Consider the following 203,924-nt stretch of genomic DNA (forward strand, 5'->3'; position numbering starts at 1 on the left):
TGACTTTGTCCAAGATGAATTACTGGCCTACTTTCTGTAGAACCGCCCAATGTTTGTTATTTTGCTCGATGTTTACTTGAGAAAGGAGTCCGTTCTACCTCAAAGGACCAGGGTAACTTTCCTCAACCGTTCCTCAAGTATGCAGATCACACAACCTCTAGCTAGACAGACGGAACTATTAGCCCTCAAGACTGTAGATCAAAATGGCATGGGGATCTGTTTAGAAATAAAGATATGAAAGAGAAGAACATAATAATTCAGCAATTAATCTACATAACTTGAAGTAGGCTTGAAAGCAGAAAAGGGATTATGTTGGTAATTCTATTGGGTCCCCATGATACAAACAGAGAATTTTGTTTTCAAAGTCTAAATCAAAAACGTTGGTTTTACAATTGCACTTATAGTTTCCAAAGACTCAACTACATTTCCTATTTCGCAATTTCTATCACAGTTGTGATGGAAATTGCGAAATAGGAAGCGCAGTTCATTGTCTTTGACATTAAAAAGGAAGTCGTCATTTGAAGGAAAAAAGAGCACATTATCATTTGCTGATTGGGTAGACTGCAAACAGTGCACAACCTTTACTACAGTGAGCACTTCTCTTCGCTTTAGTTTATGCAATGCAACAGGGAATTGCCACCAGAACATTCAAGCATATCAACTTCTGATCGGTAACAGACACACTGAGTGTTTGTCAACACTTCCAACTTTCCAAGGATACTTCTCGATACAAATGGCATTTCTCTTTGCTGCAGGAGCTGCAGCTTTATTGGCATTAAAACTTGTGCAAGACACAGAGGTGCATCATATCTCTGTTGCAAATTCAACCATTCAACCCATTGTTGTTGTTGTTGAAAACTCCAGGGGTAAAAATCAATCGATAATAGAAGCAGGGGAGTTTGTGCAATTCACGGTGTCATGTAACACACCCATATCTATCAAAGTGAGAAAGCCGGAGAAAACTACCTACGACGCCGAGGTGAGCGATTACGAACGTCGCAATTTCATTGTGAGAAAAGCGACAACAGGGGAATTGGTCCTCGTTCGAGCTCAAAAAGGGATGCAGTGGGAAGTTGAGCCTAACAGAACTAATGTGAGTACATATCATTCATGCACAAAATAGATTCACTTGTGATTATATCTTAAAGAGGATATTACTCCAGTTTTAGGAACCTGTTTAGTATTATCATGTCAAAGGGGTCTATGATCGAGTCAATGTCCATTAGCATTGTTTCGGATATGGAGATGACTGGTAAAAAGCAAAATCAGATGAAATGTTCAACAACAAAAAATGTCATTGCCGTTGGAATTTTGCGATCCAATTATTGTTGACATAAATTTCGATACATATTAGATTTTCATTTTATGTCTAATATTATAATAGTACAGACTTGAAAAGTTTATACTATAAATGCTGGCCTAAATAATGTTGTGCATAAGTAATATTATAAAAGCTACAGTCCCTATCTAATTGATACTGTTTGCTACTGAAACAGGAGGACTTGGGAATGGCACGTGTTCGACATGTCACAGAAGGGGAGCTGTATTCTTCATGGAGTCATCCACAGGGTCGTCCATCTTTCTATGACGGGAAGAATAACTCTGATTATTATGCATAGGCTTCCAGCCTCTAAATCTAGTCTGGTAAATGACAGTGGTAAAGTGGCGTATCCAGGGTTCTCTGGTGAGAGGGGCAAGGACAAGGGGGGCTGGGGGAGGGGGGTTAAACCCCCTTTAGTTTTTTATGTGTGTATTTTTGAGCAAACCCCCCCCCCCCTTTTGTGTTTTTGTTTTTATTATTATTATTTAAAAAAAAAAAAGTTATGCTGATGACTGACCTAAACAAAAATTTCTACACACACAAAAAAAGAAAAAAGTGTCCTCTTACCCCCCCCCCCCCCTGCTTGAAAAAATCCTGCTTACGCCACTGTCCGGAAGAAACCTTCCCTATTACGTAAATATCAAATGGGAACCTATCCAATACGTAGCAAGGTCTGGAAGGTTGACACATCAAATTTTCATGAAAAATGCTTGAGATAAAGTTGAGTATTTGTAAAAGAATGTAAAAGATTATGGCTCTGTTTTCCTGTTTTTTCTGTTCTGTTTTTCTTGCAGATCCAGTATTACAAACAAGTTTAGATCATCAAGTCATACACCCTTTCTTTTTAACTTCTTATACTCAGGCACTCAGCCCATCAAATCTAAGATCAAGGTGACTTTGTCCAAGATGAATTACTGGCCTACTTTCTGTAGAACAGCCCAATGTTTGTTAATTTTGGTCGGTGACTTTCCTCAACCCTTCCTCAAGTATGCAGATCACACAACCTCCAGCTAGACAGACTGAACTATTAGCCCTCCACACTGTAGATCAAGTCCAAAATGGCATCTGGTTCTGTTTGAGAATAAAGATATAAAAGAGAAGAATATTGTAATACTGTACAAACAATATCTTCTCCTGGTATTTGCTCCAATAAATACATGCATGCACAATGTTTATCAGTTAAAATCTATATAAAGTGGACTGTTAAGAATATTTGCTGTCATTGGTCCAAATTACTGTTCAAGCATACATTAGATCTAAAAATCCTACATTAAATATGCATTGGAGAGGGCTCTAATAAAAGGTAAATTGTCAATGACCAGGAAAAGCCTTCGGTTTTATGATTAACATGGTTAATGTAATGCTTTGCATTCCCTGATTTGCCATATGGTAAATTCTTTGTCTCACTTTTCCATCAGCAAAGACTCCGAGGCCTGAATTCACAAAGGAGGTTTGTCGACAAACCTAGGTTTATGTGCGTCACAGGGGCGTCGCCAAAGGGGGGGGGGAGGTGCGACACCCCCACCTGTCAGGATATTGTCGGTAAAATTGCGCTGCCGTCGGGAAAAAGAGAAAAGGGGAGGGAAAAAAGAGAGGGAAAAAAAGAGAGGGCAAAAAAGAGAGGGAAGAAAAGAGAGGGAAAAAGAGAGGGAAAGGGAAAGAAAAGAAAAAAGAAAAGGAAAAGAAAAGAAAGAAAGGAAAAGAAAGGAAAGAAAAGAAAAGAAAGGAAAGAAAAGAGAAGAAAGAAAGAGAAAAAAGAAAAAGAGGAAGGAGAGGAAAGAAAGGAAAAGAAAGAAAAGAAAGAAAAGGAAAAAAAGAGTGAAAGGGAAACAAAAGAAACGGGGGATCAAAGAGAGGAGAGAGAGGGGAGTGGGAGTAAAAGAGAGAAAGGGGTTGTTGGGTGGAGTCGTCTAGTCGAGGGAGCAAGAAAGACACGGGTAAATATGTCGCTGTATCGGGTCAGCTGTGTCGGTATTCTTGCTCGATCCCTCGTGTACTATATCAATGCAGAAGTTTGAAGTCGGTGAGATGTATATTGTCGGTAGGCCGACAAGTTTTTTTCCCTACGAACTGTGACTTCTTATCCGCTGTGACGACTTCGAGAGTGACTACAACTACAATACTTGTATTTTCTCGAAGTTTCACTTTACTATAATATCAGCTAAAGAAATCAGAGGTTTAAAATTGTCGGGGAAACTAAATTCAAACAAGGTTTAAGAGTCAACAACGGTACGACGAATCGTCTTACTTTCTCTAATAATTTAAGGAAACGTCAAAGCTTTCGAGCTTCGCGCGAAAGGGGAGAACTGAATTCAGATGAATAGGGCTTAATAAGATTCGAAAACGGTACGATGAATCGTCTTCCTTTCTCTATATTGTGATAAAACGCATAAAATTCCGCGTTTTGCGCGAAAGGGGGAACTTCAGTTAGACGAGTCGAGAACGGTACAACGAATCGTCTTTTTTCTCTAATGATTTAAGGAAACGTCAAAGCTTTCGAGCTTCGCGCGAAAGGGGGGAACTGAATTCAGATGAATAGGGCTTAATAAAATTTGAAAACGGTACGATGAATCGTCTTCCTTTCTCTATATTGTGATAAAACGCATAAAATTCCGCGAATTGCGCGGAAGGGGAAAACTTCATTTAGACGAGTCGAGAACGGTATGACGAATCGTCTTCTTTCTCTAATAATTTAAGGAAACGTCAAAGCTTCCGCGCTCCGCGCGAGAGGGGAAAAATGAATTCAGATAAAATTAATAGGGCTTATTTAGAGTCGAAAACGGTACAACGAATCGTGTTCTTTCTCTAATAATTTGAGGAAACGTCAAAGCTTTCGCGCGAGAGGGGGAAAATGAATTCAGAAAAGAATAAACAGTCGAGAACGGTACAGCAAATCGTCTTCTTTTTTTATAATAATTTAATGAAACGTCAAAGCTTTCGCGCTTCACGCGGGAGGGGGGGGGGGGAGGACTTCATTCAGCCAAGGATTACCAGTCAAAAACGGTATAATTAATCGTCTTCTTTCCCTAATAATTTAAGGAAACGTCTAAGCTTCCGCGCTTCGCGAGGGAGGCCCATCACCCACACCCCCCTAATGAGCGCGCTTTTAAGTGATCTCTTGCTCACTACCTCCCCTTTCCTAAAATAAGATCCTAGCTCCGCGCCTGCATTAAAATATATAGCTTTGATGCTGACTAAATTGAAGAAATAATTCGTATATTTATGTCGTCGAGGAAAATGACCATTTTGCGCATATGCAAGTACTATAGATAGTCCATAGGAAAAACAATTTAGCCTTCAGCCCCAGGTTTATAGGGTTGAATTTGTAGATATTAATTATTAATTTTGTCGGTAATTGGTGGCTAGTTTTGTCGGTAATCGTTGGCCTTTACACCCCCCCCCCCCCACTGAAAAAGGTCTAGCGACGCCCCTGGTGCGTCATATGACGCATTTTTACAGACCAAGGTTGTGTAAAAACGCGCGTCGAACGCACATATGGTGACGCACAAACCTCCTTTGTCCTTCGGGCCACATAGTCTAGGAGGTTTTTCTTGATAGGCATATCGGTTTGCTGTGTGCAGACTTGTACACCCATTAATGGCATTTCTACCAAGGCTGGTGTCAGCGATGTATGGCCTTTTGCACATTTGAAACTGAGTAGTGACTACCACCTCACTTTAAGAGGGTTTGTTCAGCAATTAATCTACATAATTTGTAGAAGGTTTGAAAGCAGGAAAGGGATTATGTTGGTAATCTTATTGGGTCCCCATAATACAAACAGAGAATTTTTATTCAAAGTCTAAATCAAAAAAGTTGTTTTTAAAATTGTATTAATAGTTTCCAAAGGTTCGACTGGATTGTGAAATATCAGTGTGGCTTAAAATAAATGTGATGGAAATTGCGAAATAGGAAGCGCAGTAATTGTCTTCAACATTAAAGGAAGTCGTCATTTGAAGGAGAGAAAAAGCACACTATCCTTTGCAGATTTGGTAGACTGCAAACAGTGCACAACCATTACTACAGTGAGCACTTCTCTTCGCTTTAGTTCATGCAATGCTACAGGGAATTGCCACCAAAACATAGAAGCATATCAACTTCTGATCGATAACAGACACACTGGGTGTTTGTCTACACAATTCCAACTTTCCAAGGATACTTCTAGATACAAATGGCATTTCTCTTTGCTGCAAGAGTAGCAATAATTGGAGCTGGAAGTGCTGTAGCGGCAATACAACTCATGCGACACTCAAAGTCAAAGGTGCATCATATCTCTGTTACAAATTCCACCCTTCAACCCATTGTTGTTGTTGTTGAGAACTCCAGGTGTAAAAATCAATCGATAATAGAAGCAGGGGAGTTTGTGAAATTCACGGTGTCAGATGATGCACCCATATCTATCAAAGTGAGAAAGCCGGAGAAAACTACCTACGACGCCGAGGTGAGCGATTACGAAGATCGCAATTTCATTGTGAGAAAGGCAACAACAGGGGAATTGGTCCTCGTTCGAGGTCAAGAAGGGACGCAGTGGAAAGTTGAGCATAGCAGATCAAAAGTGAGTTCCGGTCAGGCGCGCCGGAAGCAGTTTGGGATGGGGGGGGGGGGCAAACGTTCCAGGGGGCTCACCTTCCAGGGGCAGTAGCGTAATGAGCAAAAACGTTTGGAAGCCCCGGCAGGGGGTCAAGGGGCTGAATGAGCCCCCGAAAGCTCAGCGTTTTTAGGCATTAAATTAAGGTCAGATAAGCATATTTATATACCTTAATTGTGACACTGTTAGGTCACTAATTGGTGGAGAGTCCAGGGGGCAGAGCCCCCGGAAGCTCAGCGATTTTAGGTATTAATTAAGGTTAGATGAGTATCCAGGGGCACTATTTAAGGCAATTGATGTGGTCCGGAAGCTAAGGGTTTCAGGTATTTAATTACGGTCAGATGAGCATTCAGGGGCCCGCCTTAGGGCCCCTGGTGGGGGTTCAGGGAGCAGAGCCCCCGGAAGCTCAGGGGATTTTAGGTATTTAATTACGGTCAGATGAGCATCCATAGGCCCGCCTTAGGGCCCTTAGTGGGGGTCCAGGGGCAGAGCCCCCGTAAGCTCTGGGGATTTAGGCATTTAATTACGGTCAGATGAGCATATTTTGATACCTCTTTTGTGACATTGGCAGGTCTCTAATTTTGTTCTCTCTCTCTCTTTCTTTCGTTTCTTCTGTAACATACTTTTTCAAAAAGTGAGGGGGGCTCGAGCCCCCGAGCCATTTCTTCAGGCCCTGACGTAAAGGCTTTTAAATAAGCATATTTTTCGCTCGACTGTAAATTAGGGAATTTCTAAATTTCCAACAAACTCATAAAAGGTATATGACTAAAAAAAAATTGAGAAAAAATACAGGAAAATCATGTCATTTCATCATTGGTATCGAATAAGAAATACCCTCCCCCCCCCCAATTAGTAAGCCAGTGTTCAGGGGCTCATGTCTTTTCACCCCTATAACAAAATAACACACACGCTTTCCCATCCTCTCATAATATTTCCACGATATGCGCGCATCGCTATTATAAAAAACCTCTATTGATAAATATAGGTGGCATGCGGAATGTTTAGAAAATTGAATTCCTGTTAACTTTCCTTTTCTTTGAATGGAATTTTATATGTGATTTAATTCCGGTTTTTATTATTGTTATGTTCTTTTGGGTTTAAAATACAAACCATCATTACTCCTGTACTGCATTTCTTTCTTTCTTTTTTGGGAGGGGGGGGGGGGCGTTTTGGTGGGCAAAAATGCGTTTTGCCCCCCTCCCCCACTTTTTTGTTTGGGGGGGGGGGAGGGCAAGTGCCCCCCTGCCCCTCCCCACATCCGACGCCTATGGTACCGGTACATGCCATTCATGCAAACACAGGGCGAAAATCCCATAGAGACCAATTAATAGAGACCATTAGACAAATTATATTGGTCTCTAATGGTTTCTGTTGGAGTCTATCGGTTTCTGTTGGACCCATAGAATATAATCCCATAGAGACCATTCAAACCTTCATAAACCAACATAAACCAATACAAACCAATAGGACCAATACTCAATAGAAACCAATTGGACCAATAGAACCAATAGAAACCAATAAGACCAATAGAAAACAATAGGACCGACAGGACCAATAGAAACCAAGACCAATAGAACCCAATAGGACCAATATAAACCAATAGGACCAATACTCAATAAAAACCAATTGGACCAATAGAACCAATATAAACCAATGAGACCAATAGAAACCAATAGGACCAATAGAAACCAATAAGACAAATAGAACTCAATGGAACCAATAGAAAACAATATGACCAATAGAAACCAATATATCCAATAGAAACCAATCTCATGCATATTCATGATTCTTTTACACGTGTTCACAGAAAAATACATTCATCATGATTTGCTAAGCAAATTATGACAATGCACATCAATTTTGTGATTTGTATTTTCCTTCGGCAATTATTAACCAATAGATTATTTTGTCTGATCATGTAACAATTACATTCACGTTTTAGCAATAGATATATTGATTATATGATTACTAACCAAGAAACAACATGCATGTTTATTATATAATGTTTGCACAAGCCTGTAACACTTTAAAGGCTACTCTTGAATTCACTTCAAATGATCTTTGTGATGGAGTTAATGCAATGGAGATTAGAAGATTCATATTGGTGGACATTTGCTAATATCGATTATGAATTATCAGTTTATCTTCTACCCGGATCGATTTACCAATATAAGCCTATGGAATGTGGGACCACTAGAAACCCATAGAAAAATCCCTAATGGACCAACAAGAACCCATAGAAAATACCTAATGGACAAACAGAAACCCATCATAGAAGAATCTAAAGGACCAGCAGAAACCCATAAAAGATGTGAGTGGATGTTGGTCCAATAGAAGCTTTCTATTTGTCCATCAGCATTTTTCTATGGGTGGGTGTGTGTTGGTCCAATAGATATTTTCTATTGGTCTCTGTGGGTCCAATATTTCACTTTTCCTATTGAAACCAATAGACCCCAATAGCTCTAATGGTTTCTGATGGTCCAATAGGCTATTGAATCCTATTGGCATTTCGACCTGGAAAGGTATAGACCAGTTTTGGAAACGCCCCCCTCAAAAAAAGAAATGGAAGCTCTCATTACCAATCATGTGAAAGAATTTTAACACTACCGGTCTTTATCTTTAAGATGATAATGCTCGAGTTTGAGCAACCTGTTAAGGATTATAATGTTAAAGGGGTCTATGAGTATGAGGCAATGTCCATCAGCATTGCTTCGGATATAGAGATGAGTGGTAAAAAGCCAAATCAGATGAAACGTTCAATTACAACAACAAACAAACTAATTATTGTCATTACCATTGTAATTTAGCAATCCAATTATTGTTGACATTTTCTATACCATTACCAATTCGATTTTTTACTTAATGTCTATACAGAATACAGACTTGAAAAGTTGAAAATAGAAATGCTGGCCTATAAAGAATCATTATAAAAGCTACAGTCCCTATCTAATTGATACTGTTTGCTACTGAAACAGGAGGATATCAGAATAGCACGTGTTCGGCCATTCACAGAAGAAGACCTGTATGCTTCACAGAGTAGTCCACATTGTTCATCTTTCTTTGACGGGAAGAATAGCTACAATTATCATACATAGGCTTCCAGCTTCTAAATCTATTCTTGTAATGACAGTGGTGAAGTGGCGGATCCAAGGTTCTCTGATGAGGGGGGGGGGGGTTACATCTAAAAGTTCCCTGACAAGCAAAAACAAGGAGGAAGTACGTACAGTGTGTATCATTCTTCTTCTTCTTTTTTTGCTCTCCCCCCTCCCCCAATTAAAATCTCTTCTTTGGCCGCCTGCATGTGCCCCCCCCCCACCTTGTTGTTCAGACACCTTCTGTAACTTTTTTCATAAAATCTTGTATAGATCATACCTAGGAACGAATTTTTTTATCATTCCTTCAAAGGAAACCTCGACCTAACGAATAAGTGTAGGTATGCTCACTATACTGAAAGATGAGATGCATTCCTGCCTTTTGACGTAAAATATTCCTTAGAAAAGTTTACAAGAGATATATATTTGGCATGTTTATAATTACAATGCCATTCAGCATGTCATGGCCGCAGTAATTTTCTTGATAATGTGATATACCAGGCAAACTTGTACATGTACATGTATTATGCACCAAAGCTTTACCGGTAGTTGGAAATACAATAACAAAGCTTTTACTTATCAATGAGGGAAATTGTAGCTGTGAAGGTAAACAAAAAAATGATGAAAAAGATATAAGAGGGGAACAATTGTAACTTGTTTATTTAAAAATACTAACATATATATAAAGCAGTTGACAAATATTTGATTTATGTGAAACCTTTATCCCAGAAGAGCACCAACTTATTTATGGAATTTACGTTCTGAAAATTGTAGTACAAAGGATAATAGTAGGTGAATGGAATACTAGTACTTCATCACATCACACACCTGCGAAGGAAGCATCCATAAATTTGAATACATTTACTCGATTAAAGGCTATGCATAGTACGTCGCATTACGTTCAGGAGAAGCTTTCTCCTAAATATTATGTGTACATGTAGTTGCCTCCCCCACATACATGTATATTGACAAAAAACCTGAGAATTATACCTTGCCTACCACGAATGTCACAAATATTGTAAATTCTAATTTCCATTATATACACTGATCTTTCAACCCCCCTTTTTTTCTTCAAATTTAAAGAACGTAAAGTAAACAAGATGAATTGCCTCAAGAATGAATTTCACATGTTCTGAATGATGTACCGTAAAAGACAATCTGTTTTTTTTTTTGGTCATTAAATGAAGAACCATAGTTACAATACTTCGTTAAATGTATAGTTGTATAGTTGTATAGTATAGTTGTATGTTGCTGTTGTAGTTGTATAGTTGTATGCTTAATTAAATGTAAAGTTGATGACCGTGCTTAAGCATGTCAACCTGCGTTACTTTTGTACAAATATTGCTGTGGGTGTACAAGCTTTTTAACAAGTAAAGGCCCGGTCTCACCGCCAGAACTTTGCTGGAGCGTTCCTGGAGCGGTGAAAAAATTCATCACCGCTCGTAACCGTTCGCCACCGTTTAACAGAAGTTGGCCCCCGTTAAGGCAACGCCGTATACGCTCGGCCACCGCTGATGGTCCCTCCTACCGCTCCGAAAGTTTTGAGCTGCACAAAATATTGCGAGCGGTGAGGAGCGGGCAAGCGGGCACCGCTCCAACAACGCCCAGTCAAAGTTTGGCACCGCTAGAGGCAAGTTCGTGGACGCTTTGGTCCGCTAGGCCAACGCAGAAATCTTGAACGCTGGACCACCGCTGCTTCGCCAGCTTTGCCCGGGCGGTGATTAAACGTTACACAAACTTTGGTGGAGCGGTTGTAAGCGTTTTACGAGCGGACACGAGATTGCTGGAACGGTGTCGGGCGTTGAAGCAGCGATCCATTGCGGTGATGAACTTTGGTTTGGCGTTGGTATGAAGGTGTGGGAGCGGGACCAACGCTCGCTACCGCTCGCTACCGTTAAACCGACGCTAAAGCAACGCCGGCTTCAGCGATGCACCGCTAAGGCAACGCCCGTGTTTTCGATTTGTTTCCCATTTTGTGCGCGGTGACGAGCGTTGTCGAAATTCGGCCCCCTCTCCCTACCGTTCAAGGAACGCTCCAGCAAATTTCTGGCGGTGAGACCGGGCCTTATAATTATTCCATGCAATTTCACACAAGTTTGTTGAAAGAAACATATTGAAAAGATAAGAAATCAAGTAAAGAATTTTAGTTAAGCGGAAATTCGTCCTTTTAAAAAAAATCTTACATTGTGCAAGATGTGTCACTTAAATATCCTTACTTACACACATGTACATGTACATCACATGTATGAATGATTTTCTTCTCAAAAAAAAAATCTCTATAGGGCTGTAAATAAACTTACCCATTCGTTTCCCATTGTCTATGGTCCTCCACCCTCTTACTCAACTAAAATCGTTCGTCTTAAGTGATATTTTCGTGCTATAAGCCTAATATTATTTTCCTGAACATAATATGCTCAATAAAATCTATCCTTGAATATTAAATGACACTGCCTTGATCGTTTTGGTGGCTACTTATCCGCATCTTTACTTTTCTAAATCTTTCATGATATTGATGTGTGATGTTGCCATTGTTATTTGTATGTATTGCATTTGTATTTTAACACTGTGAATATCTGATTGCTTTGTAAAACATATACATGTAATATCGGCCTCAAGCTGCTTGTCATGTTGATTTTTTAATGAACCAATGCAATTCAATTCAATATGTACTAGTAAATCTTGCTTCTTTTTTTACACTGTAAACCTCAAATCTTACAAATGTTTATAATGTGAAACCACAATTTCAATGCTTTGTTTTTGTTTGTTTATTTCCAATTTGTACAGTTGATTACAAGGTATATGTATACAATAAATGTGAACCATAGGGTTAAAATCTTCTAAAAACTTGCTTCTTTCCTTTGACACTTTTGTTGTAAGCTGTACCCAATTACACTCTGAGTCTCTGATCATGTCCAATGTAAATGTAATGTATAGTTGTATAGTTGTATAGTTGTATAGTATATTTGTATGTTGATGTTGTAGTTGTATAGTTGTATAGTATAGTTGTATGTTGCTGTTGTAGTTGTATAGTTGTATAGTATAGTTGTATGTTGCTGTTGTAGTTGTATAGTTGTATAGTATAGTTGTATGTTGCTGTTGTAGTTGTATAGTATAGTTGTATGTTGCTGTTGTAGTTGTATAGTTGTATAGTATAGTTGTATGTTGTTGCTGTAGTTGTATAGTTGTATAGTAAAGTTGTATGTTGCTGCTGTAGTTGTATAGTTGTATAGTATAGTTGTATGTTGCTGTTGTAGTTGTATAGTTGTATGCTTAATTAAATGTATAGTTGATGACCGTGCTTAAGCATGTCAACCTGCGTTACTTTTCTACAAATATTGCTGTGGGTGTACAAGCTTTTTAACAAGTATATTATTCCATGCAATTTCACAAGTTTGTTGAAAGAAACATATTGGAAAGATAAGAAATCAAGTAAAGAATTTTAGTTAAGCGGAAATTCGTCCTTCTTTTTAAAAAAATCTTACATTGTGCAAGATGTGTCACTTAAATAACCTTACTTACAAACATGTACATGTACATCACATGTATGAATGATTTTCTTCTCTAAAAGAAATCTCTATCGGGCTGTAAATAAAATTACCCATTCATTGACATTGTTATGAACAATTGAGTATATTATCTAGAAATTGTGTGATATGAATGCACAAGTATCGTTAAACCTGTTATTGACTCGAACAAAAAGAACTTATCTTTCATTTCCAGACCTAACCTTCAGCTTATAGAGGTTCATGCACTTACCAAGTTTTATAAGAGAGACAGGGCAAAGTTAAAGATAAACTTGAGTTTTGGTAAAAAAAAGAAAATTAATTCTCACAGAATCTAATGAAACTTACACTGAATGTTCAAGGTTACAAATAAATGTCATTCACCAAACAATTTTGGAAGAAAGTGTATACTGGCTGAGTAATGATCATAGAAAGATAAGGAAGTCAGGGTAGTACTATAGCCCCGACACCATGTGTGTTGTCCCATATACATCTTTCTGTGTAAGTGATTGTTACTTTATCAAGACCCTGCCAAATTATGATGATTTTGAAGACTCCAAAACCTTGCATTACACACCATTACTTACACGCTATATGATCAACTTTTCTGATCCATTCCACACCTTTTCCTTCACAATGCAATCGCATTACCAGAACTCAAGTTTATCTTTAAAGTGATTTCCTCCAGCTATAGACTAGACTAGGATGACAAGAATTAGTACACCAGAATAGATGAATCAGGCGCGTACGCAGGGGGGGGGGGGGGTATGGGGTTAACCCCCCCTTGATTTTTTTTTATGTGTATGTTTTTTGTGTATGTTTGGAAACCCCCCCCCCAAAAAAAAGTGTCCTCTTACCCCCCCCCCCCCCCCCCCCCCCCCCCCCCCCCCCTCCCCCCCCCCCCCTCTTCCTTCTGCGTACGACACTGAGATGAATATATGACAGGAACCAAGCTGGGGCCCGTTTCATAAAACTTTCTATCTATAACAAAATAATGACGAATTTCTATGATAAATTTGCTCTCAGCCAATCAGATGCCTTGATTTCAGTAGCTTATAACAGTAGCTTGTAACTTGTTATTGATATCAAGTTTTATGAAACAGGCCCCTGGATATTGTCGACTGACTTTCGCTGTTCATGCAGACAGGTGACTCAATGAACATCAAGTGGAAACAGACTTTCCTGTATTACACATACACAGACAGAACAAGGGAGCGATTATACTATAGGGTCTGGCGTTATAGTCAGTACTCTCTTAGCATGCTTAGTGTTACTGTTAAATTGACTATTCTATCATGACTATTCTATCATGCGGTTGGCTTTTGGAAGAGGTTCCAAATTCCAATTTCATACTTTAATTTGATGCAATAAGTTACAATTTGTTACATTAGCATGATTAGTCTCTATTACAATTTACATAGACTATTCATTTTCACATCCTCAGGATCATTTGGCAATTGATTAGGCCTTAGCTTTGGTTATTCATTTTAGACTATATTTATTTACTTCTTTCAATTACCATGATTACTCAACGCAACGTCAACCTAGGTCTATAGTCTACTATTACTAGTGAGGCTATATTCTGAACCCGATGTATAATTCCTTCTTTCTTTCATCTGTGCTCTGCACTGCATTTACCAAAGTATTCCATCTCGTGTGTTCCATAACTTCCATTTGTTCTAAAAAAAACCTCATGGATCTCGCGTGATGCTTTAGTTACGTTTAGGCATCTCCACTTCTGGCCCGGGAATTCTAATAAAACATGATTTGATTTATTTATTTATTACACATATTTATACAGGGTATCTCATTCAGATTAAAAACTGGTCTTCCAAAAGGCCTAGCTGTCTCAATAAAAATACACATATATACAAATATATAAAAAAGCCCCGGCGGGTGTCAAGGGGCGGAGCCTCATGAAGCTCAGGGGTTTTAGGTATTTATTAAGGTCAGATGAGCATCCTGGGGGCGGAGCTAGCCCCCGGAAGCTCAGGGATTTTAGGCATTTAATTACGGTCAGATGAGCAAAATTTGATATCTTATTTGTGACACTGGCAGGCAGGTGGGGTCCAGCTGGGCAGAGCCCCCAGAAGCTCAGGCGTTTTAGGCATTTAATAACAGTCAGATGAGCAACCAGGGGCCCTTGTTGGGGTCCAGGGGGCAGAACTCCCCACCCCCCCCCGAAGCTCAGCGAAAAATCACGCCATTTCAACATGTGTAAATCACTGGTATCGAATTAGAAATAAACCACGTTTGAATTTCATTTTGAGGGAACTGCCCCCAAAGGCCACCCCCCCCCCCTATCAGTACGCAAGTGCGAGGGAGCGTAGTGAATGAGAGGGTTGAAGGTGACGGAAGTGACTACCCCTCACAGGTTTTTGATATTATGTTGTATTAAAGAATTATACTCCTTAGCAAAACTATAGTATAAAAACAAGCAATATACTTTTTTCACACTTCAACTTTCTCGGTATTTATACATTTTGAAGGATATTATGCAAGGGAGCGTAGCTACCGAGTGAGAAGATTTTTGCATTTTTATTTGTCTAAACGCTGCACTCTTGGGCCCTCCAGAGCCTGTGTTGCAGTCTTTAGTCAGTATTTGCTATACATTTTTTTAAAGCACTTTTTCAAATTTTGAGCGGGGGGGGGGGGGGGTTGACGGGGACGTGTCCCCCCCCCCCCCCCCCCGTCCTCCCGGGATCGCCGCGCCCCTGCCAGCGAGGACCGTCTGTCAGTGAAGGGGTAGCCGCGACATGCGTCAAGTGTGTGCGTGACGAATTAATTATTGTGACGCCTTTTTGCTGTTTTTGAAACTCTGCCAAATTTATGATGATTTTATATGACTCCACAACCTTGCATTACACACCATTACTTACATGCTATATGATCAACTTTTCTGATCCATTCCATACCTTTTCTTTCACAATGCAATCGCATTACCAGAAATCAAGTTTATCTTTAAGTTACTAAGTTTAACCCGAATTAAAACAGTGGACCTGGTATATGTCTCACCTTTTCCCGTTTGTTCGTAAAGGAATCCCGGAAAAGAATAAGGAAGGGCTTCCGCCAGTTCCGCCTTTGAATAAATTAGGCCTAGGCTAGGCTACTATACACTGTGAATCTTTATTTTTTGTATGCTCTATCCATGGACCTACTTGTATGTCAATGCAGGGAGATGAGAGTTTAAACTCTCATCTCCCTGGTCCATGCCTCTACCAACGAAACACACAGCTAGTCAACAATTAAATTATTCATACCCTTGTAAATTAGATATTTTTGGTGTTCTTTGTAACTCAAAAATGAAATATGCACAGGTTAATTTAGGGCCTTTGTTGAAATATTTTTAGAGGTTACATTCTCAAGAAACATAAATCAAGAAAACTCATTTCTTAACAAAGTCAATAACATATATACATCAATGACGGGGCACTTTCAAAATTACAAAACTTGGCAAGGATATGAATAATTTAGTTGTTTAACTGAGAGTCACCATCACCCCTACCCAAAAATATGAATATGTTTGCATAAAGTTAACTAAGAGTTGCATTGTTGATTGTGACTTGTTCAGTTTATGCTTCAATATGACTCAATCTCTGTATCTCATTATTTTTTTCTCTCTCAATCTTGCCCTCCCCATCACGTTTTGTTTTGCTGTCTCTCATATTCTCTCTCTCCCTTTCCCATCTCTCCTTTCTCTCACTCCCCTCTCACTTCTCCATCCCATCTCTCTTTCACCCCCCCCCCCCCTCCCTCTCTCTCTCTCTCTCTCCTTCTCTCTCGCTGGCACACACAATTTTAATTAGACAAAAAGTAACCATACTACCAGTATACTATTATTACTCTCTGGCATCCAATACAATAACAATTTAATTTGTAAAAATCTGATAAATGTTATAACATTAAAATTTGTATTTGTACAGTATACAGACTGATATATTGAAATATGGCAGTATATAGTATAGAACCAAAAAGAATGCATGATTTAAACACAGGAACGTACATGCATTGTTGGGTAATTCCATAAATTAAGGACCAACTTTGTGACTTTTTTGGTGTCCCACTTACATAAGGAACCCACACATATTTGTGGCTCTGAGTAAAGACTTACATAGTGGAGTGAGATTGTAAAGTGATTTCCAAGCATAATATTGCATCCTCATACCTAGAATCACTTAAAAGTCTCACTCCACTATCTAAGTTTTTACTCAAGAGCCCAGTACAGGTATGTTCCTTATGTAAGTGGGACACCAAAAATGTCACAAAGTGGGTCCCTAATTTATGGAATTACCCACTCATGTAAGTGCATCCCAGATTAGAATGCGATGTGCCACAAGGTAATTTATAATGGTTTATCCACACATGAGAAAACTACAGTGTATTTTTTCTTTCTTTTTTCCTTGGTTTTTTTTAAAAGTGTAAATGAATGTCGAGGGGAGGATGGAAATAAAATCGCTGCGTGCAACAAAGGTCTTTTTTTTTTTTTTATTTTTTTTTTTTACTGGTATTCAAATAATTTTGCTTTATTTACAGAAAATATCGTTAAAAGACTTTTAATCATTTTGCAATTTATATCTGATTTATAGTAATGCAACAAAGGTCTTATGCAACAGTACTGCACATTCTCACTTTCGGTTTGTTATAAGATACTGAAACGTGGAGCTTCTTATGCCGACACCTTTATTTAAAAAAAAACACTGCAGTTTACACTGCATCAAATATGGAGAGCCATAATTTAGTGATGCACAATTGTATCTACAAGAGAACCAACTCCTAAAAAGGAATATCAAGAAAAGTGAAATTTGCACTACTTAAATTAATGTTTAAATTAATCTCAGTACTGTACTTATGCAGTACCTTAGCAGCGTCTGAATCAATGTTTTTTAATCAGCCACACAATAGAGATATTACTCCATCTCCCCTTAATTTTATGAATAAATGTTCCTCTTTTTATTGTCTGAACAATCAGGATGAGATATCAGTTAAAGTGTACCTATCATTAAAACATCTTTTGCTTTTGATGTAAGGGGTTCCATGTGGCTATGCTGTATTAAAAATTATGAGCATCAATTATTACTAGCTCTATGTACAAAGAGATATTGCAATTCAAGTGGAATCTCAGTGAAAAGTAAAAGGTTCTGTTTGAGTAGACAAGTTAATGCACGCGTATGCACATGCATAGAAAAAGTCTGACTTCAGTTAGGTGCGCACCCTACAAGCAGGTTTTTTGTTTTCCTTTATTTTCTTCATCCTCCTTAACCGTCTACCTATAGAATGGAGAGCAAAGTTTTTTTAAAGTTGATTTTATACACTCTAGCTATAAATTGACTTGTTCTTCTTCAGGTAATGGATACATTTTATTGTCTGAGCAAAGCTGGCTGCATACGTGTATAAATACAGCAGACACCTGTTCAAGCACCAAAGGAAACCCTAACATACAGAACACATTATTCATTGGGTGATTGCATGGTACAATTTAACATTCACTTAAGTGAGTACTATTTCTTAGACACTGGCCACACATTTCAGAATTAGGCACCAGGGGAGTGGTAGATCCGTACCACTGAACCACAAAAAAATGTAGAGTGTTGTGAAATTAATAGAGACAGAAAATAAATTATGATGACTACAATGACATTGGTAGCCGGCAGGTCACATATGAAGAGCTTAATTCCAAAAGGAGTTAAATCCACTTTTGATGAAAATTGAGTTATTGATGTCAGAACATTGTTCACTGAAGTATCCGTCTTTCAATAAATTATTCACCTAAATTTTGGGAGCAATTATGACAAAATGTACCTTCCAATATCACTTTTCTATAGACGCCTGTACAAAATCTGGTAAACAATTTCTTTTTTCTCTGAAGTTACAGAAATGGATTTAGCTCCTTTTGGAATTAAACCCTTCATATACCGAACTGTACCAGCAATTATCGCTTATCCTGCACACACGTTATAGGCAGCAGCCATTATAACAGGGAGAGGTAGATACAAGTGGTACAGTCTTAACGATGTGGCATGCGTTACGATATGATTCAAGTCCATCCTAACGACCCTTCCCTTGGTGAGGCTCGTTGTGCGCTGGTTGGCCATGGCACCGAGGTAAGTCATCTGGACCCGAGAGCAGCTGGGGCAGTGCGGGTAGAAACGGTAGTCCGACTGATGGGGGCGGAAGAACTTGGAGAGGGTGTGGAGGATATCAGTTCTCTTTGGTAACTGTTGAAATAAGGAGAGAGCATTTATTACACATCGAGGGGTCAGTGACACAAAGACGTAACTACATTTTGAGAAAAAGTGGTTTATGTGTCACTGAGCACTTGGGCCTTAAGGAATTAAGTCTACGTTTCATTAGCCATTGACTACAATGGGGTTTTGGGTGGAGTTAAGTCACTGTGTTTCCTGGAAAGCCCACATTTTCTGAACATTTTGATATCAAATACTCATTTTGGCAAAAAATGGAGTTACGTCTTTGTGTCACTGAGATATAGAGAAAATATATCTAAGGTATCATCTAAATAACATAAAATTAATGATGAAACAACATTATGACACTTGTGATGCAGTGCTTTAATTAGCAAAATTCACATGGATGTACCTCTCAAATTCACAGTTTTGTCTTCCCTTTTGTAGGATCAGCAGTTACGTCATGTTTTACAAATTACCAATCCAATTTCTTTCAGGTAATTCCTGCTATAATTTTCATCGCTGAATTAAGAGCCATATAGTACAAAGAAATTCACACACTGTGACACAGTTCCCACAGTTTACATTTCAAGACATATTGTTGGCCTTCTGAGGCTTCTATTTCCATAGTTTTTGCTCAAAGCGTTGCAACCATAACATCGTGTCAAATAAATATTTCCAAACCCGTGGAAAGCCCAGGGCTTCAGCGCCCTTTTAAAAAAACTCTTTAGAGAGCGGTAGAGTTAGAGAGAGAAATAGAGAGATAGAGAAAGAGAGAGAGAGAGAGAGAGAGAGGGGGTAGAGAGAAAAGCAGATAGAAAAATAGCCATATTGCTTGGGAGAATATACAGAGCACATACTGTATACAGCACAAGAGAAACAAGACAGATAAAAACCAACTGGCAGTAACAAACATGACAGAGAACCAGACAAAACAAAACAAACAGACAAACACACAAAATATGTAGCACAATTACTGAGGGTAAGAGGAGAGAGGCGGAGGACGATACTAGCGTGAGAGTCTTACTGATAATGGAGGTTGGTGATCGGCAATGAAGCTCTTAGCAGTCCTGCGCTTCCCACATGTGTGGCAGCCATGCCGACTTCCAATAGCTGCTAATGTTGCTTTCTTGCCACTGCTGGCGTAGTTCTTGGTGGCTGGGATACCTCGCTGTGCGAATGCCCCTTCAGACAATACATAAAGTAAATATATACATCAGATATATCACAATGAGAGTATTCTTATGTCAAGCCTTCTTTAATTGTGTTCATGTTTTAAAGTCGAAGTTGAGTTTTGGTCACAAGTTTCTAAAGTTTCACATTTTCATAAAGTCTTGAGCTGATCCTAGCTCTGTCAGTCTCTAACTAGGCGTTGTGGCGTGCGCCTGTAATCCAGCTTAAAAGTGGAAGTTACAAACTGGTTCAGCCGAAACTGAGTCACGTCTTTCGGATGGTGACGTTTAAAGGTCGGTCCCCAGACGTAAATAATCATATCTGATTGATACACGTCTGTAAAAACCAAATACACACACACTGGCTGTGTCCGGAGCAGCTATAGTACAGAGCCTGTGGGGTGCAGTAGACTGTGCACTCAGCATAGTCTCTTAGTTCAGACACTCTATTACGCACTACGACAGACAAGGGATTGTGCCTGCAGATTATACTTTCATAAAGATGTGTAATATAGAATCTGTTTTGGTGGATGCCAAATTCACAGATACATCAATATTACCTGGTTTAAGAATAGTACTGGGTAGAACAGATGCAAATTTTCCCCTGAGTAGTTTGAATATTGCAGCAGACCCAACTCCATAGCAAACTAGATCTGAAAACCTAACATCTAGTCCTCTATATTCAGATACTGTCAAGAAAGAAAAAGAAAAGAAGCACTATTAATGAAAACCTAATAAATAAAATGACAAAAAATGAATGATAACAATGAAGATCATACATAAAACAAGAAGACAATGACGATGGGGGTAATCTTGATGCATTATGTACTAAAACAACTGTATATCTAACTTTTAGAAAATTGTGGCCCAAGCCGCACAACCATACAGACAAAATTGCTGAATGATACCCCTTGCAAGAATGTTGCCAACTTGATCTATTCTTATTGACTTTGCAAATTGCAACTGATTATTACATATTTAGAATATCCCTGTCAAGTATGAGCTTTTATTATTGTAGGCAGTAAAGGCTTGTTCAGATACATGTATGATGCGGTCAACCGCTGCAAAAAAATGGCTCATTTAAAAAAATGTGTAAATGAATGGCAACCACAGGCAGAACAAAGGGCTTGCACATATTCAATGTGTTATAAGATACAGTCTGAAATGTGAAGCCTATAACACTAGTTACGTCATCATTAAAAAACGCCCCAGTTTTGCTGTGTCGTGTCTGAACAGAGCTTAAGGCTCTTCTGATGCCTCTTTCTGCTCTGCTTGATATCTAAGTTTGAGCTCTTTAGCACACAACTTGTCCAAGAATTCAGCTTTTTGTGGTATTATTACCACTGACTATTGGAATTATAGGAGGAAGACATATAGGAAGAAGGAGAAGTAGGGGCGCGATAAAATGTACTTCATGGTTTGAATGGGGAAAAGTGTACACAAACCTAATACTCTTACCATTACAGTTTGAATAAGTAGCTAACACTGCAACAGACGTAGCAATGCCTGACACAGCCACAGAACACAGACCAAAGGCAGGAGATAGTACGTGAGAGGACGTTACTAATAATGGCTTAAATACACCAATCTGTAAAGATAAAAGTAATACATTAGGTTCTTCTATTTAATCCACATATGAGAACTACATGTGTCAAACTGTCAATTCAATATACTAGTACTCACAATGTTCTGGCCCTGGTAATTTTGCTACTAATTTTTTTGTGATGGTTATGTTAATCTTCCAAGCTACATTAATAGGGTTATGAGATATTCATAACTGTCAATTTTAAGTACTTTGATTCAATTACAATTGCACTTTGAAGTCATTCATGAAGAGTAATTTGTTAACATTTGTTGGGTCATCACCTTTTCAACAAATTTGGAGTCAATCAGATACTATGGGTAAGTTTTGTTAATTTGTTTCTTAACTAGAGTTAGATTTCCTCAAGAACTGTTGTCCTTTTTATTTAACTTCTGTAAAGACACCTACTTGTCTTCTTGAATTTTATCATACTTCCTGGGGAGTGTTTCACAAAGACTAAGATGGACTTTAAGTTGGACTTGAATATGGCAGGCCGTTCATACTACTGTCTGCTCTCACCATTTAATGGCATTTGTCTCTCAAGGGACGTAAAAATAATGGTCACAAATTTACAGAGTTTATATTTTTTGATAATTCATTATTGGGGTAAAAAATATTATCTAAAGATCATTATTGAGAGATCAAGGGTGAGAGCAAACAGTGTCATGAACGGCCTCCCATATTCGATCTTAGTCTTTGTGGAACACTCCCCTGGCCTACCTAACTCAACCTTAATTCTCATAACACTATATTCTGGTTGCCAACTATGCAAGATCGCAAGTGCTATGTTTTTTTTCTATTCTTACCTGAAAGACTCCAAGACAGAGAGGGAAGACGATACAGCCCAGACCCCAGCTCACCATACACCCATACATCTGATCGTTGCTACCAGACTGGAAGGTACTCGTGTAAGAATCCTTGATGAATACCCTGATGCACTCTGTAAGGTGGCTAGTATGCGGGTGGTTATGGTCACATGTTTCTGCTACCTCTACATGGTGTCGCGTCCATGTCATTGTACTGCAGGGGAGAGGAGGATGTGAAAGTGAGAGGGAGGGTGCTCTGATGTTTGCTCCGGCAACAACTGTTCTAGGCTTTGATTTGTCAAAAGAATAGGATTAGCACAAGGAATAAAGTAAAGTTTTGGTCGGGTCCAGAGTCAAAGGCAAGACTTTGTTTAATGTACAAAATTACCGCAAAGCAATCATCACAGAAGCAAGAGGTAAAGGGGAAAAATGGGGGGGGGGGGGGGAGGGAGAGAGATAGACAGATATGAGGAAGATAGGGAGAAGAAAGGAGACTGATACTCACAGTGATAGGGATTAGGGAAAGAAACTAAGAAAGAGACAGAAAGGAGTATGAGGCAAATAGAAAGACAGAGACAGAGACATAAGAGAGAGAGAGAGACAGAGAAAAGGGGGGGGGGGGGGTGGTTGAAACATGACAGCTTCCTCCTCGCACCAATATCTTATAACATTGAGTGAATGGAACCTAGAGATAGCCCATAAATAAATAAATAAGAACAAGAAGTGCCCTTGTCGGTGCCAATTTAGTAAAATGAGGTTCCAATTCGCTGAGATTGGATGAATGTTCTGCGTATGCACTAAATGTAAGCTAAAGTTCTATGTGGCGGGCCCGCCTGCAATAGTATTGTAATTGTGCAGCGGTTTGTTGTGAAACATGTGAGAAAGTGTATAATATAATATCTTGGTTTTTAGGAAAATTGCTCCAAAAGAGAGACGAAAATTGACACAAAACATGTAAGAAACATAACAACTTTTAAATCATGACCATTATTTGAACAATTGATGAAGATTTAGATCTAGTTAATTTTCGGTATGTTTTAGTAGGGTGTCTGAACAATTTTTCAATTTTCAATTTGGGATTGTTTTTCACCATTTTTGTTGGATATTTGAATGAAAAAATGTAATCAGAGTAATACATTTCAAATTTCAAGACTCACCGATGTTCCTATCAAAAGATACAGCCCCTCAAAAACCCTGCAAAATTCATAGCATTCTGGTCAGAATGGACAAAAAAGTGGTTCATGCCGAGTTATCATTTTTTGCTCAACAACTACATTCTAATGCATTTAATAGGCTATATGCAAAAAGTGGGGGAAGGTATTTTCAAACTTAAATCCTACGTGATCCCTTGGGGCTAGCGAAAAAAAAGAACATCCAACATATTCCTTACGATTTGAACTAATTATCCCTAGGGGGGTCGATTCTCAAAAGTTGGAAATCTCCCGAGTTGCCATGGAAACACATTTAAATCGCTGTTTTGACCAAGATATTTTTAGAATTCCGAGATGCAGCCCCTTTGGAAATATGGGGATTCACCTGCTCTTTCATATGACACCTCATTTATTGAGTATCACCTTCAGGATCACAACAGATTAAGGTTTGAATCTAAATTTATTTTTAAAAACTTGACCAATTTTGCAATGCACATAGACTCTATAGGGATGTGTGCAATGTCATTGGGAAGGGTTTTATCACACAAAACATGGTGCGTGTTCAGACACCCTACCTAGTTTTAGTAGGCCATGCCGGACTTACGGGTAAATGGATACGAAAGTTCACTAGCGCAGCTAGCGCCTAAAGTTCTACTTCTAACTGTTAGATCTAGACCCCTTCGTGCAGAGTGAGAGTCACACTCACAGAGTGTCACAGTGTTGTAACTTGTACGAGAGCTCGAGAGATCGAGAGTTGACATGAAAATAGATCTAGATCTAGATCTATGAATTTGTGTTTTGTTTGATTAATTCAAATTTCAATCGCAACTTTAATTTTTAAATTTTTTTAAATTTATCATAGATCTAGACCTAGATCTACATGTAGCTCTCCTAAGAATTTCGGAAGGACTTAGTTTGGTGATTTTGTGTTTGGAAAAGGCACAGTATGTAGAGTCTATGTTAGTATTGGTGCCAGTGTCGGTGCGGTGCGGCGCCAGTGCAGTGCAGTGATGGCGGCACTGAAGTCCCGATGTTGCGCGCTGCATGTACCATCCACTTACCACACAGAATTTCCAATATGTGGGACTCACCTCCTGATTTGGAAATGTTGACGGCTTTTGGGCTGCCTCAAGACTGAAGTTCTGAACACTGGACCCCTGTGGACTTGCTTCCTTCAAATTCTTAATTTTCAGCTGATGATAGGAGTCCCGATGATACAAAATTGCCCCAACTGAAGGGAAACTTCGTCTTCATTGGCTAGAAGTTCGAAGGGTCTTGACTTTGTTTACTTTGATTTTGAAAATTAAAAAGATGCACGTGTTGTACGCATGCGCAGCTAGCTTGCTTGGAAGAAAAAAGTTATGGCAGGTTCTGGCTCCTCCCCCATTTACATGTATTTCACTTTATCTATTTATTTATATATTTTGTTGAACTTTTTTGTATCTATATATTCATTTATTTATTTATTCGTTTATTTATTCATTTATTTATTCATTTATTCATTCATTACATCTACAGGGTGGTTTCATCAGTGTTTGCAACACGTTTACAAGAAGGCCCTGTAAATTAACAAATATAATACATGCATTCCACAGGCATCCAGCAGCTAGTACTTTAATATAATTGTTATAACTTTACATTCGTACAAGTCTTCATAGGGTTAGCATGTTTCTAGGGAAAATTAATAGAATATTTCAATAAAGCTTCGAGTTGTTTGCACGGATTTGAAAACAAATCGATCAAACAAACAATTAGAAGCAATTCAAGCAAACAATATACAAGACAAAAATTGCAACCCATATCAATCAAAGTTAGAAAGGTTGTCATGCAGCCCTAACGTAGCTATCAGGTTTAGCACCAGAGCCCGCGAAACAACTTTTTTCTGTACATTACAAATTTTACAAGCATATATATGCGCAAACAAGGGCGGGGGGGAGGGGGTGTCGTAAAAAAAAATCCTTCTGGATGAGGTGTCAGTTTGTCAGATGCCCCACACAATTTGGGGGCATTTTTTTTTCTCGTTAAAGAAGTGTCCCTTTTGCAGCCAACATTAAATTCTGTAGAACTTTGCAGGAGTTTCGAATATGTCATATATGCCTGTGTTACTGTTAGCAGTGTCCTAGTATTCAAATGATGCAAGGAAACCCGTTTCCTTTCTAGACTTCCCTGTCAGACACTATTGAGTGACTGACTGACATCTTTTTTTTCTTTGGTAATAACATATGAATTGAGCTGTTACAGGTAGGCCTACGTGATCATTTGTCTACATCAATGACCCACTGATTGTAATGGCCAAAATTAAACTGATTGAATCTTTTTGCAGCACAAACGTACGACCATTCGGTACAAGGGTCTGAACATCAGACTATTACTTAGGTGATTGCAATCACTTATGTCGATTCGACAACAACAAAAATCTATTTTCAAACCCTTTGGGTCGGTTTTCGGTTCGAGGGAAGTTCTAAATAAGTATTGTCTTATAGCAAATGCTTTTGGAATTTAACTTTTTCATTTTTTGACCTGCAAATGGGACTTAGTAGTCTTATGGACAAAATTTTTGGCAAAAGGACATTGCAAATTTGCAATTATTCTGCTGTAATTACATCATCGGGAAGGGGTGTAGCACTAAACATCAGCATTCCCCAAAATAAATTGATAGAGCTTTAGGTTTTCCCGAAATAAAGAAGTCAATGAAAATGTATTTGGTTCAATGAAATAAGATTGTCAGACAGGTATAGTACGTAATTTTAAATGTTTGTATTACTTTTAAAGATGGTGTGTCCCATTTGCAGGCTGAAAATATAAATGTGTGTAAGTCAGAAGGTAGACAAGAGGTAATGCTATCTATAACTGCTCTTAAACTGCACATGGTGTGTCCCTTTTGCAGGATGAAAGTATGGTTGAAATCCTAAGGTAAATAAGAGACGATACCAACTAAAATCACTTCTTTAAACTTTAGAATTGATAATTGCCTCTATGTGGAATTATATCAACAAGTGGACAAAAAAGCCTACAAAATATCTGAAATTTCAGACCCTTGTACTGAACGGTCGTACGTGTTGTGCTGACTACGGACTCAATCAGTTTTAGCTAAAACGCTGGACTTAATTGAATTGATATGGCTTTATTGAGGTCATGGTGTGTATTTTCCTTGCTGACTTTAAATTACAAAAAAAAAAAAAAAAAAAAAAAAATTATTTATTATCCCATAACGAAGTATGACTAAAAGAAATTATCATTAATGAATTTATACTCGGGATATAGAACACAACACGAGTGATATATAGTACTTAAAAGGGAGGGTGCCATTTGAGAGAATTGTGATTTTTGTTATCATTCATGCGTTCATTCATGCATTTCCTCATGAGTTCTATCTATATACTCTTATTTTTACATAATTTCAGCGTATGTCCGTGTGTGTGTGTGGGGGGGGGGGGGGGGGAGGGCTGCTTCACGAGGTTAAATCTATTTGTATAATGGTACTTTTAAATGTTCGACAGTGCACTTGATGTCCATATTTATTAACTTTTGTTTCGGCTCCAGTACACAGTAATCACTTTACGACTGTGGTAAATGCAACAATAATATTCATCACATAGTCACTGATGCTATTTCAGTGACAATCCAAGGCCGCCTCTGGAATAACACCTTCCACTGTTTCTTGATTGCAATACCTCACAGTAGAAATCATCCCTGATTGCAAAACTTCAACAACGAGGATATATCCGCATAAACAATTCGAATGATTTTGTTAACTATATTGAGTCAAGTTTTCAGAGTGCAACCACGTTATCAAAAATAAAGTATAGCGGAGCTTACGTGTCAGAATGTTTGGATTTCTTCTTTTCATACTTTCCCTGTGCCTAAGTGTAAATGGTATTTTAGGCGATGAAAACTTCACATTTACTGTAGACGAATTAGATGAGAGATCTGCTAAAGGTAAGTATTCTATTGTTCAAGTCAATATCAGCTACCTAAATTTCACATGTTATATTATACATAAGTTGCCAATATGCTTTTTTTACGGCACGACACTCTTGAGATTAAAACTACAAAAAGATTTGACGTTTTTAAGATGTATTCCATAATTTAGTTTTGTCAAATTTTTGGAGTTGAATCTTTAAACAACAGCGGATGAGTCCGTGAACAACAATCATTTTCGGCTACATAGGATCAGTGGGAAATATAGATTCAAAGTAAATTATATTTCCATAATTCTTTTTTTTTTTTAATCGGAGGCTACTAAATACTATTGGAAATTCGCTCTTAACCTACATTGTATAAATGTTTACAATACTATAAAATGTGAACGCTACATTATTAAAAATCAGTAAATATTACGATTTATGTTTTGAAAATATGAATGTAACTATTATATTTTTCGAACGCCCATATATTGTTTTTAGCAGCTAACAAATTTAAAGCATCTATAGAGTAACGCGCCATTATTCATGTTATTGTTCATGAATATTTAATGAAAAACTTTACTTACAAACGAATATATCACGAAATAAAAAGTATAATATTCTGAAGTAATGAAGTACAATTCAAATATTTGCCTCAATTATTACTCGTTTTAGATAAAGACCTTTTTTTCTTTTACAGATGGTGATTACCTCGGTTGCTTTCCTCAAGGATGCTTACACTTCGACTACGTCGTCAATATCTCAGAGGCCATCACACCCGACTCCTGCACTGCAACATGTAAAGAACATGGATTTCCATTTGCAGGTGTTTACAATGGCACTCAATATTCTTGCTCCTGTGAGCAAACATGTCGTTACAAACGACTGGATGACGATAACTGCGCCTTGCCATGTCGATCAGCCCCACGTAAATTTTGTGGCGGTTTTACTGCTGTGAGTGTGTATACCGGTAAGCATAACGTTATCTAATTTTGTTTTCTTTTCATTAATAGTTAAACATGACTTGAGCAGGATAAACGCATTTTATAAGGTGAAAATATAAACAATCATTTGCATGGTTGTATTTTCATCAGTGATGTATATCGTCCCATCATTCTGATACTGTCGGGATTCAATCATGTAACAACAATCGCCATTTGCAGTAGTGAATACATGATTACAGTATCTCGCACCCTTTCAGCCATTTCTACTCTATTCTATCAAAATGAAATCATACTCTATGAAATAGCAATACGAGTTGGTTAAGAATGTCTCCTTGGCTTATAATTTATCCAGTTGAGGATTTGGAGAGACATTGATCTTTCAAGAAATACAGTACCTATGATTGCAGGCCTTGCAGCCATGTGACACTATTAACTGTATTGCAAAGTTGTAAGATCACAATGTCAGTCACGTAAACTTTCTTAATGTATTTTATTTTAATTTGATAGTTATTGTAATCAAACAAGAAACCGTGAGTATCATGATACATCTTTCCTCTTTTTGCACTCTATAGTTCGCCCTTCTGTAACACCAAGTAACACATCCTGTGACAGAGGAGAAATAAAAGATAATTCAACGTCCCACGGTAGGTGACAATGAGTAATAACTATTCATTTCCACGCCTGTTTTTTCACAACTTGGTTACTTTTATTATAAGACTATTTTCTGACTATTGATGGTTTTGAGATGCAATTCGCTTCATAAATAAAGGCTTATAAAAGTACACATTTATAACAGTTTACATTGTGTGACTTCGTTTTGTTTTCATGTTTTATTGTCAGAAAGTGCACAGAAAGTACACGAGTCCACCGAGAAACAAACTTTTATCGCCAGGAGAACCATGCACATTCCAATATTTAGGGAATTATGATTAATTTACTTTCAAATTAATAGTGTTATATCTTTAGAATAACCTACATTTTTTTATAACACATCCTCATTTAAAAAAAAATACCTTTGTGCGGTCTTCAAAAGTGTGAGCAATATGTCAATACCTATCACCTCTTCTTTTTTTCTTCCTACAGATCCCCCATCACCACCATTCGGCACAATCTACTTTGCAGTAGCCATTGTCGTTGCAGGCGTATTGGTAACAGTTATAACTAAAAAATGCAGAGAAAAAATTAACACGGAGCGTCACCGGATGAGCGTTCAGGATAACCGTGTCCAAGACAGAGATGACCGAGTGGCAACAGGTACGCAATACCAGCCGCTTGGGGCAATGCCAAAGCTTCCAGAGATTCTACAAGCAGGTGCAACAGCAGCGGCGTCATCAGGTACAGAAGTGAAGGATGGCATCTACGAAGAGCCTGACCTTGGCGGAAGTTCTGTACCTACAACAGGTAGTGTACTAGCTCACGAGTATCTGGTCTTGGGCCAAGAGGTTTCTTCAAGGAGCAGATCATCCGACGAGTACCACGAGTACAACTACCCTGAGATGACCCAACGTAAACCCATGGATCTGCTTTTGGCGAGCAGAGTAGGTGACGATGGGTACATGATTGCAGAACCTGAAACACAAGGCTTGCCAAATCCTGGGTCAAAGGTGTATTACTCTTCGTGTTTACCGATATCGCAGTCCAAGGATGAAAGTGAGACTTCACCAACCCCTAAGAGCAAAGTTTATTATTCTTCCCGTATACCTATCCCAGTCCACCAGGGTGGAAGTGGCTCTTCAAGAAGATCTGACACCAAAGGTTTCTCTGCACACATATCCGGACCTGTACATCGAGATATCTTCGGGGTTTCAACGGACCCTGCAGCCCCCACAGTGTACTATTCAACGTGTTTACGCCGTTCTGGAAATCAAAGTTCAGAACAGGATAACAGTGAGGATGATGGTTACATTGAGGTGGAGGAGAACCGATATGTTTGATATCATACATAGCTGCATTTATCAATACGATGAATTATTTTTGTTTTAAAAATTAAGTTGAATCATGTTGTATGAAAATGGAATCACTTAAATTGTAAAATGATCACTGTGTGTGTACATTCAACTGCAAATACTCAGTGTTGATACAATATATCTAAAGAACGAGTGAATCGGATTGTACATTGTAAACTTAAGCTATGGTCACAAATCAGAGCAGCAGGTCGCTGCTGGAATTTAGGCATCGCCCAGCGATTAGGTCGGTGCCCGGGCGGCGACCGCCCAGGCACCGAGCGTATTTTGGGCGGCGAGTGAAAAGTGAGCAGGCGCAAAAAAAAAAAATTATTCCTATACGTAAGACAAGACCACTCAAGCGTCAAGTCTATAGATTGAAAATTTTTCATTAACATACATTGTGTTTTCTTGTTGTACGTCACTGTGACTTTGCTACCTGGTATGAAAAAGTAATATCATGTAGAATGTATATTGATATATTATTATAATAAATTATGATTCCTAGATCATACAATGTTACACTGACCATGTTGTTTATCTATGTCATTGTTATCGTGTCCAAAGTATATTCATGTAGTCACATACACAATGATACAAGCCCAGATAAGTATTTTAGAGAGAACAATATACAAATTACAATGTAAGATATAAAGTGAGAGGTATAATGTCTGAGCATAGTGCGATATATGGAGAAAATGCCAAAGAAATGGAAATTTGAACAAGAGAGCTGCAAGAGAGAAGCTACGGTTTAATGTCTTTTTACTGAAAGGTCGTCAACTTAAACCAATATGATTAGAAGGATCAGATATACAAAACCCCAAAACAAAGTAGGTATTCAACCAGTTAATTAGTATGCTGATAAGTTGTATGTAGCTTGATTATGGACCTCGAGCATGTCGAGTTTATGGAAGTAATTTAGAACACTAATTATTATTGTCAGGGCCCTCTCATCAAGTAAAACAAATTATAAGTATCACTTTCACTGCCCATCTTTCTCTTTATGCCAGCCACTTCATACATGTTGTACGCATAAATTATACGTTTTCCAAGTAAGATACATCATTGGCCAGCCATGATTTGCTGCTATCTTATCATACAAATGTTATATCTTACGCAGATTTTAAAACATTTTAAGGCCTTTGGTTTGTTTTGTGTCATTTATTTCTCTTTTCTTTCTCACCATAACCCGTAACTTCAGAATGGACTCAATTTATTTCAATTCAATTCACATCGAATTCACATGGAGTATAGCAAAGAATTGTAATATTGGATTCTCACAAGTAATGTAATAATTGTAATCGTGTAAAAAAGGATTAAAACAAATGAATTTATTATTTTCAAACAAGAGCGAATACGGTGAAAGGGAATTTTCATATCCCCATGCGATTGGATAAATGTAAAACGGAGGATGTAGCTCGTTAAAAAAAAAAAGCCTATGTCATATTCGTGACGTATACAGTAATCGAGCTAAATGTTTTTGCCATTGTAAGGATCGCGTGATATCAAAGCAATTGATTATAATTGATATTCGAAACCTCATTATAGACACTCGAATGACACTTGTACTATTTATTTTAACTTTAATTTCACTGACATAATGACATTGCCACAGAAACCAACAGTGTATTCAGTTTGTGAATGCCTATGGCTGCAAGGCCATGAACAATTGCACTTAAATTTAAAATATCGATAAAGGCAGGATGACACCAAATGAGGAATTACGTTTACGTCCAACGTAATTGAGATTAATGTTTGCAATGAAATCTTAGCTAAGTTTGCCGTATTGCATGATATAATTTGATTTAGACATGTGTTTATAGCTCCTGCTTATTGTCTTCAAGCTTTGAATATTTCCCTCTTCTTTCGTATAATTATTACCTTTTCATTGGAGTAAAATGAAAATTGGACACTTTTTATTCTTTTTTTTCTTCAGTAATGTGTTCTTCAACAACAAAAAATAATTATGGAAGCTTTTTCCTCTCTATCTGTCTCTCTACCCCCCCCCAAACAAAATATATATATATATATATATATATATATATATATATACAAAATATTTATATTAATCATTCCATAACGAAGTATGACTAAAAGGAATTATCATTAATGGATTTATACTTGAGATATAGAACACAACACGAGTGATATATAGTACTTAAAAGAGAGGGTGCCAAATTGAGAGAATTGCGATTTGTTTTTATTATTCATTCGTTCTCATTTCCTCATGAGTTCTATCTATATACTCTTATTTTTAAATAATTTCAGCGTATGTCCGTGTGTGTGTGTGTGGGGGGGGGGGGGGGGGGGAGGGGCTGCTTCACGAGGTTAAATCTATTTTATAAAAGTACTTTTAAATGTTCGAAAGTGACCTTGATGTCCATATTTATTAACTTTTGTTTCGTCTCAAGTACACAGTAATCACTTTACGACTGTGGTAAATGCAACAATAATATTCATCACATAGTCACTGATGCTATTTCAGTGACAATCCAAGTCCGCCTCTGGAATAACACCTACCACTGTTTCTTGCTTGCAATACCTCACAGTAGAAATCATCACTGAAAGCAAAACTTCAACAACGAGGATATATCCGCATAAACAATTCGAATGATTTTGTTAACTATATTGAGTCAAGTTTTCAGAGTGCAACCACGTTATCAAAAATAAAGTATAGCGGAGCTTACGTGTCAGAATGTTTGGATTTCATCTTTTCATATTCGCCCTAAATTTAAGTGTAAATGGCATTTCAGGCGATTACAACGCCACATTTACTGCAAACGAATCACCTGAGAGATCTGCTAAAGGTAAATTTTCCTTTGTTCAAGTCAATATCAGCTACCTAAATTTCAAATGTTATATTATACATTTGTTGCCAATATGCTAAAACTATAAAATGATATGATGTTTTTTTTAGATGTATTTCATAAATTACTTTTGTCAAATTTTTGGAGTTGAATCTTTAAACAACAGCGAATAAATCCGTGAACAATAAAGATTTTCGGCTGCATAGGATCAGTGGGAAATATAGATTCAAAGTAAATTATATTTCTTTAAACAATTATTTAAATTTTTTTTAAAAAAAACGTAGGCTACTAATGGACATACGCTTTTAACATAATATATTGTAGAAATGTTTACAATACTATACAATGTGAACGATACATTATTACAAAGAAATAGATATTATTATATCCCTCACGTATAGTTTTGTTTGTATTGGGATTGTACAGAGCACGAAAAAGGGATAGTTTCGCTATTGATTTTGAGAGAGTGAGGACATATACTATTTGGAGTAGTATTTTTTTTTCATAGGTTTTTATTCATTTCTCTCAAAGAACAATTGAACATATAACATTGTATACAAAATAACAAAATAATTTAAGTATAGTAAATTCCGGAATCCACTTTTTCCACCGATCACCGATATTTCTGGGATCGATATCTAAATTTTTAATTTTGGGAGAGCAACGAGCGCGCAAGCTGAGTCCCCAGCGCAAAGACGTTTAAATATAATTACTAGACGGAAAGCAGCACGCGCGGAAACCATGCAGATGAATGGGATTAGGCTCCGCCTTTTTTGGATCATTTGAAGACAAAATAAGCCACCGAGGCGGCTCTTTGATTGGATATGAGCCTCATGAATATGTATTTTATCGATAGTATCGTTTAAGAAACCGGATAATATATTTGACCTCATTGCGTCACTTTAATTATGCAGATTTATGCCCGACGCAGGCTACTCGCACAAACTGAGAAGATTTAGTTCATTGAGAATGGGTGAGTAATTGATTGAAATATGAGTAGATTAAGTGAATTTAGTCATCAATTTTGAAAAAGCTGCAATAGTCTTTGTGATCTATGGTAATTTCGTTACATTGTGAGACCGTTCTCAACAGATGTTTGGGGAAAAGACTAGGAAATTATTGCTCTTGAAATTGAACTTTGATTTTCATCGTCATGAAATAGTTTGACTGCGGTTTGCCGTCATTTCACCCTAGTACTCCAGTTAGGGGCCCGGCCGTTCCGGCAGGCCCACCCCGGGGAATTTCGGTGCTCATCTGCATCAAGATAAAACTTTCTAATCAAGTTTTATTTCAGATTTGATCGTCATCATGAATCTAATTCATCAATCATCGATTTAATTTAAATCGAGATTTAACGTTACACCTTACAATAATCTCTGAAGCATGATTTTTTTGATAATCCAAGTGGATTAATTCTTGTTAAAATCTTTAGTAGATGTTGACTGATGGCTTTACTTATCAGTGCCATCCGTTCGCTCAGTTGCATCCGTGTCAAATTTATTTAGACCAAAATTATCTGTGACCATTGATAATCAAACCACTCCAAATCCTATTTCATTTAGATGTAAACCTGGAACTTATTAATACAAAGTATTCAAAAAACATCAACACTAGGATTTGTTTATTTAATAATTAGATTTTGTGTGGGTCCAGCATGCTTGTCAAGTTATCATTTACTATTTAGAGTCTAAACCTTGACCTTACTACTAGATCTAGATCTAGACCCCTATCAGTGGCGTACGCAGGATTTTTTTCAAGGGGGAGGGGGGGGGGGGGTTAACATTTTGAAATCGGACCAAAAATTTCGCAACGACTCAGCCAGCCACTGAATAAGCATGGGGGGGGGGGGGGGTTAGGTCATCCATTTGGATTTTTTTTGTATTAAAAAAAAAAAAAAAAAAAAACAACAACACTAAAAAAAGGGGAGGGGGGGGGTTTCCAGAAAAAAATACAGGGCTTGAATTAATCCAAGGCCATGGCCGTGGATGCCCCTTTGATTGGCCTCAATGCCCCTCTCACTGGCCTTGGACTCTTTGGTGATTTTATGTGCCCTTTCCAATTCTTCCTATTTGTTCTGTAATATAGGAATGTGCCCTACAGAAAAGTGGCCTTGCCATAACAATATTGAAATTTAAGGCCTGAACATACACATAAAAAAACTGAAGGTAGGGGGGTTTACCCCCCCCCCCCCCCCCCCCCTGCGTACGCTTCTGACTCCTGTTATTACTTTTAATATAATTATTAGAGATTTTTTTTCTTCTCTGAATTGTGCAGTTCATGTTGATAAATCTATTTGTTTGTGTAAGAGAAGACCCCTTGTCCACAATTATGTTTACTTATGAAGTCCACTTCTTCTTGTCTTAATAAACCAATTCTACTTAAGACTACTTTATATCTAGGCCATATAAAGAATTTTTGAGGCACAAGTTAAATCTTCCATTTGATTTTACTTTGTACTGTGGTCCATTAAATTGGAATGTTGATTTCCACACTATATTAAAATTTAGGCCAACCATGACATGAAAAAAAGCTTTTATGCTAGATCTATTTTTATTTTGTTAAGGAGAAAGGGACGCCTTGATTGTCGTATTGATTTTGTTTTCTTTTTGTTCCAACAGATGGAAACTGATGAAGAGCTGGAAGGAGTTAACTGATGAGTAGACATTACAACATTTCTTATATTTTCAAGATGAAGCTGAAAGTCCCATGCAGGTAAAATTTTCAGGATATTTAGCACACAAATATTAAACGACCACCTATTAATTCACTAAAAAGGAAATGGAACTAAGTGTATGTTTCAAGTGTGTATAGTGGAGGGAATATTTTATTCTAGTTCTTCCCTTTCTTTGTTTACAAAGGGATTTGTCCTTATTTACAGGAGGTCCTGTGTGTAGAAGAACGATGTCTAATGCACATTCAAAGCACTACATAATAATGATAATGATCATACATGTAGGGTATACACAGGACCCCTCATTACTTTTTTTTTGTAAGTGGTCCTTTCACTTCTTGAGCAATGAAGATGAAGAAGAACACAACATAACGAAAGTCTGTTTATACGATGAATTATGGTTGATATGTATCTATCATTATCACTTTTTAATTGAAGTACCTACATTGCTTTCTCTTATGTAGGATCATGCTTCTCTACAGTGGATGATGAAAGCATGCTGATTATAAACCCAGGAGAGGAATAAAGAACAGATATTGACAGAATCATATCTAGAGATGTGGGCCTATTGCACTTCATACAAGCAAGTGTGCTAATATACCATGTAGGTACCCCCAATAAACTATTGTAGAACACATTTATCATGCAGAAAGTTATAGATCTGACAATTATATTTTTCATTGTCCATTGACTTGTAAAAGAATACTTGACTGAATATCACAATTGTGATTTAGATTAAAACTAAAATGTCAATATACATGAAATATAAGTCTACATAACGAATGTTTCAATAGCATTATTTCCTGTACATTCTCTGTTCCAAGTTGTTTGGTCATTTTATGTAAACCGAGTATTATTCATTTATGACCACGAGTTTACATTACAAGTACATTGTACATGTACCAGTATTACTTATTTCATACTTGTCTGATCCAAGCTCCATCAGGCCTATTGTCTTAATGGGATCATCAGAAATAATCTAACATGTGGTCAGTAACTAGTCTTGTAGGAAAAAAAGTTTAGTTTTTCCCACTAGAACCCCAAGTGAATATTAGTCCTTCCTCTTTTTGTCAGAGCAGGTATCAGGGTGTATGTTATTAGTTGTTGTTTATTTTCTTATACACTGTATCTTATTTCATTTTTCCATTCAACAGACTTGGGTCATCATCACAGCCCTTTCTTCTGAAAACTAGCCTACAACTTCATGATGAATGCAGAAGACATCTACATGGGACTACGTCTTAAAGATGCCCCCTCATATAATGAAAGAGGACAGTAGAGATGGGTTTAAACTTGAATATTTACATACTATTTATTTATTATTTGTATTATATGTTTGTAGAATACCACATTTAAAAAAAGCTAATAATTTTTTTATCTTGTCAACTTTCAAATAATTAAAGATAACTAATCATCAATGAATAAACATTAATGACATTTTAACAATGTCAACTACCATCTTATAGGATAAAACTGAGTGTTGGGCAGAAAGAAATTTCCTTGAAATTTGAGAGATAAAGATCTATCAGTCTATATCAAAGATTGAATCAATCAATGATATATTAATTATAATTATACATGTTGAAATTCATTTACCTCAGTCTATGGACTTCTGTATTTGAAGTTTTGTAGATTATTACATTATTGCTGCTTCAAGTATTGTATGTAAGAAGGTTTGAAAGACAACCCTCTAAATGCACTAAATATGGAAACTGCTAATCATAATTGCCTGTTGTATCCAAACTGCTAATTTTAATAGAATCATGTTTTGATACTTCCTAGCTTAAGAAAACAGGGGGGAGGGGGGGGGGGGGGGGGGGCTTGTTATCCTCTTCCTGGTGCTGTTTCTAAATGGACCATGTAACAGGTTGCAAAAGTGTAAACAATATTATATTTGTTATATGTTTATATTAGAAGGATTTAGAAAATGAAAACATTTTGAATTATAGAATTACTGTTGCTAGAAGTAATGGCAGTATTGATGTGTAAGGGAAGGGGGTGGTTTTCCCAGTGAAATTAACGGTATACCAATGTCAAATTGATAAAAAAGAGAAAACTATTCCTAAAAATAAAATTATAAAGGACATGGGCCTCCCAACTAACTAACCCTGGTACCACTTCTGGGTTGTTTTTGTTTTTGTTTTTTTTTGGAGGGGGGGGGGGCGCCCCAATTCAAAATTTCCAGTGTTAAATTCCATTGTCTTTAAACAAAAAATATGTCAAGATGTTGAAAAAAAATGTTTCACTTTCCGTTTTCAATTCGAATAAAATGATTAACATATATTTTCCGATCTCTCTGGTCTCTACATTAAAAATGTTCAAAGCTCCTGCAAAGGCTGCAAAAAGTAAAAAGTGAAGATAATCCAAGTGAAATGTTGACAGCAATGGAGTGAATATGGATCAATGGTTGATCGTAGTTGATAACGAGTAAATGTAAATGAATGGTATTACGACTGAAAGTGAGACAGAAAGGAACTGCAACAGGTTGTTCAGTCAAGACAACAAACCGTTAGTTGCAGAAGATAATTTACGAAAGACAGAGAAAGAGAGAGAAAGGGAATCATTAAGGTACGATGAGAGTGGGTGGAGAAAAACCATCCTCTTTGCCACATAATTTGTTTGTATAAAATAAGGACACTTTATATATTAGCATATTTAAAATGTATAATTATAGCCAGAGAATGTGTTGATATATGGCTTATAGCATGTTTGAGTTAATAAAACAAAAACAGACCCAGTTATTGACAGACTAAAAAGGGAATAAGATCGGATCAGTATTTCTTATTCAATGAAGTTAAGGCCACTCCCCCCATATTAAAAAACAACAACAACACAACAACGAGAGGTCCACTTCCCGATGCATTCTGGGTACACCAGCTGTTATACTGGTGATCGATGATACAAGTTCGAGCGCGTATTTCACCTAACGGTGATCGCATCAGAACAATCTACGCTGATTCGCTGAATCACTTGCGTTGCTAGCGCGCAGCGTGATGAATAAATTACCCATAATTCCGTACAGTAGATTATTTGACCTCTCTTATTACGCTGATACGCGCATTGTCTTTTACCATGTAGTGAACATCATTCCAGTACACTTTTCGCGGGGAGCATCCTACAGAATGCATAATTCATAAGGCTCATGAATTATGCAAGGTAGCTTATTTTGGCTTCTAATGGATCCGGACAAAATGGCGGAGCTTGGGGGCCTGCCCCAGCGTGAAGTACTGTTTTGTCAGTGCAGCCGGTATGGTGTGCAAGGCTAGCCATCGGTAGAGTTCTGGCGCGGCGTGCGCGTAGGATATTGCATTGAGAGAGCAGCTGGAAAAAAAACATAGTTCGACAAATTGGCTGCCGACTTTCCCCGTTTTCACCTGTTAAATGTGGAAGAATTGTTGAAATTTAACGAAAGAATTGACAGCAGAAACACGAAGAAACAGATCAGGTACAGACTTTCTGGCCCGAATTCACAAAGGAGGTTTGTTGACAAACCTTGGTTTTCGTACGTCATAACGGTCATATGACGCGTTTTTACGCGTTTTTTTACAAACCTGGTTCATTGTAAAAACGCGACGAAACGCGTCATAAATTATGACGCACGAAAACAAGGTTTGTCGACAAACCTCCTTTGTGAATTCGGGCCAGAATGTTTCAGGATTTTTGTAAGGAAATAAAAGCCGATGTTGATGATGATCTTGTTGATAACGAACCGGGATAACGAAGCCCTAGACCTCCTTCTCTCGCAGTTCTAACTTATTATCATAATGCTGGATCTCAGAATCAAAACGGTGTATACAAAGTACAGAAAGAAAACAATGCAGGCTTTGTAATAGTTTCTTTGTAAAAGTGAGCTGCTCATGAGGGATATAAAACAGATATACAGTGTCTTTCTTGGCTCTAGCAAACTATGAACATTCAGAGGCATAAATATTAACTGTTCCTCGAGGCAAATTTATATCAAATTTGCTCTCGGGAAAGTTACTATTTATGCTTCTTCATTAGCTCATAGTTTTTGCTAGGCCCTCGGAAGGTATTGTATATTTGTGTACTATTTATGTTTTGCAAATATAAATGTAATCATTATAATTTTCCAACGCCCATAGTTTCTTTTTAGCAGCTAACAAATTTAAAGCAAAGTGAAATAACGTGCCATATGTTGTTGTGCATGAATATTTAATGTAAAATTTTACTTACAAATGAATATATCACGAAATAGAGAGTATCATATTCTGAAGTAATGAAGTACGAATCAAATATTTGCCTCAATTATTACTCGTTTTAGAGAGATAAAGACTTTTTGTTCTTTTGCAGATGGTGATTACATCGGTTGCTTTGCTCAAGAATGCTTACACTTCGACTACATCGTCGATATCTCAGAGCCCATCACACCCGACTCCTGCACTGCAACTTGTAAAGAACATGGGTTTCCATACGTCGCAATACACAACCGGACTGAATGTGCTTGCTCCTGTGAGCAGACATGTCTTTACAAACCACTGTATGACTATTACTGCGCCTTGCCTTGCCGAGGGTACTTGACAACATTTTGTGGTGGATATGGTGGAGCCTCTATTTATGCCGGTAAGTATTATGTTACATCTCACTCACACCAACTGGGCCGATCCCACACATAGCAGGCCAAACAAAAATTATTGTATCGAGAATGGCCAAGGAAACTTTGTGGTGGTTATACTGCTGTGAGTGTGTATACCGGTAAGCGTAATGTTCTTTAACATTGTTTTCTTTTCATTAATAGTTAAACATGACTTGCGCAGGATAAATGCATATTAAATGTGAAAGTATAAATTATTAGTAATTGAACGCAGAACCCCCCCCCCCCCCATTTAATATATTTGCTGATAAAAAATCTTAACAATCATTTGCATAGTTGTATATTCATCAGTGATGTATATCATCCCATCATTTTGATCCTGTCTTCAATAATTATTATAGGATTCCATCATGTAACAACAATTATCATTTGAAATACTGAATACATGATTACGGTACCGTTTCAGTCATGTCTATACTTTATTCTATCAAATATGAAATTATAATCTACGAAATAATAATAAGAGTTGGTTAACAATGTCTCCTTGGCTTATAATTTGTCCATTTGGGGTTTCGGATAGACATTGATCTGTCAATAAATACCAATATGATTACAGCAATGTGACACTATTAACTGCATTGCAAAGTTGTAAGATCACGATGTCAGTCACGTAATATTTCTTAAAAGCATCGTTAACAATGTTAAATCTAAAATGCACGGTCCTACGGCTTGTCATTGTCTGTGATATGGTGTAATATTGAAGAACTAGAACTATTGCGCTTCAAAATTATCATGAGGTACCTTAAAAAAATTAAAAACCTTTGAGTGACCGGACATACTCATTTTCCCCAATAGACTGTAGTGTTATAAAAAACCGTTAGGAAAACTAAAAATGAAATTTCGATTTCCGATCATAAATATCTTGATAATTAAACAGGCGATCGGCTTGTAAAATTCACGGGATTCCTGACTGACCTAAAGGTTTTTAATTATGATTGCAGCATGAGCTAAATCCAGGATTTTTTTTCATAATCTGATGCAATGTTACCGAGTCACTTTAATATACTTTTTTTTTTTTTAATTTGATGGTTATTGTAATCAAACAAGAAACCGTGATTACCATGATATATATTTTCCCCCTTTTTGCACCCTAGTTCGCCTTTCTCTAACACCAGGTAACACATCCTGTGACAAAGGAGAAATAAAAGTTACTACAACGTCCCACGGTAGGTGATAATATAGTATTAATGACTGCTTTGAGAGAAATAGTTGTTTTATTACGCTCAAGGGAAGGTTAGAATTGTGCTATTCCCCGAGGCTTGCCGAGGGGAATAGCCCAATTGTAACCTTCCCGAGAGCGTATGAAAACAACTATTTCTCGAATATTAAAGCAGTCATTAATACTTTTATATGCCGAAAAAAAAAGACTAAAAAATAAAAATAATTTTTTTTTATTTTTTTCGACGACGGGACTCGAACTCTTGCGTACCAATAAGTGATGCATCTATAACCAGCGCCTCATACCACTCGGCCATCGCGTTATGTTACAATGCTTGGCAGTTTTGTACAATATATACATTAAAATGGATTGAAACCGGCTCTGCGTGATGAATGCTTCGCAAAAGCTTCATTAAACGGACCCTTCTTTTACTTTTGCAATGCATATTGGCACGAAATTATATCAAGATCTATCGGCAGATGTTGTTTTTTTGTTTTTGGAAGTTTATTTTCGTCTTCATGTCAACAATGCAAGATAAAATTGTCGGTAAGATCGATCGAGATTCAATTGTATTGAAATTACCGACCGATTCTTCGCACACATACGGTCCTCCATCGCTCAAACCATTTTTTAACATGTAAACCTATGGGGTAACCATGGACGCTGACCAACTATTTTTAATAACCATGGTTATTAAAAATAGTGAAATGTTTTATGCATGGTTACCGAGAATTTTACAGGAACAGTTGAAGTTTATGAATGCAATTCGACCAATCAGATGGCTGGATTTCTTAAGTGAGGTATATAATCATTGCCATCACCTCCTTTGTTGCAGGCGTATTGGTAACAGTTATAACTAAAAAATGCAGAGAAAGAATTACCACGGAGCGTCATCGGAGGAGCGTTCAGGATAACCGTGTCCAAGACAGAGGTGACCGAGTGGCAACAGGAACGCAATACAAGCCACCGAGGGCAATGCCAAAGCTTTCATACATTCCTCAAGCAGATGCAACAGCAACGGCATCATCGGGTACAGAGGTGAAGGATGGCATCTACGAAGAGCCTGACCTTGGTGGAAGTTCTGTACCTACAGCAGGTACCGTGCTAGCTCACGAGTACCTGGTCTTGGGCCAGGAGGTTCCTACAAGGAACAGATCATCTGACGAGTACCACGAGTACAACTACCCTGAGATGACCCAACGTAAACCCATGGATCTGCTTATGGCGAGCAGAGTAGGTGATGATGGGTACATGATTGCAGAACCTGGTATACAAGGCATGTCAAATCCTGGACCAAAGGTGTACTACTCTTCTCGTTTACCGAAATGGCAATCCAAGAAGGAAACTGAGACTTCACCTATATACCCCTAAGAGTAAAGTTTATTATTCTTCCCGTATACCTATCTCGGTCCACCAGGGTGGAAGTGGCTTTTCAAGAAGATCTGACACCAAAGGTTTCTCTGCACACATAATTATCCGGCACACATATGCGCGCTCAGTACACTTAGTTACTCCACCTAGTTCACCGTCGTCTGCTTAGTGTTTACTTGTCGTACTGCACACAAAAAACGGAACTAAGTATGGTGAGTAAAAATCGTAGCTCACTCATTCAGTCGAGAGAATATATCTAATAAATGCATTATTTTACACATTTGGTGAATAAATCACCTTTATCTTGGTGAAATTTTACACACATGATATTTAAAACGAGTATGTGACCCGATTATTTTCTCGATGAGTCTTTTTACTTATTAAAGTACATGTAAGTTAATATTGGATGAGTATTCTCCAACTTTAGTGACCGAATGAGTAAAAATATTCACAAGTGTGTAGAGTGGCTTTTTGCTCCCTAATATGTCACAGACTCTTTATTCGTTGGATGAGTAAAAACACCACCAACCTCGGTCTCTTCAAAGCTGTACTCGTCTTATGAGCTATCTTACTCTTTGCATGTTCGTAAATATTTCGCTGTTGAATATTCGTACGCGTTCGTGATCGTACGTACGTACCCGAGCGTCACATTTTTAGCGGCCGACCAGCCACAGAATAAATGTAAGTAGATTTGATTTTTCTTAATTTTGAATCAGTTAGTAGTAATATTACTGAAGGGGATCCCTTGAATTTTATTCAGACTTTTTCTAAAACAAGTTGAGGCTACCGATTAGATATAGAATCTAGATCTAGTGCTGAAATTTTGAAGCTCTTCTTGTGCACGACCGAAATGTATGTAGTGCATGGCGAAGTCTAGACCGAAAGCTTCAGTCTCTATATCGTCAGTACGTTGTTCCACTGAGACTACGTCTGGCTCCACTAGACCTTCGGATATAGAGACTGAACGATCGCCTATGCCATCGTATGTTGAAGATACAGTCTACGGGACGATACTGCCCTGACGCTAAGTTAAATCCTTTTTTGTTATTATCGCATGCACTAACATATACAATTTATTATTAAACCACACATGATAAACATTAAGAAAATATGTACCTTGCACCTCTGCATATGAAATCTTCTTCAAAAAAGTGTCATTATCTCTTCCACTTGACTGTCTTCAGACGTCAGCCATCTTGAATCAAAGTAATGAATATTCATGTCAAAGTTTTTTAGTGTCCACCCCATTGACCTCATTCATAGACGTGCGCGTACGTGCACGTACATGTACATCACGCTGCTGCTACTCACGTTTGAGTTCTCGTGTTGTCTGCTTCACGTGCGCGCGCTATCATCGACGTGACGCGAGGAGGAGCTAGCCGAGGCGAGGTCATTGAATATTCATTAGCCACCATTTTGATTTCTGTCGGTCAATGCTTCAAGTGGGTCATCGAGAAGCAGCCAAAAGCTCGGTAAGTCCTTTTATTTCTTTTATATATCTCTTTCGTGGGGAAGGGGGTAAAAAGGGAACTTTTAGGGACTGACAATTGCCTAGAAAATTACTGCAATTGAACATAAATGATGTATTTCTCGTAAAGTTTGTCATGTTTGTGGGAGGGGCCTAGCGGCTAAAATCTAGCCGTGATATCTTCAACATACGATGGCATAGGCGATCGTTCAGTCTCTATATCCGAAGGTCTAGTGGAGCCAGACGTAGTCTCAGTGGAACAACCGACGATATAGAGACTGAAGCTTTCGGTCTAGGCGAAGTCCTGCAGTCGCGAGGCCCATAAGCAAGGCTATACGGGGCTCTCTCTCATCTTAACTACTTCGTAAGATCCCCAGCTAGCATAGAACATCCTGTACATGTGCATGTGCAGATGTGTCATTTTTTGTGTGTATATAACGGGGAGCCCTATATGTCTGCGCACCTATTTACTCACAACATTTGGTTAAATAACTCACTAATTTAGATTACTCATTTGCCATATAATAACATGTAATGAGCCTAATAACCTGACTGACTGAGTAATTGAAGCATTACTCACTAGTTGAGATGGAGCGATTTACTCACATAACTCAATAATTTAAAATACTCATTTGCCATGTCAATAGAATGTCAAATTAACAAAACTCATTCCTGTGCGTTATCAATCTCAATTTAATGAGTTAATGCATTCATTTAAGTGTGTCACTATAGTGTCAAAGCTTATTTCCCTATTGAGTAAGATTACCCCAATATTTTGTCTGTGTGTGTCGTACACGTCACTGTGACTTTGCTACCTGGCATGATAAAGTAATATCATGTAGAATGTATATTGATATATTGTTATAATAAATTATGATTCCTAGATCATACAATGTTACACTGACCATGTTGTTTATCTATGTCATTGTTATCGTGTCCAAAGTATATTCATGTAGTCACATACACAATGATACAAGCCCAGATAAGTATTTTAGAGAGAACAATAAACAAATTACAATGTAAGATATAAAGTGAGAGGTATGATGTCTGAGCGGGGTCTATTCGCTATTCATAAGGACCGCTATTCATAAGGTCCGCTATTCATAAGGACCGTTATTCATAACGTGGAAATTCCCGTACTTCCTGGTCCGCTATTCATAATGGCAAAAGAGGGTCACTATTCATAAAGAAATAAGGTTCGTTAATCATAAGGACCGCTATTCATAACGTGAGATGAGGGTCGCTATTCATAATTCATATTAAGGGTCATTAATCATAAGGACCGCTATTCATAATATGAAATCAGGGTCGCTATTCATAATACGACGAGAGGGTCGCTATTCATAATACGAAATAAGGTTCATTACTTATAAGGGTCGCTATTCATAACACGGGAAGAGGGTCGCTATTCATAATACGAAATGAGGGTCGCTATTCATAATAGGAGAAGAGGGTCGCTATTCATAATAGGAGAAGAGGGTCGCTATTCATAATAGGAGAAGAGGGTCGCTATTCATAATAGGAGAAGAGGGTCGCTATTCATAATAGGAGAAGAGGGTCGCTATTCATAATAGGAGAAGAGGGTCGCTATTCATAATAGGAAATGAGGGTCGCTATTCATAATAGGAGAAGAGGGTCGCTATTCATAACAGGAAATGAGGTTCGCTATTCATAATAGGAGAAGAGGGTCGCTATTCATAATAGGAGAAGAGGGTCGCTATTCATAATAGGAGAAGAGGGTCGCTATTCATAATAGGAGAAGAGGGTCGCTATTCATAATAGGAAATGAGGGTCGCTATTCATAATAGGAGAAGAGGGTCGCTATTCATAATAGGAGAAGAGGGTCGCTATTCATAATAGGAGTAGGGGGTCGCTATTCATAATAGGAGAAGAGGGTCGCTATTCATAAAAGGAGAAGAGGGTCGCTATTCATAATATGAAATGAGGGTCGCTATTCATAATAGGAGTAAGGGGTCGCTATTCATAAAAGGGGAAGAGGGTCGCTATTCATAATACGAAACGAGGGTCGCTATTCATAATAGAAGAAGAGGGTCGATATTCATAATACGAAATGAGGTTTGCTATTCATAATAGGAGTAGGGGTTGTTATTCATAATGCGACGAGAGGGTCGCTATTCATAATGCCGAAAAAGTCAAAATTACATAAGCAATAAACTAAATGTTAATAAGGAAGCGACATACTGGACACCCCATGGCTACAGCGTAGGCCGGGGGGGGGGGGGTGGGGTAGGCCACATGGTCCCAAACATTTGAAGAAAATATTTATTGAAAACTCACATTTCTGAAGAAAGAAAGGCGTGCCTAAATAATGAACGTGTCCCATCATTCCGGTCACCAGCCCCCCCCCCCTCCAATTCGGCCCACCCTCCCGGCAGTATTCCCTTGGTACATGTACATATTAGCGACAATTCTCGTCCAAGTAGTTCATAGATGGCGTAGCCTGTGTGTGTTTAAGGGTGAGGGTGGTGGGGTTGTATCAGTGTTGCCTTCAAGGGGTTGATCTATCATGTATCTTATCCTCAGCAAAGAAAGAAAGCGACAGAGAGGGGGTTGTAGGGACTTAAGTTATATACCATATGCAAGCTTTTCGTAAATATACAATGTCGCACGACATATTTTCCATATAAGTAAGGAAATTGGATACTCAGAATCAGATACGATTTTTTTTTACCGTAAGACATTATGTAAACGGTTGCATCCCCTGTATTGTGTATTTTTAAAAAATAATTTACATTTTAGCTTTGATAATTAATGAAAGTTCAAAGCTTTCGCGCGTAATGGATGTGGGGGGGGGGGGGAACAGCGAGCTGCCCGAATATGAATTTTTGATATCTTTTCTCGTTTATCTTGGTGATAAATAACACTTTCACAAAAAACATATAATGCTCAAATTTTTGCTCGCTCGTTTCGCTCACAAGCAGAATTGTGAACTAGAAAATTACCTTTTCGGGCAAGAGGCTTTAGCCCCCCCCCCCCGATGAAAATGTCAAAAAAATGTTAAAAACGGGGAATGTTGATATCGGACAAGAGACGTGAAGTGAGCTTGCACCCCTTTCCAAAATTGTTCCTGCTTCTAGGTACCCGCAACGTGCTTCTAATATGACCTTGTCAGTATTGGTATGTTGAGTTGAAAAAACGGTCTGCGCATATAGATAAAATATAGTTACTTTAAAAAGAGACAACTATTCAGGGCTATATATCGCCCCCCCCCTACAGGACCAGGAACGTAGCCGAGGGGGGGGGGGTCGTATTATGAATAGCGAACCTCATTTCGTATCATGAATAGCGACCGTCTACTCCTATGATGAATAGCGACCCTCATTTCTTTTTTTATGAATAGCGACCCTAATTTCGTGTAATGAATAGCGACCCTCATTTCGTATTATGAATAGCAACCCTCTACTCCTATTATGAATAGCGACCCTCATTTCTTATTATGAATAGCGACCCTCAGTTCGTATTATGAATAGCAACCCTCTACTCCTATTATGAATAGCGACCCTCATTTCTTATTATGAATAGCGACCCTCATTTCGTATTATGAATAGCAACCCTCATTTCATATTATGAATAGCGACCCTTATTTCTTATTATGAATAGCGACCCCCTACTCCTATTATGAATAGCGATTCTCTTCTCCTATTATGAATAGCGACCCCCTGCTCCTATTATGAATAGCGACCCTCTTCTCCTATAATGAATAGCGACCCCCTGCTCCTATTATGAAAAGCGACCCTCATTTCGTATTATGAATAGCGACCCTCATTTCGTATTATGAATAGCAACCTTCTACTCCTATTATGAATGGCGACCCTCTTCTTCTATTATGAATAGCGACCCTCTTCTCCTTTTATGAATAGCGACCCTCTTCTCCTATGATGAATGGCGACCCTCATTTCGTATTATGAATAGCAACCCTCATTTCATATTATGAATAGCGACCCTTATTTCTTATTATGAATAGCGACCCCCTACTCCTATTATGAATAGCGACCCTCTTCTCCTATTATGAATAGCGACCCCCTGCTCTTAATATGAATAGCGACCCTCATTTCGTATTATGAATAGCGACCCTCATTTCGTATTATGAATAGCAACCTTCTACTCCTATTATGAATAGCGACCCTCTTCTTCTATTATGAATAGCGACCCTCTTCTCCTTTTATGAATAGCGACCCTCTTCTCCTATTATGAATAGCGACCCTCATTTCTTATTATGAATAGCGACCCTCTACTCCTATTATGAATAGCGACCCTCATTTCTTATTATGAATAGCGACCCTCTACTCCTATTATGAATAGCGACCCTCTTTTTCTATTATGAATAGCGACCCTCTTCTCCTTTTATGAATAGCGACCCTCTTCTCCTATTATGAATAGCGACCCTCATTTCTTATTATGAATAGCGACCCTCTACTCCTATTATGAATAGCGACCCTCATTTCTTATTATGAATAGCGACCCTCTACTCCTATTATGAATAGCGACCCTCTTTTTCTATTATGAATAGCGACCCTCTTCTTCTATTATGAATAGCGACCCCCTTCTTCTATTATGAATAGCGACCCTTTTCTTCTATTATTAATAGCGACCCTCTTCTCTTATTATGAATAGCGACCCTCTTTTCCTTTTATGAATAGCGACCCTCATTTCTTATTATGAATAATGACCCTTATGAATAATAACCCTTATGAATAACGACCCTCATTTTGCATTATGAATAGCGACCCTCATTTCGTATTATGAATAGCGACCCTCATTTCGTATTATGAATAGCGACCCTCTTTCTGTGTTATGAATACCGACCCTTTTGTAATATTATGAATAGGGACCCTTATGAATAACGACCCCGATTTCGTATTATGAATAGCGACCCTTTTCTAATATTATGAATACCGACCCTCTTCTTTGATTATGAATAGCGGTCCTTATGAATAATGACCCTTATGAATAATGACCCTCTTCTCCTATGATGAATAGCGACCCTCATTTCGTATTATGAATAGCAACCCTCATTTCATATTATGATTAGCGACCCTTATTTCTTATTATGAATAGCGACCCCCTACTCCTATTATGAATAGCGACCCTCTTCTCCTATTATGAATAGCGACCCCCTGCTCTTATTATGAATAGCGACCCTCATTTCGTATTATGAATAGCGACCCTCATTTCGTATTATGAATAGCAACCTTCTACTCCTATTATGAATAGCGACCCTCTTCTTCTATTATGAATAGCGACCCTCTTCTCCTTTTATGAATAGCGACCCTCTTCTCCTATTATGAATAGCGACCCTCATTTCTTATTATGAATAGCGACCCTCTACTCCTATTATGAATAGCGACCCTCATTTCTTATTATGAATAGCGACCCTCTACTCCTATTATGAATAGCGACCCTCTTTTTCTATTATGAATAGCGACCCTCTTCTTCTATTATGAATAGCGACCCCCTTCTTCTATTATGAATAGCGACCCTTTTCTTCTATTATTAATAGCGACCCTCTTCTCTTATTATGAATAGCGACCCTCTTTTCCTTTTATGAATAGCGACCCTCATTTCTTATTATGAATAATGACCCTTATGAATAATAACCCTTATGAATAACGACCCTCATTTTGCATTATGAATAGCGACCCTCATTTCGTATTATGAATAGCGACCCTTTTCTAATATTATGAATACCGACCCTCTTCTTTGATTATGAATAGCGGTCCTTATGAATAATGACCCTTATGAATAATGACCCTTTTCTCCAATTATGAAAAGCGGACCTTATGAATAGCGGTCCTTATGAATAATGGACCTTATGAATAGCGGACCTTATGAATAGCGGTCCTTATGAATAGCGACATTGACCCGTCTGAGCATAGTGCGATATATGGAGAAAATGCCAAAGAAATGTAAATTTGAACATGAGAGCTGCAAGAGAGAAGCTGCGGTTTAATGTCTTTTTACTGAAAGGTCATCAACTTAAACCAATATGATTAGAAGGATCAGATATACAAAACAAAGTAGGTATTCAACCAGTTAATTAGTAGGCTGATAAGTTGTATGTAGCTTGATTGTGGACCTCGAGCATGTCGAGTTTATGGAAGTAATTTAGAATACTAATTATTATTGTCATGGCCCTCTCGTCAAGTAAAACAAATCATAAGTATCACTTTCACTGCCCATCTTTCTCTTTATGCCAGCCACTTCATACATGTTGTACGCATAAATTATACGTTTTCCAAACAAGATACATCATTGGCCAGCCATGATTTGCTGCTATGTTATCATACAAATGTTGTTATATCTTAAACAGATTAAAAACATTTTAAGGCCTTTGTTTTGCTTTGTGTCATTTTTGTTTCAAGTAGGTCTCTTTTCTTTTCCACCATAGCTCGTAACTTCAGAATGGACTCAACTTATTTCAATTCAATTCACATTGAATATAGAGTATAGCAAAGAATCATAATATTGGATTCTCACAGGTAATGTGATAATTGTAGTCGTGTAGAAAAGGGTTGAAACAATTGAAGTAAGTATTCTCCAACAAGAGCGAACATGGCGAAAGGGAATTCAGGTTGTAAAAATAAAAGTGAAAAATTTCATATCTCCATGCGATTGGATGAATTTACAACGGAGGATTTAGCTCGTTAAAAAAAAACATCCAATGTCATATTCGTGACGTTAATCACATACCGCAATTAAGCTGATGTTCTCTGCGATTGTTAGGATCACGTGATATCAAAGCAATTGATTATAATTGATATTCGAAACCTCATTAAAGACACTCGAATGACACTCGAACTACAGTATTTATTTTAACTTTAATTTCACTAACATTGCCACAGAAACCCGCAGTTTATTAAGTCTTGTAATGCCTGAATGACTGCAAGGCCATGAACAATTGCACTTAAATTTAAAATATCGATAAAGGCAGGATGACATCAAATGAGGAACTACGTCTACGTCCAACGTAATTGAGATTAATGTTTGCAATGAAATCTTAGCTAAGTTTGCCGTATTGCATGATATAATTTGATTAAGACGTGTGTTTATAGCTCCTGCTTATTATCTACAAGCTTTGAATATTTCCCACTTCTTTCGTATAATTATTACCTTTTCATTGGAGTAAAATGAAAATGGTACTCTTTTTATTCTTTTTTTTCAGTAATGTGTTCTTCAACAACAAAAAATAGTTATGGAAGCTTTTTTCCTCTCTATCTGTCTCTCTACCCCCCCCCCCCCAAAAAAAAAAAAAAATAAATAAATAAATAAAATAATTTAAAAAAAAAAAAAAAATATATATATATATATATATATATATACAAAATATATATATTAATCATTCCATAACGAAGTATGACTAAAAGGAATTATCATTAATGAATTTATACTTGAGATATAGAACACAACACGAGTGATATATAGTACTTAAAAGAGAGGGTGCCATTTGAGAGAATTGTGATTTTTTTAATATTATTCATTCGTTCATTCATGCATGTCCTCATGAGTTATATCTGACACTTATTTTAAAATAATTTCAGTGCGTATGTTTCTCTGTGTGTGTGTGGGGGGGGGCTGCTTCACGAGGTTAAATCTATTTTATGAGTACTTTTAAATGTTCGAAAGTGCACTTGATGTCCATATTTATTAACTTTTGTTTCGTCTCAAGTACACAGTAATCACTTTACGACTGTGGTGAATGCAACAATAATATTCATCACATAGTCACTGATGCTATTTATGTGACAATCCAAGTCCGCCTCTGGAATAACTCCTTCCACTGTGTCTTGCTTGTATTGCCTCACTGTAGAAATCATCACTGAAATCAATACTTCAACAACGAGGAAATATCTGCATTAACAATTCGAATGACTTTTAACTATTGAGCCTAGTTCTGAAAGTGCAACCACGTTATCAAAGATAAAGTATAGCGGAGCTTACGTGTCAGAATGTTTGGATTTCATCTTCTCATATTTGCAATACATTTAAGTGTAAATGGAATTTTAGGTGATGAAAATGCCACATTAACTGCAGACGAATTAGATGAGAGATCTGCTGAAGGTAAGAATCCTATTGTTCAAGTCAATATCAGCTACCTAAATTTCAAATGTACTGTTGTTGCCAATATGCTATTTTATGGCATGCTTACTAAAACTACAAATTGATATGACGTTTTTAGATGTATTCCATGAATTACTTTTGTCAGATTTTTGGAGTTGAATCTTTAAACAACAGCGGATGAATATGTGAAAAATAATGGTTTTCGGCTACGTAGGATCAGTGGGAAATATATATTCAAAGTAAATTATATTTCTTTAACAAAAATAAAAAAAAATCGTAGGCTACTAATAGACATTCATTTTTAACCTACATTGTATAAATGTTTACAATACTATAACATGTGGACGATACATTAATAAAAAGAAATAAATATCACTTTATATGTTTTGCAAATATAAATGTAACTATGATATTTTTCCAACTCCCATATTTTCTTTTTTAGCAGCAGACAAATTTCAAACATCTCTAAAGTAACGTGCCATATGTTGTTGTGCATGAATATTTAACATAAAAATTTACTTACAAATGAATATATCACGAAATATAGAGTATCATCTTCTGAAGTAATGAAGTACGAATCAAATATTGGCCTTAATTATTACTCATTTTAGAGAGATAAGGAACTTTTTTTTTCTTTTACAGATGGTGATTATATCGGTTGCTTTGCTCAAGGATGCCTACACTTCGACTACGTCGTCAATATCTCAGAGTCCATCACACCCGACTCCTGCATTGCAACTTGTAAAGAACATGGGTTTCCATACGTTGCAATACACGACCGGACTTTATGCTCTTGCTCCTGTGAGCAGACATGCCGTAACAAACCACTGGCTGACGATAACTGCGGCTTGCCATGCCGACCAGACCAAACAAAATTTTGTGGCGGTTATACTGCTGTGAGTGTGTATGCCGGTAAGCATAACGTTCTCTAGTTTTCTTTTCATTAATAGTTAAACATGACTTGAGCAGGATAAACGCATTTTATAAGGTGAAAATATAAACAATCATTTGCATGGTTGTATTTTCATCAGTGATGTATATCGTCCCATCATTCTGATACTGTCGGGATTCAATCATGTAACAACAATCGCCATTTGCAGTAGTGAATACATAATTACAGTATCTCGCACCCTTTCAGCCATTTCTACTCTATTCTATCAAAATGAAATCATACTCTATGAAATAGCAATACAAGTTGGTTAAGAATGTCTCCTTGGCTTATAATTTATCCAGTTGAGGATTTGGAGAGACATTGATCTTTCAATAACTACAGTACCTATGATTGCAGGCTTTGCAGCCATGTGACACTATTAACTGTATTGCAAAGTTGTAAGATCACAATGTCAGTCACGTAAACTTTCTTAATGTATTTTATTTTAATTTGATAGTTATTGTAATCAAACAAGAAACCGTGAGTATCATGATACATCTTTCCTCTTTTTGCACTCTATAGTTCGCCCTTCTGTAACACCAAGTAACACATCCTGTGACAGAGGAGAAATAAAAGATAATACAACGTCCCACGGTAGGTGACAATGAGTTATAACTATTCATTTCCACGCCTGTTTTTTCACAACTTGGTTACTTTTATTATAAGACTATTTTCTGACTATTGATGGTTTTGAGATGCAATTCGCTTCATAAATAAAGGCTTATAAAAGTACACATTTATAACAGTTTACATTGTGTGACTTCGTTTTGTTTTCATGTTTTATTGTGAGAAAGTGCACAGAAAGTACACAAGTCCACCGAGAAACAAACTTTTATCACCAGGAGAACCATGCACATTCCAATATTTAGGGAATTATGATTAATTTACTTTCAAATTAATAGTGTTATATCTTTAGAATAACCTACATTTTTTATAACACATCCTCATTTAAAAAAAATACCTTTGTGCGGTCTTCAAAAGTGTGAGCAATATGTCAATACCTATCACCTCTTCTTTTTTCTTCCTACAGATCCCCCATCACCACCATTCGGCACAATCTACTTTGCAGTAGCCATTGTCGTTGCAGGCGTATTGGTAACAGTTATAACTAAAAAATGCAGAGAAAAAATTAACACGGAGCGTCACCGGATGAGCGTTCAGGATAACCGTGTCCAAGACAGAGATGACCGAGTGGCAACAGGAACGCAATACCAACCGCTTGGGGCAATGCCAAAGCTTCCAGAGATTCTACAAGCAGGTGCAACAGCAGCGGCGTCATCAGGTACAGAAGTGAAGGATGGCATCTACGAAGAGCCTGACCTTGGCGGAAGTTCTGTACCTACAACAGGTACTGTACTAGCTCACGAGTATCTGGTCTTGGGCCAAGAGGTTTCTTCAAGGAGCAGATCATCCGACGAGTACCCCGAGTACAACTACCCTGAGATGACCCAACGTAAACCCATGGATCTGCTTATGGCGAGCAGAGTAGGTGCCGATGGGTACATGATTGGAGAACCTGAAACACAAGGCTTGCCAAGTCCTGGGTCAAAGGTGTATTACTCTTCGTGTTTACCGATATCGCAGTCCAAGGATAAAAGTGAGACTTCAACAACCCCTAAGAGCAAAGTTTATTATTCTTCCCGTATACCTATCCCAGTCCACCAGGGTGGAAGTGGCTCTTCAAGAAGATCTGACACCAAAGGTTTCTCTGCACACATATCCGGACCTGTACATCGAGATATCTTCGGGGTTTCAACGGACCCTGCAGCCCCCACAGTGTACTATTCAACGTGTTTACGCCGTTCTGGAAATCAAAGTTCAGAACAGGATAACAGTGAGGATGATGGTTACATTGAGGTGGAGGAGAACCGATATGTTTGATATCATACATAGCTGCATTTATCAATACGATGAATTATTTTTGTTTTAAAAATTAAGTTGAATCATGTTGTATGAAAATGGAATCACTTAAATTGTAAAATGATCATTGTGTGTGTACATTCAACTGCAAATACTCAGTGTTGATACAATATATCTAAAGAACGAGTGAATCGGATTGTACATTGTAAACTTAAGCTATGGTCACAAATCAGAGCAGCAGGTCGCTGCTGGAATTTAGGCATCGCCCAGCGATTAGGTCGGTGCCCGGGCGGCGACCGCCCAGGCACCGAGCGTATTTTGGGCGGCGAGTGAAAAGTGAGCAGGCGCAAAAAAAAAAAAAAAATGCATATACCCACTCCCCAAACAAAGGGCCCGTTCTCATCTAAAAAAATAATTTATTCCTATACGTAAGACAAGACCACTCAAGCGTCAAGTCTATAGATTGAAAATTTTTCATTAACATACATTGTGTTTTCTTGTTGTACGTCACTGTGACTTTGCTACCTGGTATGAAAAAGTAATATCATGTAGAATGTATATTGATATATTATTATAATAAATTATGATTCCTAGATCATACAATGTTACACTGACCATGTTGTTTATCTATGTCATTGTTATCGTGTCCAAAGTATATTCATGTAGTCACATACACAATGATACAAGCCCAGATAAGTATTTTAGAGAGAACAATATACAAATTACAATGTAAGATATAAAGTGAGAGGTATGATGTCTGAGCATAGTGCGATATATGGAGAAAATGCCAAAGAAATGGAAATTTGAACAAGAGAGCTGCCGGAAGCTACGGTTTAATGTCTTTTTACTGAAAGGTCGTCAACTTAAACCAATATGATTAGAAGGATCAGATATACAAAACCCCAAAACAAAGTAGGTATTCAACCAGTTAACTAGTATGCTGATAAGTTGTATGTAGCTTGATTATGGACCTCGAGCATGTCGAGTTTTTGGAAGTAATTTAGAATACTAATTATTATTGTCATGGCCCTCTCGTCAAGTAAAACAAATTATAAGTATCACTTTCACTGCCCATCTTTCTCTTTATGCCAGCCACTTCATACATGTTGTGCGCATAAATTATACGTTTTCCAAGCAAGATACATCATTGGCCAGCCATGATTTGCTGCTATCTTATCATACAAATGTTGTTATATCTTAAACAGATTAAAAACATTTTAAGGCCTTTGTTTTGCTTTGTGTCATTTTTGTTTCAAGTAGGTCTCTTTTCTTTTCCACCATAGCTCGTAACTTCAGAATGGACTCAATTTATTTCGATTCAATTCACATTGAATATAGAGTATAGCAAAGAATTATAATATTGGATTCTCACAGGTAATGTGATAATTGTAATCGTGTAGAAAAGGATTAAAACAATTGAATTGAGTATTCTCAAACAAGAGCGAACATGGCGAAAGGGAATTCAGGTTGTAAAAATAAAAGTGAAAAATTTCATATCTCCATGCGATTGGATGAATGTATAACGAATGATTTAGCTCGTTAAAAAAAAACATCCAATGTCATATTCGTGACGTTAATCACATACCGCAATTAAGCTGATGTTCTCTGCGATTGTTAGGATCACGTGATATCAAAGCAATTGATTATAATTGATATTCGAAACCTCATCAAAGACACTCGAATGACACTCGAACTACAGTATTTATTTTAACTTTAATTTCACTCACATTGCCACAGAAACCCGCAGTTTATTAAGTCTTGTAATGCCTATGGCTGCAAGGCCATGATCAATTACACTTAAATTAAAAATATTGATAAAGGCAGGATGACACAAATGAGGAACTACGTTTACGTTAAACGTAATGGATATTAATGTCTGCAATTAAATCCTAGCGAAGTTGCCGCATTGCATGATATAATTTGATTTAGACGTGTGTTTATAGCTCCTGCTTATTGTCTACAAGCTTTAAATATTTCCCTCTTCTTTCGTATAATTATTACCTTTTTATTGGAGTCAAATGAAAATGGTACACCTTAATGTCATTGCTTACGATTCCAGAACATGTCAATTTTGCTCATGACGTCATCGTAACACCCAGTACCTGCACAGAGGCATGTCAAGAAAACGAATTTTCATTGGCAGGCGTGTACAATAGTTCGAAATGCTCTTGTTTATGTCAACAAACTTGCCGGACAAAATTTAGGGGAACCCGCTTCATATCGAACTTCAAATGTGATGAAATCAAAATACATTTGACCTGTCCTTTTCACATTGTGATCCGTGATTTGAAAGACATATATTTCAATATATCATGATACCTTTAATCCTAAACTTGCTGGTTTCTTCGTCATCCTGTCCTGTTACTCCTTGAAATCTTATGTTTTCTATGGCAATATCTCTTCCTCTTTTTTGTGGGTAAATGACCTAATAACGAAGCAGTTTCTTTTTGTTCTCCACAGAAGACCAACAAGGAAAACAACTTACAATAGTATTGATTACATATGTGTTTTCCTTCTCATTCCATTCTCATTTTTGCTCAGATTGTACTTGACCTTTGGACATGTTATATTTTCCAACAATTTATACTAATTATTCAAATGAAATAGGCAGAATTATAGAACAGGTTCCTACGACTGCCATGGAAGGTAAGCGGTAAACCAATGGTGTGGCAGTGAGGTAGGGAGACAGCGGCGGGGGGGGGGGGGGGGTGCCTGTTCAAATTAAGCATTGATACATCTGAGGTGTTGAGGTCTAGGGGATAAGTCACCCGACTGCAGATCAAAAGGCATGGGGTTCGAGTCCCGCAGCAGCACTAATGGCATTTGGCAAGACGTTAATCTACATTTGCCACTCTCCACCCAGGTGTTAAATGGGTGTCCGGTAGGATGCGAAAGTTAATGTGGTTGGATGAGCAAGTTTGCGCTTGTAAAATGGCGACTGGCCGAAATGCTTCCCAGGGAGTGGAAAATGTGCATAAATTGTGTGTGGGTAAGCCTGTATCCGATTACCGGGGTAATAATATATCTGTAAAGCGCCAAGATACAATTGTATTGATGTATTTGGCGCTATAAAAAAGCGGAATATCATTATTATTATCATTAATGCAGAAAGGAAAGTTACAAGTTATCCGTTTACAGAAATACTGAGTTACTGCCATTATTCGTTAGAAATTTCTTTCAAATGTTTTATGTTCAAAACAAAAATCTAAGTACAAATATAAAATGGATGAAGTGCAGGTTACTTTAATGCATATCTTATAATCCAGTCAACTGATATTCGAAATATTTTATTCTTTTTTTCAGTAATGTGTTCTTCAACAACAACAAAAAATTATGGGAGCTTTTTCCTCTCTATCTGTCTCTCTCTCTCCGCCCTCTCTCCTCCAAATCTCTTTCTTTCTCCCTCTTTCTTTCTTTCTGTTTTTTCTCTCCCCCCCCCCTCTGCCCCCCTCTCCCTCTCATTCCCCTCTCCCTCTCTCCCTACCCCCCTCTCTCTCTAACGCATACCCCAGAAATACATAAACAGTTAAACACTAACCAGAAAGCACTTTTAGTCTCTACAAACGTTGTCCCGGGATGATTGTTCCTTGGGTAGTTGTCTTTTAACACATATAAGCTCCTCTTTTCTTTTCTTTTTCATTTTTTTTTAAAACTGAATTTCTGAATAAATACAAATGAGTAGTAAATGCACCGTTTGGACTTTGGAATTGCATATTTGCTTTCAAGACCTTTTTATTCTCAAGCTCTCGTGCAGGTCGTGTAGCCTACGCGAGGTCAAGGCACTTTATTTCATCGTGCAAATAATAGTAGGGTAAGCCTAGCATAAATGTATTGCAAGTTCAGATACCTGCCTACAGTCTGCAGCTTAGCTTCGCTTTCCTATCAATTAGTAGGCCTACCTGTAGAATGTTGTGTCATAATAAGGCTTTCGAGCAGCATAGCGGAGAATAGGCGGAACATTAACACCGAAGAGCAGCATATATAACTTAATTTTACTCGCTGTCAACATGGGCAACACCTGGAGTTATATGAGGTAAGCTTCTTGTATTTTACTTTGATACAGGCGCATACAATTATGAAGCTAATATAATTATGTAAGTCCGATGCGTAAAATGGCATGCAAGGTAGTCCTACAATGCAGGTGCATAGTACTTTGAGATCGTATATATGGTTTACAAGAATTACAACAAACAATGCAATGCGAACTGAAAAATGGCAGCGTATGTCACTATGAACATGACGGACAAAGAAAGCGGACAAAATATACAGTTCCTCAGGTAGACAAAGGAACATCCCTTCACTGATATTATGTAAAAATGTGTAGAACAGGTGAATATGCATGTGACATCTGTTCTACACATGTTTAAATAATAGCAGTGAAGGGATGTTTCTTTGTCTACCTGAGGAACTGTATATTTAATCCGCTTTCTTTGTCCGTCATGTTCATAGTGTGTGTTTGTCTCAGTCTATGAAAACACATCAATCTGTTAACTTGAAAGGTTGTTATCTTGCATATTAATTTTTATTTTTATTTCATTCTTATACAAAAGAATATACTATCAAAATGTTTACACATGACGTCAAGTTTATGCATATCAAATATCATTCAGAAATGACAATGTATGACAGAAATATGGACAATAATAGAAATTAACAAAATGGCGGCTGGATGACGTCACGCATCCGTAACAAGCCACAAATCTCGACGATAGGATCAATGATCGTGCATATAATTATAGCACATGGCCCCGTCTTACAAAGATTTGCGATTGATCCAAAGCAATCGCAAGTTTGCAGTCTCATATCTCTAAATTATGTACAAAGTTGAGATTGATATCAACTCTTTGTAAGACGGGGCCTAGGTTATACAAGTTCAATTAACCATGTCATTCCTGAGATATGAAGCGAACAAAATCCATACAATTACGGCGTAATGAACAAAAATTAAGAAACAATCGGCTGGATAGCCCGTCTCTTTCATCCACACTTTTTCGAGGGTAAAGAAATACCCCACGGACATCTGCAATTAAACTACAATGTGTATGTTTATAATATCTAAAACCATTCAGCAAACGTAAGGTTGAATTTATCATCCACATTATGTAGTAGGTCTATCCTCCCAGCAAGATAAGTTTTATGACTACTTTTTCCACTTTTCCATGTGATTGATATTGTAAAATATGCTTCTCCCGAAACATGAGGAATGCGCAAACTATCTAAAACATTAACGAATTATAATACCTTTTGTCACATTGTTTATGCTTGATACAGGGAATGGTGGAGTCCAGACAAAGTGATATTATTAAAATCTCCGGAGGGAGGAGCCTTGCTAATCGATGCCGCCGTTCGGCAGACACTCCTCATCAAGATCTTCAGCGTTCAAGAAAAAATGGGCTATTGCGGTATCCACTCCGCCGCCCTCCTCATGAGCGCGATATACTTCGGAAAGAAGTTTCCTCTCCCGGCTGACCAATCCGATTGTGACGTCAGTGAAGTACCTTACAGAGACACGAACATGTTCTCCTTTGAGCAGACGACACGTGTCGTAAACCACGAAGAAGTGCTAAAGCGAGGCGCCACACTTCTCGAAATCCAACGTCTGTTTCAAGCACACGGCGTTCCGACGACCAAAGTCTACACAAAGGACGTCGATGTGGACACATTCCGTTCCAGGGCGATCGAGGCGCTGTCTCACTGCGATTCGAGTCAGGGTGTGTTAGTCAACTACTTGTACACCTGGAAGTCTGATTCTGGGGTTGTCCGGCTAGGACATTTCAGTCCGTTGGCCGCATACCATCGTGACACTGATCGCTTTCTCTTGCTTGATACGTGGTATGAGGGAAGGGTGGAATGGGTCGAGACCAATGAGATGTTTGAACTCATGAATACGAGTGACCCAGATTCTGACATAACGAGAGGGTTCCTCATCTCTGGACTAGAAGAATAGAGCCTTCTCTGTTATCGTGGGCATCTTATTTCAAGAATTGTACACACCCTCCCATGTATAAAGATGACAAAAGAAACGAAATCAATGCAATTGGTTAGTGAGTAATACATTAAATTTTATTCATCGATTCATCGATCTGTTATAACAGGATTTGTTTTCTATTGGTTTAAGAATAACAAAGGACAAGTCACAAGAGAATTATATGTAACGATGAAGTGTACACATATACATTATAAACATATTTATATTCAACAGAGAATATATACATACAAATAAGTGGAATGATAAAAAGCAAGTGTATCCAACATTTTGTAAGAATCTGACCCTCGTTTTCTAACGCATTTTATGTTTGTATTTGTGGTAGCTAGTCACTCCACGGGAGTTTTTTCCAATACACCTTATATCAATACCAGGTGCTTGCAATAGCTGATATAATAAACTACTGAAATCATCTCATTGGATCGGCTGTGAGGAGAATATCCTACTTATTTTATAGATATTTAGAAATGTTTATAGTTAGAAGGGGTTTTATGAATTGGGCACCTTATTTTTTTTATTTAGCTTGCTTTCACCATAACCAAGTACATGTAACTTCTTAGAACGGTAGTTGAAATGCAATAAGTCCATTTGTTTGAAAGCTGATCATTAAGAGACACAGAATGATGAACGTTTGAAATAAATCGGACCAATAATAAGAAAGTTATGAATGATTGAAATATGTAATCACTAAGTCTATGTGAATTTCATATTGGCAGTTGAATTTCGGTCAGTGGACTAGGACGTAGTCGTGGATATAACTCTCCCGTTTGTCGTGTATCAAAAATGAAATAATTTTTTTCGAAGGGCCCTCCCCCTCGGGGCACTACTTAAGATAAATTATGGGTAGCATATTATCATATGTCCTCTAAAGCGAAAGGACCTTCATGAATCATATATTATTTTTAAAAATGGAAATTTGTGTCATTTTGTTGGAACAAATGAAAAAGTTTGCCGCCACTACATCACATAGACATTACCGATTCAACGAATTTGAAGAGCCGATACCAAACAATTTTAACACAAATAGAAACTTTCGATTTATTGTTCTTCCTGCTCCAATCTCATTTAAATTTGTATTATTTTTTAAACATTTTTATCTGCTTTCTTCTAGAGTGGTTTGCTGTTAAGGTTGGATTTCCCTTTAAATGAATTTCAAAAGCTTCAAACGAGGCAACTAACTTGAATTAAATAGATTCATTTCGACTGAATTTGGACAGGTAGCCCTATGATGCTCATGGGTGTCACGATAGGGGAATGGTCGTAGGGGTATAAACCACTGAGTATGCTCCCCCCTCCGAAAAGCACAGAAAAGAATAGAAAAGAAAAAGCCATATGAGGATGTTACTCTTTGATAGAATTTCCTGATCAAACAATGTTTATACAGAAACGGAAAACGGCCAAGACTGCCAATGTTAAGTTTTAATGTAAGAAAAACAATATCGGCCTACTTTTGAAGCGTCACATTTCCTGTATCTTTTCCTGTAACAACATGAACGGAAGCTCTTGTGCATGCTGTGATGCATCCGATAGTTTGAAAAGTTCACTTTCTGCTCTTAAAGGGAAATTAAGACTTTACATATTCCATTTTCTTATGTCACGTGCTTGCATATTATGTAAATGTGTTTTAATTTTGGTTAATAAAGGGCCCCTTTGTGGGGCAATTATCTAAAACTGAAAGGAATTGGAACGCTCCGGAACGCTCAAATCGATACGACTTAAGAAATAAATAAAATGCATAATTTTGGAAAGTTTTATTATCCTAGTAATTATAAGTGATGAAGAAAAATCAAGATTATTCTCTTTTCTCATGCCCTATGTATGTTTCTTGTTACACTATGTTTGGTTACTCTGTATACTGACTTTCTATCGAAGTCTATATATATGTTTAATTTGATATCAACTCTGTTTAAATCCAAAGACTACGACTTTCAATCCATTTGTTTTGTTATATTAAATAAAGTGGTATATTTTTAAAGGAAGAGTCTAAATTCTTTTTTTATTTCATTTGAGGATGAGCACTTTACCTGAATGCAATAGTTTTTCGTGCAATTTAATAAACTTTATACGACATGAATAATTGATGAGTTGCTATTTTCAGTAAAATATGGAAAGTAATTATCGTTTCAAGAATCCTGTTTTATCATTTTACACAATGTTTGGTTTTGGGATAAAGTATTTTTTGCAATTTCATTTGATCCGCTCGTCACCATCATCACCACTACCATAATCAACATCATTATTATCATCACCACCACCACCATCACCATCATCATCCCAACCACCACCACCATCATCTGTATCATCGTCACCATCGTCATCATTATCATCACCACTATACCACCAGCATCATCATCATCATCTTCACGACCGCCATCATCATCACCATCATCATCACCACCGTCATCATCGTTTTCACCACCTAAATGAGCATTTTATCATCATCTTCATACTTCTATATCATCTCACGTTTTTCTTATTCCTTCCTCCTTCTTTAATTTCTCTCTTTATGCATTTTTTTTGTTAAAGGTCTCCTTGATTTTTCTTCTGTTTTTTGTTGGTTAAGGAGGAGGGGGGTCTGGAAAAAACCTATGGCCACGCATGCTTACAGTATTTCTACATCAGTGAGTTTTTCCAGATACCCCCTATAAATGAGGATTTCTTCTGAAGCCAAAATGCACCCTAAATAAGAATTTTGCGTGTTTTTCTCCCCTGAATTCACACCTAAAGGGGTATTTCACAAAAGTGTACTCCTAAACAAGTATTGTAAAACTGTAACCCCTTGAGCATTTTGAAGTGCGATAGGAATTACCATTTAAGTTGTTGATAATGTAAAATAAATCTAATTGCGCTTCTGATGTAAAATTCACAATGTAAACATTTATTTCAATAGAGAAGCAAAAACATCAACCTGTACACTTCCAAATGGGTTTAATGCACAGCCATCATAGGTCCTTTCTTTGAAAAAAAGAATTACATTTCAAATTTCATATATTTTATATGAAGTACGTGTAGTGTTTACAGAAACCCACACCACTTGAGCAGTTACTCTTCTATTATGCAAAACAAAGTTAATGTATAATACATAGTGTACAAATTTATCCTATTTCAATGACACCCATCCATATCAGCACAGGGCATCTAATATAATATATATTTACGCGAAGACTAAGGGCTTCTTTATGTGTTTTTACATTATTAAGCTGACGTAACCGAAAGTTATAGACAACCGGCTTCCCGACCAGCTTTCAACTCTAGAAAAATACCAATAAACGCGTACAGCAGGATTTTGAAAAAGTACCCTTTTTCTTTAAAATGGACGTTTTCGGACCGCGTCCAATCTATTTGAAAAACAACTTTATATGCGTTTTCTTGGTCACGCCTGCTTACAGTATTTACAATTGACCGAGACCCCTGGGATCTGGACTAATGTACATCTCGTACTTTGGACAACAACTATTCATAATGTACATCATTAACCTGTGCGTCTGTATCTATAGCGAGTAATGGATATTTATGGATAAATATGACTTTACAATATTACATTCAAATGATCAATCAATTCACCTGCGTGCAGATGAGAGGATATATGGAGATATAAAATGGTGCAATGAGCATATAATATTTGTGTGTCATAATTTGTCTTTTGTGTTCTTCCAGGGAGTTTTAAGAGATGGAGTCATATCTAGCTCATTCCCTTTGTACTGTCTTCGAAGCCGCCAGGTGAAAATATGTCAGGCATAATGCTAGATTGGATCTTTATGTAGATACGTAGACAAAATATTCCTGCCTAGCTGCACACTAACGGGCCAATTTCAAAGGGAAATATGCTTTTATAAAGATAATTACTTTTCGCTACCTCTCTTCTGATAATATGAGCAGTACACAGTGCTTACCTTTTCAGGAGGCAAGCGAAAAAAAAGGAGCAAAATTTCCTGAAATATTAATCAAAATTACTCAACTGGGCATGTGTGGGCAATAATCTGACATACAGTATAGCATTATAAAGAACTGTTTTTGAACAAATTCACTTTTTATTTGCGTGAGCCAGAAGTAATCGGAAAAGTGTCAAATTGCAGGTTTAAGGATTGTACACATGTTTACTATTTTTCATCACAAATTAAAACTGCTATAGTACAATGTAAGCAAAATTCTTGACACAATCAGGCTTTTGTATTCATATCTTATCATCTGTTCGATTTTTTCCCTTGTTAGTTCAAATAAAAAGTGAAATATTAATGATATTTCTGTGTGAGAAAAATCACTACTCAAACTTTCCAATGACGTTGGCGGCTTCGAACATCGGTCATCAAAGGTAAAAGCGCACCTGTAGATTCTATTGTGTGTTACTTTAGAAAACGGCAGCAACTTGTAATAATGTGTTGCCACTTGGGACTCCAGCTCTTAAAACTCCTTGGTTGTTCAATACTTCTGCACGGGGGGCACATGCCCCCCCCCCCCCCCAAATTTTTTTTTTTTTTTTCTTCCAAGATCGGTTGAACTTTTTTGACCTCGATTAATTACATGTATGTAAAGAAGCCTACTCATGTATAGGTCTACGCGCTAAAGCCTTATGATTAGTTTATATTTTAGTATTGGATTCTAATTCGTAAAAAATGCAATGGCGTAGCTTAGGGGGCACAAGAGGTACGTGAGCCTCCAATCGAATAGAGAAATCATGAGAGAAGACCGAGAAAGAGAGCCAGATTTATAAAGCGCCTTTTCAAAAGCATGCAACAATCCTGTACGACCGATGCCATGCTAATTATGCAAGTGCCCTGGGATCTAAGCCACGCCACTGGATAAACGGGTACTAGAGAATCCCGGCTAGGCCTGGCCTAGCCGGGATTCGAACCCACATCTCCTGATGGACGTCAAAAGAAAGAGGCACCACAGTGCTTCCCTGCTGCCTTGAAGATCATTAGTCGACTTCATGTGGGGCATTGGCATACAGCTGCAAACCGCTCCTCTCACAAGACTCTGGTCCGCCACCCCTCCATGTCGAGCAAGTGGGGACGAAATTCCACTCGGACGCAACCGTGCTCGATGACAGTAATGGGCTAGCGTAGATATCTCCGGGTTTCATGGGCGAGTCTGAATCACCGTGGTCTGCTGCGCGCCGAGTGGGCATTTGTAGCTTCTCGGGCGTGGTGAATTGGTAGATGCCTTCGGGTGTCATGTGCGTGTCCGTATCACCTTGGTCTGCAGCGCCACGAGTGGGCATTTGTAGCTTCTCGGGCATGTTGAAGATGGTCGATTCGTACGTGTTCTGCAGATTGAAAGAGTCCAGCTTGGTAGGAGATAAGGAATAGGAGCAGCAGATACCGGAGTCGCTTCTCTTCAAAGGCATTGCTGAGGTGGGTATATTGCCATACACAAAAGTGTCCACTTGAAAGAAAGCATACAGAATGGAATCAAAACGATAGTTAGTAAATGAAAGAAAAATATCCATTTATTGTCAGATAATCAATGAAAAGATAAAATACATAGACCTCGGAGGCCAACACTGAATCAGAGTTAGGGAAAGCCTAAAAGAGTCAAAGAAGTTGATAGTTTTCAATAAAGCAAAGGGGTGAGATAATAGGAATATAAATTTAACAATATTCATTCAAATGATACTACAGGAGCAGGAAACATTCCATTTAGGCCACTAAGAATAAAGCGAAATCTTGTAATCTACCACGGAAAATAATATGAGTAGAAAATCTGAAGACATGGGTGGAAAATAGTTCAATGAAAGGATAGCTTTTATAGGATTGTAATACACAGAAAATATAGGAATGACGCTCAGACTCAAAAGATGGATGCCGGACTGTTCCTAATAATACGAATACAACAGCTTCCGGAAAATGAACTCGGGAGTGAATTATTTCGATACCCTATTGTATTTCCCTTTTAAAAAAAAAAATATTGGGGTTACGAAATACGTCATTGTATATTCGCACATTTGAAAAAAGTTTATACATAAGGTTAATGCTTGTGAGTTGGTCTAGCGGTTCGTTCACTTAGTCAGCTCTCTGTCTTCGCCTACAAAGTTGCTGAGGCGACCCTGGTTCGAAACTGAATCACGTCTTTCGGATGGAAACGTTAAAGGTCAGCCCCCAGACGTAAATATTCATATCCGTTATGATACACGTATGTCAAAACCCAATTACACATGTTGATTTTCGAAAGTCATTTGCGATTATCGTGTTCTGTGAGAAACTCACCTGATTGGCATCCAGCAACATAATGAGCATACCCGGGGCTGACCGGTTGTCCATCCGCTCTCATGTCTTCATAGGTCAAAAGATCACCGGGATCTACACACAATAATAATAATATTCAGTTCTTGTAAAGCGCATCATACATTATGAAATAACATCTTTATGCGCTTCCAAAGAGCTTAGGACATTATTACCCTAGCTTTAGCTCCGGCAGCCGTTAGTTGAGTGTGACAAATGCAGATTAATGTCTTGCCAAAGGACATTAGTGCTGCGGCGGGACTCGAACCGTGAACCTTGTGATCCACAGTCCGGTGACATATCCCCTCGACCACGACACCTCTACATAATTGGTTTGCTGATTCTATCTTACTACGCGTAGCATGCATACGAACTGATACTTGGGTCACACCAACGAAACCGTCATCAGACCGACAGCATATGAAACATGAATTGCATTACACAAAAAATGGCCAAAAGGTGGTCGGTCTTTTGATGGTTTGCTCTTGACCGGTGCATCAATAAGAGAACCCCAAAGCCTCAAGTTAGACTGGAACGACTGAATGCATAATACACAGATTATAAAAATTAAAAAAAAGAGTCGTACCGATTCTGGTGGTACCATTGTTCAAGCATAAGATTTTTTTATCCGGCCCTAGGTTTATTTCTTCAAAGATGTAGCTTAAGATTTAGTTGGTCATGGGGTTTTATTTGAGGATCTGGGCCAGGGATGGTATTAGGTCCCGGGTTGAAAATAGAAATTCTACAAGTGTAAGAAATCGCCTGAGCGTCTGTAGTACACTCAGTATTCGTTTTCCTTCTTTTGCTCTCGGCATGCTATCAGGTGACAAAGGACACATACCCCCCAAAGGGCACTAACACGTCGACTTGGTTTTGGACCCACGTCCTCCCGGTCACGAGACCGCTTCTCTACCACTGAGCCATCGCGCCATCGGCGTACAAGTACAATGTCTCACCTGGGAACGGGCTCATTGCGGCGTTCTGAGGTTCGGTTCCCTTGGTGGCGCCCTGTGATGTTGCAGAAGATGCCATGTCCATGTAATGGTTCATCTCACCTCGAGGCACCTGGTCAGAAGGGATGGCGTCTACGCGGTGAATAAATCACACATAAAGGAATCATAGTTGTTAGAACCTCTTCTGGCTTACAGAAGCCAGTTGATATGGCTCATATATCAAGGTAGATAAACATTTCTCGCCTATTAGTTATAGGGAAAGATAGTGGCTACATAAATATATGTCATAAAAACAACCTTCTTATAAATCATTCAAAGATTTTTTTTTGTAGATAGTATCTCAGCATGATTCTCTATAACCTCATGTATTGGAGGACACGGGTTAACGTAGAGTATCTAAATTTAGACATGAAGTAGGCCTAACTTTTAGATAACACAAGATCAACCCCCTCGTTGCTCCTGTATCTGTTTTTGTTTCGTATATGCATTCAGTAAACTTGATACTCAATGCTCATCATACAGGTCATGCTTGTCCATATTTTGTATACAAAGAACAAGTCCAGTTTTAAAAATGTTACACCTTCATACCTTCTTCACTTGCTTGTGACCTTTGAACCGTACGTGTGATGGACACCTGGTTGCTTCTGGTATACCCTCGGCCATGTCGGTTCGACTGTTTATGCACTGTTATAGAACAAACGTACAACACTTATACAACAACGATGTGTACGGCCACATATTATCTTTTCACATTTCAATCTCCGAAGGTTCAGGAAGCCAAAGGTTACCATGAGACCGGAAGTCCATACAAAACGACAATGATCATGATGGTTTTCTGGGAACTATCATTTGCCGGAAAATTCATGCGATCAATTTTGGGTATTTTGGGTACTTCGGTCTCGTGGCATTTGGCCTCATGATCCTTCTCTTTTCTTAATTTTACATCCCTGTTAAGCTAGCATTTTACTGAGAAACAGTGATGCGATTTTGGTCGCTGCGTGTTTAGCCATAATATACAAGGAAGCGGTGGTTTCGAACTACCACCTTAAACATGGACCAACACTGATAAGTATGATTAGAATTTAATAATTCTCACGAACGTCTGTACAAGCAAAATCTTCCTTTATTTAAAATTCAAGGGACTTTCTGATCTGCCTAGAATAAGAATGATAATGAAATATATCTACATTTTGGGGAAAGTATTAATTGACTATATCAACCTTTATGTCTCGGGTCGAAGAATAAGGATTTTTGTACTATAACAATACACACAAACAAGTTTGTTGTTACCTCTTCTGCCTCTTTTCTGTTTTATGAAGAATGCCACTGCGATGAAAAGTATCAAGCATAATGCGATGCCGACCAACAGTGTTGGAAAGAGAATGTTGTTGATAGCTGTTGCGGTTTTCTGGGAAACTACACGTTATTCAAAACAAAAACATAAGTTACATAAGCGAAAGAAAAACAAAGGTAGTTGCATATACTTGGAATACAGCCCTAGCTTGTCTTATAAAGTATTGGGGGAGGGGGGGTTGTCATATCTGAAACAAACATAATTTATGATTACTAGAGGGAAAGATGATGCTTAAAAACAAAGATATAGCGCTGGAAAGAATATCATTATTGGTGTTCCTTGATCTTTAAACATTCAAAAGCATCCACTAAATATGTTTGTTCAGAGGGATTCAGACTCGGCGACCAGGCGGGCGTCACGGTGGGTACGATTTCCCTGTCGTACTTAGTTTGTCCTGCCGTCAACGAATCCTATACGAAATTGGTGCTCTAACCAAACAACATCGATCAAGACGACAGTACGTACAATCACGTGTGTTTAGATCTTTTGCAATATTATTGATTCATGACTTATCACACAAATTAAAGCCCGAAGGCAGTTTGACGTATTAAGGTAGAAGAAAATAAACATTGCCAAGCCCAGCATCCGACCATACACACAAAACATATTTTGGATTTGTGTTGTTGTTGTTGTTGGGGGAGAAGTGTACTAACATTCCCCTTCTCTAACATTGTTTTAATTTATAACATAAATAATGACACCTCGCGCACATACACAAACCCATAAATGGCAGGATCGCAAAGACTTTCGATATCTCAACTGGTAGGTAATTCCAATTCCCCATTTTTTCTTCCAATATAGTTCATGTTTAGATTACGTAATAGATCTACAGTATGCCACTGTAATGTTCACACGTTCACAGGCTATTTCTCGGAAATCTTTTTGAAAGTGTAAAATGTTCCTTACATGGCTGTGGTGGAAGCGGAATGTCACAGAACTCCTGGTAGAAGCATACCCTCAGCCCGATCTCAGACAGGTTCAACCCACTCTCGACAATGACTGCCGTCTCATTGGTCCGTAGCTGGAAACACGTGGCACCCAGCTTCCATGCTTGCCTATTTGCTAGCTTGTAGTCGACATGAACACATGGTATGGCGTCGGGGGAGGGCGGTACAGAGTCAGGGGAATAATGCACTGTCAATAAGCCAGTCTCTTGATTGTATACTGAAGTGATATCTGTATAAATATGACCGAAATTATTATTATTATTGTGGCGTCACCTGGATCTGGGAGGCGAAAAGCGAACTAAATCAATGTAACCCTCGGGTCATCCTCCAGCTATAAATAATCGGGGGTGTACAGGGGTTTCCCCTACTCTTATACGAATAGTGAAGTGGGTTCTTAACATGCACAAGTGGTGGCTCTCTTCTACCAAGGTGCCTCCATTTAACGTCCTACCCGAGGGACGGAGTGTTTCCCACTTAACATAGCCTGCGTCTATGAAACAGGGGAGGGGCATGCACGTTTACACACAACGCAGGCTTCAGTCATCCGCCTGGGTTGGATTCGAACCCACTGGCCAGAATTCACAAAGGTTCGTCTACAAACCTCCTTTGTGAATTCGGGCCACTATCTTTGGTCCGACAGGCAAACGCTTTACCGACTGAACCAACTCGCTTCCTATTGATAACAGTGTTATAATATCAAAGTGTTTTTCGATTAGTAAATAATTTTGGTGAAAAAAACGTGCACATCATCTTTAAAGAATTGAATATTGCGTTGGTCTAAATGACGATTTTTGCCTTTTAAAATTAGGAAACCTTCACAGATTCCCCGGGGTTGAAAAATGCCGAATTAGAAATACATGTAGTTCTAATCTTTAATGTCGAAGTTAACTCAATAATTTGAAAAACAATGATACTATCTGGTCTTGTATTAACGAGTTAAAGATATTTCTTGAAGTTTCTTGAACATTGCACCCGACCATGCAGACATTTCCTTCCACAGGCAGTTAGGAATTTATTAATGGTTTCCTATCTGTACAATGAAAACTTATTTAATACAGAAGACAACACACATTTTCCGTATCAGGACTATCAGCCCCTGGATATTCTCCCCCGGAAAAGTATCCAATGGACAATACACCTCGGAAAATTACCCCCTGAGGACAACCACCCCAATGCAATTACCCCAAGGAAAATTACCCTCTAAGACAATTACCCCCTAAGACAATTCCCCCCCGAAAGTTACCACTCCCCCCCCCCTCTGTTCATTAAAGGGGAAGTCCACCCTGGTAATTAGTTGGTTTGAATAAAAGCAGATTTTCTTCGGGGGGGGGGGGGGGTAATTGTCCTCGGGCGATGGGGGGGGGGGGTGATGGCATGTCCAAGGAGTTAATTTTCAGGTAGGATAATTGTCCTCCCGGGATGTTTGTCCTTAGGGGCGAATTATCCCGCTGCTTGTTGGCCAGAGGGTTATTGTCCAGGGGGTAATTGTCCTATAACCCAAGTTGTCCTATTTCCGTAGGCCTATACAGATCTTTGCACGAGTCAGTGGGGATATTGGCATATCAACTTAATTAATCAACAATTGATTTCAAGAACAATTAATTACAAGAACTTTTACCACTTGTGTTGCCAAAGAAAGAAGCAATTGAACCAGAGCCGATAGAGTTTGAAGCCACGCACTTGACCCCTTGAACTCTCGTGTCAATACCAGCCGAAGACTCGATCACCAACGTACTCTGTATCGTCACCCTATCAGACCCCTCCCCGTCAATGATGGTATCGACCAGTGAGATGACGCCAGGGGTCGATGCGTTGATAGGCGAATCGTGAACCATCCATGGACTGTACCATTCTATCGACGGGGGTGGATTCCCACGAGCCGAGCATCTTAGAGTGATGTAGTTCTCGTGCAGTGATTTTATCATGTCATTTCCCTCTTGCAGAAGTTTCGGTTTACCTTTTTATAAGATAATCAATTCTAACGATTACATATTCTGGTAAAAATTAATACCATTTAGGAAGCATTTAAATATCAACAACACCTATTAAAGATTCCTATAAGACAACCCATGACCCATTGAGGCCTACAAAGACTGGTATCAGCAACATAAGACCTTTATGTATTCCTGTTGCAGACGGTCTTTGATTTGTTGCCACGACTGCTTTTAAAGAGCCCTCTCTAAGGTACACATTTTAAGACCATAAACATCTTTCACTACACGTTTATTTGGCTTTTGGCTATTATAAGGAAACACAGTTTCTGTCACAAGAGTAATTAGGTAGATGTGAAACTATCATAAAACAGTATATAGGCAAAAAAAGTGTATGAAATAACAAGCTGCTTGGTCTGAGAGACACATTCTTTCACAAACAGGGGGAGAAAAAAATTCTCTGAAACACGAAGATCATTTTTCTCTTCAGGGAGGACATAATCCACCTTGGATAGATAAGATGGGAGTAATGTTCATTGCAGTAGGGTACTCACAGTACACGTTCAGCGGACATTCCATGCAGACATCTGTTGTGCATCCTAACTCCTCATCCCGAGCCGCACAGCAGCGGACAATCTTCCCGTGGTCGTCGGCAACGAAACCCCTCGAGTAGCTCGACGACGAGAAAAACCCTACCGTGGTGTTAATGCTGTTGGAAGACTCGACGTGATCGTCATGGATGTTTTCGATCTCCTTCCCTTCCATGGCCCACAGCAAGCGTGGAGCAGGGTTACTGACGGCAGATCGACAAGTTATCCAACTAGGTCTCCCAGCCACGACCGGTTCGCAGGAGATAGAAACTCGATGAGGACAAACTGTACCAAAAGATGAAGAAAAAAAGGAAATAGAATGTGTAAATGATCAAAATAAACAATTACGAAATAAAATGATCGTATTTATGAGTACACGTCATGATGACATAAATAGTTCTTGATTATGAAAATTGCTTAAGCAAGCATGTCCGACAAAGTATTTAGAACTGAGATATCATTATAATAGGTAAATTTGGAATTGATTAAAAGTTGAAGCTTCATTTGTCGAATAACTTATTAGTTCACTGATTAAACATCAAGCCCAGAAATTAATGTCATGGCAAGCGAAGATATATCCACCTAATACAATGAGTCTAAAATGGTTGGTCCAAATAATATTTAGTTCATGATATCTTCAATGTGGTGATATTGCTTGTTTAACGTTAAAGAAATTAAAGTACATATTAAAGCAAAGATTTTTTTATTCTAATACACGTGCCAAATTTATAGAGTTGTTAATTTGTGCAATGTTAATTTGTACAATGGCTTGATGTGATATTGAACTGCGTTTCTTTTATTCTTATTTTTTTGGCAAGTTAACACGAAAAGAAAAATACTATGGATGTGCAAGCTAGGTGAAGGATTGCTTGGAGGATGAAGCGTTTATAATGTGGCATTGATGGGGTTGGGATGGGAATAGGCTACGAGTGAGAACATGAGTATACGCCTACGGTCACCCTTTCGATAATGCTTGTTGGACAGTTTAGCAATTTGTGAAGGAGATATTCCGTGAAAAGTCAAAACAAAATCACCAAATCTTTTTCTGAATCTAATGTATCTTGTCACTCCATTGATGAATAGGGGAAATTGTCATTTGAATTGGACTCACACAGGACATTCAAAGCGACGGAACTGCGCATCTCCGTTGACGGCACTGACGGAGTCCGGACGATGCAGGTGGCTTCTTTCCCGTTCATACCTCGGTCTGGTAGAATGGTAACGCGGCTCACGACGTCGTATCGCCAGCGTTTGACGATCGTGGTATCGGTGTCAGGAGTGGGATGTCCGTCAATGCGCCATTCGATGTCCGCTGGAGGAAATCCGTTGAGGGCGATGCACTCTAAAGAACGGGATCTTCCCTCGACGAAAGCCCCTGTGAAGTTCGTAATACGTGGAGGATCCGCGGGTCCTGGGCATGGTGTATTTAAAAACAAAAAGAAAATCAAGCCTCAATTTGTCCTCTTCCGGTTTCATTGCAGTTGTCGACCACGTCCAAAATGGAAATTTTAATTAGTTTTGACATGATTATGTTGTACAGGACTGATATTTGACATAAATGCTACGATATTACGGTAGCGACGACTATTGTATTGAATTTGGATGTCCATTCAATCTTTGACGAACTATGTTATTGACTCACGCTCAAAATAATTATAATGATCAAGTAGGCCTACTTGACGTGTGGAGAAATCGAGAATGTCACTGTATATAATATTACATTGGAATTGATAGAGTTGTAAGAGTCGAGGTCCTAGACATAAATATATATGACTGACGTTGGCAGCAAGATCTGTAGAAGCCCACAAAATTGTAGCTTAGGGGCATGCTTTAAAAATTCAAATTGTGCCTACCCAAAACGTGCAATGTAATATTGGTTGCTACGGCTCGAAGATTGAACCCGGAAGCCGAACAGGTAACCCTTTTCCCATGATGCTCTCGGAGAACTCTTGCCAAGATCATGCGGCTTGATACGTCATACAGTTCTTGATCATCGTACGGGATGGTCGTCCTTGTCACTTGATCCTCAATGGCGTCATCACCAATCCGCCATCTTGGAAAAGTTGGAGGTCGTGACCTGGTGCTCATGCAAACAAAGGTCACAGCTCTATCTTGGGTCACGTTCACGCTTCCGGTGTCAGAGAGAGGCTGATAACTCGCGTTGAAGATCCGTATATAGCTCGGAGAAACTGTCCGCAAAGGGGAGAGGTATATTAATTGCTGTATGTGCCAAGCATTGTCCTACGTATACCGATCTTCATGGCAAGGCGATGCAGGATTAGATATTTTATGAACAAAGATTTACCTTTCTTCTCACTCATATCTTTCAATAAATTCTCAGATGTGTGCACTTCAGTGAGATTGTGATGGCCACCCCCCCCAAAAAAAAAAACAACAACAACAACAGATATTCAATGTCATAGCTTCGTTAATGTCGTCAAGGATTGTTCAATATTTTGGTAATACGTGTTCTGTATTTTTTGTTCGGTTTTAATTGTTTTAAAACAAAGACTTACTTATCCTCTCACTCATATCTTTCATTAAATTCCCAGTCTACTCTCACTTTAAGTATCTTTGATTGAATAAATAGATAACTAAAGACTCTGCCTAAATGAGTGGAGGTGACCACTTTTTCCCAATAAGTGCTTCGGTTGGAAAAGTCATGTCTTCGCTTTTGTGTTTGCAACGTAAAGCATGAAATGAAATGTAACTTATAAACAAGTGCAAATTTTATTTAATTTTAATTTTAAAGTACTTTGACCAAACACACAATATAAGTCCAGGATATAAGCTTAATTGTTTTCCTCTAAAAAGGCACGATGAAATATGGATTGGATTATTACCTAGAACACTCAATGTGATTGACACGGACAACTTCTCCTGTAACCCAGGGTGATCACCATAGCAACTGATGACCGCTCCATGATTGTTGTCCCTTGGTGTCAGAACCAGTCGCCTCTCCGTAGAGAAGAATTCCCAGTCACCTGGCGACGACAATGATGAGGACCTAGACGATGTAATATTCTCAGGTGCGAAATGGATCATGTTACGAGCTATTTGCAGTGTTGAGTCGAGTTCCCAGCTGAGGTTGGTGGCCGGGCTTGATAGCGGAAAGGCCGAGCAAACGATGGAGTGTGGCTCCCCTGACGTCATTTGGAAGGGTGTAGAAGGATCGGCCAGATGATGGCTCGAGTTGTAGATCTGGAGGTACCGGGGTACAGCTGAAATCCGTATCCAATTATGATCATAGTAATACAAAATGAATAAGTTAATAAATAAATAAATAACAATTAAATAAACAAATAATCAAAAAATACATTAAACAATAAATGAATGAAAATATAGATAAATCAAATGAATAAATGAACAAATAAATGGGTTTAAAACACTCATAACTAATTTCTCGAATAAATATTGGTCTTATAAAACCACGATAACAGAAAAAAGAATGATATTTCGGAAAAAGTCATCAATGTTGGTCTCCCAGATATCGTTAAAACTGTATCTAGTGGAAGGATATTTATTGAGTATTCATACTTGTAATGGATTTACCTGCATTGGCAAGACAATGATCCACATCTTACACTCTCCACCCAGGGGGGTGTTTCACAAAGATCCTAAGTAGAACTTAACACTAAGTTGGACTTAAACATTATGGACAGCCATTGGAGCCTTAAAATGAAATATATCCAAAAGCAGAAATTCAAGTGTTTTAGACTTTTTTTTATAAATTCCATGCCAAGAACATGAAATCTCCCATGATAATAGGAAATATGAATGATTTGAATCAACATTTTATGCCTTCTACAAAGAAATTTACAAAATATTTTCAAGGATGCTAATGGCTTCCCATAATATTTAAGTCCAACTTAGAGTTAAGTTCGACTTAGAATCTGTGTGAAACACCCCCAGGTGTAAAAGGGTAGGCCTACCTGGCAATTGCTGGGATAATAATAATTGCAGAGCCCGCCGGAAGAGCAGTGTTAATACTGATCTTGCTTCCCATTGTAATAAATAAGACTCAATTATTATCATTTTATTATCATTTTTAATTACTTTTAAGGAAACATCTTTTATACTTGCTAAATGTTTACGCTGCGGCATCTAAAAAATACTTTGCCTACCAAACTGGTTGTGGAAATGTTTTTTCCTGATCTTCCAAGGGTAGGCGACAGTTCTTAGACCAATCGCCGACTGCTTTTTTGATTTTGGTTGTCACAAGTTGGCAACCAGTCGTACGCCTTTAATGTGACTTAGGATTTAGCAACTATGATGGATCACAAATTGTGGGTAAAATGGATGACCTACAAGTGGTATGTTACTCACCATAAACTGTAAGCGTCGTCATACTGTCTCTAAAGCCCATAGACGTTGCTATCTGACACGTGTAGTCGCCTTGATCATCTAAGGATGTGTTCATGATCTTCAGTGCTCCGCCATATTGCCAGCTCGCGTTCAGTTTCAATCCGTTCATGTTGTACCTACACGCATGCGAGGAAATCAAATAGCTTTCAGAGATAGGCTTATACTTTTTTGGTTAGTTGGTTTGTGTTAATAATTAGGGACTTTTAGATTTGCACGTCGAAAGCTTTGACTGCAACGTGTGACGTCATTTTAAGGCACTGCGCATGCGTCACGTCGTCTCAGTCGGCGATCGAGAATGCGTCAACCTTTATTTTCCTAAATCTAGTACGGTACTAGTATGCCGCGTGCACATAAAGATACAGTTCCTCAGGTAGACAAAGGAACATCGATCCCTTCCCTGCTATTATGTAAAAATGTGTAGAACAGGTGTCACATGCATATTCACCTGTTCTACAAATTTTTACACAATAGCAGTGAAGGGATGTTCTGCATGTTTATCGTCGAGTGCAATCTAAGATTTCTAATTGTAGTCAACATGGGCAGTTGAGTACGTTGACACGCATGATCAGTCGGCGTTCGCCGTGTTCTCGTCCACTCAATCTAAAAGTCCCTATTATGTGTATATGACTGCTTGTAAGTAAGTAAGCAGGGGACCTACGCCTTTAAAGATAAGACCGGTAGTGGTAAAATCGCGGTTCAAGGGTTCCGGGTGCAAAATATCCATTCAATACTGTTTAAATATTGCCTTCATAAGGTTTATATGGCAATGCTTCAACCTAAATTCACAAAAAAGCAGAAATATATGCCCAAATGTTAAATGTTGTAGTGCATTTGCGATATCTATCCAGGCCGGATCAATATGATAATTTACCAAATATATCACTAAGTAGGCGGTTTCCCGGCAGAATTTGTATCATCACGTATTAGTCAAAACATATTCTTTCACATGATTGGTAATTAGAGCTCCCATTTCATTTTTGGAGAGTGGAGCGTCTCCAAAAACTGGTCTATTCCTTTAAAGTCCTCTCCCCAAGTGATCGGGTAAATTCCGGGTGAGGAATAATGCCTTACCAAGGGGGCAATGGCGCATCGACTTGGTTTCTAACCCGGGACCTCCCGGTAAACCACTACTCTATCACTAAGCCATCGCGCCTCACGAATATTAATTAACATCTTAATTTATCTTCAGTTCTGATCATAACGGAAACCTAGTTTTCAGAGCTTTTGAATGATGAAATAAACAGCATGATTTATGGAACTATATCTGATATTGTTTATTCTAAAGGTTAAAGGAAATTAGTATGAATCACTTTATGGATATAATTCTCGATATTGTGTATCTCTTTTCATGGGAAATAAATGCATATGATCAGCTTTTGATATTCTTATAATGTAACCCCAAGTCGAAATCATGATTATGATATGTATAATTGAGTCGGATTACGTTTGGTTTCTATTGCACGTACAGACTGACCTCGATGATCTGACTAAGAAGTTAATAGTTTTTTTAAATTGCGTCAAGCATGGCAGGGTGATAGTAAGCACTATCTTCCCGAGCCGCAAGGCGAGGGAAGATGGTAGACCCGAGATCACCGAGACGATGATAGTTTGTATCCATTGCCCGAGTAAAGGAGGTTAATATTTGTTTTATATCCCACATCGGCAATAAGGTCTATTTAAAGTGAATTTTACATAATTAAAACAGCTGATTTTGCAGACAAGGCGGTGTCACACAGAAAAATCCCGACCCATCTTGAATAAACCAGATTTTAGAAATCTAGTTTTTTCATTTGAGTCGGTGACAGACAGGCTACGAATAATCCGGATAACTAAAATCCGGATTTTTGATGGGCCATTGCGCACGCGCCGTTTAGGTAGATAAGCATCGTGACATTACACGTCCAATCGAAAGTATGCGCCGTTTAGGTAGATAAGCATTGTGACATCACATGTTCAATCGAAAGTATATGCGCCGTTAAGGTAGATAAGCATTGTGACATCACACGTTTAACCCTAATACGTGCCTTCACGGTTGTTTCATCGCAAAGCATGCCGGGACATAATTCTAGTCCATTTTCACCTTCGCCGTGATCAGCTGTCCTGTTGCAAACAACGGGATTCGTATCGAATCAACATCATAATCTTGTACATAGTCCGCTATTCTGCAGTGATTTTCTTCCAATCCAGTATCATTTGTACGGTAAGAAAACCAAAGTTTGTGGTTATTCATTTTTATGACAAATAAAGCTGATAATACGACGTAATGAGAGTGGGCCGAGATCCAACTTTAGTAAATGTAGGCCTAGATCTAGTCCCGTATGTTCAAATGTGTGTGCATTTTAAGTAGACTGATTGTCTTTTAAGCTGCTTAAGTACACTCGTCTCGTGTTTTAGGTAGAAATGTACAGTAATATGAGATTTATGTCTCATGAAATATGAATAGACTTTCTAGATCCTATAATTGATAATGGAATAGGGTCTACTAGAATGGCCGACAGTTAGGCCTAGAAAGTGATTGCAATTAGAAATTAAATGTAAGAAAGTAAAAGAGGCCATGAAAACGATAGATTTTTTCGATCTGGATCTGAATATAATAGTCTGATATCAATGAGCTCTACTTGAGGATCTACATGACGGGGGCGTACAGAGGATTTTTTCGAGGGGGGGGGGGGGCCGGGGGGTAAAATTTGAAAATCACGCAGTCAATTTCACAACGACTCGGCCAGCCGGTGAATAAGCCGGGGGTGGTAAGAGCACCTTTTTTTTTCCTTCTTTTTTTCCCCGAAAATATGAAATTTGGGAGACCGATATTTTGTTCAGTAGGTGGGGGGTAAGGTCACCTTTTTTGGGTCACCCTTTAGCACAAAAAATGTTTAATTTATTTTTGTTATTAAAAAAGTGAGGGGGGGGGGGTTTCCTCAAAAACACACACACACATAGTCTAAACAAAATTGGAAGAGGGGAGGGGGGGGGGGTTCAACCCCCGAAACTCCCTCCCCCCTGCATACACGTCTGCTACATGATCTAGTGTTGAAGAAGTGATGAGGGTTCTTTGGTCACAAACTTAAATTTGATTTTCTTTTCCCTTTTATTTATCAGTTGCAGCATCATCGAACACTAGACCTATGACCCATGAATCAGAAGATAACGTAGATGCTACGAGAGAGCTCATTTCACAATGGACAACAGAAGTGTTACGTGACTTTCTACAAGGAGGGGACTCAAGCTTGGAAATCGAGTACCGGTAGTCAGTATTTTATGGGTGCTCTCTGCCTTGACTCTGGGGTACTGTTCAGCCATCCGAGGTAGAGATAAACTGGACGATGGATGGAGAGGGGGCGGGGGGGGGGGGGGGGGAGAAAGGCATTCAGACTGCAGAGCTGGTCGTCTACTATGTATAGAGACATTTGTGTGTAACTAGTAGATAAGGACCCTCCATCACTAGAGGGAAGAATGAGAGACTACAAAGAGGGAAAGGCATTTAGTTATTTTGCCAGTTTCTGGTTAGGGAGATATTTTTTTCATCTCGTGGGAGAAAGCTGTCTGTAATTCAAAATCATTTGATACTTGAATAAATTTAGTTCATTTTCTAGACTGTTTCATGTCAAACCGTTGATTCTACTTTCTTGTGAGTATAGTCAGAGAGATAGAGAAGTAACACGAGTAAAGAATGAAAAAGAAGCTAATATTTGAACGAGGAGGAGAAAATGGAGATTACGTTGTTGCCCATAGAGTTGGAATAATTGTTCTTACCACTTTTTATTAAATGATTGTGACCATTTGGTTTATTGTTTGTACATAAAGGTCATATGTTATAAGAACTGTATTGATCAATCTAAAGAGTCTTATAGATTGATTAATACAGTTTTGAGATGATGATGATGATTGTGATGATGAACGAGAAGGAGAAGAGGAGGAACATATCATGAGTTGATGGAGAAAAGATTGATAGAGGGGTTATCATTACAGAGAGAGAGAAAGAGAGATGGACTAACATGAGGAAGGGAGAGCAAGAATGGAGGCTATGACATAGGGGAAGAGATAGAAATCAAAATTATATTTATACTAACATTTACTAAATTAGAATAGTAAATTAGAAGATAAAGCTAAAGGAAAGAATGCAAACTAAAATTAAGCAAAGACCATCACAATATCGTTTACATTATAATATAAATTAAGTAAAGGTACATGGAAACGTGTACATTTGTAAAATTTAATCTCTTGTTCTCTTAGATCTTCCTCTTCACACCTAATTCTTGCTCTCCCTCTCTATCTCTCCCTCCCCTCTCTGTCTCTCTCCTCTCTCCTTATTATCACTCTTTCTCTTTCATTAAGCGTCGACATCTCTCTCGATGCCTCTCTCTGTTTCTATGATTTTTCTCTCGTTAAATATTTAAAACATCAGGTCTGTCTGACCTTCCTCTCTTGAATAAATCATGAATAACTTCAACTCGGCGTCCTACATACAGTAATGATTGCTTAGTACTCGTCTACAACCTTCTCTGTGTTGTTTTATTTTATTGATAAAATAAATATAACCATGAGATGAATACAAGTTAGATCAATATCAACAGGTTTAATGCAATGCATATAAGTTGACATCTTATGAAGAAGTACTAGTACCACCCCCGCCCCCCCCCCCCCTCCAGGAACGGGAACGGAGGTACCGCATGCGTGTTCCCAAAATCTCTGGCTCGTAACAAAGAAAAAGATCTGCCCGTATTGACTTTACACACTGGACTTTTGCTGAGAAGGGGGGGGGGGGGTACCACCTTTAATGCAAACACATTTAAAGGGATCGGGTAACTTACTCTCAGATTCTGAAACAAAATCCTGGATTTAGCTCATGCTGCAATGATAAATTTAGGTCAGTCAGGAACTCAATGACTTTTACAATCCGATCGCCTGTCTGATTATCAAGATATTTACGATTGGAAATCGAAACCAAATTTTGTGTTTGCCAAACGGTTTTCATAACACTACAGTTTATTGGGGAAAACGAGTAGGCCTGAGTCGAAACGGGTCCCCGCCCGGGCCCCGACCGTCGAGCTGAAACCCGGTTTTTGGTTTTCGGGTTTCGGGTTTGTCAAAATTAAATTTCACACTGATATTTTGAAATATAGCACTAAAAATATGGAATTCACAAACTTATATTTCAATATAATCAAATAAATTTGCTTTAGAAATAAATGGATATTGTTTCAGTTGACGGTAGGTGTTTTTATCGCTCTAAAATTGAGGCTGCAAGAAAGGAATCACGCTTCGTGGTACCGATCGAGTGCGTTCAGAAACGGAAGTGGAAATAGATCTATGACCCACTGAAGACAGAGCAAGAAAATGCCACACACAAGACCAAAATATTGATCAGACTATTGCAATTAAATCGTAATACTAAAGGCATTAATTTAATTGTCAAAATATATCCACAACATAATGGTTTATCCTTGATAGTTTGATGAAGGAAAATAAATTAAAGCTCTTGAAATAACATCGAAGTGCCTTTCGTTCGTTCTAAAAATGCGTGTATAACGGCAAGCAGAAGTTACGAGTCAAGCTTGATATGCACGTTTACATCCCTACACCGTCATCCGACCTGATCGGAACAATAAGCATTAAACCAATTAAAAAACATCACGGAAGACTTTAAGGGACTCCAATTCAACAAAATTACCGTAAAATAATTATTTGCTTTGACAAATAATACTATAGATATTCATAATATTTTACAGAAATAATGATATTTCATGAGCTACGTACTCGATATCGAGTTCAGCTAGCCATCATTTTGAAATGAGACGTAGTTGTCATGCATGCAGCGCAGAATGTGGCAGCTCGCAGCTAGAGAGGGAAAAAAAAATCACGTAATAGTCACGTGAATATCACGTGATCTCAGGCCCGCGCTTTTTCCTCTCTCTTCTGCATACTGCCCTCTACAGTCTACTGCATGACAACTACGTCTCATTTCAAAATGATGGCTAGCTGAACTCGATATCGAGTACGTAGCTCATGAAATATCATTATTTCTGTAAGATATTATGAATATCTATAGTATTATTTGTCAAAGCAAATAATTATTTTACGGTAATTTTGTTGAATTGGAGTCCCTTAAAGTCTTCTGTGATGTTTTTTAATTGGTTTAATGCTTATTGTTCCGATCAGGTCGGATGACGGTGTAGGGATGTAAACGTGCATTTCAAGCTTGACTCGTAACTTCTGCTTGCCGTTATACACGCATTTTTAGAACGAACGAAAGGCACTTCGATGTTATTTCAAGAGCTTTAATTTATTTTCCTTCATCAAACTATCAAGGGTAAACCATTATGTTGTGGATATATTTTGACAATTAAATTAATGCCTTTAGTATTACGATTTAATTGCAATAGTCTGATCAACATTTTAGTCTTGTGTGTGGCATTTTCTTGCTCTGTCTTCAGTGGGTCATAGATCTATTTCCACTTCCGTTTCTGAACGCACCCGATCGGTACCACGAAGCGTGATTCCTTTCTTGCAGCCTCAATTTTAGAGCGATAAAAACACCTACCGTCAACTGAAATGATATCCATTTATTTTTTAAAGCATCTTAATTTAATTCCATTGATTATTTTATTGAATTGAAAGCAGTAACTGTCTTTTCCGTCGCATTATTAGAACAGCAACTTGGTCTAACTCCCGCCGCTGCATGCACACGATTTTTAGTGTCAGTGCAGTGGTGAAAATTTCGGGTACCCGGTCCCCGCCCGAAATTTTCAAGTCAAACCCGGGTTCGGCAAAACCCGTGATGACTCAGGCCTAAAAACGAGTATGGTAAAAGGGGTCAAACAAAGATTTTTACTTTTTAGAGGCACTTCTTGATCATTTTGAAGCACAATTTTGTTAGGGCTTCAGTATTAATACACCATATCACAGACACTGGTAGCACGTAGGGCCATACGTCCATCTCGGTTTAAACATTGTTATACATTGTTAAACAATGCATTTTACAATACCTCTACAACATACACCATACACCATTTGCTGTCACATGGTTTGGAAATCACATTACAGATAATAATTCTACAACTGTGAGGTTTCACCTGTCGTCATTTGATACCCGAAGGAACACTTTTTTAGGGGCTAAATCTAATTTTTTCACAAGGCAAAATAACTATATGCCTTCCCCTCTTTGTAGTCTCTCATTATTTTTCCCTCTAGTGATGGAGGGTCCTTATCCAGTAGGTACATACAAACATAGTAGGCCAGTTCTGCATGCCTACCCCCACCCCCCCCCCCCCCCAATCCATCCATTGTCCAGTTCCTCACAGTGCTACCTCGGATGGCTGAACAGTACCCCCAGAGTCAAGGCAGAGAGCACCCATAAAATACTGACTACCGGTATTCGATTTCCAAGCTTGAGTCCCCTCCTTGTAGAAAGTCACGTAACACTTCTGTTGTCCATTGTGAAATGAGCTCTCTCGTAGCATCTACGTTATCTTCTGATTCATGGGTCATAGTGTTCGATGATGCTGCAACTGATAAATAGACCAAGGGAAAAGAAAATCAAATTTAAGTTTGTGACCAAAGAACCCTCATCACTTCTTCAACACTAGATCATGTAGCAGACGTGTATGCAGGGGGGAGGGAGTTTCGGGGGTTGAACCCCCCCCCCCCCTCCCCTCTTCCAATTTTGTTTAGACTATGTGTGTGTGTGTTTTTGAGGAAACCCCTCCCCCTCACTTTTTTAATAACAAAAATAAATTAAACATTTTTTGTGCTAAAGGGTGACCCAAAAAAGGTGACCTTACCCCCCACCTACTGAACAAAATATCGGTCTCCCAAATTTCATATTTTCGGGGAAAAAAGAAGGAAAAAAAAAGGTGCTCTTACCACCCCCGGCTTATTCACCGGCTGGCCGAGTCGTGAAATTGACTGCGTGATTTTCAAATTTTACCCCCCGGCCCCCCCCCCCCCCCCTCGAAAAAATCCTCTGTACGCCCCCGTCATGTAGATCCTCAAGTAGACCTAGAGCTCATTGATATCAGACTATTATATTCAGATCCAGATCGAAAAAATCTATCGTTTTCATGGCCTCTTTTACTTTCTTACATTTAATTTCTAATTGCAATCACTTTCTAGGCCTAACTGTCGGCCATTCTAGTAGACCCTATTCCATTATCAATTATAGGATCTAGAAAGTCTATTCATATTTCATGAGACATAAATCTCATATTACTGTACATTTCTACCTAAAACACGAGACGAGTGTACTTAAGCAGCTTAAAAGACAATCAGTCTACTTAAAATGCACACACATTTGAACATACGGGACTAGATCTAGGCCTACATTAGACCGAATTTTCCGTCTCTTTCGTTCGTTAGCCTCTTAATATTGGGGTAGGGTCGGCTCTCTCTTTAGAGACGGAAGCCGTTTATACACATGTCCTTGCTAACACCACGGCCAGTCCTGGTCGTAGCGTTTTGCCCCCAAAATCCCCCAAAATGTCATTTTACCTCGAGCATGTTATATTGTAAATTAGGCCTAGGCTATAATAAATCAGTTCCACTTACCAACTTGACTGAAATAATCAGTTTAATAGTCCCTTTTTAGGAAATTATGGGTCAAAATCGGAATCCATGTTGAAAAAGATTTTCAAAATGGATTTCGATTTTGACCCATAATTTCCTAAAAAGGGACTATTAAACTGATTATTTCAGTCAAGTTGGTAAGTGGAACTGATTTATTATAGCCTAGGCCTAATTTACAATATAACATGCTCGAGGTAAAATGACATTTTGGGGGATTTTGGGGGCAAAACGCTACGACCAGGACTGGCCGTGGCGTTAGCAAGGACATGTGTATAAACGGCTTCCGTCTCTAAAGAGAGAGCCGGCCGACCCTACCCCAATAAGAAAAAATATTAAGAGGCTAACGAACGAAAGAGACGGAAAATTCGGTCTAGGCCTACATTTACTAAAGTTGGATCTCGGCCCACTCTCATTACGTCGTATTATCAGCTTTATTAGTCATAAAAATGAATAACCACAAACTTTGGTTTTCTTACCGTACAAATGATACTGGATTGGAAGAAAATCACTGCAGAATAGCGGACTATGTACTACAAGATTATGATGTTGATTCGATACGAATCCCGTTGTTTGCAACAGGACAGCTGATCACGGCAAAGGTGAAAATGGACTAGAATTATGTCCCGGCATGCTTTGCGATGAAACAACCGTGAAGGCACGTATAAGGCCGGGCTATTTGAGGTCTTAGTATGGCCGGGGGGGGGGGGCCATTATAGCCCCCCCCCCTTAAGATCTCGGCCGCGAAGCGGCCGATCGCCGCGAAAATTTGCACGCATGTCAAGTGAAGTGTATAGAATAATATGATAATTTCAATTTTTTGAAAAATTCACTCATTTGCATATTTATGGTAATTTATGCAAATAAAGTCATAAAAATCACATTTTTACCCATAAATCATATATTATTCATATTTAAACATTCTTTTTCACTACATATATTCATTAGACCATTCTTAATAATAATATGCCAAAAAAATTTGGAAGAGCCAGCTTATTTCTTATGTTATCCCTTGTTTTGATAATTTCTTATGTATTTCATTGTTTTTTTAACTTATGTATTTCATTGTTTTTGTTGTTTTATTTCATTTCTTACTACAATTCAACTATATTGACTCCCAAAACAACCACCTAAACTTTAAACAAGACCCAATAACCCATGTTTGATCTGTTTTTAGGAAAAATGACTTTTCCATATGTTTTGTACACAAATCACGAAAATGAGCGATTTTCGGGCTGACATGCAATGACAAAAGGTCACGTGACCTTCTAACCGTAGGTCCGATTTTCAAAAAAATTCTTTTAAAAGTTGCGCAAGACTCGAAAGAAAAAAGTCAGCGAGCGGCGGGGCGCCATCCATATGCGTTCCCGAGCAATCGGAAAAATTGTGGAGGGGGGGGGGGCCATAATGGCCCCCCCCCGGCCTTATTAGGGTTAACTGCGCGCATTTAAACGTGTGATGTCACAATGCTTATTAAAAGGGATTATTTCAACATTGGTGTCAGACAGAAAAATCCCTTCAAAAAACCCTTGAAAAATCCTTTCAAGAGACAATTATCTTGCTTCATATGAGGTTTTTTGAAGGATTCTTGAAGAGATTTTTGAAGGGATAATTGATGTCAGACAGCCAAAAAGAGGATAATTAAAAACCGGATAACTAAAATTCGGATTTTTGGCCTCTGTGTGACACCGCCTACAGTTGAGCTTCAGCTAGATTTTACAAAGCACAACATGCGTACATGTAATACAGTCGATGCGCGCTCATTTGACATTGACATTGACTTTGACATTTCGCGTAACCTACTTTGCTATGCTTATTCAATGCGTAAGTCGCGCAAGTGGGGCAGCAGCAACAAATTACTTTACAAAAAGACCTATCTCAGGGAGATAGTACTTTTCTATATTTTCTAATCGCAATGCAAACAACAATACATGAGGGATATAATAGTAATCATGTAACTGAACAAAGTGTCAGAGTGAATAATAATAATAATGATAATGATAATAATGATTAAACGTTTTTCTAGCGCATTACTACTTAGGCCTATATAGGCATAATTGTATTTCTCTGTGCACATTACTGAACATGATACAGAAGGAGTGGAAATGGGGCACTGGGCTAAAAACTGTGAGATCTTATTGTGAGATCTTACAAAGTGAAAAATAGTAAATAGGTGAATTAATAGTCAAAACAACACGTATAATTTGCGGAGAGGACTTCACTGCAAAAGGAAGTCACTGCAATGATCAAGCAAGATTCGGTAAAACAATCAGATAAGGTTATCAAATATCCTATATTGTATTCAAATTAGCTCGGTACAAACTTTGGTTATGCAAAGGAAATGTTTACACTCGAAATCGAAACAGCGATATCGCTGTAATTGCTAAGTGAAAGTATAAATTATTGTCTAATAATGCAATATAAATAAATATATCGAAAAGCCATGCTTTTCCACTTTCTCAGGAAGTTGATTTATTTATCTCTTTAATTGAGGTTAGTGAGATGCTTCTTCCTCTTTCGTTGCCTGCGTGACAAACTGTTTATTCCTTCACATTTCCTGCATCAAATCAAATCATCAATTCATACACTACGTGCATGTTCTGTAATATTAACACAATTTATACACATTATTGCGACTTAATCAATATTTTCCTATATGCATTACAGTTGAACTAGGTTAATGATATATGATTATTTTACAAACGAGTATTCGTTTGTGCGAAGTCTATTATTGTTGTGTTATATCCTTCTAAATGTACTATTGAATTTTATTTTAACTGTTCTGTATAAACGTTATGCTATTTGATGTAAATATGTTCATGTTTATCAGGGCCTCATGGAAGACCACTACTTATTGGTGAATGGGCTACCCTGAGACAAAAGATTGAAAATAAATAAATAAATAAGTAAATGTGATCACGACACCTCTGGCTCTTCAATTCCCTTTGTGGGGCAGGAGTTAATTCCTTGAAATGATAGAGCGCCGTAATGGCCGTCATGCTATGTCAGGGATATACTGTCTTGTGGAGCGCCAGAAGTGTCGAGTTTGACAGATATGAGCGCTATACAAAACCCATAATTACTTTGTCCCATTTTCTTTCTTCAATGATCTTTCTATCTTATCTATATAAAGTCGTCTGTTCGTGTTTACTTCATTATTTTTTTTTAACCCATCTACTTTACACTCCCAGTCTAGTCCTATCTTACGTCGTATTTTTACTCTGCTCTTCTCTTACCCTTTACACATGCAGTTTGGACCTTTCTCTCTCTCTCTCTCTCTCGTTTGCCCAGATCCAATGGAATCTCTTTCTCTATTTTGACTATTCTGTTTGGGTGCTCACCTCACTCTGCATGTAAATGTGTGTCCCACCTCTTTCTTTCTTTCTTTCTCTCCACCTCCGTCTCTCCGCCCTCGTGTCTATCTCTCCCTCTCCCTTTCTCTCTCTCTTTCTCTCTCTCTCCGTCTCTCTTTCTCTCACTCTCTCTCTCTCTCTCTCTCTATATATATATATCTATCTATCACTCTCTGTGTCTATATATATCTTTCCCGCAATCTCTCTTGCTTCTCATTTTTGTCTTTTACTCCGTTTTATATAAATGTAGTTAACTGTCAATCTCTGTTAATGTGTCTGTCTTTCAGGCGCGTACGCAGGGGGGTGGTTTTGCGGTTACCCCCCCCCTCGATTTTTTTTTTATGTGTATGTTTTTTGTATGTAATTTTGGAAAACCCTCCCCTTTTGATTTTTTTTTTTTTTTTAAATAAATAAAAAAAAAAAAAAAAAAATAATAATAATAAAAAAAAAAATGCCAATAGGTGACCTTAAAAAGGTGACCTTACCCCCCCCCCCCAACACGACAAAATGTCAAATTTTCAAATTTCGAGACCCCCCCGCCCCCCCCCCCAAAAAAAAAAAGTGTCCTCTTACCCCCCCCCCCCCCCCCCCCCCCCCCCCCCCCCCCCATATGGAAACGTTTGCTTGTATTTGTCTCATAGGCCACTGGCTTCATCGGGCAGGTAGTTCCATTATGTGAATGGGTAAATTAACTATTACAAAATGAGGGGACACATTACATTGTACAATAGGGACACACATTGTTTTATTTTGCAGAACATACTCTTTTATTGACTTACTTATTGCATGGAACTATAAAACCAAAATGCATTTTGTATTCTAACAATAGGAGTACAAAGAATAATAACAGGTAGTGAATGAAATGCATAAACACCACAAACACCTGGGGAGGAAGCATTCATAAATTTGAATACATATAGTTGATAAACGACTCCGATGAAACTATAAAACCAAAATGAAATTTGCGTTCTGGCAATTGGAGTACAAAGCATGATAGTAGGTGAATGAAATGCTTCAACAGCAACACAAAACACCTGGGAAGCTAGGAAGCATCCATAAATTTGAATAATTTAGTTGATAAACGACTCCGCATGTGGACGTTTGTTGGAGCAGAAAGCAGTGGATTCTTAACAACACGAACCAATTTAACAGAATGTCGGAACGTTAATTAAATTTGGCGCGGTTGGAAAATGCATCTTTCTACCCTGCGACTTTAATGGTACGATCCAGTAAATTAAAACAGTAAAATGGGTCTTATGTTAAAATTACTCATTAAACAAAACCCAAAACTTCAGTGATATCAGAAAAAATATGTTATATCTTACTAATAATTAAAAAAAGATGTATAAACATTGTGAAAGTGTCGCATTTTACGATAAAAGACACAGATTTAGCGAAGATGACGTCATTAGTGCGCTTGCATCAGGGAATTCAAGGTCAAAATGTCAATTCAGACGCTGATAAGTTATTGGTCGAGCCTTTTTGTTTCCTTTATTCCGACAAAATTATACAATCAATCAAAATAAGTTTGATACCAGAAGAAAGCTAACGATTAGTATTTTCATTAACCGCTTGCCCCAAAGTCTCTTGACCACAGTGAAACGAATGAGAGCTTGCGAGAGCGGCCAAAGTGTGATTGAAACTCGCTATTTGCTCTTCTCCAACGCAAAAAGAGACGACATTGTGCTGGACAAAAGTACAGAAAATTTGCATATGGTCTTTTTATATTATACTTTATGAAATGTTACCCGAGTGACTTCCGGGCGCCCCAATGCTGGAAAGAAACGCACATTTTAGAAAACTTTACTTTTTCATGGAAAAATGCTTATTTGTTTTATGCACGCAAGTCAGATTGAGCGGATGATACAACGTTTCCATATGCCCCCCTCCCTCCCTTATTCAGCGGCTGGCTGAGTCGTTGCGATTTTTTGGGGAATCGTAAAAAAAAAAAGTGTACGCTTACCCCCCCCCCCCCCCCCCCCCCCCCCGCTTATACAGCGGCTGGCTGAGTCGTTGCGAAATTTTGGGCCCGATTTGAAAACCCTCCCCTTGAAAAAATCCTGCGTACGCCACTGCTGTCTTTATTGTCCCGGACATTTCCATTTGAACACAACGAAACTTATTCTTGAGATTTAGTTAAACCCGATCTTGACTCAGTAACGTCTTGTTCTAAATTTGTGTCCAAGATGCACTTGAATTCAAGAGCTTTGTTTGTTTGTATCTTGTGTCTGAAGTCAGTTTCGTTTTTATCACAGCGTACGAGAGTATATTTATATATACTGTTGCCAATAATGTTGCAAGTATTTTATTGTTCAATTTCTTTTAATGACGAGATTGTGAAAATATGATTTCTTCTTAACAGATGAAGTTTATATCTTCTCAGAATTTAATTGAGTAATCTAAAAATTTATAGAGACTGATCAATATACGGTTCCGAAAAGATGTGAACTTTATTGATCAAGACTGTATCTTATATTGTCGCAATAAGTTTTATGAAAAGAGGTAAGAAAATATATTCGAACTTTATACGGGAAACAGTGTACTAGCTCCCCAACAAACATTGTTATAATTGTTATTATTTAAACACTTGATACATGAACAATATAAGCCATTTATGAACAGAATGCCCATTTTCCCAATCCCCGGTTACTAGACTGAGAATTTGCCTTAAAATTCCATAATGTTCCTTGGTCATAAGAAAGAAATCTTCGTTAATGTGTCTGTCTTTATATCCTGGCAGGGCCTAAAATTATGCTAAATATTCTATTAGATATTTTTAACCTGTCACACCATGATCATGACTCAAGGACACTTGTTCCAAATTTGTGTCCAAGACGCACTTGAATTCAAGAGCTTTTGAATATTTGTTTCCATTTTGTGTCTTAAGTTCCGTTTTTATCAAACCGTACTAGAGTATATTTATATACTCTGTTGCCATTAATGTTGCAAGTATTTTTTTGTTCAATTCTTTTTATGACGAGATTGTGAGAATATGATTTCTTCTTAAAGGTAATACAAAGTTTCGGGAATTTTGAAAATTGGGTGGATAGTAATTCTTTACAATTTTCATACATTTGGATGCCCCTGTGGATGTATTATGAGCACTCATCAATTTAACTCCTAAAAAACTTCTGCTTTCGAGAAAAATTGAATATAAGAATTTACCGGTGAATTTTTATAAACTTTCAAATAGCGCCTACGGCCGTACAATGGTAGCTGCGACCATGAAAATCTCAGAATTTGTAGTTGTGATATATAATTTCCAAACGGGAATAGCTAATCGGTCGATTTTAGTCAAGAAACATTGTTGTATAGCTTAATTAATATCTTGACCTAGAGAGGGAGCTATATAACATAAAGAGTTTATTATTTACAATTTCATAACTTTAGACTCGATTTCAACCGCGACAATGATCACTGAATATTGTAGGATCGCGTATGCTTCCAATATGTTCGCTTGAACCAAATTAATGACCCCATACCCAAACTCTGTATTACCTTTAATAGATGAAGTTTATATCTTCTCAGAATTGTATTGAGTAATCTAAAGACTTATAGAGACTGATCAATAAAGTTCCGAGAAGATGTGAACTTTATTGATCAAGATTATATCTTATATTGTCGCAATAATTTTTATGAAAAGAGGTAAGAATATAAATTCGAACTTTATACAGGCAACAGTGTACTAGCTGCCCAACAAAAATTGTTCTAATTGTTATTATTAATACACTTGTTACATGAAAAATATAAGCGATTTATAAAAGAATGCCCGTTTTCCCAATCCCCGGTTACTAGACTGAGAATTTGCCTTAAAATTCCATGATGTTCCTTGGTCAGAAGAAAGAAAGATATACATTCTCGTGCACAATATTATGCCAAAGCAGTATGCAATTAATAATTTTGTACAACCATGCCAAAATATGAGATAACAATATGTTAGCATGCTTAGTAGTTATTTGTCCTGAATTCTGTAAATTGTGAGTTTTATTCAAAATTAAAATATGGCAAATTATTGTAAAACAAAGTTGAAGTGATCTCACCTTACCCCCGTAGATACTCTGTACGATGCAATACTAGTCTCGGCCGAGAGGTTAGTTTTTGGCGCGAACTTCCAGTACATCACCTCAAAATCGTTCGCAGACGGTAGTTGTGGCGAATAGTAACATGTTAGCGAAGCATCCTCGCCCGCTAGGGATATTTCCTTTCCATTCGGGTTCGAGTGGATCCGTAAACCATAAGTGATGGAAGAAAAATCTGATCAAAGAAAACCAATATTAACTCGTTATATGCCACGCAAAATACATGTGCAGCATTGTTTTGTTTTGTTTTTTTCTTTGCCTCATCAGAGGATTTATTGATTATATATATACATGGTTACGTTTAAAGATACAATACTACAAATCAAATTTACATAATCGCAAAGACATTACTATTGTCATAACAAAGAATTGAAATTAAGTTTTGATTTGCAAAGCAATTGAATCATAATGAACATAAAAATTATACTGATAGTTTTGTTTCCCTCTCTTTTTTTTTCTTTTCTTAAATTAAATAACACCCAACAGTTCTTTTGGTAAAAGCTTTCTGGTCATCTTTATGTTTGATTTACTTTCCATTCTTTTTATAATTTCTCTATGGAGATTTTGTTTAGAAGCAACTTTTCTCTTGTCTATCCCAGTTATATTTCGTTTAACCATCAATTTATAAATGGTCCAAAATGCTATTGTAAAGAATAAAGTACAATGACTTTCACAATCTATTTTGAGTAGGTGTTGGAGCATTGTTATTACCACGGGATAGGCATACATACACACGATGTATCAAAGGTTTCGAAATTATTTGACTATTTCCGGTGCCAAATTAATCTATACTGGTTTCACAGTGTTTCACAGAGTATAATCAAGACTTCAAATTGGTAATTTTGCGAGGGTATTATTTTTTTGCGGGATTGTAAGTGTGGCAAACGAGGGTCTGTGTAAAGAGGCGAAGAAAGCAACCAAAATGTTAAAGCCACACTGTTCTACTTGTAGCTACTTGCTCCCTCTATAGAGAAAACAATGCCTAATTGGTGACCATTGGTCCCCCATGATCCTCTTTTTCTTATGATAATTGAGAGCTGAGTTGATGAGATAACCACCTGTCCAGTGACATTGCAGGGTGATCTAATCCCTCTTATAAACTAGTATAGATAAGCTTTGAAAGAGGTGAAAAGCTCCGATTTTGTGTTGTTGTTTTTGCACCAGCTTATAATCTTCAATGTTTTTACATTCTCTTTTTAAACTATTTACTTGGCATTATTGTGTATGTACTTTGAAAGATTTTATTCGAACATATTGTGTTGCATTCATGTATGTATGTTTTTAGGGGCCCCATGGGAGACCAACTGATGTTGAATGAGCTACCCCGTACGAATAAATAAATAAATAAATAAATAAATAAATAAATAAACAACGGACGAATGTATCACTCCCCCAAAACCATCGAAAACGTAGAACAACATCCAACTTTGCAAAAGAGGATTACACGTAACTTGTCTTGCCACTTTGAAAGATCCCTTCAAACTACCTCTTCCCTCGGTAATAAAATGTGATGTACTTATGTCCTGTGTCGATGTATTTCAGATTTCTCTTCATATTCTGTGATTTTGTAAGCGTTATGGAACTTGTTGTTTCAGCGTTCCTAAATAATCCAAATTACGATATTATGATTGATTATTATCTTTATAACCCCCCTAACGTGTTGGGAAGCCCCAAATTCGCAAACAAATTGATGGCAAAATTGTATACACCTTTACAATTATGAATCAATTTAAGTGAAATTTTGCCATCAAATTTTGGGGGTTCCCAACACTTTATTGCTCACCGGTGGTACCAAGCACATAAAGGTTTACGTACCTGAGGATAGGGGGTGAATCTTCTGATATATCAGTCGACAATAATACTTCTTGTGCCAATTTACGGTCATTAAGCCATTCTTACTAGGTAACGTATGAAAAAGACAATTGTATATACTTTTGGATTTGGCTTAGAATTTCTAGATATTATTTGTTAAACCTGAACATGTAAGAATAAGAAAGAAACTATTTTAAATCGTGCATAACTTATTATCGTAAACAAAATATACATACCGAGTACAAGATAGCCACACAGACACAAACACCAGAACATGGTGCTATAGCTCTACAAGCACGTCCAACCACAGCCTAAAACACTGTCATAAATAACTCTAGTTTCCTTGAGACTATTCTCGAATGCAGTTTTCTAAAATGTCAAGCCGCATACCAAGCGCAGTACTAGGCACGTTTGTGTCGTTTACGAAAGTAATAATGTCTGGTTCTGAGGAAGCGAAAGAGCAATAGCAACTCACAAATAATAATGATTATAAGACTAAATAATTTTTTCTTAATTTGACTGAGCAATTTAAATCACTCCTTAATTAAAGAGAAAGACATAAAAGTGATTGAGCATAGGTCTGATTGCATCCTGAGTGTCTCCATACAGTTCACAACTTAATCATTCATATCCCTTGTATATATATATACATATATATATATGTATATATATATATATAATATAAAAGTATTTATCGTACTAATTTTGCTATGTTCATGATGCTTGACTATGATTGAGTGATATTAAGTTTGTATGCCATCTATATTTGTTCATACGATGTATTTATATTTTGTATGTGTTTGCACTTCAGAACCTGAAGAAGGCCGCACAAGCCGAAAGCTCGTAATAAAATTGTAAAGTACAGGTAGGTCTCACGTTCCTAGACCATTTTCTTCACGCCTAATATATATATCTATATATTTTCGTAATTCAAGCATGAAAGGAAGACTGGTTGAATAAGGCCCTTTGTTATATACTTTAGATGTAAGCTTTAAATCTCACATTCTCAAGAAAAAATGATCGGGAAAAATTTATTTTTCACATACTTAAATAATTACGAAACTTGGTAAGGGTATGAATAATGTTACTGTAATAACAGTTAAGCAACCACCTGTCAGCTTTCTTCTCACTAGGGGAAAATTTACATTTTCCACATAAAAGCACATGTACGTAACTAAATTGAAATAAATCAAAAGTTAACAGTTATGTTATAAATGTATCTTAACGTATTACAAACATTTTGAGAATATTATTCTGAATTTCATTTGTATAATGCAAATCAGCTCCATCCATACAAAGTGTTGGGGAGGGGGCAACATATTAAAGTCTATATTATGAAACTTTGCCTTTTAACAACTGGTCAGAACAGCGAGCGCATAGACTTTGGATAGTATGGTAATGACTAGTGATGAGCCTAAAGCTATGGTCACAAATCAGAGCAGCGACCGATCGATCAGTAGCCTGCTAGGTCGCTGCTCTAATTAAGCATCGCCCAGCGATTAGGTCGGTGCCCGGCCGGCGACCGCCCAGGCACCGAGCGTATTTTGGGCGGCGAGTGAAAAGTGAGCAGGCGCCGCCCAAATTTTAACTCCGCGCTAAAACTTCAGCGGCGACCGAGCGATGCCCTAAAAACGAGCGGTGCCTGGGCGGCCGCCGCTCGGCGGCCGGGCCGGGCAGAATTGGTTAAAAACTCGCCGCTCGGCCGCCGAGCAGTCTACTTTTGGGTAATGTGACCATAGCAGAAGCTTTTCGCGGAATTCGCACTTTATGCTAGTATAAAGCTATGGTCACAAATCAGAGCGGCGACCGCCCGATTAGTAGACCTAAATCGCTCGACGGTGAACGCTCGATTAGGTCGGGGCCCGGGCGGCGACCGCCCGGCCACCGAGCGTAGGCTGGGCGGCGAGTGAAAGTGAGCAGGCGCCGCCCTAATTTATATCCGCGCTAAAACTTCAGCAGCGACCGAGCGATGCCTTAAAACGAGCGGTGCCAGGGCGGCCGCCGCTCGGTGGCCGGGAAAAATTGGCTAAAAACTCGCCGCTCGGCCGCCGAGCAGGTTACTTTTGGGTAATGTGACCATAGCATTAGGTATGTAAGAACACAATGGAAATACTAAAGCTCAAATGAAGTGCAAGTTTTCATGGTAAGTGAAAATATAATCCGATTGTCATTATGTCTTTTGCAGAGGGTGCGACTTAGTTACGTCCTTGATAAATATTATGATTTGTGTTTTTTAGAGCATGAAGAAATCAAGTACGAAAACACATAATTAAATCATTTATAAAGGTAGTACACGTATTGGCAGAATACTGTTGTGTATTTGAAAGGAGTTCTTATATGATATTATAGAAAATCAAAATTAAAAAAGAATTTGCATTCATGTTCCTTAAACAGCAGTAAAACAAATTCAAATATCCATGAAATATATAAAGCAGCAGTAATCACGATCAGAAGTGTCCCGATCAATGAATTCACTGATCATGATTTTCCAGCCTCTTCTTCAGGTTTTAGACGTCCAGCAGTCTTTCAATCCAAGTCTGAATATGACAGACTAGCGTTTTTGTGTGCTTTTTTTCCTTCTTTTTGCCTTCTTTCAGTCGAAGATGATTTCAGATGTGGTTGCACTATTCTACTTTGTTCTGAGAATATTCTTGGTTTTGATCTAATATCATTATTTACCATTTCATGTCCAAATACTTGATACCTCATACAATTATATTCTGTATATAGCAGCATAGTATGTTGGGGATAAGGTATCAACATCAGATGCTGCTCTTTGCCGCCTTTGAACAGATGTGCCTGTACCTCAGATCAATCATGCCTTTACCCCTTTTGCTACTATAGATGGAACAAGGGCCTTTCCTCATGTATTGATAATATTCTTCTTTGCTGCACAAAGTTCATGAGAACAATTCAGCGAGTTCTGGGCAGTCAACAATCTTCTTGACTTTTTCAGGGCGACTGGTTTCCCTATTCCAAACACTCTGTCACGTTCAAGCAATTCACGTAAGAAGAGTAGCCGATAAGAGATTACCCTTCTTAAGATGTCGGTTATCTTCTTAATGTCCTACACCGTGTGTTTCCTATGTCAGCCTTAATTCCTTAATTCCTTAATTACATCTTAAGCCTCGGTCACAAATGCCATTACGAACTGCTACGAACGCCGTACCAACGATTTTCAGACAATGGAAATTCGGGAAGACAATGAAAAAAAAATGGAAAATTGTACGAAATTATCGTTCGTACGAACCTTTGTGACCGTAGCATAATGCATAGCCAACATGATCAGCAGATCTGTATCATCGCAGATGAGGACAGTGTTTACCACTTATTTTAATGCTGTATTATCAATCAAGATATCCGAATTTCCGGTGGTATTGATTGCTGTACAGTCTACCTCCTCGAGAACGGTACTAAGCATATTGAATACCGTTTGTTTGATTACTCCGTTGCAGTCACATTTGTTTTTCTTCACGTTCAGCAAAGCTTTATGTGCACACCAAATTTGGTTCTTTGGAACTGTCAGTGTGTCTGCATCAAGAAGCATCTTTGATTACAGGTCTATCTTCACAACCATTGAATAAAATAGTTGCCTTTCAATACCAATGAGCCAAAATACTAAACATACATACACTCTCAAAGATTTGACCCTTGAACCATGGTAGGCATTACAAAAGTGCTCTACCATCAAGAAGTATAGATTATCACCTATCGGGTCTGTCTGATCATTTTTGAGCACATCCTAAAGAACATCACCCAGCCTCTCTTGGTAGCCGAGCATTGGCGAATAAATGATGTTGGGTGAAGGGAAAGTTCATACTTGAAAAGAGCTGCTAGATCTTCCTGCTCGTCGTGGTGCCAATAAGACTCAGTCTTTGGAAAATTATGTCAGGATTTACAAGAATTGATATCTGTTAAAGGCAACCAATATCTTATACATTAATATAATTGGTTGGTTTTTCCTTTGGAATGAGGAACTGTTTACATATTTTACAACCATTGACTCTATTATGGTCTGGCATACAGGTTTTGCTTTGTCGACACTCACTTTCTCATGTGCAGTACTACACCACTCTATATATTATACAGGGATGGGTCATTGCTAAATGGATCCATTTGTTTGAGTGATTCAATCAACTTGTAGGCTTCATGTCCAACTTTGGTCTTGATTTGGATGTCTCTTTGAGGGTCTCGCTGGTGAGCACCGCATCACACTTAACATTTATTTAGCGATCTCTTCCATTGGAAAGTTAAAGGTATTACAAAGTTTTGGTAAATTTTGAAAATTGGCTGGATAGTAATTCTTAAAATTTTGATATATTTGGATGCCCCTGTGGATGTATTATAAGCACAATAAAATTTAGCCTCTAAAATACTTCTGCTTTCGTGAAAAATTGAATATAAAAATTTCGATAAATTTCAAATAGCGCCTACGGCCATACAATTTTAGCTGCGACCACGAAAATCTCTGAATATGCAGTTGTGATATATAAATTCCAAATGGGAATAGCAAATCAGTCTATTGAAGTCAAGAAACATTTTTTTATAGGTTGGTTGGTTCTTCGTTTAGATGGCGCTCTTCAATCTCAAAGATTATTTGCGCCAGTCAATTTCGTGTATAGCTTTGGCGTGGGCTTCGGAAATCAAGCCCACGAGCGACTTTCCTTGGTGAAATGAAATTAATAGTGATATGGTTTTATAAAAAAAAAAAAAAAAAAAAAAAAAAAAAAAAAGCTGCAATATTAAAATTGCATAAAATGCACATAAAAGGCTAGATGGGAGTTAGTTGCAATTGTTAATGGAAAAACCGCAAATACTTCATTTTATATATTATTACAGGATCGATATAAGTTAAGGGGATCCCTGATAGCTTTAAAAGCTATCTAAAACGATTAGTATCGTATATGTAACCCAATAATTCACGAGTAAAAATTGGGTTAGACATCAATAATTGTTTCAGATTGGGGTTGTTCAATTTAATCCTTTCTTTTAAGAGACGTCTATCTTTGTCGTATTTTGTACAATAGAAAATAAAATGTTTAATTGTTTCATCTTCTTGACAAACTTCACAAAGACCAGTATCGTGTTGGTTAATTTGAAAAAGGTAATAATTTAAACTACAGTTACCTACTCTTAGTTGTTGTATCAAGCATTCTTCTCTGCGAGATAGGCCTTGTCTATGTATGGGCTTTGAAACGTCGCTATGCAAAGCATATAAAAATCTACCGTGTTCTGCATTGTCCCATTCTGCTTGCCATAATTTGTTATAATGGATCAAACGAGAGGCTGCCAATTCACTTCTTGTATTTGGTATAGCTTAATTAAACTCTTGACCTTGAGAGGGAGCTATACAACATAAAGAGTTTATTATTTACAATTTCATCACTTTAGACTCCGATCGACAACGATCACTGAATATTGTAGCATCGCATATGCTTCCAATATGTTAATTTGAACCAAATTCATGACCCCATACCAAAACTTTGTATTACCTTTAACCTCGGTACAAAGATGGGATCACCAATGTCCAGGTCAGCCGCTTAACTTCTGTCGTATTTTTGCCTCTTGTTAAAGCACCACTTGTCTTTTCACTTCTCACGAGCTCTTGCTCGATTATGAGATCTGTGCATAAGCCTGTCCATGCAGTTCTGATCACTTCTTCTTCTTCTTCTTTCATGGGGGAATGTAGGTTCATCTTAATTTCCAATACATATCATACTAATTTGCATAATATGCAAATTATGCCATTTCTGTTAATTATATGAATTCAAAAATGTGAACATCATGTTTAGTGACGCAGATAATATTTGTTTCAATACCTAAATAATGTCAATCGGGTACCTGGATTCAATTTTATAGCGATATTGTGTATATTTTCATATGATAATAACTAATTTGCATTTTATGCAAATTATTTATTATCTTGAGACTTTTAATGTTGCTTAGGGGAGCTTACTGAAACGCATTACAGTGGAATAAATTCTTCTGCAATTAGTGGTGGGTTACCCCTAAATATCGCTTGATTGACTGGATTATCACTCTGCGCGCACACACACATACACCCATACACACAACGACACAAACACACACACACACACACACTCCCTCTATTTCTCTCTCTCTTTCTCCACACTGCAACATAACAATCTCTCTCCCTCTCCCCTCTATCCCTTACACACACACTCACACCCACACAAACACACACATCCACACATTCCCTCTCTCTCCCTTTCTCTCTCTCTCTCTCTCGCTCTCTCTCTCTCTCTCTCTATATATATATATATTTCCTTCTCTCTCTCTTTTCTCCAAACTGCAACATGATAATCTCTCTTCCCCTCGCCTATATCTATTAAACACACACACACACACACCCACACACTCCCCCTCTCTCTCTCTCTCTCTCTATATATATATCTCCTTCTCTCTCTCTCTCTCTTTTTCTCCAAACTGCAACATGATAATCTCCCTTCCTCTCGCCTATGTCCCTTATACACACACACACACACACACACTCCCTCTTTATTTCTCTGTCCTCTCTCTCTCTCTCTCTTTCTCCACACTCACCATAATCTCTCTCCCTCTCCCCTCTGTCCCTTACACACACGCACACACACACACACACACCCACACCCACACACATACACACACTCTCTCTCTCTCTCTCTCTCTCTTTCTCGTCCTAAGTTTGCATCGTTCTCAAATACTAAAATAATAAACGAGGATGCGTTCAAACCTCAGAGGCATTTAATAGTAGCGGGGAAAAAAAAATCGTGTTAGGCCAAGTAAAAAAATATACATGTTTAGCGTCCCCGCCCGCTTCCTTTTTTGGGGCCACCTATTTTTTTTTTTTTTAATAATAATTTTGTTACTATGATTAATTTTTTTTTTCTTTAATGAATTAAACATACTGCTAAAATGATCTATTTCTGATTTAAAAAAAAATACCGGCGGCCATCTTGAAAAATAGCCCGACTGTCCGGAAAATGTACCGAGCGGCCATTTTGAGCGGCCATTTTGAAGAAAAAAAAAAGGCCTCCTCCTTCCTATTTAAAAAAAAAACAGGACGCTAAACATGTTTTGTTTTTTGGCCTTATATAGTAACAGATGTAGAGTATAATGGAGTCAAAGCATGCATCGTTACATGGATGAGTCGATTGGTCTTCTCCATTTTAGATAGATAGATAGATAGAAAGTTTATTGGTTTCCACAATATCTCATTTTATAAAGAGTGTAACAACACATTGAAAATGATTATAATATATATATGTTCATACAACACCGGTACACACTACTCAGAATATTGTCCATTAAGTTGAACTTAAGAGATATAGTGGCGGAGCCTATTGAAAAGCAGAGCTTGTTGTGGGTAGGCTCCTTAAACTACAAATGATATAATTAACTAAAAGTAAAGTTTATAAAATACAAATACACGCTAAAACAGGGAAAAGAAGATTACAGGGATACATGAACCGATACTCACAATTAACTACAAAAGACAAGGAAAAAAAGGAAGGGAATATATCTGCAGCTTATTGAAACAATATTACAATACAGTTTGTTCTCGATATGAGTATATTATAAGCATAGTTGGCATGGTCATACCATTATTTACTCATTGTAATGAACAAAAGTATACAGCTTGGAGACAAAAAAAAGTCAGGAATCAGGAATGACAATATGTATTCAAATAATCATATATCAATTTTCTTCTGAGTACATGTACACTTACAGACCATTAAATCACAGAATCGAGAGAATTCCAGATCTTAGGACCTGTGTATATTAAGGTATTTTGAGCAAAGCGTGTTTTCGTTCTAGAAAGGTGATAGGAAAACACATGTCGGGTAGGATAGTCGTGGACTTGATTTCTTTTCTTAAACAAACAAGATAGTGCCTGGGGCAGTTCGTTGTTATTCAGCTGAAACATGAGGCAACCTAATTGTAAATTAAAAATATCCCGAACTCTCAGTACTTTAGCTTTATGTTGCCTTGTGATATTGTGAAATTTGCTGAAAATTATTAGCAATGGTTTTCAACATACAAATAAGCGAGGTCCCCTCTCATTTGCTCTGTACTTAAAAAACTGAAATTTTCATTTTCCCTTAAGAAAATTTCAATTATACATGCACCCTGAATGCAACTATTGTAAATATGTTTATAAACAATCGCATGTATGGAACAAATATATTCCGTCAATAATAATGAAGAGAATAAAGTTTTTTTAAATTGTATGTAGGCCTACAAATCAAATTGGAGAGCAGCTTTCAAGAAACGTCACAGTGTTGCCAAATTGTGTTTGATTGAATAAAACTACACAAATTCTAAATTTTCTTATTTTTAATTGGAATTGGCTCAATTCTCATCGGCCTGATTCTCTCATTTGCCGCTTTTGTTAAAATCAACTTAATATCAAGGTGGATTTTCCTTTTGACACAATATTAGCATTTGGTAGTAGGCATTTGGCTATTTAATATAGTAAGATTAAGAGAGTTAGATACAGGTAGAATATTAAATCACTAATATTTTGTGTTCTTTATTGATTACAGCTTGGGAAGGAACGGTTCTAGGAATGGTAAAAGTAGTGGTGGTGGTGGTGGTAGTGTTGGTGTTAAAGATAAAGTTGAATTCTGGTCATGCGATTGCATTGTGAAATAAAAGGTGTGGAATGGATCAGAAAAAGTTGATCATGTAGCATGTAAGTATTGGTGTGTCCTGCAAGGTTTTGGAGTAATCAAAATCATAATAAATTTGTACCAGTCTTGGTAAAGTAACAAACACTATACACAGAAAGATGTATATGGGACTACACAAATGGTGTCGGGCCTACTTACCTCGATTTCCTTATCTTTCTATGCTCATTACTCAGCCAGTACACATTTTCTATCAAAATTGTTTTAGCAAATGACATTTATTTATAATCTTGAATATTCAGTGTAAGTTTCGTTTGATTCTGTGAGAATTATTATTTTTTTTTTACCAGAACTCAAGTTTATCTTTAATGCTCTTGGTCTTTTTGATGATTTTTCCGTTGTATTTATTATATGAACCCATTTTCCTAAAACGTCAGCTCCAGGCGCGTACCCAACTGAGCAAAATATCGTCCGGCGCAATTTTCAAATTTCAGTCCTGGGGCAAAAATGAAAAAAAAAAAAAATGTGCTCACTACCTCCCCCCCCCCCCCCCCCCCCCCTCCACCTGAGCGGCGCGATTTTCACATTTTCAACCACCCCTATTGAAAAAAGAAAAAAATCCTGCGCACGCCACTGGTCAGCTCTATATTTAATGGACCGAGATACGACCACTTGATACGGTGTGAGCTATCACGTTGGATAGAGTTCTGCTGCTACGTCGGACAATGCCATGAATACAACCCTGTTGGCATCGGCTCTCTGGGTTACTTGCAACGCACATGTATACGGAACAGTGGATATATACGCTTTTCTGAAAAGTAAAAAGAAAGAAAGAAATTAATTGCATTTAAAAATTCAAAATCAGACCTTTTGATCTTTTTGATTAGGGACTAGAAATTGAATGACAAATTCATCCCCTTCTCTCTCTCTCTCTCTCTCTTTTTCTCTATCTCTTTATATATATATATATATATATATAAGCTCTGGAAGGTAATGATTTTTTTGAAGTGGTATAATCTGTAAATAAAACAAATTAGATCATATAAGTCATCATTATTAGGCTATTGATTATACAGGTGTATTGTAATTATTATCAATGAGATTATTGTTATTATTAGTAGTAGAAGTATTATGATCACTATTATTACTATCATTATTATCATTAATATCATCATCATTTTTTATTAACATCATTATTATTATTATGATTATCGTAATCTTAATCATTATCATCACACCACGACACGTCTACGACACATTACCTCATAGCCTGCCATAAGGCTGCATGCACGCTATTGTAATAGTGCTTTGTAGACGCGAGCAAGCTACTGTTACTCTGCTTCTTGCATGATTGCACGCATTCGTACAAATAGCAGTTATTGTTCATGCATGCTCATTGGACTGTGCCTAGTGTTTTGCACGCGCTATTGGTAGTACCATCGCGTTAATCCGATTATCTCGTTATAAATTTGGCACTGGGGGGGGGGGGGACTTGTGGCTTGGCACAATGGGATTTGCCCTGTGGCAGGATAAGAGTTAAGAATACATACCTGTCCATAATCCCCGGGGAATGTGAAGGCTTCGAAGGAAAACCCTTGCTTAAGGTGTCCTAAATCACTGAAGAGTCTTACTGTGCTATCATCTTTACATCTGGTATAGGAAAGATAATAGGTAAAGCAATAAAAAGCGAATTGATAATTTACCCCTACGTTGTGTGTCCAGAAGGGTTTGTTATTCGGACAGTTTATTTCTAACAGTAATTTGAAGAAGTTTAAATTCAACATTTCAGAAAGCCTTTGAGAATTCTGTTGGACAATATTACAAATGACAAATATCAATGACAGTTAGTGCTACTTGATGCATAGTTTGTGTTCAATCATAGTTAAAGTCAAAGTCAAAGTCAAAGACAAGAGTGACAGCTTTAGTTTTGTGTAGCCTCCGGGTACAGAACCCCATCGTAATATGCATCGAAAGCGATAGCTTAGATAAATAAGAGCAGAAAGATGAGAAATGTAATATACAGTGCGTCCCAGAAAAAACGAAACCGAGATTTATCGATGTTTTATCATATCTAAATCATAATTATAATTAATAAATGATACATATTTGTAAAGCTTAGATCCTCCTCTTTCATTTTATGCAGTTCATATTATCAGTGATGCATATTTCACACATGAGTGATTAAAAGCAATTTGAAGAGAGGATACCCAAAAGTCATTTGGCGGGCGGTATCTAAATTTCAAAGAGAAAATCACATTCCTAGAAAGTTCATTTTCTGCCCTTTCACATGACACCTCAATCAGGAAAAATGAGCCAGGAATTACAAAGTTCTGTTTGTTAATTAGTTTGTATTTCCATAATTTAATTAATTCGTTTTCACTGGCTGCCCGACGTAGCAACAAACATTAACTCCGTTTCGTTGACGATCAGCCATGCATGAAGTCTTTCGTCTATTTTGTGCATGGCTGATCGTAAACGAAACCGAGTTCCCGGTTTCGTTTTTTTCTGGGACGCACTGTATACTAAAAACTTCGACGTCTCAAAAAGGGGGGAATGACTGGGAAAAAAGTTTAGGGCATGATCAAATTGATAAGAACACGGCCGTAAGATTCCCCACAACGCAACCTATAGTACTTTCAAAGACCTTGTCCATCACCAATGATACTTTCGAATATGACAATAACGTATAACATATAAACGGAATATGATTTCTATGGGATATAAACCAGAGTATCAATAATGCCCTTGACTTTATTTCTCGAAAGATTTTGCCTATATTATCATTATTTTAGGTATTTTACTAGCTCATATCCTAACGATACTTTAAAGATGAAGTTGAGTTCTGGTCATGCGATTGCATTGTGAAAGAAACGGTGTGGAATCTATCAGGACAGGTTGATCATCTAGCATATAAGAATTTGTGTGTATTGCAAGGTTCTGGAATCATCAAAATGATAAGAAATTTGGCAAAGTCTTGGTAAAGTTACAAACACTATCCACAGAAAGATGTTTATGGGACTACACGAGCACGTGGCGTAAAAATCCTACCCCCGAGTTTTACGATGTTACATGACATATTTAGAATATAAAGGCATTTGAAGAGCCATGCTTTTCAGGGAACATGTCTAATCTGATGTTCTTCCACACTTGCATAATAAGAATGATAACGCTCACAAATTATTTTTCACCTCTTCCCAGAACTCAACTTTCTCTTTAAATGCCCACATTCTACTAAAATTTAAACCCGACGCTTTGCTGAGGCTTTTGTTTACAATCATGTCTAACATACAGAGTTAGTCTGAGGTCTAAATATTCCTTTTGTAAACCTGTTCAGGACAGAGATGCTTCTAGGGCTAAATTGATCACACATTGTTGTTTAAATTGGCAACAATAATATTTTCCTTTCAATGCTACATTGTTCTAATAACATGGAATGTCTCTGAAAACAGAATACATTGATGGTAATTTAGTCGAAAAGCTGACATAACATGGCCAATGTTGATCGAAAGCAATGATTTTTAACCTCTGAACGTATCGCCAATTAAAGGGTTTCAACGCTTACTTTCCTCTTTTTTAAAAATCCTGGTTTCAAACACAAGGTGGGCATGCAACATAGCTGCACACAAAGTTACCTGCAGAAATTGTTGCAATTTCTTTTTATGAATCTGGTACACTCATGTTTAGGGCTCTGAATCCAAAGTGACTGGGCCGGACCAGTTTCAGTTTCATGACGAACAAACGTGATCCAAATTGAGACCCCAAAAAGCAATGCTTGTGAGTGGGGCCCCTGTGGAGGATGGACCTCTCAATCCCAGCGGATTGGCAAAGAGACCAACGTGTTTCAAGGACCTGCGCAATTCAAAACATGAAAGATGGTAGGATACGATCATGGATACTATACAGTCTCACGCGCGCAGAGCCCCCAAAACAAGCAGGTCACTGAGCCCGCCAACCGAGATCAAGAAGTTCGTCTACAAGATGTAGAATTAAATGCTTGTTTCGAAAGTGGAAGAGATTTTAGACTCAGGGCTGTTTCCATCGAATCAGTATGAACTAAAGACTTTTCCTGATATGACGCTGCAAAACTGCGGCGGTATTGTTTTATGACTTGTTTTATGACTTATTTTTTCATGTCTTGTCTTATCCTGTTATGTATTTTTCCTGTCCTTTGTGTCCCGTTTTGTCATTCTTTTCTTCTTGTTCTTTTGTTGTTGATTATTTAGATACTTTAAAATGGTTTACGAAAATATGTTATTATATTATATCTATTTTACTGTGATTATTAAGACACTTTAAAATGATTTATGATAATAATGTTCATATTATATTTATTCTTGGGAACCTACAAAAACAAGCTGTGCTTTCCAGTAGGCTCCTGTTTCATTTCATAATTTTGATCTTACTTTGTCAACTATATTCTTTATTGTGCAAACTATTGTTATATGAAATGAAATAACTACAATCAATCAATCAATCAATCATGACGTTAAGTGTAAAGCCTACCGCACACTATACGATCTGACTACGATCCGATTTTGGAAGAATTTCCAAAAGCATTTGACGTGAAAATTCAAACATATAAAGTTTTAATAACCAGGTATCTGAATAGTCATAAGTTTAATAAGGTCTAAATATGAAGGAATTTTATGCTTCATTGGAGGAGGAAATGCTAAATCAGCTCAGAATCGTAGAGACGTAGTGCGACATTTTTACGACTTGAAGACGATTCGGCTTTTATGCTAACTAGAATAGTTTCATGCACTAAAACACCAAATACTCTTGTCATTTGTAACATACATAAAAAAGAAGACGTTTGTTTAGATTGTATTAGCTACTATAATTTATGTTTATTCAAAACTCAGATCGCAAATACATCGTTTAGTGTGCGGTGGGCTTAATACGCTTCACGGTTTTGTATCTTATAACACATAGCTCGGTGAATACGCGCAAGTCGCTCATTAATTTTGTTGCGCGCAGTTGCCATCAGTCCATTTAAACGTTTAAACAAACGCGGCTGCCTTTTGTGGCGGCGGTCCACCGCGCCATATCTGGACAAGTCCAAAGGACCTCGGAGTCCCACCAACCTGTTCTTGATGAGATCATATCGCACGGCAGCATTCGATTCAGCTTCTGGTGTTGCCCAACACGAATCAATGCTCATAGTTAACTTGGAGGAAACATGTTGTTTAATGGTAACCGCATATAACAGCTTATCCCCAAGCCAAATCTTCTCATCGGATGCCAGTGATGTGAAGGCCACGTCACTGTATCTCTTCAAAGTCAAGTGAAATGAGGCAAACCCTGTTAAAATGGAGAAGAGTTGACGAAAAATGTTAGTTGAAATGTCGTGGTATTGTTAACACTCTACAAAATAGCCTCACGATAGTAGAAACGGATTTCGGATTTATGATAATTTAACAATTCTAACAAAATTTCAACAAATTTTAGTCGTTGCAATGCATTGTTTACGTTCTAAATAAGAATAAATGCCAAGTTTCTGAAATTGATAACATCTGACACTTAAAGAGAAGGTTGAGTTCTGGGAAGAGGTGAAAAATAATTTGTGAGCATTACTCATTCTAATTATGCAAGTGTGGAAGAACATCAGTTAAGATATGTTCCCTGAAAAGCATGGCTCTTCAAATGCCTTCATATTTTAAATATGCATGTAACATCGTAAAAATCGGGGGCCGGCTTTTTACGCCACGTGTTCGTGTAGTCCCATATACATCTTTCTGTGCAAGTGTTTGTAACTTTACCGAGACTTGGCCAAATTTCTTATCATTTTGATGATGCCAGAACCTTGCAATACACACAAATTCTTACACTCAACCCAGGTGATGTAAATGGGTACCTGGCAGGAATTAATTCCTTGAAATGCTAGAGCGCCGCAGTGGCTGCCTTGCTAAAGTCAGGGTAATAATTGGGGCAGCGCCAGGAGCGTCACAACGTGACGGACATGTGCGCTATACAAGAAGCCACCATTATTATTATTATTATTATATGCTAGAGGATCAACCTTTTCTGGTCGGTTTCACACCGTTTCTTTCACAATGCAATCGCATGACCAGAACTCAACTTCATCTTTTAATGATATCTGCAAAGCAATCTCAATTTTACTAGAACATGTTTACAATAGGCAAGCTCAGGGTAAGTCCCACACATTACAACATATTGTTGTATTGTGAATTTTGAATATACGGGTTGATATGGAAATATCATTTCATTTCTTCTTTTTTTGGTCTCTTTCGAGCATTCTAGCTTGACACAATTATCAGATGATGACATCTTAAATGTGACTGGCTACAGATGTTTGTTTGATTGATTTTATTTCTGCGTTCAAATAACAAATACAAGGTTATGCATTTTACATAAGTAGTACATACATAGCAAATCATGTCTTATAATATTATACAATAACCATAACACAAAGCAAACAAACACGTATAACGGATATTTATATATATTTTTCATTGAACTAAAGAGATAAATTTCAGAACGCAGGAGACCGCCATCGTGAGCGGTTAGGCTGGAAAATGGATGGCGGCCTCGTGAAAAAGAGAAAAACAAGATTTAGCAATAAAACTCTCTTGGTAATACCTAGTGATCAAGTAGATGCAGTGCAAACTGTGCAATTGCAGGTGTGGGTGCAGCAGACGGCAGGTGAGTAAAACGAATATTAAATGTGGACATAATAGCTTGACCTAGACGCAACAAGCTTTTAATACCTTTGTCTGAGATTATTTTCTCACTGGGAGTTCCGTCGACTACTTGGTCCATTGGAAAGACGCATTGAAATGGGGTGTCGTCTCTTTCCAAACCGGTCACTACGTTTGAAAAGATGATATTGTCTCCAGATGACTGGAATAAGAGAAGAAATTCAAAATAAGGAAGTGATCACTGACCATTTAGATAGTGTTTACCAAAAAAATGATATTAATTGCATACGGAAAGGGGTTACCACGAACTTCATCTTATATATCAAACAATGCCGTACCTAAACTAAGGTTTCCTACGTTCTAATCACATGTTTTGAGCAAAAGAAAAATAAAGAAAATAGATAAAGAGACAAATAAATGATTAATGATTAAATAGGAAAATAAAAGAATAAACATAGTGATAAGAGGACAAGTGTTTAAGGGGGAAGTGTGCAGTTTTTCCCGGTTTATATTCAAAATAATTGTTGAATTGCTAAATGATAGATGTACATGAACTACTTTACTCGTTGCACACAACACGTCATTTGTATTGCGTCACTACTTGCGTTTATCATACCTGTAAACATGATGAAGGCAATGGACGCATTCATCAGGTATTCAAAGCAGTGTTTGTGTGCGTTAAATTTACAATAAATTGTTTGTATGACATTTAACCCTCGAATGATGCGTAAATGACTGCGCCAAACAGTCCCTGACGCGACCCTCCGTCAGCAAAATTACGATTCATTACGCGGACGAGAAATATGTAGCGGTTAATACATTTTGGCATCGTTCTGAATTTAATACCAAATAATATGATCACTAACAGATAAGTTGGATACGCTTAAATTTCTTTTTTTTTATGCACTCTGCCCCTATTTCGGAAAAGAAAATTGAAGACCTCTGCAGTGTGGTTTCACTAATATAACCTGCTGGTTGGCAGAGTACGACCACGTGCATTTAAAACCGACAAAGAAGATAAAGATACAAAAGTGTGCAAACTAATGGAATAATAATAATATTAATAGGCATTTCTATAGCGCCGTCTATCTAGAAATTCTATTCCGAGGCTTTAGCCTAGCTGCCATTACAGCGCTCTAGCATTTCAAGGAATGAATTCCTATCAGGTACCCATTTACCTCACCTGGGTCGAGTGTGGCAAATGAAGATTAATGCCTTGCCAAAGGACATTAGTGCCGTATCGGGGATCGAACCACGACGTTTGAATATAAATTCAAGTGCTTAAACCACTCGACTACCACACTTCTGTAGGGCAAAGATGTTTTACAAAATTAATTCAGTCAAGGGTAAGTCATGAATGAATGGTGGTGGTTATTTTAGCTGACTGCTAAGAAAGCATAAGTGCTTGTAAGCAAGCAACCAGGCGGCCGACGGCTTTAGGTCCTTTCGAGGGACCTGGTAATGAGGAGTAATGCCTTGCTAAAGGGCACTAGCGCATCGCCTTGGTTTCGAACCCGGGTCACCGGATTATGAGACCACTGCAAGGGTAATTTCAATACATGTATGGTCTTGCCTTTAGAAATCAAGTACACATTACGGTTTAATATACGTTATTGAATGTTCGCACGTTTCAGTCGCTGAAGGACGAGGCTAATGGAATTACCATTGTTTAATTTTGAAAAAGTCTTTGAGATCAATTTAGGAAGAAATTACATACCTGGATCGCAGTTCCACAATTGTCGTACGGAGTCGAGAGAACGATATTACCGTCGCTATCCTCAAATCCTTTACAAGCAGAATCTTTAAGATGAAGAGATTGTGGATCTTCGAGGGCTCTGTTAGGAATTTTGATTGTCATTTCGGTGATGCTACACGACACTTCTACTTCTATATGAAGGCAAGATATAGCATAAAAAGAGCACAATAGAACAAAATGTGAGATATACATGCAAAGCGTAACAATTAAATAATATTCTTGTAAGTAAACCATTGACCAACAACATGGAAAAAACATGTGCTTATGATTAATTCTAAAGTATTTCTCTGGAAATGAACGCAGTGCCAGGCCGAAGTCTGTTTTATATCGATTGGTGAATTCTATGAATATACCATGTGAGTCAAAAAAAAGTTTACACTAAAAAAATTGTCATTTATTTTAAAAGTCAGCTATGAACAAAGGTCATCATACGTGTTTTGAAAAAGTGTTATATTACCAATCATTTGGTTTCATTTTTGTGTGGAATGTGTTACGCTTGGATGAACAGGATGCATTGTTTGCGAGAATGCAAAAATCGAATTGCGAAATTCGCTTACAATCTTACAACAGACCTGCTGCAAGCTTGTAGGCAAAGATAGCTATGCCTGCAAGCTTGCAGGAGCGCAATATAAAGCCCTTGCAATCATGCAGGCCGACAGTGTGTGCCCTGCAAGCTTGCGGACCTTGCAGATGTACATCGTACGTTAGTGTCGCAGTTATGCGCTTTGGACGTGCACTCGTCGATGTCTAAATATGATAAAGATAATAATATTATTAATACTACTACTACTCAGGCGCGTATGCAGCGGGGGGGGGGGGGGGGGTTGAACCCCCTCAATTTTTTGTATGTGTGGGTTTTTTTATAGGAAAAGGGTGACCAAATAAACTGACCTTACACCCCAAATCCTCCTAAACGAAATATCGTAATTTTCGTTAATTTTTTTTTAATGTGCTCTTACCCACCCCCCCCCCCCCCCCGCTTATTCACTGGCTGGCTGAGTCGTTGCGAAATATTTCATCATAAACTGGACAAAAAAAAAAAAAAAAAATGCCGTTGGACGTTAATGCACCAAATGTGGTTCTCAAATTGCAAAACCTGATCTGATCCCTACTCTTGGAAGGGGTAGGAGAAAGCAATTGAACGTCATATTACTCCAGGAAGTGCATTAAAATACGTTTAATGTGGTTCTAAAATTGCAAATTCTTCCTACTATTGGAGGGGGTCAGAACCCCCTCCCAGAACCAACCCCGCTTGGTCGCTCCGCTCCCTCGCCGTTAAAGCCTCGCTTTGTCGCTTCATCGTTTTACATTTATTTCACCCCATGCCATTTTGTGCCCCCCCCCCGGTAAGAAATTCCTGGATCCGCCACTGATGCCCATACCTCTTTAGCTTCGGGGGCTCTGCCCCTTGACCCCCGCCGGAGCTTTTCCCCTACACCCCACTTTGAAAAACGTTCAGCGGCGCCTGCATGTTAAAGTGGGATGATGCGGATTTTTTTGTCAGCCCCCCCCCCCTCCAAACGTTTTTGCTCATTACGCCACTGATGACTAGGCCTATACTAATTCTACTACTACTACTTCAACAACAACAACAACAACAAAATTACTACTACTACATTTACTACAATTAATTGGGAGAGTATAATGGCTGATTTGCCAATTTGAGATTCCTCGACTTGAACTTATTCATAACTTCTTCATTTTTGTCCCATCTTTCCCAAACTGTCATCCCAAACTCTCAAAAAAATAAAATGGAAGTTTCTTATTACCAATCATATGCAAGAATATGTTTTGACTAATACATGATGATACAAATGTTGCCGGGAAACCGGCTACTAATTGATATATTTGGTAAATGATCATATCTATCCGGACTGGATAGATATCGCGTAGTCCCATGTTTCTGTGTACAGTGCTTGTAACTTTCCCAAGACTGGGCCCATTTTAAAAAATCATTTTGATGATTCCAGAACTTTGCAATACACACCAATACTTATATGCTAGATGATCAAACTTTTCTGATCAATTCCACAATGTTTCTTTCACAATGCAATAAGATGACCAGAACTGATCTATACGTTAAAGATGCTATGTCCCTTTTGCAGCCAACATCAAATTCTGTAGAACATTGCAGGAATTATTAAATATGTCATGTATGTCCTATCTGTGAAATCAAAACATTAGAAGTGTTTTAGTATTTAAGTTATGCAAGGAAACCCGTAAACCTTCTATACCTCGCTGTCAGACACTATTGAGTGACCGACTGACATCTTTTTTTATTTGGTAATAACATACATAAAATGAGCTGTAACAGGTAGGCTACATGAGCGTTTGTCGCCATGAATAACCCACTACTTACAATGGCCAAAATTAAACTGATTTAATCTTTAAGCAGCACAAAACGTACGACTATTCGGTAAAAGGGTCTGAAAATCAAACTATTACTTACGTGATTGCAATCACTTAATTCAATTCGACAACTAATGGTCGTAATTTTCCATTTAAAAGCCATTTTCAAGCCCTTTCGTTTTCAGGGAAGTTTTAATTAGTATCGTCTTACAAATGCCGTTTGAATTTAAACATTTCATTTTTGTTTGGCTTGCAAATAGGAAATAGTACCTTTAAAGCGATGCTTAACTGATGAACGTTCTGCCCTAGCGTACTATTTGATAGGGGCGGATCCAGCCGACGGCAAGGGAGGGGCAAAATAGGGGGCCCAATTCGTGAGAAAATGTGTAGCGGCGAGTCAGCCAGCCGGTGAATAAGGGGGGGGGGGGAATAGGAACACTAATTTTCTTCCAGAATCGTGCACCCCCCCCCTAGATCCGCCACTGCTGTTTATTGCACATCGCCATCTCATGGTCAACTTTCCAACAGCGCAAAACCCGATACTTATTTTGATTCTGATCGCAGATCGACGTAGACAAGAGAGCTCGATGAGAGAACCAACAGCGCAGCTATGGAGGCAGCGGGTTACGTGACCAAACTGCTAAAGGTGACCTAAGAGTGCGCTAGAGGGGGGTTCGGCAGTGTTTCTAGTATAGTACAGCATGGCTTTAAGAGACCGATTTTATCGTTTTCGCTATAGGTGAATTGAGACAATTTATTAAGGCCCTTACCTTCGACAATGAGGATTCCTGTGCATGTGATAGACAAGACATCATCAGAGATGATTGCCACTACCTCGTGTCTCCCCGCAGTGACAGCGCTGCCTACGGGTAAACCATCTAAAGAAAGATCAACATGTACAGCTCCGTGGTATCGGTAACCGGGTACAGATTTCACGACGTCATTAGCTCCGAAATCTGGATTGAAGGTAAATGTTGTCTCGCCCGGACCTACATTCACGTCGCGATTTAAGTCAGGGCAGGTGACCGGTAACTCCGTTACTGCCAATCAAAAAGGAGGGAAATGAATGAATAGTTATGGTGCGCCACCAACAAGGCACGTTTCGATAAGACGCGGCAAACCACCGCGGTTTATCTTTTGAATGTGTAAATGAATGGCAACTGCGCACAACACACTATGAATATGACGGACAAAGAAAGCGGACAAAATATACAGTTCCTCAGGTAGACAAAGGAACATCCATTCACTGCTATTATGTAAAAATGTATAGAACAGGTGTCACATGCATTTTCACCTGTTCTACACGTTTTTACATAATAGCAGTGAAGGAATGTTCCTTTGTCTACCTGAGGAACTGTATATTTTGTCCGCTTTCTTTGTCCGACATATTCATAGTGACAACAACAGTAATATGAAGCGTTTTACACTTTGCGTCATAAAAAACATCCCACCGCGTTTTACCCTTCATATCTAGACGAGGCTTTACTTTACTTTACTTTAATCCATCAATGTTGGTAGGACAGAGCCTGTTCATCGATCGATTGAATTCCTTTGCATCAATACTTCTGTTTGTTGTGGTTTCGTGTCGAGGTGTGTGTGTGGAGGGTGGAATAGTTCTGCATAATAATCATTCTCTCGACCAATTCAAGTCGTTGCTGAAAACGCACCTTTTTAATTCATAAATAATATTCTGCAGTTGTGAGTCGGTCAAAGGAGGTGCACACCGTCTTATTTTTTGTTTGTTCGATCCTATGTTTGATCCTATGTTTGACCTCTTGTATGTATGTTTGTTTGATCTCACTCTTTTCTTATTTTTTATTATTATATATGCATGATTTATTGAATAAAGAACAGATGTATAAGTTGTGTGTTTATTATAAGTTTTGGTAAATAATTGTTAAGTCAGAATATGGTGCGCTTAGAGACACCAGTATTAAGCGCCTTATAAATATTGTTTATTATTATTATTATTATTATTATTCTATTTACTTTCAAAGTCATATACTAAAGGTGAATTCTTCCAATAGTTATCGAGTTTGTTTTTGAAGGCATTTACAGATGGGGCATTAACCACTTCTTCAGATAGGCTATTCCATGTGTCCACTACTCTATTCGAGAAAAAGAATTTCCTGATGTCCAGATGTGAGAATTTCTTCTCTAGTTTCAGAGTATGGCCTCGTGTTCTGTTTTCCTTGCATAAGTGTAGTAGGTTTGTCTGAGTGGTGTATAAGCCATGGAGGTACTTGTAAACATCAATCATATCTCCTCTCTTTCTGCGATGGGCAAGAGACGGTAGCTTCAGGTATCTCAGACGTGTTTCGTATGGAAGATTCTTCAGTCTAGGTACCATCTTTGTAGCTCTTCGTTGGACGCTTTCAAGTCTCTTTTGTTCACCTATCTTGTATGGTGACCATGCAGCTTGTCCGTACTCCAAGACAGACCTTACAAGGCCTATGTACAAGAGTTTGAAAGTGTCCGTGTCCATGTTTGCGAATGATCTTCGTATCACCCCCAGTAGCCTGTTAGACCTGGATATAACATGGGAGATGTGGTCTTTGAAGGTCAGCTTAGAATCAACAAGCACACCAAGATCCCTTTCCACTTTAGATTTATTCAGGATTGTAGTTTCATTGCCATTCTTCATGCGATAATCATAACTTGAGGGGGACCTGCCAATTTTCAACACAGTACACTTCTCTGGGTGAAATCTAAGCTGCCATGTATCTGACCATTTCTGCATCTTTATCAGATCATCCTGCAATTTCTGGGAATCTTCGTCGGTGTCACATCTGGCATACAGTTTCGTGTCGTCTGCAAAAAGCTTAATTCTGGACTCTATGAAATCAGGAAGATCGTTTATGTAGATCAGGAATAACAGCGGCCCGAGTACACTCCCTTGCGGAATTCCACTCTGCACTGATGACCATTCCGACCGTTGACCTTTCACTGCTACACGGTGTCTCCTTCCGACTAAGAATGCTTTGATCCATCCCAGTGTCTCATCCTGGATGCCAAAGGCTTCAACTTTCTGCAGCAATCGATAATGGGGTACTGAATCAAAAGCTTTCATAAAGTCCATGTAAACTGCATCAATGTTACCTCCATCTTCTAAGATATGTGTCCAGTCATTGAGTACTTCCAACAGATGGGTGGTACAGGAACGACCAGCAACGAAGCCATGTTGGTGTGCAGACAACATCTCATTTGTTGATAGGTGTTTGATGATGTGCTTTCTCACCATGCACTCAAATATCTTGCACACAACGCATGTGAGACTCACTGGTCTATAGTTCCTGCTTTCTTGCTTGTTTCCTTTTTTGAAAATGGGTGTAACATTAGCTGATTTCCAGTCCAAGGGTAATTCTCCCTTTTCTAAGCTCAATTTGAACAAGAGTGAAAGTGGCACATCAAGAACGCCTGCCAACCTTTGCAGTAAACGTGGATGCAATCCATCAGGTCCTTGAGACTTATTTGGTTTCAGATTCCTTAGCAACTCGAACACGTCTGATGGTACGACAGCAAAGCTTGTTAATGCTGATTCAAAGTCAATTTCAGAAGGAGTCGGCATATTCTGCAAGTCTTCGCGGGTAAACACACTAATAAAGAAGTCTTGCAGTACTTGGGCTTTTTCTATGTCTGTTTCAGTAGTGGTTCCATCCGACTTAATAAGACTGCCGATACTTTCTCGAGCGGTTGTTTTAGTCTTAACGTATGACCAGAAGGCTTTGGGATTTTCCTTGACTCCAGATGCTATATCTTTCTCCAATCTTTGCACTGCCTTCTTGCACCTCCATTTAACTTGGTTGCTTGCTCGGGTGTACATTTTGCGGTCCTCTTCTGTCTTAGTCCGTCGCCATCTTCTGTAAAGCTGGTGCTTCTTTTTGACATTTGCCAATGTGGCTGAGTCCATCCATGGTTTCTTACATTGACCTTTTCTGATGTTTTTTTTTTTAGTGTATCTGTCTGAAACCTCTAGCACCATGTCTCTAAAGAAATTCCAAGCATTGTCCACAGTTTTGGAGGAAAATTCGCCTTTCCAGTCAATTTTGCTTAGTTTGTCTGCCATACTGTCATAGTCTGCCTTTGCATAGAGATACTTCACAGTATTTTATTTTTCATTGATTTGTCCTCCTCTGATATGAAAAATCAGAGTGCAGTGGTCGCTCTTGCCTATTCCTGCTGTTGTTTCAATGAATGGTATCATGTCCTCTTCGCTTGTAAACACAAGGTCTAATACATTTGATTGCTGACCAAAGCGATGTCTAGTTGGTTGGTGCTGATGCTGTATAAGAAATGCAACTTGTGTTGCCTCTAGGAATTTGCTGGCAGGATGATTCAATCCTTTGTTGCATTATTCTGTCTCCCAGTCTATTTCAGGAAAGTTGAAATCCCCTAGGAGGAGTTTGTCACAATTTCCACAGACACCGAATTGTTTAATCAATGTACACAACTCATCATTTGCTGCCTCGGTACTTCCTGGGCTTCTATAAACTAGACCAATAAGAAGTTTTTTCGAGTTTGACATTGAAATCTCTGTAAACACTGCATCCTTAAAGGCATGATTTGTCATTCTGGTAGATTTCTCCACTTTCAGAGAAAGATTTACATATAGGCAAATTCCTCGGCCATGTTCCAGGAGGTTGTGGAAAAGTTTGAATACCTCCAATTGTATTTCACTTAGCATTACTTCATAACGAGAGTTTTTTGGCTTTACTTCTGTGATTCCAACAATCTGAGGGTTGTGCAAGGTGATAAGTGCTTCCAATTCATTTCTTTTGTTCAATAGCGTATCTGCATTGGTGTATATACATTTCAAGTTGTGCTGTGCTGGTGCTGAGTAAAAATCACGATCTGTGACAACTATGTGAGGTCTGGGAAGTTCTGCTTGCTCTGCAGATCCACTACTGGCTGAATCCCTTCTTCCTGAAATGTTTTGTTGGATTCTTGCAGTTGGAAATTGCTGGCAGTGTCTGGGTAGCTCCCTATGTTGACGACCTTACCATTTCTACTTATCCATTTGGCATGAAAATCCCCTTGCTCTGTTGAAGCTGCCTTTTTTTGCCTGCCATATCTTTCTCAAGTTTTTTTCCTCATCACGCTGGAGAGGAGTTTACACTGAAAGCAATGAAGTTGAGCTTCCTTTCTTCTCTTGCCTCTAGCTCTGAGACATATGAGTCAAGCTTTTTATCAATAGACTTCTGTTGATTTGTTTTTAGTTCATGGAGTTCTGTCTGTACATCAGATAGCTCTTTACGAAGTGATTCAACCACTTCATTGTCTGCTTTCTTTTCCATTTCCTTTGATAGACTTTTGAAGTTAGTTGTAAATAACTCAAGAGCTTTGTCCAGCTTGGACTCTATGCTGCTAAGCCTGGTCATATCTTTTGAATCCAGGGCCTGGGTTTGAATCTGCGGCTGCTGTGGAGCCTGCTTTAAACAAGTTAAACACCTCCACTGGATTTCAGGTTTGCAAAGCATTTTCTTTTCAGTCTTAGTATATGGTAGACATTTGAAGCACATCCATCCTTGGCAAGAGCTACAATGTAGCATGTCAATTTTACGCGTTGCCTCATTATAGATAGTTCTGCATGGTCCAATACAAGGAGTTTGAGTATTGTTGAACTGTGTCTGACTACTATCAATCCCACTGTCCGCCAAAATTACATCTGCAGAGACATCACAACCACCAGTTGCCATCTTGAGTTGGAACTTCTATCTGTAATCTAGATCTATCAGATCAAATTGAACTTGGTGGTCTGCAGTGTCCAAGTTGATTTGGGACCAGACTAGTATCTATCGTTGGGACTAATTTGCTGTATTATCAGACAGCAGAGTGGAAAATCCTTTACGAGAGCAGTGTCAGTGACAATTGATTCCACTACAAAGTTTTCCAGAATGATGACATCAATAGCAGATACCTTTGTATGCAATTCCTACATGTAAACTAAGTAACATAGAAACTTACAGATGGGGCTGAAGTAACTTCCATGCAAAAGCTGACTGTAGCCACTGTATTTCCAGAGCTGAAATTCACTATTTTCCTCTTGGCAGTGTCAGTGACAATTGATTCCACTACAAAGTTTTCCAGAATGATGACATCAATAGCAGATACCTTTGCATGCAATTCCTACATGTAAACTATAGTTACTATAGTAACACAGAAACTTACAGATGGGGCTGAAGTAACTTCCATGCAAAAGCTGACTGTAGCCACTGTATTTCCAGAGCTGAAATTCACTATTTTCCTCTTGGCTATATGGAAAATCCTTCACAATTTGCTTGATCCAACATATAATCACTAAGAATATCACCAAACACCTAAAAATCTTGCCTGATGTCAATGATATTTAGAGATATTATTCCACAAAAAATCCTGATCTGTTTTATGAGATCATAAAGACTTTCGAGAAAGAAAAAAAGTCAATATATGGAAATTTCATTAGCATTGTCTATGACCTTTTGAAATGTGCGGTCATGTGATCATCATAATGACTGCATGTATCATGTTATCTGAACATGAATTCCATGGGATATACATGAAACTGCGCACTTAATAGAGTTAATTTCTCGAAAGTCTTTTCGGACGTGTTTATTCATACAGAGGGGTGATGAGATAACTCTGATGATATTATTTGATTGAAAATCATTTAGTAAATTAGACTAAACTCTACTTAGATGGCTCACTCTGCCGCTTTGGTCTGTATCACAATCGAACCTCTGAAGATCGCTGGGCAAAATTACACGCCTATTACGGGCCATACTTCGTAGAACTATTCGACTACAGCCATCGAATTGATGTATAGTTTTAACCAATCCGAACGCAGCAAACTGTACAGCCATACAACCATGTTGCAACTGTACAACTATATATCCCTCGAAGCACTCGCGAACGCATGTAGAGTTTCCAGCGTGCGGGCAGAAGTGCCATGATTCTGTAGAACTATGTTTTAGTAATGATTATTTTGACTTTTTGCTAAGGAAGCATTAATGCTTGTTAGTAAGCCACCAGATACTATACAACTGTGCATCCATGGAATGGAGAGTTTGGGTTTCTGCAAGCTAAGATTGAGAACGACACAATCGCACGACCTGAGAATGGAGAGAGCTTTATAGTCAGACTGCCAATAGAGTCATGATATTGATATAGTGAATATATATCAAATTACTATACAGTCACGTTTTAGTAATGCTCTACATCACAATTTCTTTCTTGAGGGGTACGAAATATATGAGCACTAAAGAAAGTGGTCTTTATAGAGAGGCGGCCACTTAGACAAGTGTAATTAATATATATATATATATATATATATTTATATCCCTTATCGTAAGATTGTTGCATTAGGTGTGTACACAACAAGAAAAATAATAGTTTGACTGTAAAAGACGTTTCCTGCCGTCTAGATCGAAATTGTACATTTTTATTGATGACGTCACGCATAGTACCTTTTTTTCCCTAGGGAAAAAGGTACTATGCGTGACGTCACAATACAAAATCGCATATTCTTGAACTATGCGTTTTCCAAGCGAGCGCGTACTTGATTTCAAATGCCTCTGCGCGGTCAACCCCCGCGGTGTCACGGCGCTAGCTCAAGCCTTATGCAATTTACACTGTGCGATAACTGCAGTACTGCACTACACTTGCGCCAACTAAACAGTCCTTCAATGTTTCATTTGAGCCGTGCAATTTTCTTTATTTCTTTTCGATCTGAATGTAGATGTGAATGTGAGTATAAGGTTCATGTTATTACAGAAGTGTACAAGGAATAATACAGATGGAAGGGATATAAAACAAATATACAATGACTCATTCTCGGAACAAGCTAAAACTATTCGCACTCAGGAACATCATTAGTACTTTTCTCCCTCGGGCCGATGGCCTTCGAGAGAATAGTACTAGTTGATGTTCCTTCAATGCTAATAGTTTCAGCTAGATCCTCGAGTGTCATTGTATATTTGTATAATATACCTAGAATGTTATATCATGATTTTCAAATCGCGTGGCCTAATAGGGGTAACAACCTCGGGACAAGCTCTTGGCATATAATACATATAAGGGATACATAATAAAGAAATGAATAAAGATAAGGAGTTACACCACAATACTCACGAGTGTTCTGCACGTAGAAAAGACAGGTGGCAAGGTTCCCAAAAACATCTATTGCAAACATTGTTACAGGTGTTTGTCCTGGAGGGAACACGTCTCCATTGGATCCGGTAGTGACATTGTACGTTGTCTCACTCGGGGCGGGGTTGTCGTCGGAGTAAGTATACTCACCCGTGTACAGGTTGAGTCCCAGGAAGGAATTTGGCAAGTCGGTACTCAGAGTAATATCGTTGCATGTCACAACCGGTGGATCGTTGTCGATGTCTCCGTCTACAAAATCATTGAAAGGAGAAGAGCAAAAGTTTTTCAAATTTATAAGATGACATATATAATCTATATATAATTTTGGATTTAAAAGATATAATTCAATTTAATGCAACGTTATATTTCTTCTTTTTCATTTGTGGTCATTATGATCATAATTATGAAGCAGATTACGTGTTCATTCATGCGTGACGAGTGCTTCAAAAGGACAAGTAACAAAAATGTTTGTTGATAACCTCATCAATCATTTTGAAAATAGCACACAACTGTCAAAGTCGATTTTTGCACTCTCGCAAACAATGCCTCTTGTTCATCCAAGCTTGAACACATACCAGACAAAAATGATACCAAATGATTTGGGATAAAACACTCTTTCGTAAGATGTATAATAATTTACTGTTCATTGACGATTTGTAAATGATTAGCATTTTTCTAGGTGTAAATTTTGTTTTGACTCACACGGTATATTAATAAAATGTCATCTAGAGGCATTCCAGACTTCTTCAAGCAACGAAACATAAACAACTTCCTATTACACCTTTTTATGAGATCGGATATATGACTTTCTTACTTTAGGTTTGATTGTAAAATTATTCCGAGGACTTTGGCTTGATGAACATAAATTAATTCTTTGGCGCCAATGAAAATTGAATTTTGTTATACCTTATTTGTCATAAATGTTATAACCATAGAGAAACAATTGGACGGATTCAATGTCATATTATTTTTAGCGGACCAGTGGTACAGATCAGTGAATGCATTTTGTAGTTTAGACTGAGATGTTACTTTTCGGCTTTCTACAATCGTTTAGTCGTATAAACAAAATATTTATAAAATGGTAAGTTAACATCAAGACAGGTATCATTGATCATTACAATAAATAGAATCGGACCAAGTTTGGTACCTTGCGGACCACCAGGATTGATTGCTTTCATAATAGACAACTGACCAAAATATTGTACCTTTAATTGACGGAACTCGCGGAAACTCAGTATCCATGATATTACTCATATCCTCACTTGCATATGAATCAATTTGTTGATAACTATATTATGGTCGATGCAATCAAACGCCTTAGAAAAATCGGTAAGTATGATATTTGATGAAGAAGTTGCATCAAATAGTGGTTAGTGCTTAAGCCAGGCCGATTTCAATACTGATTGGGATCAATACGCGTGGTAATATCTTCCAGTAACCATTAACATATGGAAAATTCAGCAAGTTTTGCAAAGTAAGAAGTAAGTGATACAGGGTGTAGATTTTGCAGTGTGGGTGGTTGTGACTTAAAGGAAGCCCTGACACTTACACGATTTTGGTTCGCGCATGGTTTGCGCACTGTTTTGTGCCACGTTCTTACCACAACGGGAAGCGTTCGCGGAACATGCGGGAGGATGAGGGCTAATAACAATAATAATAATAATAGTCTTCCAAAGTCCACTCCAAATTTTATTTAACCGAAAATGGAAATTATTTTTGCCCAATTGATCGTGAGCCCGGCAGCCACTGAACAGCGCCAGATCGACGTTGCTCTATCCCTTAGTGTTGAACGCCAAACAAGGTAGCAGCAACTCCCGTCTCTTATCGTCTTTTGGTATGACGCGGCCGGGGTTCGAACCCACGACCTCCCGGTTGTGAGGCGGACGCTCTACTGACTGAGACAAAACACCGGTGAGACAAAGCTCGAATTCGTGGCAGAATTTTCAAAATTTCCAAAATGTTGGCACGACAAATTTGTTTGGCGACTTTCGTGAACACTTTGCGAACTATGCGTTTCCTATACATATCCTACCTGTGTCGGTACTGACCGCTGCGTGCCAATGCCCGAGTGGCACGCATATTTACGACCAGTCCACGACGGATTTACGAATATATTGCTCACAATTTGTGCATCGGCTGCGCATACTTCCCGTACAGTTTTTGCCTTACTTGCGCATGGTCTACGCATGCGCAATAGGTGATACGAGCACGTCGTGACAATGCGTGAATAATGGCTTGAACAATACGTTAGTATGGCGTAAGGTATGGCGTAATTAAGCCGTACGTATGTCGTAAACGTGACGGGACAATGCGTGTCATGTTGTTACGCATTGCACGAACGATACACGGTCTTCGTGCAACTAAATGTCACGCACTGGCACGTCTCAATGCGGGGCAATGCGGGAACACAAATTCGTGCAAGTATCACGCACTGGTACGCCTCAATGCGGGCCCGGGGCAATGCGAGAACACATTTATTTTGCATTTTCCCGCTCATTTCAAGTGTCACTCGGGGTACGTGCAATAACTGAATTATTCATACCTCTTGTAAATTTGATATTTTGGTGTGTTTTTTTCGTAACTCAGTGATGAAAGGTGGAGTTGTTGAATTAACGCCTTAGTTGTATACTTTTAGGTGTAAGCATAAAGAGGTCACATTCTCAAAGAACATAAATAGGGAGAAATTAATTGTTCACATACTTAAACAATTATAAAGTTAGTAGGAGTATAAATATTATAATTGCTACCTGTATATAACTCGAATTATCCTGTTAACCATAAGCATAACACCATACTTTTTCCTCACACATGAATGCAAAAGTACTCGCATTTATAAAGAAAATTGCCATATTCTTACCTAGCTTTACGAGTTCGCCAAGAGTGCCTTGCAATGCAGCTTGGAGAAACAAACAAATGAACCATACACGTAACTCCGCCATTTCGGTGAACCGGGCGGTACAGCGCGTAAAGTCCTACTAAATAGCTGAGAGCGTATGGATTGGAAAAAATACTGACATTGGGTTCTGATCGACCATATGGACATATTGATTGATATCACAGAGTCCCACGTCGACGCCCTTTCAAACAATAAACGGTGCATTCGGGGTTCTCTGCCCTTGAGGGATTGAAAAATTGAGTTGAAAAAATACCGAAGTTGCGTGCATATCGACGATATGGACATATTGATTATCACATACTGAGGAAAAAACAATGACGGATTCGGGATCCTCCGCTCTTAAGGAGGGGGGGGGGGGGAGGCACTCACCCAACAAGCAATGTTGACAAGAAAAATAAAACAAACAACCAGCTAAGCAAACAAAGAACCACACAAAAGTGGCATCACTTTTATAACATTATTGTAACTTCAAATTCTACGACTAGAAAAAGACAAAAGGATTTCCATCCAAATTTTGAGGGGTCAGATGCCCACGCTCCCCTTTCCCTCCAGCTTCCAACAAAACATATGCACACGATGTGAAGGAGTGAGTAAAAGGGTAATTGAATTGTTAAAAAGGTCAGAGTTTGTACTATTAACAGTTTTTTTTTAGTATTTTTGGTGAACAAAATAACATGTATCATTTTTTATATATTAGAAGCAACGTCAAAATGTATGGCCCTGTTGGATATTTGTTAGTTATTTCTTCTTGTTAATTAGCCTTATCGATAAACAAAATTTGCAACATAATGAATTCTAATATTTGATTTAGAGCAACTCATTTGAATCTACCGTAGTAGCTCAGTGATCATTGAAAGTGTTCATAAAGTACATGTTTGTGAAAAAATATATTTTGTCAAAGAACGATATTTAAAATCCTTGAAATACAAGATTTGTTTAAATATCTAAATCTATCAGGAGGGTGGATATATATTTTTTGGATGAACAGAAAACTACTTCAGAATTTGTTAACATACTACACAGACGTTAAAAACTAAAGGATATAAAATGTATGACAAAGGGATGTGAATATTATAACGATCTGTTTTTCTCAAATATTGATCACAAAGTGTGAAATCATCAACAGATGGAGATGCTACTGCAGGTGAATGGCAGAAAAGCATGAAAAACAGATTGAGATTGAATCAATTCAGATCTGTCACGTCTATGGTTAGATGTGTCGTGGTGTAGTGGATTTACTGTGGATAGGTCGCTGGAATGTGAATCACATGATTCGCGGTTCGAGTCTGGCTCTAATATCCTTTGGCGAGATATTAATCTGCGTTTACCACTCTCCACCCAGGCTTAGTAAATAGGTACTCGGTAGGAAGAAATTCCTTGAATGCTTGTGCGCCTTATCATGATAGCAGTGGAAAAGTCGGGGTAACAATATGATTGCAAGGCCCTCTGAGAGAACAGTATTAATACTTATGAAGCTCCCTGGCTAAAACAAGAAATATAACATTATCATATCATTCTTATTATTAATGTTATTATTGCTGCAGTTATTGTTGTTTTTAACATTACCATTATTACTATCATTTTACGTCACATTTCACGTTATATTTAACAGGAGAATAATACTAAACAGTTATTTTGAATAGACAGAAAATATCACTTTGGTATAGTGGAACTACTTGAACATTTGAAGGAGATTAAAGTAAGCCCCTTGGTTGCAAGCTTTTCAAGAGGTGATACAATTGCAAGTCCAACACAATTGTGGCATCGATCGACTATGTAGGCACAGATGATAGGAATTCGAGAATGTTTTTGTTTTGGTTCGGTCTTAGATGGCGCTATTAGACCTCTTGGGATTTTCTTACCATTAAAGGGATTCGGTAACATTGCTCAGATGAGAAAAAATGGTGCTTTAATGACAGAGAGTAGAATGGCGTTGACTTTACTACAAGAACTTTTTGTAGAAATTTGAACCAATTATTAGAATAAACATCAATGTATATGTCGTATTTTCACTTAGACAGTAACAAGTAATGTATTATATATAGGTAGTGACTTCAATGTTTAGATGTACAATTAAAGATAATCTGAGAGTTGAGTGAAAATAGACCATTATTTATCATACAAATTTTAAAAAACTGATCTGATTGATTCCTTAATTATCCCAACTATATCATTACAATTTAATTACATTTTAGGTGATTAAAACTAATCACAAAGCAACGAATTAGCTCTATAAACCATTCCAGACATTTAAGTGTTAAAAGCATTTTTGTTTAAAGCCTGTCTTATGTCTTATTTTTATGGAAAAACGGTTGGGAAAATTCAAAAATGGTTGGGGAATTTAATGTAAGAGGGTGTCGCACAGTGACGCTTCTAGATTTTTTTCAGGACTTTTTGCATGTTAGAGAGTAAGAACAGTAGAAGGAATAGAATAAGTAACATTTAATACAAAAATTACGCAGTTTTTTAATCAACCTTCAACAATGTTAACGAGTCACTTCAATTACAGTTTTGTACAAATTACATTTTATCTACCTATGCGTAGATCTGTCTCCAAAGTGGCTTATCAATACTGCTATTACTGCTGCCCCCCTGTAATTACCATTACCCCCATCACTGCAATGCACACCTGGGTAAAGAGGGGGAAAATGGGAAAAACACCTAGTCCAAAGATGTAAGCACCGAACCCTGGACCCCCTCGTCAAGAGCTTTCACTAGTGTCCCACAGTGCTCCCATGCCTAGGATTCAAGGCCTACATTATTCGAGTCACATTCAACTTCGTCAATAATACACTTGACAAGTGCTTTGCTCTAAGCATTCTTAATATAATTGTATATAAATGTGTGTATATGTATATATTACTGTCATGATATCGTATTTTCTAATGATTGGTTATGATGATTTTTCTTCTGCTGCTTTCATTCACGCCATCAATCTTGTTTTTCTCTCGCTCTCTCTCTCTCTCTCTCTCTACTCATGGTTGATCCGTTCTCAGTGTGAAATGACTACAAACCATCACTGTCTTAAATAAAAACTGATTCTTCTCTAATTATCCCTCTCTTTCTCTCTTCCTATCACCTCTCTCTCTCTCTCTCTCTCCATCTCTCTCTCTCTCTCTATCACTCGCTCACTCCCCTCTCTCTCTCCCTTCAACCCCCCCCCCCTCTCTCTCTCTCTCTCTTCTGTTCATATATGGGCAATTCCCATCAGCTATTTTGTCTCTGATGTCTGTTTCAAACTGATAGCACCAATAAAACTTGTAGCAGACAAAACCCTAAACAAAATTATACGTGTCTGTCAATGTATTTATTCCATTACACAAGTAAGCATGGCGTGGTAACGTATGGGACATACCTTGGACTCGGTCTTATCAATTCCCCACTTATTTTCCCTCGACTTTTGTTAATTACTTTCCAATTTCCCGGTAATACCTTTCTCACATTTTTATATTAATATGGTGAAGGTTCGTTCAGATATAACGCGACAAAACCGTGGCGGCAATTTAATATTTTTGTAATGACGTAAAGTGTAATACCCGTCACATTACTGTATCGTATAAGTTATAACACAGAGCTCATTAAATACAGGCAATTACTTTGTTGCGCGCAGTCAATTTACACATAAGGAACCCCCACTATGAATATGACGGACAAAGTAAGAGGACAAAATATACAGTTCCTCATTCTACCCTCAGCAATTGCTGTGGTAGACAAAGGAACATCCATTCACTGCCATTATGTAAAAATGTGTAGAACAGGTGTCACATACATATTCACCTGTTCTACACAATTTGACATAATAGCAGTGAAGGGGTGTTCCTTTGTCTACCACAGCAATTGTTGAGGGTAGAATGAGGAACTGTATGTTTTGTCCTCTTTCCTTGTCCGTCATGTTCATAGTGCCTACGGCAGTTTAGCGCACCACGACTGAACCTCCCACTATAGGTATCGTTATCAGTGATATGTTACTAACCTGTAAGACATACATTTGTACAACATATAGGAAAACGAAGGCAGTTAACAATGAACTATTTACGATTGAATTCAATTTATTTTAATATTTCCAGCATGCAAAGAAATTGATAAGCCTACATTCCATCATTCCAAAATCAACTGTGCTTTTTTCGGGTAAATACATATAATACAATAATATTTTTGTTCTCAATAATTACAATAATAAGTAAATTGGTAATACTTCCTGTTATACATCAAGAACCCAAACATGCCTGCAACTGAGCTTTGATCTCATTTCAACGTTAAGGCCCACCCCATCCTTATAATATCATCATATTTATATAAATTTAACAATTGACGCCCGTTAGTTGGGCATAACTACATGCAGAAACCGTTTCATATTGCCATGTATTCAAAATGACACCTGCTTTATTTAGCTTCAATGTGATCTTAATAAGAGTCAGGGAGATGGCCGTTATTGGAGGACAATGAAAAGTCCCCCGATAAAGAGACAAGTTTCGCATCAGTGAACACAACTGGCCACAAAATGACCTGCTCTTGCAGTATTATGTAAGTAATTTAGGGGTCTCTTGCTAGTACCAACTCTTCTTAGGTCCCGACAGAAAGCAACTTTTATAAAAGTCAAAACTCAAATATATATGTATAAGGCAGGGGTACTACATACTCAAGGTAGTTTTTCTATCTATGACGATTTCAATATCTACATAAATCTATTTACATAGTTTTGTTACAGCAATATCTCCGAATGGAGAACTGACCTGTTTTGCACGCACACATAATATACAAGCCTAAACTACGTTACTCGTTGTAAATGTAGCATAATAATTCTATGGTAGTTCTTGTCTGAATCAACTTTATAAATACAAATTAAAATTAGGGGGCTTATGCCGAAAGGGTGGGTAGCGTCGAGTCGCGTGGCGTTAACTTGAACGCGACCATTCGTCCAAAGCCCCCCCCCCCCCCGGTTTGGCCGAAAGGGTACGTTGGATTGTTAGGGCGCGTCAGGTCAGATAACGCGACCAAATAGCACATACGGGGGGGGGTATTCCAAATGTACGCGTTCAGAGTCTCATGCTACAACGCCTACAGCGCCTGTTACGTACGTACGTCGCGTACGTGGTGCGTACGATAGTGGATATCGATCGCAAGCTGTCTAGTTGAGAGAGATGGAGAGAGGCTGGACATCTTCGAGCTTCCTGATCACTTTTGTGGTGAGTTTATATGTGTATTCCTGCATATTATCGTGTTTTTTGTGTAGTACGTGTTCAATTATAAGTAAAATGTCAGAATATAGAAGTTTTTTTTGCCAAGTGGTAATCCGTAATGCTGTATTAAACTGACATTGACGATCGGATCGCGCGGTTGATCGGATCGGCTGAGCTCAGTTCCAAGTGCTGAAATTGGCCTATTCTTTCAGCACTAACTAAGGGGCTAACTTAATGAGGCTCTATTAAATAAAGAGAACAAATATAATGGCTTAATAAAAATAAAATTAAAAAAACGACAATTTCTGATTGGCGTAGCCAAGTGAGGGAAGGGGGTCCGAGGGGTGCTGGCATACCGGTAATAACGTGAAAAGAAAAACAAACTCTCATTAGTAAATGGCGTAGACGATGGGGAAGAGAATGGGGAGGGGGGGTGGGTACGTTGCTTGCCTAACACCGGTTCTATATCATAAAGAGAAAAGCGAACTATAATTATTTTATCATTGGCGTGGTCAAGGGGGTGGGGGCTTGCTTAAGACAGGTTCTATATAAATGGGATGGAATGGGGGGGGGGGGGGGCTTGATTAATTCAAAAGCAATCTTGCACTTTCTGTCCATTTGTCCATCTGTTTGGGAGCTTCTTTCGAGCATGAATGAAGTCTAGGGGCACCGCCCTTTTAGAGAATCCCCTCTCAACATATCATAACGCCGGGTGCTTTGCCCATCTATTTAAAGCCCCCTCCAGGTATCTCTGAAGCCCGGAGGCTCTGTCTCACCATTATGAGCCCCTTCCGAGCATGAATGAAGTATATGGGCACCGTTCAACTTTATGGTGACCCCCTCAGAAGCCTTGGGGCTCCGTCCTTCTTCTGGTGTGTGTGTGTGTGGGGGGGGGGGTCCCCTCTAAGCACTAGTTGCTCATGAAGTGAAGCTATGCAAGACATAATTTTTGTGTATGCCGGATAAGGCGTTGCCATGTAACCACAATTTTGCACCAAAAATATGCCATTTTTATATAAAACCCTTGTAGATCGAACAAACTTCTTTCACAATTGTTGAGCAATTTTGATGAAACTTGGTACACATAATGATCTTAAATTGAAAATAAGCAAGATATACATACTGAAAATCGTTCGAACGGCGTTCGTAATACATACCCGAGCATGTGCATGATCTGAGTCAGGCGCGTACGCATGATTTTTTAAAGGGGGGGGTAAGAGGACACTTTTTTTTTTTTTTTGCCCTCGAAATTTGAAAATTTGACATTTTGCTCCGTTGGGGAGGGGGGGGGGGGGGTAAGGTCACCTGTTTTAGTTCAGCCATGGGGATAATTTTTTTTTTAATTTTTTTTTTAATAATTAAAAAACAAAAATCCAAAGGGGGGGGGGGTTCGGGGTTTCAGGGTTTTTTTTTTTTTTTTTTTTTTTTTTGGGGGGGGGGGGGGGGAGGGGGGGTTTATACATTATACACATAAAAATGTCAAAGGGGGGATTAACCCCCCAAACCCCTTGGACTGAAAATTCAATCATATGTCAAAAAGGTCAAAAAGGTGTTCCATATATATTTTTCAGATTTTTCTATCTGAAAGTAAATGAATTAATTACAACGAGGGTGTGTTTTAATTTGATAACAATATGATTTGAACAAGGATAATGACAGATGCACAACATCAATTTATAAGGTAGGGTATTTCTATTATAATTTAGGGACAGAACAATATGGAGACATGCATAAATAGAATACTTTCGACACTGTTCAGCAGTTGGTATTGTAATAGTCATATACTGCCACATACCGGTAGTCGGAATGTGTACACACCCACAGACAGCACTTACATAATTATATGACCATTCTGTTCAGTGGAAGCAATAACTGTTTATGTCATATTGATGATTATGCTATGCATCTTCATTTTGTCATGATGGTTCATTGTTGGCAACATGAATTTCATCAGATTAACAATGTTAAGATAGATTACCAGTTTAAATCTCACTCAACTTATGAGTGGAAACACCTGACGATATCTCGTTATAGCGAGAGGCGACATACGTTACATGCTAAATCATGTGTTTGAATCAAAACATCAGATAAAAAGAGGGGCATAATTTGAATTTGTTGAGTTCTGCTGTTTTAAAAGATGAAAAAAGTTGAGTTGTGTACATGTATTGGTTATTTATTTGATTGCCATCAAAGTTCTTACCAGTATGCATTTTTAAGAGTAAATTATTGTGACTGATGGAAATGCCTTACAGTTGTGGTCAAAAGTCATCGAACGCCTGATAAATTATTTCCAGTCTCCAAACAAGACGATTTTGTTTACTTTTTTATATTGGGATTAAAGGTAAAGACCAGTTATGGTCATGCGATTGCATTGTGAAAGAAAAGTCGTGGAATCGATCGGGAAAGGTTGATCATCTAGCATATAAGTATTGGTGTGTACTGCAAGGTACTGGAATCATCAAAATGATAAGAAATTTGGCCCAGTCTTAGTAAAGTTACAAGCACTGTACACAAAGATGTATATGGGACTACTCGAACATGCGGCGTAAAAATCCGTCCCGATTTTTATGAGTTATATGCCATATTTAGAATATTAAGGCATTTGAAGAGCAATGCTTTTTCAGGGAACATTTTTATCTGATGTACTTCCACACTTGCACGACACAGTGATAACGCTTCCCAGAACTCATCCTTTTCTTTAACCTACAACATGACCTAAAATTTCACATCGAAGTGTGATCCTGTTCATCCACGATTGTGGAGAAAAGAGAACCTTTCTTGCCATCACAGGCTCAGCAAGGCGAATAGTTACAGGTGTGTTGTTGTCGAAGTTAGTTGGATAAATCTGGAGAAATAAGACAGAATGAAAGAAACATAAATAAACATAGTGCTGAATCAAGAATTTTTTCCATTCTGGATTATTTTTGTGATGTTTTTGTTTGTAAACTGATAACGTTTGCATTGGTCAGCGTTTGTGGGGGTTTGCAGTGCGTGTGTGCGTGCGTGTGCGCGTGTGTGCGTGTGTGTTTGTTAGTGTCTGCGTGTGTGCTTGAGTGGATGTATGAGCATGCTTAAAGGACAAGTCCATTCGAAAAATAACTTATTTTCAATAAAAGCAGAAAAATCAGACAAACCAATCAAAAAAAGTTTGAGCAAAATCTGATAAGTAATCCCAATAAACAGAACACCAAAAAGTAACCTCTTTTGGGAGTGTATTTTAAGTGATTTTAAAGTATAGTGCCTTTTGAACTAGATTTAAACGTTATCGACACGTGCCTTCATTTAAACAAAAAAGGTACTCCTGTTCACGTTTTCATCTAACCTAAAAACCACCAGTTTATCACGCGACTGGAGTAACGTGATTCCTCTTACCTCTGTAAATCAAGTGTTTATGACCAAATAACCACTTGACCAAGCAACGAGTTTTTTGTCAGTTAACCGATGGTGGCGATAAATAAGTAATTATTTGGTCTTGTAAGCACCTTTATTGATTGGTTTCACAGGTTATCCAAGGTTGATGGTAATAATCACGTTACTTACACCGGCTAATCGTCTTATTATTCTGTCCGTGAATCTCTGGTTATATTCAACTAGTAATTCTGAGGTGTCTTACACACCTCTTCAAAAGGTTTCAAAGTTACCATAAATTTCTTGGTTATGATGATCACGTGGCTCAAGCTGATTACTAATCTAAGCTGTGAAAACGTGATATGTAGGTGTGAAAATTAGTAATTATTAAGTGTTTTAAAACACCTTTTTAAATGGTAGTCAAAGTTGCCATAAGTTCCGCGGTGATGATCTCGTGACTCAAACGGATTATTGATCTAAGCTTGTCATACGTGACTTTTAGGAGTGAAAAATTAGTCATTATTAGGTGTCTTAAAACACCTATTTAAATGGTTTCAAAGTTACCATAACTTTCTTGGTGATGATCACGTAGTTAAAACTGATTACTAATCTAAGCTGTGAATCCGTGATATTTAGGTGTGAAAAATTAGTCATTATTAGGTGTATTAAAACACCTATTTAAATGGAAGTCAAAGTTGCCATAAGTTCCGCGGTGATGATCTCGTGACTCAAACGGATTATTAATCTAAGCTGGGCATACGTGACTTTTAGGTTTGAAAAATTAGTCATGATTAGGTGTCTTAAAACACCTATTTAAATCGTAGTCAAAGTTGCCAGCAGTTCCGCGGTGATGATCGCGTGACTCAAACGGAGTATTAATATAAGCTGGGTATTCCGTTTTTTCCATGTGTGAAAATGAGTTATTCTTGGGTGTCTTGATGGTTTCACAGTTACTATTTAAGTTCCGTGGTGATAATCCCGTGACTGTTGGCATATTTCTATGTTCACCAGTTGATAACTGACTGTTGGCATATTTTCATTGCACCAGTTGATAACTGGAGTGTGCACATTTCCAGTTGCACCAGTTGATGACTGAGCGTTGGCATATTTCGAGTTGACCCAGCTGACACCAATTAATTTGCATATTGAATATGGGGTGCGTGCAGATCTATGTTTTTTAAACAATTTATCTGAATTTACAGCATATTTCTTAATTACTGATGATTTAGTTATATGCAATTCATTTCGAAAATACTACAAATATAAATTACCAGTTATTAGGACATTTCGCTACTTCGTATAAATAGTTAGACATGAATAAGGGACACATTAACTGTGAACTAAAATAATTTCAATAAAGTACAAGTATACGAATTTTTTTCGATTAATTCAATTATGTAAGTCTACTTATTACCAATGCCCTTACATTGGAAATACAGACGAACCAGTATTGAAGTATTGTTGCTGTTCAACTGGTTGGAAGTTTTACCAAATGGTTCTAATGGCTCAGCTAGACCAGTTGAATTATAACTGGCCTGGATCAACTGGATCATTTAGCCCATTTCAATTTCCAGGGTTACCAGTTGGCATTAAAAATGGTTCATCAACTGGACCAGTTGCCACTAGCTTTCTCTTCTGGGATGTTTGCACCCCCCCCCCCCCCCCCCCGCACCCAACCCCCTCTAATCCCAAACTGCTTCCGGCGCGCCTGGACGTAATTATGGAAGATCCAAGACACGATGTTCAGAAACGGGATGAGAACGTCATTATTTTGGTTCATTTATTGTGTAACATTTGCGTAATTATTGGGTTGAACGCGGGTTACAGTAACATACTTCCTCTTCGACGTAAATTTCACGTGAATGAAGAACATGATTCATCTCAAGTCAGCCTCGTAATATTCACGTGAATTTCACACAGATATTTTGACTAAAACTATCATTAACGCTTCACGTGTTTCTGTGACGCGATAATTTCGTGTATGAAGATGTAATTTCATAACCAAACAAACACGGGAGTATTAGGTTTACAAACCATGGTCTCCAAGGTAGGGATAATCACGTTATTGTAACGGTGATATTGCAGTGACAATTGCGTGATTTAGTGTACGTGTGTATTAAGTTACCTAATGCAATAAACGTATTAACACATTTACGTAAATGTACGGTGTTTGAAGAACGTAACTCTACTCAAGTCGATACCTTGATATTGACGTGATTTTCACGTGATTTTGTTTATTGGGATGAGAAAGTTATGAATTTTGAAAAAGTATGTAAAACTATGGAACAATGAGAATCACAACACAAATTGCCAAGATGGTTATCAGTTTGTGACGTCATGTCCTCACTATTTATCAATTGCTCTATATGGTTTAATCCCATTAATATCCCTTTTTATTCTCAAAAACTTTGCTCAGGTTATATGATTTGTATCATATTGCGTGCATGACATTTCACAAAATCTTTTATGAACTTTGAAGAATTTATACTATTTTCTGAATATTGTATATTCATAATGATTGATTTTTATATAGTTTATCAAAATTCACATTTTTCATGATTTACCTGGAAAAATTACTCTATATTAATGCATCCACACAAAAACACATCACTATTAATCTAACTTAGATGCTGGTGTAAAGAAATAGGAAATTTGTATTATCAATATAAAGAAAATAATTAGTGCATAGTGAGGACATGACGTCACCGTGTCATGAGTGAGTTGCCAATTTGTCTAATGATTTTCAAAGTTTTTCATGGCATCAAAAATTCATAACTTTATTATTAGTTATCCGATTTTGCTCTGACTTTTTTTAATTGGTTAGTCTGATTTTTTGCTTCTATTGAAAGTAAGTTATTTTTGGAGTGGACTTGGGATTTAAAGACTGACAAACCTTTCTGGATCCGCATTCGTCCTCGTATAAATAAATCCATCCCTGATCAGCTTCATATGCTAGCGTGATCGACGTCGTCCATTGGTCAAGAGTACGATGACCTTGAGTTATCACACCAGTCACCAGATGTATTTCTGTAAGATCCACCTAAATTTCGAGAAAAAAAGATGGACAAACACACTGAAACAGAGAATATAATTATACACAAAGGGAAACTTGAAAATGTAAATGGATTAGGTTGAAATTTGATAATTGGGTAAGGTTTTAAGTTAGGATTAAGGAAATAATTGTACACCGGCCTCATTAATGGTTGGTCGGGGTTAAATGTTAGAATTCGATTGGTGTAGGAAATTAACCATGGGGTATCGACGCCCGGAGTATGTGCCGTATAACCTGATAAGAAACGAATATTTATGATGATGATGATGACGACGATGATGATGATAGTAATAATAATGATTATTAGGCTCATGCCTGTCAGACTCGATACTTCTGGCAGTCTGCGTATATCATTGGGATATAGAATGGCTGCTCTTACGGTGCTCTAGCATTTTCATGAATTAAATCCGGCCAGGTGTCCATTTACCACACCTGGGTCGAGTGTGGGAAAATTAAATTAATGTCTTGTCAAAGGACATTGGTGATGTTATAATGAATACAACCCCGTTCCTCGTGGTTCACAGTCCGGAGACTTATCCACTATACCACATCACACCTATAGAATAGTGTGCTCACCTGCAGAAAAGGCGTGGAGTCTGTATTAAGTGGTATCCAGCCACCACCGGTAACACTGTTCAATCTAGCTGTATGAGATGGGTCACTGGGTTCGCTGGTGTGCGCTGTCAGTGATTCGTCGCCAATGTCACCATTCTCCACCCCTAGCGGAATCCCCTTATCCAAGCACGTTCCGTCTCGCTTGTGTATGTCATCTGAAAATACATAATTCGATAAACTTAAAATCTTAAAAAGTTAAAAAAAATTGTTAGATAATCTTCCAATGGAATAGAGATCTTAAAAGGCTTATTTACGATAATACAGTTAATGAGCATCACGTTTAAGAATAATATTGCGTTTAGAATAACATTATCTTACGTATGTACAAGTATACTTCACGAAAGTCAGCACGTTTTATTTGTCAAACTTAATCATGCATTGGGAACATCTGAAGTGACACCATCTTGCTATTATGGCATGGTACAACACTGATTGTTCCAACGACAGTTTTTCCGCCTTAATTCCTACACACCTAATTCTTAACTTAACACTTTACAAACCTAACCCTAACCCCACCACGATACTTTTGATAATAAAAATATATATGTATGCACATTTTCCACTCCCTGGGGACCCTTTTACGTAATAAACTCATGAACATGATTCAGATATACAAAATAATGCATGGCCTAGATAAACTGGATCCAACACAATTCTTTGGCCATCCAACTGATGGTAGAACCCGTGGCCATCGATACAAGCTCGCTAAGAAGCAAGTCTACTCAAAGCTTAGACATGGCTCCTTTTCTCAGAGATGTATCAATGAATGGAACATCTCTTCTCTGTAGTTGTGGAGTGCACATCACTTAATAGCTTTAAATCCAATTTGTCGACATTTTGGTCGTCAAGAACAGATCGATTTGACCCCCAAAACGGTCTTTCGTTTGTCCATGTTCTTCAAGTGCTGTACAGCGCCACTTAACATGTGTCCCAATATGGATTATTCATCCTAATGTTAACGAGAGGCAAATAATGTCTTAACTTTAAAAGCCTACTGCCAAGGTATATAAGGTATAAAAAGTGTTACTGCACAGTTAACCCCTAGTATTAATAAAGAACTCGCACCCTGTTCATGGTCGACACCTAAATTATTGCCCGCGCCATTGAACAAAAGGAAGCTGCACAGTACATGATACACACTGAAGAGGAAAAGAAACAGCACCATCTAATCATCAGTGATGAACCACTTAAAAAAAGTACAGCCAGGCAGAAAGAACTTTTTAGATTGGTCAGCCTTAAAGATCAAGAACAACAACAACAACCGGACTAAAATATCGGATCACCCATGATGGCGATAGCATCTTACCCACGTGATCAGGTAGTGGTCCATAGCCTATGAGCTCTAATCGCATGCTGACAGTGCTGTTACTTGACTTGGGTCTTATACTAATGTACTTGGCCAGGATGTATGGAGTCAAAGATGTCGTCACGGATGTAGTATTATCGTAATTACCGGGAAAAACCTTAAAGGTAACCAAAAGAAACACCAATTATATCAGAGAATACTTCCTCTAAATTTTGCAACAATGGAAGTTCTTCTAAATCAAATAATAATAATGAATAATTCTTTGAATTATATTATTACAACGAAATGACAATTCCAGTTAGAAATTGCCAAGAAAGGTCTAATATGTTCAGTTACGGTTATATAAATTAAATAGTTACTACCCCCCCCCCCACACACACACACCAATACAAAAGGGGGAGAGAGTTAAACGCGGATGGCGAAGAAATCCGCATATAGTTACATACACACGGACGCATGCGCTCGGGACAAGGACATTTAGATGTACAGATAATAATTAAATTATTCACACCCCTTGTAATTTGACGGTGATTTTTTTCGTAACTCAAGAATGAAAGGGGGACTGGTTTAATTTGAGCATCTGTTGAATACTCTAAAATGTAAGCTTTTATTGGTCACATTATCAAGAAATATCGGGACGAATCAATCGTTCACATACTTAGGAAAATAAAGAAAATATGAATAATTTATATGATGATATTATAATAATGATTTAATTAACTGCATCTACTGATCGGTCGCCCATCGTAGTGATATTTCATTTAGTTTTACTGGCATCTTCTAATGGAATTATGAGAGAGTTACCATTTCAGTTCCTTCGTCCACGTCAGTATAGATCGTCAAATCAGTTTCCTCAACGCCATACGAGATCTTAAAAGAAGTCACCCACTTATCTGTTCCGCCCTGTGTGACGATAGCAGTGATCATGTGATACGCCCTTAGATGGATCTGGATATAGGGTTCCGTTTGATCGTTCAAGGCAGCCATCCATGACGTCATGGCATTGAGACGGGCCTCGTGACCACACGGTGACGTAGTCGCACATGATGACGTAGTGATATCGGCGTTTGAAATATCGCCGGACTCCATTCCTAGTGGACGTCCGGATGGAGCACATTTTAAGGCTGTAAGCATAACATTTTTTTTCTTTTCAGTTGAAATATAGGGTTGGATATATGGAATATGAGAGTAATTTTTGCTTTCCGTACCTTCACCGTATCCACCACAAACATGTATCCATCCACAAACACACAAAAGCAATACAAAGAAAGGGGAGATGTTGAAATGAGAAATGGAAGAAAGGGTCAACTAATTCAGTCCAGCATGAAATCTTTTCAAATATGGAACATTTGAATAAAGTTCTCAAACGAGAAGGTTTGAGCTACAACTAAGTTCATTACAATACTTATTATTTATGACGTCCGCTATTAGAATGGTAGCCAAACCCTTGAAAAGGTATTATCTAAAAGATTTATCTTCTTAAATAAAACAATTAATTGTGACTCAGATAATGTAACTGTTCATTTCCGAAACTCAAGAATCCTCGATCTTTATACTTTTGTCTTCTCTTATTAGAAAATATGAAATTACGAACATGTGCTTTTTAAATTTCTTGTTTTTAAATACGTTTTGAATACTCAACTCACATGTGCAGCACTTTACAGCGATGTGATATATGATACTCGTGTTTCGAAGCCTGAGTGTAGAGTACCAGCATTCCGTGAATGTGGTGTAGTGAAGCGGGCAATGGATTTCTCCAATCTCCACCAAAGCTTCCGTAGTTGGGAACATGTCACCACTCATCGTAGCAATGGCGCCACCGAAGCCCAAATCTTGACAAACCATGTGAGACATGGACATTGACCACGAGTGGCTCATGTACGCTATCGTATATGGATCATAATTGTTGCGAAACCCCACTCGTCCTTCACCGCTATGGTTGCCTCCGTGTAGACTCACACTCAACAGGTAACGGTCTAGAACATTGAAAAAAGACAGTCACGTGAGAATATGATGAGAGATAAGTAGACAGACGTACTTGAAGGACAGTGAATGTCCCCTTTTAAAGGGATAACACTATGAACATGACAGACAAAGAAAGCGGACAAAATATACAGTTCCTCAGGTAGACAAAGGAACATCCCTTCACTGCTATCATGTAAAAAGGTGAATATGCATGTTTAATTTTTTTTTTTTTTTTTTTTTTTTGTTATTTATTTATTTATTTATTTTTTATTTTTTTTTTTTGGGGGGGGGGGGAGGGGGCGTGCTCCCTTTGTGTGCCGTTAACAAAGAAAGACAAGAAATGTAAAGAAAAAGATTCCAATGATGTACTGAGTCAGTACATCATTGGAATCTTTTTCTTTACATTTCTTGTCTTCAGTACATCATTGGAATCTTTTTCTTTACATTTCTTGTCTTCAGTACATCATTGGAATCTTTTTCTTTACATTTCTTGTCTTTCTTTGTTAACGGCACACAAAGGGAGCACGCCCCCTCCCCCCCCCAAAAAAAAATAAAAAATAAATAAATAAATAAATAAAGAATGATAAAAAAAAAATAAAAAAAAAAATAAATAAAATAACAAAAAATAAAAAAATAAAAAAATAATAATAATAATTAAACAAAATACTACAGTTACTTTTGGGTTCACGGGTCAGAGAATGAAATAAAAGAAATAAGATAACTCACTTCTGTGACACCTCGACCCTGAAAATCCGTCTGCACATGAACAAGAAGACTCCCCCGATAAGGGTACACACGTTCCGTTGTTTTCACAAGGGCTGGGGTTGCAAACTGTATCACCTTTAGCGTTGGTAATAGAAAAGAAATACAATTCATTATCATACAAATCACTTTCAATGTTTGAAAGGTACATCAACATTCGATGCTGTTTGCTTTTCTGGCAATGGACGAGCAAGACCTATTTTATATAACGTTAGATTTTTCTTTGTTGAAAGCATTTTGGCCGTGTTGTCCTTTTTCTGAATGTCATAATATAGACAGTTAGTTTTAACTTTTGACCAATTATCACCTGGCAAGTCCTTTTAGTGTATTGTGTATATAATGATAATAGCAATTATGATAATAATAATGATAATAATAAACATTATATTACATTAATAAGGCGCCTTTTCATTAATACGATGCGCATAAACAAGAAATAATTATAAACAAGCAAAAAGAGAAAACATTATCATAGGAAGCTGACATGAATTACTATAGTCTATTAAAATCTACACGTGATATACTACACTCATACCCTACACAAGTATTATATTCTATGAATGATGCCATAGCGTGACGTTTAGTGGCTATTTTTGTTGTGGCATTCATAATTATCGACCTTTAATAACGAATTCATTTATTCTGTAAGAAATTAATCACTGATGGTTTTGACCTTGTTTGCTTGAATTCCCTAAGAAACAATAGAACAAAAAGCTGGTTACAGTGTGTCGGTAAATGCGTCATGAGAAATGCGGTAATGAGAATCAATAAAATGCCATGACAACTGTTGTGTCTCCGTCCATTGCTCATCCCCTCTTTCTTTTTTTCTATCTCTCTTTTTTATGTCATTAATCTGTCTTTCACGCCCTCTCTCTCCTTTCTCTTTTGTTCTTATCTTTCTCTTCCTTTAAATTATTATTGTTGTAATTTTACGGGGGGGGGGCACATTTAAACCCGAAGCCATGGCAACAATATCATTTCCATTAACATCATATGGTAGAACAGAATACTTTAACAACTGCGGTTGTCATTTTTTATGATAAGAATAATATTTTAGGAGTTTATACTTGTTGTAACACGTATAGTCGATTCTTGATAACCTGCTTGCGTTGTCGACAGCGCCCCCGACGTAGAGGTGGTCGTTGATACGTCTGTCGTTGTTGATTCTAGTGAATAAGGAATGTTTTATGGTTTTTATCAGTGTGTACTATATTTATACTATGTTAGAGGAAACAAATAATTTGATTATTAGTAATCTCGGGTCTCTCCTGATATTTTCTTTCGTAAAAAAACATATCGGGATGTGAATGTTTCAGTGGTTTTCCTCTCATTCTTTGCCAAGAATGCGAATGATTCTCAACATATTTGGTTCTCCTATACATCGACCACTGGCTGTCAGACTCCCCACAACTATAGGACATATTGAATACTTCTTATCAACAACATATTGTTATTTCATAAATAATTATGCTATATAGAAGAGACTGTACGATGTTGAATTTTTGGACAGAGCCCTTTAATACGTTGAGGAAGTCTCTTGTTTGTTATAATTCCCCAAATGCTTAGGAGTTTTGATAGATGGGGAATTGAAAAGGTCTAAACAAATCGAAGGCGTAAGTAAATATACCCAGAAAAACATTGGCATGATAAAGAGAGCATAGAGTTGTTTGCCTAAACAATCCTTAAAGTTACTTTATAACAGTCTAGTGTTGCCACGATTTCATTACTGCTCTGTTGTTTGGTCGAACAGATTTCCTTCCCATACAACTTAGCTGCTAACAATTTAAAAGAGGGCCTCAAGAATAATATTGAACAAGACATATGACACACCGTCGGCTGATTTGTTCACAAGTCTTAAATGGATGACACTAGACAAACGGTTTGAGTTAAGTCGCGTTATGATGATATATAAATGCGTTCATAACTTAGCACCTTCTTACCTTCAGGTAGGCTTAATCAATCCTAATGATGTACATGAGCATCACACGAGGCTTATAATAGACAGTGGATGTTTACGTGTGCCCATATTTCACACTGATTGTTTCAAGTTTAGCCCAATTGATTCTTCTATATTTTAATGGAATAAACTAGATAATCCGATGAGAACGGCTTCCTCTCTCAATTCAGGCTGTTTTAAAATAATTTTTTTCATTTTTTGATAACTCTGCCGAACATACGCTATGTGCATATTATTTAATATTAGCATGATTTATTCACATAATTGCGACTTCCTCAATATTTTCCTGTTGGCATTGTAGCTGAACTACGTTACTGATATATGATTATTTTGCAAACGAGTATTTGTTTGTGCCACGTCTATTACTATTGTGTTATATCTTTCTAAATGTAATATGAAATTATATTTTAACTGTTCTGTATAAACCTTATGCTTCTTTATGTCAATATTTTTTTTTTTTGGTCCTCCAAATTTTAAAATGTGCACCCCCCTTGGGTGCCATTCATGTTTTAACATGAATTTGTTCTCAAGGGGGGGGGGGCGGGCCCCCAGGTCCCCTGGATCTGCCACTAGTTGACGGCTTGTCTATTTTGAGACAGTCTCCTGAGGGGTATTTCACAAAGATTCTCAGCCGAACTTAAAGAGAAGGTTGAGTTCTGGGAAGAGGTGAAAAATAATCTGTGAGTATTACTCATTCTTATTATGCAAGTGTGGAAGAAAATCAGTTAAGACATGTTCCCTGAAAAGCATGGCTCTTCAAATGCCTTCATATTCTAACTATGCATGTAACATCGTAAAAATCGGGGGCCGGCTTTTTACGCCACGTGTTCGTGTAGTCCCATATACATCTTTCTGTGCAAGTGTTTGTAACTTTACCAAGACTTGGCCACATTTCTTGTCATTTTGATGATTCCAGAACCTTGCAATACACACAAATTCTAATATGCTAGATGATCAACCTTTTCTGGTCGGTTCCACACCGTTTCTTTCACAATGCAATCGCATGACCAGAACTCAACTTCATCTTTAACTCTAAGTTGGACTTCAATTATGGAGAGCCATTTGTAGCCTTAAAATAAAATATATTCAAAAGCAAAAATTCAAGTATTTTAGACTTTTATAAAGTCCACATTAAGAACATGAAATCTCCTTGATGATAGAAAATAAGAAAAGATTTGAAATTAACATTTTATGCCTTTTAAAATAACTTTTTTTTTTAAAGTCATAGATGCTAACGGCTTTCCATAATTATTAAGTCCAACTTAGAGATAAATTTAACTTAGGATCTTTGTGAAACACCCCCTGGTCTACTTTAAATAATTGTCAATTGCGGCATTAAGTGACTCACCTGCCAATGCACACACACAATGGCGTGCTATACCTTTTATGGACAGGGTAAACGTATCCATTGGTTTAATTTCAGTTATGAGTTTATCTCCGTTCATATTGATGATGGGACGGCACGGGTTACTCTCCTTTTGTAAAACACCACCAGCCTTCCAGTATCCGAATACGTCATCTGTGATTCAAGATTCAAGATTCAAGATTCAAGATTTATTTATTTATTTCCACTTGCATAAAAAAAAACATTTCATTCAGGAACAGTAGCAACAAGTTCATCGTCAACTAGCATAAATACATTAACAATGAAACAGTTACTTTAACAAATGTGGAAAAGAGGTGATCTGTAAAAAAGCACAGCTTGTTAAAACACAGATCACCTTTACAGCAGGGATATGTGAGTTTACATATCCCTGTTTACAGGAACAACATTTTTTTTAAGGAACAATACTAATCTAGTTACCTATACTGACTATAAATGAATATCAGATCTACCACTAATTTACAGAATATGGTAGACTAAAAAATAAAACAGAATAATGATAATGAAATAGTAAAGAAATAGGGAAAGGAGGATAATGTACAACACGGGGTGGGGGAGTGGGGGGGATAATGCTAATCCAGTTACCTGTATTGAATATTAATAAATTAAGTCGGAAGAAAACGAAAATAGCACCTATGAAAGATAAATTTCTGAAGACTTTATTTCCATTTTTAAAAAATCTTTAATAGAGGTCGTTACCCGTCTGTAGGTGATAATTCGTCTATTTGGAGGATGTTACTTTAACCCAGAGCTAACGCCCTTCTGGCTCAAAACAGATGGTATTTCAATACATTGCAAAGATTATACAAAAGTGGGGGTTTGGTATCAATGTGACACAATTCCAGTTAAATTATCTTCCTTCACACCATGACTTTTTAAGCATCATCAAAAAGTAAACATGTTTGATAGATGTAGAGTGAAAGACATAAATACTAGATAGATTGATACATATCTTGATATATAGATAGAAATATGGATGGATGGGTCGATATGTAAAGAACGAAATGAATGAGGGATAGGTAGATAGATAATTAAATAGATGGATATATAAGTAGATAGATAGATAGATGAACAGATAGATAAGTACAATTTGTTTAAAGAAATAGCATGACGTCATCGTCTGTGAGCTCACCGGATAAAAAGCATGTGTGTACACATTGGTAGAATATGAACAGGCCTCCGATGGCAACAAATAGGAACTGCCTTGATACCTGTCAAAAAAAAATCACAACGAATTTGAAACGTGGAGCAGAATTTAAATAGATTTCCATTACCTCCAAATCGAAACAAATAATTATTATTATATCCTGCATCAAAAAATTGTTGGCTTTTGATTGGTTGAGAGCTCGTCACATGACCAGAAATATTTGACCTATTTTTAGAAAGTACTATACGAGAGTACTATTTTGGTTAACTATTTGGGAGTTGAAGAAAAAAATGTGAATTTTTTTTTTTTGATATGATTTTTTTTTTTTAAATCTTAATTTAATGAAAACATTATATTTTAAATCTTTTTAGATACAAATTGACACTTTTTTGTTCTAAATTTTTTTTCCCCAAAATTGTATTTTTATTTTATTTTTTTAAAATAAATTTTTGATGCAGGATATAAAACAAATATACCATGCCTTCTATCCGAGGTACTGGTTAAACTATGGGCCTCGGACCTCGGTGACTCAAAAAGTACCATTTGCTTCGGGCTGCGCCCCTCAGCAAATAGTACTATTGGAGTCACCTCTTGCGCATAGTTTTAACCAGAACCTCTCAAGGCAGAGTATATTTGTATACTAGAGAGATTTTTTCTTTATGACGCATGTTTAGTAAAAAGAAAGTCAACCTTGATACAATTTAGCCCACTACCCACTACCCACTACACAGTGCGCATACAAAAATGTACCCCACTTTTGGTAGCTCCTAATTAAAAAGTCATTATCAATATGATGTTTGAAATAGATTTCATGATTAAGAGTAACTTCTTTTCTTTCCAATGATACCCTATTTATAATATTTCCTCCACGGGTGAATGAGCACTAAGGTCTTTAAAAGGTGTTGTCAAAATCGCCTTGTACCAAGCATGGGCAGAAGGAACAAATGTGGGTCAGGTCATATATAAAAAAAATTAAAAAAATCATGTCTCGTGCTTCATGCTTCATTGTTTAAAATGATTAAATGTAGCTAGGCTTTCACAGAACCTTGTTTCAATTCACAGAATAACCTTTAATTATTTTGAACAGCCTAATAACTTCTTGTCTCATGATATCTAAATTCTCTCTGCTCACTTTCATTTCACACGCATAAGGAGCACATAAGGTGTTTATCTCGAATAGCGAATGAAAACTCAAATGCAGAATGCAGACACATGAGGATTAATGTCAAAAAATTGAGAGTAGATTTTCATTAAAACGCATAACGTGCCAAATACACTATATCCATTGTGTATCACTCAATGAGAAGATTTTCTTATGCAATGGGTGCGAATGAAGTCAAGATTTTCATCATCATAACGAAGATAATATCATAAATTTTACTTGCAATAAGCATTTCCTAGAGTTTGAGTTGATATTAGCACCTTTTTTTCAACTGCCTAATAGTGAATGTAAATAAATTAGCAACAATGGCTTTTGAACCACATTAATTGCTTCAGCCCAAATTTGGTACAAGAGGAATTTGACAATACTTTTTTAAAAGCCTGCTGCTCAGTAATCCTTGGTTGCACAATTATATTAGGATATTAGTTCGTCTTTACAATGCAATCTGAATTCAAGGTCACAATCGTAGTGGCGTCAGACCAGTAGTGCGATCGTATTCAACTAAAGGTCGATTTGGCTTTTACTCTGATTAGAAGAGTTAATGGCATTAAACAAAATTGTTAATTAGAAGCTACTAAAGTTGGGTACGCTTTTTTCGCTACGCACTGTACGTTCTGAAAACGATTCGATTTTGGAAGAATTTGGAATAGCATTTGATAATAGCATTTAATTATATAAAATCTTAATGACGGAAGATCAATGTAGTAATACAAAATATAAAAATCTAGATTTCAATGGATTTCGAGATTCCTCGAAGGAGGAAAAGCTGAATCGGCTCAGAATCGTAGTGGCGTCAGACCAGTAGTGAGACCGTTTACGACTAAAGGCCGATTTGGCTTTTACTTTGACTAGAAGAGTTAATGGCACTAAACAAAACTGTTTGTCACTGTTCTATTAAGAACCGGAGAGGAGAAGCTGATCTTTGTGTAGATTTTCATTTGTAATATAATTATTATTTGTTCAGAAATCATAAATTGTCAATACATTATGTTTTTTTATATACAGGAGCAATGTGGGAGAAAGGATGTAAGTTCAATATAATTCGTATTGCACGTTTCTGAAGAATTAAAATTCGATTTAAATAAGTTTTAGTACAATCTCCCTTTATACACTATATTACAGTAACTAAGATTATTATTATATTATTATAACTAAGTATTTTGCAGATTAAGAAGAACTTTAAAAGGTACAATTTTTTTAATTCTGTTCATTGCACCAATATCTTTAAATATTTGACATAATACATGATGTTCATGTTCTTTCCCAGTCAATTTGCAGTCAATTTTTACTCCTAAAAAGGTGGTAGTATTTACTACCGATATATTTTGTTGGTTGATACTTATTTCCATACAGGATGTATTAATATTTTAGTTTTTCGGCTGAAATAACACACCGCACGTTTTTGTGCATTCAATTTTAATTTATTTGCTTTAAACCGTCAATTCTTTAAGTTCCGGATTAATAGCAGTACATAATGTATCAGTATTTATATCAGACAAAATAAACTTGTATCGTCTGCAAAAATGATCAACTGTAAAATATCACTTACGAATTAAATATCATTAAAGGGATCCGGTAACTGTGTCTCAGATTCTGAAACAAAATTCTGGATGTAGCTCATGCTGCAATTATTACTATAAACCATTAGGTCAGTCAGGAACCCCAAGACTTTTACAAGCCGATCGCCTGTCTGATTATCAAGATATTTATGATAATTGTAATTGATAACACGCAGGGCCGTGCATGTCAGAATTAACATTGTTAAACGATGCCTTTAACAAACAACAAAAACAATAACGGACTCAATACTGATCCCTGAGGGACACCAAATAGGTTTTGTGTAGTTTCAGAAGATCCATCATTTGAATAACTGGAAAACCACTTAAGTACAGTACCCCCAATGCAATTTCTGTAATAATAGTTGATGACGTATACAATCAAATGCCTTGGTAAGGTCTTAAAATATACCAAAGACAACTTTTTTGTTAATCTTCAAACGCTTTAGCAAACATCTACACGCATCAAACGAACACACACCCTCACCTCCTCAAAATTCAATTAAATATTTAAACGGGCATGCATTTACACATAACATATACCGATTTTAGTTTTCGAACAGTTACCGGTATGTGTTTTCTTATCTGCTTAGATATATCAAATAATCTAAGGGGAGAAAATGCTTTTTAATATGTAATCTTATTCAAAGTTGCTTAATGTCAAAGATTTTATGTCTTTAAGAAAGTGAACTGAAGCAATGCATGGTAGACCAAACTGAGAAAAAAATATAGTACTGATTAAGATTCTTACCATTGTCACCACGGTTTGTAGATGCTGATTCGAACTGACGGAATCTGGCGGGCGTGTGCAAGATGAATTGTTGATCATGTCACCAAACGGAGTATACACTTGCTCTGGTTGCTATAACAACATCATGATGGCTTACGCAATTAAGCGTAAAGGATGATCGTGCCATTATCGCTGATTAATAAACTTAATAATTTAGGCCAAGAGCATTAGGGCAAAATAGGATTAAACCTGGACATTTTCCAAAACAAGCTGATTTTTTCAGGATAGCTCCAGGAATATGTCTAGACTAACATACTAAAAGTCCTCGTATATCCTCCTTGAGCGTTTTCCGCAATCCAAGATGGCGTCCAAAATGGCCGCCATTTCCTGAATTTCTTATAGCTTTGCAACTAGATAACCCAAATACAAAATTTAAATTATAAATATATGTTTATTTAGCATATGAAATACATATCATTACAAATAAACCTTTCATTAAATACTTCTTATACATAAAGTATACACACCCACACACCCACCCACACACAACTATGGCTGCTTCCATCATCCTCAATAACATCAGACTGACAGTGTGCAACCGTGAAGAGTACTCAACATTCGATGGAACTGAAAATGGCTAAGATTATGGTGGCCCTGAAGGGACATCGCGAATAGACTCAATCGTGAAAAATATGCGATAAAATTCACGATATCGTCAATTTTATCGCATATTTTTCACGAAGAAATTCACGAAATTGACGATATCGTGAACTTTATCGTAAACTTTTCACGATGAAATTGACGATATCGTGAATTTTATCGTGAAAAGTTCACGATATAAAGTTCACGATATCGTCAATTTTATCGTGTACTCTATCGTGTACTCTATCGTGTACTCTCCTGACGGGCGCTTCGTAAACAAAACCAGCCCTAGCTGGGGGAGACAGAGAGAAGGAAAAAAGGGAAAGGGAAAGAGAAGATAAAAGGAAAGAAAGAATAATAAGAAGAAAAGAGGGAAACGGGGGGGGCGAAGGACTCTTGCCCCCCCCCCCTCCCCCCCCCCCCCCCCCAAAAAATAAATCAGAGAGAGAGAGAGAAGGGAAAGGGAAAGGGATAGAGAAGATAAAAGGAAAGAAAGAAGAGGAAGAAGAAGAAAAGAGGGAAACTGGGGCAAAGGGCTTTTGCCTCATCCCCCGCCCCCCGCCAAAAAATAAATAAGAGAGAGAGAGAGAGAGAGGAGGAAAGGGAAAGAGAAGAAAGAAAGAGAAAAACGAAAAAAAAGGGGAGGTAAGAGCCTTTCGCCCTTCCCCCGTTTCCCTCTTTCCGTCTTCTTCTTCTTTCTTTCCTTTTATATTTTCTTTCCCTTTCCCTTTCCCTTCTCTCTATCTCTCTCTCTCTCTCTCCTATTTATTTGTTGGCGCGGGAGGGGGGAGAAGACAAGAACCCCTCTTTTCTTCTTATTCTTCTTCCTTTCCTTTTTTATTCTCTTTCCCTTTCCCTTCTCTCTCTCTCTCTTATTTATTTTTTGGGCGGGGGGATGCAAGAGCCCTTCGCCCCCGTTTCCCTCTTTTCTTCTTCTTCTTCCTCTTCTTTCTTTCCTTTTATCTTCTCTTTCCCTTTCCCTTTCCCTTCTCTCTCTATCTCTTATTTATTTTTTTGGCGGGGGGTGGGGAGGGAGGAGGCAAGAGCCCTTCGCCCTTCCCCCGTTTCCCTCTTTCCTTCTTATTCCTCTTCTTTCTTTCCTTTTATATTTTCTTTCCCTTTCCCTTCTCTCTCTATCTCTTATTTATTTTTTTGGCGGGGGGTGGGGAGGGAGGAGGCAAGAGCCCTTCGCCCCCCCCCCGTTTCCCTCTTTTCTTCTTATTATTCTTTCTTTCCTTTTATCTTCTCTTTCCCTTTCCCTTTTTCCTTCTCTCTGTCTCCCCCAGCTAGGGCTGGTTTTGTTTACGAAGCGCCCGTCAGGAGAGTACACGATAGAGTACACGATAGAATACACGATAAAATTGACGATATCGTGAACTTTATATCGTGAACTTTTCACGATAAAATTCACGATATCGTCAATTTCATCGTGAAAAGTTCACGATAAAGTTCACGATATCGTCAATTTCGTGAATTTCTTCGTGAAAAATATGCGATAAAATTGACGATATCGTGAATTTTATCGCATATTTTTCACGATTTAGTCTATTCGCGATGTCCCTTCAGGGCCACCATATAAGATACATTAGTACCAACGTCGCAAAGGCAAAAGTCACACGGTTTCAAACAGGAAATGCACCTCATTAGCACATGCCATATCATCTCTGCTAGTAGACCAGGGCATTTCTGTTGCCAATATTGTTGGAATAGCTGCGTATAAACACCGGAAGTTTGGCTCACATGAACAGATAGACATCTTGAGCAACATGAGCTTTGTTCTTCATGGAGTGGTTCCATGAAAGAGGCCATGCAGAGTGACCAGTACGAGAATTGAAACTCTGCCCTTTATAAGAATAGACCCCTCCTATCCGAGTACCATCTACACGGCACTATATGCTTTGCACAGTCACAATGTGAAAAACATAACTTAAGAATATATGTGCATGACAATTGACCAGCCCTTGTTCATCAAGGCAGCAGAGATTGTAGCTTCTTCTCAAGACCTAGGAAAAGTAATCTTCCGTCTTGGTGGATTTCACCTCCTCATGCCATATCTCGGCAGCATATAGGCCACGTCATGGGCGGAAATGTGCTTCGGAGCTATGGGAGATAATGCACGCCAAAGGGTCTGTCATCACTATGAACATGACAGACAATGAAAGCGGACAAAATATACAGTTCCTCAGGTAGACAAAGGGACATCCCTTCACTGCTATTATGTAAAAATGTGTAGAACAGGTGTCACATGCATATTCACCTGTTCTACACATTTTTACATAATAGCAGTGAAGGGATGTTCCTTTGTTTTCCTGAGGAACTGTATATTTTGTCCGCTTTCATTGTCTGTCATGTTCATAGTGCATACATATGCAATCTGGTGATGCATTTTCCCCTTCAGTTCTCTTCGTGCTCACAATCTTACTCCAGCTGCCTTCATTGGCGTGTTGATGGGTAAACCTTGCATATTAGACAGCATAGATAAGGACCACTTAGTGAATCTGTATGGTGCACTCCTCAACCAGGACAAGAAGGTGACTGCTGTATCTGATGAGAAGGAGTGTGTCAAACAGTTAAAGTCAGATCATTTCACAACTCATTAACCGGGCAGCAGAACAAAGTAGGACAGGAACTTTGGTTGCAGTATATCCAACAATGCGTCTCTTCTGCAATGTTTCATTCCAGCTGAAAGGACAGGGGACTTTAAGCTCTATCTCAGCTGTGTGAGGGAAATGATACAACATTTCCATGCTGCAGGACATCTTCCCTATGTCAAATCTGCCAGGTTGTATTTACAACAGATGGAAGCTCTAGAGCAAACCATGCCAGGAAATGAATATACACAATTTGCAGAAAAGGGATACTTCACCATCCGTCGTGTGGATTCATTCTGGGGTGGAAACTTCTCTGATCAGACCATTGAAAAGTTCCTGATGCGGCAGCTGAAAACATCTAGAGAAATGACTCGTGGACGTGGAATCACAGACAGTTCATTGGCTAAGTGGGTTCATGCACTTCCTCGCCTTGTGCTCCTACCTGTGATGAACTGGAACAGTTAACTGGAGTACACACTGGTATATCAAAGCAGCATAAATTAGACATACAGCAAAGTACCAGGTCAAGAGACAATAAAGATAGACGTATCTTTGTTGGATGGCTGCAGGCACATCAACACTTGCTGGATATGAAACTAAGTGCCTGGTCTCATTGTCAACTGGCATCATCGCTGGCTCATCTGTTAATTGTGATTAACCTGTACAAATCGGCCTAGTAGCGGCATCCAAAACGAATGCATGGTAGGAAGTTTACAGATATCTAGCTACGTACATCGTAAGGACAAGGTGAAGACTATTGGTGCCAAGAGTAAGAGATTGAAAATCAGGGGACAAAGCAAAAAAGTCAACCCAACGCTACTGTTCAACAGAATCACATGTGTCCTGAATAACAACACTGAGATGGAATCGTTCTTTGTTTATGAACTTATTCCCAGGCACTTTCCCTTTCAAAGGTGGAGTGATGCGGAAGCCAACAAAGAGTTCTCTGGGTCTCCTGCTGAATTCCTTCACCAAGCAATCCAACCTGCCATATTTGGTCTCTTTGCTTAAGATGGTGGTCGCCTACTACAATCTGTTGTTTGGCCACATCTGTCAACCTATGCTGAATTTGTTCAGTCATATATTGTATACACCCTTTATGTAGCTTATTTGCCGGTGGTGTTCGATGGATATGGAAGTGCAACTTACACAAAGGTAGCTGAGTAGAGACGAATAGCCCAGAAATGTACCTCTTTATTTGATGATAACATGCCAACAAGCACAACCCAAAACAGCTTTCCTAGCCAACAGCAACAATATGATGAGACTTATACAAACTCCTCGTGACAAAATACATATCAAGCAGGCAGAAGCGGATGTCACCACCCTAATTGTGTCCACAGCACAAGCAGTAGCAGAGTCAGAACAGGTGCCAGTTGTTGTCGTGGGTATGGACACAGACTTACTGGTCATGCTAGTTGCTCGGGCAACCACTTCCACAGATATGCACATGCTATGCCGCAGAATCATGTCACGGTCTTCAACATTCATGAAATTCAGCATGCCACAGGGGACACTAGAAATCACCTGATGTTTGTTTATGCTGAGACAGGGTGTGATACGGTCTCTGCAATCTACCGTCAGGGCAATCGTAAAACTTTCAATATGGTCCACAAGAAACTTGACTATGACTTGCTTGATACATTCGCGGTGAAAGCACCCATGACGAGGTAAACAAGAGCCGGGGAAGCCTTTATGGGGCCAGCAGTTTTGAATCTCTTGATGACTACCGTCACATTGCATCAGTAAGAACGTCTACCTCCAAATAGTGCTGAAGCAAAGCAATATCCATACCGCACCTATCTTACAGTCATTATGTATGAAACGCTTTAGCGACCTTGGTACTAACGTGTCTCCATTTTCAGTTCCCTCTAATGTTGAGTACTCTTCACGGTTGCACACTGTCAGTCTGATATCGTTGAGGATTATGGAAGCAGCCATATTTGTATGTGGGTGTGTGTGTGTTTGTGTACTTCATGCATAAGAAATATTTTTTAATGAAAAGTTTGTTGTACTGATATGTATTTCAATGGTGCTTTTCTAGTCTAGACATTTGATTATATTCATAACGTATTATTAGAAATAATATTGGAAATAATAGCCATTTTGGGCGCCATTTTGGATTTCGGGAAGGGCTCAAGTAGTTTTACTGCTACTTTTGTGTTTCAAGTATTTGGTTGAGTTCCTTATGCTGAAAAACATATATTTAGACCAAACAAATTTGGTATTTGGGTTATCTAGTTGCAAAGTTATACGAAATACAGGAAATGGCGGCAATTTTGGGCGCCATTTTGGATTTCGAGAAGGGCTAAAGTGGTTTAAAGCTATTTTTGTGTTCCAAAATTTATCAACATGTATTTTATTGAGTTCCTTATGCTAAAATACATATATTTAGACATTTAAATTTTGTATTGGGGTTACCTAGTTTCAAATTTATGAGAAAAACAGGAAATGGCGGCAATTTTGGACGCCCTCTTGGATTGCGGAAAACGCTCAAGGAGGATTTATGAGGACTTTTAGTATGTTAATCTAGACATATTCCTGGACCTATCCTGAAAAAATCAGCTTGTTATGGAAAATGTCCATGTTTAAACTAATGCTCTTGGCCTAATTATATTAGGGGTGTTCACACCTACACACAAAATCGCGATAGTTTGCCGGGCGCTTTGTGTGTGTGAATGGTATTGAGAATCAAAAATCGATTTATTTAATCCCAGGATTCCTAGTGCGCATACATCGTCGAGATTAACGCATGAGCAGTTTATACGCTTTTGCCGTCAAGCGAAAATTCTTCCTGTGTGCGAATGTCGATCGCCCCAAAAAAAATTTGCATCGCAATCCGATTCGCACTAAATTGACATGTGTGAAAGTCGCCCCCGAAAAAAAATCTTTGCATCGCGATCCAAATCGCACTAATGTGACGGGACCATAGAGATCAAGTAATTACATACACTCAGACCTGATGATGCAGATCATGTTCTATTAAAGGTAATACAAAGTTTTGGGAAATATTGAAAATTGGCTGGATAGTGATTCTTTACAATGTTGATATATTTGGATGCCCCTGTAGATGCATTATAAGCACTAGAAAATTTAGCCCCTAAAACACTTCTGCTTTCGAGAAAAATGGAATATAACAGATTTTTTGAGAGTAGAGGGCGCACGAGAACAGTTGCACGCGACTATTTTCGAGCTCCCAAATTTCGACTAACTTTTCAAATTTTCAACCCTACAAAGTTCTGATATTTGAATTTGAGTTATACTGGATTCTGCAACACAAACCGACTGTACTTGTTCTGAAGATTTGTTAATATTTTTGTGCATAAAGAGAGGATTCTATCATTTTGGATTCATACATCAATTACAACTGAACACCATGCACGCATCTAACTATGCCACCGCGGCGGCGCCACCCGAGGCGCCACAAGACCAAGGTAAGCCAGTCTTTGTGATGCATAATAACATTCCCGGCGATAACCGAGTTGAATAAGAAGAAATGTACAAGTCCGTGAGCAAGTCAGTAAATACTAAAGACATACATGGACTACAGAAAATAGGTGGGCTTTGGCGACTATACATAGAGGAACGCCAAAACAGAATAAAACTGATCACAGAAGGGATACAGATAAGAGATACAACAGTCTTGATAAAAGACATTCCCCTTTCAGTGCACGAAAGTATCATCTTAGACGAATTGGAGGCCAAAAACTGCAAAATCAATGGCCACGTCATATACCCCAAACTACGCGTTGATGGCAAATTAACCCAATGCCTCACCGAAGACCGTGTATTGTATATAGACCCACCTACCCAACCCCTCCCGAGATTTATGCGTTTCCATAGTTTCAGAGCCCGAGTTTTCCATCACGGCCAGCCCACCACCGAGGCTAATGTAACATGTTCACATTGTCTCAAAGCCGGGCACCATCGCTCTAAATGCAACAACGAGATGGTATGTCGGCTTTGCAAAAATGTCAGCCATATGCAGAGTGTATGCCCTACTGTCAGTGTCACCGAAAAACAACAACTTTCTTCGAAGCCGAAAACACCGGCTTATGAAAGCACGCAGCCAGCTGATGCAACACGCGACAAAGCCGTAACCCAGACAACGAACGCTGTGGATGAAAGCCGAGCACATCCTGCAACTACGAGTGAACGAGCAAGAGACATGACGTCATCTACCCGACAGACCCGATCCAAGACTGCGAACAAAAGCGAGACCCGCGAAAAGAAATCAGGTGGTCCCAAACAGCAAGCAAAAGAGAGTGCTGAGCTAATTCAGATTTTGTCTGAGTTTCGATCGCGGAGTAGCAGCGAACCAAACCTTCGTGATGCACAAACGCGAATCACACGATTCCTGAGAAAATCTGCCACCTCTGAATCCGATGAAAACAAAGAATATGATGAAACTGAAGATCCGGTTGAAGATGAACTTTCTGAAGCAACACCCGAATTCTCGGAACTCTCATTTAACCATGACAACCACAAAAGTAAGACTAGACTTTAATTCGTCACTTTGACGAATTAGGTGATACGTGTGTAACATAATGAAGAACGCATTTTCACGATTTCATCTTTCGTTATTAAATACTACTTCCATTATGGTATATCCATCAGTCAAGTTTCAACTGTGTAGAACAGAGGGAGACAGAGCAATATAATAAGAAGAAGGCAAGGCAAGAGAAAGAGAGAGAGAGAGGGAGAGGATAAAAGTGTAGAGAGGGAAAGAGAGATAGAGAGTGAGAGAGAGATGCAGAGACAGACCAAGTAAAGGAGAGGGGCAGAACATGAGGGGAGAAGGGAAACACAGCAAGAGAGAGGAGAGAGAGAGAGATGCAATTGAGAACAATGCCTTCCATATTTCTAGCATAAATAAGCTCTTTTGAATACTGGTCATGAAAGTGTTGCCGATAATCAAAAAACGATTATGTTCATGAATACGATGATGACGATATTAAAATGATGACCATGAAAGTGGCACAGCGCCCCCTTCATGTTTTCGATTGAGGATCGTTATATATGATAACTGTTAACTATTACCAGGGAGAGTGCCCTGCTATTACGAAACATTGCAGAGATATACTTATACCAATCATTGAAGTGATATTTCGACGCACTAAATACGCAACAATGACGTCAATAGAGCTGATTATGACTAATAAGGACTATATCTGAACTAAGTTTCATGCTGCTTATTGACCGTTCCGTATTGGAAAGAAAGATCTACCGTTTGAATAACGTTTTAACGCACTAAGGATGTGAATGCTTCCGTGTGCCATCTGTCAAGTCTTGAGATAACATGCAAATAAAGTTTTTAAGCCCTTTTTTTATCAATTAAACATGAACACAGTGATTTATTTAGTCCTGATTCAATATAAAATATGAGTAAGATATTTATATTTTACCCATCCATAAACCAAAATCTATAAGATGTTAATTCTAGAAATGATTGTTAGTATGCATGGCAGTGAATGGCTAAACGATTGAAATTGCCTCAAATTTCCTTTGATTTGATTTGTATACATGTAATACACTAATAAATGAGACACTGGGATGATGCAGAGAGAAAGGGGGAGACTATACAGAAATAGAGAGGCAGATCGAGACAGAACAAGAGATAAAGAGGAAGGCAGCAAGGCATCTCACCCATCTCCTTTTTTTTCAATTCTCTTTTCCCTCTTTCTTCTTCTACTTTTACTTCTTCTAATAATTCCCCTTTTTTTACAGTTTGGATGAAACATAACCTTTTTCTTGTAGTAGCTATTACCTAGAGGAAAATATAAATGTGTACAATTTGTCATATAAGTATTCGCATAATAACTTCGCCTCTATCATTTGTAATTTGTATAATGTGTAATGCTTGAATATTGATATCGATACCTTAGGATAGTGTTACTATACCCTCCGTCTATCCTCTTACCATCTTACCATCAACTTTTCTTTTCTTTCTTTGCTTTACATCATCATCATGTTCTTCTTCACTTTGTGTATCTCTTTTTTTATATCAAATGATTTCGGAAGATCAAAAATGAAATTCAAATTTCGAAGTTGAATATTGTTTTTAACAATTTACTCATTCAGGTTCAATTCTTTAATTTCGATGTTATTTGATATGAATGTTTGAATATATTGTATTTTAAATTTGTAAAACATTTCCTAATTCATCCGTTTATGCCGCAATGCATTGTTGTTCTTTTATTTTTATTCTCAATCAAACCATCATCAATTAAACTCAATACTAGGACACTGCTAACGTTAAAATTTCACAAATAGGACATACGTGACATCATAATTACTGCAAAGTTCTACGGAATTTGCAAATTCGACTTTCAATTGAAAATTGTGACATGATACCATCATCTGATCGAAAAACTAAAAGCACCGTTTTTATAGCCCATGGTCTCAGCTATAACATACCCAAATTTGGGAGAAAACAACAGAGCACAAATAAGAAAGATAGTGCTCATAGATGAATGCCATGTCGATTCATGATGTGAACGAAATTCACCTTCCATAGACAATTTTGAGCAATTTAAAATTTTACGCGCGCATTAACGCGCGCGCGCCTACGCGTACGCACATTTTTGCGCGCATTTATTGACCTCAAATTGACCCGACGGATATTGATCTTAATCTTGATAAATATGAATGTAAAATTACTTTCCGTTATGAAGATATGATCATAAGTTGATTTTTACAAAATGGCGCCTGGATGACGTCACGATGACTTTGAGTCTTTGAAAAGTCACGCAGTTCTAAGTTAGACTAAGATCTATCATCATTGAAAGTTTCATGACAATGGCTTTATTCAGTCTTGAGATATCCTGCGAACAAAATCGAGGAAGAATAATAGGAAGAAGAAGAAGAATAATAAATAAAAATCTTGACGAAATCAATAGGTGATACGTAGACTTCGTTACGTATCACCTAATGATACGTATACTTCGTACACATCACCTAATGATTCCTTCAAAATTTGCAATTTCAACTTTCGATTGAAAATTTCGATATGATCTCAACATCTGATCGAAAAACAAAGTACACCGTTTTTATAGCCCATGGTCTCAGCTATAACATACCCAAATTTGGGAGAAAACAACAGAGCACAAATAAGAAAGATAGTGCTCATAGATGAATGCCATGTCGATTCATGATGTGAACGAAATTCACCTTCCATAGACAATTTTGAGCAATTTAAAATTTTACGCGCGCATTAACGCGCGCGCGCCTACGCGTACGCACATTTTTGCGCGCATTTATTGACCTCAAATTGACCCGACGGATATTGATCTTAATCTTGATAAATATGAATGTAAAATTACTTTCCGTTATGAAGATATGATCATAAGTTGATTTTTACAAAATGGCGCCTGGATGACGTCACGATGACTTTGAGTCTTTGAAAAGTCACGCAGTTCTAAGTTAGACTAAGATCTATCATCATTGAAAGTTTCATGACAATGGCTTTATTCAGTCTTGAGATATCCTGCGAACAAAATCGAGGAAGAATAATAGGAAGAAGAAGAAGAATAATAAATAAAAATCTTGACGAAATCAATAGGTGATACGTAGACTTCGTTACGTATCACCTAATGATACGTATACTTCGTACACATCACCTAATGATTCCTTCAAAATTTGCAATTTCAACTTTCGATTGAAAATTTCGATATGATCTCAACATCTGATCGAAAAACAAAGTACACCGTTTTTATAGCCCATGGTCTCAGCTATAACATACCCAAATTTGGGAGAAAACAACAGAGCACAAATAAGAAAGATAGTGCTCATAGATGAATGCCATGTCGATTCATGATGTGAACGAAATTCACCTTCCATAGACAATTTTGAGCAATTTAAAATTTTACGCGCGCATTAACGCGCGCGCGCCTACGCGTACGCACATTTTTGCGCGCATTTATTGACCTCAAATTGACCCGACGGATATTGATCTTAATCTTGATAAATATGAATGTAAAATTACTTTCCGTTATGAAGATATGATCATAAGTTGATTTTTACAAAATGGCGCCTGGATGACGTCACGATGACTTTGAGTCTTTGAAAAGTCACGCAGTTCTAAGTTAGACTAAGATCTATCATCATTGAAAGTTTCATGACAATGGCTTTATTCAGTCTTGAGATATCCTGCGAACAAAATCGAGGAAGAATAATAGGAAGAAGAAGAAGAATAATAAATAAAAATCTTGACGAAATCAATAGGTGATACGTAGACTTCGTTACGTATCACCTAATGATACGTATACTTCGTACACATCACCTAATGATTCCTTCAAAATTTGCAATTTCAACTTTCGATTGAAAATTTCGATATGATCTCAACATCTGATCGAAAAACAAAGTACACCGTTTTTATAGCCCATGGTCTCAGCTATAACATACCCAAATTTGGGAGAAAACAACAGAGCACAAATAAGAAAGATAGTGCTCATAGATGAATGCCATGTCGATTCATGATGTGAACGAAATTCACCTTCCATAGACAATTTTGAGCAATTTAAAATTTTACGCGCGCATTAACGCGCGCGCGCCTACGCGTACGCACATTTTTGCGCGCATTTATTGACCTCAAATTGACCCGACGGATATTGATCTTAATCTTGATAAATATGAATGTAAAATTACTTTCCGTTATGAAGATATGATCATAAGTTGATTTTTACAAAATGGCGCCTGGATGACGTCACGATGACTTTGAGTCTTTGAAAAGTCACGCAGTTCTAAGTTAGACTAAGATCTATCATCATTGAAAGTTTCATGACAATGGCTTTATTCAGTCTTGAGATATCCTGCGAACAAAATCGAGGAAGAATAATAGGAAGAAGAAGAAGAATAATAAATAAAAATCTTGACGAAATCAATAGGTGATACGTAGACTTCGTTACGTATCACCTAATGATACGTATACTTCGTACACATCACCTAATGATTCCTTCAAAATTTGCAATTTCAACTTTCGATTGAAAATTTCGATATGATCTCAACATCTGATCGAAAAACAAAGTACACCGTTTTTATAGCCCATGGTCTCAGCTATAACATACCCAAATTTGGGAGAAAACAACAGAGCACAAATAAGAAAGATAGTGCTCATAGATGAATGCCATGTCGATTCATGATGTGAACGAAATTCACCTTCCATAGACAATTTTGAGCAATTTAAAATTTTACGCGCGCATTAACGCGCGCGCGCCTACGCGTACGCACATTTTTGCGCGCATTTATTGACCTCAAATTGACCCGACGGATATTGATCTTAATCTTGATAAATATGAATGTAAAATTACTTTCCGTTATGAAGATATGATCATAAGTTGATTTTTACAAAATGGCGCCTGGATGACGTCACGATGACTTTGAGTCTTTGAAAAGTCACGCAGTTCTAAGTTAGACTAAGATCTATCATCATTGAAAGTTTCATGACAATGGCTTTATTCAGTCTTGAGATATCCTGCGAACAAAATCGAGGAAGAATAATAGGAAGAAGAAGAAGAATAATAAATAAAAATCTTGACGAAATCAATAGGTGATACGTAGACTTCGTTACGTATCACCTAATGATACGTATACTTCGTACACATCACCTAATGATTCCTTCAAAATTTGCAATTTCAACTTTCGATTGAAAATTTCGATATGATCTCAACATCTGATCGAAAAACAAAGTACACCGTTTTTATAGCCCATGGTCTCAGCTATAACATACCCAAATTTGGGAGAAAACAACAGAGCACAAATAAGAAAGATAGTGCTCATAGATGAATGCCATGTCGATTCATGATGTGAACGAAATTCACCTTCCATAGACAATTTTGAGCAATTTAAAATTTTACGCGCGCATTAACGCGCGCGCGCCTACGCGTACGCACATTTTTGCGCGCATTTATTGACCTCAAATTGACCCGACGGATATTGATCTTAATCTTGATAAATATGAATGTAAAATTACTTTCCGTTATGAAGATATGATCATAAGTTGATTTTTACAAAATGGCGCCTGGATGACGTCACGATGACTTTGAGTCTTTGAAAAGTCACGCAGTTCTAAGTTAGACTAAGATCTATCATCATTGAAAGTTTCATGACAATGGCTTTATTCAGTCTTGAGATATCCTGCGAACAAAATCGAGGAAGAATAATAGGAAGAAGAAGAAGAATAATAAATAAAAATCTTGACGAAATCAATAGGTGATACGTAGACTTCGTTACGTATCACCTAATGATACGTATACTTCGTACACATCACCTAATGATTCCTTCAAAATTTGCAATTTCAACTTTCGATTGAAAATTTCGATATGATCTCAACATCTGATCGAAAAACAAAGTACACCGTTTTTATAGCCCATGGTCTCAGCTATAACATACCCAAATTTGGGAGAAAACAACAGAGCACAAATAAGAAAGATAGTGCTCATAGATGAATGCCATGTCGATTCATGATGTGAACGAAATTCACCTTCCATAGACAATTTTGAGCAATTTAAAATTTTACGCGCGCATTAACGCGCGCGCGCCTACGCGTACGCACATTTTTGCGCGCATTTATTGACCTCAAATTGACCCGACGGATATTGATCTTAATCTTGATAAATATGAATGTAAAATTACTTTCCGTTATGAAGATATGATCATAAGTTGATTTTTACAAAATGGCGCCTGGATGACGTCACGATGACTTTGAGTCTTTGAAAAGTCACGCAGTTCTAAGTTAGACTAAGATCTATCATCATTGAAAGTTTCATGACAATGGCTTTATTCAGTCTTGAGATATCCTGCGAACAAAATCGAGGAAGAATAATAGGAAGAAGAAGAAGAATAATAAATAAAAATCTTGACGAAATCAATAGGTGATACGTAGACTTCGTTACGTATCACCTAATGATACGTATACTTCGTACACATCACCTAATGATTCCTTCAAAATTTGCAATTTCAACTTTCGATTGAAAATTTCGATATGATCTCAACATCTGATCGAAAAACAAAGTACACCGTTTTTATAGCCCATGGTCTCAGCTATAACATACCCAAATTTGGGAGAAAACAACAGAGCACAAATAAGAAAGATAGTGCTCATAGATGAATGCCATGTCGATTCATGATGTGAACGAAATTCACCTTCCATAGACAATTTTGAGCAATTTAAAATTTTACGCGCGCATTAACGCGCGCGCGCCTACGCGTACGCACATTTTTGCGCGCATTTATTGACCTCAAATTGACCCGACGGATATTGATCTTAATCTTGATAAATATGAATGTAAAATTACTTTCCGTTATGAAGATATGATCATAAGTTGATTTTTACAAAATGGCGCCTGGATGACGTCACGATGACTTTGAGTCTTTGAAAAGTCACGCAGTTCTAAGTTAGACTAAGATCTATCATCATTGAAAGTTTCATGACAATGGCTTTATTCAGTCTTGAGATATCCTGCGAACAAAATCGAGGAAGAATAATAGGAAGAAGAAGAAGAATAATAAATAAAAATCTTGACGAAATCAATAGGTGATACGTAGACTTCGTTACGTATCACCTAATGATACGTATACTTCGTACACATCACCTAATGATTCCTTCAAAATTTGCAATTTCAACTTTCGATTGAAAATTTCGATATGATCTCAACATCTGATCGAAAAACAAAGTACACCGTTTTTATAGCCCATGGTCTCAGCTATAACATACCCAAATTTGGGAGAAAACAACAGAGCACAAATAAGAAAGATAGTGCTCATAGATGAATGCCATGTCGATTCATGATGTGAACGAAATTCACCTTCCATAGACAATTTTGAGCAATTTAAAATTTTACGCGCGCATTAACGCGCGCGCGCCTACGCGTACGCACATTTTTGCGCGCATTTATTGACCTCAAATTGACCCGACGGATATTGATCTTAATCTTGATAAATATGAATGTAAAATTACTTTCCGTTATGAAGATATGATCATAAGTTGATTTTTACAAAATGGCGCCTGGATGACGTCACGATGACTTTGAGTCTTTGAAAAGTCACGCAGTTCTAAGTTAGACTAAGATCTATCATCATTGAAAGTTTCATGACAATGGCTTTATTCAGTCTTGAGATATCCTGCGAACAAAATCGAGGAAGAATAATAGGAAGAAGAAGAAGAATAATAAATAAAAATCTTGACGAAATCAATAGGTGATACGTAGACTTCGTTACGTATCACCTAATGATACGTATACTTCGTACACATCACCTAATGATTCCTTCAAAATTTGCAATTTCAACTTTCGATTGAAAATTTCGATATGATCTCAACATCTGATCGAAAAACAAAGTACACCGTTTTTATAGCCCATGGTCTCAGCTATAACATACCCAAATTTGGGAGAAAACAACAGAGCACAAATAAGAAAGATAGTGCTCATAGATGAATGCCATGTCGATTCATGATGTGAACGAAATTCACCTTCCATAGACAATTTTGAGCAATTTAAAATTTTACGCGCGCATTAACGCGCGCGCGCCTACGCGTACGCACATTTTTGCGCGCATTTATTGACCTCAAATTGACCCGACGGATATTGATCTTAATCTTGATAAATATGAATGTAAAATTACTTTCCGTTATGAAGATATGATCATAAGTTGATTTTTACAAAATGGCGCCTGGATGACGTCACGATGACTTTGAGTCTTTGAAAAGTCACGCAGTTCTAAGTTAGACTAAGATCTATCATCATTGAAAGTTTCATGACAATGGCTTTATTCAGTCTTGAGATATCCTGCGAACAAAATCGAGGAAGAATAATAGGAAGAAGAAGAAGAATAATAAATAAAAATCTTGACGAAATCAATAGGTGATACGTAGACTTCGTTACGTATCACCTAATGATACGTATACTTCGTACACATCACCTAATGATTCCTTCAAAATTTGCAATTTCAACTTTCGATTGAAAATTTCGATATGATCTCAACATCTGATCGAAAAACAAAGTACACCGTTTTTATAGCCCATGGTCTCAGCTATAACATACCCAAATTTGGGAGAAAACAACAGAGCACAAATAAGAAAGATAGTGCTCATAGATGAATGCCATGTCGATTCATGATGTGAACGAAATTCACCTTCCATAGACAATTTTGAGCAATTTAAAATTTTACGCGCGCATTAACGCGCGCGCGCCTACGCGTACGCACATTTTTGCGCGCATTTATTGACCTCAAATTGACCCGACGGATATTGATCTTAATCTTGATAAATATGAATGTAAAATTACTTTCCGTTATGAAGATATGATCATAAGTTGATTTTTACAAAATGGCGCCTGGATGACGTCACGATGACTTTGAGTCTTTGAAAAGTCACGCAGTTCTAAGTTAGACTAAGATCTATCATCATTGAAAGTTTCATGACAATGGCTTTATTCAGTCTTGAGATATCCTGCGAACAAAATCGAGGAAGAATAATAGGAAGAAGAAGAAGAATAACTAGACTTTAATTCGTCACTTAGACGAATTAGGTGATACGTATGATAATGGTTTACATAACGAATAATGCATTACACGATATATTATTTCATAAAATGCTTCTCCCATTTATATGCTTCTCCCATTATGATCTATCCATATGTCAAGATTAAGTTGTGTCTCCTTGATCATCATGGATCTAGGGAAGATAGATTGAAGCAATATATGACCTTTGACCCTGTGCAGTAACCAGTTACACATTTGACTTTAATTTACATCATGAAGAACACCTTTTGACGATTTTATCTTATTCAAAGAAATGAAAATGTAATTGATAAATGATTATCATCATTATGATAATGATGATCATGATGATAATGATCATGATCATGAGCGCGATCATGACATCTTATTGAAAAAATAAGGATTGATTTAGATAGCATATAGTCTAAGCTACAACATACTCAAAAATCAACAAAATCCAAGCAGAATCAACGGCGATATTGCTCGCAAAAGACAGGAATGTAGAATCCAGATTTGAGAAAAAGTCATCTCCCATAGGGATTACACGCAAAAAGTAATGGATTAAGTGATAATAGGGTAATTATAAAGTAAAAAGGGTTGTTTATGACATTATTAGCAATTATACGTGTTTAAATAATCAAAGGAGATGGTACAGTGAAAGGCCAAAAGGAAAAAAAAAGTGAAGAAAAAAATTGTTGGAGACACCCGGACTCGAACCAGGGATCTCGAGGTTGAAAGTCAAGTGCGTTACTGATATACCAAAACATCTCCCATAGCGATAACACGTAAACGGGAAATGGAATTCTGAAGTCCTACTTTGCAAGTGAAATATGAGCATGATCCCGGCATATGATCGAAAAATAAAGTGCACACTGGAGATAGCCTTTTGTTTCAGCTACAACATACCCGAAGCTCAGCAAAAACGAAGCTAAAACAACGGAGATATTGCTCGCGAAAGAGGGAAATGTAGAATCCAGTTTTGAGAAATAGTCATGTGCCGTAGACAATACACGCAAAATGTGAAAAATTGACATGCCTCCTTTAATCGCAAAAATACGACATGATACCTTTGTCAAACTGGAAAATTGTGGAAACTGCATTTGTAGAAAATTATCTCAGCTAGATCATATTAAAATTTGCAAGAAAAAAAATTAGTATCTACAGAGATACAATCAATTGTCCAAAAATATGCAAACGTCATACTATCAAAATTTAAATTTTGAGTTCGGAGGCCATTATGATGACGTCATGAGTTAATTGAGAGTCAAATGAGACATGAAATCATATCTCCGACCCATAATCTATCTAAATATGAAAAAAGTATTGGGAGTTCCTATCTATTCTGAAGAGTTACAAAGAATTTTGTATAGGCATGTTTTTGCTCATGTATTGTGGATATAGAAAACGCAGGTCCGCGCGCGCTGTGAACTTTGACGGACGCTCATTGCGTTATTAAAAGGTTAACAAGTTATCAAAATGCTTGGAAAAATGTGCCAAATATGATGACAGAGAAAATTCGGCGATTCTATGTTGCAAAATGCTAATACGCGCAAAAAACGCGCGCGCATGCGCGTGAGCATAATTTTTTGTCAAATGCTCCATATGGCCTAAAACGTATGCAAAAAAAATTTGGGATGATTTAGAGCATTTTAAATTTTTGCGCGCGCGTAAACGCGCGGACGAACGCGCACGCGCGCATTTGCGCACTTTTATTGACCTCAACTTGACCGGACGGATATTTATCTTAATCGTGATAATTATGAATGAGAAATACTTTTCCGTCATGAAGATATGATCATTAGTTGATTTTCACAAAATGGCGCCTGGATGACGTCACGATAATTTTGACTCTCTAAAAAGTCAGGCAGTTCTAAGTTAGACTAAGATCTATCATCATAGCAAGTTTCATGATAATGGCTTTATTCAGTCTTGAGATATCCTGCGAACAAATTCGAGGAAGAATAATAATAAATAAATAAATAAATAAATAATAAAAATCTTGACGAAATCAAAAGGTGATACGTCTACGTACGTATCACCTAATAAAAATCTTGACGAAATCAATAGGTGATACGTAGACTTCGTTACGTATCACCTAATGATACGTATACTTCGTACACATCACCTAATGATTCCTTCAAAATTTGCAATTTCAACTTTCGATTGAAAATTTCGATATGATCTCAACATCTGATCGAAAAACAAAGTACACCGTTTTTATAGCCCATGGTCTCAGCTATAACATACCCAAATTTGGGAGAAAACAACAGAGCACAAATAAGAAAGATAGTGCTCATAGATGAATGCCATGTCGATTCATGATGTGAACGAAATTCACCTTCCATAGACAATTTTGAGCAATTTAAAATTTTACGCGCGCATTAACGCGCGCGCGCCTACGCGTACGCACATTTTTGCGCGCATTTATTGACCTCAAATTGACCCGACGGATATTGATCTTAATCTTGATAAATATGAATGTAAAATTACTTTCCGTTATGAAGATATGATCATAAGTTGATTTTTACAAAATGGCGCCTGGATGACGTCACGATGACTTTGAGTCTTTGAAAAGTCACGCAGTTCTAAGTTAGACTAAGATCTATCATCATTGAAAGTTTCATGACAATGGCTTTATTCAGTCTTGAGATATCCTGCGAACAAAATCGAGGAAGAATAATAGGAAGAAGAAGAAGAATAATAAATAAAAATCTTGACGAAATCAATAGGTGATACGTAGACTTCGTTACGTATCACCTAATGATACGTATACTTCGTACACATCACCTAATGATTCCTTCAAAATTTGCAATTTCAACTTTCGATTGAAAATTTCGATATGATCTCAACATCTGATCGAAAAACAAAGTACACCGTTTTTATAGCCCATGGTCTCAGCTATAACATACCCAAATTTGGGAGAAAACAACAGAGCACAAATAAGAAAGATAGTGCTCATAGATGAATGCCATGTCGATTCATGATGTGAACGAAATTCACCTTCCATAGACAATTTTGAGCAATTTAAAATTTTACGCGCGCATTAACGCGCGCGCGCCTACGCGTACGCACATTTTTGCGCGCATTTATTGACCTCAAATTGACCCGACGGATATTGATCTTAATCTTGATAAATATGAATGTAAAATTACTTTCCGTTATGAAGATATGATCATAAGTTGATTTTTACAAAATGGCGCCTGGATGACGTCACGATGACTTTGAGTCTTTGAAAAGTCACGCAGTTCTAAGTTAGACTAAGATCTATCATCATTGAAAGTTTCATGACAATGGCTTTATTCAGTCTTGAGATATCCTGCGAACAAAATCGAGGAAGAATAATAGGAAGAAGAAGAAGAATAATAAATAAAAATCTTGACGAAATCAATAGGTGATACGTAGACTTCGTTACGTATCACCTAATGATACGTATACTTCGTACACATCACCTAATGATTCCTTCAAAATTTGCAATTTCAACTTTCGATTGAAAATTTCGATATGATCTCAACATCTGATCGAAAAACAAAGTACACCGTTTTTATAGCCCATGGTCTCAGCTATAACATACCCAAATTTGGGAGAAAACAACAGAGCACAAATAAGAAAGATAGTGCTCATAGATGAATGCCATGTCGATTCATGATGTGAACGAAATTCACCTTCCATAGACAATTTTGAGCAATTTAAAATTTTACGCGCGCATTAACGCGCGCGCGCCTACGCGTACGCACATTTTTGCGCGCATTTATTGACCTCAAATTGACCCGACGGATATTGATCTTAATCTTGATAAATATGAATGTAAAATTACTTTCCGTTATGAAGATATGATCATAAGTTGATTTTTACAAAATGGCGCCTGGATGACGTCACGATGACTTTGAGTCTTTGAAAAGTCACGCAGTTCTAAGTTAGACTAAGATCTATCATCATTGAAAGTTTCATGACAATGGCTTTATTCAGTCTTGAGATATCCTGCGAACAAAATCGAGGAAGAATAATAGGAAGAAGAAGAAGAATAATAAATAAAAATCTTGACGAAATCAATAGGTGATACGTAGACTTCGTTACGTATCACCTAATGATACGTATACTTCGTACACATCACCTAATGATTCCTTCAAAATTTGCAATTTCAACTTTCGATTGAAAATTTCGATATGATCTCAACATCTGATCGAAAAACAAAGTACACCGTTTTTATAGCCCATGGTCTCAGCTATAACATACCCAAATTTGGGAGAAAACAACAGAGCACAAATAAGAAAGATAGTGCTCATAGATGAATGCCATGTCGATTCATGATGTGAACGAAATTCACCTTCCATAGACAATTTTGAGCAATTTAAAATTTTACGCGCGCATTAACGCGCGCGCGCCTACGCGTACGCACATTTTTGCGCGCATTTATTGACCTCAAATTGACCCGACGGATATTGATCTTAATCTTGATAAATATGAATGTAAAATTACTTTCCGTTATGAAGATATGATCATAAGTTGATTTTTACAAAATGGCGCCTGGATGACGTCACGATGACTTTGAGTCTTTGAAAAGTCACGCAGTTCTAAGTTAGACTAAGATCTATCATCATTGAAAGTTTCATGACAATGGCTTTATTCAGTCTTGAGATATCCTGCGAACAAAATCGAGGAAGAATAATAGGAAGAAGAAGAAGAATAACTAGACTTTAATTCGTCACTTAGACGAATTAGGTGATACGTATGATAATGGTTTACATAACGAATAATGCATTACACGATATATTATTTCATAAAATGCTTCTCCCATTTATATGCTTCTCCCATTATGATCTATCCATATGTCAAGATTAAGTTGTGTCTCCTTGATCATCATGGATCTAGGGAAGATAGATTGAAGCAATATATGACCTTTGACCCTGTGCAGTAACCAGTTACACATTTGACTTTAATTTACATCATGAAGAACACCTTTTGACGATTTTATCTTATTCAAAGAAATGAAAATGTAATTGATAAATGATTATCATCATTATGATAATGATGATCATGATGATAATGATCATGATCATGAGCGCGATCATGACATCTTATTGAAAAAATAAGGATTGATTTAGATAGCATATAGTCTAAGCTACAACATACTCAAAAATCAACAAAATCCAAGCAGAATCAACGGCGATATTGCTCGCAAAAGACAGGAATGTAGAATCCAGATTTGAGAAAAAGTCATCTCCCATAGGGATTACACGCAAAAAGTAATGGATTAAGTGATAATAGGGTAATTATAAAGTAAAAAGGGTTGTTTATGACATTATTAGCAATTATACGTGTTTAAATAATCAAAGGAGATGGTACAGTGAAAGGCCAAAAGGAAAAAAAAAGTGAAGAAAAAAATTGTTGGAGACACCCGGACTCGAACCAGGGATCTCGAGGTTGAAAGTCAAGTGCGTTACTGATATACCAAAACATCTCCCATAGCGATAACACGTAAACGGGAAATGGAATTCTGAAGTCCTACTTTGCAAGTGAAATATGAGCATGATCCCGGCATATGATCGAAAAATAAAGTGCACACTGGAGATAGCCTTTTGTTTCAGCTACAACATACCCGAAGCTCAGCAAAAACGAAGCTAAAACAACGGAGATATTGCTCGCGAAAGAGGGAAATGTAGAATCCAGTTTTGAGAAATAGTCATGTGCCGTAGACAATACACGCAAAATGTGAAAAATTGACATGCCTCCTTTAATCGCAAAAATACGACATGATACCTTTGTCAAACTGGAAAATTGTGGAAACTGCATTTGTAGAAAATTATCTCAGCTAGATCATATTAAAATTTGCAAGAAAAAAAATTAGTATCTACAGAGATACAATCAATTGTCCAAAAATATGCAAACGTCATACTATCAAAATTTAAATTTTGAGTTCGGAGGCCATTATGATGACGTCATGAGTTAATTGAGAGTCAAATGAGACATGAAATCATATCTCCGACCCATAATCTATCTAAATATGAAAAAAGTATTGGGAGTTCCTATCTATTCTGAAGAGTTACAAAGAATTTTGTATAGGCATGTTTTTGCTCATGTATTGTGGATATAGAAAACGCAGGTCCGCGCGCGCTGTGAACTTTGACGGACGCTCATTGCGTTATTAAAAGGTTAACAAGTTATCAAAATGCTTGGAAAAATGTGCCAAATATGATGACAGAGAAAATTCGGCGATTCTATGTTGCAAAATGCTAATACGCGCAAAAAACGCGCGCGCATGCGCGTGAGCATAATTTTTTGTCAAATGCTCCATATGGCCTAAAACGTATGCAAAAAAAATTTGGGATGATTTAGAGCATTTTAAATTTTTGCGCGCGCGTAAACGCGCGGACGAACGCGCACGCGCGCATTTGCGCACTTTTATTGACCTCAACTTGACCGGACGGATATTTATCTTAATCGTGATAATTATGAATGAGAAATACTTTTCCGTCATGAAGATATGATCATTAGTTGATTTTCACAAAATGGCGCCTGGATGACGTCACGATAATTTTGACTCTCTAAAAAGTCAGGCAGTTCTAAGTTAGACTAAGATCTATCATCATAGCAAGTTTCATGATAATGGCTTTATTCAGTCTTGAGATATCCTGCGAACAAATTCGAGGAAGAATAATAATAAATAAATAAATAAATAAATAATAAAAATCTTGACGAAATCAAAAGGTGATACGTCTACGTACGTATCACCTAATAAAAATCTTGACGAAATCAATAGGTGATACGTAGACTTCGTTACGTATCACCTAATGATACGTATACTTCGTACACATCACCTAATGATTCCTTCAAAATTTGCAATTTCAACTTTCGATTGAAAATTTCGATATGATCTCAACATCTGATCGAAAAACAAAGTACACCGTTTTTATAGCCCATGGTCTCAGCTATAACATACCCAAATTTGGGAGAAAACAACAGAGCACAAATAAGAAAGATAGTGCTCATAGATGAATGCCATGTCGATTCATGATGTGAACGAAATTCACCTTCCATAGACAATTTTGAGCAATTTAAAATTTTACGCGCGCATTAACGCGCGCGCGCCTACGCGTACGCACATTTTTGCGCGCATTTATTGACCTCAAATTGACCCGACGGATATTGATCTTAATCTTGATAAATATGAATGTAAAATTACTTTCCGTTATGAAGATATGATCATAAGTTGATTTTTACAAAATGGCGCCTGGATGACGTCACGATGACTTTGAGTCTTTGAAAAGTCACGCAGTTCTAAGTTAGACTAAGATCTATCATCATTGAAAGTTTCATGACAATGGCTTTATTCAGTCTTGAGATATCCTGCGAACAAAATCGAGGAAGAATAATAGGAAGAAGAAGAAGAATAATAAATAAAAATCTTGACGAAATCAATAGGTGATACGTAGACTTCGTTACGTATCACCTAATGATACGTATACTTCGTACACATCACCTAATGATTCCTTCAAAATTTGCAATTTCAACTTTCGATTGAAAATTTCGATATGATCTCAACATCTGATCGAAAAACAAAGTACACCGTTTTTATAGCCCATGGTCTCAGCTATAACATACCCAAATTTGGGAGAAAACAACAGAGCACAAATAAGAAAGATAGTGCTCATAGATGAATGCCATGTCGATTCATGATGTGAACGAAATTCACCTTCCATAGACAATTTTGAGCAATTTAAAATTTTACGCGCGCATTAACGCGCGCGCGCCTACGCGTACGCACATTTTTGCGCGCATTTATTGACCTCAAATTGACCCGACGGATATTGATCTTAATCTTGATAAATATGAATGTAAAATTACTTTCCGTTATGAAGATATGATCATAAGTTGATTTTTACAAAATGGCGCCTGGATGACGTCACGATGACTTTGAGTCTTTGAAAAGTCACGCAGTTCTAAGTTAGACTAAGATCTATCATCATTGAAAGTTTCATGACAATGGCTTTATTCAGTCTTGAGATATCCTGCGAACAAAATCGAGGAAGAATAATAGGAAGAAGAAGAAGAATAACTAGACTTTAATTCGTCACTTAGACGAATTAGGTGATACGTATGATAATGGTTTACATAACGAATAATGCATTACACGATATATTATTTCATAAAATGCTTCTCCCATTTATATGCTTCTCCCATTATGATCTATCCATATGTCAAGATTAAGTTGTGTCTCCTTGATCATCATGGATCTAGGGAAGATAGATTGAAGCAATATATGACCTTTGACCCTGTGCAGTAACCAGTTACACATTTGACTTTAATTTACATCATGAAGAACACCTTTTGACGATTTTATCTTATTCAAAGAAATGAAAATGTAATTGATAAATGATTATCATCATTATGATAATGATGATCATGATGATAATGATCATGATCATGAGCGCGATCATGACATCTTATTGAAAAAATAAGGATTGATTTAGATAGCATATAGTCTAAGCTACAACATACTCAAAAATCAACAAAATCCAAGCAGAATCAACGGCGATATTGCTCGCAAAAGACAGGAATGTAGAATCCAGATTTGAGAAAAAGTCATCTCCCATAGGGATTACACGCAAAAAGTAATGGATTAAGTGATAATAGGGTAATTATAAAGTAAAAAGGGTTGTTTATGACATTATTAGCAATTATACGTGTTTAAATAATCAAAGGAGATGGTACAGTGAAAGGCCAAAAGGAAAAAAAAAGTGAAGAAAAAAATTGTTGGAGACACCCGGACTCGAACCAGGGATCTCGAGGTTGAAAGTCAAGTGCGTTACTGATATACCAAAACATCTCCCATAGCGATAACACGTAAACGGGAAATGGAATTCTGAAGTCCTACTTTGCAAGTGAAATATGAGCATGATCCCGGCATATGATCGAAAAATAAAGTGCACACTGGAGATAGCCTTTTGTTTCAGCTACAACATACCCGAAGCTCAGCAAAAACGAAGCTAAAACAACGGAGATATTGCTCGCGAAAGAGGGAAATGTAGAATCCAGTTTTGAGAAATAGTCATGTGCCGTAGACAATACACGCAAAATGTGAAAAATTGACATGCCTCCTTTAATCGCAAAAATACGACATGATACCTTTGTCAAACTGGAAAATTGTGGAAACTGCATTTGTAGAAAATTATCTCAGCTAGATCATATTAAAATTTGCAAGAAAAAAAATTAGTATCTACAGAGATACAATCAATTGTCCAAAAATATGCAAACGTCATACTATCAAAATTTAAATTTTGAGTTCGGAGGCCATTATGATGACGTCATGAGTTAATTGAGAGTCAAATGAGACATGAAATCATATCTCCGACCCATAATCTATCTAAATATGAAAAAAGTATTGGGAGTTCCTATCTATTCTGAAGAGTTACAAAGAATTTTGTATAGGCATGTTTTTGCTCATGTATTGTGGATATAGAAAACGCAGGTCCGCGCGCGCTGTGAACTTTGACGGACGCTCATTGCGTTATTAAAAGGTTAACAAGTTATCAAAATGCTTGGAAAAATGTGCCAAATATGATGACAGAGAAAATTCGGCGATTCTATGTTGCAAAATGCTAATACGCGCAAAAAACGCGCGCGCATGCGCGTGAGCATAATTTTTTGTCAAATGCTCCATATGGCCTAAAACGTATGCAAAAAAAATTTGGGATGATTTAGAGCATTTTAAATTTTTGCGCGCGCGTAAACGCGCGGACGAACGCGCACGCGCGCATTTGCGCACTTTTATTGACCTCAACTTGACCGGACGGATATTTATCTTAATCGTGATAATTATGAATGAGAAATACTTTTCCGTCATGAAGATATGATCATTAGTTGATTTTCACAAAATGGCGCCTGGATGACGTCACGATAATTTTGACTCTCTAAAAAGTCAGGCAGTTCTAAGTTAGACTAAGATCTATCATCATAGCAAGTTTCATGATAATGGCTTTATTCAGTCTTGAGATATCCTGCGAACAAATTCGAGGAAGAATAATAATAAATAAATAAATAAATAAATAATAAAAATCTTGACGAAATCAAAAGGTGATACGTCTACGTACGTATCACCTAATAAAAATCTTGACGAAATCAATAGGTGATACGTAGACTTCGTTACGTATCACCTAATGATACGTATACTTCGTACACATCACCTAATGATTCCTTCAAAATTTGCAATTTCAACTTTCGATTGAAAATTTCGATATGATCTCAACATCTGATCGAAAAACAAAGTACACCGTTTTTATAGCCCATGGTCTCAGCTATAACATACCCAAATTTGGGAGAAAACAACAGAGCACAAATAAGAAAGATAGTGCTCATAGATGAATGCCATGTCGATTCATGATGTGAACGAAATTCACCTTCCATAGACAATTTTGAGCAATTTAAAATTTTACGCGCGCATTAACGCGCGCGCGCCTACGCGTACGCACATTTTTGCGCGCATTTATTGACCTCAAATTGACCCGACGGATATTGATCTTAATCTTGATAAATATGAATGTAAAATTACTTTCCGTTATGAAGATATGATCATAAGTTGATTTTTACAAAATGGCGCCTGGATGACGTCACGATGACTTTGAGTCTTTGAAAAGTCACGCAGTTCTAAGTTAGACTAAGATCTATCATCATTGAAAGTTTCATGACAATGGCTTTATTCAGTCTTGAGATATCCTGCGAACAAAATCGAGGAAGAATAATAGGAAGAAGAAGAAGAATAATAAATAAAAATCTTGACGAAATCAATAGGTGATACGTAGACTTCGTTACGTATCACCTAATGATACGTATACTTCGTACACATCACCTAATGATTCCTTCAAAATTTGCAATTTCAACTTTCGATTGAAAATTTCGATATGATCTCAACATCTGATCGAAAAACAAAGTACACCGTTTTTATAGCCCATGGTCTCAGCTATAACATACCCAAATTTGGGAGAAAACAACAGAGCACAAATAAGAAAGATAGTGCTCATAGATGAATGCCATGTCGATTCATGATGTGAACGAAATTCACCTTCCATAGACAATTTTGAGCAATTTAAAATTTTACGCGCGCATTAACGCGCGCGCGCCTACGCGTACGCACATTTTTGCGCGCATTTATTGACCTCAAATTGACCCGACGGATATTGATCTTAATCTTGATAAATATGAATGTAAAATTACTTTCCGTTATGAAGATATGATCATAAGTTGATTTTTACAAAATGGCGCCTGGATGACGTCACGATGACTTTGAGTCTTTGAAAAGTCACGCAGTTCTAAGTTAGACTAAGATCTATCATCATTGAAAGTTTCATGACAATGGCTTTATTCAGTCTTGAGATATCCTGCGAACAAAATCGAGGAAGAATAATAGGAAGAAGAAGAAGAATAATAAATAAAAATCTTGACGAAATCAATAGGTGATACGTAGACTTCGTTACGTATCACCTAATGATACGTATACTTCGTACACATCACCTAATGATTCCTTCAAAATTTGCAATTTCAACTTTCGATTGAAAATTTCGATATGATCTCAACATCTGATCGAAAAACAAAGTACACCGTTTTTATAGCCCATGGTCTCAGCTATAACATACCCAAATTTGGGAGAAAACAACAGAGCACAAATAAGAAAGATAGTGCTCATAGATGAATGCCATGTCGATTCATGATGTGAACGAAATTCACCTTCCATAGACAATTTTGAGCAATTTAAAATTTTACGCGCGCATTAACGCGCGCGCGCCTACGCGTACGCACATTTTTGCGCGCATTTATTGACCTCAAATTGACCCGACGGATATTGATCTTAATCTTGATAAATATGAATGTAAAATTACTTTCCGTTATGAAGATATGATCATAAGTTGATTTTTACAAAATGGCGCCTGGATGACGTCACGATGACTTTGAGTCTTTGAAAAGTCACGCAGTTCTAAGTTAGACTAAGATCTATCATCATTGAAAGTTTCATGACAATGGCTTTATTCAGTCTTGAGATATCCTGCGAACAAAATCGAGGAAGAATAATAGGAAGAAGAAGAAGAATAATAAATAAAAATCTTGACGAAATCAATAGGTGATACGTAGACTTCGTTACGTATCACCTAATGATACGTATACTTCGTACACATCACCTAATGATTCCTTCAAAATTTGCAATTTCAACTTTCGATTGAAAATTTCGATATGATCTCAACATCTGATCGAAAAACAAAGTACACCGTTTTTATAGCCCATGGTCTCAGCTATAACATACCCAAATTTGGGAGAAAACAACAGAGCACAAATAAGAAAGATAGTGCTCATAGATGAATGCCATGTCGATTCATGATGTGAACGAAATTCACCTTCCATAGACAATTTTGAGCAATTTAAAATTTTACGCGCGCATTAACGCGCGCGCGCCTACGCGTACGCACATTTTTGCGCGCATTTATTGACCTCAAATTGACCCGACGGATATTGATCTTAATCTTGATAAATATGAATGTAAAATTACTTTCCGTTATGAAGATATGATCATAAGTTGATTTTTACAAAATGGCGCCTGGATGACGTCACGATGACTTTGAGTCTTTGAAAAGTCACGCAGTTCTAAGTTAGACTAAGATCTATCATCATTGAAAGTTTCATGACAATGGCTTTATTCAGTCTTGAGATATCCTGCGAACAAAATCGAGGAAGAATAATAGGAAGAAGAAGAAGAATAATAAATAAAAATCTTGACGAAATCAATAGGTGATACGTAGACTTCGTTACGTATCACCTAATGATACGTATACTTCGTACACATCACCTAATGATTCCTTCAAAATTTGCAATTTCAACTTTCGATTGAAAATTTCGATATGATCTCAACATCTGATCGAAAAACAAAGTACACCGTTTTTATAGCCCATGGTCTCAGCTATAACATACCCAAATTTGGGAGAAAACAACAGAGCACAAATAAGAAAGATAGTGCTCATAGATGAATGCCATGTCGATTCATGATGTGAACGAAATTCACCTTCCATAGACAATTTTGAGCAATTTAAAATTTTACGCGCGCATTAACGCGCGCGCGCCTACGCGTACGCACATTTTTGCGCGCATTTATTGACCTCAAATTGACCCGACGGATATTGATCTTAATCTTGATAAATATGAATGTAAAATTACTTTCCGTTATGAAGATATGATCATAAGTTGATTTTTACAAAATGGCGCCTGGATGACGTCACGATGACTTTGAGTCTTTGAAAAGTCACGCAGTTCTAAGTTAGACTAAGATCTATCATCATTGAAAGTTTCATGACAATGGCTTTATTCAGTCTTGAGATATCCTGCGAACAAAATCGAGGAAGAATAATAGGAAGAAGAAGAAGAATAACTAGACTTTAATTCGTCACTTAGACGAATTAGGTGATACGTATGATAATGGTTTACATAACGAATAATGCATTACACGATATATTATTTCATAAAATGCTTCTCCCATTTATATGCTTCTCCCATTATGATCTATCCATATGTCAAGATTAAGTTGTGTCTCCTTGATCATCATGGATCTAGGGAAGATAGATTGAAGCAATATATGACCTTTGACCCTGTGCAGTAACCAGTTACACATTTGACTTTAATTTACATCATGAAGAACACCTTTTGACGATTTTATCTTATTCAAAGAAATGAAAATGTAATTGATAAATGATTATCATCATTATGATAATGATGATCATGATGATAATGATCATGATCATGAGCGCGATCATGACATCTTATTGAAAAAATAAGGATTGATTTAGATAGCATATAGTCTAAGCTACAACATACTCAAAAATCAACAAAATCCAAGCAGAATCAACGGCGATATTGCTCGCAAAAGACAGGAATGTAGAATCCAGATTTGAGAAAAAGTCATCTCCCATAGGGATTACACGCAAAAAGTAATGGATTAAGTGATAATAGGGTAATTATAAAGTAAAAAGGGTTGTTTATGACATTATTAGCAATTATACGTGTTTAAATAATCAAAGGAGATGGTACAGTGAAAGGCCAAAAGGAAAAAAAAAGTGAAGAAAAAAATTGTTGGAGACACCCGGACTCGAACCAGGGATCTCGAGGTTGAAAGTCAAGTGCGTTACTGATATACCAAAACATCTCCCATAGCGATAACACGTAAACGGGAAATGGAATTCTGAAGTCCTACTTTGCAAGTGAAATATGAGCATGATCCCGGCATATGATCGAAAAATAAAGTGCACACTGGAGATAGCCTTTTGTTTCAGCTACAACATACCCGAAGCTCAGCAAAAACGAAGCTAAAACAACGGAGATATTGCTCGCGAAAGAGGGAAATGTAGAATCCAGTTTTGAGAAATAGTCATGTGCCGTAGACAATACACGCAAAATGTGAAAAATTGACATGCCTCCTTTAATCGCAAAAATACGACATGATACCTTTGTCAAACTGGAAAATTGTGGAAACTGCATTTGTAGAAAATTATCTCAGCTAGATCATATTAAAATTTGCAAGAAAAAAAATTAGTATCTACAGAGATACAATCAATTGTCCAAAAATATGCAAACGTCATACTATCAAAATTTAAATTTTGAGTTCGGAGGCCATTATGATGACGTCATGAGTTAATTGAGAGTCAAATGAGACATGAAATCATATCTCCGACCCATAATCTATCTAAATATGAAAAAAGTATTGGGAGTTCCTATCTATTCTGAAGAGTTACAAAGAATTTTGTATAGGCATGTTTTTGCTCATGTATTGTGGATATAGAAAACGCAGGTCCGCGCGCGCTGTGAACTTTGACGGACGCTCATTGCGTTATTAAAAGGTTAACAAGTTATCAAAATGCTTGGAAAAATGTGCCAAATATGATGACAGAGAAAATTCGGCGATTCTATGTTGCAAAATGCTAATACGCGCAAAAAACGCGCGCGCATGCGCGTGAGCATAATTTTTTGTCAAATGCTCCATATGGCCTAAAACGTATGCAAAAAAAATTTGGGATGATTTAGAGCATTTTAAATTTTTGCGCGCGCGTAAACGCGCGGACGAACGCGCACGCGCGCATTTGCGCACTTTTATTGACCTCAACTTGACCGGACGGATATTTATCTTAATCGTGATAATTATGAATGAGAAATACTTTTCCGTCATGAAGATATGATCATTAGTTGATTTTCACAAAATGGCGCCTGGATGACGTCACGATAATTTTGACTCTCTAAAAAGTCAGGCAGTTCTAAGTTAGACTAAGATCTATCATCATAGCAAGTTTCATGATAATGGCTTTATTCAGTCTTGAGATATCCTGCGAACAAATTCGAGGAAGAATAATAATAAATAAATAAATAAATAAATAAATAATAAAAATCTTGACGAAATCAAAAGGTGATACGTCTACGTACGTATCACCTAATAAAAATCTTGACGAAATCAATAGGTGATACGTAGACTTCGTTACGTATCACCTAATGATACGTATACTTCGTACACATCACCTAATGATTCCTTCAAAATTTGCAATTTCAACTTTCGATTGAAAATTTCGATATGATCTCAACATCTGATCGAAAAACAAAGTACACCGTTTTTATAGCCCATGGTCTCAGCTATAACATACCCAAATTTGGGAGAAAACAACAGAGCACAAATAAGAAAGATAGTGCTCATAGATGAATGCCATGTCGATTCATGATGTGAACGAAATTCACCTTCCATAGACAATTTTGAGCAATTTAAAATTTTACGCGCGCATTAACGCGCGCGCGCCTACGCGTACGCACATTTTTGCGCGCATTTATTGACCTCAAATTGACCCGACGGATATTGATCTTAATCTTGATAAATATGAATGTAAAATTACTTTCCGTTATGAAGATATGATCATAAGTTGATTTTTACAAAATGGCGCCTGGATGACGTCACGATGACTTTGAGTCTTTGAAAAGTCACGCAGTTCTAAGTTAGACTAAGATCTATCATCATTGAAAGTTTCATGACAATGGCTTTATTCAGTCTTGAGATATCCTGCGAACAAAATCGAGGAAGAATAATAGGAAGAAGAAGAAGAATAACTAGACTTTAATTCGTCACTTAGACGAATTAGGTGATACGTATGATAATGGTTTACATAACGAATAATGCATTACACGATATATTATTTTGCTTCTCCCATTCATATGCTTCTCCCATTATGATCTATTCATATGTCAAGATTAAATTGTGTCTCCTTGATCATCATGGATCTAGGGAAGATAGATTGAAACAATATATGACCTTTGACCCTGTGCAGTAACCAGTTACACATTTGACTCTAATTTACATCATGAAGAACACCTTTTTACGATTTTATCTTATTCAAAGAAATGAAAATGTAATTGATAAATGATTAGCATCATTATGATAATGATGATCGTGATGATCATGATCATGAGCGCGATCATGACATCTTATTGAAAAAATGAGGGTTGATTTAGATAGCATATAATCTCAGCTACAACATACTCAAAAATCAACAAAATCCAAGCCGAAATAACGGCGATATTGCTCGCAAAAGACAGGAATGTAGACTCCAGATTTGAGAAAAAGTCATTTCCCATAGGGATTACACGCAAAAAGTAATGGATTAAGTGAAAATAGGGTAATAATAAAGTAAAAAGGGTTATTTATGACATTATTTGCGAATCTACGTGTTTAAATAATCAAAGGAGATGGTACAGTTAAGGTCAAAAGGAAAAAAAAGTGAAAAAAAAAAGTGTTGGAGACACCCGGACTCGAACCAGGGATCTCGAGGTTGGAAGTCAAGTGCGTTATCGATATACCAAAACATCTCCCATAGCGATTACACGTAAACAGGAAATGGAATTCAGAAATCCTACTTTGCAAGTGAAATATGAGCATGATCCCGGCATCTAATCGAAAAATAAAGGGCACACTTGTGATAGCTCATTGTCTCAGCTACAACATATCCGAAGCTCAGCGAAAACGAAGCTAAAACAACGGAGATTTTGCTCGCGAAAGACAGGAGTGTAGAATCCAGTTTTGAGAAAAAGTCATGTCCCATAGAGAATACACGCAAAATGCGAAAAATTGACATGCCTCCTTTAATCGCAAAAATACACCATGATACTTTTGTCAAAAATAAAAATTGTGAACATTACATTTGTAGAAAATTGTCTCAGCTAGAACATATCAAAATTAAAAAGAAAATTGATCCATATTTACAGAGATACAATCAATTTTCCAAAAATATGCTGACGTCATAATATGCAAATTAAAATTTTGAGTTTGGAGGCCATTATGATGACGTCATGAGTTAATTGAGGATCAAATGAGACATGAAATCATATTTCCGACTCATAATCTATCCAAATATGACAAAATATTAGGAGTTTCTATCTATTCTAAAGAGTTACAATGAATTTTATATAGGCATGTTTTTGCCCATGTATTGTGGATAAAGATAACGCAAATCCGCGCGTGCTGTCAACTTTGACGGACGCTCATTGCGTTAATAAAAGATGAACAAATTATCAAAATGCTTGGAAAAATGTACCGAATATGATGACAGAAAAAAATCGGCGATTCTATGTTGCAAAATGCCAGTACGCGCAAAAACGCGCGCGCATGCGCGTGTGCGTTATTTTTTTATCAAATGCTCCATATGGCCTGAAACGTATGCAAAAAAAATTTGGGATGATTTAGAGCATTTTTAATTTTTGCGCGCGCGTAAACGCGCGGACGAGCGCGCACGCGCGCATTTACGCAAGTTTATTGAACTCAACTTGACCGGACGGATATTGATCTTAATCATGATAAATATGAATGAAAAATTATTATTCGTTATAAAGATATGATCATTAGTTGATTTTCACAAAATGGCGCCTGGATGACGTCACGATGACTTTGAGTCTTTGAAAAGTCACGCAGTTCTAAGTTAGACTAAGATCTATCATCATTGAAAGTTTCATGACAATGGCTTTATTCAGTCTTGAGATTTCCTGCGAACAAAATCGAGGAAGAATAATAGGAACTAGACTTTAATTCGTCACTTAGACGAATTAGGTGATACGTATGATAATGGTTTACATAACGAATAATGTATTACACGATATATTATTTTGCTTCTCCCATTCATATGCTTCTCCCATTATGATCTATTCATATGTCAAGATTAAATTGTGTCTCCTTGATCATCATGGATCTAGGGAAGATAGATTGAAACAATATATGACCTTTGACCCTGTGCAGTAACCAGTTACACATTTGACTCTAATTTACATCATGAAGAACACCTTTTGACGATTTTATCTTATTCAAAGAAATGAAAATGCAATTGATAAATGATTAGCATCATTATGATAATGATGATCGTGATGATCATGATCATGATCATGAGCGCGATCATGACATCTTATTGAAAAAATGAGGGTTGATTTAGATAGCATATAATCTCAGCTACAACATACTCAAAAATCAACAAAATCCAAGCCGAAATAACGGCGATATTGCTCGCAAAAGACAGGAATGTAGACTCCAGATTTGAGAAAAAGTCATTTCCCATAGGGATTACACGCAAAAAGTAATGGATTAAGTGAAAATAAGGTAATAATAAAGTAAAAGGGGTTAATTATGACATTATTTGCGAATCTACGTGTTTAAATAATCAAAGGAGATGGTACAGTGAAGGTCAAAAGGAAAAAAAAGTGAAAAAAAAAGTGTTGGAGACACCCGGACTCGAACCAGGGATCTCGAGGTTGGAAGTCAAGTGCGTTACCGATATACCAAAACATCTCCCATAGCGATTACACGTAAACAGGAAATGGAATTCAGAAATCCTACTTTGCAAGTGAAATATGAGCATGGTCCCGGCATCTAATCGAAAAATAAAGGGCATACTTGTGATAGCTCATTGTCTCAGCTACAACATATCCGAAGCTCAGCGAAAACGAAGCTAAAACAACGGAGATTTTGCTCGCGAAAGACAGGAGTGTAGAATCCAGTTTTGAGAAAAAGTCATGTCCCATAGAGAATACACGCAAAATGCGAAAAATTGACATGCCTCCTTTAATCGCAAAAATACACCATGATACTTTTGTCAAAAATAAAAATTGTGAACATTACATTTGTAGAAAATTGTCTCAGCTAGAACATATCAAAATTAAAAAGAAAATTGATCCATATTTACAGAGATACAATTAATTTTCCAAAAATATGCTGACGTCATAATATGCAAATTAAAATTTGAGTTTGGAGGCCATTATGATGACGTCATGAGTTAATTGAGGATCAAATGAGACATGAAATCATATCTCCGACTCATAATCTATCCAAATATGACAAAATATTAGGAGTTTCTATCTATTCTAAAGAGTTACAATGAATTTTATATAGGCATGTTTTTGCCCATGTATTGTGGATAAAGATAACGCAAATCCGCGCGTGCTGTCAACTTTGACGGACGCTCATTGCGTTAATAAAAGGTGAACAAATTATCAAAATGCTTGGAAAAATGTACCGAATATGATGACAGAAAAAAATCGGCGATTCTATGTTGCAAAATGCCAGTACGCGCGAAAACGCGCGCGCATGCGCGTGTGCGTAATTTTTTTATCAAATGCTCCATATGGCCTGAAACGTATGCAAAAAAAATTTGGGATGATTTAGAGCATTTTTAATTTTTGCGCGCGCGTAAACGCGCGGACGAGCGCGCACGCGCGCATTTACGCACGTTTATTGACCTCAACTTGACCGGACGGATATTGATCTTAATCATGATAAATATGAATGAAAAATTATTATTCGTTATAAAGATATGATCATTAGTTGATTTTCACAAAATGGCGCCTGGATGACGTCACGATGACTTTGAGTCTTTGAAAAGTCACGCAGTTCTAAGTAAGACTAAGATCTATCATCATTGAAAGATTCATAACAATGGCTTCGTTCAGTCTTGAGATATCCTGCGAACAAATTCGAGGAAGAATAATAATAAATAAATAAATAAATAATAATAAAAATCTTGACGAAATCAAAAGGTGATACGTCTACGTACGTATCACCTAATAATAATAATAAAAATCTTGACGAAATCAATAGGTGATACGTAGACTTCGTTACGTATCACCTAATAAATAAAAATCTTGACGAAATCAATAGGTGATACGTAGACTTCGTTACGTATCACCTAATGATACGTATACTTCGTACACATCACCTAATGATTCCTTCAAAATTTGCAATTTCAACTTTCGATTGAAAATTTCGATATGATCTCAACATCTGATCGAAAAACAAAGTACACCGTTTTTATAGCCCATGGTCTCAGCTATAACATACCCAAATTTGGGAGAAAACAACAGAGCACAAATAAGAAAGATAGTGCTCATAGATGAATGCCATGTCGATTCATGATGTGAACGAAATTCACCTTCCATAGACAATTTTGAGCAATTTAAAATTTTACGCGCGCATTAACGCGCGCGCGCCTACGCGTACGCACATTTTTGCGCGCATTTATTGACCTCAAATTGACCCGACGGATATTGATCTTAATCTTGATAAATATGAATGTAAAATTACTTTCCGTTATGAAGATATGATCATAAGTTGATTTTTACAAAATGGCGCCTGGATGACGTCACGATGACTTTGAGTCTTTGAAAAGTCACGCAGTTCTAAGTTAGACTAAGATCTATCATCATTGAAAGTTTCATGACAATGGCTTTATTCAGTCTTGAGATATCCTGCGAACAAAATCGAGGAAGAATAATAGGAAGAAGAAGAAGAATAACTAGAAATTTAATTCGTCATGGGGACGAATTAGGTGGTCTGTCTTCATGAAGTACTGATGAACTGATGAACTGATAGATTAAACTGATGTGAAATGAACTGAATTCATGAGCTAAACGGATAAACTTATGAACTGAACTAAACTGATGAGCTAAACTGATGAACGAAATATTTAGAAATTATAATGATTGTTGATGATCGTGATTAAATTTAATGGGAAAAAATATCAAAATAAGTAGGCCTAATGAATATGACACAAAGTATTGAGAAATTAACTACTTGATCATGATCATGATTGTCATGATGACGATAATGAAAATGATGATGATGATGATCATGAGCGTGATCTTGACATCTGATTGCAAAAAAAGTGAGGGGATATTTATATAGCATATAGTCTCAGCTACAACATACTTAAAAATCAACAAAAATCAAGCTGAAATAACGGCGATATTGCTCGCAAAAAGTAATGGATCAAGTGATAATAGGGTAATAATAAAGTAAATATGGTTGTTTATTACATTATTTGCGATTGTACGTGTTTTAATATTCAAAGGAGATGGTACAGTAAAAGGTCCAAAAAAAAGTGAAGAAAAAAATTGTTGGAGACGCCCAGACTCGAACCAGGGACCTCGAGGTCGGAAGTCAAGTGCATTACCGGTAGACTAAAACATTTCCCATAGAGAGTACACGTAAAAGAAAGATTGATTTCTCAAATCCCACTTTGTAAGTGAAATATGAGCATGATCCCGGCATCTGATCGAGAAATAAATGGCACACTTGTGATAGCTCATTGTCTCAGCTACAACATACTCAAAGCTCAGCGTAAACGAAAATAAAACGACGGAGATATTGCTCGCGAGAGACAAGAATCATCATCATTAAGACAATGATGATGATCATGAGCGTGATCCTCGAATCCTATTGGAAGAATGTGGGGTGATTTAGATAACATATAGTCTCAGCTACAACATACTCGAAAATCAACATAATCCAAGCAGAAATAATGTCGATATATTGCTCGCAAAAGAGAGGAATGTAGAATCCAGATTTTAGAAAAAGTCATGTCCCATAGAGAATACACGCAAAATGTGAAAAATTGACATGCCTCCTTTAATCGCAAAAATACGCCATGATGCTTTTGTCAAAATGAAAAATCGTGGCAACGACATTTGTTGAAAATTGTCTCAGCTAAAACATATCAAAATTTGGAAGAAAATTAATCAACATTTACAGAAATACAATCGATTTTCCAAAAATATGCTGACGAATTTTCGATACACTGCAATCAGTTTGCCTAGGGTGTGATTGTTACGTCACAATGGAGTTCGGGCATAGTGCGCATTTTGTTATACACGTAATATACATTGTCATTGTCACCAGCAGCTGGTGCGCGATGAAATGTACAACTGGGTCAATTATTGCTCACTAGTTTCACACGCATTTTGCCGTTGACTTTTCAGATCGAGCCATATTTTTTTCTATACAGTTAATAATGTATTTCGTATAGGCATGTTTTTGCCCATATATGCTATGTATTACAAGAGCTCGCACGCACAGACGTTTACCTTAAACTGACGCTCATTTCGTTATTAATGGTCATAAAGAGATAAACATGGTATCAAATTGTTCGGAATAAAATGGGCAATACTATGATAGACAAAAAAGGCGATTCTGGGTTGCGTAAGACCATTACGAACACAAACGCGCGCGCAAATTTATGCGCGCGCAAAGGTGTGCCCACGCAAAAATCTCGAAATGCTTGAAATGGCCTAAAACGTACTCTAATTTGATCAAAAAGTGATTATGAGCATTTTTTATTTTTGCGCGCACCGACGCGCGGACGGACGCGTACGCGCGCGTTTATTGACCTTAAGTTGACCGGATGTATATTGACCATAATTGTTATAAATATGAATGAGAAAGGATTTACGGTTATGAAGATATGATCATGAGTTGATTCTCAGAGCACTTCACAAAATGGCACCTGGATGACGTCACGATATATTGATGAACTTGAAAATGTTCCTGTCACGTCTTAAGATGATGACCAATGACTGTGTTAAATTTGAAAGAAATTGGACGGTTCAATTTTGAGTAATCGTGCACACAAAAGAGTGGTCACAAATTTATTTTAATTGAATTGTGTTTTTGTACAAATTCAATTAAAATACTAGAAATTTAATTCGTCACGAAGACGAATAAGGTGGTCTGTCTAAGTCTTATGATAGAATTGAGAATGGGAGAAGTTATATAGACATGTAAACAATGATGGTCATGATGACCATGATGATGATCATGATAGTAAATGTGATGATGATGATAATGATAATGTTATATAATGATAAAAACGATAATGATGATGATGAGCATAAGCATGATCCTGACATTTGATTGAAAAAAATGAGAAAATATTTAGATAGCAAATAGTCTCAGCTACAACATATTAAAATTTGGGAGAAAACTGTTGAATAACAACCGAGATACTGGTCAAAACACCTTGTTATGCAGATTCATGTTTTGAAAAAAGTGACCTCCCATAGACATAACACGCAAATATGACAAATTATGCATTGTCGCTATTAATGGAATATTTAACTATGATGACGTCATCGAAATGAAAAATGAATGACATATTTTTGATAGAAAATTATCTCAGCTACAACATATCAAAATCTGAGAGAAAATCGATCACAGATAAGTGAGATAATCTCAATTAAACAAAGACAAAAATGACGTCATCAACAAAAAACATTTGTTTGAGTTTAGATGCCAATATGATGACTTTGTTTCACTTTGTACGAGTCAGGGTGGTATGAAATCATATCTACAACTCATGCTTTTGCCAACCATGATATAAAAATTGGGGGTCGATGGACTATCTGAAGAGCTATTTCGATTTTTAAAATGGCATGTTTTTGATGAAATTTGCATTATATTGCCCATAGCAGCACGCGCGGATTTTGAACTTTGACGCACGCTCACGGCCTTATGAAATATGAAGAGTGACTGAAATTAATGTAAATTGTCAATTACGTTAAGAGGAATCCAAATCATGTAAACATTTTGAATTTGACTTTTTCCGCGCGTCATGAGCGCGCGCAACGCGCGCGGGGACATGTACGGACGGAAAATGTTGAAATGCTTAAAATGACATGATTCGTACTCTCCTTTAGTAGTTAAGTGATTTTGAGCTTTTTAAAATTTTGACGCACACGTACGCGCGCGTCATGACCTTTATGTGACCTTTGATGACATGACTTGTTGACCCTTGACCTGAAGTATATGTGATATGAATATGAATGATCTTTGTTTATGCATCATAAAGATATGATGGATAATGTGATTTCACAAAATGGCGCCTGGATGACGTCATCATGACCTGATGACCTTGAAAAGGTTACTGTCACGTCTTATGGCAATGACCTATGACTGTGCCAAAATTGAATGAAATTAACACAACCGATCTTGAGTTAACCGATGAACAAAAAACGGGGAGAAATAAAAATAAATAATAATAATAATAATAATAATAATAAAGAAAGAAAATTCTGACGAAAACAATAGGTGATCTGTCGTTGACAGACCACCTAATAAATAAAAATCTTGACGAAATCAATAGGTGATACGTAGACTTCGTTACGTATCACCTAATGATACGTATACTTCGTACACATCACCTAATGATTCCTTCAAAATTTGCAATTTCAACTTTCGATTGAAAATTTCGATATGATCTCAACATCTGATCGAAAAACAAAGTACACCGTTTTTATAGCCCATGGTCTCAGCTATAACATACCCAAATTTGGGAGAAAACAACAGAGCACAAATAAGAAAGATAGTGCTCATAGATGAATGCCATGTCGATTCATGATGTGAACGAAATTCACCTTCCATAGACAATTTTGAGCAATTTAAAATTTTACGCGCGCATTAACGCGCGCGCGCCTACGCGTACGCACATTTTTGCGCGCATTTATTGACCTCAAATTGACCCGACGGATATTGATCTTAATCTTGATAAATATGAATGTAAAATTACTTTCCGTTATGAAGATATGATCATAAGTTGATTTTTACAAAATGGCGCCTGGATGACGTCACGATGACTTTGAGTCTTTGAAAAGTCACGCAGTTCTAAGTTAGACTAAGATCTATCATCATTGAAAGTTTCATGACAATGGCTTTATTCAGTCTTGAGATATCCTGCGAACAAAATCGAGGAAGAATAATAGGAAGAAGAAGAAGAATAACTAGAAATTTAATTCGTCACGAAGACGAATAAGGTGGTCTGTCTTCAAGTCTTATGATAGATTAAAATAGTTACTGTATTGAGAAAGGGAGAAGTTATAAAGACATGTAAACAATGATCATGATGATGATGATGATCTTGATAGTAATGGTGATGACGATAATGATGATGATGATGATCATGATGATGTTGATGATTATCATCAACAGACCATGATGACATCAGACTGAACAAAATGAGAGAACATTTAGATAGTATAAAGTCTCAGCTACAACACACTCAAAAATCAACAAAAATCAAGCTGAAATAACGGCGATATTGCTCGCAAAAGACAAGAATGTAGAATCCAGATTTGAGAAAAAGTCATCTCCCATAAGGATTACACGCAAAAAGTAATGGATCAAGTGATAATAGGGTAATAATAAAGTAAATATGGTTGTTTATTACATTATTTGCGATTGTACGTGTTTTAATATTCAAAGGAGATGGTACAGTGAAAGGTCAAAAAGAAAAAAAAGTTAAAAAAAAAAATTGTTGGAGACGCCCGGACTCGAACCAGGGACCTCGAGGTCGGAAGTCAAGTGCGTTACCGATATACCAAAACATTTCCCATAGAGATTACACGTAAACGGAAAATGGAATTATCAAATCCCACTTTGTAAGTGAAATATGAGCATGATCCCGGCATCTGATCGAAAAATAAAGGGCACACTTGTGATAGCTTATTGTCTCAGCTACAACATACTCAAAGCTCAGCGTAAACAAAGATAAAACAACGGAGATATGGCTCGCGAAAGACCAGAATGTAGAATCCAGTTTTGAGAAAAAGTCATGTCCCATAGAGAATACACGCAAAATGTGAAAAATTGACATGCCTCCTTTAATCGCAAAAATACGCCATGATACCATTGTCAAAATGAAATAGCGTGTTGACTGCATTTGTAGAAAATATTCTCAGGTAGAACATATCCAAATTTGAAAGAAAATTGATCAATATTTACAGAGATACAATCAATTTTCCAAAAATCTGCTGACGTCATAATATGCAAATTGAAATTTTGAGTTTGGAGGCCATTATGATGACGTCATGAGTTAATTGAGGGTCAAATGACACATGAAATCATATCTCCAACTCATGCTTCTTCCAACCATGATATAAAAAATGGGAACAATTGATTATCTGAAGAGCTATTTTGATTTTTAAAATGTCATGTTTTTGATCAAATTTGCATTATATTGCCCATAGCAGCACGCGCGGATTTTGAACTTTGACGCGCGATCACGGCCTTTTGAAAGGTCAAGGGTGACTGAAATTAATGTAAATTGTCATTTACGGTAAGAGGAATCTAAATCATGTAAACAATTTGAATTTGACCTTTTCCGCGCGTTGTGAGCGCGCGCAACGCGCGCGGTGACACTTACGGACGGAAAATTTTGAAATGCTTAAAATGACCTGATTCGTACTCTCCTTTAATAGTTAAGTGATTTTGAGCATTTTAAAATTTTGACGCGCACGTACGCGCGCGTCATGACCTTTATGTGACCTTTGATGACATGACCTTTTGACCCTTGACCTGAAATATATGTGATATGGATATGAATGACCTTTGCTTATGCATTATGAAGATATGATGGATAACGTGATTTCACAAAATGGCGCCTGGATGACGTCACGATGACGTGATGACCTTGAAAAGGTTCTTGTCACGTCTCATGACAATGACCTATGACTGTGCCAAAATTGAATGAAATTGACGAAATCGAACTTGAGTTATCCTAGGCACAAAAAAGTGTAGGAAATAAATAAAAATAAAGAATAATAATAAAGAAAGAAAATTCTGACGAAAACAATAGGTGATCTGTCGTTGACAGACCACCTAATAAACTAGACTTTAATTCGTCACTTAGACGAATTAGGTGATACGTATGATAGTGGTTTACATAACGAATAATGCATTACACGATATATTATTTTGTAAAATGCTTCTCCCATTCATATGCTTCTCCCATTATGATCTATTCATATGTCAAGAATAAATTGTGTCTCCTTGATCATCATGGATCTAGGGAAGATAGATTGAAACAATATATGACCTTTGAACCTGTGCAGTAACCAGTTACACATTTGACTCTAATTTACATCATGAAGAACACCTTTTGACGATTTTATCTTATTCAAAGAAATGAAAATGTAATTGATAAATGATTATCATCATTATGATAATGATGATCATGATAATCATGATGAAGATCATGATCATGAGCGGGATCCTGACATCTTATTGAAAAAATGAGGGTTGATTTAGATAGCACATAGTCTTAGCTATAGCATACTCAAAAATCAACAAAATCCAAGCAGAAATAACGGCGATATTGCTCGCAAAAGACAGGAATGTAGAATCCAGATTTTAGAAAAAATTATCTCCCACAGGGATTACACGCAAAAAGTAATGGATTAAGTGGAAATAGGGAAACACTAAAGTAAACAGGGTTGTTTATTACATTATTTGCGATTCTACGTGTTTAAATAATCAAAGGAGATGGTACAGTGAAAGGTCAAAAGGAAAAAAAAAGTGGAGAAAAAATTGTTGGAGACACCCGGACTCGAACCCGGGATCTCAAGGTCGGAAGTCAAGTGCGTTACCGATTTACCAAAACATTTCCCATAGCGATTACACGTAAACGAAATGGGAATTCTAAAATCCCATTTTGCAAGTAAAATATGAGCATGATCCCGGCATATGATCGAAAAATGAAGTACACATTGGAGATAGCTCATTGTCTCAGCTACAACATATCCAAAGCTCACCGAAAACAAAGTTAAAAAAACGGAGATGTTGCTCGCGAAAGACGGAAATGTAGAATGCAGTTTTGAGAGATAGTCATGTCCCACAGACAATACACGCAAAATGTGAAAAATTTACATGCCTCCTTTAATCGCAAAAATACGCCATGATACCTTTGTCAAACTGGACAATTATGTACACTGCATTTGTAGAAAATTGTCTCAGCTAGAACATATCAAAATTTGGAAGAAAAAAAAACAATATTTACAGAGATACAATCAATTTTCCAAAAATATGCAAACGTCATAATATGCAAATTTAAATTTCGAGTTCGGTGGCCATTATGATGACATTATGAGTTAATTGAGAGTCAAATGAGACATGAAATCATATTTCCATTTCATAATCTATCCACATATGAAAACATATTGGGAGTTTCTATCTATTCTGAAGAGTTACAATGAATTTTGTATAGGCATTTTTTTGCCCATGTATTGTGGATAAAGATCACGCAAATCCGCGCGTGCTGTCAACTTTGACGGACGCTCATTGCGTTATTAAAAGGTGAACAAATTATCAAAATGCTTGGAAAAATGTACAAAATACGATGACGGAGAAAATACGGCGATTCTATGTTGCAAAATGCTAGTACGCGCAAAAAACGCGCGCGCATGCGCGTGAGCGCGATTTTATGTCAAATGCTCTATATGGCCTGAAACGTATGCAAAAAAAATTTGGGATAATTTGGAGCATTTTAAATTTTTGAGCGCGCGTAAACGCGCGCACCTACGCGTACGCGCATTTTTACGCGCATATATTGACCTCAAATTGACCGGACGGATATTGACCTTGATCATGACAAATATGAATGAGAAATGGCTTTCCGTTATGAAGATATGATCATAAGTTGATTTTAACAAAATGGCGTCTAGATGACGTCACGATAATTTTGAGTCTTTGAAAAGTCACGCAGTTCTAAGTTAGACTAAGATCTATCATCATGGCAAGTTTCATGATAATGGTTTTAGCCATTCTTGAGATATCCTGCGAACAAAATTGAGGATGAATAATAATAATTTCTTCTATACAGACACAAAATAAATAGTAGACTTTAATTCGTCACTTAGACGAATTAGGTGATACGTATGATATTGGTTTACATAACAAAGAATGCATTACACGATATCATATTATTTTATAAAATGCTCCTCCCATAATGATCTATCCATATGTCAAGTTTAAATTGTGTCGATCCCTTGATCATTATGGATCTAGGGAAGATAGATTGAGACAATATATGACCATTGACTCTGTGCAGTAACCAGTTACACCTTTGACTCTAATTTACATCATGAAGAACGCATTTTGACGATTTTTATCTTATTTAAAGAAATGAAAATGTAATTGATAAATAAGAGCTTATGCCTGAATAATTAAAAATGAATAGTGTATGACGTCACGATGTCCCGGCGTAAATGAAAAGTCAAAATAAATGTGAGAATACATTAGCGATCATTTTGAGTTGTCGACGTGAGATTCACTAGTTGCTTGAAAATAAAATCTTTAAATATCGGATGGATATATACTGTCACTGTACTGTATAAGGAATGTGGATTAGAGGGATATTGATCCGTCAGTCTCTCTTGAAGGCTTGTCAATTAAAGGAATACAAAGATTTGAATGTATTTCGCTCAAGAAATTACATACAGCATTGCCAGTAAATTTCACGGGATCAATGTTAAAATCTCCCATTATATAAACCTGTTTATGTTCAGTATGTGTTTTTTGTAAAACATTTTCAAAGACAGGGATGAAATCATTGATATTTGATTGGTGTTTCCTATATATGACACCTACAATAATATTGTTATGTCTCGGCAAATTGCTTTCAATAAACAGTGATTCATAGTTGTATGATGGGTATAATATAAATATATCATTGCGTATTTCATATTCAAAATTGTCAGCGACCAATAGACCAACACCTCTACTCTTTTCTACTTGGCGATTAAAATGTATAAATGAATGACCAGACACATTGAATAATAGTGGCGTACTATCATTAACCCAAGTTTCTATACATAAGTACAGATGAAATTGGATAAAGCATTACAATGTATGTTTAAACTACGCGAATTAAAATGTAAAATACTAAAATGATAGTTAATGTTACTGAATTCAGTCGTAAAATCCTCATCAATATAATATTTACAGTTCAGAAACCTACTGAAATGAAACTCATATTCTTTTTCGGATAAATAGTTTAAATCATTGATATCAGTATAAGTATCTGTAGTATTACTACCAAATATTGAATGAAGTTCGTCATTATTCAAGTCTTGAATAGGAAATGAACTATGAGAACAGAGTGGGTTATTAATGTAGCCGAATGCTCATGTTGTCTATAACGCTCATTTTATGTATTTTATTACCAGAGAAAAAAAGATGTCAGTCAGTCACTCAATAGTGTCTGAGAGTAAAGTCTAGAAAGTAAAAGGGTTTCCTTACATAATTTCAATACGAGGACACTGCTAACGTTTAAGTTTCACAAATAGGACATACGTGACATATTCATCATTTCAACATTCAACTGAAAATTGTGATATGATCTCATCATCTGATCAAAAAACTAAAAGCACCGTTTTTATAGCCCATGGTCTCAGCTATAACATACCCCAAATAGGGAGAAAACAGAGCACACATAAGATAGATAGTGCTCATAGATGAATGCCATGTAGATTCATGATGTGAACGAAATTCACCTTCCATAGACATAACACGCAAATGACGAAAATTCTGACATGTGGCCTTTAATTGAATTTTGTACTATGATGACCTCATTAAAATGAAACTTAGTGAAAAGTGATCGTGTAGAGAATTGCCTTATCTACAACATATCGACATTTCAAAGAGAATCGATGAATATTGAGAGAAATACACTACATTTTCCATAAATACAATGACGTCATAATATGCAATTTTGTATTTTTGACTTCCAAGGCCATTATGATGACGTTAAGATGTACTTAATGGCCAAATGAGATATGAAATCATACCTCCGACTCATACTCTATCTAAATATGAAAAAAAAATTGGCAATCCCTATTCATCCCAATGGACTTTTCATAGGCATGTTTTTGCCCATATATGCAATGTATTACAAAAATCGCGCGTACGGACGGTTATCTTGAACGGACGCTCATTCCGTTTTTAATAGTGATAAAGAGCTAAACATGGTATCAAATTGTTCGGAAAAATATGAGGAATATTCTGTCAAAAGTTTTTGCGGAGGAATTATTTTTCATTCGGCCGTGACGAACGAAAACGTGCAAAAATGCGTGTTTTGCGTGATTTTTTATGAAATGCTTATAATGGCCTGAAACGTATGCAAAAAAAATTAAAGACGATTTTGAGCAATTTAAAATTTTACGCGCGCATTAACGCGCGCACCTTCGCGTACGCGCATTTTTGCGCGCATTTATTGACCTGAAATTGACCCGACACATATTGACCTTGATCATGACAAATATGAATGAGAAATGGCTTTCTCTTATGAAGATATGATCATAAGTTGATTTTCACAAAATGGCGCCTGGATGACGTCACGATGATTTTGAGTCTTTGAAAAGTCACGCAGTTCTAAGTTAGACTAAGATCTATCATCATTGAACGTTTCATGACAATGGCTTTATTCAATCTTGAGATATCCTGCGAACAAAATCGAGGAAGAATAATAAGAATAATAGGAATAGGAACTAGACTTTAATTCGTCACTTAGACGAATTAGGTGATACGTATGATATTGGTTTACATAACAAAGAATGCATTACACGATATCATATTATTTTATAAAATGCTCTTCCCATAATGATCTATCCATATGTCAAGTTTAAATTGTGTCGATCCCTTGATCATTATGGATATAGGAAAGATAGATTGAGACAATATATGACCATTGACTCTGTGCAGTAACCAGTTACACCTTTGACTCTAATTTACATCATGAAGAACGCATTTTGACGATTTTTATCTTATTCAAAGAAATGAAAATATAATTGATAAATAAGAGCTTATGCCTGAATAATTAAAAATGTATAGTGTATGACGTCACGATGTCCCGGCGTAAATGAAAAGTGTGAGAATACATTAGCGATCATTTTGAGTTGTCGACGTGAGATTCACTAGTTGCTTGAAAATAAAATCTTTAAATATCGGATGGATATATACTGTCACTGTATAAAGAATGTGGATTAGAGGGATATTGATCCGTCAGTCTTTCTTGAAGGCTTGTCAATTAAAGGAATACAAAGATTTGAATGTATTTCGCTCAAGAAATTACATACAGCATTGCCAGTAAATTTCACGGGATCAATGTTAAAATCTCCCATTATATAAACCTGTTTATGTTCAGTATGTGTTTTTTGTAAAACATTTTCAACGACAGGGAAATTGCTTTCAATAAACAGTGATTCATAGTTGTATGATGGGTATAATATACATATATCATTGCGTATTTCATATTCAAAATTGTCAGCGACCAATAGACCAACACCTCCACTCTTTTGTACTTGGCGATTAAATTGTATAAATGAATGACCGGATACATTGAATAATAGTGGCGTACTATCATTAACCCAAGTTTCTATACATAAGTACAGATGAAATTGGATAAAGCATTACAATGTATGTTTAAACTACGCGAATTAAAATGTAAAATACTAAAAAATGATAGTTAATGTTACTGAATTCAGTCGTAAAATCCTCATCAATATAATATTTACAGTTCAGAAACCTACTGAAATGAAACTCATATTCTTTTTCGGATAAATAGTTTAAATCATTGATATCAGTATAAGTATCTGTAGTATTACTACCAAATATTGAATGAAGTTCGTCATTATTCAAGTCTTGAATAGGAAATGAACTATGAGAACAGAGTGGGTTATTAATGTAGCCGAATGCTCATGTTGTCTATAACGCTCATTTTATGTATTTTATTACCAGAGAAAAAAAGATGTCAGTCAGTCACTCAATAGTGTCTGAGAGTAAAGTCTAGAAAGTAAAAGGGTTTCCTTACATAATTTCAATACGAGGACACTGCTAACGTTTAAGTTTCACAAATAGGACATACGTGACATATTCATCATTTCAACATTCAACTGAAAATTGTGATATGATCTCATCATCTGATCAAAAAACTAAAAGCACCGTTTTTATAGCCCATGGTCTCAGCTATAACATACCCCAAATAGGGAGAAAACAGAGCACACATAAGATAGATAGTGCTCATAGATGAATGCCATGTAGATTCATGATGTGAACGAAATTCACCTTCCATAGACATAACACGCAAATGACGAAAATTCTGACATGTGGCCTTTAATTGAATTTTGTACTATGATGACCTCATTAAAATGAAACTTAGTGAAAAGTGATCGTGTAGAGAATTGCCTTATCTACAACATATCGACATTTCAAAGAGAATCGATGAATATTGAGAGAAATACACTACATTTTCCATAAATACAATGACGTCATAATATGCAATTTTGTATTTTTGACTTCCAAGGCCATTATGATGACGTTAAGATGTACTTAATGGCCAAATGAGATATGAAATCATACCTCCGACTCATACTCTATCTAAATATGAAAAAAAAATTGGCAATCCCTATTCATCCCAATGGACTTTTCATAGGCATGTTTTTGCCCATATATGCAATGTATTACAAAAATCGCGCGTACGGACGGTTATCTTGAACGGACGCTCATTCCGTTTTTAATAGTGATAAAGAGCTAAACATGGTATCAAATTGTTCGGAAAAATATGAGGAATATTCTGTCAAAAGTTTTTGCGGAGGAATTATTTTTCATTCGGCCGTGACGAACGAAAACGTGCAAAAATGCGTGTTTTGCGTGATTTTTTATGAAATGCTTATAATGGCCTGAAACGTATGCAAAAAAAATTAAAGACGATTTTGAGCAATTTAAAATTTTACGCGCGCATTAACGCGCGCACCTTCGCGTACGCGCATTTTTGCGCGCATTTATTGACCTGAAATTGACCCGACACATATTGACCTTGATCATGACAAATATGAATGAGAAATGGCTTTCTCTTATGAAGATATGATCATAAGTTGATTTTCACAAAATGGCGCCTGGATGACGTCACGATGATTTTGAGTCTTTGAAAAGTCACGCAGTTCTAAGTTAGACTAAGATCTATCATCATTGAACGTTTCATGACAATGGCTTTATTCAATCTTGAGATATCCTGCGAACAAAATCGAGGAAGAATAATAAGAATAATAGGAATAGGAACTAGACTTTAATTCGTCACTTAGACGAATTAGGTGATACGTATGATATTGGTTTACATAACAAAGAATGCATTACACGATATCATATTATTTTATAAAATGCTCTTCCCATAATGATCTATCCATATGTCAAGTTTAAATTGTGTCGATCCCTTGATCATTATGGATATAGGAAAGATAGATTGAGACAATATATGACCATTGACTCTGTGCAGTAACCAGTTACACCTTTGACTCTAATTTACATCATGAAGAACGCATTTTGACGATTTTTATCTTATTCAAAGAAATGAAAATATAATTGATAAATAAGAGCTTATGCCTGAATAATTAAAAATGTATAGTGTATGACGTCACGATGTCCCGGCGTAAATGAAAAGTGTGAGAATACATTAGCGATCATTTTGAGTTGTCGACGTGAGATTCACTAGTTGCTTGAAAATAAAATCTTTAAATATCGGATGGATATATACTGTCACTGTATAAAGAATGTGGATTAGAGGGATATTGATCCGTCAGTCTTTCTTGAAGGCTTGTCAATTAAAGGAATACAAAGATTTGAATGTATTTCGCTCAAGAAATTACATACAGCATTGCCAGTAAATTTCACGGGATCAATGTTAAAATCTCCCATTATATAAACCTGTTTATGTTCAGTATGTGTTTTTTGTAAAACATTTTCAACGACAGGGAAATTGCTTTCAATAAACAGTGATTCATAGTTGTATGATGGGTATAATATACATATATCATTGCGTATTTCATATTCAAAATTGTCAGCGACCAATAGACCAACACCTCCACTCTTTTGTACTTGGCGATTAAATTGTATAAATGAATGACCGGATACATTGAATAATAGTGGCGTACTATCATTAACCCAAGTTTCTATACATAAGTACAGATGAAATTGGATAAAGCATTACAATGTATGTTTAAACTACGCGAATTAAAATGTAAAATACTAAAAAATGATAGTTAATGTTACTGAATTCAGTCGTAAAATCCTCATCAATATAATATTTACAGTTCAGAAACCTACTGAAATGAAACTCATATTCTTTTTCGGATAAATAGTTTAAATCATTGATATCAGTATAAGTATCTGTAGTATTACTACCAAATATTGAATGAAGTTCGTCATTATTCAAGTCTTGAATAGGAAATGAACAATGAGAACAGAGTGGGTTATTAATGTAGCGAATGCTCATGTTCTCTATAACGCTCATTTTATGTATTTTATTACCAGAGAAAAAAAGATGTCAGTCAGTCACTCAATAGTGTCTGAGAGTACAGTCTAGAAAGTAAAAGGGTTTCCTTACATAATTTCAATACGAGGACACTGCTAACGTTTAAGTTTCACAAATAGGACATACGTGACATATTCATCATTTCAACATTCAACTGAAAATTGTGATATGATCTCATCATCTGATCAAAAAACTAAAAGCACCGTTTTTATAGCCCATGGTCTCAGCTATAACATACCCCAATTTGGGAGAAAACAGAGCACACATAAGATAGATAGTGCTCATAGATGAATGCCATGTAGATTCATGATGTGAACGAAATTCACCTTCCATAGACATAACACGCAAATGACGAAAATTCTGACATGTGGCCTTTAATTGAATTTTGTACTATGATGACCTCATTAAAATGAAACTTAGTGAAAAGTGATCTTGTAGAGAATTGCCTTATCTACAACATATCGACATTTCAAAGAGAATCGATGAATATTGAGAGAAATACACTACATTTTCCATAAATACAATGACGTCATAATATGCAATTTTGATTTTTGACTTCCAAGGCCATTATGATGCCGTCAAAATGTACTTAATGGCCAAATGAGATATGAAATCATACCTCCGACTCATACTCTATCTAAATATGAAAAAAAAAATTGGCAATCCCTATTCATCCAATGGACTTTTCATAGGCATGTTTTTGCCCATATATGCAATGTATTACAAAAATCGCGCGTACGGACGGTTATCTTGAACGGACGCCTCATTCCGTTTTTAATAGTGATAAAGAGCTAAACATGGTATCAAATTTCCGGAAAAATATGAGGAATATTCGGTCAAGAGCTTTTGCGGAGAAATTATTTTTCGTTCGGGGCCGTGACGAACGAAAACGTGCAAAAATGCGTGTTTTGCGTGATTTTTTATGAAATGCTTAAAATGGCCTGAAACGTATGCAAAAAAAATTTAAGACGATTTGAGCAATTTAAAATTTTACGCGCGCATTGACGCGCGCGCCTACGCGTACGCGCATTTTTGCGCGCATTTATTGACCTCATATTGATCCGACGGATATTGATCTTAATCTTGATAAATATGAATGTAAAATTACTTTCCGTTATGAAGATATGATCATAAGTTGATTTTTACAAAATGGCGCCTGGATGACGTCACGATGACTTTGAGTCTTTGAAAAGTCACGCAGTTCTAAGTTAGACTAAGATCTATCATCAGTGAAAGATTCATAACAATGGCTTTATTGAGTCTTGAGATATCCTGCGAACAAATTCGAGGAAGAATAATAAATAAAAAAAAAAATAAATAAAAATCTTGACGAAATCAAAAGGTGATACGTTGACTTCGTTACGTATCACCTAATGATACGTATACTTTGTACGCATCACCTAATGATTCCTTCAAAATTTGCAATTTCAACTTTCGATTGAAAATTTCGATATGATCCCAACATCTGATCGAAAAACAAAGTTACACCGTTTTTATAGCCCATGGTTCACCTTTTCTCAGCTATAACATACCCCAATTTGGGAGAAAACAGAGCACACATAAGATAGATAGTGCTCATAGATGAATGCCATGTAGATTCATGATGTGAACGAAATTCACCTTCCATAGACATAACACGCAAATGACGAAATTCTGACATGTGGCCCTTTAATTGAATTTTGTACTATGATGATGACCTCATTAAAATGAAACTTAGTGAAAAGTGATCTTGTAGAGAATTGCCTTATCTACAACATATCGACATTTCAAAGAGAATCGATGAATATTGAGAGAAATACACTACATTTTCCATAAATACAATGACGTCATAATATGCAATTTTGTATTTTTGACTTCCAAGGCCATTATGATGCCCGTCAA

The 203,924-nt window shown here is 37.3% G+C and overlaps 7 protein-coding genes and 2 long non-coding RNA genes across 11 annotated transcripts; 3 read left to right on the top strand and 6 right to left on the bottom strand.

Moving 5' to 3' along the window:
* Positions 1–240: 240 nt before the first annotated feature.
* On the top strand, positions 241–9,656 carry LOC105436928. Of its 2 annotated transcripts, XR_970407.2 has the most exons (3): positions 254–1,093; positions 1,497–1,644; positions 8,882–9,656. It is a non-coding gene; the product is annotated as an uncharacterized LOC105436928 (long non-coding RNA). The 2 variants fall into 2 exon arrangements; XR_004063726.1 differs by lacking the exon at positions 8,882–9,656 and having other exon boundaries at positions 241–1,093; positions 1,497–1,765.
* A 7,225-nt stretch (positions 9,657–16,881) lies between these two features.
* Positions 16,882–17,185, top strand: LOC115923019. Its single transcript, XR_004063727.1, has 2 exons — positions 16,882–16,971; positions 17,101–17,185. It is a non-coding gene; the product is annotated as an uncharacterized LOC115923019 (long non-coding RNA).
* A 1,072-nt stretch (positions 17,186–18,257) lies between these two features.
* LOC105436927 lies at positions 18,258–24,719 on the bottom strand. Of its 2 annotated transcripts, none has more exons than XM_030983015.1 (6): positions 24,456–24,719; positions 22,244–22,457; positions 21,314–21,443; positions 20,416–20,544; positions 19,711–19,868; positions 18,258–18,716 (listed from the first exon to the last, which is right to left on the bottom strand). In XM_030983015.1, exons 2-6 carry the CDS (start codon positions 22,451–22,453, stop codon positions 18,438–18,440), a joined length of 906 nt encoding a protein of 301 aa, XP_030838875.1. In that variant the 5' UTR covers positions 22,454–22,457; positions 24,456–24,719; the 3' UTR covers positions 18,258–18,437. The 2 variants fall into 2 exon arrangements, with proteins under 2 accessions (XP_030838875.1, XP_011661294.2); XM_011662992.2 differs by having other exon boundaries at positions 18,260–18,716; positions 24,486–24,718.
* Positions 24,720–58,899: 34,180 nt separating this feature from the next.
* On the top strand, positions 58,900–62,070 carry LOC575085. The gene is made up of 2 exons (XM_775501.3): positions 58,900–59,177; positions 60,416–62,070. Exons 1-2 carry the CDS (start codon positions 59,152–59,154, stop codon positions 61,089–61,091), a joined length of 702 nt encoding a protein of 233 aa, XP_780594.2. The 5' UTR covers positions 58,900–59,151; the 3' UTR covers positions 61,092–62,070.
* A 3,547-nt stretch (positions 62,071–65,617) lies between these two features.
* LOC100888678 lies at positions 65,618–95,629 on the bottom strand. Its single transcript, XM_003725864.3, has 14 exons — positions 95,531–95,629; positions 93,444–93,657; positions 77,453–77,607; positions 75,970–76,347; positions 74,980–75,315; positions 74,238–74,537; positions 73,091–73,411; positions 72,224–72,562; positions 70,565–70,834; positions 69,595–69,720; positions 68,893–68,988; positions 68,308–68,436; positions 67,337–67,429; positions 65,618–66,515 (listed from the first exon to the last, which is right to left on the bottom strand). The coding sequence occupies exons 1-14, from the start codon at positions 95,568–95,570 to the stop codon at positions 66,049–66,051; spliced, it is 3,264 nt and encodes a 1,087-aa protein (XP_003725912.2). The 5' UTR covers positions 95,571–95,629; the 3' UTR covers positions 65,618–66,048.
* Positions 95,630–104,503: 8,874 nt separating this feature from the next.
* On the bottom strand, positions 104,504–109,215 carry LOC105442019 (oncoprotein-induced transcript 3 protein-like). The gene is made up of 3 exons (XM_030983016.1): positions 109,009–109,215; positions 105,475–105,574; positions 104,504–104,735 (listed from the first exon to the last, which is right to left on the bottom strand). Exons 1-3 carry the CDS (start codon positions 109,083–109,085, stop codon positions 104,574–104,576), a joined length of 339 nt encoding a protein of 112 aa, XP_030838876.1. The 5' UTR covers positions 109,086–109,215; the 3' UTR covers positions 104,504–104,573.
* Positions 109,216–110,524: 1,309 nt separating this feature from the next.
* On the bottom strand, positions 110,525–125,768 carry LOC105442024. Its single transcript, XM_030983562.1, has 5 exons — positions 125,670–125,768; positions 122,795–123,061; positions 115,459–115,728; positions 112,301–112,470; positions 110,525–110,785 (listed from the first exon to the last, which is right to left on the bottom strand). The coding sequence occupies exons 1-5, from the start codon at positions 125,749–125,751 to the stop codon at positions 110,525–110,527; spliced, it is 1,050 nt and encodes a 349-aa protein (XP_030839422.1). The 5' UTR covers positions 125,752–125,768.
* Positions 125,769–137,828: 12,060 nt separating this feature from the next.
* LOC115923204 (EGF-like repeat and discoidin I-like domain-containing protein 3) lies at positions 137,829–140,389 on the bottom strand. Its single transcript, XM_030983563.1, has 3 exons — positions 140,014–140,389; positions 139,210–139,366; positions 137,829–138,058 (listed from the first exon to the last, which is right to left on the bottom strand). Exons 1-3 carry the CDS (start codon positions 140,341–140,343, stop codon positions 137,829–137,831), a joined length of 717 nt encoding a protein of 238 aa, XP_030839423.1. The 5' UTR covers positions 140,344–140,389.
* Positions 140,390–140,522: 133 nt separating this feature from the next.
* LOC105442025 lies at positions 140,523–145,302 on the bottom strand. Its single transcript, XM_030983564.1, has 5 exons — positions 145,275–145,302; positions 143,004–143,102; positions 141,901–142,014; positions 140,856–141,185; positions 140,523–140,539 (listed from the first exon to the last, which is right to left on the bottom strand). The coding sequence occupies exons 1-5, from the start codon at positions 145,300–145,302 to the stop codon at positions 140,523–140,525; spliced, it is 588 nt and encodes a 195-aa protein (XP_030839424.1).
* Positions 145,303–203,924: the final 58,622 nt, after the last annotated feature.

Source organism: Strongylocentrotus purpuratus, unplaced genomic scaffold, assembly GCF_000002235.5.
Source record: "Strongylocentrotus purpuratus isolate Spur 01 unplaced genomic scaffold, Spur_5.0 spur5_scaffold_13, whole genome shotgun sequence".
In the NCBI taxonomy this organism is placed as follows: Eukaryota; Metazoa; Echinodermata; class Echinoidea; order Camarodonta; family Strongylocentrotidae; genus Strongylocentrotus; species Strongylocentrotus purpuratus.

Excerpts from the sequence above, each read along its gene's own strand:
- LOC105436927 (XM_030983015.1), bottom strand. The coding sequence starts at position 22,453 with ATGACATGGACGCGACACCATGTAGAGGTAGCAGAAACATGTGACCAT. Across the intron at positions 19,869-20,415 it reads CAGTACTATTCTTAAACCAG|GGGCATTCGCACAGCGAGGT; the intron begins GTAATATTGATG and ends TATTGTCTGAAG. Across the intron at positions 18,717-19,710 it reads ATCACCAACCTCCATTATCA|TTACCAAAGAGAACTGATAT; the intron begins GTAAGACTCTCA and ends TTATTTCAACAG.
- LOC575085 (XM_775501.3), top strand. The coding sequence starts at position 59,152 with ATGGGCAACACCTGGAGTTATATGAG. Across the intron at positions 59,178-60,415 it reads AACACCTGGAGTTATATGAG|GGAATGGTGGAGTCCAGACA; the intron begins GTAAGCTTCTTG and ends TGCTTGATACAG.
- LOC100888678 (XM_003725864.3), bottom strand. The coding sequence starts at position 95,570 with ATGTTCTGGTGTTTGTGTCTGTGTGGCTATCTTGTACTCG. Across the intron at positions 77,608-93,443 it reads AGAGTATCTACGGGGGTAAG|GTACAACATGAACGGATTGA; the intron begins GTGAGATCACTT and ends GCATGCGTGTAG. Across the intron at positions 68,989-69,594 it reads ACAGAAAAGAGGCAGAAGAG|TGCATAAACAGTCGAACCGA; the intron begins GTAACAACAAAC and ends GTTCTATAACAG.
- LOC105442019 (XM_030983016.1), bottom strand. The coding sequence starts at position 109,085 with ATGAGCATTGATTCGTGTTGGGCAACACCAGAAGCTGAATCGAATGCT. Across the intron at positions 105,575-109,008 it reads TATGATCTCATCAAGAACAG|ATGTAAAGATGATAGCACAG; the intron begins GTTGGTGGGACT and ends TTCCTATACCAG. Across the intron at positions 104,736-105,474 it reads TCCCCGGGGATTATGGACAG|AAAAGCGTATATATCCACTG; the intron begins GTATGTATTCTT and ends TTTACTTTTCAG.
- LOC105442024 (XM_030983562.1), bottom strand. The coding sequence starts at position 125,751 with ATGGCGGAGTTACGTGTATGGTTCATTTGTTTGTTTCTCCAAGCTGCA. Across the intron at positions 112,471-115,458 it reads AGGAATCCTCATTGTCGAAG|AAGTAGAAGTGTCGTGTAGC; the intron begins GTAAGGGCCTTA and ends GCCTTCATATAG. Across the intron at positions 110,786-112,300 it reads ATTGTGGAACTGCGATCCAG|TCATCTGGAGACAATATCAT; the intron begins GTATGTAATTTC and ends CTCTTATTCCAG.
- LOC115923204 (XM_030983563.1), bottom strand. The coding sequence starts at position 140,343 with ATGCTTACAGCCTTAAAATGTGCTCCATCCGGACGTCCACTAGGAATG. Across the intron at positions 139,367-140,013 it reads TGGACGAAGGAACTGAAATG|GTTTTTCCCGGTAATTACGA; the intron begins GTAACTCTCTCA and ends GTTACCTTTAAG. Across the intron at positions 138,059-139,209 it reads ACCACTACCTGATCACGTGG|ATGACATACACAAGCGAGAC; the intron begins GTAAGATGCTAT and ends ATGTATTTTCAG.
- LOC105442025 (XM_030983564.1), bottom strand. The coding sequence starts at position 145,302 with ATGGATACGTTTACCCTGTCCATAAAAG. Across the intron at positions 143,103-145,274 it reads GTTTACCCTGTCCATAAAAG|AATCAACAACGACAGACGTA; the intron begins GTATAGCACGCC and ends CTTATTCACTAG. Across the intron at positions 142,015-143,003 it reads GACTATACGTGTTACAACAA|GTGATACAGTTTGCAACCCC; the intron begins GTATAAACTCCT and ends CCAACGCTAAAG.